The 288,358-nt window shown below is 38.6% G+C and overlaps 2 protein-coding genes across 2 annotated transcripts; both read right to left on the bottom strand.

Annotated features, from left to right (window-relative positions):
- Nucleotides 1-29,663: 29,663 nt before the first annotated feature.
- Nucleotides 29,664-152,931, bottom strand: EX2 (UvrB/UvrC domain protein (DUF3506)). Its single transcript, XM_089395896.1, has 12 exons — nucleotides 152,777-152,931; nucleotides 152,512-152,599; nucleotides 135,312-135,428; nucleotides 135,149-135,214; nucleotides 81,234-81,340; nucleotides 81,064-81,145; nucleotides 80,186-80,902; nucleotides 30,680-30,806; nucleotides 30,411-30,583; nucleotides 30,157-30,231; nucleotides 29,961-30,053; nucleotides 29,664-29,819 (listed from the first exon to the last, which is right to left on the bottom strand). Exons 1-12 carry the CDS (start codon nucleotides 152,866-152,868, stop codon nucleotides 29,721-29,723), a joined length of 1,836 nt encoding a protein of 611 aa, XP_089252022.1. The 5' UTR covers nucleotides 152,869-152,931; the 3' UTR covers nucleotides 29,664-29,720.
- A 33,680-nt stretch (nucleotides 152,932-186,611) lies between these two features.
- On the bottom strand, nucleotides 186,612-190,013 carry LOC149207954 (uncharacterized). Its single transcript, XM_089398193.1, has 4 exons — nucleotides 189,383-190,013; nucleotides 188,579-189,034; nucleotides 188,309-188,485; nucleotides 186,612-188,044 (listed from the first exon to the last, which is right to left on the bottom strand). Exons 1-4 carry the CDS (start codon nucleotides 190,011-190,013, stop codon nucleotides 186,612-186,614), a joined length of 2,697 nt encoding a protein of 898 aa, XP_089254319.1.
- Nucleotides 190,014-288,358: the final 98,345 nt, after the last annotated feature.

Below are 288,358 nucleotides of genomic sequence, written 5' to 3' on the forward strand. Positions count from 1 at the left end.
ACGGGAACATGTCTCTTAGCATCTTGTAGAGTGTCGTGGAGCCAAAGTGGTCTCTTCCTAGTAGGAGGATCACTTGGAGGAGGATCTAAGGGATCCATAGGCTACATGGGATCATCAACAATATTAGTCTCAGACTCAGGTATGGAAGGACCATCTAGAATATCCATGTCATCATTCCTCTTCTCGGGAGGAGGTGGAGGAAGGTCTCTTGCTTTTCCAAGGGTTGCATCTTCATCGAATGTTAAATCCCTTCTAATTTCAACCTTCCTTTGACCAAGAATATATATTCTATATGCTTTAGAATTTTCACAATAACTAACAAACGTACCTTTCTTTCCAGTAGCATCCAACTTGTTTCTTTTGTGCTTCGGCACATGAAAATATACGAGAAATCCAAAGATATGAAGGTGGCTAATGTCGGGCTTGATACCTATGAATGCTTCTTCGGGGGTCTTATTTTCCAAGGCTTGATGAGGCACCCTGTTTTGAACATATATGGCAACATGTTGAAGCTTCGGCCCAAAGGAACTTTGGCAGCTTTTGATCATGGAGCATTGCTCGAGTAGCTTCTACTATATACCTGTTCTTCCTTTTAGCTAGACCAATTTTTTTCTAGAGTGTATGGCACAATTGTTTCCTTCTTGATTCCTTCTTTCTTGCAAAATTCAATGAACTCATTTGACATGTATTCTTCACCATTGTTGGACCTGAATATTTTGATCTTCTTCCCTGTTATATTTTCAACCAATGCTTTGAACTCTTTGAATGTTTCAAAGGCTTCGTCTTTATGCTTCAAATAGTATATCCATGTTTTTCTTGAAAAGTCATCAATGAAAGTGATGTAGTAGAGATATCCACTAATAGAATGCATAGGCATCAAACCACATATATCGAAATGAATGAGATGGAGGATGTCATATGACACATTCTCACTAGAGGGGAATGGTCCCCTAGTCATCTTCCCACTAGCACATCCTGGACATACTCCATCATGTTGAGCTTGAACATCGGGAATGCCAGAAACCAATTTCTTCAATTTCGGAAGAGCATCATAATGTATATGAGCCAACCTATGGTTCCATAATTCACTTAGATGATTAGTATTATGAACGAGTGCTAGTAGTGGTCTTCCAATGACTCTGTAGAGTCCTTCAAATCTTGACCCCAATGTGAATTCATCTCTCATGAGAGACCCTACGAACCAATTCAGAACTTTCCCCTTGATGAAGGCAACCTTCATCCCTTTATCTTCCAAAACATATCTAGATACCAAATTATTCTTTAATCCTGGTACATACATAACATCATGTAGAGAAACCGATTCCCAAGAATTCAAATGAAATTTCACAGATCCAAAACATTTTACAGATCCAAGAATAATTTTCAACTTAGTCTCCCTCTCTACTAGATTAGGGAGGACTTCCTTATATCCAGATAAATGATAAGTGGCCCCACCATCAACCAACCAACTATCCCAAGAATCCAGAGGAGAAGAACTAGTAAGAGAATAAATAAGAATGTATTCAGATTTATTTACAACATTACTTTCATACCTGGGAAATATTGACTTCTTTTGAGGATGATCTTCGTCACGATCGCTTGAGGTATCTCTTCTTCTTCTCTCATATTTTCTATTGCGGTTATTTCTTCGGTCATCTTTCCTTCTTTGATTATTGTATATGTTGTTGTTGCTTCTAGTGTTGTAACACAGTCCTTTTCTCTTCTCGAGACAATCTCAAGCATAATGACCCTTTTTGTGAAAATTATATCATTCAATATGAAATGATGATATATCATTCCTTCCTTTTGCATTTTGAGAAGGAGGCTTCCTAGATGGACCTCCTTTTCCTTTCTTCTTCTTTTTGTCATGAGTGATATATGCAACGGGCTCTCCCTCTTCATTCTTTTGAATTCTTCCTCTTGCTATCATTCTTGATTCTTCTTGAGTAAGATTTCCAACAATTTCATCAAATGATGGAAGGACATTGTTGTTTCTTATCGTAGTAATGAAAGTTTCCCAAATGGGAGGGAGACCTCTAAGGGTCACAATCACTAATTCCTTGTCAGGCACATTTTCCTCAACTCTTTGCAGTTGACCTCTAAGACAAGATATCCTCATGATATAAGATTATACAACATCCCCTTTGTTCATCTTGGTGTCTTTGAGTTGATCTTTCAAAGTGATGATCTCATTCAAATTTTTGATTTCATACATGTCGTATATATTATCATACATGTCTTTAGACTTCCTTAAATTCCCTACATATGCAAGTAAATGATATTGTAAACCATCAGCTATAATTTTCTTTGCTTTGGACTCACCTTTCTTATACCTATTTTTGAGGGAAGCGAAAGCATTCTCTGGAGGCTCGAGCATTATTCCTTGAATGTATTCCAATACATCATTGTTGTCAGCTATGATCTCCAACCTAACTTTCCATGCAACAAATTTTGATGTGTCACCCAACTTTTCATGCTCCTTGAAGGTAGAGGAAGACATCTTGACTTTGACTAGATAAACTCCTTCAACTTTCCAAGGAAGATGGCTTCAATGATTGTCTCCTTTTGGGCTTGTCCTTCAACTTAGCTCTGATACCATGTTAAATTTTTGGATTTTTCTATGATGTTTCAATTACTTTAGCCCAATTCAAATCTTCATTAAGCAATGCATCCAATCATTAACAATGTTTCCAATCATAAGCAGTAACTGAAGATAGAACAATATATATGCAATGATAAAGGAGACAATAGCACAACCATAAGAGACACCATATTGGTCAAAGAACTTGGGAAAACCCCACTAGGGGGAAAACCCTTCCAAATCTTCTTCTTATTAGATTGTCACAAAATGTTTCAACAGAGAGTACAATGAGCCCAATACATAATATTTCAACAGATATTTACTCAATACAAATCAGAGACAAACTTCCAGAATTACTGTACAACAGAGAGAAACCTTCCAGCCATCAGACAATTGTAGTCAACTGCATCAACTGTCAAACCCTTGCTCAAAACCTTGGTCGCACTCATCAATATATTCTGTGAGTGAGCGACTATAACTGTGATTGTGCGATTATGGAGCAGATTATATCAAAACCATTGGTTTCTCCCTGCAAGATGATATGCAAGCGACTATGATGCACTAGTCCCTCCCTGAGCCACTACGTGTGTGTATTTGTGGTCGGATCAACCCAGATATGCCTCAGAGCCTCGTTCTCTCCCTTTATGTTGTCCTACGAGCGACTATGGTTCCCTAGTTTCTCCCTTAGCCTCTATGTGCATGCGACTATGGTCGGATCTGCCAAGATCTGATGTCGGATCCTAGTCGCATCCTTCAAGCAGTCTTGCAAGTGACTGTTCCTACCCAATTGCACTTTGAAACATGGTGAGCGAGCGAATGCAGTCGAATTTGTCCAGAATTGTGCATGCGAATAGAAAATAGAAACCCTAGACATGTGTGAGCCTCAAACCAGATACTTCAGACCTTGAGCAAACTTCTTTTGACGAACTTGAGCGAGCCAAACAAATTGATGAGTGGAGAAGAAGATGCTTAATGATGATGTTCAAATGAGCTTGAGGTCTCTTCTATTTATAGGCATCCATGAGGGTCCATTTTATAGTGAGGCCGACTTGTCTAATTGTACATGTGTATAGGGCCGACCTAATCCAATATACATGAGTGGGTTCATAAATTCATAAATCAACTTTTGCTTGTCCAAATGTGGTGATCTTTAGGTCAATTTTGGTCATCTCGAAAAGAGGAATTCAATGCAATAACCATATTTTTCATCTGAGTTTTCTAAGGTGGAATTTCGCCCTAGTTGCATAAATTAACACTCCCTCTCAACAAGGAAGAATTTCACCTGCCAATATATCTCTATTTATCATGACATCATCTTGTCATGATGTCGCCATGCCATGACCATCATGTAGCAATCAATCATGTAGAACTGAACTCAGGTGTCTCCAACTCGAATTTACTGATTTAACTGGGTGAAAAGAGCCATGTCACCTTAGTTAACTACCTTCAAGTATTCTGCTAAAATGGAAATTTGAATTTTAATCTAGTTTGACCAAGGCAAACTAAAAAATATATTTGTTTGTTGCATTTTCAACACTCCCTATCAGCAAGAAAGTGATTATCAGATACCCCAATCATGCTTCTATGGAACTTGAATTTGCCTCTTGACAAAGCCTTTGTCAAAATTGTTGAAGACAATGTAACTATGTTCGGTCTTCATAAATATAATTTTAATCTTTGTATTTATAACGAAATAGAAATGTTATTTTAGTTATTTATATCAATGAGTTTCTTGCTCATTGTATAGGTCTAGCATGTGTCAAAGTGCTATAGCGAATTCAAAGAGTCAAAATAAATGTTGAATACCCTTAAGGAAATATTACACCATGTATATATATGTATTAGAGTCCAAGAAATACCTCCAAGCAAAGTCATAAGTATCCTCCATGCAACCACATCACTAAAAGAATCAATTTGAAGTATAAATGAGAATTCACCTCATGTCTACAAGTCGGCCTCAATTCGGCCTAAAGAAGGGACAGACCTCTATATATAAGAGGTTGTCCACTCCTCCAATGACAATGAAGATCACCTCTGAAATCGGCAAGAAGAAGGGACAAGTTAAGGGTGAGAAAGGGACGAAGAAAGGAGCCTCTAGTGCAGCGAAGAAGGAAGAAAAAGTATCGAGCCTTAGAGGATTGTTCTAAGGTCAATTGCAAAGGATCTCTCTGTTATCATAGCAACCCTACACAACAATCATACATATCTCATTGTTTGGGCTAGAAAAGTAGGCCTATAATGCCTCTCACTCAAGCAAAGAATAATCCCACTCAAGTGAAGAAGGAAAGAGGACTTTCACATAAGGTTCTAGAAGGAATCCCCTCACACGTGCGAAGAAATAGGACCACATTGCTATCATATCGAGCTTGCAACTATATCTCAAGAAAGAGCTCGGTTGGAGAAGGGATAAATTACTCTTCATATGTGAAGGAATATACTAAGGATCAAAGAGGAATATCTCTTGTAGAACAAGCATAACAAGGACTACTACCAATTGTTGGAAGAAGGAAAAAGTGCCAGAAGAAGGACAAAGACTTGACTTGTGCTTGGAGGATATTCTTGTCAAGGGTCTAGGGTTTGGCATTTATCAATAGAAGCTTCAATAAGAGAAATTTGAGAAAGTGTTTTCATCTCTAAGAGAGAGGTTTTTCCCTTGCAGAGAGTCAACATCTTGTGTTCTTGTCTTTTGTATTTTGGTAGTATTTTGATGTGTTGGAAGGGGGGGGGGGGGGTGGTGAATCAGTATTCCTTAGTAATTATCACTTTTAAATCTTTTTAGAGAATTAGTTAATCTTCAATTATTATTAATGCTTATGCAGTAATAACAGTAAATAAAAGAACGTAGTAGACACAAGAATTTTGGGTGGAAAACCCCCTCCAGGTCAAAAAAAAGCAACAACTTCCTAAAATTCTAGAAAATCATTCTTCTCCATCTCCCACTGGAAGGATGCCCCAACATCCTAGACCAACCTACCACCCTGAAGTGTTCATAGGCTCCAACCTATAGGCGACTTCATGCACCATCCTAGCACCTCCCTGCCACCCTATACTGACTTAAATGAAACAAGAGTGTGGATTCCTGTACCATGGACAACGATCCATGATACAATATGATTTGAAATGAAATTGACCGAACACCCAATCACACTATGACCTGCAACCCAACCATGACATCATCCCAACAGAGACTCCTATACCTCCCAATAATGCTTTTTCGACTCTAGGCAGATTGACTCTTTTACAATAATGGCTCTTCCAATGATGACACTATTACAAATGCATCGTTTACAACTTTACAATGATGACTCTTGGACTTGACACTTCTCCGCAATATATGGATGGTTGTCATGTATTCAAAGGATGTCACGTTGCAATGCTTCCTTTGATTTGATACTTCTTCTCTTGAATTCTTGCTTGAAGTTGTACTTGAATCTTCTTCTACCTGCATGCAAAATTTTCCCAGCAAAACCAATCCCAAAACAAAACAAAATACCCTTCAACTTACCTCTGCCTGCAAAACACATGTAAGTACATAATAATGAATAAATACAAATAAAAATTACAATGCGTACCTAAAGTGTGCTTGTCACTTTTGTTGTTGACTTGTTGCAGCTGTAGACAAAGACTCCCACTCTTGATATAGGCCTGGACTCTGTGCAATACTATATCCACAACTGACCTAAACATATATACAATAAAAACTGATGACAGACCCTAGACTTGTGATGGACCAAGTTCTAAGTACAACAACAGATACCATTCTATCAACTATGACAAGACAAGTAACATGAACTTACAACATCATATAGATTTAGCAAACTGGGTGTCGCATCAAGAATATGTAACATCGAATGTGTAGTATCAAGAATAGGACATCTGAAATGTGGTATCAAAACTTATTGTGACATATAGAGACATAGAGATATAACCGAGATCATGTATGTACTTACGTTGTCCTGCAAAAACACATGTCAGAGATGATATTCATATTTCAAATTTAAACACTAATCATACATACCTTGTTGTAGGAGACTTACCCTTGACTGTTGATGTGTGGACCTTACTACAGTGATCCTTGAATGCATGTTTTTTCTTTCCTTCTAGGAGCTCGATATTTAATCTGTTGTATATATGTAATTTTGGATCTCCAGGGTCTGAAATTTCGTCCTATGATAGCCCTCTGAGTCATATTTCCAATGCCATAGGTCTGATCAAGATTGGATTCTTCATGAAAGTGTTATGCCCAATCTCCCACGATGGCCTAATAATAGACTCGTTCAGTAGAGCGAACTTGTACGAAGTGTCGCATGTCACTGTTAAGACCTTTGACCCTGAAAACACCACTCAAAAAAATACAGTCTATCCCCTTTCTGTGATTATTTATGAAATTTGAATCCAATGCTCAGAGAGAAAGTTATGACAATTTTCCCAACATCACCTGTTTGACAAGGAATTCGGGAGCCTGTAAAAACCCTAACTTCCTCGGATCATATCTCTGAAAATATAGTGAACCAAGATCTGAAATTTGGTCATGAGGTTCATCAAGATTTCGGCTCAAATGGGTTTTAATTTCAGCTTCTGAAGATTCGCATAAAAAACGTTATAGCAAAAATTTCACAGTGACCTGTTTGAAGCCACAAAATCCTTACTAGAGGAGGATATGAGGGGCATTATTTATATGAATGTCTTGAGTTGAGAGGGTCCTCAAAAAGTGAACGTTGGTGGGATTTTAAGAGAAAAAATTTTTATTATTAATTATTGACTATTCAATGACCACTACCAATTATGAGTGCCATGCCACAACCCCATAGGGTTTTTAGCCCACTAACTGGGGTTACTAACTTCAAACATGAATATCTCTCAAACCGTGAAGAATTACTTGGCAACGGAATCATCTAGATGGGTAGATTCCATATAGAAGATCCTTGACTTAGAATAAAGTAAGTTGTCAAGTCAAAATGCCCATGCAATATCGGGGTAGCCCCTGGTGCTACTTGGGTTGACATCAATGACAACCACTGATCAACAATCTCCCCCTTTGGCATTGATGGAAACACAAGTACTCCCCTTGCGATCATGACACCTCTTCCTACTGCCTTCTCTCCCCCTTTTTCATCAATGGCAAAGGGTAACTCCCCCTAACAAACAACCATCCTGCGGACCTATACACACCTCCACTCCCCCTTTCTACTCGAGTAGATAAGAGAAAGAGTCTAATGAAAACTTGGGAGAATCCCAAGCTTTTGGCGAAGATACTCAAATGCTTCATGAGGTAATGGTTTGGTAAAGATGTCAGCAATTTGTTCCTTTGTGCCAACATATTCAAGCTTGATATTCTTTTCAGCGACCTCTCTAATGAAATGATATTTAATCAGAATGTGATTCATTTCAGAATGCATCATATGATTCTTGGAGATACTGATGGCATTGGTGTTATCGCAAAAGATGGGAATACGCTCATCGAACTTGACTTGAATATCTTGCAAAGTTTGCTTCATCCAAATAACTTGAGTACAACAAGCTACTGCCACGACATATTCTGCTTTTGTTGTGGATAACGAGATTGAAAACTACCTTTTACTTAACCATGAAACAAGACAACCACCTAGATATAATTTTGCTCCACTGGTACTCTTACGATCATCAACACTTCCTGGCCAATCTGCATTTGTATAAGCTTGGATGACAAAATCATTTCCTTTGGGATACTATAAACCATATTTTGTTGTGCCCTTAAGATACCGAAGAATTATTTTGACAGCAATAATATGAGATCCTTTTGGTGCTGCTTGGAATATTTCTACTTGTCCAACTGCCTACATAACATCAAGTCGGGAGGCTATCACATATAAGAGACTATCAATCATGGATCTATACAACCTTTGGTCCACATCCTCTGACGAATTTTCTAAGCTTAACTTGCAACATGTTACCATGCGGGTAAGGATTGGCTTGCAATCTTCCATCTGGAATTTCCTGAGCATTTCTTTGATGTACTTGGTTTGATATATGAATATTCCTTTATCTTACTAAGAAATCTAAAGCCCTAAAAAGTATGTTAGTTCGCCAAGCATAGATATTTCAAACTCACTTTGAAATTTTGTGGCAAAGTCTTTACTTAATCTGTCATCACTGCTTCCAAAGATTATATCATCCACATATACTTCGATAATTGTTAGGTTATCTTGATCCACTTTCACATAGAGATTTCTTGTCAGCACTTCCTTTCTTGAATCTGTAATACTTCAACTATTCTTCTCCCCCTGAACATGTAATGAAACTGCCATCTTGTTCAAACTACCTGTTTGTCAATCATAGACTTGTGTCATATACTATTGCATAGACTCCTCATCTTCAAATTTCTAGGAGTCGATAAGTTGAATTGTTCATAATAGTGTGTCATTTAACGGACCGTCTTGACTCGAGTCATTAACCGAAGCAGTTGTTGATTCCTCACAATCTATTACGAATCGTGAAAGCATAACTGTTGGGACCTTATTGCCTTCTTTCTTTTCTTGCTCATCTTGTACTTGTTCATCGTGTACCTGTTTTCCTTTCCAAACCTTCTTATTCTCATCGTCAAGCCTTTCATTCATGGTTGATTCCATCGTGTACTTGTAGTTATGACATTTGTAACATTCGATGTTATTCATATAATATTTCATTTGGTGTCTATCTCATCATCCTGCAAATTTTCTTCTAGGGTTTTGCCGATAATAGTTGTACCTGTGTGGAACTTCACAATCCCTAGCCTTATGTCCAAAATTGTTACATTTGTAACATTTGACATCATCTCTCAAATGATCAAATTTGTTGATATTATGTTGAGTTCTGGAATATCAATTTCTGAAGGATCTCCTGGAATTATATTCATTCCAAACACACATGCGACATTTTGTAGCTCTATGTCCAAACCTTCCACATGAATAATAATGAACATAAAAGATAGGTTGGTATATGGGAGGAAATCTTCTTCGAGTAATTGTCTTCCAAGGTTCTTCCTGTGAGTCTTGATCTCTTGATTTAGCTAAGAGATTTATCTGCTTGGTATATTTTTCATATCCATCTTCTTTAATTGTCATAGAAGGACTCGACTTCTTTTTGAATTTTTATTTGTAACCAAGACTAGTCTTGTCGTTGTATGATCGTTGGTTTCGAATGAGTTCATCCAAATTCTTTGAAATGTTGGCGTAGTTTTGAAATTTTTTTCCACTTTTACTTCCTTTCGTAGAGCAACTATTTCAGCTTCTAATGCTTCTCTTTTATTGTTGTTTTCCTTTAATTATTTCCTGAGATTCTTCAAGTCGCTTGTATTCTTCAACCTTGATTTTAAGGTTAAGGACCTATTCTCTTTCTGTCTTCAATTCGTCTTCAAGAGTGTTGACATGCTTCTTCTCGGCTTTGAGCTCTTTGATAACCCTGATCACTTTGTTTTGAAATTCAACCTCAGTCATTTCTTCTTCTTCGTCTCCTTCTTTGTTAGGTGCCTCTTGCTTATTGTGCTTGGCCATAAAAAATACTCTTTCGTTGAATTCTTCTTCGTTATCACTGTCTTCTTCGAATAAGGAACTATCTTCTTTGGGGAAGAAACTTTTCTTAAACCATTTCTTCTTGCCTTGCTTGTTGAACTTCCTAAGACTTTTCTTTCCTTTTGTAACAACCTCATTTTTGTGAGGACATTTGGCTGCAAAATGCCCAACCTCACCACAACCAAAACATATTAATGGAAGTTTACCTTTGAATTTTCCCATACATATTCTCATTTTCCGCGTGAAGTAGGAAAACTCTTTATCTGGGAATTCTTCTTCATCTTCTTCCTTTTCCTCATCCTTACAATTGCAAGTTTTTGCTTTCGGAGTCTACTTGTCCTTACTATTCTTCTTGGATGTAGAAAATGTTGTTTCTAAGTGAGATGTGCCATCCTCTTCTTCAATCCTCATTTCATATGTCATAAGAATTCCATGCAATTCATCTATGCTAATATTGGTCAGATTCGATCTATCTTTCAAGACAGATACCTTAGGGTTAAATCTTGCTGGCAAGGTTCTGAGGATCTTTTGGACAACAATTTTCGTTTCAACATGTTCTCTGAAACCTTCCAATGTATTTGTTGTTTCATCAACACGCTGAAAGTATGCAGCAATATCTTCATCTTCCCTCATTTTGAGTTGCTCAAATTTTGCCCTGAAAATTTGAAGCTTTGCTTCTTTCACCTTTGAGTCACCTGCATATATATTTTCAAGCTTGCCCCATACCTCTTTAAAAGTTTTGCAACTCAACACCTTAAGATAAACATATTCGATAAGCCCCCTGATAATAAGATGTTTAGCCTTTGCATCATATACCATATTTTTCTTACCTTGTTCATCCAGGGTCGATGTGAAGCCTCTGTCAACGATTTCCCATACTTTGTATCCTTGCGCCACCAAATGAATCTGCATTCTTCAACTCCAAAGTGCATAGTTATTTCCATTGAACAAAGGAAATCTATTCTTAGTATACTCCATGATCTCCTTCCAGTTGTTAGACTGTTATTAAAGGAACCAAGCTCTGAAACCAATTGTTGGAAGTACTGAGAGGGAGGTGAATCAGTATTCCTTAGCAATTAGCACTTTTAAATATTTTTAGAGCATTAGTTAATCTTCAAGTATTATTAATGTTTATGCAGTAATAACGGTAAATAAAAGAACACAGTAGACACAAGAATTTTAGGTGGAAAACCCTCTCCGGGTCAAAAACCACAAAACACTTTTCTAATAAATTCTTTAATCTTCAGCACCAACTGAAATCAAAGAAACGACTTCCTAGAATTCTAGGAAAGAATTCTTCTCTAGCTCCCACTGGAAGGACGCCCCAATGCCCTGATTTCTTCACTATTCAATTGAATGGATGCCCCAACATCTTAGACCAACCTACCACCCTGAAGTGTTCACAGGCTCCAACCTGTAGGTGACTTCATGCAACAGCCTAGCACCTCCCTGCCACCCTATACTAACTAAAATGAAACAAGAGTGTGGATTCCGTACCAGGGACAACGATCCATGATACAATATGATTTACAATGTAGTAGTAGGATAGAATGCATGGTTTATGAGAATGGTATCTTCAGGAATGTATGAGAATTATGTAGAGATAACTCAGATAAAGATATTCATATAGGAAGGATGTAGCCATTGAATGACCTCATCAATGCATAAAGGAATGATCACGATCAAGCAGAATCATCTTAGAAATCCACTATCATCAACAGGAAGGAACATTTGCAGGATGAGGACTACAAGGATACTTCGATGAAATATTCAATAGAAGTTTCATGATCTTTAGAAAAGGCAGATGTCTTGATGGGAATTCCACCTATGGGGATTCAAGAAATGATGATATGTAGGCAAGGAAATATGTGGCAAAGTAAAAGGAGATTGAGGTAATCTCAACCTAGGAAGTTTTCAAAGGAAGTTGAGATGATCAAAGAAAGAATTAATATGAGGTATGTATGCATTTATGTTTTCATTTAAAGTCATTTCATCATTTATATCGATGAGCATGGGGAATTTCTCTGGTAGCATGATCAAGAATAGGGTAGATCTCTTTCATTGAAGAATATGCATGAAGGCATGGTTCACACATTGATAAAGGTCAACATGAGGAATGTCCTCATATGAAGTATGAGGTGATTGACAAGAGAACCTATAAAGAAGCATATGGGAAAAGAGATCAGGGATAAAAGGACACCATGAACACTAGGAATCAACATCCGACAGATTTGTTGAAAGCATCTCCCGGAAGAAGGCACGAGAATTTTGACAAAGGAAGAAAAGATAAAAGGACCCTTGACACCTGGAAAAGCCTTGGAGATATGAACATGCAGGATGCTAATGATTCAAGCCAACTATATGTCATGATGTAAATCCATCTTGTAAGGTACTATTTGATTTAATGTTATTCTTTGATTTCTTAAGTAATATCTGGATGATTTCATGCAAGGATACTGGAACAAAGGCTGTAAGTGCAAGTATAACTAGCATTCATGTGGTGGATGGAAATTCCTAAAAGAAACATGATGAGGAAGAAGTAGCCATATGACGAAGGTTCTAGATATGTATCAAGAAGGCCACTTTCCATGGAGAAAGGACTGACATGAAAAACTAAGAAGGAAAGTGATCGATGGTTGATTCCCTACAAAGAAGAAGCACAACAAAACTTCATGACATCAAGGAAAGAAGGAGATCCAGTAGCTGAAGGACCCACAAAGAAGAAGTTGTTGATCTGTAGAAGAGTCCCTAGATAAGAGGGAGATCAGACAAGAACCTGATTAAAAGGGAGCTTGGGCAAGTTCCTAATCAAAATGAGCTTGGGTACATTCCTTCAAGGAATGGGCATATCTTCCCCAATTGAGAGGGAGAGATAGACACAACATTATTGTCTTCACTTTGGAAGAAAGAATGGAGGATTGGGTAATCATATGGCATCCGATGCTCTTTGAGGATGTGTAGGGAATCCAAGACAAGAGTAGGCAAGAGGATCGATATTCTTTGAGGGTTGGGAACCCAAGATAAGAATATTCCTAGAAGGTCATACTCAATGAACACCCGGGTGGATATGTACCTAGAGAGACAATGATGGTGTCTATAGTCATTGGTCTCGCCAACATTGTGCTCTGATCTAATGAAAGATAGAGTTTTCAGTCAAGGCCTTTCTATGTAAACAATGTTGGTTACTATGATGCTATAACAAATGGATTGTCAATCTGGTTTCTCTTATGTGAATTCTTCAGATTGAAAATGGCCAAACACCTCGTAATGATTTATGAATACCTCCCTAGTTAAGAGGGAGTGTTGAAAAAAGTGTAACTAGGTTTGGTATTCATAAATGTAATTTTGATCTTTGTATTTATAAAAGAAAAGAAATATTATTTTGGTTATTTATATTAATGAGTTTCTTTCTCATTGTATAGGTCTAGCACATGTCAAAGTGCTATAGGGAAGTCAAAGAGTCAAAAGAAATGTTGAAGACCCTTAAGGGCATGTTACACCATGTATATATATGTATTAGAGTCCAAGAAATACCTCCAAGCAAAGTCACAAGTCTCCTCCATGCAACGACATCACTAAAAGAAGCAATTTGAAGTATAAATGACAAGTCAGCCTCATGTCTACAAGTCGGCCTCAAGTCGGCCTAAAGAAGGGACAAACCTCTATATATAAGAGGTTGTCCACTCCTCCAATGACAACGAAGATCACCTCTAAAATCAGCAAGAAGAAGGGACAAGTTAAGGGTGAGAAAGGGACAAAGAAAGGAGCCTCTAGTGCAGCGAAGGAGGAAGAAAAAGTATCGAGCCTTAGAGGATTGTTCTAAGGTCAATTGCAGTCACACATGCAAAGAAAAAGAGGGTCTCTCTATTGTCATAGCAGCCCTCCACCACAGTCATACATATCTCATTGTTTGGGCTAGAAAAGTAGGCCTATAAGGCCTCTCACTCAAGCGAAGAAGAAGCTCACTCAAGCAAAGAAGGAAAGAGGACTTTCACATAAGGTTCTAGAAGGAATCCCCTCACACGTGCAAAGAAATAGGGCCACACTGCTGTCATATCAGACCTACAACTATATCTCAAGAAAGAGCTCGATTGGAGAAGGGATAAAGTAATCTTCATATGTGAAGGAATCTACTAAGGATCAAAGAGGAAGTTCTCTTCTATAACAAGCATAACAAGGACTACTATCAATTATCGGAAGAAGGACAAAGTGCCAGAGGAAGGAGGACGAAGTGTCAGAAGAAGAAGGATAAAGACTTGACTTGTGCTTGGAGGATATTCTTGTCAAGGGTCTCGGGTTTGGAATTTATCAATAGAAGCTTCAATAAGAGAAATTTGAGAAAGGGTTTTCCTCTCTAAGAGAGAGAGGTTTTTCCCTGGCAGAGAGCCAACATCTTGTGTTCTTGTATTTTGTATTTTGGTAGCAGTTTGATGAAGTAAAAGAACATACACTAATAATAAGAAGAAGATCAAGCTAACAAGAAAAGTAAAAGTTCTTCACAAATTGTTATCATTGCTAGAAGAATCCTATCATAACTAATTTCCCTAGATTGTTCAACAAAAATATTTGCATTTTGTTCCTCTGTAGGAATGTACTGCAACAACATAATCTGCCTGTGCATGCAATCTCGTAGATGGTGATACCGGTTGTCGATATGCTTGGATCGATCATGAAATATTGGATTCTCATAGAGTTTGATGCAACTCTGATTGTCACAGTAAATCATAGTAGGATCCATCTTCTGACCAAATAACCCAACAAGAATCTTTCTCGTCCAGATAGCCTCACATGTTGCTTGGCTTGCAGCCATGTACTCTGCTTCTACTGAGTTGAGTACCACAGATCTCTGCATCTTGTTGTACCAAAAAACTGTTGTTGACCCAACATTGAAAATTCCTCTTGATGTGCTCTTCCTGTCTACATAGGGCAAAAAACCTGATTTAAGGGCTGACGTCGCCAAAAAATCACAAAAACCGAAACAAACTGGTCAGTTTATTGCCAGGCTAGCTACAGACTCCACAGAATGCAATTTTGTGATTTTTGAAGTTGTTTTGAGGCAAATTTGGGGTTGTTTTCCTCCAAAAACAACCCCTCCAATAAAAGCATGCCTACCCTCTCATTTGTCTAACACATCTCAACCCTAACAGTGCTGGAAATTAATGGTAATGTTAAATTCTTAAAGTAAAAGTGGCATTTCCTTTATTTTTAGTTTTCATCCATTTACTTAAATTTTTAACATTACCATGAAATGGCTCAGGATGTTTGAGAGTGGTTTTGGCCTCATTGGATTTCATATGGAAAAACTAGAATTTTACATTTCACTCAAAATACAGCAGACTTAATGCTTTTCAAGATTTCATGGTTTGTGGGTTTGCAATGTTTCCATTTGATTCTATCATGCATGAGGGTATGAGATTGGCATTTGATCAAGAGCATGAAGCCCTTTAAGAACCTTGATGTTGGTGGAATTGGTTGTTGAACTTTGTTGATGTTGGTGGTATTGATTGTTGAACTCCTCTACCATGGCCTTAACAAGAATGTACCCTTCACTCAAAGGAAAACAACTAGTTGGGCATGCTAATCTTTTTCTACCACATTATAAGCTTGAGGAGATGAACCCTTCACTCAAACCAAAATCGTTGATTAGGCATGTTAAACTTTTTCAATTTCTATCATGTTATAAGGTTGAGCAATCCAAGTCTGAAGACTTTGAGCTACATGATGTTTATGTATCTCTTGTTGATGATCCCATTTCTAGTAGCGCTAAATCAATGATGAGTTTCATGAGTGACTATGTTGATCAATGGTTTGTAGTTTTGATGTCTATTTTTTCTACTACTACTACTACTAAAGTTGTAGAGGAATTTTAGGAGTCCTCAAAATCTGAGCCATATTATTTATGTAGCTCACGTTGATGATCCCTTGTCTAATAGTGGTGATGAGTATGATCACGATGAGGAGTAATCATGTTGTTGATCACTGATATGTAGACTTGTAGTAGTTCAGTGACCCCATAGCTTAGAGCATTTTTTTCGTACTCTAGAGGCCATTTAGAGCCTCATTGATTATGTATTTTGTTGTTGATATGTATTGCACTCGGTGCCATTTTGATATATTCACCTTTACATGGTATATAAATGAGAAAACCTTGCATATTTTGTCTCTATTGGTTTGGAATCGTGGCTTTAAATCTTAAAAATGGTTTTTTTATTAAAAACTAAGTATTTCATATATTTATTTAAAGACCGGTTCACTGAGATCTGACCAGTCCCAGTTTGACCGGTTCCAATTTGACCACTTCCGATTTGAAACTCGATTTATTAGGTGGATCGATCTAGTCACCAGTTCCAGTTTTTAAAATTATGATCTCAACACATGCTTTGTTGCCTTCCAATACAGTTTGGTTAGCTTAACAATTGACTAAGTTGGTTAACTGCATAACACATGTATGGTCGTGTGTTCACCAAATACATAAGTGAACCCACAAGCTGCCTGTAAATGGTAGCCTCCACTACTTCACTTGAAGTAGCATCCTCTTTCCTCCAGTTTCCTACTAGAGGAGTCTCCATGGGTTTGCACCTATCCATGTGGAACCTCTAAAGTATCTCGTTGGCATACTTTCCCTGAGAGACAAACAATTCCCCATCTCCTTGTCATACTTCCAATCCAAGGAAGTAGTGCATGAGGTTCATGTCCTTCATCTCAAACTCTCTTGAAAGGTCCTCCTTGCAAGATCTGATCAGCTGCTCATCACCAGTAAGGATCAAGTCATCAACATATAACACAATAATCAATAATTTACCTTCTACCACAATGTGATAAAGGTTTGCATCTGCTTCACTTTTGGTGAAGCCCAAACCGGTGAGATAGTTATCGATCCTGGTATACCAAGCACGAGGTGCTTGCTTGCTTGAGTCCATACAACGCTCGCTTGAGTCTACACACATGTGACTCTCTTTCAAAGGTCTCAAACCCCTTTGGTTTCTCAATATACACCTCCTCCTCAATAACTCCATTGAGGAATGTTGTCTTCACATCCATCTGGTGGATCTTCCACCCCATCTGCGCTAACAGTGTTAGAATTGACTTGATGGATGAGTACCTTGCTATTGGAGCAAAGGTCTCCTCATAGTCAATTCCCTCAACCTGAGAGAACCCCTTGGCCATAAATTTGGCCTTGTGTTTCTCTATGCTTTCGTCTTATGCATGCTTTACCTTGTAAATCCATCTCGAACCAACCACTGATTTATCTGTTGATCATGGGACCACTTCCCAAACACTTTCTAATAATGGAATCATATTCCTCTTCCATAGCATCAACCCATATTGGTTGCTCTACAACTTCCTTGAATGAGGATGGCTCAGTCTCTACAAGATTACTCATCAGAGCCATGTATCCAGTGTGTCGATCCAGTGACCTGCTCTTCCTACGATGTGATGTGGTGCTCGCACATTCTCTCTAACATCCTGCAATAATTTGTCAGCTTCCCTGGTTCGCTTCCTTCCTTCTCTGGATATATATTCTTGAGTGGATGTCTCCATTCCATGTTTCTATGCTTGTAGCTTCTCCAAAACTTCCTGAGGTTCTTCCTATGGAGACAAAAGCTCCTAATCATGCTGCAACTGAAGCTACCTCTCAAGAAAACACCTCATTGCATTCTCCTCATCAAATTTCACATCTCTTCTTTCCATTGTCATCCTGAGAGTTGGCAAGTATACACAATAGTTGTGAGGTGTGTCTATGTACCGCACAAATATGCGCAACTCTACTGTCGGCTCTAGATTTTTCCTTGCTTCCTTGGAAACATGACAGTACACTGATGATCTAAAGATCCTAAAGTGTGACACATATGGTTTCTTCCCTGAAAAAGATCCTCTAGTGTACTCATGCCAAGAATCCTATGAGGACTCTTGCTTGCAAATAAACTGTTGTGTTGCATGCTTCAGCACACAAGTGCAGAGGTAGGCTTTGGTCATGCAACATCACCCTTGTTACTCCCACAATACTTTTGTTCTTCCTCTCAACCACCCCATTATGTTGTGGGTTATGGGGTGTTGTCAATTCTCGTCAAATGCCTTCCCTCGCACAAAAATGTTTAAACTCATTCGACATGTACTCACCTCAATTACCGCTCCCAAGAGCCTTCACTTTCTTGCCAGTTTCTTTCTCCACAAGTTCTTTAAACTCAACAAATTTGGAGAATCTTTGGTCTTTCTTCTGCATGAAGTGGATCTAGCACTTTCGTGAGAAATCATCTACAAATATAACATAATACATGTGCTTGGCAGTGGAGGCTGTCGAGAAAGGTCCATAGACATCATAGTGAATCCTTTGAAGGATTGCATGCCCCCTGTTGTTCATATCATTAAAGGTGGATTTTGTGTACTTCCCCAATGTACACCCTTTGCATGTATCATGTTGCTCTAATGCTCCTTTGGGGAGACCGGTAGAAATATATTGCATGATCTTCAAAGCACCATGATGCAAATGGCCAAGTCTTCTATGCCATAATTCGTCGACATCTCGGCTCTGCACCTTCTCTGCTTTTGTGCTCAATGCTTCACAATCTTCCACATCTAATTTGTAGAGGTTCTTCACTCGAACCCCGATATACTTCACTTGTCCCTTGGTGATGTGTCTCAGGAAAGCCTTCCCTTTGTTAAATATCACATCATAGCCATGGTATTCCAACATATCTACGGAAACTATATTCTTCTTCAAACCTGATACAAACATCACATCCTTGAGCCTGAGAGGGGAGCCAGACTCCCTCTGAAAAGTAATTGTACCAATACCGGTCGCGCTATACCTTCCATCATCTCCCATCTCGACTCCTCCAAGTCACTAAAAATTTATTTGTTCCCCGTCATGTGGAATGAGGCACCGCTATCTAGATACCACACACTACCCATCATTGTGCTTTACATGCATGCAATGAGGTAAAATCAAGTTCGAACTGTGAAGCCAAAGCTTCACCCGCTGCTCCTCTTGTAGTCTTCTTGCTTTCCTTCTTGTGTGGACACTTTATTGCATAGTGTCTCTATTCATGACAATGAAAGCACTTGATTCTGGACAAGTCTTTCTTCTTTCCCCCTTGACTTGAATCTACTTTGGATTGGGATTTATTCCCCTCGCCTTTCTTTGCCTTTCTAGCCAAGGCACAATTCTCCTCATCCTCGCCCTTGGATGAGGTTCTGTCTCTGGTGTTCCACCTTATTTCTTCCTGCACTAGATCGGACCATAACCGCTCCCAAATTGGTAGTTTCTCTCTACCATTTACGAAATCTTGATAGCTATGCCAACTCTTGGGAAGGCCCAAAAGGGCTAGAGCTACCAAGTCTTCTTCAAGGACATTAACACCAACCCCGCCAAGTTCATCACGACACTGTGTAAACCTGCTCAAGTACTGCAGAATTGTGTCATTCTTTTGCATCTTGATACTTCAAATCTTGTCCTTGAGTTCCAGCTTCATGTGGTCACTATTGTTCTCGAACAATTTGGTCAATGCTTTCCACATCGCGAACAAAGTCTCTTTTCCATGGAGATTCGAGACAATATGATCCTGAACTCCCTCCAATATGATTATCCTCGCTTTGGCCACATCCTTCTTCCACTAAGCAAGATTATGGGCATCAAATGATTGGGGTTTTTCTACATTTGTCTTGATGTATTCTAGTAGCCCATTATCATCTAATACTGCCTCCATGCGGTCCTTCCATGCAACAAAGTTTGAGGTGCCTTCCAAGGCATACTCAAGCCTGAGTCCATTGAAAGCCATCTTCTCAATCCTAAAGAATATTCGCAACACTGATCGTCAAATTCAAATCTCCTACAATGACAACTTCGAAAATTCCTCTACAGTGATTCCAGCACTAATACCATGTAGAAATTAATGTGTAGATTCAATATTGCTCATGAAATTTTCTAAATCACAAGACTTGAAGCTACTCGTCTAATCTGTGGAAGTTAATTCACCATCTAAGACCAGAATCATATACATGCAAAAGGAAACATCACACATGCACAAATATTTATCTAATGGAAAGCAACTGCTCAAAACCCCTTACTATTTATATTGCATTAATCAGAGAATAGAGAAGAAATACAATGCTTGCTCAAGCTTGAGCACACCCTGTAAGTGTGTAGTTAATCCATCTACCTAACTGCCTAAACCTAGCCCAATACTTAGCCAATTTCAAGTCTCCCCAAGCTCTTATTTCCTTGCGTTGTTCCCTTGGGAAATTGCCCCTATCTTTTAGGAATTTCACACCAAGGAATTGCGCAATAGCCTTAGGTCAATCTCTGACAACATGCACCACCTATACACATGCGAATATGCTACAACTGATAGTACATTGCCTTGGAATCTCCATCTCAACTAGGTAACTTGAATTATCTGCATGCAACAACTATTTTGAGTTGATTGATCAGCGAACTGGTTGATCATTCAGTGTGGTGGAAGTTCCACATCCACAACTTGACCTCCACTAGTTCTTCCGATAGTTAGAACTAGTTAAACTGAGAATAACTCAAATTAACTAAAATAGATTGCTAAAACTTAGCAATCAATCATGTAGAACTGAACTCAAGTGTGTCCAAATCAAATTCACTGAGTTAACTAAGTGACAAGAGCCATGTCACCTCAGTTAACTACCTCCAAGTATTTTGTTGAAATAGAAATTCAAATTTTAATCTAATTTGACCAAGACAAAGTCAAAACTAGATTTTCTTGTTGCATTTTCAACAATATAAACCTAGAAGCCTACAATGGAGGCTGTGACCTATAAACCATTGGCCCAAGCATGAAACCCATGCTTTAGTAAGTTAATTTCTATAATAATATTTTTTTTATTACAACATAACTCAAATACAATTATGAAGACCGATACTAGTTACATTCTTCAACATAGTGTTGAAAAGTGTAACTAGGTTCGATCTTCATAATGACATGTAATTATGATTTTATGAGAAGTAAAAAAGAAAAATAAATTTATTGTATTGCTTGCTTCATGGGTTTCATGAGCAAGAGATTTTATTTTTGAGTCAAGACTCTCATTGACAGTCTTTACGAATTATTTGTCATCTAGTCATAAAATGATAGTCATTATCATGTAATGAGGTCATCATTAGGCCCAAGCATGAAACCCATGCTTTAATAAGTCAATTTCCATAATAATAATAATAAATTATTACAACATAACTCAAATACAATTATGAAGACCGATACTAGTTACATTCTTCAACATAGTGTTGAAAAGTGTAACTAGGTTCGATCTTCATAATGACATGTAATTATGATTTTATGAGATGTAAAAAAGAAAAATAAATTTATTGTATTGCTTGATTCATGGGTTTCATGAGCAAGAGATTTTATTTTTGAGTCAAGACTCTCATTGACAGTCTTTACGAATTATTTGTCATCTAGTCATAAAATGATAGTCATTTTCATGTAATGAAGTCATCATTAGGCCCAAGCATGAAACCCATGCTTTAATAAGTCAATTTCCATAATAATAATAATAAATTATTACAACATAACTCAAATACAATTATGAAGACCGATACTAGTTACATTATTCAACATAGTGTTGAAAAGTGTAACTAGGTTCGGTCTTGATAATGACATGTAATTATGATTTTATGAAATGTAAAGAAGAAAATAAATTGAATTGTATTGCTTGAGTCATGGGTTTCATGAGCAAGAGATTTTATTTTTGAGTCAAGACTCTCATTGAGAGTCTTTAGGAATTATTTGTCATCTAGTCATAAAATGATAGAGTCATTGTCATGTAATGAAGTCATCATTTACACTTTGTAAAAGGTCAATCTTGTCTATGTAAAGTATCCTCCAAGACCTTGTCACCTATCCTCGGCCTACAATGATGGAAGAACATGCTAGAAGAAGTCGACCTAACTACTTATGATCATGTTGACCTAAAGGACATGAGATTAAGTGTATATATAACCACACGCAGCCTCACTTAGAGACGAGCAACTCGACAAACATCTCGACAAGCAGAAGTACGAAAAAGAGATCAGGTAGAAGTGCGAAGAAGAGGTGAAAAAGTAGTGCAAAGAAGAGGCTAAAAGGAAAGTGCAAAGATAGGATTCTTCTGGGCATAACGAAGAAGGATTCTTTTGGGCATATCGAAGAAGGTTTCTTTTGGGGTCAACGAAAAAGAGTTTCTTCTGGGAAAGTGAAGGAGAAGTTTCTTCTAGGATAGCGAAGGAAGAGTTTCTTCTAGGGTCAACGAAGGAAGGATTCTTTTGGGGTACTTGTTCTGGGTGACATAGATAAAGATCCAGAGACTGAGATTTTCTAGAGGAAGCCAGTGAGATCATAGAGACCGAGTTTCTCTAAAGGAAGTCGAGAAGAAGCAGAGAAGGATAGAGATCGAATTTCTCTAGAAAGAGCTAAGGAGAGTAGATCGAGATCAAGAAGAAAGTCGAGAAAGGGAAGAGGCAGAGCATCAAGGTTAGTGACAAGGTTCTTGGGAGGATACTAGAGTTAAGGGTCTTTGTCATGGTCTTGGTACTCATCAATTGAAGATCTAGAAGAATAATTTTGATCAGGTTTTCCTCTCAAGAGGTGAGAGGTTTTGGCCCTGGCTGACAAGCCTACATACTGTGTCACTTGTCTTTTATTGTGCATATTGGTAATTGCCTTGATGAAAAGAACACAATAATAACATAACGAAGAAAAGACTATAAGCTAAGAAGTAAAAGTATATCACAAGCAATTATCAAGCAGAGAAATCTTTTAACTATTCATGCCCTAGATTTCTCAACATGGTATCAGAGCTAGGTGTTGAAGTCAAGAAGGGGCATTCAAGCAAGTAGACACACAAGGATTGAGCTTCAAAGAAGGATCAAAGAAAGTCAAAGAACACCAAGCAAGAAATCAAGATCTTCATCATACCAAAACCCCAGATCGAAGAAATATACTCTAGCAAAAATCTTGGAATTATCTTCAAGAAGGAAGCAGGAAGAAAGACCAAAACCCTAGAAGCACTTCTGAGATCATCACTCATACATCACCAAAGGAGTGGAAGCTCTTCAAATCTAAGGAAGGCTAGATCGAAAGGAAATCTTCTCTTTATTAAAGCAAGGATCTCATTTGGAAGAAGATCATACTAAAGAAGGCAGTCTTCCCTCGCCGAAGTAAGAACCTTCTTAAAAGGATCATCTGAAGCAACAAGTTCGTCATCATTATCAAGTTGAAGATTCTATCTTCACAAGTAAGTACATTTTTCTTATAATCTAATCTAGTAAAAATGACTTCATGTTTCAAGGAGAACCATAAGTTGGTTGGGATATCAAACTTCCTTGTATGGAAAAGAAGGATAGACATAGTCCTCGAAGTAAATGAAGTCATTGATCATGTCCATGGAAAGGTCTCCAAGCCATCCGAAGAACAAGCATTATCTGAATACATGGAAAGGGATCTCAAGGCTCAAAAGATTCTTAAGGAATCTATCAAAGATCTTTTCATTTCCGATGTCGTCGAGCTGGAGACATCTAAAGAAATATATGATAAGCTGGTAGAACTTTTCTCTGAAAGTGCGATAGAAAAGACCATATCACTTAGATCTGATCTATATAAATTGAAGGTGTCAAAGGATGAAGGGATATCTTCATATCTTTCAAAACCATCTCTAATAAAAGGTCAATTGCAAGATCTAGGAGAAATGGTATCTAATAACGAAATGATCTTCGTTATTCTAAATGCATTCACTGATGAACAAGGTAACCTTATATCTACTAAGGAAGAGGAAGTTGTCCCATTCATCAAATTATGGTCTCTCTGCAAGGTAGAAGAAGACAGGTTGAAGGAAGAAAGTGACAAAAGATCAGATAGAAGGAATCAATTAGTGACAAGAAGAAAAGGGAAATTTAAAAAGTTTGGTCCTCCAAAGAAAAAGAAGAACATGGCTAAGGAAAGATGTTATGGTTGTCAAGAACTTGGGCACTATAGAAGAGATTGTCCTAAACATACTAAGGACGAGGGATAGGGAAGAAACCCATATTACTGAGAAAGTGAAAGAACCTGAGACAAAGAAGCTTAAGAAGGAAGAAGTAAAAGATCTCTAAAAGGTATTTTTCACTTGTAATTTATAGACAGGATGTAGTGTAAATAAAATAGTATGTATCGGATTAGAAAATAGCATCGTAATAGAAGCATTAGAAGTAAGAGCTCTTGACATGAGAAGTAGAAAGAATGTTTGAAATAAATTCTATTGATTACAAAGAATAAGGGCTCTTGGAAACCTCATTGAAATCTCAAGTGATACGTATAAAAAGAAGTAGATGTCATCATCGACTGAGATCATCATATAATGGCGAACATGGAAATATCTGTTGGGTGAGGATATGTAAGATCCTCAAGTTTCTCTAATGGAATCCTTATCAAAGGATTCACCAATCTAGAAAGATAGCAAATGTTTTCATTAGGAGTTCCAAGTCATGGGATTTTGGGATGATGGTATGATGACATAACAATGAAGCAGATGCAAAGGATAAAGTTCTTTCGTTCAAATGAACCTACTATAGGAAGTCAGGATGACCTAAAGGAATGATGAGGTATGTATGCTTACATAGGTTATTATGAAAAGCATGTCATATGGTTGCAAGTAATATGTATATTTCCATTTTGGGAAACATGATCAAAAGAAGAAAGGATCTCCCCCTCCGAAAGATTGCAGCAAAGCATAAGTCGCACTAGATGAAATCAACATAATATGTTCTCATATGAATCATGAAGGAGTTGACTACAATTAAGGAACTCTGATTGAAAGCTCCTAGGAATGAAGTGTGTGAAAAGAAAGGAAGAGATCATGAAAATATGCAACAAAGGTAGAAGGCATTCAACATTCGAGACCAAGAAGAGTTGACTAGAATATCTCCCAGAAAGATATGAAGGTTCTGATAAGAGTCAGAAAAAGATGGAGACCCTTGACAATGAATATCTTTGGGAGATGTGTCAACATGTATGCAAGATGTTGATACCTACAAGAAGATGTCATGAAGAAAGACCATCACAAAGGTAATTTTGATTTAAGTGTTCATTTCTTATTTTTGAACTAATATCTGGATGGGCTTATGTAGGATTGCCAAAGGGAAGATTTGTGGATGACTTCCAAGAGGACCATATTGAAGGATATATTTCTTCCAGATGAAAAACTGATGGATTACTTTCTAATGAAATGAGGACATGAGTAACTCATGGATGAAAGTGATAGATGTGTTATGCCCTATGAAGAAGTCCCAAAAGATGAAGACTCCGTGACAAAAGAAATTTATGAAATCAAAGAAGAAAGGAGTTCTTCAAGCAGCTAGTAGACCCAACATCTCCACCTGAAAAGTTGTTGCAGGTCCCTAGTTAAGAGGGAGCCTGAAAATAAGTTTCTTACTTGGAAGAAACATGAAATTCCTAATCCAAAAGGGAGCTTAGGTACATTCCTTTTGTAGGAATGAGTACATTCCTTTATTGGAATATGTCCTCCCTATTTGAGAGAGAGAGAGAGACACATCATTCCAGACTTCACCTGAGAAGACAGAATAGAGGATTGGGTAATCATTTGGCACCTGATACTCTTTGAGGATGAGATAGGGCATCCAATAGAAGAGTAGTCGTGTAAGACCGATATTCTTTGAGGGTTGGGGAGTCCAAAATAAGAATAGTCCTCATGGAACACACTCTTAATACCCAGATAGGGGATGTTATGAGAGAGAGAATGATGAGAGTGTCTATAAATCATTGGTCTCGCCAACATTGAGCTCAGATCTTGTGGAGAGATGGACATGTTAGTCAAGGCCTTGCTATGTAACAATGTTGGTTGATATGATGCTATACAAATGAGTTACCAATCTCAATTCTGCTTATGAGAAATTCTTCAAATTGAAAATGTAAGTACCATTATGAATACCTCCCTAGTTAAGAGGGAGTGTTGAAAAGTGTAACTAGGTTCGGTCTTCATAATGACATGTAATTATGATTTTATGAGATGTAAAGAAGAAAAATAAATTTATTATATTACTCGCTTCATGGGTTTCATGAGCAAGATATTGTATTTTTGAGTCAAGACTTCCATTGAGAGTCTTTAGGAATTATTTGTCATGTAGTCATAAAATGATAAGAGTCATTGCTATGGAATGAAGTCATGTTGCACTTGTAAAAGGTCAATCTTGTCTATGTAAAGTATCTTCCAAGACCTTGTCACTTATCCTCTTCAAGTCGGCCTATAACAATGGAAGAACGTGCTAGAAGAAGTCGGTCTAACTACTTATGATCATGTCAACCTAAAGGACATGAGATGAAGTGTATATATAGCCACACTCGGCCTCACTTAGAGACCAGCAACTCGACAAGCAGAAGTACGAAGAAGAGATCAAGCAAAAGTGCGAAGAAGAGGTGAAGAAGTAGTGCAAAGAAGAGGCTAAAAGGAAAGTGCGAAGATAGGATTCTTTTAGGCATAGCAAAGGAAGATTCTTCTGGGCATAGTGAAGAAGGTTTCTTATGGGGTCAACGTAAGAGAGTTTCTTTTGGGCGAGCGCAGGAGAAGTTTCTTCTGGGATAGTGAAGGAAGAGTTTCTTTTGGGATAACAAAGAAAGGATTCTTCTGGGGTCAACGAAGGAAGGATTCTTCTGGGGTACTTGTTCTGGGTGACAGAGATAGAGATCTAGAGACCGAGATTCTCTAGAGGAAGCCAGTGAGATCATAGAGACCGAGTTTCTCTAAAGGAAGTCGAGAAGAAGCAATGTGAAGGATAGAGATCAAGTTTCTCTAGGAGCCGAGGAGAGCAGTTTAAGATCAAGAAGAAAGTCGAGAAAGGAAAGAGGCAGAGCATCAAGGTTAGTGACAAGGTTCTTGGGAGGATACTAGAGTCAAGGGTCTTTGTCATGGTCTTAGTACTCATCAATTGAATATCTAGAAGAAGAATTTTGATCGGGTTTTCCTCTCAAGAGGTGAGAGGTTTTGGCCCTGCCTGACAAGCCTACATACTGTCACTTGTCTTTTATTGTGTATATTGGTAATTGTCTTGATGAAAAGAACACAATAATAACATAACGAAGAAAAGACTATAAGCTAAGAAGTAAAAGTATATCACAAGCAATTATCAAACAGAGAAATCTTTTAACTATTCATGCCCTATATTTCTCAACACATAGGGGAGGTCCCACTGAACTAGGATCGAAGATTAACCCCCCATTTAAGGTGAGGGAAAAAGATCATGGTCAAAACCCCTCCTTCCAGGTCACCCCATAATCCATATCAAAAACCCAAGTACAAACAAGCACAATCACCCGATTACAAAATGAATAAAGTAACTTTTGATCGGAAGCCCACCTTCATCCATGTGTTCTTATCGGATAAGTGAGAAGGTATATAATTGATGCAGATGGCAGAGATGTAATGGCACGATGTCATCAGCTAGTGGTGGGTCTCAGGCAATGTTGGCTAGTAGACTAGATGCAAAGTGTGGGAGAAAAAATTTCCTCTGAGGTCACCCACTTCTTGTGGCTAACAGTCCTAAAATATGGATCCTCTTTTCGATTCGAAATGTCAACGACTTTCAAACATTATTGTGAAAATTCCGAGTTATTTATTTGCAATATTATTTCTATTATTATTATTACAATCAATACAAATGATCCAATTTGGAGACCTTATAAAAACTCATGACAACGCTTTCAAGTTTTCATTTCTTCCATTAATAAAACAGTTTAGATCACCTCTATTTAATAATCCTAACCATCTCAAGCTTGTGCTGAAAATATTTATTTGTTGAATAACACAATTAGCATTTTTAGAAGCCCGTGAAATGCCTACTATATGTGTTTAGTAATTGATTGAACAAAAGAGAGATTCAGTCTAACTAGACAAAAGACTAATGCTGCATGTATATTTTAAATGAACAGTTTAACTATTTAACTAACAGATGAAATGCCTTTTTTCAATGTAATCTGGCGATACAATTTCAAGCTAGATTGTGATTTTTTGTTATTTGAAATATGTTTTTGAATGCATAAATAGATTCAGTGACCTCAAAAACCACTAGAATACTCAAATTCTACAGATTAAACAACTTAAACTCTAAGTTTTTAAAAAACTCTCTGAATGTTTTTATTAAAATTGACCAAAATAATGCTAATAAAAAGGCCATTTGTCTATTAATTAGACTATGCTCATTTCAAATATCTGAATTTTGAAATTTATGAACCCTTAAATCCATTTTGTTCTTTTTGCTTCATCTATACAGGCTTCTTGTGGGCCTTTCCTTGCACATCTGTGATACCATTTGCCGGCCTGGCCTTGCACCTCTGTGATACCATATACTCGCAACAGCTCACTTGCCAGTGGTCTAGACTATGTTTATCGTGTGATCATATCACCAATGAGCAACAACATTCAAATTATTCCGCATCAACGTATTGGATTATTCACGGGAGCTTTTCAGAAGTCATTAACATCATAGTTATTGAATATTCTTTTTAAGAATATTTATAACTGCATGTTGATGATATATTACAAAATCTCATCGTTATAGCAGGGTGCATTTCCTATTATCAATTGTTCAACATTGTTACAAAACAATTTCTAAAAATGCTTACCGAAGGGCTTTGACCATTATGATTCTCATTGCAACAAGAAAGCTACTAAACTTAGGATACTATACATCGAGCAATACTGACACAATGTTCAGAGTTATGAACCCTTGAATCTGTTACGCTGTTTTTGTTTCATCTATATGGGCTTTGTTGCTAACCTTTGTTTACACCTCTATAATACCATATAGCGGCAACAGGAAAGTCAGCCGACTAGTGAATAACCTAGAGTTTGTTTCTGATGATATCACTTAAACATAAGTACTGAATGTAAACCACAACATTTATGCAAATACACAAATGAAAATACAGTCAAATTATTAATATAGGCATTGTAATAATAACTCTGGAACTCTGGAACCTTCATGTTTAGAAGCCAAGGTATGAAAAAATCTGTACATCACCTTTTCAGGAATCATCTGTCAAATAAAAAGGCTCTTTGGGTAACTGCAGCAATTTTCTCCACAGAATGTATTAGAAATCCTACTAAGAATCTACTCCATCTGCATTCAATCAACTTACTGTCGATGTAGCCAATACTTGGCTTGTTGACTACCAAATGCCTCGTGAGTCCTAAGAGTATAAAAGATCCAAGAACACTTTGCCTTGGAGACTGTCGATAAAACAAAGTTAAAATTGGCTACTCCATTACTTCCCCCTGCATTCAATCAGCTTACTGTCGATCTAACCCCTGCTCCTTGGCTCTTAAATGCCTCCACGTAATATAAGAGCTCCAGTGAAACTGCCTCGGAGTCTGCCCATAACACAAAATTAACAATTGCCCCCTGACTACTTGTCCATGAATAAGCAGGTCAAATTAACGTCGTGCAATTTTCACAATACGTTTGAGATAAGAATAAATAAATAAATAAAATTCCACAGAAGATGGCATTCCAAATGTTAAAGCATGTTTTATTATATGACTCGAACCTCAATATAAATCACCTTAGCCTCGGATGTGAAAAACAGTTTTCACTCAACAGAGATTTAACAATCTCGATCTTATTGTTGAAGCCTCAACCGGTTGAACAATATAAGAAAGTGCCGCTCAGGCACAGAATATACAAAGCCGAGCTGTGCACCATTTGTATGAGCACTAGCCTGAATGCATCACCAATAAAACTATATACATCAACAATTTTAAGGAAACTTGACTACATGATACTTTCTTTCAAACACACATAATTATCTTCATGTAAACCTGACACAAGCAATTATTTGTTATGCTAGTATTTTCTTTACCTTTCCATCAAGTAGCACTAATTCACCATCAATCCACTGTGGATTATGAAACCCAGGTTCTGCCATTCTTCCTTGACCTTTATACCTCGCAACCTGTAGGTCCATGAATCAACCTTTGAGATAACAGAAAACTTAAAAAAATTGAATAGCTCAAATTCAATAGACCTCCTCAAGTTGTATAGACAAAAATCAATACCACTCCAAGTTCCTCTGGATAAATTCCATGATTTGATAAACGATTTTCTTTGCCTATTTTTGCACGAAAAGTAACCTGCACGCATAATTTTCCTTTTTGTAAGGCAAACAAAAGAAAGTATTGGGTGAATGTCGTCTAAAATATAAAATTGTCGTCGATAGTATGGTATATGCTAATAATGATAAATTGATAATCAAGATGGAAGAAACTCTTAACAACAGAGACTCCCACACTGATCTCACTGTAGCATATACCTGCCCAGCTGGTACGTTCAGGTCACCAATCAATTTCACAGCTTCGACGTACTCAAAAAATTCCAAATTAGAGCCTTCACTGAGACTTTCGTCCACATTGTGCCAATGACCATATTTGCGCCTTAAGTCAACCACTTCCGAGGTATAAGGACCAAAGGCCCCAATATATAGTCCTGCACAATAGCCATGATAAGTTCATTTCGTTAGAAGTTCAGCCAAGCCTAATGTGCATATTAATATTTCAAAAATACTCCCATTCAAGCAAGTACCAGATAATGGATCAGCACTAGCCTCTGCAACATTGATGCGGTGAAACGTTGTGCTCCCAACTAAACCATTCCTTTTCTGAGCTTGGCTAACTGCAAGCTTAATTATTTCTTTGATATCCCTGGGTACCTGCACACCTTGAGTCACACTTTGGGAATATGCTTCTAAATTCACATTTTGGAATATCACATTATGAAAAGAAGAAAACATTTGCAGAAATAGCCTTAGAAAACAAAAACTTTTGTAGTTGTAAAACTTGATTAAACCTAGCCCTGTTTCATTCATTTAGCCCAACTGTTATAAAAGTGGTGAAATGAGCACAGACAAGTCATTGGACAGAACCAAAGCGGGATAGAATATTCTGAATGAATGCTTCAGAAGGCATATAAACCATAACCAAGAGATTCGAAAGGCCTAAACCTTGAACTGCTAGAGGAATTTTTAATTAACCAGATGCCTGTCACAGGAATTTTTTCTTTGTCCTCAAATGTTAGGAGAGCTTCAACTGAATACCCCAGGCTCATATGTAGATCACACAGCTAGACCCTCTCAACCCAGGCACTCCTCAGGGGCAATTATTAGGAGGTGAATTGGTACTTTCAGAGTGGTTGATGACCTATCCTTTGTCTTGAAATTTTGAAAAATCTGCACAATCTGAAATTTCCACCTCACTTCAACGAGGTTACAGATTTGTTGCATAGAATTTTCAACCTCAAGGTTGAACTGAAGTGTTAAACAATATGCCTGCAAATATCTCAAATGATAAATCCGTCCACCACTAGTCTAGGCAAGTTCAAGTAGATAAACACTGCAAAATATTTCAATAATAGATCAATGCCACAACCGGAGCCGTTGCAGCATAGTTTAGTCAAATATATGGATCTGAAAATTATATTCTTTGACAGTGGAAGTATAACAGCACATTTCTGATATGAAGTTTCATCTTGTTGAGTCCGTTTTTTTGGAAGAATTTTGAAGAATATGATTGAAAAGCAGTTGCGGAGAAAGAATGGCCAGCCTTGCCAGAAGCGGCCACGGGAAATCGCAAAGCAGCAGACAAGTTAAGAGTCAGTTATATTGGGATTTGAGAAGCCGCGAAAGAAGGAAGCGCGGGCCAGATTTTGAAAGTATCAAAGATGATAAGGACAAAAGCACCAGAACTCATCAAAGTGGACCTGATCGAGATTGGGATCAAGGAAGTTGCATGTTAGACTAGATCAAGCGAGCATGATCTATAAAAAGGGCCAAAGATGAACAAATCGAGTTGTTGTTAGCTGTAGAATTGAGTTGTACTTAGCTGAAGAGTCGAAGTTTTGTTAGTTCTCTGCTGTGTAACAGCTCGTTAGAGTCTGAGTCTTTTCTTTCTCTGAAGTTCTTTTATGTTCCTATAATGCAATGTAGTCCATAGTATTAATATCTCGCAGCATGCACGAGTTTCTGGTGTAATGATTGTTGAAGAATGTAACTAGTATCGGTCTTCATAATTGTACTTATCAAAAGAAATTTTATTATTAATGTAATTGACTTATTAAAGCATGGGTTTCATGCTTGGGTCAAAGTTTTTATAGGTCAAAGTCTCCATTGAAGACTTCTAGGGTTTGTCATGAGTCATTAAAGTCATTGTCATATTTATTAGACCCTTCTTGGGCTTTTGTTCCATGTAAAAAGATTTATTTTTTAGTCAAAATGGTCATTTGTCACCTCCACACCAAGTCAGCCCTGCCCTCATCAAGTCAGCCTGGGTTAGGGCAATTCGACCTCACAAGAAGCCTATATATTGAGCAACTTGACTTCATTTGGAGGGCATCATCTCAAGTTCGATCTCTAAGAAGCAGTAGCAGAAAAAGAGTGCGAAGTTGCAGAAGAAGAGAAGCTGGAAGAAGGAAAAACGAGTTTTTGGGCTACCTTTCTCTCACACGTGCGAAGATTTTGGGCTGAAGCTGGGGCCGAAATTCTGTCTCTGTTGCAGGGCTGAAAATATGAAGCAAGTGGCCGAAAATCTGAAGCTGGGGACCGAAATTCTGATCTGAAGTTGCACTTTGAAGAGCTGACACTTGGAAGGCTAAGCAAAGGATATCTACGAGGAAGGGTTGACTTGGTGGTTGGAGGAGGTCTTTTTCTAGGTCTAAGAAGTCTGGAAGTGCTTCATCTTGATCTGAATCTACTGAAGGAAGAGTTTGCGACGGGGTTTTTCCCTGACTAAGCACCTACATCTTGTGTCTCTTGTTTTTGTTATCTTCATACACATATAATTTGGTAATTGTTTGATGAAAGATAAACTAATTAAGAAGTAAAAGAAGCCAACATAATTCACAAGTAATTATCAACATAAGAAAATATTTCTGCCTGTCCGATTTTCTATCAATGATCTACCCAATGAATGCAGGAATCAATTATGAATTGATGGTTGATCATTGTGTGCCCCCTTTAAAATTTTATTTGTCTTTGCATGATTTTTCATTGTTTTAGTTATGGATGTTTAAACTGCATGTCAGCTGTGTTGCGTTGGTTAATGGAATGTTCAAAATGCATGTATAATATAATGAATAAAACTTCTTCACCATTGTTCTAGATCCCTTATCTCTTGTTGTTTCGGCACACCTCAGGTGAGACGCTCCTTTTTCCCCAAAGAGGAGTGAAAATGTCGATGATAAGCTAGACTACAACGACGCTTTTTGTTGGCAACCTAAGGTTGAACCCTGGGTCTCTGATAATTAAATTTTACGCCAACAAATGGTTTTGTTGTCGGGACCTGTGAAAATTTCTAGAAGGGATCTAGATCATGGTTTCGAGGATTCTTAGTGGAGACATTCAAGATTGGTGGCATGAGAATATTGATCACTTTATTCTGCAACAGGCTCAACTACGACAGAAGAATCTAGATTGGGTTAAGGAAGAGATTTTGTATGCATAACCTACTCGCGATCAATACAAAAATTTTCGATGCAAGTTTCTGGAAGAATTGCATAATTGATTGAGGAGGCTACAAGTTAAAGCCAAAGAACATAATCGTCTTAGGCTTCGCAGAGATTACAATACGGCTGATTTGGCTCAAAAGCACCAATTAGATACTGAACTAACAAGATTTGTTTATTTTTGGGTTCATGCAACCCTAGAAGGGTACATTATTGAGTTTGCGGCTGAAAAGAATCAATCTTTTTCTAAGGTTAAGGCAGTATTTAAAGTTTAAACACAAGTTGCGGGAAAGACTATTGAAGGAAATTTCGTTGTGGATCAAAATTTTATTGGTCGAAGAAAATGTGTTGCCATTCCAAGAAAATAGAATGGTTGCTTAAAACCCTTAGTGTTGGGGTTCAGATCTAGGGGGAGGAATGTTGTGCAGTTGTAGAAGATGAGGGGTTGTTGCAATGGATCAAGAAGAGTTGCGAAAAGCTTGAAACTTTAGAGTGATACAAAGGGCATAGATATCTGAGGAGTGGAGGGAGAGAAAGTTGCGGAAAATTAGGGTTATATGAAGAGAATAGCAGAGGATAGGAGAAGCAGTGACGAGTTTAGTGTTGCGAAGAGAAGGAATGGATAGTCCAGGGTTGCAGGGGAAAGGAGAAAGTGAAGATCTCCCTCTGGCGAAATAGGAGGCGCTAGCGGAAGTGTTGTGGGAAGTTTGTTAAATTTTAGGTATGTTCTATGCTTAGAGCAATTTACTTCAATTTTTCATATTAGCCCAATGACAATATTCAGATTAGCAATCACATCAGCATGATAGTAAAGTGCAGATAGAACATAAACATAAACAGCAGAAGACAAGCCAAGACAAGAGGACACAAGATGTGGCACTAGCCAGGGACAAACCCCAATGTGGGGAAACCCTTGATCAATTCTTCTTATATTCTTCAATAGTTCAGCAGAGAGAGAGATAGTACAAATACATTTGAAGTCAATACTTGACTTGCCAAAATAGAAGATCAGACATCAGAGATCTTCACCATGAAGATGACACAATGCAGCAGATGATAGGCCTAGAACAGCTCAACCAATTACTCAACATACTGAAGCTTTCCTTCCATAAGACTCTCCTTCCTTTGCTGCTTCACTGATCATGTCAAGGTTGCCCATCTGGCAACTTGTGTATGCTGAAAGGACTGAAGCATATCTTGGCAAACCTGATCTCTAGTTAGGGCACAAGATCTGAGAGCTACTGCACCCTAAACATACTCCACAGTCCACCTATTTACTGTGGATAGCCTTCACACTGATCTCCAATGATACGCTACCTTATAGGGTCTGAACGCAACACTTAAAGAGGCCTCCAACTGTTGGCTATGGCCTGCGGCCTAGCCCAGCAGTTGACTGTAACCTTGTCCCTTCACACAGTGACCCAATCAACCTTTAAACAGCAGTAATGTCACAGAGATTTCCACGCTGCTAGACGCTGATATATGGCTCCTTTTAATGTTGCGTATAGGGCTCTTTAGGGCTTCCTGTGCAGCGTATTGAAGTTCCTTAGACAGTGGATGAATCGCACATCAAACTGCAGCTAGATTGACAGCGTAATACATCTCCCTTTTTGCCTGCAACAAGATCTCCTTACTGTTGTTAGGTCTTCATGACTTCCCTCTAAACAGCGTATAGAAGCCTTCTTTTGTTGTTGCCTAAACTCTTCTCAATATAGTGGCTAGGGTTTGCATTATGACAGCGGATTAGGGCTTTCTTCATGACTGCATCTATGCCTTCTTGGTGACTGATTAGGGCATCACTTGACCCTCCTTTCTCTGCGGCTAGATGACTCCCTTCTTGACTGTAATTTAGGGCAGCGTATAAGACTAGGGCACTCCCTCTAAGACTCCTCCTTTAGGACTGCATCTAGATCTCATTAGGGCAGCGTATAGGTCTCTCCATGGTTGAAGCTTGATCTTCATTAGGGCAGCGTAGAGGTCCCTTCCATGGTTGTGGCTAGGGCACTCCCTCTAGATCTCTCTTTCACCAAAACCCAAACAAATGAAGAGAGAGATCACAAGAGGTGTGTGTACAAAATGACTTGAGATCCTCTTCTATTTATAGTGCAACGTTGAGATAAGTTGGGGTTAATTTGGTCGCTGGCCGACCTTGACAAATTGTCACATAACACAAATAAATTCATATCTCCATGAATACATGTCGGAATCAGATGAACTTTAGATCAATCCTACACCTCTCGACAAGAGGAATCCAAGAAAAATATCAGCTACCATAAATAAGAAGACCCACATGGGGTTTGGCCCTAGTGGCCAATTTTAACAAAGTTCGATTGGAAGATATGGACCTCACCCAGAGTTGAAAGGATTTCATACGCCCGAACTAGTCAAATAGATGATTGCAATGAGTGATGAGCATATTCCAGCAGACAATGACATGCATTTTGTAATGAGGAGATTATTCTTTGAAGATGCCTCAGTCCCTGTAAGTAACAATCAGCAAGTTGGTGGTGCAACTATTCCTCTCCGTAACCTTCCCCTGGTACTGTATCAAGATCCTGGTAATTTCTTTTCTAAATTGTGTAAGACTTTAAAATTTTGGCAAGTTCACTTTAGATATGTAACAGGCAATTCTAGTGGAGCAAATAATTCTAGTAGTAGTTTTCAGTTAAGTTCAAGTAGTTATTCTCAGTCGGGTTCCCAAGCATTTGTAGTAGCTCAGCCAAGGCAAACAACTATGGCCGAAAATATCGCAGGATCACTTACCCATTATCCGGAGTTTTCAGGACGAGGTGGTGAAGATGTTGAGCAACATTGGTACCTATGTGAAGCAATTTGGAGGGCAAGATAGACTCCTGACACCACAAAGCTCATTGAGTTTCAAACAACTTTGCGAGATCGCACTCTACGATGGTTCATTAAATGATCAGATTTGAATCCAAATCCCACCATGGACCAAGTTAAACAAGATTTTCTTCAAGAATTTAAACTCCCTCAGTCAAATCAACAAGGTTTAGCAAAGTTATTGGATATTAGGCAAAGAGAAGGAGAATATGCTTGGCAATGCATGCAACGATTTAAAGATGCCATCAGTAAATTATCTTATCCAATCGACCCCCATCATCAAAGATATTTCTTTATTAAAGCTTTGTTACTAATGACCAAGATTTCGTTGTCGCAATAGAAGATTAACACTTTGCAGGATGCTTTAGAGCAAGCAATGCAAATTGAGGCATATGGCGTGATACCCACAGGACTCTCGACCAGACAGTACCTCTATTGACCCTGCCATTATGGGACTCCAAAATCAAAATGCTACTTTGACAGAAAGACTAAAGGATCTTACGCCTGCACGACCAATAAGGGCTCATGTCTAGTGTACCAATTGTCAAGTTTAGGGACATCATGCCACAGAATGTCCACGGTTGAGGGGTATGGGACCATGTACTATGCCTAAGGGACCCCTTCTGTCGCCACATAGTGCTGGGGTTAAGCATATCTCTTTGACCATACCATTCCAAGGGCACATTCAGTACTATTGTTTTTCCACGATTCTGGTGTCTAGGATAGAATCTTAAATCAATGACGCTACCAAACCAAGAATCACAACGAATCCCCTTTTGTCGTCGCATAGTGCTGGGGTTGAGCATATCTCTTTGACCATACCATTCCAAGGGCACATTCAGTACTATTGTTTTTCAATGGTTCTAGTGTCTAGGAAAGAATCTTAAATCAATGACGCTACCAAACCAAGGATCACAACGAAGCTACTTTGCACAACGGAATATAAATAGCACTAAATCTATTAGTGCACAAAATATACACAACTTTTTACAAAATTTGTACAACAACCCAACTTCGTTATATTAATCAATTATCAAACTAAATAATACAACAGTTTAGGGCTCCCGTACCAAGGATAATGGCCCTCATACATCCATTGATACAAGAATACAAAATTTGGGCTTGGTGTCAGTCCATCAACAACAAATCTACCGTCAACAAGATACTCTGACCATCTGGCTGTGGCGCGCTCTCTCAGCTCCTCTCAGTCATACCCTGTACCTGCCCGGTCCTTCGGATCTGCAACACCTGCCTCTATCAATGCTCCAAGTCCATCTAGCCACTGAACCTCGGCTACCCAATCTGCTCACTAATTGTGCCTTAGTCCATAACTCATCGAGAATCCTGTCGAGTTGTTCACAGCTCCACTTGTGAACAACTCTCAACTGCCCACTATAACCTTCCTGTGCTACTCCAATGAAGACTAACATAGGGCAACGGAGGGCTACCCAACTTCTATTGTAGATGTCCTTCTCCACACGCAAGTCAAGGGCTACAACAACTGCTCCTAGCTTATCAGACCTTGAGCTCAATCATTCTGCCACTCCTAGAAGCCCTTAGTCCATCAAGGTACTGCACCTAGGGCTCCACATTTGGACCTTCTCACACTGCCCTCCAACAGACCACGAGGTATCCAATACTTGTTGTAGCATCTGCTCCTAGTTAGGGCATCCAATCATCTAGGAAACCCCTCCTCTTGGTTGCCAACAGACTCCTCAAATCTGCCTCTCCAAGGACACCATCCACCTACAAGTCACATCAACTCAAGAGGACTAACATACCTCTGCTCTGCAACCACCTGATGCTCCTCTTGACACGTACTACTATTGATGAACTACTCATAGGATGATCCAACTTTGTCCTCTTCTAGGACCCATCCTCTAGCAAATCAACCATCACCAAGAAGTCATCTACAACAAATTGTTGTTGCCTCCTTACCCTCAATTTCTGTGCATTCACAAGACTGGTTAGGGCACACAATAGCCCTAAACCACTGCTCTTCCCTTGTCCAAACTTCCACCTACTTTGTGGTCCCTTCCTTGATCTTCAAGACAACTTGGGCACCTCCACAATGTGAAAATTTCTAAATCTAGACACTGAAATCCTACTACAGTTACTGGCTTAGCATCTCCCATTTTTTATTTCATTCAACAAGTTATAGACAGTGATGAAAAACACTAGACTGACATACAGATCATAAGCTGAAACAATAGATGAGACAAACACACAAGGGACACCGTTATTTTTGGACAACACGTCCCCGGAAAAACCCAATGCGGGAAAACCGGTGCAACAGATAGAGGGTTTGTATTATTAAGCAAGCAGAATCTGAGTACAACAGGTTGCCTCTCACACCGGCTAACCTTCCAGAGAAATCACGGCAACAAGAAATACATACGAAGGTTTACCTCGTTCTCCAAGTCACAACTGATCCACTGAGTGGCCTGACTCCGGCAAACAATGCGAAATCCTAACGCAATCATTGCTTGGGCCAGCGTCTTGCCTCTACGAGACTACGTCACCCCTTCTACTGGATCGATTTGCTGGAAGAAGACTATTGTTCAGCCCTCCTAGCTCAGAAACTCACTTCTCTGGCAAAATCTTGGACTTCTGACAAATACTCTGCACTGCCACTGCAGGAGACCCTCCTGGCATGTGTCAGCATTGTGTGAGCCCCTTCCTGGGTTACGTAGGCCTATGCACTACCTCTCTGATGCTACTGTTGCCTCTCTGCCATGTACTCTTTGGCTCGAAACTCCTTTCCGATCCAAATCTCTGCTTTTGCCCCTCTCACTGCAACTCAGATCACTTGTTCGATTTTCTCAACAAACCACGCCCCAAAAAAATTGAACTGACTGATCACTTGGTGTATCTCCAACTGACCCTCAAGCCTCCTCTTATACTTTTCCTGTTGATGAATCAACAATCGAGATTAAGTCCCTAATCAACAGCTAACATTAAAACAGACTTGATCCTCGTCTCTTAGAAGCTTCTCACCCATATTTTTATTAATACCCATTAATATTTTTATTTTCCTAAGTTTAGACTTAGGAACCCCATTAAAAATATTAATTATTTTAATAACTCACAATCCAGGTGGAATTTCTCCAAACGATTTATGGGTCTTGGAGATCTCATGTATTCTAGTCCCTCCACAAAATTTTGAAGCTAGAGCACATCCGATGCTACCCAAAATCAACACTCCCTCTTAGTGAGGAATGTGCTCTAGCAATACTTCCCAACAGAATTATCACACTGATCCACGGCATCGGTCCTCTGTGCTGTTGATGCTTGGCCTGCTGCCCTTCCACTACACTGTTGCATCCTATACTGTTGCCCATGACACTACCATTGTCACTGCTGCATTTGTACTGCAACTCCCTCTCAATATGTTACATCATGTTGCCCATAGCACAGCCACTACTAACTGTTGCACTGAAACTCAGTTGCTGAGAAGTAAGCAACTGAATAGCTACCCAAAGTTGACATGTTGGTCAGTTTGCATACCCCGTGATGTTGAAGCTACCTCTACTGCTAGTTTGTGCTGACCCTATGATGCTACTACGTTGTTGTTGTATCTGCTATGTGCATCTCGCACTGCTCAACACTCTATTGCGTTGCGCACTCTAGCTCTGCCACTATTGCTCTGTCATCCCTCGCACCAACTCTCGTCATTCTGCTACTATCATTAAGGGCTCCCGTAGCCGTATGTGATCCAAGAGTTTGGGCACCTCAAGGATCCTGCCCCCGTCCTGTGTAGTCCTCCCGACTACAGTTCTATGTCGCCCCACCTCTTCTCCAAAGGTGCATGAGCACTTATGGCGCAATCCTCGTCATCGTCCTCCTTGCCAGCTTTCGTTGGAGCAGCGTTTGAGTCAGACTTCTCTTCCTTTGTAGTGCCCCTAATTATGAATTTACAGTAACCAGATAAACTCTTATATGAATTTGAAAACAGTAATGCATAAAATTGTAATATGTACCTACCTGAGCTGCTTGCTGACTTCCGACTCCGCTGTTGGACTGGTAATCCTTTGATCCAATGTCGAGATGGCCAATACCACCCGACCAGACAGAGCAACCTGGTTGCTCAATCCAGAGAAGCTCTCCACAGAGATTCTCTGTCCCTCCGTGCCCAAAACTCAGATCACTCAAGCTCTTCCACTGTTAAAATCTCTTCTTCCGGGTTTCATCCTGATGAGTCTATCCTTCTCTCGTTCTTTTCCCCCCCCACTTCAGGTTCGAGTCTCGCTATTTAACCACAGGTCTGGCGGTGGCCGCCCTCCCACTTGCAGCCACCGCCTTCCTCACATTGAAGGCTCTGGGATCTTTTCCCTGACTTCTGCGCTCAGCCATAAGTGTTCAGCTGATTCCTCCCCTTTATTAATGACTGGGATATCGTGATTTTTCTTTTGGGCAGCTGACATTTATGGATATCACACTTCAGCATACGCTATATGTTTTAAAACTAATACCTTTATAACTTTCATTATAATATTTATAAGGTTTTAATAACATATTGTTCAACGTCTATTTTATACATGCCATAAAGCTTTAAAATATATATATATCATAACATTTAAATATTATATGATGTAAAGTATATTTCATAATGTTTAAACTATATATGATATAAGTATATTTTATAATATTTAAATTATGTATGATATAAAATTAATTAATATAATTTATAATTTCATATTATAAGGTTTTAATCACATCCTTTATAAATTTTAATACATAGATATATATTTATAAAATTTTAAGGTTCAAAATCTTATTAATGGGTTGTTACATACACTCCCCCTTCTGAAAACTTCGTCCCGAAGTTAGAGCTTTAGGTTCAAGGTTTTAACGGACAGGCCCTTTTCTATCCCGGTCCCCAGCCTATTCAAAACTCATCCTATCCTCCCTAATCTCTTCTGCTCCCATCCTATCCGTCCTCTACTAGAGTATGCCATGGCGTCAATTTACTGACCTAACCATTCATAACACAAAGGTAACAGCGTCGACTACACCGACCTGATTACTAGTAGGCATCCGGCAGTCATCATCACACGTCTAGGGGAGCGTGACTCGCACAGTCCTCCCATGACTCCAGGTTCCGGAGGATAAACGGTGGGTAACACCTCCACCCCTCCAGTAGTATCAGGGCTACTACCCTATCATAGAATCACTTTGAGCTTTTACTGATCTGAGTTCTGTCATCACGTGGTCATCTCGAAAATTGGATCAATTATCTGCAATCGTAGTTTATCTGCAGTTTTACCTGCAATCTTATACTTACCCAGCATTTGTAAGATGTGCATCAGCATATTTGAAATATCTTATGTATTATCTACATATAACAGAATTTTGTTTATTTGCTCATGCATGTATTCTGACTTTTCTATAGGGTGTATTCACTTCCTGTCTTTTATTTCAGTTGCTCGTTTTGTCATGCATAAAATAAAATAGATTTATATTGTTCAATTTCTACCAGAAGTAAATTCACTTGACAGTCTTAATCTTTACTTCAACATTTATAATTGGGTAATATAATCACATATATTGTTTTGGTATCCATGTACCAGTAGGAATTAAACACATATTATTTTGGTATCCACGTACCAGCAGGAATTTTAAACATATATTATTTTGGTATCCACGTACCAGCAGGAATTTAAACATATATTATGCCGCAAAGTTTCGTACTTATCACTTATCATTCAAATGTTTTTGGTTCTCTGACAGGGGTGAAGTAAATATATATACTAAACATAGTGTAAAGTTCTTCAAAATGGACATAAACTAGGGTATCTCTGACATATGTCCTCTGTATCCTCCCAAGTCGCTGACCCAGGACTATACTTGTCCCACTGGACCTTAACTTGGTCCACCAGGCGGTTCCTCAGCTGTCGCACTCTACGTTCCAGAATACGTAACGGTTCGACCGTTATGACTCCCTCGTCCGAAACCTGCAATTCTTTCCACTGGATGTTATGAGATAGATCAGCTACATAATGTCTTAATACAGAAACATGAAATACATTATGAATTCTATGCAGGTGGGATGGCAGGGCAAGACGATAGGCAACAGGTCCAACTCTTTCCACGACTTTAAATGGTCCTATAAATCGGGGTGACAACTTTGTCCCTTTCCCGAATCGAATAGTACTTTTGTTTGGTTTGATGCGGACGAAGACCTGGTCCCCTACTTCATACCTCCTATCAGATCGGTGAGCATCAGCATAACTCTTTTGTCTATCCTGTGCTTCCTTTAATCGTTGTCTAATCTGTCTGACCTGCGCTTCCATTTCATGGATTAATTCTGGTCCTATTATCACTCGATCTTCTAACCTGTCCCAACTTAACGGAGTTCTGCAAGGTCTGCCATATAAGGCTTCAAATGGAGGCATCCCAATTGAACTGTGGTAACTGTTGTTGTAAGCGAATTCAACCAAGGGTAAATACTTTTCCCAGTGGGATTGCTGATCCATTACATACATCCGCAACATGTCTTCAAGTACTTGATTTACTCTTTCAGTCTGCCCATCAGTTTCAGGATGGTAAGCCGTGCTTAAATTTAGCTGAGTACCTAAGTCTGCATGCACGTCCAGAATCTGGAAGTGAATCGCGAATCTCTATCGGATATAATCTTCTTAGGTACTCCATGATATCTGATAATCTCGTTTATGAATACTCGAGCCACGTCAGCAACATCATAAGTATCTCTTACCGGAATAAAATGGGCGCTTTTTGTTAATTTATCCACCACTACCAGAATGGCATTGTGTCTTTGAGAAGTAAGAGGTAGTCCAGTGATAAAATCCATAGAAATGGTCTCCCATTTAGACATAGGAATGTCGTGGGGCTGTAAGAGACCCGCTGGGTGACAATGATCTGCCTTTACCTGCTGACATTCCAAACATTTTGCAACAAATTGAGTGATATCCCGCTTCATGCCTGCCCAAAAGAAGAGTTTCTTGGTATCCGCATACATTTTCCCTACTCCAGGATGAGCACAATATACGGCTTTGTGAGCTTCCCTGAGGATGGTATCTCGGAGATCTTTATCATCAGGAATGTACATCCTTCCATGGAATCGCAAGATCCCATCGCTTTCTAATTCATAACCCTCGAACTTAGATTCTTTCGCCTTAATCCCCTCAAGACTTGCCTTCACTTTTAAATACCAGCTGTCTTTTATAAGGCGATCCAACACTCGCTGTCTTAAGTCCACCTTAATGGGTATGAGAGAAAATATCCGGGGTCTCCTGCTTAAGGCATCGGCTACCACATTTTCCTTTCCCTTAATATATGATATTCCGAAGTCATACTCACTTAGGAATTCACTCCATCGCCTTTGCCTGGCATTTAAGTCTCTTTGGGTGAACAAATATTGTAGACTTTGATGGTCGCTTTTAAGTGTAAACTTTCGTCCTACCAAATAGTGTCTCCAGATCTTTAAAGTTAGCATTACAGCGGCCAATTCTAAATCGTGAGTAGCATAGAGTTCTTCATGAGGTTTTAGCTTTCTGGAAGCATAAGCTATCACTCCCTTATCCTGCATCAATACTGCACCCAGCCCTTGCTTGGATGCATCAGTACATACTGTAAAGTCTTTGCCCATATCAGGGACTCTTAGGATTGGTGCGCTGGTGAGTAGTCTTTTGAGTTCAGAGAATGCATTATTACATTCCTCGGTCCACTCATACTTAACACCTTTACGCTGGAGGGTCGTGATTGGCTTCGCGATCTTGGAGAACCCTTCCACAAATCTCCGGTAATAACCTGCTAAGCCCATAAAGCTTCGTATCTCATGTGCATTTTTCGGTATTGGCCAATCCATGATCGCTTTTACCTTCTCAGGATCTACCGAAATTCCTTCACCTGATATGATGTGACCCAAATAATGAATCTTTTCCTGAAAGAAGGAACACTTGGACAGTTTTCCATATAACTGACGTTCTCTAAGGCAGGACAATACTAACCGCAAATGTTCCTTATGCTCTTCTTCATTCTTGGAATAGATGAGAATATCATCTAAAAAGACTTGTACAAATTTATCAAGATACTGACGGAAAACACTGTTCATAAGATTCATGAATACGGCTGGCGCATTTGTTAACCCAAATGGTACCACAGTAAATTCATAGTGCCCAAAACGTGTCCGGAATGCTGTCTTAGAGATATCATTTTCAGAAATCCTTAGCTGATGATACCCTGATCGAAGATCAATTTTTGAAAAGACAGAAGCTCCTTTCATTTGATCGAAAAGATCATCGATTCGCGACATAGGGTATTGATTCTTTACTGTAGCTCGATTCAAGTCCCGATAGTCTATGCATAATCTTAAGGATCCATCTTTCTTCTTCACAAAAATTACAGGAGCGCCCCAAGGTGAGGTACTGGGCCGAATAAGCCCTATATCGAGTAGTTCCTTCAACTGGATTTGCAATTCCTGAAGTTCTGGAGCTGTCTTTCTATAAGGCATTTTAGAAATCGGCTGGGTACCTGGCTTTAATTCAATAGTGAGATCCACTTCTCTTACCGGGGGTAATCCTGGTAGTTCCTTTGGAAATACATCCGGGAACTCGGCTAACACCGGATATTGTTCTAAGGACGGTCCCTTTTCCTGGCTTACTTCGTGAACTGCATAAGCCTGACAACCCTTTCTTAAACAACGCTTCACCTGCATTGCCGAAATGTAGCGTAAGGAAATTTCTCTCTTGATTCCTTGAATTTGGATTACTTCACCCTCATCATTTAAGCCCAAAATCCTTTTTCCATAACAATCTACCCACGCTTGGTGAGCTTCCAGCCAATCCATACCTATGATAAGATCATACGTCCCTAGGGCGGTAACGTACACTTTTAGTTTAGTCGAGCAGACCCCTAGGTCAATTTTGCATTGATCCACACTCAAGCCCACGGTTTGGAGTTCTCCTCAGGCCATTTCCACTTGGTGGAAATCATTTTGTCTACGAGCTGCCAGCCCACATTTGTTTAATGCATATGAAGAAATGAAACTATCTGTGGCACCAGTATCAAATAAGATTTTGAGTTTTACACCATTGATAATACCTGAAGATTCCACTACAGTGGATTGATGCGCTGCTTGGTCGTGGTTGACAAATGCATGAATTCTATGATTACTTCGCTTGGCTGATATCGGCTCCCTCCCGGTGCTTTGCAATATGTCCGATGACGCTTCTGGGCAGTTACGCTGGAAATGCGGCCCCCCACATCCCCAACAATTTAGCTGCGCTGGTCCTCTTGAATTAAGGTGTGAGTTTCTAGAGAACGAGCCGCGTCCTCCCATGCTGGTTCCTCTCACACCCCTTCCTCTACCGGTAGTCCCTCGCGATGCCCAAGGTCTGGTGCTGGACGATTCTGCAGCTATAGTGTTTACCGCCATGGGAACTCTTGTCCCCATACCTGGGGTATACCTGTTACCGTAAGGTGGCCTCGAGCTACCTCCTCTGAAAAAGTTCCGGGGAGCCTTCCCTGGGAGTCCTGATTGTAAAGGCCCTGCTGGCCCTATATCCTTTTTGATTCCAAGGTGTTCTTCTGCATAACGGCTACATTCGACTGCCTCGGCCACCGAAGATGGTTTCCACATACTTACCAAGGCTCTGATGCGAGGGTTTAACCCAAATATGAAACGTTCAGCTTGACGTTCATCAGAGTCTAAGTAGGGAATGTATTTTACCAGCTCCATAAACCTTATTTCGTACTCTTCCACTGTTTTACTTCCCTGAATTAGTGTATGAAAGGCTCTGGCTTGCTGCTGTTGAAAATATGGAGGTAAATACTTCGCGCGGAACCTTTCCTCAAACAGATCCCAAGGAACGTTGTCTGATGTAAGGTGTAGCTGCTTTTCCAGGTTTCCCCACCAAATCAGGGCACTTTCCTTTAGTTGAAACACGGCAATTTTCGTTTTTGCTGAAGGCGAATATTCTCTTAACCTAAAGCACCGGTTCATCCCTTCCAGCCATGCCTCAGCGCGTTCACCAGCTCGACCTCCCGAAAATTCTGGGAGTCTAATTTTCTGAAGCTCTCTAGAGATGTCTTCTCTCGATCCTCTGGGCTCCAAATTATGTGGTTCCGCTGAACTGGTGGCTGCATGCTGAGATTCCTCTTTGTTTTTAGCCTTAGTTGATTCCTTTAATGTTTCCAACAAGGCCTCCAAAGAGTTCATTATCACAGCCAACTCTGGCGCTTGAGCGTTTGATGTTGACGGCTGCCTTGGTGGTGACGAGGGTGAGGGGGATGGCGACGGTGGCGGTGGCGATGGCGACGGTGGCGGCATTAATGGTGATGATGCTGCCTGGTCACGTCGTCGTCGCTCATACGTCTTTACCATAGTAATGGTCCCTGAACATAGATAAAATGTATATATAAATAAATAAATATATAAAAAAATGAGGCGGATAACCGAATTTTAACACACTAATTTCCTTGCAACTTCACATTTAAAACGGGTATAGTTTTGCTATTTTTACCCGCTAGGCAGATCTTACTGGTACCGAGGTCAAGGAGGGTGGCCACGCGACCTCCTTGTCCTAATGCAGGGTTTTCTAAAAATGAAAATGAATAATGCATAAGTGTATGGTTATTAGTCCCTGAGGTAAGACATAACCGTCATACCTCAACCTGACTATAACATTTAAGGGGTCATCTGTATCCATACCCCGAATAAATTACAAGGGTGTGGATTAAATCTTTAGCTTGTATAATTACCAGCATTAACAACTTGGTAATAAATTGCAAGCAGTTTGCTATAGGTTCTAACATGCTGGTGCCTCCACTGATTGGCGCATGAATTAGCTAATTGAATCTCCAAAAGTCAGAAGTAATCAACCCAGAAGTAATTTTTTCTTCGGGTGATGGAAGTGTGCCAATTTATGGTTTCCTGCCATGACAAAAACCTAAGGCAGAATGTCACACCTTTATACAGGTGAGCACTGATTTTAATGCCTGCACAGACCAACACTACAGTTGCTCTGGGCAGAGGAATTTGAGGCACTTTTATAGCATATTTACAATATATATTATTTCCCAACAGTTTGATATTTTTAATATTGAACGCCTAATGAGTGATATGAGTTGGTCATGGATTTAAAACATGAACCACTATTATAACATATAGTTTTAATGGCTACCATTATGCATACTCATTTTAATTGTTAAACTTAATTTATTGAAGTATATGGCACTCATAGCATTACATAGTCACAATCTCGGCATGATTGTGACCTCACAGCTATACATTTGGCATTCTAGACACAGTCAAGATCTTGGTGAAAATAGCAGTCATGGTCTTGTTCTTTTTATGAAGACAAGGTCCTGATCCCTATCTCGGTGTAGCTATCATAAAGACCACTTTGTCATGATCTCAATAAAGGTACAGCAATGGTGACCTCAATGAAGGTACAATCAGGGATGACTTCAGTGAAGGTGTAGCAGTGGTGTAACTGTGATGTTTCCTGGATTACTGCTATGAGCTTCTTTATAGGATAAGGAGATATGGTGCGCAGACAGTAGGGTGTTCTGTGATGGAAACTGACTTATAAAATTGTCCACCACTGTAATGAAATCAATCATTTTGACCAGTCTTTTACCATGACTAGAATGGGCAAGCCACTGGGGAAAAGATGCTGAGAAAGAGTTCAAAATATAGAATCAGACAATTTGTTTGATTTCAGCAATGACAAAGTAGACACACCAAGCAGAAATTGAATTCTCAGAAGCCCAAAGAAGTATAATGAAAGTAGAGCACGCATTGCGTACTAAAAGATGCTAAATGATAATGACCTCCTTTCAGTAGTATGTTTCAAGACATAACAAAATTATCTTTTATCATCATATACAACTATCATGACCATTTATTGCTAAACAGAAAATCTAGAGATGAATTGTGAAGCTGTTTAGTTGGTTGACAAGGGAAGAAACTAGTGTATTCTCTTTAGAGTTTATAGGTGTAAACTGATAAGTAAGATAGATAAAATTTTTAGAAGATCAACTACTTATCCAGACTTTAATTTTGGAAGAGGAGATCTCTCCAACTTTTCTGACTGTTTTAAGTTACTAGGATGTTTAGTCTGGCCAGTCTCCCCTTCTATGTAAATACAGAAGTTAACCATTACTGTTAAAATTAGTATAAAACATCGATGTGTTTATCATTTCTTCCTTGCTTCAGAGGAATTTTCTCCCATTTCTTCTGTAAGTAGGGAAATGGTTTGTTCAAATATAGTCCAGAGACCTGTATGGCCTATGAACTCAAGGTTAACTTTTGACCAACCAGGCATGTAGTGGTCTAATTTTTAATTGTTGTTTATTTAACTTTTTTCTGTGTAATGAGAGTTTCCCAAAGACTTGATCTAAATAAGTGGGATCCTGTATATCCTTTTCTGATATATTTTATACTGTATGCAGAAGAAATTTGTCAAACTCGATCCAAACTGCTCTATAAAATATATCTTATTATATAGTCGACATATAAGCTACAGTTCAGTATTTGCTGCAGGTATTCTTTCTACATAAAGAAACTATTCAGCTTTCTCAATATATCAATATAAATGAAGTTTGTCTATTCTTATCCATACATGTATAACATTCATGATGAATTGTTTGGTAAAATCGGGTAATAATGAGAAAACAGAACGACTTAAGATAACAGGAGTTTCGTTGGTTTTAGGCAGACTATTTGCTGAGACTGTCTCGCTGGACATTTGAAGTGCTTATGCCAAGTGTGACCGTTTTGACAGACCCTTTTTTTTGAACCTTAGAACCTTTCAACCTAGCCAATTTACTACCCCAAAATATCTCATTTTCGGTGTACTAAAACGTACTTCCCAGTGGTGGTTATTATGAACATTAAATAAATATTCAATATATATCGTTAACAAGTTTGAAGACTTTTCAAAGGTGATATAATTACCAATCTGTTACATATGGACATAAAACAATTTTATTTACTTATAGGCCTATTTCTCTAACATTCAATCTGACCCCAATGTGAGTAACTATAACTAAGAAGCCTTAGAGGGTAGATCTTAAAAAGTAGAAACCGTGCGAAGAGATGCTGCTTGAAAGAAAGTTGAAGGTTCACACTGCGCGGGGCGAGATAATTTAAAACAGAGTCCATGTTCCGAAGAATTCTTCCACGCTGTCACCGACATACCAATGGGATAATCAGATAGACTAACCGTCTTCAAAACACCATAAAATCATGGCCTCTGCTGGTCTCAAATGGGTTGGAAAATAAATCGATGTTTCGAAATTGACGTGAGCCATGCGTCATGGTTGGCGATAACCGCGGTGAAATGGTGGAAGTATTGAAATAGCTTTAAACTTCGCAGTGCAAATCGCTGTTCCTATATCGGTAGCTCCAGTTGCGCATGCCATGGCAGAATTTATTCGACAGACAGGCAACGGATACCTTTGAGCAGTGACGATGGTGTTGTGTGGGAGAGCTTTGAGAATCCGACGGAGACGTGGCTGCCGGGGATGAAGATCCGTTACGGACAGGGCCTAACGTCGTGGAAAACGGCAACGGATCCGGCACCGACATTATTATTTATTTATTTTTTTAAACGATTTTGGCAAACTTTTTTACGATTTTGGCAGACACATTTTTACGATTTCTTCGACGGGAGTTGTCGTTAAACCACCAAATTGCAGAAACACCAACAGAAAGGTACAAAATTTAGCCAACGGGGCAGTGGTTCACTATCGCTCTAAATCGATTCTGCTTTTCCTGCCAAACAGTTACAACCCAGTAGTACTGTAATAACATTTTTAATACAAAGTCAATTGTCGTTGAACCACCGAATTTCACAATCACAAACACTAACAGCCCAGTACTACTGCAATGATATTTTCATTATATCGCCTATTGTCGTTAAAACACCAAATTTCACAAACACGAACACAAAAGTAACAGGGCATTGGTTCACTCTTAAGCTGAGCGAGTGTTAGGCTATCCATTAGGGCGTGAGTCTGCGACTGTCACGATTGAAGCTGGTCACGATTGAAGCCAGGCAGGCCCGCAGATTTAATGGTGCTATTTTATAACCATTTTTTTTTTGCCCTAAGGTCCCAAAGGGTTTGAAACGGGCTCTGATACCATGTGTAGTGCCCTAATTATGAATTTACAGTAACCAGATAAACTCTTATATGAATTTGAAAACAGTAATGCATAAAATTGTAATCTGTACCTACCTGAGCTGCGTGCTGACTTCCGACTCCGCTGTTGGACTGGTAATCCTTTGATCCAATGTCGAGATGGCCAATACCACCCGACCAGACAGAGCAACCTGGTTGCTCAATCCAGAGAAGCTCTCCACAGAGATTCTCTGTCCCTCCGTGCCCAAAACTCAGATCACTCAAGCTCTTCCACTGTTAAAATCTCTTCTTCCGGGTTTCATCCTGATGAGTCTATCCTTCTCTCGTTCTTTTCCCCCCCACTTCAGGTTCGAGTCTCGCTATTTAACCACAGGTCTGGCGGTGGCCGCCCTCCCACTTGCAGCCACCGCCTTCCTCACATTGAAGGCTCTGGGATCTTTTCCCTGACTTCTGCGCTCAGCCATAAGTGTTCAGCTGATTCCTCCCCTTTATTAATGACTGGGATATCGTGATTTTTCTTTTGGGCAGCTGACATTTATGGATATCACACTTCAGCATACGCTATATGTTTTAAAACTAATACCTTTATAACTTTCATTATAATATTTATAAGGTTTTAATAACATATTGTTCAACGTCTATTTTATACATGCCATAAAGCTTTAAAATATATATATATCATAACATTTAAATATTATATGATGTAAAGTATATTTCATAATGTTTAAACTATATATGATATAAGTATATTTTATAATATTTAAATTATGTATGATATAAAATTAATTAATATAATTTATAATTTCATATTATAAGGTTTTAATCACATCCTTTATAAATTTTAATACATAGATATATATATTTATAAAATTTTAAGGTTCAAAATCTTATTAATGGGTTGTTACATCCTTGCCCTTCTTCTGAGGGCATTGAGTGGCGAAATGTCCCAGTTCCCCACATCTGAAGCATCTGACTTTGGTTATGTCTTTCTTTTTCCTCTTTTGTTGCCCTGGTTGTCCCGCTGATGCAAGAGTTGCATCCTCCTCTTCCTCCTTCTTGACTCTAACTCCTTTTTCGCTACTTCCTACCTTGGTTAACCGCCTGATCTCTTCCTGTCGAAGAGCTGCCTACATCTCCTCCCGAACGGGGAGAGAAGCCCTGCCCAAGATGCTCTGGACAAAGGTCTCCCAGTCTTCAGTGACTACATTCAAGGCAATCCTTACCATGAACTCAGGATCTGGTGTAGACCCCACGAAAGTTAGATGGTCTCGAATCCCTTGCAACCTAAGAAGGAAGGGATCGATTTCTTGTCCCTTCTGCATCTAATACTATCTTAGTTGGTTCTCAAGCAACATCTTCCGTTGGACGGAAGTTCCCTCATACAAGGTGGTCAAGGCCTCCCACATCTCCCTTACTATTTCCTTTTCAACAATATGTGGGAGCACATGATCCTTGACCTCGTCCAATATCATGCACTTCACCTTTAATTGAGCCTCCTCGTATTTCTTGAGAGGATCAGCATCGACTAGTACAGCCACCACTTTCAAGGCATAATCCTTGATGTGATTCTTGTCCAAGACTGCCAGGATCCTGGCCTTCCAAATGACAAAGTTGGATGCTCCATCCAATCTGTCATGATCCCTCAGTCCATTAACTGCCATCTCTGCTCAAACAAGTATAGAACAAGTTCTCTTCTCCCTCTCTCGTTGCTGCCCCAGCAAGACTCAGATCTGGATTTCTTTGGCGCTAGAAATCCTCTAAGGAACAAGTTCCTTCTAGACTCCCTCTGAGTCCTAATTTCCTTCACGGAAATCCTCCCGCCAAATAATGTCGAATCACCCCTTCTCCAATCCTCCTTTGCTGCTACTCAACAACCTGGACCTAGATTTCTTTGGCAAGAAAATCTGTTAAGGCAGTGACTCCCTCTACCTCGGTTTCGTCTCCATAGACATTGTTATGTAACAGCATCCCACCAGCACCACAGATCGAATCTGCACTGCTCCTACTGCCCCGGCAACTGACTAATCTGAGCCCCTCAAGCTCTGCACTGGCCCAGAGAGCTGACGCAGTCACTGCGTGAACTCCTCTTAGCTACTGCGTCTCCTCCTCTTAGCCCAGAACGCTGATGCAGGCATTGCGTGAGCTTCTGCGTCACTCCTCTAGCACTGCGTCACTCCTTCAGCTGCTCCTCTTGCTCTGAAACAACGTTGTCACTTGGGACAGCTACCTCTCTACAGCAGATCTGCTGGATCTCCCGACTGATGGCTTATGTGTCTTATGATCTACAATGCTCTCATACCATGTGAAAATTTCTGAATCTAGACACATAAATCCTACTACAGTCACTGGTTTAGCATATCCTACTTGTTATTTCATTCAACAAGTTATTTAATTTATAAATAGTGATGAAAAACACTACTGCAGACTACACTGACATACAGACCATAAGCTAAAACAATAGATGAGACAAACACACAAGGGATACCATTATATTTGGACAACACATCCTCGAAAAAACCCAATGCAGGAAAACCGGTGCAGAAGATAGAGGGTTTGTATTAATAAGCAAGCAGAGTCTGAGTACAACAGGTTGCCTCTCACACTGGCTAACCTTTCAAATAAATCACGGCAGCAAGAAATACATACGAGGGTTTACCTCGTTCTCCAAGTCACAACTGATCCACTGAGTGGCCTGACTCCAACAAACACTGTGAAATCCCAGCGCAATCACTGCTTGGGCCAGCGTCTTGCCTCTAGGAGACTGTGTCACCCCTTCTACTGGATCGATTTGCTGGAGAAAGATTGTTGTTCAACCCTTCCAGCTCAGAACCTCGCTTCTCTGGCAAAATCTCGGACTTCTAACAAATACTCTGCACTGCCACTGCAAGAGACCCTCTTGGCCTGTGTCAGCTCTGCGTGAGCCCCTTCCTAGGCTACGTAGGCCTCTGCATTGCCTCTATGATGCTACTGTTGCCTCTCTACCACGTACTCTTTGGCTCGGAACTCCTTTTCGATCCAAATCTCTGCTTCTGCCCTCTCACTGCAACTCAGATCACTTGTTCGATTTTCTCAACAAACCATGCCCCAGAAAAATCGAACTAACTGCAGCATACTTTGTAGAATGGACCCGACAACCTCGATAGTATCTCTGCCTCATGACATCTGAACCTGAAGATCCCATACCTCCATAGGGTTGCTCCCTCTGAGCCTACACGATCTCTATTGGTTCAGCCCTGCAAGCACTCATCCTCCTCGATCAAATATCACTCATGCAAATTCCTCCACTCTCGGATATAGAACATCACAATTCGATGAAGACTCTAGCCTGCCAAGATTCATTCCATCACGTGAATCCATCTCGATCACATTGATCTCGTCCATGCCAAAGCAATCCTTGAACTATCCCAACCATCCATGACAAGACATAGGAAGTCCACGATCTGCAAACTACCACACAACATACTGAAGGGCACCAAGTTCACCATCGATCCACCAGAACTCCCAACCCATCTCACCATGTAGCCTATCGAGACCACATCTCCATGTCTTCAGCTGAACCCTCTACTCCATGATCTAGACAACCACAACTCCCTCTGAGTTGCTTCGATGTGTACATTTTGATTCACTGTCCCTCAAAGTAGAGCTCATAAAAGCCCTGATACCATGTTTTTCCATGATTTTGGTGTCTAGTATAGAATCTTAAATCACTTACGCTACCAAACCAAGAATCACAACAAAGCTACTTTGCACAGTAGAATATAAACAACAGTAAATCTACTAGTGCACAAAATATACACAACTTTTTACAAAATTTGTACAACAACCTAACTTCATTATATTAATCAAACTGAATAATACAACAGTCTAGGGCTCCTGTAAGATAATGGCCCTCATACATCCACTAATACAAGAATACAAAATTGGGGCTTGGAGTCAATCCATCAACAACCAATCTACCCTCAACAAGATACTTTGACCATCTAGTTGTGGCACGCTCTCTCAGCTCCTCTCGGTCATACCTTGTACCTGCTCAGTCCTTCAGCTCCCGATTTGTAGCACCTATCCCTATCTATCTGGCCACTGAACCTCAGCTATCCAATCTGCTCACTAGTTGTGCCTTAGTCCATCAAGGACATAACTAATCGAGACTCCTATTGAGTTGTTCACAGCTCCACCTATGAACAACTCCCAACTGCCCACTATAGCCTTCCTGCACAGCGCCGATGAGGACTAACATAGGGCAACGGAGGGCTACCCAACTTCTATTGTAGAAGTCCTTCTCCACACACAAGTCAAGGGCTGCAACAACTGCTCCTGGCTTATCAGACCTTGAGCTCAATCATTCTGCCACTCCTAGCAGCCCTTAGTCCATCAAGGCACTGCACCTAGGGCTCCACACTTGGACCCTCTCACACTGCCCTCCAACAGACCACAAGGTATCCAATACTTCTTGTAGCATCTGCTCATAGTAAGTGCATCCAATCATCTAGGAAACCCCTCCTCTTGGTTGCCAACAAACTCCTCAAATCTGCCTCTCCAAGGACACCATCCACCTGCAAGTCACACCAACTCAAGAGGATTATCATACCTCTGCTCTACAACCTCCTGCTGCCCCTCTTAACACATGTACTATTGTTGATGAACTACTCATAGGATGATCCAACTTTGTCCTCTTCTAGGACCCATCCTCTAGCAATCAACCATCACCAAGGAGTCATCTACAACAAACTATTGCTGCCTCCTTGCCCTCGATTTCTGTGCATTCACAACACTGGTTAGGGTACACAACAACCCTAAACCATTGCTCCAAAACTGCTCTTCCCTTGTCCAAACTTCTACCTAATTTGTTGTCCCTTCCTTGATCTTCAAGCCACCTTGGGCACCTCCACAAGGCTCTGAATTATCTCAGACTGCTACAACAAACTAGGGCTACCTCCAAGCACAAGGAAAATCATGTTTGAAACCTTCTTAACCCATATACAAGTTGTGTTGTTCCTCTAGAGTCTAGAGGCTACGACCTAGAGATAGCCTTCTCCACAAGGCCTCACGACCCTCAACTCTCCACCAATCACCTGTTGTTTGCTACAACAGTCTGCGGCCCACCTGTAGCAGAGATCCCATACACAAATATGCACAAAAATCACCTTGAAACTTACCTCTAGACTGCGGCTAGAACCTGCACCTTTGGTCTGCTCCAATACTAGTCAAAAACACGTCCAAAACACTCTGTTGGATGCTCCTGACCTGCGGCCTTGTAGCTCAGGGAACTGGTACCCTAAGCAGACCTAAAATAGTGATCCATGCCTCCTTTTGTCCTTTGTTAGGCTTGTTGTCCAATCGCAGAGGTATTCTATGATTAGATTGCTCCCTTGATGTGTCTAAATGACCTCCCAACAACTCTTATTTATACATGTCTCATGTGCAACGTCTAGCCCACTCTTGGGCTCTCCAACAACAAGGTTGACTTGTATTATGGTGCACAAACCCACATGTAAACTTCAAAAATTCATAACTCCACTTTGACAACACGAAATTCGATGATTCACGAAGGTTGGATTCATCTCAACATCCTCTATCATCTCCATCCATCACATGCCAAAGTCTCATCAAGGTTTTGACCCAACAACTTTGAGTGCAAAACCCCAGGCTTGGGTTTCAAGCCCATAAAGCCACTTGTGGAGCTCCTTCCTCCAAACCCTCGATCCTCAAGGCTTGGAGTACCTCCCAAGCTACAAATATCAACAAGTACCAAACGTTTCCTAATCACCAAGGTATGTCTATGAATGAGTATTGTGAAATTTGCAGATCTTATGGTCATTCGCCACGTCTGTGTCCTATTTTGCAGAAGTATTCAAATGTGCCAAACAATCTATTTTGTGAATTTTGTGGATCTCTTACACACCACACAGATCAATGTAGATCTTTAGATGCTCTGGCCGATTGTCTTTATCGTACAACATTTAGAGTTATTGAAACTCCTCGTGGTCGAGGAGGAGGTGCTCCAAGGGGAGGGAGGACTAGAGGACGAGATTCGATCAGATGTTATAATTGTTATCACGAGGGTCATGTTGCGAGAGATTTTCCATTGCCAAGGAGGCCTTGGTGTTCGCACTGCCGAGTAGATACACATGACACTGAGGATTGTCCGGAACTCATTGCTCAGTGGGAGGAGCGCAATCGGGTAAAAGGGGCAAATTTGATCAAATGCAGAACCACGAGTCGGAGTCATCTGTGCAGCCTAACATCAATATTGTTATCCGAGGAGGAAAAAGCGCTGGAGTTGATATTGGAACTTTTGAGCAACCTATTGTTATAAAGCCCGTGTCACCTAAAAGATCTTATGACCCCAATCAGCAAAAAGAATACTATAAGGATGCAGCTGAAATCTTCAGATAGTTGGTTTCCTTTCATAGCCCTCATGCAGAACAATGGGAATGTGTGCAGGCTAAGAGTCCTAGATTTAGCAAAAAACATCTCAAACTATTCTAGAGTGGCTCCACTTATTCTTGCAAATTATGAACGATGAGTAGTTGATTAGCCAGTTGTGCAATAATCTGAAGGCAATTGTGCAAGATGACCCACTCTCTGAGAAGACTATTTCTGCTAATTTACCTGAAAGACATTCTAGAAGAGTCTGGAGAAATAAGAAGAGAATAGGAAGGGAATTTTGAGTGGATGCACAAATTGCAGGGTACCAGATTAAAGATTCTATGCTAGATCTTGGGATCGGATGTGAATATTTTTCCAAGGAAAACTTGGGAGGCATTGGGAAGGCCAAAGCTAGTTTTTTCTCCAATCCAACTACGAATGGCAAACCAATACTGCATCTTGCCTATTGGTAGACTAGAGGACGTTGAAGTTGATATTGCAGGTGTCAAAACATATGCAGACTTCAAGGTGATAGACATTATGGGCGATAAAGATCTGTATCCAACCTTGTTGGGAATTGATTGGGCATTTGAGAACTATGCAGTTATTGACTTGAAGAGGGAAATTATGACTTTTGAAGTAGATGGAGTCCAGGTTATACAGCCTTTAGACCCTTACCAAGGTCCGAGATTTACAGAGCCTGTGGATGATGTGGAACAACCTAACTTATTGGACCAACTATATCAACTTACTGCTAGGAAGAGGGAAGACTACATCAATCCGACTGTCGTTGGTTCTATTAGCCGGTGAAGCATTCAAAGTACCGAGATTGGCTCAAATGTTGTGATGGATGATTTGCAACAGGGAGATCATGAGCTTCATTCTCGGCACTGTGCAATAGTTCAATGTGTTCAATGGATTGGTACGGAGGTACGAGAATATCCTACTTTTAATGGTACTAAATCTGTTGTAAATTTTCTTAAAGAAATTGATTCTAAAATTGAAGAAGGTCAAAAGATCCCCTTGATGAATGTTGCTTTGCAAGCGACCCCTGCAAGATGGTGGGGATCCCATCGTGACCACCTCCATGATTGGGAAACTATTAAGTTTTCCATGATGTGTAGATTTTCTGCTCCAAAGAGTCCCTCTAGTAGAATTCCTATATATGATAGGTTTTGGGCCCTTAGATAGTTGTGGACCTTAGAGGTATTAGACCTGCTCTTAATGGAATACACCAGGGGAGGACTTGACCATATGGGGACTTCTTTTCCCATGTCTAAGGGGTCTACAAGTATAGCGAAAAAAGGAGGAAGAAATACCGAAGCCTTGGAACACTGTTCTAGGGCTAAAAGACAATCACACGTGCGAAGAAGGAAAGGGTCTCTCTGTAGTCATAGCAACCCTCTATTATAGTCACACAAACTTCATTATTTGGGTTAAGAACATAAGCCTAAAGGGTCTCCAAGACAAGCAAAGGAAGGAGGAAGAAGGCCGAAGTGAAGAGGACTATTTCTAGGGCTAGAAACAGTCACACATGCGAAGAAGAGGTGGGTAAGTCTGCGGGTATAACAGCAGGATCAAACAGTTCATGAATTACTGTTGGGTTAGAAATTAGGCCCAAAAGGCCTCCCAAGTCAAGCGAAAAAGCCTATCTCTCTAGCAAAAGAAAAAGGACCCTAATTCTCTAAGGTACCTCCCACACGTGCGAGAATTAGGGCTGCAGTGTTGTCACACTAAGCCTTCCACCATACACCAAGAAGGAACTCAGATGATCAAGAGAAGGAATGAGTATCCTTAGGTGAAGGATATCACTAAGGAAAAGTATCTCTTCTAGAAGATCTACTTACAATGGAAGGAAGAACGAAGTGTCGGAAGAAGGACGAAGTGCCGGGGAATGAAGTGCCGGAAGGAGGTAGACAAAGTGTCGGGGAAACATAGTGCAAAGAAAAGGAAGGACTTGACTTGTGCTTGGAGGTTCTTCTAGTCAAGGGTCTAGGGTTTGGCATTGATCAAGAAAGAAGCTTCAATAAGAGAAAACTTACCGAAGGGTTTTCCTCTCAAGAGAAGAGAGGTTTTGGCCCTGGCAGAGAGCCAACATCTTGTGTTCTTGTTCTTATGTTTTGGTAGCAGTTTGATGAAGTACACACACATGCATTAATAAGAAGAAGAAGAAGATTAAGCTAACAAGAAAAAGTAAAAAGACTCCACAAATTATTATCAAGTAACAAAGAATCACACTACACTTATTTGCCCTAGATTCTTCAACATAGTATCAGAGCTAAGGTGACACATCAAGGAAAGGGCATCTACAAGGTTGAAGCTTCAAGCCAAATCTACTCAAGGAAAAGAAGGCCTATCACCTATCATTCACCAAAGAAGAGCAAACTGAAGCAGGACCTACATCAAGCTACAAGTCATCAAGCAAATTTCATCATCAAGCAAGTCCACTTGGAGAAGGCAACTTGAAGAACATCAAGATATAAGGAAGGCAAGCCATTAGTCTTCAAGGAGGAAGCAAATCCATTACATCTCAAAAATCTATCAAGTAAGTACATGTCCCCTTCTGAATATATATCAATGTCTTTTTGCAAGGAAATCAATAAATTGGTAGGTACCAATAACTTTCTTGCATGGAAGAAGAGGATTGATTTACTTCTCAAGGAGAATGAACTTCTAGAACATGTCAAAGGGAATATCACTATCCCTACTAAGGAACAAACTCAAGCCTTAGCTAAGTACAATAAGGATGAGACAAGAGCTCAAAGGATTCTGATAGAATCAATCAAAGACTCTCTCATTCCTTATGTCTCCAAATTTGAAACATCAAAAGAAAATAACAAAGGAAGGAATAGCTCCCTACTTCATGAAAATCTCTGAAATGAGAGATCAACTTCAAGAGCTTGGGGAAGTCATGTTTGACAGAGAGATGACAATTGTAGTACTCAATGCTCTACCTGAGGATTGGGGCAACTTCACATCAAGCATATATGCCAAGAAGGAAGCAACCACACTCAGTGAAATGTGGTCTCTATGCAGGATAGAGGAAACCAAACTTAAAACAAAGGAAGATGTGGAATCAAAGGAGCAAGCATTTGCTACCATGGCCAAGAGAAAGGGAAAATTTGGCAAATTTGGTCCACGAAGAACAAACAACAAAGACATGTCCAAAATCCAATGTTTTGGATGCCAAGAATATGGACACTACAAAAGGAATTGTCCTAAGCATAAGGACAACAACAACAAAAGAAAGAGGGAAGCAGCTCACATGACTCAAGAGGTGAAAGAAGAAGAAAAGAAGCAAAAGAAGGAAGATCTGTCGGATCTCTACTATGACTAAGACAAACTATTTACTTCAAGTCTTCTTTCAAGGTTTTGAGTAGGATAGGAGCATGTAGGAATAAAATAAAATTGCATGACTAGAAACATCTTCTAGAATCTAGAAGCATGAAGTACATAGAGTTCTAGATACTCATGAAGATGTAGCATTTATAATGAGAATAAAAATGCATGGGTAGAAATATCTTCTAGAATATAGGAGCATGGTAGATATAGCTCAAGATATTCATATAGAAGGAGCATACCTAGTATAGCAAATCATCTATGATAAAAGAAGATTGATCATGATTAAGAATCTTAGAAGACCTCCATCAAAAGAAAAGAAACATTTGCAAGGCAAGGGTCTTTAAGATCCTCTAATGGAATCTTCAAAAGAAGATTCATGAACCAAAGCAAATGTCTCATCGGGAATCCCATTCATGGGATTCAAGAAAAGGATGATATACAAGCAAGCTAAGATGAAGCAAGAAGTGCCACACCAATGACAACCAAATGAAGCTAAGATGATGAAAGGAGAATCACGATGAGGTATGTATGCATCAAAGTTTAGACATGTTATCATTTGTATATTATTGAGTCATGGGAATAGTTCTATAACATGATCAAGTATGAAAGAATCTCTTTCACCAAGGACATGCTCGAAGGCATTTACTACGATGCAATGAAGGTCAACAAAAGAATATGCTCACATAAGGAGTATAAGATTGTTGACTACGAAGCAAGAAGAAATGTTGACTAGTCCAGGAAACAAGCAATAAAGAAATGCTCTCACAAGAAGCATAAGATGGTTGAACTATCTATCTAAGAAGAAGCAAATGAAGAAAGAGATCAAGCATGTGAAGAACACCATGATCACCAAGAATCACTATCTGACAAAATACTTTGAAGATATCTCCCGAAAGAAGGCAGGACAACTCTGACAAAGGAAGGAAGGACCCTTGACACCTATGAAGGCCTTGGAGATATAAAATATGCAGATAATTGATTCTACTCTACAAAGATGTCGTGATGAAGAAGCCATCCAACAAAATAAAAAGCAATGTTGAAGCAATATCAGGATGAAGTCATGATGGGCTACTAGGTCGAAGCATGTAAACAAGCAAATACAACGAAGCATCCATGAGAAGAGTATTTCGAAGCATGGACAGATGACAAAGGAGTAGCCAGATGACAAGAAAACCTGATGTACGGTAAGAAAGACACTTTCCACGAAGGAAGCAATGACATGACAAACCAAGAAGGAAAGTGATCGATGGATGGTGCCCTACCTAGAAGAAGTTCAAACAAAGACTTCATGACATCAAAGAAAGGAAGGATATCAAGCAGCTGAAGGACCCATGAAGAAGAAGTTGTTGATGAATGAAAGAGTCCCTAGTTAAGAGGGAGCTCTGATAAGTCCCTGATCAAGAGGGAGTTTTGGATCACCCCTGATTACAAAGGAGTGACAATTGTGTTTTTCCATTTCATGGGTCATGCACTAGACCAGGACTAACAGTCGTAAGTCTAGATGAAGGCCATGAATGGAAATGTAGACACAAGATAGACACAACATTCTTGTCTTCACTTGGGAAGAAAGAATGGGAGGATTAGGTAATCATCTGGCATCTGATACTCTTTGAGGATGTGTAGGGCATCCAAGACAAGAGTAGGCAAGAGGACCGATATTCTTTGAGGGTTGGGAACCCAAGATAAGAATAGTCCTAGAAGGTCATACTCAGAGAACACCCGGGTGGGTATGTACCTTGAGAGACAATGATGAAGGTGTCTATAAATCATTGGTCTCGCCAGCATTGTAGCTCATGATCTCATGAAGAGATGGAGTTGTTAGTCAAGGCCTTGCACTATGACAATGTTGATGGATATGATGCTATAACAGATGGATTGCAAATCCGGTTTCTCTTATGTGAATTCTTCAAGATTGATAATAGCCAAACACCTTGTAATGTTGTATGAATACCTCCCTAGTTAAGAGGAAGTGTTGAAGAAAATGTAACTAGGTTCGGTCTTCATAAATGTACTTTTGATATTTGTATTTATTCAAGAAAAGAAATATTATTTTTATAATATATGTCAATGAGTTTCTTGCTCATTGAAATAGGTCTAGCACAAGTTAAAGTGTTATAGGTGAGTCAAATAGTCAAAAGAAAATATTGAAGACCTTAAGGGCATGTTACACTATGTATAAAATAGTATAAAGGTCAAAGGAATACCTCCAAGACAAGTACAAGTCCTCTCCATGCAACAATGTCCTCCTCAAGAAGAAAAACAAATAAAATAACGAAGAAATAGTCAAGTCATCCGAAGGACAACTAGTCGGCCTCAAGTCGGCCTAAAGGAGGGGCAGTCCTCTATATATAGAGGTTGTCCACTCCCTCTCAACGTCATCCATCTCTCTGAAATCAGCGAAGGTAGCCGAGAAAAAGGGTGAAGAAGGGACGAAGAAAGGGTCTACAAGTATAGCGAAAAAAGGAGGAAGAAATACCGAAGCTTTGGAAGTCTGTTCCAAGGCTAAAAGACAGTCACACGTGCGAAGGAGAGGGTCTCTCTGCAGTCATAGCAGCCCTCTATTATAGTCACACAAACTTCATTATTTGGGATAAGAACATAAGCCTAAAGGGTCTCCAAGACAAGCGAAGGAAGGAGGAAGAAGGCCAAAGTGAAGAGGATTGTTTCTAGGGCTAGAAACAGTCACACGTGCGAAGAAGAGGTGGGTAAGTCTGCGAGTATAACAGCAGGATCAAACAGTTCATGAAATAGTGTTGGATGGGTTAGAAATTAAGCCTACAAGGCCTCCCAAGTCAAGCGAAGAAGCCTATCTCTCTAGCAAAGGAAAAGGGACCCTAATTCTCTAGGGTACCTCCCACACGTGCAAGAATTAGGGTTGCAGTGCTATCACACTAAGCCTTCCACCATACACCAAGAAGGAACTTGGATGATCAAGAGAAGGAATGAGTATCCTTAGGTGAAGGATATCACTAAGGAAAAGTATCTCTTCTAGAAGATCTACTTACAGTGGAAGGAAGAACGAAGTGTCGGAAGAAGGACGAAGTGCCGGAAGGAGGTAGACAAAGTGTCGGGGAAACATAGTGCAAAGAAAAGGAAGGACTTGACTTGTGCTTGGAGGTTCTTCTAGTCAAGGGTCTAGGGTTTGGCATTGATCAAGAAAGAAGCTTCAATAAGAGAAAACTTATTGAGGGTTTCTAGGGTTTGGCATTGATCAAGATTGAAGCTTCAATAAGAGAAAACTTACCAAAGGGTTTTTCTCTCAAGAGAAGAGAGGTTTTGGCCCTGGCAGAGAGCCAACATCTTGTGTTCTTGTTCTTATGTTTTGGTAGCAATTTGATGAAGTACACACACATGCATTAATAAGAAGAAGAAGAAGATTAAGCTAACAAGAAAAAGTAAAAAGACTCCACAAATTGTTATCAAGTAATGAAGAATCACACTACACTTATTTGCCCTAGATTCTTCAACAGCCCTCCCTCCTCCCCTGCCCCCACAAGACTGTTGTAAAACTGTTTTTTACATTGATTTGAATCTATACATATCAAGCGGGAATTTCTACGAGGTATGCATGCAAATTTATATATTATAAACTCTGTACGGTAGGAGATAATGGATGGAAGACTTTTACAGTTGTACTTTTCTGAAAAGAGCTTACGGGTGAAAGATTGAAGGAAGAGGAGGTTAGGTAAACAATTGAAATATATCCTCATGCAGGTAAAAATGAAAATACATGTTTCAAAAGTACATTTAAAAACAAATCATTCCAATGTTATAAAGAGATTTCCTCCCTATGAAATAATTTTACAGAGCAGACAAATGAATTTTTGTTTTTGCTATGGTATAAGGAGGAAAATAATTATAAAGAGGAAAAACGTACGTGAAGAGAGAATTTGGATAAATTCTTATCCAAAGATTTTACAAAAGTAAAAAGGGAAACTAAAAGATATTTTATCAATCATGGCAAAACAAGACATGGTTTTCAAAACCATTGGAAGCAAAATAATAGATGATTTCCAAGGAAAGATGATAATTATTTATGAAGTTCCATTCATTCATAAGTGGCCAAAACTTAAAAGTAAATATGAAAACAATGGATGGTTTTAACTTTTGGGTAAATGTTTGTAAATTTCATTTATGAAATTCATAAACAAATAAATGTTACAACGGAGAAGTATTACAAGACATGGTTTTCAAAACCATGGATGGGTTTACAGAGCAATATTTTGGGATTTGATTTATGAAATTCATGAGGAAAGGAACAACAAAACAAGACATGGATTTCAAACAATGAATAGTTTTACGGGATAAAATCATTTGAGGAATATTTTGAGTTTTCATTTACTGAATCCATGGAAATATGGAAATACGATTTTATAATTTTCTGGGAAATATTTTTATCAAAATATCTTATTCCCAAAAATTTGATATTTATATTTTTAGAAATTAAAGAGTGACAAAAAATCAGTGATTTCCAAATCTTTTTCAAATTTCTAGACAATGGTTGAGCACCTCAAAGATAATTAAGATAATTGAATTATCAAAGGACGGGGGATTAATCAATTCTATAAAAATGGATCAGTCAACCAGATTATGGGCATATTAACTGAGTTTTAGGGAGCAACTTCAACAACCTCCAGATTTTGAGGTAAAAGATCAACAGGCAGAAGATTAAGGCAGATTTGTGACAAAAAATGGGCAACCAGTTTCAAGAATAAAGGCAATCAATTAGCAATCAGTGAGCCAATTTCCACATTTTAGGGAACAAAATCAACAATCAAGCAATCATTTACAAATTTACAGGGCAGAATCTTAAACACCTTCAGATTTCTTAGCAAAAGAATCAGAAACTAAAAGATCACTCCCAGATTGCCATTTCCAGATTTTCTACAGCATATTGTATTTTTAGTTTATTTAATAGGATTTGTTTCCTATAGACTAGTAACAGTTTGAGGAAGATATTTCCCTATATATGTTTCAATTTCAATGTAAAAGGGTTATCTTTTGATGCCAGAACCCTGCCATTTTGTAAATACTTTTATTACAGAAATTTAATTAAAGTATTCTGGCTTTAGTTTCATGACAAAAATTGTTTTTCATGTATGTCTTTCCATGTTATTCCATAATTTGTTTCTGCATATGTTCAAGGTAACATAGGAGTTAGGGCAAGGCTAGGTTTGAGTATCAACCTCCCTGACAACCTGCTGCAAAGTTATCATCTACACTGAGATTAGCTAATTGAACAATCTGTTTAAATCAGCTCCTCTGCATCATTTAATTGTTGCCTTCTGTCATCTCTTGAATGTACATTTGTTTGGCTGTAGAATTCTTCTACACACATCTACTATATTTGATTGATTAAGTATTCAGTATGAATACTTAATTATTTGATTTCTCTTATTTTCCTCCACCAAACTCTTTAAGCTATGTTTTTCTGTCAAAATTAGACGTTGGCACTTTGATCAAGTTTCAACAAGAGGGCTTTATTTCTGAGCAGAGATTGGATATTCATCAACAACCACCTACAACAAATAATAGATCTGGCCATTGTGCTTCAAAGGTTGTTGTCTAGTGACAGTGAACAACGTTAAAAAAATCCTCGTAACACTTGAGGGAGCCCCCTCTGGTTCGAGGGCCAACTTGAACCTAAAGTTTGGTTAAGTTGGTTTCTCGACGCAGTTTCGCAACCAAGAAACTGCCTTCGAGAAACAGATACAACATTTGGCATCGTTGTCGAGGAGCGTAGTAACGAAAAAATCTTTTCCCAGAGAATGATCAAGACTAGATCTACTTTTTGTTGGTGAATAAGGAGCAGGTATTTGATATTGGTTGCAATTTTTTCACCTGGCGACTCACTTTGTTTATATGGCAATTCCACTGGGTTCCAGATTCTGCAGGTTCAAAATGACAAATGCATCTCTTGCTATGATAATGATATGCAGCTCCATGTTTTTCTTCCTCATGGCAATGACAAGAAGTTTTAGATCTTTAAAAAGGATGCAATCTTCAAAATTCAGTGGTAAGTATCAGCTACTAAAGGAATTTGATTTTTATATTGTAAATATTTTTCATATCTTCAGCTGCATGCAAAGTGATTTTCCAGTTAATCCACTTCCCACGTGGTTACACTGGAAATTCGACTACACCTAACAATACATATTTTCAGCTCAGTTAGATAGAGGTGTGTGGGATTGAATCAGTAGATCATTCAATTTCAGTGTGCAATAGATAATTCAGTTTTGGTGTGCAGTTTATGAATGGGTTTTATTTTCAGCAGTTTATGGATTGATTCAATTTAGATCAACAATTATTTCAGTTTGGATTCCAGTTGCAGTATGTAGTTTGGTTTACTTGAACAATAAGTTGCAGGAGATGGGAAGAAGAACAATTGTTGACTATTGACTCCACTAGCCCAATGGATTAGGCATTGTTGTGTTTGTTTTCATTTGCAATAACTGGTTGTTTGCTGATGAACAAAACTTATTTCAGAACAGAGCAGGTTATAGGTTTCAAATTGCAGTATTTTGAATTATATCAAATTAGGCAAAGGAGGTTTCAGATTTGCAGGTGATTGATGGTTTTATGGCAGTACTTCGTGCCCAACAGAATCAAGGCAGTTGGTCTACTTGTTCGCTGCATCCCACAGGGATAAGCAGTTCCCAATTGAAGCCTAATGTTGCAACTTTTTCTGACACCTTCAAGTTTACATGTTTTTTTTTAATTTTCCAAAATTCGCCACACCTTCCTTCAATATTATCCTTGCCTTAGCAAATGTCGTCCTTTATATATCATTCCATTTAACCCTTTCCATTGCTAAAGGATGAATTGTCTCTAAGGTTTTTATAAATGTTTATGAGTTATTTTTAATAGTTTTGATTTTAAATAAAATTTAATTTTATAAAATATATATAATTATATTGTCTCTAAGGTTTTTATAAATGTTTATGAGTTATTTTTAATAGTTTTGATTTTAAATAAAATTTAATTTTATAAAATATATATAATTATATTTTTTATAAAATTGTTTATTTAAAATATTGAACTTACATTAAAAATATCGAGTCATCCCAATCTCTAAGTATCATAATCACATTTGTTACCATGTATTACAAGCAATGTTTTAAAACTCCAACTCCGATTCAGAAACAACCGAGGATCGACTCCGACTCCGACTCCGACTCGGTATCGACTCGATCGATTTGATTTAGTGACTCAGCCGTTGTAAAAAATACATTAAATATTTATTTTTTATAAAAAAACATAAGTTTAAATATTTTCATTCATGTTTCCAAACACAAAGCTTTAGAATATAGAGAGAAGACAACATATGATCAAAGTAGGTTCATGAATATATCCATTATATCAAAATGGCACCCAGTGCACTGTCCAATACATACATGAATGATGATATAGAAATGAAAACAAAAACACATAACCAAGGAGGCTAGAAATGGCCTCTACAACAAAAGTAAACTCTGAAACATCACTAGTCACCAGTACTACTGGCTACTGCTGGAGGAGCCAACATCATCTGGCTCAGACTCTGAATCAAAGTCAGAGAAGGAAACCCATGGCTCCTCCTCATCATCATCTCCAATTGCAACTGTAGAAGTGGTAGCACTAGTAGGTTTCCCAGTAGGTGCACACTGAGATAGACGAGATATGTGCTTCTGTCGTCGTTGAGTAGAGGAAGCGCCTACAACTAGAGGACTTGGGGTTGGGCCTGAGGCTGGTATAAGTGGATCTGCATTCAACTGAACATTTTTTTCATCTAATTCCTCCTTCTATAAATCCAAATCAAGATCCTCATCAGAATCAAACTCTGTTGGATGACATAGACTAGATCATAAGACAAACCAATTGCGCTCACACCCAGTAACACTGCAAGTTTGACTCAAAATACGAATTGCAAACTTCTGCAATTGAAGACAATGGCTACCAAAAGCCTCCCACCATTGTGCTGCGAAAAACATAGTTGTGTAATGAGTTAGCTCAACAAATTATATCCAAATTTCAAATTATAAACAATTTAACAAAATAAGAATTTGAAAATTGAAATTTTTGTTTACCTGGCTCATTTACTTCCCTTGCAATCTTTGCTAGGTTATTGCCAAAGGTACCTGTGGCTTTGCTGAAACAAGTGATCTGTCGGTGTATCTCCAGCTGATCACTCTCCATAGGGACCATGAGATCAATGCAGTCAATCAATCCATCTCTAACCTCCCCACCCAAATGTTGAAGGAAAGCTAACTAGGTCCGGTCTTCATAAATGTATTTTTGATATTTGTACTTATTCAAGAAAAGAAATATTATCTTTATAATACATGTCAATATGTTTCTTGCTCATTGAAATAGGTCTAGCACTATTTAAAGTGCTATAGGTAAGTCAAATAGTCAAAAGAATAAGTTGAAGACCTTAAGGGCAGGTTATACCTTGTATGTATATGTATTATGGTCAAGAGAACACCTCCAAGCAAAGTCACAAGTCTCCTTCTAGCAATGGCACTACCAAGAAGCTCATTCAAGCTCACAACTCCACCAAAGAACCATCTGAAGTCCACTCTACAAGTTGGCCTACAAGCAGCCAGACAAGTCGGCCTAAGAGATAATCAACTCAGCCTAAAGAGGAGGGACAAACCTCTATTTATAGAGGTTGTCCACTCCTCATACAACGTACAACAAGAGCTCTGAAATCAACGAAGGAGAAAACAATTAAGACGAAGTAAGAAGGTCTCCAAAGACAGTGAAGAAAAAAGGGTACACCACCGAAGTCTTGAAGGTTGTTCCAAGGTCTGCTACAGTCACACGTGCGGAAATTTGAGAGTTGTCCATGTGGCTAGGACAACAGTAAACCACAGTCACTCATCTACCTTCGGTTGGGGCTAAAACTAGGCCTATAAGGCCTACTACTCTAGCATTGGAAAAAGACCCTCAAGCAAAGAAGGACACTCAAGCGAAGAATGAAAGAGGCTACAACAACAAATAAACAGTCACACATGCAAGAATTTAGGGCTGCTGGACAGCCACATCCAGTCTACACCTACACTTTGGAGAAGAAACTCATTTGATCAAGAAGGTGAAGGAATCATCATATGGAAGGGTTGTCATCAAGGCTTGTTCTCTAGAGCAAGTGCATCAAGGTTTACTAACAAGTTAAAAGTAGAACAAATTGTCGAAAGTAGGAGGGCAAAGTGTCGGGAAACAAAGTGTTGAAAGAAGTGTTGAAGAAGTGCCGACAGAAGTGGAGACTTGACTTGTGCTTGTAGGATCTCTTTGCCAGGGGTCTAGGGTTTGGCATTGACCAATAGAAGCTTCAATAAGAGAAATTCACTAAAGGGTTTTCCTCTCAAGAGTAGAGAGGTTTTGGCCTTGGCAGAGAACCAACATTTTGTATTCTTGTTTTTTATGTTTTGGTAGCAGTTTGATGAAGTACACACATATGCACTGATAAGAAGAAGAAGAAGCATAAGCTAATAAGACAAGTAAAATGACTCCACAAATTGCTATCAAGTAACGAAGAATCACACTACACTACATTTGCCCTAGATTCTTCAACAAAGCTCCTACCTCCAAAGCTTTATAATGATACCATGGGTTCAAAAAATACCCTGCTGCATGTATAAGGCAATGGAGTTGATTGTTCCATCTTTCATCAATGATTGCCCAAATGGGCCCATGCTTAGCCACTCTATCCTTGTATGTTGTCTTTATTTGCTCCTTTGCTTGATCCATAGCCTCATAAATGAAGCCTGTAGCCAATCTTTCCCCATCCACCAACCACAACACCTTAACCAGTGGCTCAACAACCTTCACAATCATTGCTTCCTTTTTCCAAAATATTTCTTCATTAACTTTCGTTTTCAAATCTTTGCCATCATGTTTGTGAGACCACTGGCTTTATTTCCATTCATCACTGGAAAACATCTTTTGCAAGTTTCTATGTTGAGAAAGTATAGATTGCAATGTTAAAAAATGAGTTGCAAATCTAGTGATGACAAGCCTAATGATATCCCTGCGCCCTGTGTGTCTCCTCATCGGGCTCAAAATCCATGAGTGATTGTAGATACATTTTGTTACGCTTTTGGCATGCTCTACAGTGTTCTTGACCCAATCTAATTTGCCAATATCCTCAAGTATGAGGCCTATGCAATGTGCAATCCATGGGGTCCAAAAGATGGTTTTGTGTTTTTCCTCTAACAGTTTACCGGCAAGAACAGAGTTAGAGGCATTATCTGTGATGATTTGAACAACATTAGCCACCCCCACCTCCTCAACAACCTCATCTAATAGTTGAAACAACGATTGTCCATCTTTCACCCTATCAGATGCATCAACTGATTTTAGAAACATGGTTCCCTGTGAGAAAAATATAAGAAAGTTTATGATGGTAGGGTTCCTTTGATTAGTCCATCCATCTGACATGATGGTACATCCTGTTTTTCCTATGAGTTTTTGAAATCTTTCAAATACTCATCAATGGAGGAAATTTCTTTTCACAAATGAGACCCCCTTAACTCATGCATAGTAGGGTCTTTTAAGCCCTTTCAAGTAGCAAATATGGCATCAAACACAGGCTCATAATATGGTGAACAGGAAGCATTGAAGGGGATATCAGCATCACACCACCATCTAGCTACGTAATCACAAGCAATGTCCCTCAATTCTTTCTTCCAATGGTCATCTAAAGTGGGTTGCATATGACTTCTACTAGCTTGAGGACCATGTACATCTGATGGAGAGGAGGGTGTGACAGTGAAAAAACTTTTGATATTCATATCACCCTTCTTTTTTCATTTTACCCTTACCCTTTTTTTCTTGCATGGACTCCAAAGAGGGAGGAACATAGCAAAAGGGGTTGGATGCATTAGTACAAGGGATAGATGAAGAGCCCTCAAAATCAAAATGGGGGTTGGTAGCCATCATTTGTTGTATACTCCTCTTCCTCCCAATTTCAGCCTCTATTTCTTTTTGCCTAGCTTTTTCTTCCTGAAACTTCTCAAAGCTATTTAACAACTCCTTCCTAATCTCCCCAATTTGTGGTGATTCACATGGAGTAATTTGGCCTCTAATACCAGCCAAGTGTTGTTTCAGCCTATGAATGCCCCCAGGACCCTCCTTAATTTTTCTATGGCAAAATTTGCAATGCATTTGATTATCAACCATTTCAGCATATGCCCAAGCAACATCTTTCACTCTAGGAGCCATTTTTTGACTTGGAAATGAAAGGAAAAAATCGAAAAATGAAAACAAAAAAGATAGCATTGCTTCAATGTTCATTTCTTTTACAAATTTCCAAATTTGCACAAAAAAATAAATAAGCAAAAACAAACTTTAGAAGTGACAAAAAAATACCTCGGCACAAACCGCCTCCTCAATGCTGCTCCAACAAACCAACTCCCTAATGTTGCTCCAATGACTGCCCAAGAAGCTCCTCATTGCTGCTCCAATGCTTGCCCAAGACTCCTCACTGCTACTCCAAAAACAAACTCCACAACTCTTCACAAACTCCTCACAAATTCTCACACAAATGCAATGAGATAGTTGTGAGGAAATGAGAGGGGTTAGGTAGCTTTTATAGGGTTGGAAGAGGTAAATGGACCTCAAAATCACCCCAAGACAAATTAGAATTGGTTGTGGGGTCCAATTACCCCCCAAAACTCCTCGTTGGCCATGCTTTTGCATCGGTGACCGAGCCGACCGAGTTAACTCTGGCTCAGCAGAGCTGGCCGAGTAGATGACCGGCTCAGCTAGCTTGGTAACAAACCAGTCAGCCGTTTCGTTTCGACCACCGAGCCAACCCGACCAGGCCTTGGTTTGGTTTGGCTCGGCTGAGTCGGAGTCGGCTCGATCGTTTCTGAAAACACTGATTATGGGTGATCAAAAGTCAAACTCAATGAGTCAAATAAAACCTATGACCCCACCCCGCATTTCAAACATTAAAAAATCATTATATAAATTGCCTCGAGATGTGTGAAATGTTAAATCAATGGTTTGCGGGGAGCTGCCTATTCGACTTTTAACCTACCCCCCACCCCTCCACAAAGTTGTTTCACTTTTACTGCCTTTTACAGGTGTTATCATTTCATATATTGCGGATCCCCCCCCACCTAAAAATGGGCAACCAGTTTCAAGAATAAAGGCAATCAATCAACAATCAGTAAGCCAATTTCCAGATTTGAGGGAACAAAATCAGCAATCAAGCAATCATTTCCAAATTCACAGGGCAGAATCTTAAATAGCTTCAAATTTTTTAGCAGGAGAATCAAAAACTAAAAGATCACTCCCAAATTTAAAGGCAGAAAACTTTCTTCCATTTCCAAATTTTCTACAGCATATTGTATTTTTAGTTTATTTGATAGGATGTGTTTCCTATAGACTAGTAATAGTTTGGGGAAGATGTTTTCCTATATATTGTTTCAATTTCAATGTAAAAGGGTTGCCTTTTGATGCCAAAACCCTGCCATTTTTGTAAAGACTTTTATTACAGAAATTTAATTAAAGTATTATGGCTTTAGTTTCATGACAGAAATTGTTTTTCATGTATGACTTTCACTGTTATTCCATAATATGTTTCTGCATATGTTTAAGGTAACATGGGAATTAGGGTATCAACCTCCCTAACAGCGCACTGCAAAGTTCCTTACACTGAGATTAGCTAATTGAACAATCTGTTTAAATCAACTCCTATGCGTCATTTAATTGTTGCCTTCTATCATCGCTTGAATGTACATTTGTTTGGTTGTAGAATTCTTTTACACGCATCTACTATATTTGATTGATTAAATATTCAGTATGAATACTTAATTATCTGATTTCTCTTATTTTCTTCCACCAAACTCTTTAAGCTACGTTTTTCTGTCAAAACTAGACGTTGGCACTTTGATCAAGATTCAGCAAGAGAAGGCTTTATTTCTGAGAAAAGATTGGATATTCATCAGCAACCACCTACAACAAATAATAGATCTAGCCATTGTGCTTCAAAGGTTGTTGTCCAGTGAGCCCCCTCTAGTTCGAGGGCCAGCTTGAGAAACAGATACAACAGGTTTCATGCTTGGGTCAATTATCATAGGTCAAGCCTCCATTGTAGGCTTTAGGATTAAGTCAAAAATCAATTTTGTTTGGTCAAAAGATGACTCCATCAAGTCTCCTTGCAAGTTGGCCTTCAAATTAATTGTCAACTAGGTGGCTTCACCAAATAGACTCATGTCGGCTTATTTCAATGAGAAACTACTATATATATGCGTGTAGCCTTTGCTCAACAGAACCGAAAGGAAGCTCAATGTACCTCAGAGACATGAAGTTCAGTAATTACAAAGAGAGGAGTTTCGGATCAAATTATGTAATTGAGTTCGGTTAGGAGATGGTTCGATCTATTGCAAAGAAGCAATTTCGGTTAACTACAGGCAGTGAAGAGACACATATTCGATGCAATATGATGGGAGAGAGTTTGATGTATTTCAGTGGAACAAACGAGAAGGTTGTATGACTATAGGCCTAACACAAAACCGAAGTCTGGAATCATTACTAGGATAATATCACAGATTTAAAGATTGGGCCACCATCACAAGAACGAGAGATAACTGTATACAAGACTGTGATGCTACTTCTACAGGACCAAAGCATGTAATCTACTACAGGACGGTGTCATTACATAGAGGACCAAAGTATAAGTTATAACACTAAAACTTGTCAAGGGTGATCATATTGATGCAAGAAAGATGTATTGAGCATAGACTGAAGAATGAAATGCTACTCATAGTACTCAGAACTGAAGAATAAACAAGGATGACTTGATGGAGGGAGTCTTTGGTCTAGGTTGTGAGGGTCTTGGTCATCTTACCTTGTTTTGAATCTACTGAAGGAAGAATTCTTGATCGGGTTTTCCCCTAGAGTGGGGTTTTGCCCTGGCTGCATGCCTACATCTCGTGTCCTTTTTCTATTTATTGTTTGGCATTAGTCTTGATGATAAGAAAAGATAAATCAAAAGAAGGAAAAACTAATAATGAAACATCAGAAGATAATGTTATAATAAGAGAAATCAATTAACTTGGATTTCTCACCATGGAATCAGAGCTTGGTTCGTCTAAAGGGCAAGAAAAAGGTCGCCATTGAATTCAAAACAAGAAAAGAAGGACATCCACCTAGGACCGAATTACTAAGGACAAGGAGGATCAAATTTTGGGCACATACACTAACTATCTCCACAGTAACTATGCAGCAGACCTGAGCATAAATAGCAGAGATATCCTTTTTCTGTTCTAAAGGACCGAAGGACAAATCTGTGAGCCTAAACTAGGCTGAAATCTTGAATTGATAAAAGCAAAGTTTTGTGCAAGAAGAATGGTCTGAATTGACCTTAGAAATCTGAAATCCATCATCCAAAGTTACAAGCCTGTCATCTGAATTAGTAGACAAAAAGTTGTAGTTGGAACCACTGTGATCCAAACTTAGAATCAGTACTAGAGATATTTCAAGATACAGTTAAATATTTCAGTGATTTGGAGCCATCCAAACATTACAAAGATCTGAAGTTATGTTACAAAGTTACAGTCCAGTGCTTTGTAGAAGTAATATCTCAAAAGCCTGAGAGTTATAGCACGGAAGTGGCACCACTGTCAACTATGATGCAAGAATACAGTTCTAAGTGCAACAATTGTATGGCATATAAAAAAAAAATCTACAACAGCACCAAAAGAAGCAAAAGTCAATACCTTAACTTAGCATTCATGAAAGGAAGTCACTTGCAAAGGTAAGATTAGTAAAAGATACATATAATGATTTCTATTTCTATAAGGTCTAATACATATTAGATTAGGGTTCTGAAAATTCCTTTTTGGATTTGTAATATCTAAATTCCTGTGAACCCTAAGAAACCCTAACCCTATTCTAATTGTTTTCTAGCTTACTAGCCTCGATGGTTTGTAAATAGTCTAGGACAAAGTTGGAAACCCTAGTAAATTGAATAGAATTGATATCTTGAAAAATACTTTAAGGTTTGGAGTTTGTTATCATACTATTGGTACTTGTCAAGTAATTGCTACAGGTATATATAGGAATATTGATCTTATGCAAAGGAGTCATTTGAGAGAAACTTCCACCTTCTTACAAAAGATAAGTATTATCTCTATTGTCCTTCTCACTTGTAGTTTCTTTGGAAGAACTAAGCTTGCAAGCATGTAGATTATGGCTTAATACAAAGAAAGCACTTCAAGGAATCCTTACAAGGTTTGTCAAGAAACATCTCCAGGTATGTCTTAGACTATATGCTTGATAAATTTCTCTTAATATAAAAGGTACGTTCATCATCTTTTAAAATTTGTGTTACACTACTAACATCGTTGTGTCTAGCTCTCTTGAATAATGAAGATTCTTGATTGGGTGATTCATCATTAGATAAATCTATCCTCCTCATATCTTTGAAACCCTAAAAAGGGTTCTCTGGAAAACCCCAACTTAAGGGTATGTTAATGATAATGTGTGAAACCCTAGCCTACTTAGGGTTATTGCTGAAGTCTAAAAAAATGCTATTTGAATTTTGATGATGATGTCATGTTTGGGGTTTTGGTATGGTTATGAAAACCCTAATATGTTAGGGTTGAATGGTAATCTCTGAAATCCCAAACCGTTGAAGTATTGGTAGTTTTTAGAGTTTGTTGTGTTATGTATTGAAACCCTAGATCTTTAGGGTTTGGTAGACTTCATAAGTAAGGCCCTTATGATGTCCTAGGAATGAAACCCTAGGTATATGTTTGTCCATCTAATCAAATATGTTAGATGTTTGAATGTGTTTGTGTCATTAAGTTTTCCTGACATATGTTATGATATGCTTGTGCATGATCCTAGATATATGTGTTGACCTAATTGTTGATGGTCATAAGTCCTAGGGTCTGTAATTAAGCCCTGCTCGAAGTTCGATATTCTAGGATGATATTGTTTGTGAATTCTAGGGTTTTGTAACTAAACCTTAGTAGAAATTAAAATCTCTGATATATGATGACAATGTGACAATCTGGGATTTATGAAAGGTTGATAAACCTGAAATTGTATTGTGATCGGTTTGATTGTTGAGAATTAGTAAAATCTAGGGTTTACAACAAACCCTAGTGGAAGCTAGTCATGTTGTTACTTTAAATTGAGTTGTGATTGGTTTTGATTGTTAAAGCTCATGTATGAAATCTAGGGTTTTGCACTAAATCCTAGTAGGAAGTCTAACATATGAATTTTGAAGTTGTTAGATGCATTGTTGAAATTGTACTTGTTGCTTTGAGGGTTTGCAAAATGTCATAGAAAAGTTTGCTATATCTCTGAAGGAAATATTGTCACTCTAGATATAATAAGATTGATGTCTTGATTGAGCTATTGATGTGAATTAGGGTTTGTACCAAAACCTAGACAAGAAGTCAAAGTATAGAAGTAAAGTCTCTTGTTGATTATAAAGTCTAATGCTTCCATTATTGTATCATTTTGATGTGATTAACTTCATGCCTCTATTGATTTGGTTGTACTTGCTATCTAAGTTGTGTAGGTACATAATCTTCAAGATGGTGAAGATCTCTGATATGATAAGCATGATGACGGAAGTTATATGAATGTTGATATGACTTTGATGGGAAGGATGGAAGCCATGAAAGATTCTCCAATGTCATGAGAAGAAGTTGATCTCCCTAAGTTAAGAAGGAACCTGGACAGAAGAAATCTCCGTAAGTTAAGAGGGAGGACATGCTATGGTCATGATGGATACCTTGAAATTGGAGAATGCACTTTGAGGGGCTGCTAAGACAAGTAATGCAGGAATTGATTATGGAATATGTTCTTGCATGTGAAGTAGGAAAGGAAGATGTATGATTGAGGAATCTTCTGTCAAGATTCGGTCAAAATCCTACTGTGATAAATTGAGAAGCAACATCAAGTTGTCTAAAAGATACCGGAGGTTTGTATTTATTTATGCACATTTGAAAGTTTGTTACTGATTGGGGTTGTGCTTGTACAAGTAAATCTCTCGAACGTTTGATAGCATGTTTTACATGCTTATTGTTATCGATCAGTTTGATCGGGAGAGATTTGTTGTTACCGATCTGTTTGATCGGGGAGGATTTGCTACCGATTGGAATAATCAGGAGTGTTGAGGCTTTGTGTGTGATACACATTGCCTGGGAGGACATCTAGCCGACACTTTGTGTTGATGTCTAGAACCCGAAGTAGGGAGGGTGGCATTGGTCATAAAGCTCTGACCTCGGATACGCACCTGGATCCCTGAGTTGATGATTAGCAAGTAAGCCTGATGGTACCTAGAGAAGTTCAAAGCTTTAGCACATCTTAGTCCCACCCGGATAGATTACCCTGGTCGGGAATCTAGTTTGTGGCACCATGAGTGCCTAAACTGTTGAAGGACTTTGGATAGATTGCCCTAGTCAGGAATCTAGTCCATGGCATTGTGGTGCCTAAACTCTTTGTAGATCATGTGTTTTGAGATCTTCCATGTACCTCTATAGATATGTATAAGTATGAATACCTCCCTAGTTAAGAGGGAGTGTTGAAGAATGTAACTAGGTTCGGTCTTCATAATTGTAAATGAGTTAGAATTGAACTATATTTGTCAAAAGAAAGCAAAAGAATTTTTTTTCTATTAATTAAATTGACTTGTTAAAGCATGGGTTTCATGCTTGGGTCAATTATCATAGGTCAAGCCTCCATTGTAGGCTTTAGGATTTTTATTTAAGTCAAAAATCAATTTTGTTTGGTCAAAAGACTCCTCCATCAAGTCTCCTTGCAAGTCGGCCTTCAAATTAATTGTCAACTACTCGGCTTCACCAAATAGACTCATGTCGGCTTATTTCAGTGAGAAACTACTACACATATGCTTGTAGCCTTCGCTCAACAAAACAGAAAGGAAGCTCAGTGTACCTCAGAGACATAAAGTTCGGTAATTACAAAGAGAAGAGTTTGGTTAGAAGAAGGTTCGATCTATTGCAAAGAAGCAATTTCGTTTAACTACAAGTAGTGAAGAGACACATATTCGGTGCAATATGATGGGAGAGAGTTCAATGTATTTCAGTGGAAGGAAGTCAGATGAGAAGGCTGTATGACTACAGGCCTAACACAAAACCGAAGTCTGGAATCATTACTAGGATAATATCACAGATTTAAAGATTGGGCCACCATCACAAGAACCGAGAGATAATTGTATACAAGATTTTGTTGCTACTTCTACAGGACCAAAACATGTAATTTACTCCAGGACAGTGTCATCACATAGAGGACCGAAGTATAACACTGAAACTTGTCAAGGGTGATCATATTGATGCAAGAAAGATGTATTGAGCATAGACTGAAGAATGAAATACTACTCACAGAACTCAGAACTGAAGAATAAACAAGGATGACTTGATGGAGGGAGCCTTTGGTCTAGGTTGTGAGGGTCTTGGTCGTCTCACCTTGTTTTGAATCTACTGAAGGAAGAATTCTTGACCGGTTTTCCCCTAGAGTGGGGTTTTGCCCTGGCTGCGTGCCTACATCTCGTATCCTTTTTCTATTTATTGTTTGGCATTAGTCTTGATGATAAGAAAAGATAAATCAAAAGAAGGAAAAACTAATAATGAAACACCACAAGATAATGTCATAATAAGAGAAAGCAATTAACTTGAATTTATCAACAGGACTACGTAGAGGGCCTGCGCAATGGTTTGGACGACCAGATTTTCTAGAGGAGCCAGTTTTGGGACTACATGTGGAGTGAGAGAATTTTCTCTCTAATTACTTTTGTCATATACTTGCTGATTGGATAGCCAGCTGGGCATCCATAGATTGTACTCAGATTATTTCACTGCTGCTTAATAATAAATACCCTCAACTGCTGCACCAATTTTCCCAAGTTGGGTTTTTCAAGGACTTCAGTCCAAAAATAACTATGTCAAATTCTTGTGTGTGTGTGCCAGTGTTTTCTCAGTTTCCAGTTTATCTTCCGCAGAATTTAATTTGGTGAAAATTGCAGTTGTGAATTATTCGTTGTTTGTGTGGGCAAATAAACTGTTAATTAATTTACAGTTAGAAGAATAATTTCCAGTGGCTGTAATAGTTGAAATTTTCACAAAAGGCACACCAGAGAGGTGGAAAAAGCAGGCCAAGGAAACAGGTAACTCATACCTCCACATTTGTTCCTTCCATACATCTATATAGTCCCACTGACCTATTTATGGTCATTCATTGGACATTAATAAAATTATCTTATCTTATTAAAAAATATCTTCACCTAAGCCTATATCGACATCACCTTGAACCTTATAACATAGGACATCTTCTTAAGTTATCACTGGGAAGCCTCCCTTGTGGTGAAACTCCACTCAAGAGCAGGAGGAAGATGGCTGAGGTGACAGTTGCAATCTACCTCATTGTTGCAACAAGATCTGGATTTGCCTTGTGAAGCCTCTCACAAGGTCTGCTAGATTTTGAGGCAACAGTATTGCTGGGCAAGACTTCACTGGTAGTTATATATGGGTAATAGGACTTTAGAGAGATTATATATGGGTCAGAATTTGTTTGTTATCTTGAATTTTGGATGTCTTTCTCTTTTTTGTGGGTGATCAGAATACACAGGCAGAATATGTGGCTAATTTTGATCACATTTATGAATAAACAAATAATAGTCATTTTCACTTAAACAATATTCAAATAGATTTTGCAGCTGTGAGCCAATAACCCTGGATAGCAGGCCTGCCTCTTTTCTACAAATCGATAAAGAAAATGGGAATTTATTCAAACCAGGTATAAGTTGAGAAATTCATTCACATTTTTCCTCAGTCAGTCTTGTTTGTCTACTATTATTAGAGAGTTACATCAAACTGCAAGCTTATGTCAATGCTGTTTGTCAAAAGGAATGCAACAAATAAGCTCCAGAGGGACAATTTGTTAAAATGCATTGCAGATATAAATACCTACCTTAATAGGACCTTTTTCCACATTCCAAAAGACCTTTGCAACATCAGGAGGCATAAGTTCTGCAGAAGCCTGTGCTGCAATTGTGGCCACTTTCAACTCCGGCATTTTTTCTTTCCCTGAATCCTTCTGCTGATCCTCCTTTTCCTCTGTGTGGAAGACAAAAACATCCCGCCTTTTGTACTCTATTCTAGCTGGCACACGTATGGTAATAGGGGGGGTCTTATCTTCTGAACTACTCTGTAAAACCCCACCAATCACAAGTTTGATGGGAATTTCCTTGTGTTTCTCTGAAAAGTCACTATCTCCTCCAGTAGTTACTTTATCATCTTGTAATTCACCAATTTTAATCTCATCTTCAGATCTTTCGCCAGAATCGATCTCCTCATTTTTCTCTTCATCACTGTCTTGCAACAACTCATCAAATATCCTTGCATCCATATCTGCCCCTTCAGGTGCAATGACTTTCAAAATCTTGAACTTTATTCCTGGTATCCTCTCTCTCAGAAAATTTAGAATTCGATTCAGTCCATCATCCCTAAGATCCATGCCATCCACCTTGTCTCCCCCATTTTCCACATCCCCGGGATTTTCTGTGTTATTATTTTTTTGGTTTCCTTCAGGTGCACTTTTTGCAGAATCTGATCGATTGGCATCTTCAGCTTCCAATACCTGAAGAGAGTCTCCCGGTGTCCCTCTGGCTCTCCGCAGGTAAACTGCCTGCCAAAGATGATGGAACTTTAACTATTGATTCTAAAATCAGCACATTTTCCAGTATATAGGCAATTATTTAAAAAGTTCTATTCAGTTGTGAACAAATTAATAGCATGACTGAATTTATAATTTTTCCTCGAAAATACCATAGAGTTCATTACATTTACCTGCTGTTTGTATCCAATCTCCCCATCTTTAGTTACAAAGATCTCAAACAAGGGGACACCTGGTGCTGCATTAGCCAACTGCCTGATCAAGAGCAATAGTGAATTCCATTAGCTCCTATTTTCTTGGCATCTATATCATACCAACTAGCATTATTATATATCTAACCCACCTTGCACTATAACTCTTGGCCACAAATCTACCCTGTCCAGGAACAATTTGGATTATCCGTCCATATGGGTCATCTGGACCTTGCGGTAGACCAACCCACCAACCAACCTGCGGATAATATTGGATATATAAACTCCAGTGAGTAAATATGTTAGCTTCAAAATCCTGAACTGGAAACAAAGTTGCATTGTTCTTTCTCTCTGACTGAAACTTGTGTTTAATAATATCTCTAGAGCCCAAACCAAAGAAAATGGACTGATAGATTATAAGAATAACTATTCCATGCCTGGAAATATCAAAAGTAATTTCAAGACAAGTTCATAGAAAAATCAGATACTACACATTTATATAATTTCTGGTTTAAGAACTTGAAAAGAAATGCTAACAGTGAGAAGATATCTCTGACCCCCAAACTATGTTCGAGAAGCAAACTACAAGCTCCTATTAGTAAACATTAGAACTGGTGGTAAGTAGATGTGTGACAAATGTGACATTTATAGACAAGGTTAGAGGATAAACCAGCATAATTATATATAGTGTTATAAATCGTAATCATTAATGATACATGACATAAAGGAGTGTGAGAGACATGCATGTGCTGCAGCATCATCAATAAAATTCTTATCTTTTATTCTCCCCACCCTTTTGTTAATTGTATTTATGTACATGCACCAAATTATACACAGTATCAAACAGGATTCCAGACTGTTAGCCGTGTATTGAAATTGGATAGCATCTGGAGGTACTCTCACATGACCTCGGTGCCAGGCTTGTGAGAGAGAAACACTCACACAGTGAGTGTGTGGGCAGGCTTTGCACCCAAAGATGGGGGTTTTGGACCCAAAGGAGTGGGCTTGGAACCCAAGGAAATTCTAGTTTAATATTAAAGGTTATGTTGGAGGTTCCTTGAAGGACCTAATGGCCTTTCTCAGTGACCTACGGACAAATATAAATACACTAGCCAATGGAGAGGCTAATGGACAAGACTGTGAAGGACAAATTCTCTTGTGTGTGAAATAAGGAAACAAAAGGAGCTGCAGGTGTGCCCTAGTTACAGATGTGAGAGGACAGCTGGTTTTCAAGGAGCAAAGAGGCAACAGCTTGATGGGAGCCAAGCTGCAGCCAAGGAGCAGCTGTTTGAGGTTTCTGTTGAGCCAAATTTGGGCCTGTTTGGAGGTCTGAAGCAAGCCACAGGGCCGCAGGCCTATGTAACAGGCCGAGGAATCACGATTAGTGTTGGAATTTCTAAGTCTAACACGTTAGAAACCCTTCATGCACTTTACTGATTTATTCCTACCTACTTGTTATGTTAATTAACAAGTTATTTACCATGTAAATACTGGAAATAAATACAAGTACATGCTCAACACATTACAGATCATCAACTGAAGGAAATAGAAACAAGCACACAAGTGACACCGTTGTTTTTGGACTAATGTCCTTGGAAAAACCCAATGCGGGAAAACCGGTGCAACTATCTGAGGGTTTGATTTATTAAGCAGTTTCAGAATACAATCTGGGTGCCAAATTCGGCTCACCCAACAGAGAAAAATCTCGGCAGTAGTACCTCTCTACTCGGAAGCAGATATTCCGGCTGAAACCCCGGATAAACACTCCAGTAGCTCCACAGCTCCAATCTGCCCCACGAAACCCCAGCGTTAGCCTCTCTCTAGCCCAGTATTAGCCCAGCATCACTCTGGCTTGGCCTGCGTCAACCTCTAGAGGCACTGTGTCAGCCCTCTGGCCATCTGTGTCACCCACGCTGGCCCTTTGAGGCACTGCGCAGCTCCTGGCTGCCTGTGCGTGAGCCCTGGCTGGCTCTGCATGAACCCTTTGTTGCTTCTGCATCCCTCTATCCAGCTGTTGCGATGATCCTCCCGGTGCTACCTTTGCCTCTCTGCTTCTATATTCACTGCCCCTCAACTGCAACTCTGATCACTCTCTCAACTTTCTCAGCAAACCCAGCCCCAGAAAGTCGAAATCTTTATCTCTTTGTTTTATTTCCAAGTGACCCTCAAGCCTCCTCTTATACTTTTCTCGTTGACAAATCAACGGCCAAGATTAAGTCCCTAATCAACGGCTAAGATTAGATTTGACTTGATCCATGACTTTTGGACCATTCTAACATAGTTTTATATTAATTCACATTAATATTTTATTTTCCCGAAGTTTAGACTTACAGACTCCATTAAAAATATTAATTATTTTAATATCTCCCAAACTGTTTAGAATCCGCCCAAACCCTTTCTGGATATTGGATATCTCATGTGCCTTAGCCTCTCCACCAATTTTCGTGGCTAGAGCACATCTGATGCTACCCCAAATCAACAATTAACTGGAAAAAGGCCGCAGGACAGGTGGAGGTTGAACTGGAGAAAAGACAGGCAGACTGAGGGCTAAAAGCCTGCAGCAGTGAAAGGAAGCTGGCTCACTGAGAAGAAGGACTGGCAAAGTGATAAAAGAGTAATCCATGGGCCTGACTGCAAGGAACAGCAGGCTGGCCAAGGATTGCCAGGTAAGCATTTGATGTTTGATGATTTATGGTGGGCTGGTTAAGACCTTGTAGTGCTACAGCTGTGTCATTTATCGTTGTAGATGTTGTATTTTGGGAAGATGAGGACCTAAAGGAATTGGCCTCAACCCTAGAGTTTTAGTCAAAGGAAAGACATTGTATTTTGGGGATTGTACTGGAATGTAAAGGGCCGCTATCCATGGAACGGGAGCACTGTGATTTTATTATTAAAGAACTAATAAGAAACAAGTTTGGGCACATTAATTCTTGTGTACTATTATTGATCTAATCGCGGGTATATTCAACTGTGTAAAATTGTTTGAAGTTAGGCACTTTCAGTGTGCTTATGTTTCCTCGCGATAGTTCCACCAAGTTTCCAGGACGGGGGACAGGGGAGTAGGGAAATGCAGGAGCGCCTGGAGCGGCCTACGCAAAAGCTCCCCATTAATTTTTAGGAAACGTGGGGGGACGTCGGGGTTTTTAACACAAGGGACCTTGAAAAAATAGTAAAATACTAAAATTATAAACATATCATTGAAATTTTATAATTTTGTGTCTTGTAATGACCTAACTACAATTTACAAACAGAACGTAAATATTAGCATGCATACAAGACATGCATATGATAGCTACATATGCATGTGTCGCATATGCTGCATTAGTATATATGCAAACCATTTATAAAAGTCCCCACAAAATGGAAGTGTCAGTGTATGTAATCTTTGTAAAAATAACACGTTATCATGCAAGAAAAAAAAATGATACACATAAATGACTGTTGATTTCTATAGCATCAGAAGGTCTTCCACATAGGCTTGGTGCCTTAGAATGTGGAAGAGATGTCCTCTTTAGGTGGTTGTTCATTTGGAGCAACCAATACAATTTCCTTCCTAAGTTTTACTTAAGAAAAGTGCATTGATTAATTTAGGTGATTAATGTAGACTTGGGATAATGTTTTATCTAAAGATAAATAATTAATTATTTAAATAACATAGATCTAATCTCCATTGTTGATCTAAGAGAGCTAGGATTTAATAGTAGCCCTCTATCGCTTTGGAGATTTGGGATTTAGCCTTGGAAAATTATAAAGGAGCCTAACGAGAGTACGAAGACACATTCTCGTGTTGAGTGATTGGGAGAGAGAGTTTCTCACGGGCAGCTCAACTTGACTGAAGAGAGGCAGGAATTTTCCTGAGCAGAGGTCAAAAGGAGCCAAGTGGAGAAAAGAAAGAAAAACTGAGTACAGCCAGAAAGAAGGCCGAGATATCCTCTGAAGACAGGTCGATTTAGCAGCCAGCTAAGCCCACATGTGTGCAGGCTGTACAGGCTTGAGGAGGCCGAGTTAGGGGGCGAAAAAGGGCGTCGTACAGCGCTGTAACAGTGCCGTACAGCAAGGGTAAATAGGCCGGATTTATTTCAGAGGGGCTGAATTTCTTGAGGCAAATTTCTTCCTAAAGCACCCGATCAATTACCTACAGCAATCCAAGTTACAGGTTTTGCTACAGCTGGTAAATTTCTGTGTAAAATTCTCTGAGTCTGACCCTAACTTTCCTGAATAATATAAAAGTGAAGGAGGATTGTTCTCGGTCAGTTCTTTGCTGTTTTATGTTTGCTTTCTCTTGCTATTTTCACTGCAAACTAATTTTCAGAAGTTAAATAACAGTGTATTCAATTTTACAGCAGTTTCAGAAATTTTATTTGGGTAAAAATATTTTTCTGGGTTTTGTGTAAATTGCTGAGATAGAATAGATCTCGAATGGTACTAAAGAATTAACATGGTATCAGAGCACTAGAAACTTTGAAGAAGGAGATCAGGAGGACAAGAGTTTGAAAACAGCAGAAAAAATATTTTTTTAATTTAAGGGTTTTGTGGCCAAGGTCAATTTGGTGACATGGCATCATTGAGCTTAAGGTATGAATACAGGTTGCAAGGGGCCAGCAATTTCAGTCGATGGAAGGAACGGATCTCCCTTGTTTTGAAGGTGAATGGCTTGTAGGAATTTGCAAGCACAGAAATCCAGCTTCCTACAGACCCTGTCCAAGGAGCTGAGCACAAGCTGAAGGATGTGAAGGCAATGGGAATTGTCTTGGATGGTGTGAGGGATCATGTGATTCCTCACATAATAGGGAAGGACACTGCACATATGATATGGGCGGCCTTGACTAGTCTATCCCAGAGTACAAATGAGAACAGGGAAATGTTAGTTTTTGTAGCATTGGATGTGTTCTAGCCACGAAATTTGGTGGAGAGACTATAATACATGAGATCTCCAAAACCCAAAAATAGTTTCTGGAAATTCTGCCTAGAACTATCTCAATTAGATTATTAACCATTTTTTAAATATTTCCCAAGTCTAAACTTAAGGAATATGGTTAATTAATCAGTATTAATTGAGATAAGGCGAAAATAGTCTAGACACTCACACGGATCGATCCAGAGATGATCCTAGCCATCGATTAGTGGATTATAAGAAAAGATCGATGTGGTGATGGAGAAGACACTTGAGCAGTTCCATTTCTTGGTAGATCAATTTCCAGAGTAATGTTAGTTTTTTGGTAGCATTAGAAGTGATCTAGCCTTGAAAATTGGTGGAGAGGCTAAGGCACATGAGTTCTAGAGAACCCAGAAACTGTTTGGTGAAATTCCACCCGGATTGTATTTTATTAAAATAATTAATATTTTTAATGGGGTTCCTAAGTCTAAACTTAGGAAATTTAAAATATTAATGGGTATTAATCAAAATATGGGTGAGAATGATCTAGAAGGCAGATCAAGTCATGTTTTAATCTTAGTCGTTGATTAGAGACTTAATCTCGATCGTTGAAGACTCAATAGGAAAAGTATAAAATGGAGGCATGGGGTTCATTTGGAAACACACACAAAGAGATTGAAGAAATCGATTTTCTGAGGCGAGAAGTTCTCACGAGGAAAATTGATTGGAGAGATCTTGCAGTTGAGGGGCAGAGAGAAACCGAGAGAAGGACTTTCCGGAAGATACAAAACAGAGAGGCAGAGAGAGCTCGCAAAGACAGCACAGTAGCCAGGAGAGCTAACGCAGAAAAGCAGCCTGTCACGCAGAATCCTGAACTATCGGAACAGTTGAAACTGCCGGAACTGCCGGGAGAGCTGACGCAGAGGGCAGAGAAGGTGACATAGGGCTAACGCAGAGCCAGAACAGAAATAGTTGGGGTTAGCCAATCTTGTGCCGGATCAGCCGAGATTCTGATGGGTGAAGTGAAGTAAAACTCACTCATATTTTCCGCCAGTATTTTCTCTGTAAACGATCGTTAGATGAGCATCCTAGATATGTATTCAGATATTTCTCCTACATAATAATAAACCCTCAGAACTGCTGCACCGGTTTTCCCGCATTGGGCTTTTTCGGGGACTATTATGTCCAAAAATAAGTGTCCTATGTATCTTGTTCTTTGCTCTGTTTTTTGTTTCATGAGATCAAATATTTAATTAAGTGTAGGTTGTAGAAGTAATATGCTTCAATATTCAGAAGAATAACTTGATGAATGTAATTTAAAATCAAGTAGGTGAAGTAGATTCAGATTTGCTGCAGTAGGGGTTCCTTCGAGTCTAGGAATTTTCACATAGTATCAAAGCATTAATTTTGAAACAGGAAGAGCAAATCTGGTGTTGAGCAGTGAGGCCGAAAGCTGCACTTGGCAGCGATTCAAATCCCCTTGAAGAGATTGCACAGTCCTTGCCGAGAAGCAAATCCGAGGAAGTCTCTCTCTGAGTGAGACGACAAAGAGGTACGATTTCCTGTTCGTGAGTTTGCAGAGGCAGAGGGAGTGACGTAGTGCCTCAGCGCAGTGCTTGAAGGGCGCGATTTTTGTCGAGGCAGAAATCCACTGGAAAATAACGAAGACACGTAGAAGGGGAATTTTCTCCTCATAGAACTTTCCACCAAAAACTTCGAATTTCTCACTTGTTGAGCTTAGCAGTGCTAAGCAGTGACTAGAGGAGTCAATTCAACAGTTGGGTGAGATGGCATCGCATGGGCTCAGAGATTAGGACAGGTTGAAAGGTGCTTCCAACTAGGTCATATGGAAGACCAGAATCCTAGCTGTTCTGGAGGAATATGATCTCGAGACCTACATCAATAGTGTTGTAGTTGTTCCTGCTGACAACGATCAAAAGAAGAAGTACAAGGCCAAGCAAGGAAAGGCAAAGAGGCTCATTCTCGATGGAGTTCGAGATCATGTGGTCTCACACTTGCAGGGCAAGGATACAGCCTGGGAGATGTGGGAAGCCTTGTCTTCTCTGTATGAAGGCTCTTCCGAACAGCAGAAGATGTATTTGGAGCAGAAGTTGCAGCGGACTTTGATGCAGAAAGGAGAAGGGGTGAACCTCTATCTTCAATGTCTTCAGGACACTAGAGACCAGCTTGCTGCAGTGGGGTCCACTCCTCAGCCAACCGCGATGGTGAGGATAGCCCTGAATGGAGTCTCGGATGAATGGCAAGTTTTCGTCCAAAGCATATTGGGCAGAGAAAAACTACCTTCATGGGAGGAGATGTGGGCGGCTCTTCAACAGGAGGAGTTAAGGAGGGACCTAGTGAAGGTCAACCTCAGTGGCAGCAGTGGGAGTGGCACAAAGACGAAGGAGGAGGAGGAGAACGTAGCTCTGGCATCGAAGGGACAACAGAAGCCGAAGCGAAAGAAGGACATTTCAAAGGTGAAATGTTTCAGTTGTGGCGAGTTGGGCCACTATGCATCCCAGTGTCCTTTGAACTATGCATCCCAGTGTCCTTTGAAGAAAAAGGACAAGGATGAAAAACATGAACCTAAGGTTGCTTCAGCAAAGATTGATGAGAGTGAGTTTGCCATGAGTGCCCACGCATCTCCAAGAGGGAGATGGGGATGGGGCGATATTGAGTTGTAGTCGAGAGGACTACATGTGGGAAGGATCCTTGAGGAGTCCACCTCTTGGATCAATTCCTTGCTACGGGAGCCCAAGATTTAGCAGTAGCGAGATGGACTTAGTGTCAGATGATGCAGTGGATTGTTTGGAGGACAAATGCAGTGGCTTGGGACCAGAGATTGATCAGCACAGAGCAAGGTTGGAAGCAGTACAGTTGGCACAGTGCAGGAGTTAGCAACAGCGCAGAAGATTCAGAGAGTCTGAATCAGCAGCGGTCAAATTCCAACATTCATTGTATTATGCTGAACACAATTAAGTTCAGCTAATTTTGGATGTTTTTCAGTTGCTTCTCTTAGCAACTGAGTTGCAGCTTGGATGCAGTGTTAGCAGTGGCAGTGCTAGCAACATAGCAAACGCAACGTTTGAGAGGGAGTTGTAGTACAAATGCAGCAGTCGCAGTGCCATGGGCAGCAGTACAGTAGCAGCAGCAACACAGTGTTGGTGGCAGCAGTAGTGCAGAAAGGGGTGCTTCAGAAACAAAGCAGCATGCAGGTGGACATTGTTGCTAGAGCACTTTCCTCACTAAGAGGGAGTGTTTGTTTGTGATAGCATCAGAAGTGCTCTAGCCTTGAAAATTGGTGGAGAGGCTAAGGCACACGAGTTCTAAAGAACCCAGAAATCGTTTGGTGAAATTCCACCCGGATTGTATTTTATTAAAATAATTAATATTTTTTATGGGGTTCCTAAGTCTAAACTTAGGAAAATTAAAATATTAATGGGTATTAATCAAAATATGGGTGAGAATGATCTAGAAGGCAGATCAAGTCATGTTTTAATCTTAGTCGTTGATTAGAGACTTAATCTCAGTCGTTGAAGACTCAACAAGAAAAGTATAAAATGGAGGCCTGGGGTTCATTTGGAGACACACACACACAGATTGAGGAAATCAATTTTCTGAGGCGAGAAGTTCTCAGGAGGAAAATCAATTGGGGAGATCTTGCCGCTGAGGGGCAGAGAGAATCTGGGAGGAGGACTTTCCGGAAAATACAGAACAGAGAGGTGAAGAGAGCTCGCAGAGGTAGCGCAGTAGCCGGGAGAGCTGATGCAAAAAAGTTGCTTGTCACGCAGAATCAAAAATTGTCGGAACAGCGAAAATTGTCGGGAACTGCTGAAACAGTCGGGAGAGCTGACACAGAGAGCAAAGAAGGTGACATAGGGTTGACGCAGAGCCAGCGCAGAAATAGTCAGGGTTAGCCAATCTTGTGCCGGATCAGCCGGGATTCTGCCGGGTGAAGTGAGGTAAAACTCACTCAGAATTTCCGCCAGTATTTTCTCTGTAAAGGATCGCTAGATGAGCATCCTAGATATGTATTCAGATATTTCTCCTACATAATAATAAACCCTCATAAATGTTGCACCGGTTTTCCCGCATTCAGTTTTTTCGGGGACTATTGTGTCCAAAAATAAGTGTGTCCTATGTATCTTGTTCTTTGCTCTATTTTCTTGTTCTTTGCTCTGTTTTCTGTTTCATGAGATCAAATATTTAATTAAGTGTAGGTTGCAGAAGTAATCTGCTTCAATATTCAGAAGAATAACTTGATAAATGTAATTTAAAATCAAGTAGGTGAAGTAGATTCAAATTTGCTGCAGTAGGGGTTCCTTCGAGTCTAGGAATTTTCACGAGTAGCAGCAGTCAGTTGTCAAGAGAGATCCACAGATCGAAGCAGTGAGTGAGGGGCAGGGACAGTGATTCGGAGGAAGTTTTCCAGATCCGGAGAGGCAACAACAAGAGGACCGAGTTATCCCAGAGAGGCAATGCAGAGCTCTGCGCAGTAGCTTCAGTGAGGGAAGTTCAATTTACTGGAGAGAATCGTTCTCAGGTCCAGATGGCCTAAGAGACGATTTCCTCAGCAACTGGAGGCAAAACAATTTTAGAGACTGGTTGGATGCTTGACACCAAGCAGACAGTGCAGAGGCTAATGAAAAGGGTCAGAGAGCCAAGATTCTGAAGGCAGGTTGTGTCGGGATTGCTGGTGGAGGAAGGATAAATTCCCTTCAATAATTTGTGCCCAAAATTTCTTGTTGTGGATTGTCAGTTTCAGGCATCTAGATTGTACTCAGATTTTCACTGTTGCATACTAATAAAAACCCTCACTGTTGCACCAGTTTTCCCTAGTTGGGTTTTTCCATGGACATTCATCCAAACATAATTGTCTCATATTTTATGTGTGTGCTAGTATTTCTCAATTTCCAACGCTATTTGTTTTCTGTAGCTTTATTGGTTTTTCCATGGACATTCATCCAAAAATAATTGTCTCATATTTTATGTGTGTGCTAGTATTTCTCAATTTCCAACGCTATTTGTTTTCTGTAGTTTTATTTGTGAAGGTTGCAGTGTGTTTATATCGATGTTGTCATAGCAATAACCTGAATAGTTAATTTATCAGTTAGGAGAAATAATACCAGTTGCTGCAAAAAATTAGTGTTGAGAGGTAAGTTGTATGAAAATATCAGATATTGTGACCTCATATCTCACTAGGATCTAGCAAGCTTGTGATGAGCTATCCATTGTGGGAGAAGCTATGAGTGATTCAGAGCTAGTGAAGGTAGCTTTGAATGGTTGCACTAAGCAATGGACCACCTTTGTGGAAGGGATCCTTGCTAGATAGCAGCTTCTTGATTGGAGCAGGTTGTGGGATAACTTCATCCAGAAAGAAATTCAGGATAGTTCAATAACTCATAGGAGTGGACGTGGCAATGAGGAACTTGCTCTTGCTACGTAAAAACTAAGAACGGCAAGAGAAAGGCCAAGCAAAACCAAGGTGGAGGAGGATCTTCACAAAGCAAGGAGAAGGACATGCACAAAGTCAAGCTTTGCATGTCACAAGTCCGGTCATTGTGTCGAACAATGTCCAAACAAGAAGAACAGCAAAGGAAAAACATCTACAACAGCCATAGCACAGATGGATGAGTTGGCCGAGCAATTCAAGAAGAACTTCGCCTTGGTGTCATGCCTTTCCGATACCATTACGAGAGGGGTGTAGTTTGTGGACAGTGGAGCATCTCGTCACATGACAGGATCTTGGGATATCTTCACCAGTATGGCCAAGGAGCCTAGAGATCTACATGTGGAGCTTGGTGACAACACCAAGTATGAAGTAGAGGGCATTGGCAAGCATATAGTTTCAGATGGACTCAAGGAGTATCATGGAGGTGAAGGAGGTGATGTTTGTACTAGGGTTCGAGACGAAACTCCTTTTAGTTTCATCCATGGAGGACATAGGCTTAGAGTCCAGCTTCATGGGAGGTGAAGTAGTTGTTAGGCCGAAAGGGGCATATTGACGCAAAATCTAGCAGCCCTTAGAAAGGCTATCACTAGACCAAGTGACAACAATGGGGTAATGGCCCACTGTCACCACAGCCAAAACCCCCCGCTCTTTATAAATTTCACCAATGGGTGGAGTCACGATATGAGGTCACCTATGCTAGACTTTCTAGGTATAAAGGTATAAGATGACCAAGAGGCTTCTAAGGGAAAGGCTTAGCTTAATTACAGGGTTCCAATCAACAAATGAAGTCAATTCGCTTTCCTTATGGAGGACGAATTTGTACAATACAATACCTAGGGGTTGATTGGTAGGTTGAGTCAAGATGGCCAAAAGTCAAGGTATATAGAAAGGGCTTTCTGCAATGTGTTTCAACAAGGATATGGCACATGAAACCCTCAAATAAACCCCTAAGTTGAAGCTAAAACCAAACTAAGGTTTACCCTAGGGCAAACAACTAGGGCAAAAGAAATTATGCACAAAATTGAAGTGAATGCCCACCAAAAGGAGTGATTTTGTGGCAATCACTATCACTGAAAATTCCTGAAAATTCCTCTTCCCTAGGAATTCGCATCAAGGCCTAGCTTGACCGCTTGGCCTTAAAAGCGCAGAATTAGGTCAAGAGAGAGAGAAAATTTTATGGATAAAAAGTTGAGTTGATCACCAACAAGGAAGGCCAATGCCTAGTCCTAGGGTCAACGAAGTCTATGGGTTCTTAAAATTGATTTGACCTTGCAAAGGAGTATGGATATTTTGCTTCCCTAGCATCAAAACCCTAACTATCACCTTTGTGGGGGATCAAATTTCACTTGGGAGAGCTAACATGAGATCACCAAGGGGATTGTCATTCATATATCATATTATGAGTAATGCATGCAATAATATGACCTAGTTACCATTCAATTGATATCCAACATAATTAGGGCACAAAATTTACACTAGATCACCAATTTATTCCATACATTAGACATGAAATCAAAAACTTGCAATAAACATTGCACTTACAAGACAATATGCATGTACAATTCAATTCTTCATCCAAAGTGACTTCTCCAAAGACAAGAACAAATTCTCAAGGGGAAGTGACATTTCCTTAATCCACCCTTCGATTGATAGGTGTTAGTGAATAATGATGGTAACGGAGGGGAGAAGACTTCATGACCAAGTGCAATGGCCAAAGGGACCTACATGATGGGGATCCACATCATAAGTGTATAGATGTGAGGAAGGAGCAATCGTGGATGCGTGACTTACCAACTCGGCCTTTGTTTTCCCAGCCCTCATGCCCCTTTCACTTTTTCTTGATTTTTCTTTGTATTAGTGCTCATAGCTCAAAGGGTCAGAGCTTGCTTTGTACGACGTATACCAGTTGTATTACCCCTTAATGATGAGGCAGTTCATTGCCCATCGGAGTTGGGACATGCAAGGGTTCCTTTTACGACGTCTAGGAGCAACATGTGCTCACGAACTGTGTGAAGGAAATAGTGAGTGAGGTAGAGCTCATGCTAGGATTTTGCCCACGTGTTAATGTGTATCTCCCGGCCAACCTAGGCATTTTGATATTCTTTCTTTTTATTCTGCTTGTGGCCATTATATGCTCTTTCTTTATCTTTTAGTTGCATCAACAGCCCAAGGCAAAGTTTCAGGGCCCTACCCAAGTATGTGGATGTATGGGTGCCAGATCCTAAAAAACCAATGGTTAGTTGAACCGGAAGAATGGAGGTGAAATATGGGCTTGTAATGTAAGATGAAAAGTGGTAAGTATGGAATAGGGGTAGATGTAGCACATTATCTCAATCAAAGCCTCCTGAATAGTGCCCCTCCTATACTGATTTGGCCATTAGAGGAGGTCCCACTAGACTAGAATCGACGATAAACCCCCCATTTAAGGTGAGGGAACAAGATCAAGGTCAAAACCTTTCCTTCTTTTAGGTCACCCTATAATCCATATCAAAATCCCAAATACAAACAAGCATAAACATCTTATTGCAAAATGAATAAAGTACCTTTTGATCGAAAAACCACTTTCATCCATGTGCTCTTGCCGAATGGGTGAGAAGGTATATGATTGATGTAGGTGGCGAAGATATAATGGCACATTGTCATCGACTAGTGGTGGTTATCCAGCATTGTTGGCTCGCCGACTAGATGTGACATGTGGGAGAAAAATTTTCTCCTGCAAGATGACCCACTTTTAGTGGGGTAACAAGGTTGATCCTAGCGTGAGGTGAGTCCTAGGGACCAGGGAGAACAACCTATACCAGTTGAGAGGTCAACCAGTGAAAGCCCTTGTACATGACAGTGAAAGCAAAAGTGAGCCTTGGCACAAGAGGAGGACGGGACACCTACACTACACGGCTCTTCCCATGTTACGGAGGATGGTTACAAGTTTTCTGGAGATCAGGGTGGAGCAAGAGGGAGTGTGCAAAGGGTGTGCGCTTGGCAAGCATGCCAAGGCAGCCTTTCCTCACAGTTAGACCAAGTCCAAGGGAATATTGGACTTGGTGCTTTCAGATATATGTGGTCTTATGTCAACAGGATTAATCACAAGCTCTAGCTACTTTGCGACATTTATAGATGACTATTCCAAGAAGACTTGGATCTACTTCCTAAAGACCAAGGGTGAGGTCTTCAGTCGGTTTCAAGAGTTCAAAGCTCTTGTGGAGAACCAAACTGGGAAGAAGATTAAAGTATTGAGATCTGATAATGGGGACAAGTATACCTCCAATGAGTTTCAGGATTTCTACAAGGAGGCAGAGATCAAGAAGGAACTCACAATTCCTTACAACCCTCAACAAAATGGGGTTGTAGAAAGGAAGAACAAGACCATAGTGGGAGCAACGAAGGCAATGATCTATGATCAAGACTTTCCTATGTTTTTGTGGGCAAAGACCTGCAACATAGTTGTTTACTTGCAGAACAAGAGTCCTCGCAAGGTATTGGAGGACTAGAATCCTAAGGAGATGTTTATAAGAGACAGACCAGAGGTGAGTCATCTTCACATCTTCGGTAGTCCAGTTTATGTCCAGATTCCTATAGGGAAGAGAATTAAGTTGGGGCCCTTAACAGAGAAGGGCATTTTTTTGGGCTACAGTGAGGTCTCAAAGGCCTACAGGGTCTACATTCCAAGACAGAGGAGAGTCATCGTCAGTCGAGATGTCATATTTGAGGAGGGGACCAACAACACAAGCAATAAGGACACAGCCCATAGATCAAAAGGAGCAACACGCTCCTTCAAGCTCCACTTGGAGAAGGCCAAGATGGGTCGAACAGACCTTAAAGGAAACAGAGGAGCATGTGGAGGCTCCTAGCAGAACTTTAGAAAGAGTAGACCGCCTACTAGATTTTCCAGCTATTTGGCCTTGATGAGCAGCATCAGTGATTCTGAGCCTTCTACTTATGAGAAGGCAGCAGATCAACAAGTCTCGAGGGATGCCATGGTGGAGTATAGCTCCATAATGGGGAATGACGTGTAGGGGACAGAATGTCGAGGCATGAGGGGAGGTGAAGTTAGTGGTCACTTCTCAATGGATCTAAAAGATCAAGCATGCAGTAGATGGCAACATCGATAAGCACAAAGAGAGGTTTTTGGCAAGATGGTTCTCCCAGAAGAAGAGAGTGGACTTTGAGGAGACAATTACCCATGTCACCAGATATTCATCAATTAGGGTAGTTATTTCCATTGCTTCAAAGATGGAGTGGACAATACATCATACGGATGTAAAAACTTGCTTCCTCAATGGGGTGATTGAGGAATAGGTGTATATTGACAGCCTTAGGCCTTTCAGGTGCATGAGAGGGAGTCTCATGTATGTAGGTTGAAGAAGGACCTTTATGGGATGAAATAGGCTCCACACACATGGTATGCCAAGATTGATGGATATCTTCTTAGTTTGGGCTTCACCAAGTGTGCAGCAAATTCAAACTTGTACTATGTACTTGTTGAGGGTGAACCGCTTATCTTAGTGTTGTATGTTGATGATCTCTTCTAGACAGGTTCAAAGTGTTCGAATTTCCCGAACCCAGCACCCAGTATTTAGTTCCTAGCAATTATTAACTGAACGAATACATAGCTAAGTTCCTAACCAAAGTATTTAGCAGAAGCAAAATTACTTGATATGAATAACACACAAACAGATTTTTGCCCAATCAACAATTCTTTATTAATAAATTAATCACGGAACTTAATTCGGCTCTCGTCCTGGGATAATGGCCCAACTGAGAAGATACAAATTACCAAACGGATCATTGGCCTCTTGCACTCTCTCGGACCCAGCGCACACTCACTGAGAAGTCTTTCTCAATCTTGTGTTGTCGTTATTTCTTCTCCTCACCTTAGCCTCACCTTTATAACTTTACATTGAGCCAAAACCCTAATCCTTATTGACATTTCAAGCGCAATAGATACAAGCACAAATTTCTAAAATACTAATAATTACTTCTAATGATGTAGATCTTTTAACAACTCCATTTTATCATTAAGTAATTACACTTCAGAAATTCAACCATAAAAGCATAAGGATAGTAGAGATCAAAATTCACAAAGAGAACACAAGATTTACCCTAGGAAAACCCACTTGGGGGAAAAACCCAACAACCTTTTCCTTAGAGAAATTCTTCAGTTCAACAAGAGATACATCTAATGTAGCTATTCAACTATGAGATCAAACTGACCAACAAGCTATGGTCAAACATGGTCAAGCAGCCCTTTTAGTCAAGTCAAGTCAAATCGAACTCCTACCCTTCAATCTTTGGGCCTCTCTGATCGGCCTAGGCTGAATTTTGGCCTCCCAAAATGTGTTGCCCAGAAACTGCCCAAAATTCACATGTGTGAACTCAAGAGAAAGAGATAGATGCTACAGATGAATTCATCCTTCTTGTCCTTCTCCATCTTGCTTCTCATTCGCTTGGATGCCTAGAAACCGTATTTTCTTGTGTGAGTTCAATGGGTGGTTTGATGAAGAGGCCGAATGCTCTTTAGATAGTGCTATGCCTTTACGAATGGGTGTGTCTCTTCATTGGGGCCAACTTGACTTGAGGAAGGGTCGACTTGACTAGTTTGGGGCCAAAAATTCCAAATTCAAATTTTGAAATTTTCTCTTTTAAATCCGACATGAAGAACATGTCTTATAATAATTGTTTCAAGAACTAATCAATGAAAATTAAATGAAGAACATGTCTTACAAATTCATTATTCATTACAAGGGCTAAAATATAAATTACGAAGATAGGTCACAGCTACAAAAATTAAACACTCCCTCCTAGCTAGGGAGGTATTCAAAATGACTAGACAAATGTTCTTCATGTTGACAAATTTCTCTAAGAAAAGGTTATAAAAAATCATCAATAGTATCAACATCATTCAGCAACCATTATTCTGGCTAAATAACTTTGACAACAACATCAACATACTACCATAATTATGGTCAGTATCTCTGACCTATGGTGTATCCTCACCATAAATCCTAGTCGATACTCTTGACACATGGTACATCATCAGCATCAACTAGTCACCATATTTTTGGTCTATCTAACATGTGGTATACCAACTAGTCTTGGTTAACAATGATTCTGGTCAATATTTGACACATGGTGAATCTCCAAAGGCCACACTCTCTCTGAGTAATTTTGGGCCTGATGCTAAATGATCTTGATGTTGAAAGGCCACACTCTATATAAGTAATATTGGGCCTCTAGGACCATTAATCCTAATTTTGGTCAATATACTTGACACAAGAAGAATGATTGTCCTTTGTTGGACCATTCTCCCTAATTTTGGTCATATATGACACAAGGAGAATTTTAGTCCATGATGTTATCTCATCATCACTCCCTCTCAATAAGAGAGACATTCTCAACAAGTACAAGCTTGTCCCTGAAGTATATAAACTTCACTCTCGACAGAGGCTTTGTAAGAATATCAGCAATCTGCACATTAGTGGAGACATACTAGAGCTTTACTGCTCCCTTTTGCACCATGTCACGAATGAAGTGGTACTTAATCTCGATGTGCTTCGACCTATCACGGAAAACTAGATTCCCTGTCAGCTTCACACAACTTTGATTATCACAACATATTACGGTCGGTTCTAGTGCATCAATAGTTCCGCAAGTAACTTCTGAAGCCACACTGCTTCACAACTCGCTAAATTGACTGCAATATATTCTGCTTCGGCAATACTAAGTGCAACAGATGTTTGCTTCTTGCTCATCCACGAAATCATAGCGGAGCCCAAACTGAAGCAACCACTCGATGTACTATTTCTACCTTTAGCACTCCCTGCCCAATCTACATCTGTATAACCATGCAGTTTTGTATCACCGTTTGAGACATCTCAAACCATAGTCAATCGTACCACATAAATATCTCAATATATGCTTTGCTGCAATCCAATTATCATGTCTTGGTTACACCTAGAACTGGCTTAGAAAATTCACTGCAAAGCAAACGTTTAGCTTGGTATTAACCAAATACATCAGCGATCCATCAACTTCTGACACATGGATGGATCTACTAAATCTAACTCGGAGTCTCAACTTTCTCAAATTTGTCACAATGGGAGTTGCCATAGATTTACAATCCATCATACCAAACTTCTCTAGGATCTTGATAACAAACTTTCCTTGACCATGGAAGATTTCACTAGGCTTTTTCCATACTTCTAGCCCCTAATAATAGTGCATTAATGCAAGATCCTTCATATCAAATTCTAAAGCTAGCTCCCTCTTACTTTGAATAATGAGATGCTCCACACCTATCAAAAATAAGTCATCAACATACAATAATAGAATCACAGGTTCATTCTTCTCAACCTTGATGTACAGGTTTGGATCAGCATCACTTTTGGAGAAGCCAAGTCTTGTCAGGTAGCTGTCAATTCGAGAGTACCAGGATCTAGGTGCTTGCTTAAGTCCATACAAGGCTTTCTTCAATCTGCAAATGTGAGACTCTCTTCCATGAACCTCAAAACCTTGAGGTTGTTCTATGTACACTTCTTCCTCAATCACACCATTAAGGAAAGCAATATTTACATCCATCTTATGTAAATTCCAACCCATAGAGGAAGCAATAGAATAATAGATCTAATGGTAGTGGACCAGGCAACCAGAGCAAAGGTCTCATCGTAATCTTCTCCCTCTTTGTGAGAGAACCCTCTAGCTACAAATCCTGCCTTATATTTGTCAATACTGCCATCCACTGCATGCTTGATTTTGTATACCCATTTGGAGGTTACCACTGACTTTCCTTTAGGTCTTGGCACAATCTCCCATACATCATTCTTCATAATCGATTGGTATTCTTCCAACATCACATCCTTCCAAACTTGTTGGCTAGTTGCTTCTTCATAGGTGGAAGGTTCAAAATCAATAAGATTAGTCATTAATGTTGCATAACCAAAATACCTCTTTGGTCTCTTGCTTTCCCTGAAGGTGCCACATGGTGTTGCATGTCCTTTTGCTTCTTGCAAAGTGGATCTAACCCATGTTGGTCTTTTCCTAATTTCAAGAACAACAACTGGGTCCACTAGATTACTAGGCCCTTTTGGCTCTTCTTGATGATCTATAGTATGTTCAAAATAATTTAATGGACCAGAACCTTCTTCATTGGGAGTTTCATGTTCTTCGTCCTCATCAGAGTCCATGGGAACTTCCTTAGATTTCCAATAAGCAACATTTCCATCAAAGGTTATATCCTTGTTGACTTCAACCTGTTTTTGTCTTAGAACATAGATTTTGTAGGCCTTTGATGATCACTAAATCTAACAAATATTCCTTCCTTTCTTGAAGGCTCTAGCTTCTTTCTTTTATCTTTAGGTACATGGATATAAATAGGACAACCAAATATTCTCAAATGATCATCTTGAGGTTTCTGTCTAGTGAATGTTTCTTCAAGAATCTTGTCTTCCAAAATTCGATGAGGACTTCTACTTTGAATATAAACAATTGTCATAGATGCTTCACTCCATAGAAATATAGGCAAGTCTTGATCGTGCATCATTACCTTAACATTTTTTTCGATGGTTCTGTTCTTTCTTTCGGCAACTCCATTTTGTTGTGGATTGTAAGGAACTATCAACTCCCTCTTAATACCAGCTTCCTTACAAAAGGCAACGAGCTCCTTGGAAGTATATTCTCCTCCATTATCAGATCTCAGGATCTTGATTTTCTTTCCCTTCAAGTTTTCTACTTCAGCCTTAAATTCTTGAAACTTGTTAAAGACTTCATCCTTTGTCTTCATGAAGTAAATCCATGTCTTGCGAGATAAATCATCAATAAAGGTTTTACTCCAAGAGATTTTACTTGCATTGGACCACATACATCAGAATAAACTAGATCTAGAATTTCCTTGGTTCTACTTTCGTTGCTTGGAAAAGGCTTCTTAACATTCTTCCCAAGTGCACATCCTTTACATACTTCTTCATGTTCTACTTGCGAATCTAGAACACCTGAAACCATTTGTCTTAAGGCAGGCAAAGCTCTAAAATGAAGGTAGGCATATCTTTTATGCCAAAGTTCACATGGATTGATGTCATTATGTACTAATGCTTGAGCAGGTTGTTTTAAGAGTCTACACAACCTTCCTTCATGAACTTCAATTACTCTAGAAAAATCTATACTAGAGCCCTTGAGCCATACAAGAACTTTGCCATCAACAAATGCTCCTCTATCTCCCTTATCTTCCAAACATTAAATGGAAACCAAATTCTTTTTAAACCTAGTACATACAGTATGTTGCGAAGATGAATGTTTTCACCTGATTCCAGCTCAATTGAAGTCTTCCCAATGCCTTTTATTGCATAGTTGTTGTGGTCTCCAAGTTTTACCTTTTAAGGTAATCTTTCTTCCATTAGACTTGTGAGGTTATCATGACCTCTCGTCATGTGCCTTGAGACACCACTATGTACTAGCCACAATCTGCAATAGAACTTGTAAGAGCAAAAAAATAGAAGTCTTTGGTACTTGAATCTTCATTCTTAGGTTTCTTTGGAAGTTCATCCATGTCTGTCATGGTAGGATGTTGCTTTCCTTTTCTTTTTCTATCATTCGATCTTTTAGGAAAATCAATTCTATAATGACCAAATTTGTGACAATGATAGCATTGAACCTTTATTCTTCCCTTGAGGAGCAGGTCTTCTTCCTTCACGTCTTCTACCTTCATTGCTTCTTTGGAACCCAAACTTCTTTCTTCCTCCAACCCATAGTTTTAAAAAACAGCCGTTTCGAAACGGAAACGGCCGAGTTGGTCCATCCCATTGCCCTCCGGAGTGACTCGGTACAAAAAACGGCTCAGTTGGCCGAGTCATGGCTGACTCGGCCAACTCGGCCGTTTCCCGTACTGACTCGGCCGAGTCACAAACAGCGGCCCGTAACCCACTAAAACAACGATTTAACATTATTTTAATGAAATTTTAAGGGGTTTGTTGATTGGTTTGGACTTCAAGGTGTTTTATGAATTAGCTAAATGTTATTTGGGGTCCATTTCCCCCTCCCAAACCCTATTTAACACACTCAAATGCTCTCTACTATTGGTATGCTATTCAAATTTCATGGTAATGTTAAATTCTTAAAGTAAAAGTGGCATTCTCATTAATCTTCATTTTCATCCTTTTACTTAAATTTTTAACATTACCATGAAATGACTCAGGATGTTTGAGAGTGGTTTCGGCCTCATTGGATTTCATATGGAGAAAGTAGAATTTTAGATTTCATTCAAAATGCAGTAGACTTATTAGTTTTTCAGGATTTCAGGATTGGAGGATTGCAATGTTTCCATTGAATTTTGTCATGTATTAGGGTATGGAACTCGTATTTAATCAAGAGCACCAATCCCTCTATGTACCTTGATGTTAGTGACATTGGTTGTCTAACTCCTCTGGGATTTGCTCCCAAACCAGGAGCTTCTAAAAATGTCGCTCCCGCTCCCGTTTTCGCTCCTGCTCCCAAGTAACACAAAGAAGAGAAACCGTTTGGATCAAAAACGGTTAAATGATCTATTTTATGTCCAATACAACCTCCGGCTCAGACGAAACCATTTGTTGAACAAAAGACCTGATTCAGATCCCATTGTGTTGGAAGTCATTGATCCAACATTAGATTGGGTAGTGGAGAGTCGTCCAGCAGAGTTTGATCCTGATGAGGATCTTGATTTAGATTTAGATATCGAGACATCAGTTGAACTTGAACATGTTGTTCAGTTGAATGCAGATCCCAATCCACCAGCCTCAGTCTCACAGCCAGCAAGGACTCCAGTTGTAGGTGCTTCCTCTGCTCAGCCACGACAGAAGCGCAGCCGCATATCTACTCTATCTCAACTTGCATCTGCTGCAGTTGCACAGCCTGCTAGTGGCACCACTTCTATAGCTGCAGTTGGAGATGATGATGATGATGAGGAGCCATGCGGCCCCCTATCTGACTCTGATGATGATCCAGAGATTGATCAACATGATCTTGGCTCCTCTGGCAGTAGCTACTAGCCAGTAGCTGTAGTACTAGTACTAGAGTCTGGTCACAGTTTACTTTTGTTGTAGAGGCCATTTCTAGCCTCCTTGGTTATGTGTTTTTTGTTTTGAGTCTTTGATCATGTATGACAGTTGACTATGTATTGCCATTGGGTACCATTTTGATATAATGGATTGGTTCATGAGCCTACTTTGATCATATGTTGTCTTCCATCTATATTATAACGCTGTGTGTTTGGAAACATGAATGAAAATCTTTAAAATTATGTTTAAAATCTTTAAAATTATGATTTTTAATAAAAAAAATAAATATTTAATGTATTTTTTACAACGACCGAGTCATTGAAATCGAGCCAGCCGAGTCATTACCGTTTCGGAGTCGGAGTCGGAGTCGATCCTCGGCTGAGTCGGAGTCGGAGTCGGAGTTTTAAAACTATGCTCCAACCTTCTTGAAACATGTCGCATATGCTTGAGAGTCACCTTCATCGAATCTTTGAATCTTTCCTTTTCTTATGAGCCTTGATTCTTCTTGAGTACACGCAGTCCATAGTTCTTCAAACTTTGGGACTTCCTTTCGGCCACATATACCTAATGCAAATGAGTCCCATGAATCTAGTGGGCCATTAAGTGTTGTAGTCACTAGTTCCTTTTCAAAAATGACTTCATCAATTGCTTGAATTTGATCTCTTAGTTGAGAAATCCTCATGAAATATGAGGCAATAGTATCATTTCTTGTCATCTTAACATCATGAAGTTCATTCTTCAAACTCATTGTTTGACCAATGTTGTTGATAGTGTATAGTCCAATTAGGACATCATACATCTTCTTTGAAGAATCAAGATTTGCAACATAAGGAATCAAGTGATCTCTAATAGAGTCTACAATTATGCTTCTAGTTGTAATGTCATCCTTGTCATATTTTAATTTTCCTTCATTATCTGACTGTTTAGTAACCTTACCTTTCACAATACCTTGGAAATCATTCTTTACAAGAATAAGATCAATCTATGTCATCCCCAAGGGTTAGCTTAGTAACCTTACCTTTCACAATACCTTGGAAATCATTCTTTACAAGAATAAGATCAATCTATGTCATCCCCAAGGGTTAGCTCAGTTGGTCAAAATCAGTGCCTTGCCAATCGGGAGGTCACAGGGTCCATTCTCCCCGAAGCCCTTGGGGTTAGGCCTAGCTAGTGGGCCGAGGGGCTAGATTCCCTTTGGGGTTGATCAGCCCAGACTTTTCCGTGGACGTAGCGCGACCTGTTGACCAGGGTAATCGTGAACCACAGAATAAAAAAAAAAGATCAATATGCGTCTTCCAAGCCCTGAAATTTGTAGCTCCTTCCAACTTGTTCTCAGACTTCATAAAGGAACCCATAGTCAGATTGTAGATGTAGGTCTTCTTCAATGCTCTTCCCTTCACAAAGACCCTTCAAGAGTGATCTCAATGTCTTATTTGTCACCAAGGCTCTGATCCCATGTTGATTTTTCAAGTGCAATAGATACAAGCACAAATTTCTGAAACATTGATAATTACTTCTAATGATGTAGATCTTTTTTGAACAATTCCAATTTATCATTAAGCAGTTACACTTCAGAAATTCAATCATAAAAGCATAAGGATAGTAGAGATCACAATGCACAAAGAGAACACACGATTTACCGTGGGAAAACCCAACAACTTTTCCTTAGAGAAATTCTTCAGTTCAACAAGAGATACATCTAATGCAGCTAGTCAAATATGAGATCAAACTAACCAACAAGTTATGGTCAAACCTGATCAAGTAGTCAAGTCAAGTCAAACTTTTGCCCTTCAATCTTCGGCCCCCTATGATCTGTCTAGGCTGAATTTCAGCCTCCTAGAATGTGCTTCCCAAAATATGCTACCGAGAAACTACCCAAAATTCACACATGCAAAGTCGAGAGAGAGAGAGATAGATGCTAGAGATGAATTTGTCCTTCTTTGTCCTTCTCCTCCTTCGCTTGGATGCCCAAAAACAGTGTTTTCTTGTGTGAGGTCGCATGGTGGTTTGAGGACGAGGTTGAATGCTCTTTATATAGTGTTTTGCCTTGGTGAATGGGTGTGTCTCTTCACTGGAACCGACTTAACTTGAGGGAGGGCTAACTTGACTAGTTTGGAGCCAAAAATTCAAAACTCAAGTTTCGAAATTTTCTCTTTTAAATCTGACATGAAGAACATGTCTTATAATAATTCTTTTAAGGACTAATCAATGAAAATGACCTAAAAACCATGTCTTACAAATTCATTATTCATTACAAGGGCTAAAATATAAATTATGAAGACCGACCATAGCTACAAAAATTCAATAATACTAACCCTAACCCTAATCTCAAAGTGATGGACGATCGAGATTAGATCTCGCCTCACTTCAGATTGACGGCTAAGATTAAAACTTAATCACTAAAGTAAATAACTTACTTTATCTAAGTTTTTATTTTAGCTCAATAAGCCAACATATAATTATGTGTTTTTTCTTAAGTTTAACTTACGCTAAGTTACATCAGCAAACAATATAAGGTGATATGTGGGCGACTTCTCCACGCCTAGACAAGGCCTATGCAAAAGTACCTTCCCGAGCTACAAACTCCAACACAAAGAGGTGTTGAAGAATGTAATTAGTGTCGGTCTTCATAATTGTAATTGAGTCATGATGTAATGTATTTGTCAAAAGAAAAAAGAAAAAAATTATTATTATAAAAAATAAAAAAAAATAAAAATTTGACTTTAATAACTAAAGCATGGGTTTCATGCTTGGGTCATTGGTAGTCAAAAGCCTCCACTGAAGGCTTATAGGTTTATGTCTTAAATTATTGTCACCATTATTATATCTAGACCCTTCTTGGGATCTTTGAGTCAAGAAAAGAAAATTTAATTGTGTATGTTCTCCTCCTCCACCAAGTCGGCTACCTAGTACTCCAAGCCGGGCTCAAAACAGTTGACATCTCGGCCTCAAGTGGAGCTTCAAACAACTATTAATAGCCTACCATTCGACCTATTGTGGTAATAGATCATCATCTGCAATTCGAACATCAAGAAAGGAACGCGAAGGGGTCAAATGGAAGTATTTTGTCATCTCTATAAAGAAACTAACATAGCGAAGGAAGGAAAGATTCTTGGAAGTCGAAATTATGTCTCAAATGCAACTACAAGGCCGAAGGTACAGACCAACTTTAGAAGTGCAATGTAGACCGAAATTCTTGAAGGATCAAGCTCACAATGACTTGAAGGAAAGAAGCTAATACCTGGAAGCTGACTTGGTGAATGGAAGAAATTTATGTTTTGGTCAAAAGGGTCTTAGTTGTCTCAATCTGATTTGAATCTATAGTGAAGAGTTTGACTGGCTTTTCCCCTCCTTAGGGGTTTTGCCTGGTTGAGTGCCTACATCTTGTGTTCTCTTGTTGTCTTTGAAGTTTTGGCAATTGTCTTGATGATAAACATATAATAACAAAGAAGAAGAAGTAAGAATTAATCACAAGAAATTGTCAAGTAAAAGAGAAATCAATTTAATAAGAAGCACTAACTATGCTGCCCTAGATTTCTCAACATAGTTTCAAAGCTTGGTTCACGTACATAAGGGCAGGAAGGAGATCACAAAGGATTACAAGATGAGCAAAGGAAGTCTTTTACCCAAGGCCAAGCTCTGAGAAAAGGAAGATCCGAATTCTGGGCCTATTTACAAGCCCTAATTACAGTGATAAGACCGGAGTCCTAAGCAAATAGAGTGAGGGTTTTTGAAGAGTTAAAAAGCTCTGTTTTAAGGGACTGAGAAGCTAGTCCTCTAGCCCAAGGAAGGTCGAATATCCTAGTAAGAAAAGTGCAATTCTGGGTATGTAAAATAAGGACTGAAATCTCTATTAAAAGGGTCTGAATTCACTGTGCTAACTCCATCCGAATTCTGAGTATATTTGTGAGTAACCAAATACTTGTTTGGAGCCACCTTGTTAGCTTAAATCAAATCTTCTCAGCCAACAAAAGAAGCAATCCAGTCTGAGTTGGTTAAAGGATTAATAGGCCCAATTAAAAGACCTAACATGAAGCTACAGCCATCCTGGAAAGAGGGAGCTGAGACATCCTCTAGTTCTGAGCTCAATTTTGTACTGTGGTAAAGAGGCCGAGAATCTGTGATAAAATGGCACAGTCCCAAGACTTTCATATATATACATTCGAGCCTGATCAGTGAGAAAGAGAGCTGACCTTGTTAGCCTTCTCGATGATTGACTTTTAAGGGTATATATGTACAACAGTTGTTCTTGAGACCTACAACAACCTCTCCTCCTTCAAACTTTTGTCATTTTGAACATACTTTTTAATTGATCCAGTGCATATCAGTGTTTTGTGGAAAATCCCTAACCAGAGAGTCATCTCAAGTATATATAGCAGCATTCATTATCTCATGTACATATAGCAGCATTCATAAGATGAGCAAAGAAAGTCTTTTACCCAGGGCAGGGCTCTGAGAAAAGAAAGATCTGAACTCTGGGCCTAATTACAAGCCCTAATTACAGTGATAAGACCGAAGTCCTGAGCAAATAGAGTGAGGGTTTTTGGTTAAAGCTTTGGTTTAAGGGACCGAGAAGCTAGTCCTCTAGCCCAAGGAAGGTCGAATGTCCTGGTAAGAAGAGTGCCGTTCTGGGTATGTGAAATAAGGACTGAAATCTCTATAAAAAGGATCTGAATTCACTGTGTTAACTCCATCCGAATTCTGGGCATATTTGTGAGTAACCGAATCCTTGTTTGGAGCCACCTTGTTATCTTAAATCAGTCACTCAGCCAACAAAAGAAGCAATCCAGTCCGAGTTGGTTAAAGGATTAATAGGCCTAATTAAAAGACCTAACATGAAGCTACAGCGATCCTAGAAAGAGGGAACCGAGACCTTCTCTAGTTCTGAGCTCAATTCTGTACTGTGGTATAGAGGTCGAGAATCTGTGATAGAATGGCACAATCCCAAGATTTACATATAATATATATATATATATATATATATATATATTCGAGCCTAATCAGTGAGAAAGAGAGTCGACCTTGTAAGCCTTCTCAATGATTGACATTTAAGGGTATATATGTACAACAGTTGTTCTTGAGACCTACAGTAGCCTCCTCTCCTTCAAACTTTTGTCATTTTGTACATACTTTTTAATTGATCCAGTGCATATCAGTGTTTTGTGGAAAAGCCATAACCAGAGAGTCATCTCATGTATATATAGCAGCATTCATAAGGTCCAATTATCTTCTACATCATGGTAAGTCCTGGACATAGGGTCTAGTCAACAAGGAAAAACTACAGGCAGTAGAAGAAGTCTAAGATCTGTCTCAAGAAGAAAAAAATAGTCTCCTTGGAATCAGTGATAGAAGATCACTTTGAAGTCCTGTAGCAGTCAATCATAAAAGTCAAGGATAGCAGCATTATTGTTTAACTCATTGGAAGAAGTGTGCAACATCTTAGTTCAAAAATGAAGGTAGCAGTACCTGTGCAAGCAGCTCATGACTTTGACATCATAAGAAGTCTTAACTTTTGGAAAGAAGATCTTGGCATCCTGAAGCAGGCCTTGTAGCAGCATCTATGATCATGAAAGATAGAGGTGCATATTCATGAGGTATGTATAGCTTATTAATTTATTAAGGGTCTAACATAAAATGTTTTAGGGTGTGATTGCGTGCATGACTCTAGGGATTGTAATTGTTGTTGATATCTAGAAATCGTAAACCCTAGATGGTTCATGAAATGTGAGGAGAACCCTAGCTTTATGGAAGCCCTAACCCTAATTTGATTGTTCCCTTGTAGAAACACCAACTCTTGATCTCTAGGGTTTGCAGGTAGTCTAGGGTGGATAATAAACCCTAGTTATGATAGATGAGGATGATTTTATTTTAACTAGATCTAGGGTTTGTACTTGGAAACCCTAGGATTCCATCCTCCATTGTTGCATAGAAACCCTAGATTGACAAATTGACTTCATGCTTTTAGTATCGCATATTTTGCTTGGTTGCATTTGTCAATAAGTATTGCAGGTATAAAGGTTATGGCTAAATTTAGAGGGAACAACTCTAGGTATGTCTAAAACCATAAGAGCTTCTTCATTAAAGAATACGATCATTTTGAAATTTATTACTTTCTTATATTTAGGTTTTTTAATCATCAAGATTCTTGTTAGGGTGATTAATCACTAGATTGAATCTACCCTTATATCAAATTATCTCTTGTTTGATCATTTTTTGTGAGACCCTGAGTTTTAGGGTTCATTGTAAAACCCTAGCCTCTTGATGCTTAGGGTATGTTAATAATGAAACCCTAGCCAATCTGGGGTTTGATGTTAAAGAATAATACTCATGATGAAATCCTACTATCTTGATGTTTTTTATTGTGTTATAATAAAACCCTAGTCCTTTAGGGATTATCTCTTGTTTGATCATTTTTTGTGAGACCCTGACCTTTAGGGTTCATTGTAAAACCCTAGCCTCTTGATGCTTAGGGTATGTTAATAATGAAACCCTAGCCAATCTGGGGTTTGATGTTAAAGAATAGAACTCATGATGAAATCCTACTATCTTGATGTTTTTTATTGTGTTATAATAAACCCCTAGTCCTTTAGGGATTTTCTACTGAAAACATATAATGAAATCCTAGATCTTTAGAGTTTGGTGAATTAGGGTTTACGACAAAACCCTTGTATTAGCAAAACCCTAGATGTATAAATTTCCGCATAATCAAAACCCTAGTCTGGTCAATTTGTCGAAGTTTGATGCATGTATCTAGGGAATACGATAAAAACCCTAGTAAGAGAGTGATATAAGAATGAATCCCTAGATATGACATAATAGTATGTTGACTTGATTATTGGTTAATGAAATCTAGGGGTTTGTGACAAAGCCCTAGTAGAATTTGACATAAAGTTCTATGGCACAATATTGAAGATGTAAAAAGCTATGATTGATTTGCCAAGTTGTTTCAATTGTTGATATCAAGGCTTTAAGTCTCGATGATGGAATCTAGGGTTTACGAGAAAAACCCTAACAAGTTGTTGAAGTCCAAAAGATGTAAACATTGTTAACTATAACTAGGTCAAGATATTTTTTATGCTTCCATTGTAATGATATAATTTTGACTTCATGCTCTTGTACATACATATTTATGTTTGGTTGTACTTGTTGAAGATATGCAGGTACATAGTCTTCAAGATGATGAAGATGCTTACCTCATATTTGATTTGATGATGATGTTGAGCATGATGAAAAGAGGGAGTTGTGAGAACCTTGATAACATTAAAGTCTACATTAAAATTCGATAGATGACCTTGTTGCCATGAGAAGAAATGATGAAGTTTTGGAAGGTCTAAAATTCTCCGATAAATTGTTGATGCAAAAGGAAGAGTCTGTGTGAAGAATCAGATAGTTGATGGACTTGTCCCCTAGTTATCTCCCTAGTTGAGAGGGAGCCTGAAGAGAAGTGAATGACTTGATGAAAAGGCCATGAGGATGTTTGAGATCGGAGAATAGTTGAAGCACTACTAATGGTTATTCGTGATTGATAAAGTTGTGAACAAGACTTGGATGAAGTGTTGAGGTTGAGTTTGGTGTCGCTGGAAAATTTCGAAAGAAATCTTTTGACGAGATGTATTTGGATAATGTGATGATGATTTAAGCAACACCAAAATAACTAAAGACCCCGAAGGTTTGTGCTAAACATATATGTATATATTGAAAGTTTATTATTGATTGGGGTTGTGATTGTGCAGGATCTCTCCATAAGAAGGTTGAACGTTTTGAAGCATGCTTGGACTGGTGAATATATCTAATTTAGTTGTTAAGGAGAGATAAAGCATCTTGGGGCGACAAGATACTTGGGAGGACATCTGGTCAAACTGTGATGATTTATAAATCCCATAGCAGGGAGGGTGGCATTGGTCTTGGAGCTCTGACCTTGGATACGCATCTAGATCCATGGGTTGGTGTTAGAGCTAAACCCTGATGGTACCTAAAGTCGTTGAAGCTTTGAACACACCTTAGTCCCAACCAGATTAGATACCTTGGTCAAGTATCTAATCTGTAGCACTGCGTGTGTTGTGACTCTTCATAGAGTATATCATTTTGAGATCTTCCATGTACCTTGTAATTATTAATACTTCCATTTTGAGATCTTCCATGTACCTTGTAATTATGAATACTTCCATTTTGAGATCTTCCATGTACCTTGTAATTATGAATACTTCCCTAGTTGAGAGGAAGTGTTGAAGAATGTAACTAGTATCTGTGTTCATAATTGTAATTTAGTCATGATGTAATGTATTTGTCAAAAGAAAAGAAATTTTTTATTATTATAAAAGAAAATTGACTTATTAAAGCATGGGTTTCATGCTTGGTCATTGGTCAATAGGTCAAGAGCCTCCATTGTAGGCTTATAGGTTTATGTCTTAAGTTATTGTCATCATTATTATATCTAGACCCTTCTTGGGATCTTTGTGTCAAGAAAAGAAAAATTAATTTTGTGTATATTCTCCTCCACCAAGTTGGCTACCTAGTCCTCCAAGTCGGCCTCAAAACAGTTGACAAGTTGGCCTCAAGTGGAGCTTCAAACAACTATTAATAGCCTACCATTCGACCTATTGTGGAAGAAGATCATCATCTACAATTCGGACATCAAGAAAGGAATGCGAAGGGGTCAAATGGAAGTCTTTTGTCATCTCTATAAAGAAACTAATATAGCAAAGGAAGGAAAGATTCTTGGAAGTCGAAAATTCTGTCTCAAATGCAACTACAGGGCCGAAGGTATAGACCTACTTCAAAAGTGCAGTGCAGGCCGAAATTCTTGAAGGATCAGGCTCACGTTGACTTGAAGGAAATAAGCTAATACCTAGAAACTGACTTGGTGGATGGAAGGAATTTATGTTTTGGTCAAAAGGGTCTTGGTTGTCTCAATCTGATTTGAATCTATAGTGGAAGAGTTTGATTGGGTTTTCCCCTCCTTAGGGGTTTTGCCCTAGCTGAGTGCCTACATCTTGTGTTCTCTTGTTGCCTTTGAAGTTTTGGCAATTGTCTTGATGATAAACATATAATAACAAAGAAGAAGAAGTAAGAACTAATCACGAGAAATTGTCAAGTAAAAGAGAAATCAATTTAATAAGAAACCCTAACTACGCTGCCCTAGATTTCTCAACAAGAGGCTCATAAAGATATGCAAGGACCACCTTGCTTTTGAGTTTGAGATGGACATTGGCTTGATGCATTACTTTTTGGGATTGGAGGTGTAGCAGCAACCATGAGATATTTTCCTTGGGTGGGGTAAGTATGGAGTGGAGATTCTAAAGAGATTCAAGATGGAGGATTGTGGGCCTATGTATATACTTATGATCATAGTTTTAAAAACTAACCAGTCTCAACCGAAAAGCAATCAAATCATCCAGTCAAATAGGCCCAGGCATCAACCGATAGAAAAACTCGATTAGAGGCCCTAACCGATCCGGTTAGATCTCACATTTGTGGGGGAGTCCAAGACCATAAATGGTGGTTTTTCAAGTGGTTTTGGAGGAAACTTCAGGTTGTTTTCCTTCCAAAATAGCCCCCTTGGCCATAAAAATGTTGAAGAATCTAGGGAAAATGTAGGTTAATGAGATTCTTCTAGCCATGATAACTACTTGTGAGGTATTTTAATTTATCTTCTTAGCACAATCTTCACTTGTTCTTATTAGAGTGTGTCTTCTTATATTCATCAAATAGATACCAAAACAAAGAGACAAGAACACAAGATGTTTGGCTTCCTGCCAGGGCCAAGACCTCTCCCTCTTGGAGAGGAAAACCCGCACAAAATTCTTCTTATAGAGATTCCAATTGACGAATATCAAGACCATGACCCTTGACCTATTTAGCCACTCCAAGACCAAGACACCAATCCTCTTCTTTGTCACTGCTTGAGATCATCATCATTGTTGCACCACTGAGGCTTGCACCATCGAGATCTTCATTATTGTTGCAACACCATTGTTGCACCTATTGTTGTTGCACCATAGATGCTCCTTCACTTAGATCATTGTTGCACTCTCACTTGAGATCTTCACCATGTCAACAAGGTCTCTATATTGTGTGAGAGTTGTACCGAGATCATGATCTTGCCTTCATTATGACCAAGACCATGATTGCTACTTTACCAAAATTATGACTGTGTTTAGTATGTCGAGAATGCATCACTGTGGGATCACCGAGCTTCTTCTTGTCATACTTATGCCAAGAACGTGACTGTGATTCTCTTCCTGCACTGAGAGCTTCATTGGTATAGCTATGTCGAGAGTGCTACTAACGAGAAGGTCATACTGTGTTTACTCTCCTGCACCTCATTTGAGACCTTGTACCACTGTGCTTGACCGAGACTTCATAAATGTATGCGAAGATATCTCAGCTCCTTATCCGAAGTTGCAGGATGTCCGAAAATCTTCCTTTCTATGGTGACCCTACACGCCTATTTATAGTTGTTATGTCGCCATAAATAAGCCTACATATCCACTGAACCAGTGTGCCACCTTTTATGAGCCGACTTGACAGTTATGCATGTATTGAGGCCGACATGACTGTTCTTCTTCATCGATTAGCTTGCAGACTTCTTGTGCTTGTCTTGGAGGATTGTGCTTGTCTTGGAGGGCTACTTGTCATTTCTATAGACTCATATTTTTCTCATGCTCAAGAAGAGCTTCTTAATACATGACATTGACTCTTTGACTTATCCTAAGGCTCTCAATGGGAGCCACTACTAAATAAATAAACTTCTTGCTCATGAAACCCATGCAGCAAGGTATAATAATAAATTCATTTTCCTTGTTTACAAAATCAATGTCATGAAGACCAAACCTAGCTACACTTTCTTCAACAAAAACTAACCCTCCACCTCTCAAACCCTAAACCTAAACAAAAAACCTAACTCAACCCTAGAATTGTTGGCAACCAATGGTAATGTTAAATTCTTAATGTAAAAGTGGCATTTCCTTTATCTTTCATTTTGATCATTTTACTTAAATTTTTAACATTACCATGAAATGACTCGGGATGTTTGAGAGTGGTTTCGACCTCATTGGATTTCATATGGAGAAACTAGAATTTTAGATCTCACTCAAAATCCAACGAACTTGGTGGTTTTAGGGATTTCATCATTTGGGGGACTGCAATGTTTCCATTTGATTCTATCATGTGTGAGGGTATGAAATTGGCATTTCATAAAGAGCATGAAGCCCTTTAAGTACATTGATGTTGGTGGCCTTGATTGTTGAACTTTGTTGATGTTGGTGGTATTGATTCTTGAACTCCTCTACCATGGCCTTAACAAAAATGTACCCTTCACTCAAAGAAAAATAATTGGTTAGGCATGCTAAGATTTTTCTACCATAATATAAGTTTGAGGAGAGGAACCTTTCACTCAAACCAAAATCATTGGTTAGGCATGTTAAACTTCTCCAATTTTTACCATATTATAAGGTTGAGCAATCCAAGTTTGAAGACTTTGAGCTAGATTATGTAGCTCTTGTTGATGATCCTGTTAGACTCCGTCTTACCAATTCGCTGTCAGAGTCAAATTATCAAAATTCATTTCTCGTTATGTACATTCCTGTTTGATGTCTAGGTCAGCAAGGAGTTAATTTGGTATTTAGGGCTAGGTGCAAGTTATTGTTCTCAAGGTGCTTCATAATACCTGCGGGTCAGAGGAAGATTTCCAATAAGCTTCATTTCAAGATTTTCATCATGTTCGAGGATATTTCTTTTTCAAAACTTTGTTTTGAAAAGGAAATTTTCAAATTTTAATGTTTGTAATAAATCTATATTTTAGAGTCTCCTGCCTTGAAAGCCAGAAGCAGCCTTGGTTATCTTTTCCTAAGCCAAATGCCGGTTTCCTGCAAAAACAACCAAGTGTCATCAGTTCTCAGAAGGATAATAAAAAGCCAAAGAACAAAATGACAAAGTGCCAAACATAGAAAAATGGGTCATGAAATACATTTAAAATCAAAGGTGATTTTATGAGATATTTTTGCAACCTATATAAAGCATGGAGGCAAGTCATTTCCACCAAATTTCAAAGCAGAGGTCAAAGGCGCATTACAAGGGCGAAATCGTGGTTTTCAAAACTGTGGAGCAGAGCTGGAAATGTGCGCTATGCACTCAGGTGGGCGCTACGCACTGAGCCTCACCGGCCAGTGTAAAAAAACAAAGGCGCTACGCACTGGGTAGGAATTGTTTTTCATTCTCTGTCATTTCAATCTGATCAACGATAGAGCTAAGAAGTTCTGAATTGAAGCGCCGAGAGGATGAGCTCCAGCAAAGAAATCGTGCCTTGGAAGAATCATTGAAAAGAATTATTGAAAAGAATCATTTCAGAAATTGTGGGCAGTATATAGAGAATTCAAGCAAGCTTTACTCATCGCAATGGAAGAAAATAGCAAAGAGGTAAAAGATAAACAGGTGATCAAATCCGTAACCTATTTCAGGCGACAACTTTCAATACCATTGAAAGACATTGATTCATACGCTGTATTGGCAGACTCCTAGTGGTTATATAATAGATAGCACTGCAAAGAAAGAAGATTTCCAAGCCCATTAGAGCTCAGGAAAACCGCCAACGACGCAGGACAGTTCAAGGAGTTGTGAAGCAAATTGTCAAGTGATCTTAGCATTGCAAGAAGACATAACGTGTGGAAAGATAGAGGTGGAAAAGGCTCGCTTTCGCCGACACCACAGGAAGGTGCTGCTTGGCTTCGCTTGCAAAGACTTGCTGATACTTGGCATCGTATAATGCTAATTCCTGTAACTGGTGGAGTTATTGTTGGTGTTATGCACGGGCTACTGGAAATTATTGACCAGATTAAGCAGTCAAGGCCGCATCAAAGGCGGAGATTTGATTTGTTAGCTATATTATGCCCATCAATTAAGGCAATTCAGGCGGCTGTAACTTTAGGAACTGGTTGCTCTTTAGGACCTGAAGGCCCCAGTGTGGACATTGGGAAATCTTGTGCTCATGGATTTGCTGAAACCATGCAAAATAATAGAGAAAGAAGAATCGCTCTTGTTGCAGCTGGTGCAGCAGCTGGAATATCATCAGGGTTCAATGCAACAGTTGCAGTTTGTTTCTTTGCTATTGAGACTGTTTTAAGGCCTCTCCGTGCAGAGAATTCACCTCCGTTTACTACTGCTGTGATAATTTTGGCATCTGTTTCATCATCTACGGTATCTAATGTTATAGTTGGTGGAAGTTCAGCATTTACAGTGCCCGCATATGAGCTAAGATCTGCTGCAGAGCTTTCTTTGTATCTCATACTGGGAATGATTTATGGAGTGGAAATGAGAGTTACAAGGCTCTTTGGAGTGCGCCATGGGGTGTTTCTGTTTCTGTTGCACCCACATCATTTACATTCCAAAGTCCAGCGCAAGAATTTCAACACGGTTTAATTTCCTTTGCCCACAACTTTTCCCTGTTCTTGGTTTGCGTTCTCTCAATGTTGCAAACAAGTCAGAAGGAGCTTCTGGTCAAATGAACCAGGTTCATGGTATCATTCCTGCTGCTAACTTACTGAAATTTCACTTGCGCCCTTATGCTCGACTTGGTTTGGATCGATCCTCTGTTCCCAGTTTGCCCACTGCATCAGATATCATTGATGAACTGCTTTCTGAGATTCCAGAGATTGTGGATGCTTCGAAACAGATTGCCCAGCTGTGGACTCCAGTGCTGAAGGGATTTTATAAACCAGATGACGGGTTTCCTTAAAAATTACAATCATCTTTTAAATACAAATCAGTTATGTCGGACAAACGTTGGAGGCGGTGATGGGGTGCTACAGCTGGCTCATGAATATGGCCCGAGAGGTTCATCATCTCCCACCTTACGTCCAGGGCAGTATACACCTGTTATAATTTTTGTTTTTCTTGATGGTGCATTAAGCAGAATTCTGTTTTCCTTTATCAAAGGGCGTAATCTTTGTTCAAAACTATTTTTTATTAAAAATGTTTTTTCAAAGGGTAAATGTGATGTGGCAGTCAAAGTCCAAAAGCCAAACTTAAAACAAAGATATTTACAACAGAAGAATAGGATTCGATTCCTATTTAAGACTTCAATTAATGATTCAAAGGGATCTGCGCTCCAGTTTGTTGGCCATCAGAGGATTTTAAGGGGAACAATCTTCTGTTTTAGAATAAAGAGATGACTCTATCTCTATTTTTGTAATTTCAGGCGAAACAGCGCCCTTGTTTTGGGTCGATCTGTTATCTCCTTTCTGAGTTTTATTTAATGTATTAAAAAAATCACTGGAAAAAGTTAGTGGAGAGTAGTTCTGAGAGCTGGGGGAGGAGGAAATACAGAGTTTCATTGCACAGTTTTTGACAGGGATTTAAATAAAAATGCAGCTCTGACCCCTGAGATTCTTGTGGTATGAGATCTAACATTTGTGTCATCCTTTGTTTCATATGTAGCCTGTCATGTTCTCATTTCACTTCATAATCGTTTCTAAATGAATACTTTTAAGTGAGAAAGGCAGAATTCAATTTATTTGCTCTGTCTTGAGGAAGTGTTCATATTTAATGTTTTCTTCTGTTTGACAAGGATTCATCTTCTATGCCCTTGTCAACTCCTCAACAGTTCACCCACTCCACAATGCTTCAAATTTGATGTTAAATTTCTTGCCTATCTTGCCTCAGGAGATAATCTGTGTTTTTGATTATATTTCTCTGTTTTCAAACTGTTCTTTGCCCATGCAGCCCAGAAAACCCAAACATTTATTTAAAACCTCATTTCATATCTCTTTACTAGCCTAAAATCAGTATTCTTTATCGGTCATCTCAGCCCCTTTGAAAACTTGTCTGTCGAGATAGACCCGGAGAGAGCCCTCTCTTGTCCTCGTAGGGCTAGCTACGAGGCTGAGCGTGGTTTGATGTTGCCTTGAGTTTTGCCTTCCTCAACCTGGGGCAAATTCGAGCGCTAACAGATCCCATTTCTAATAGTGGTGAAGCAATGATGAGTTTGAGCAGTGATCATGTTGATCAGTGATTTGTAGTTTTGATGTCTAGTTTTGTTGCTGCTGCTGCTACTACTGAGGTCGCAGAGGAGTATGAGGAGTCCTCAGACTTTGTGCTAGATGATGTTTATGTAAGTCTTGTTGATGATCCGATGTCTAGTAGTGGTGATGACTTTAATCATGATGAGGAATGGTCATGTTGATCACTAATATGTAGAATTGTAACAGGCTAGTGGCCCCATAGCTTGTAGCATTGTTTTTGGACTCTAGAGGCCATTTAGAGCCTCATTGATTATGTATTTTGTTACTGATATGTATTGCACTCAATGCCATTTCTTATATATTCACCTTTACATGGTTATATAGATGAGAAAACTTTGCGTATTTTGTCTTTATTAGTTTGGAATCATGGTTTTAAATCTTAAAAATATTATTTTTCATTAAAAAATTAATTATTTCATATATTTTTTTAAAAACCGGTTCATTGAGATTTGACTAGTCCGGTTTTTCCGGTCCCAGTTTTACTTAAGAATGAAATCATATTAGTTAAATTTAAGTGATTAATGTAGACTTGGGCTAATGTTTTATCTAAGGATAAATAATCATTTATTTGACATTGGGATTTAGCCCTGGAAAATTATAAACGAGCATAAGGAGAGCAACTACTAGGTCAAGGGGAACAATGGAGCAATAGCCCACTATCACCTCAGCTAAGGCTCCCTGCCCTTTACGGACTTTCACTGACGGGAGGAGACCCGGTATAAGAGGAATCACAAAGATAAATGGATCAATGATGGGATAAGGAGTGATTCTTAAAGCCTATTCTCAAGAGAGGCTCGGACAAATGGCTTGCTTGTTTTAGAAGCAAGGTGATTGGCTCTCTAGGAAGGGCTAAGGAGGTACTTAAGCCTAGGTTCGGGGATAAACCCTTGCCAAGAAGCTTCCTAGGTCTAAGAATCCTTGTGATGTAATGGCTTCTATGCAATCCTTGTGGAATTTGAGTTATAAAGTTGTGGGACCACAGAGAACCCAAGTGGACCCAAACTAGGTCAAGGGTATGGAGTTGATCGACCAAAGAGGGGCTTGATCTAATTAGGGAAGAGAATAGGATCAAAGGACTAATTTTCTTTTGAGATTTGAATGCAATGACCCAAGTGAGGACACTAACCCAAGCCAACCTAGGGGAAGAATTGGTCTTATGGCTAGGGCTTGCTCTATCTCGAGATTCCACCGTCAGATTCACCTCAAACTTGGAGGACCTCTAGAGAAAGCCTCAGCGCAGTAGTGCACCAATATTCAAAGTGTTTGGATGGCTACAAAATTTTTTGCTTGATGCCCTAGGTTACCTACTAGGGTTAGGCCTAGAATTGGGAGAAGTGAAGAAAAGAAAGGTTATTTTGACCACCAAAGGGATACGAGGACCAGTGCCTTGCTTCTTGGGCTTAATGTAGTCAAGATACACCTAGATCGAGAATTTTCTTATGCTAAGGAGCCCTAATTGACCTTTGCTAGCCTTTCCAAGTGCAGCAACTAGGTTATTAGGGATTTATACTTCAAAATTTGCAAAGAGATGAAGTCTCAAGGCTTTAAACCTATTAGGTACCTCTAGGAACATTCACCTACTCCCTCTAAGCACCACGCATGCATTAAATCACTTATTCACAATGTTGCGAACAACGGCATCGGGATAAAATCGGCAAGGGTCCGGGAAACCAAAAAATCGTAAAAATCGAGAAAATATCAGTATAAACGTGATTTCGAGATAGGATCGAGATGTTATTGAGATGTTCGCAACACTGCTTATTCAAGGTTTCCAAAAGAATTTCGCATTATTTTAACCATACAAGAATAGTGATAACAATACCATGCATTAGACAAGTAAGATAACCAGCAGAGCATTTAAAAATTCATTTACATGAGAGAGAGAGAGAAAGAGTATATCCATTCATCAACCTCGCATTAGAAAGAAGCTCCAAAGACAATAGCGAAAATCCAAATGTCATAGTGCATCAAGAAACTCCAAAAATTTAATCCCAAAAACAAGTTCGAAAATCTCTCAAGAGATATTAATCCAATCCAAGTGGTGATGAGAGGAATGAATGAGCCTCTAATCAATTTATATCCTCCCTAAAGAGTTTAATTTGCCTAATTAGGCCTAATTAAGCCCCAAATAATAAAATAATGTGCAACAATAACATCCCTTAGTGACAAGCCCACCAAGATAGCTCCAAAATAGAAAGATAAGCCTCTCAAGAGGGCAAAATAGTAAATATAATTAGTTGTTGGGCCATTAACAAGGCCTAGTGGAGTCCAAAGTGTGCCATGGTGAGAGAATAGACTCCAAACATAGTGGATGAGGGGTTGGCCCCTTGATATCCAAGCAAGTCACATGTGGTGTCCCCAAGTGGGTGTGGGGGCACAATGACATCCTCATGGGTCTCCAAGTGGATCAATAATGCTTGTAAACCATCTGTAAGGGCTAGTATGATGACATAAGTCCTCCCCTTGTCTCTCGCGATGAGACACATCCTCATCAGGACCCTAGAACCTCTGCCAAGTGTGTGGTACAAATGTGTAGTCGGTTGGGCATGGTGATCCAGGTGCATCATCCTCATCCAAAAGGTGGAACACGAGCAATCACTGAAAGGTGTTAGGGATCCATGAAGTACTCTCTGCTATGACAGAGGCCCATGGCTCTCTACGCTCACCCTACAAGTGCTAATGTGGCCCTCTGGAGGGCTTGGATCCCGTATAGAGAGACTAAACCCCAAATGGAGACCCACCTACAATCCTGCATAAAATACAATGCTTCCCCTTGCCCTCCAATATAACAAATCATTAAAGTAATCAAGTAAAAGAGCTTACAAATCATGGGATCAATTGGACACTTCATGGTGGCATGCCCTTCCAAAGTGGGCTTTGGCATGTACAAGTGTTAACCAAGGACCCTATTAGGTGGTTTCAGCCTTTAAAGGGGGTGAAATGTCTATGGTACATTCGTCAAGTGGTAGGTAGCATGTGATATAATGATGGCATGAAGTGGGGATCAGGGGAAGGCTCCAAGCCACATGCCATGGTACAAGGGTAACTATAATGAGGGAAGCCCACACTTGGGTATATGAGTGTCGAAGGGAGCAAATCGTGGTACATGAGTTACCCCAGCCTTTGTTTTTCCACCCTTCTTCATATTTCGCCTTTGATTGACTTTTCTTCATAACTGCTCGGGGCTCGAGGGGATGAGAGCATGATGTGTAGGATATATCAGTAGATACTCCCTTTTGAGGTTATGCAGTTCATTGCCCTCCAAGGGTTAGGACAATCATGGGTTCCTTAACGTGGAGGTGGCTCATCTAGGGCCCATAGGAACCAGGGTAATGGCCATAGATAAGGGGTAAGGCTCATGTTTGGCTTTTGCCCACATGCTAAATTTGTATGTCCCAGACATCTTTTGCATTTTGTGGTACATTTCTTGTTGAGAGTGGCCAAATTATGCTTTTTCTTTTCTTTTAGCCGCATCAACCTTCGGGGCATTATTCCAGGCCCAACCCAAAGTGAGGACAAGGGGACGGGGAGGTTGACCCCTTGTCGACTCAGTGGACAAATGTGGACCCAGATGGGAAAAATGATGAAATGGGGATAACATGAGTGGAGGGGAGTGATGTATATGGTGTCGGGGAGCGGGACCACGCAACCAAAATCGGGATTCCATTAAGTGCCAACCCTAAAGCTAATAGCCAGTAAAAGAGATCCCATGGGACTATGACACAAGGCTAACCACCAAATCGGGCATAGGAGACAAGAGTATAGACCTAGCCCACTCTTTCTGTCGACCCCCCACTAATCCATGCCTAAAAGTGTCCATGATAAGTGAGAAAAATTACTCAACTACACCAACGAAAAGTCATACCTTTAGGGTTGGGTGGCCCACCTTCAAACATGCGATCATAACAGATTGTCGAGAGACCACATCGCTGACTCAGGTGGCGGAGATAATGGCACATCAAGCTATCTAGTGGCTACAAGGGGTTGCTGGTTGTCGACAAAGGACCATCTAGGGGAAAATTTTCTCCTATGGATACTACCCACAGGAGGTGGGTAACATGCCCCACTACTAAAACTGCTCCTATAAGCTAATTTCTCTAAGTTTTTCCACCCTCAATTCATTGAGATGGATGACAAACAATATAATGATTCAATCCAAATCATAACTCCCCATTTTGGGACGCTTTTGGTCCCCAAAAGCCCTTACCAAATGAAGTGAGAAAAAATTTCCTCTACCTTCTCCCCGAAGCACTACCTAGCCTTGCCTGGAAGTTTTCCTTTCAACCCAGTCTGTCAAAGGTCATGGTGCCCCTGTCTTGTAGGCTTGGACTTATCTGCAACAAATACATTAAGAAATATTAATTATGAAGACCGACCATAGCTACAAAATTCAACATAAACCATAGAACATTAATCATCTAGTAGATATATTTTTCATCAACCACAGGTCCACAAGTTACAACATCTTGATTCTCATCATGTTGGGTGTGGAGCCTGATTATCTTCCTGATTCAGAGCTCTTGTTTCGGCTGCATTTGGATCCCAATCCCTGAAGGGCAGGTGTGGGGAAGTCACGTTTAGATCCCATTCCCTCTATTTGTATGAGGGAATCGTATTACAGCTGGGTATTATTCTATATCTATTCCTATCTTTTGCTAGCACTTGATCACATGTTTTGACTCATCCAGTCTTATAATATAATCTTGGGTGAAGCTATAGGTGCTCCAACACCTCTGTGCAGAAGAAGTATTAACCACATGTGAAAGCACTAGGGAGGGAGTGATTTTTTTTTTAAAGAGCAACTAGGGAACGAATTTTTTTTGGCAAGAGCGCACTCCCTAGGTCACTCCCTAAGCGCTTTCGTTCGGAGCATGCTTCAGGAGCAAGTGCGGGGGGCACTACCCCACAACCTTGCCTCCAACCCATAACTAAATCAAGAGAAATAATAGTCTTAATGGAAGTGTACATGGTGACTGGGGCAAAAGTCTCCTCATAGTCCTCTCCCTCTTTCTGGGAGAACCCTCTCGCCACAAACCTCGCTTTGTACTTCTCAATGTTGCCATTTGTTGCATGCTTGATCTTATAGATCCACTTGGAAGTCACTACTGACTTCCCCTCTAGTCTCGGAACTATCTCCCACACATCATTCTTCATGATGGACTGATACTCCTCCATCATGACATCCTTCCAAACCTGTTTACCTACTACCTCCTCATAACTGGAAGGTTTGTAATCAATGATGCGGCTCATCAATGCCTATAACTCAAGAGCCTCTACGGTTGTAACTTGTCTGCTCTCCCTAAAAGTACCACTAGGAGCCGCATGCCTCTTAGCATCCTGCAAGTGTCACGAAGCCATGTCGGCCTCTTCCTAGTCTCTACAGCCTCTCTAGGCGGGTCCATTGGCTCTGTTGGTTGTACTAACTCCTCCTGATAGTCTGAAGGATGAGCAATTGGACTAGAGGGATTCGTACCCACATCCTTCAAACTCTTCTACTCCTCACTATCAATCTCCATATGAGACTATCTAGATCTCCTGAAGGCTACCTTCTCATCCAAAGTAACATCCTGACTAACCTCAATCTAACCTTGTGTTGGAATGTAGATCTTTTAGGCCTTCAAAGTCTTGTTATATCCCACAAAAGTACCCTTCTTCCCAGAATGTTCTAACTTCTTACTCTTCTCATTGGACACATGGATGTATACTACACAACCAAAGATCCTCAAATGACTAACCTTTGGCTCCACTCCTGTGAATGCCTCCTCAGGAATCTTGTCCCCCAATATTCGATGAGGATTCTTGTTTTGAACATAAATTGTCGTGTTGGATGCCTCTACCCATAAGAACATGGGTAAATCCTAATCATGAATCATCGCCTTGGTAGCCTCCACAATGGACCTGTTATTCCTTTCCGCAACCCCATTTTGTTGAGGCTTGTAAGGAACTATCAACTCCTTGATTCCTGACTCCTTGCAAAAATCATTGAAATCCTTGGAAGTATACTTTCCTCCATTATCTCACCTCAAAACATTGATCTTCTTCCTTGTCAAGTTCTCTACCTGAACCCTGAACTCTTGGAACCTACTAAAGACTTCATCCTTGGTCTTCATGAAGTAGATCCATGTCTTCTGGGAGAAATCATCAATGAATGTCACATAGTACAAGAAACCACCCAAAGATGATATTGTCATCAATCCGCATACATCTGAATGTACTAGATCCAAGATCCCCTTGGACATACTATCACTACTCGGAAAAGATACCTTGACATTCTTGCCAAGTGCACAACCCCTACAAATGCCCTCATGCTCTGCCAAGAGTTCCGTAAGACCCGTAACCAGCCTCCTTAATGTTGGCAAATCCCTATAATGCAGGTGAGCCAATCTTCGATGCCATAACTCACATAAATTGATATTAACATGTACCAATGCTCGGGCTCTCGAACACCAATCACTCCTGCTGAATCTATGCTCGAGCCCTTAGGCCATACAAGAACCTGACCATCTACAAATGCAACTTTGTAACCTCTATCCTCCAATGTTGAAATAGAGAGCAGGTTCTTCTTCAATCCTGGTACAAACAATACATCTCTCATGTGTAGAGAATCTTTGGACTCCAATTGAAACAATGTTGTCCCAACTCCTTTCACTGCATACTTGGCATTATTTCCAAGTTCCACCTGTAATGTTGAATCCTTCTCTATCAAATCTGTGAGAGAATCTTGTGAACCTATCATGTGTCTAGAAGCACCATTGTCCACCAACCAAATATCACTATTGTTTGTAATAGTGCCTGAAAGAGCGGAGACAAAGAAATATTATTTTCGAAGTCCATCTGCAATCTCATCAAGTTTAGATTCCTTTGTCTTCTTTTGTGGTAGATGCTCATCATCATCAACATCGGCTATTGATGCATGTTGCTTTCCCTTCCTTTTCTTTTGAGGACACTGGGAAGCATAGTGACCAAATGTATGACACTTGAAGCATCTAATCTTTGAAAGATCCTTCTTTTGATCTTGAACTGGAGTTGATCTTCCACCTGTATTTTTCTTATCAAAGTTTCTTCTTCCTTTTCCTTTCCTTGCATGAGCTAAAAGGGCTTGGGTTTCGTCATCCTGAGGTCTCTACAAGTTGTTCTTGGACAACAATCTGAGCTCCTCTTGGAGACTTCAACACAATTAGTCCAAAGCTTATCAAACATGGGTAGGTCAGCCTATGCACAAATACCATTTACAAATGGATCCCATGAAGAAGGAAATCCATTAAGAGTCACTATAACAAGCTCTACATCATCAATGGTATCTCCAATGGCTTTAAGTTGATCTCTCAACTGGGAGACTCTCATGAGATAAGTGGCAATTGAATCTAATCTAGACATCATGACACTACGGAGTTAATGCCTTGAGGCTAATTTCCTGCTAGTATTTTTACTCTTGAATATTCCCACAAAGGCATCATACATTTCTTTGGCAATATTCAACTCAGCGACATGTGGAACAAAATTGTCCTTTATGGAATTTATCAATATTCTCTTAGCCTTTGCTTCATTCTTCTTATGCCTAGCTTTCTCCTCAACACCTTCGAGTTTTAAGACATCTTTCTTCACATGATTCAGAATCTATTTTCATCCAAGACAAGGAGTATCCTGGTCTTCCAAGATCTGAAATTTGTAGCACCATCCAACCCGTCTTCTACTCTAAGACTGGGCACCATCTTGACAAGAGATTGGGAACCAAGTCAAGTTGCTAAATACTGAAATCTAGGGTTGAAATCAATGGTTGATCCTCAACCAAATCAGCATGGCCCCGTGGGTGAATGTATCATTCCCCTCCTAGTCAAATCAGCACGACCCTATGGGAGAATGTCTACCCGATCTTGCAAATTGTAGAAACATCAACACAAATGCAAAGTATATGGCAGCTAGCTTGGCAAGTTGTGAGGCCATTATGCTTTACAAGATGCTCACAGGGTTATTTGGTCTTGAGTTGGATCATATGATGATTCACTGTGACAATCAGATTTGCATCAAGCTTTCAGAGAATCCAATGTTTCATGACAAGTCCAAGCACATAGAGATTAGGTATCATTTTATCAAAGACAAGATCCATAAAGGAATTGTGAAGCTCCAATATATTTCCACAGTGAGCAGGTTGCAAACATTCTCACCAAGCCTCTTGTGAAGGACAACTTTGGGTTTTACAGAGATAAATTGCGGGTGGTGCAGAACTCCTCTCTCACACTAAGAGAGAGTGTTGATGATCATGGCTTGGACAGGGGCTTCCACATAGGCTAGGTGTCAAGCATGCAAAAGATGTCCAAAATCCTCTTTAGGTGCTTCCTCATGAAGAGTACATGATTATGGTTTCTTTCCTAACATGGGAAAAGCACATTAATTAATTAATGTTGGCTATTGAGCTAGCCAAAGGACAAATAATTTAATTATTTAATTATTTAAGTATCTATATCTAATCTCAACCATTGATCTCAAGTGACGCTTAGGATTTAATCCTAGCCATCCATCACTTAGGAGATCTAGGGCTTGACATCTAGCTCAATAAGAAATTATAAATGGAGCCTAAGGGAAAGGAAAAAGACACATCAATTTCATTGGGAGAGTGATTTTCTCAAGAGCAGTTTGAGACTCAAAACTGAAGAGAAGAAGAAAAGTGTGCAGCAAGGAGATTTCAGCAAGAAAAAATCAGGGACCGAGATCTTGGAAAGAGAGGAGGCCAAGTTTCAATACAGGATTGCACAGAGGGCCGTATGGCCTAGGACAAAGAGGCTGATTTCTCTAGTGCGCAGAGGGCTATACAGGTGGGAAGAGGAGGCTGAATTGCAAGAGGAAGTGCTGAGTTTTCCAGGGGCATATTTTTTCCAGCATGCCGAAATTCCCATGAGGTGTTCTTATATGTTTTATATTGATGTATTTTTTGTGTATTCTTTGAGGGTTATTTTCCTCGGTAAAGGAGCCCTAATTTTCCAGAGTAATTGAAAAGTGGAGAATTTGTTGGGCAATTTTTTGCTATTAATGTGACTGATTTTCTGTCTTTAATTCATCTGCATAATTGCAAAATTATAATACTAGTGTACTTATTTTCAGCAGTTTTCAGAAAATATTTTACTGGATGAATATTTTATGGGTATAAAATAAACTGATAGGAAAATTAAATCAAATCCCATATTAAAAATTAACAATATGGTAGGATCTATGGGACTTGGATAAAGAATCCACAAAGATTGCCTGGAATTAACACACCATAGACCTTTTGATTTTTGATAGAATCATCATCAGGTAATACTAATTACAGTTGCTTATTTTTGAGGAAGATATACCCAAGATGAATTGTGCTTGACATGATCCCCTTTGGAGGTTCTAGCAGTGAGCCTATGCCATGTCCATGTTTTAGTATAATAGCAAAATATCATGCTTGCTCATGCACATGAACTTGCTCTCACTCTAAATGCAATATAGTTTAACTCAAATAGTGAGTTCAGATGGATTACTATTCTTAGCAACGTCTGCCCATATGGGATATCATACAATCTCAATGAGTTAATGTGGTTGGTAACTTGGTATTATACAAGGGTTTTCCCCTACATCCAAATTAACAAAAACTGACCTCACAAATGAAAAGTGCCCCAAGTGTGGTAAATCAAGGATAGTCAAGCAAATCTTTTGTGAGTGTCCTTTTGCTAGACAATGTTGGAAAACAGTGCAAAATAGATTTCTTCATCTCTTGCAAGAAGCCAATCATGAGTTCACCATGTTACTTGGTGATTGCAATACTCTTCTCCAAAGTCATTGTGTTGGCCTTTGGCATTGTAATACATTCTCAAAGTGTTCATGTGGTTGTTGACTTGGTATTATACCAGGGTTTGCCCTCTAAATCCAAATTAAGCAAACACTAGCCTAACAAATTATAAGTGCCACTAGTGTGCTAAATCAGGGATAGTCAAGCACATCTTTTGAGAGTGCCCTTTTTCTAGACAATGTTGGAAAACAATGCAGAATAGATTTCTTCCTCTCTTTTAAGGAGGCAAACACAAGTGCACCATGTTACTAGATGATTGCAATACTATTGTCTCAAGTCATTGTGTTGGCCTTTGGCATTGCATATGCTCTTCATTATTGTACTAAGTTACTAACTTTGGAAGATTTGTTGCAAGTATAATTTTAAAGATAGTCTTTCATACCTTTCAGAAGATAGTTTTTGATGAAGTATATGCCCAAGCTAACCAACTTGAGTGGGCCTAACAGTTAAGAACATGGGTTTTCTCCTCATAGGTCACATGTTCAATTTTGAAGGGGGCTAGGGTATGTACATGTGAGCAAGTTGCTGTTTGTGGTTATTCATGTGGGAGTGGCAAGGTACCAACACTCTCACTCTCCCATTTGGGCTAGAGAGGGATGAATTGTATTTCCCATGCAGACCCGTCACCCCACTGCCCAAATCTGTGAATATCAGTTGGGTGTAACTGGAATGAATGTGAGAAAAAGTTGTCACCCTCCTCACCTAGATTTAAATCCCACTTTGTGATATGTTTACTCTTAGTGAGCCAATTATTGATGAGCTGTATGTGATCTATTCATGAATTGCTGACCTCACTTGTGCCCTATGGAATCTAGGGTTTACTGTTGATGATTGTAGCTCTGACAAGTATTTCTGCAAAAGCAAAGTGTCCAAGTTGCAGGAATCATCATTAAATGACACTTAGACTTGGGATTTCACTTTATAATTAATTAATAGAGTGAATGTATTTTTATAAAGTGAGTTTAATTTAATTAAGTGCCTAAGTTTGGGTACTAATGATTTAGGTTGAATTTTGGACCATTGATCTCGATTCTCAACTCAAGATTAGATTTAATCTTGACCATTGAGATCAGGGATTTGGCCCAACTCAAAATTATAAAAGGATGCCAAGTGAAAAAGACGAGACATCAATTATTTTCTCAAGTAGGACTTTGAGAAAGAGAAAGAAAATCAAAAGGAATTTTTTATTTTCTGGGCAAGGAGAAGAATTCTAGCAACAGCAAAGGAGAGAGCAGACATTAATTTGCAAACCATACAGTCCAGCATAGAGATGATTCAGGGCAGATTTACAAGAGTTGGAAATTCAGGCTTCCTAAGTTTCGTTTGTATTTTTTTTTCTAAGAGCCAATTGTCCCAATATGGGAGCTCTTGTAGGTTCAGAAGTGATTTGAATGATGAACTGATGTTGAAGAGAAGAAAAATTGTGTATGCAAAAAATTTGTTTTTTTCTTGTTTTTCTAAGTTTTTCTGCTTATTTATTTGTTGAAATAATTCCAGTAGTGTAAATCTAGATCTGATCTATTTACATAGGCACTGGTTTTCTAAAATTTACATGGTATTAGAGCTTAGGCTTTGAAGAGAAAAGTAGATCCAAATTTCTTGAGTGCAGATCTATCAGATCCAAAGGTCTCAACATCAAATCTACACAGTGCTTGAAGGATTAAGCACAAGGCCAAGGCAGAAAGCAGCCTTAGGTTCGAGGAGCACAGGAGAAGAAGGATGTCAAAGCACATAGGTTGATATTAGATGTTGTGAAAGATCACTTGATCCCGCATGTGGCAGAGGCTAAGGAGAGGGAGAAGCCACACCATAAAAGCAAGGCTAAGGAGAGGGAGAAGCCACACCATAAAAGCAAGGCTAAGTAGAGGGAGAAGCCACACCATAAAAGCAAGGCTAAGGAGAGGAAGAAGCAACACCATACAGCAGCACAAGATTGCTCGGCCCTATCCCAGCCACTTGCCTGGCTGTTTGGTCCTCCAAAACAGGCCTTTCGTCCTCTCAAACAAGGTGCTTCAGGGGCTCGGCCCCACCTGCAATCAACACAGAAAACTTGGCCCTGTTCATAAGAGAATTCAGCCCATACACATGCCCAGATTTTGTCTTCTTCTACTCAGCCACCTCTCTGCCTATCTCAGCCTAGTCCTGTCACCAGAAAAGCTTCAAAATAGAGCTTTCTCCACTTCAGCTAGTCCTCCTCAAGGCTGCAGCTACCTCAGGTACTTCTCGAATGATGAATTGATCTTGTGGTGTACTTAGATTGAATGACTAGCCTCTTTTATTTATATGTGCTCTAGGGTGCAAAGTCTACCCTCCAAAAGACACCTCTTGAAGTCAAGACGACCTGATATTTGTGTCATTTAGCCCACATATACAAATAAATTTTTTTCTCTTTCATTCGAACACATCTTCCATAGCTACCTTAGTTGCCACTTGCTCCATTAAGGGTTGCCCACAACTTTGGGTGCAAAACCCACTGCTTGGTACTTCGCCCACAAAGTGCTTTTGTAGTGCCAACTCACACAAACCCAATACCAAGGGTTGTGGAGTACCTCCCAAGCTACAAAAAATTAACAAGAACATGGGTAGCCCCTAGTCATGCAACATGGCCTTGGCCACTCCAACTATGTTGCAGTTCATCCTCTGAACCACCCCATCCCGCTGAGGGATATGGGCTATTGTAAGCCCTCTCCTAATGCCCTCCTTAGCACACATGTCCCTAAAGGCATTGGAGACATTCCCCACCATTGTCACTCCTCAATGCTTTGATCTTTTTCCCGATCTAGTTTTCTACCAAGGCCTTAAACTCCATGAACTTGGAGAAGACCTCCCCCTTCTTCCTCATAAAGAAGATCCACGTTTTCCGAGAATAGTCATCTATGAAAGTGACATAGTACTTGTGTCTCATAAGGGATGGAGAAAAGAAGGGCCCACATAAGTCTGAATGTACCAGTTCCAAAATCCCTTTGGCTCTGTTGTCTCAACCCTAAAAAGATGACTTGGCATACTTGCCAAGTGTGCACCCCTTGCACACATCATGTTGGTCGAATGTGCTCTGTGGTAGCCTTGTGGCTATCTATTAAAGGATCTTCAGCGCTCCATGATTCAGATGCCCCATGCGTTTGTGGCAAAGCTCCCCCACGTCTCTGCTCTACACACTTCCTACCTTGCTGCTCAAGATTGTGCATGACTCAACTTGCAGCCTGAAGAGATTCTTCATCCTCACACCAATTTTCTTCATGGATCTAGAAGCTAAGTACATGAGGTAAACCTTACCTCTACTAAAGATGGCATCTTAAGTTTTAACCTTTGTCCTCTAGGTAGCAATAGAAACAAGATTCTTCTTAAGGCTTGGAACATAGAGGACATCCCTATGATGGAGAGAACTACTGGAATCCCTCTCAAAACTGACAGTACCTACTCCCCTAGTCAAGTACTTGACATCATCTCCTAGCTCAATGTGAAACTGCATGTCCTTCTCCTTCAGTTGGCTGAAATACTTCTTGTTCCCGGTCATGTTCAAGGATGCTCCAGAATCAAAATACCATACGTCATTGCCCACTGAGCTTGCCATGCAAGCTATCAATGAGAAGTTTGTCTTGAACTGAGAAGAAAACGCATCCACCTCAGCTGATGCAACGACATAGTCCTTATTGGACCCCTTCTTCCGATTAGGACACTCAGTGGCACAGTGCTCAAACTAGTGACAATGGAAGCATTTGATCTTGCTCAAATCTTTCTTCTTCTCACCCTTCTAATTGGAATCGGCCTTTCCTTGGCCCTTCTTGCCCTTGGCTTTGCTACCTTTGTCTGCCAAAGCAAAGTTCTCCTCATCCTTTGTCTTCATTGATCTTCCAGCTCTCATCCCCCTCCAGATTTCTTCTTGGACACAATCTAACCACAACCTTTCCCAGTTGGGAAGGTTCTCTCTGCCACTGACTGCATCTTGGAAATTCTCCCAAGACTTATGAAGTCCCAATAGCGCAAGACTCACAAGGTCATTGTTTGCTATAGTCTTGCCCACTCCAGCTAGCTCATCCCGAACCTGAATGAACTTGGAAAGGTATGCAATGATGGGCTCTCCTTTGCTCATCCGAAGATTTCTTAACTTGTCCTTCAAGGCAAGTTTCCTGGCATCACTGGATCCCTGATACAACTCCAAGATGACTTTCCACATCTCGTATGTTGTCTTCTTCCCATGGAGATGAGGGATAATATGGTCTTTGACCCCCTCAAGAATGATCCTCTTGGCCTTGGTGTCATTCTTGTTATGTTGGATCAACTCTTGGCGATATGCAGGTCGAACTATTTGATTTTGCGCAAATTCTAGCACCCACCACCATTGAGATCCGCTCCCTCCACAAGCAGATGTTAGAGGCTCCCTCTAAACAATGATCTTCCCTTAGTCCTTGGAAAAACATACTGCTTATCCAAAATCTGCTCTTCAAAACTCTAGCGCAAGCCTTCAAACTAAAATGCGCTCTTCACTGACTGATCAATTTTAGTGCTAGTCTTTATGCAGAGCTCTGCTTTGATACCATGTTAATTTTCTTGAAACTGTGCGCACTACTTAGATAAATCACTAAAAACAAGGCAACTAAAAACTAAAACCAAATTTACTTTCACCAAAATAAAGAGTTTCTTAACAATCAATAAGCAGCGGAAAAACACCATAGATAAAAACACATGCACACAAAATTGACATGCTTTACCCAAGAAACCCAAAAGGGAAAACCTGCATTCTTTGTTGTGGCATTTTATTGATTGTTCTTGAGAAAATGGATCTATTGCAATTCACGATGCTACTGCAGCCAAAAATTTGTCTCTAAGAAAGCGCTAGGCTCCGCCTCACTATTCTCAGCTCTGCATAATAGATCTTTGTTGAAGATAGTCTAGACCTACTCTCGAATCCTGATCCACTTGCTCCACAATCCTTGAGCACTGAGGCCGTGTTTCCTTGCAGAATTCTCCTAAATCCTTACATACAATTGCTCCTCAATTATGCACACTCCACACACAAAGAATGATCTATGAATTATGTGCCTTTGTCCTTCTCTTTATAGATAAAATTTGATGCATGCAAGTGGCCTAGTCGAATTTCAGTTCACACTAGTGTCACGAGTTTCCTTTGCTAGTTAACTGGAGCAAGTCCCAGTTAACTAGCTCAAGTTCCTCCTTGATTTTCTCTAGTTGTGATTGCGAGTTAACTAAGAACTCAACTCGTTCTCTCTCCAATCAACATTGAAGTGTTAACTTGTTGTAACCCAACTTGTCACTGCCACCTCATACTGCAGTCTAACTGAAGAAGACTCCAACAAACTGAAGCTCCAACTCTACGCATGCAAACTTGATGACCATTCCAATACACTGGAAATCAACTCATTGTAACTAACTTTATCTCATGAACTCGCATCCATGCTAGAGAAAGACTAAGTGGAGGTCTTCACTGGCTAAGGCACAAGCCAAAAGACCTTCCATCACTGCATTTTCAACACATTTTCTATCCTTTCACTTAATTTTTTGCATTATCATTAATTATTTCAATATGTTTGAGAGTGGTTCCAAGCTCATCAGACTTCATATGGAAAAAGTAGAATTTCATATCCCATTCAGAATTCAGCAAACTTAATTGCAGGACTTTAGGATTGGCAAGAAAGTAGTGTCTGTATGAGGGTATGGGATTGGCATTTGTCAAGACCACCAAACCATGGGATTTCGCAATATGCAATCATCTATAATAATTAATGTAGACATGGCTCCACTTCTAAAATGCCATTCATGTGTATTGTTCTTATTTTCTTGATGTACATATTCGGGTGTTCCCATTTCAGAAATTTGTACATGTTTCATGCAACTTAGCTATTTTGCCTAGTACTAATTAGATTCGAGGATCATGAATGATAAAACTAAATCAATGAATACAATATCTCATTTCTGAATCTAAATCTAAATTCTAAATTGTGTTTATATCATTTACAAATTTTAACTTAGTATTTTGCTATTTACTATTTAGTAACTAGTATTTACATTCCAAAATGATGGAATTTGCATGCGGTAAATGGTTATTGTTGGGATTTGTTCATTATTATTTTTATTTTTATCATTTTAGAGATGGGGACCCCTATGCTACGGACATTGACATCTCCCCATCCCCCATGAATTTCCTCAAAATTTGGGGGTGGATCCCACATATCACCCATGTGCAATTCTCCACTCCCACACTCCCCCATCCTGGAACCGTGATGGAACATTGATTATAAACTGTTTAACAACTTGTAAGTATACTTCCATTTCACATGAGTATAGACACATCCATTGCTTGTACATTCTGCCTCACAACTGGCAAAGTGTCCATATGTAAGAGTAGGATTTGTTGGGTGCCTTGAAAGAATTGAATTTTGATAGCTGATGCATTGGGTATAGTTAGCAATATTCCATAGCCATTAGAGACGATAAACTTGTCGATTTGTGTAGCATGCAGAGATATTCCCGCATGCCAAAAGGCCCCCTAAGTCGGCCTAGGAAAATTATGAAAATAAAAAATTCCAATTCTAATTTTTGGTCCTCAAGTAGGCCTCCAAAATGTCAAGTCAGCCCCGCCATGAAAGGGTGTGACTCTTCGTCAAATTCACCCCATTTGACTAGATATATATACAATAAGAATTCCTAATTTCAACCACTCACTACAACATAACATATCTTCTCAAGCAGCCACAGAAAGGAGCAGAAAGGAGGATGAATTAACCAAGTTTGACCAAGTCAACAGAGCTATTATTTGACTGAATTTGACCTCCTGTTTGACTAAATTATCTGGCCCAGTTTGACTGCAGAAGTGGACTGTTTGACCACAGGTTTGACCATGGGTTTGACTGCAGGGGGTTGACCGCAGGTCTGAGTTGACTGCAGAAGCCAACCACAGGTCCAAAGTTGCCCGAATGAGATAAGTTGGCCAGGCCGAAAGTTGACCAGAATTGACTATTTGGTTGGTGTGACCAGCGTTCACTGGCTGGTAGTTTGTCAAGGTTTGACTGGTGTTTAGACTTGGATTTTGGCACAGATTTCTAGACAAATTTGGATTTGTAAACCTTGCTGAAGAAAATTTCTCCTGGAACAAGAGTTGCTGGGTTTTCTCCCAAATTTGGGTTTCCCATGGAAAAATTTCTCGTCTCTATTGTGCGCGGCTGTCTCTTTATGATCTTACTGCTTTCGCTGCATTACTGTTGAGATTTTCTAAGCATAATTGCTCAAAGATATCAGTGGGATAAAGATAAATTGTTAAATATCATTAGGTAGTAATTATCAGATCAGAAAATTTGGTTTCTACTGTTCATCTTGTAGAAAATTCAACAAAACCCACATACACCAGCGGGAGAACCAATTCAGTCATAGCTCAGGTTTATATTATTTTTTGCTTCAAAAGAGATTGATTAGTTCCCTTTTATGGAATAACTCCTATGAGCCTAAATTTATCTTTTGAATGTGGATGATCACTTTAGATTGAGGTTTGGGAAATATACATATTGCATTTTACCAAAAAAGAGATCCTCAATGCCATCCCTCGCTCGAAATCCTAAACTAGTAAAACAAGCAAAATAAAAGATTTAAGCCTTGTAAAAGAATATTATTGAAAGATGCTATAGACAAAAGATAACAATAACGAAGATATCAGTAAAACATAATAATACTCTCAACAAAGGAGTGAATTTACAAGTCAAACACAAAAGATGCATCTTGGATTAAGGATTCTCCTAATAAAATTATTAACAGAAACGATCACAAAAACTTGAGCATATAAAGAGATTTGAAATTGGTTATGATTATTTGTAGATATCCTAACCACCAGTTAAGTAGATTCTGTTTCAATCCATAGATCCATAATCGTGATTCACTTACTAGTCCAGCACCAGCGTCATCACGGATTCTTGCTGCATCCCAATAGCGTTCTTCTTCTACTGATTTCTGCATTAGTAAAGCCTTATGAGTTGTGGAAAAAATCAAACGGTGCATTTATTCAGTTAATTTCAAACTTAAAATTTATGAGAACATTTGCTCTAACCTTGAGCTCATCCATGACATCAGCAATAGTGTCCTTTGCCATTGCTGCCTCAAGAGCTCTTTTTAGCCGAGAAGCTTCCTGGAACTCTTCATTCTCAACCGCTTCTTCTAATTGAAACTGTTTACATAATAGCATATTTGTTAGCAAAAGTTCCTCCGGTCATCATTTCTAAGAACAGCGACCAATGTAGCTTTAAGGGCTTTGAAAGAACATCCAAATTTCAGTAAGTGCTAAATTAATAAATGACGATTAAAAATAGACTGATGCGTTGATGAACAGATATGCATTCTTATCCTTACTTGGCTAAATGGAGTTAGAACTACTAGCTATAAGTTGGAGGACACAACCCTTATACTTAGGCACTCAAATACAACCAATTAAATGTCTCTGCTAAATACAAGACAAGAACATTGGTATTCAGATCATACTTAATATGTATGGTACATAATACATAAAAAATAAGGACAATAACATGTTCTATTAAGAGACTCCACTAGTGACCCAAAAGAACAGCCTAAATTAAAACTGCACTGCTATAGCTGGGCAGAGCACTTCTGCTACCTGTTGCGTGCTGATAGCCTTTGAGGATAAGCATATACAACCCACTGGACAACTCACTTTTTAGTTTTCTTTCAAAATATATACAATGGTGGAAACTCCTCCCTCTAGTCCTAGTTCAAAATTTCTTCTCCATCCATCACAAGATCTGCACCCCTGCACCTGCACAACCTTGCATCCCAGGTAGACCCTCTGGAAAAGAAAGTTACAACAATACAATGTGTAAGAAATCAGAGAAGTTAGAACTTAGGATGTTATTTAAAGCCCGCCACTGTGAGTAACAGATCACACGCTTTCCCCCAAGGCTCCCTCGGAGGAGATACTTTAATTGTAAAGTCAAAGATCCTTCCCAGAACGCCAATTAGACTATTCTATCTTGTTGCAATCTTTTAGGAACTTAGTCAATAGAATGCAACCACGCATGCTAATGCTTCAAAGTTCAGACAATAGAATGGAATCATGCATACCAATCTTTCAGGAACTTCAAGCTAAAGACTATTATGCAGATTGCATGGCCTAGTGGTATTTATGACAAATCACCACAATGGAAAAAAGGGAGAAGCTTGATGTGTCCACCATTCTATATGACCTTCAATGTGCCACATTTTCTCTTTAGTGGGTTTGAGCTACACTTGCTCTTGGTGAAATTTGCTCCCCTAAAATTATAAAAGCAAGCCCAAGCTCTCGTTTGCCTCACACATTTGATTTCTAGTGTTTGTGAGAGTTTGTGAGCTTGGACAGTGTTGTAACAGCCTTGAGTTCTGGAGCAACCGCAGCAAGTTTGGAGGTTGTTTGTTATATTGGAGGAGCTTTCTAGTGGAGTTGGCATCTTTGGGAGGAGGCTTCGTCAACAAGTTTTCATTTCCAACCTTTTGTTGAAGAATCAAGGGCAATTAGGTGTAGCGTTATTCTTCTTAACTTGATAACAATTTGTGGAGTCTTTTTACTTTTTCTTGTTAGCTTAATCTTTTCTTATTATTATTAATGCATGTGTGTGTACTTCATCAAACTGCTACCTAAAACATAAGAACAAGAACACAAGATGTTGGCTCTCTGCCAAGGCCAAAACCTCTCTTCTCTTGAGAGGAAAACCCTTTGGTAAGTTTCTCTTATTGAAGCTTCTATTGATAAATGCCAAAACCCTAGACCCTTGACGAGAATGTCCTCCAAGCACAAGTCAAGTCCTTTCTCCTTTCTGCACTTCCCGGCACTTAGTCTTCCTTCTTCCAGCACTTCGTCCTCCTCCTCCTTTTGGCAACTGAAGATAGACCTTGTTATGTGAGCTCTAGAAGAGATGTTTTATCCTTGATCCTTAGTACACATAAGGAGACCTTTCTCTCTTGCCCAACCGAGCTCTTTATTGAGATATAGTTGCAGACTTGTTATTACAGTAGTGCAGCCCTATTTCTTCGCACGTGTGAGGGGATTTCTTGTGAGATTGACCTCTTCCTTCTTCGCTTGAGTGAGTTCCTTCTTCGTTTGAGTGAGAGGCCTTATAGGCCTAATTATCTAGCCCAAACAATGAAGTTTATGTGATTGTGATAGAGGGCTGCTATGACCGCAGGGAGACCCTCTCCTTTTCGCACGTGTGACTATATTTAGCCCTAGAACAGACTTCCAAGGCTCAGTATTTCTTTCTCCTCCTTCGTTGCACTAGAGGCTCCTTTTCTTCGCTTTCTCTTCACCCTTAACTCATCTTCCTTACTCGCTTGACGTTGGAGGAGTGGACAGCCTCTATATATAGAGGATTGTAGGCCGACTTGACTTATTTGCTTCAGATGGCTTCTTTTGATGGTGCCACATGCTTGGAGGAGACTTGACTTTGCTTGGAGGTGTCTTCTTTGACTCTAATACATAAGTATACCTATAGTAACATGCCCTTAAGGTCTTCAACATAATTCTTTTGACTCTTTGACTCACCTATAGCACTTTAACATGTGCTAGACCTATTTCAATGAGCAAGAAACTCATTGACATATATTATACAAATAATATTTCTTTTCCTGAATAAATACAATTATCAAAAGTACATATATGAAAACCAAACCTAGTTACATTTCCTTCAACACCTTCCAGGTATGATTTTTCCCTAAAAAAACTCCATATTTCATTGTTGTCTCTGTTTTTAATTTTTCCCCTCTTTCAAGTTTCAACTTTCAAGTTAAAAGGCATCAAGGAAGAAGGATAGTAGTTGATCATAGGTTTTGCATTTTCCTATTTTGTTTGTAGATCTCTTTCCTTTCAAATTTGAAATTTCACCATCCATTATGGCTCCAAAAGCCAAAGACGTTACATGGGTTCACTGTGATGTTGTTGATGGCAAATTTTTTGTGCAAATATTGCAAGCACCCAATGGGAGGAGGGGGTATTTATAGGTTGAAACAACATTTGGCTGGTATAAGAGGCCAAGTAACCCCTTGTGATGCACCAGATAAAGTGATAGGGCCTATTAGGAAATAACACCTTGAAAAGTTTGAGAAGCATCAGGAGGCAAAGGCTAGGGAAAAGGCTATACAAGATGAAATTGTAAGAAGGAACTTGCAAAAGCTATGGCTAGGAGAGAAGCAAGTGGGTCTCACTCTCAACCTTAAGGCCAAGCCAAAGGTTAAAAAAAGGATGAACATTAAGATTTATTTCACACCTTCCTCCACCTCTGCCTCTACTACTACTAGTGCCACTGCCTCCCAACCAAGTCTAAGTCAACCCACCTTGGATGCTCATTGGAAAAAGAAATGCAAAGATGTTGCTTTTGAATACATTGTCAAATGGTGGTATGATGCAGATATCCCCTTTAATGTTGCTCGCTCACCTTACTACCAAGCTATGTGGGATGTTGCTATTGTTGCAGGAAAGGGCTTCAAAGGCCCTACTATGCATGACTTGAGGGGAACTCTTTTGCAAAGAGAGATTGCATCCATTGGAGATTATTTGAATGAATTTAAAGAGTCATGGACCAAAACAGGTTGTTCCATCATGTCAGATGGATGGACTGATGGAAAAAACCACACTATCATAAATTTTTTTGTCTCTTGCCCTCAAGGAACCATGTTTTTGAGATCAGTTGATGCATCTGATAGGGTGAAAGATGCCAACCTATTATTTGAGCTTTTGGATGAGATTGTTACAACAGTGGGGGAGCAGAATGTTGTGCAGGTCATCACTGATAATGCCTCAAATTATGTTCTTGTTGGAAAGTTGCTAGAGGCCAAATATAGGACCATATTTTGGACTCCGTGTGTTGCACATTGCATATAGACCTCATGCTTGAGGACACAGGAAAAGTGGAGTGAGTGAAGAATCATGTAGAGCATGCCAAGAGTATCACAAAATACATCTATAAACACTCATGGGTATTGAGCCTAATGAGGAAAAACATTGGGGGCAAGGAGCTTGTTAGGCTCGCCATCACAAGATTTGCAATTCACTTCCTCACATTGCAATCTCTCACTTCCCAACAACAAAACTTGCAGAAAATGTATTCCAGTGATGATTGGAATTCAACTCCATCGTCCTATAGATGCAGCTAGGTATATCCTAAACCCAAAGTATCATTATAAAGTTATGCTAGGAGAAGATCATACTATGGAGGTCAGGGATGGGTTGTACGAGTGCTTGGAGCGCATGGTACCTGATGAGTCACAACAATTAGAAATATATCAACTCGTTGCTTTCTCTAGGGCCTGTTACCCACCACCAATGGGTGACATGCATAGGAGATTTTTTTTCTCCTAGATTTGACTAGAATTGGTAGCCCCTTGCCGCCACCAAATAGCTCGATGTGCCACCATTCCCGGCCACCTGAGCCAACCATTATGTGTCCTCGCCCATATGTTATGATCGTATGTTTGAAGGTGGGCCTTCCAACCACGAATGTATGGTTTTTCATTATGCAATTCGGTGTTTTTACTTGTTTGTACTGGAACATTTGGACATGGATTAATGGGGGTATTCGGTGGAAAGAATGGGCTTGGACTATACTCTTGTTCCCTTGTCCCAACTTGGTGGTTAGTCTTGTATCCTAGTCCCGTGGGATCTCATTTATTGGCCACTGGCTTTAGGAGTGGCACTACATGGGAAACCCTGTTTCTGGTTGCGTGGTCCCGCTTCCCGAAACCATATATATCACTCCCCTCCGCTCATTATAACCCCTTTTCACATATTTCTCATCTGGGTTGCACATTTGTCCATTGTGTCCACAAAGAGTTAGCCTCCCCTTCCCCTTGTCCACACTTTGGATTGGGCCTAGAACAATGCCCTGGAGGTTGATGCAGCTAAAAAGAAAGTCAAAAGCATAAGTTGGCCACTTACAACAGAAAATGTACCATAAAATGCAAAAGATGGTCACGACATAAAAATTTAGCGTGTGGGCAAAAGCTAAACATGAGCTCTACCCCTTATCATTATGGTCATCACCTTGGTTCCTAGGGCCCCTATGTATGTCCCTTGCATCATTAAGGAACCAGTGATTGTCCCAAACTATGGTGGGCGATGAACTGCCCAACCTTAAGGGGGTGTTCACTGCTTTATCATATGCATCATGCTCTCATTCCCTTGGGCCCCAAGCAGTTAAAAGAAAGGAAAATCAATAAAAGGCACAAAGGTCAAGGTAACTCTTGAACCACAATTGCTCCCTCCTACATCTATATACCCATGTGTGGGCTTCCCTCATTATAGCTACCCTGATACTATGGCATGTGGGTTGGGGCCTTCCCTGCGACCCCACTTCGTTCCACCATCACTCACATGACACTTGCCATCTGACGGATGTACCATGGACCTGTCACTCCCTTAGAGGTTGAAACCACCAAATAGGTTCCTTTATTAACCTCCATGTTGAGCTTGGGGACCCCAGTACATTCTAAAGCCCATTTGGATGGGCATGCCACTATGAAGTGTCCACTTGGGCCCCTGATTTGCAAGGTTATTTACTCAATTGCTCTAATGAATTTTTGTACTGGAAGGTGAGGAAACGCCATGGATCTTATACAGGATTGCAGGTGGGTCTTCATCTTGGACTTGGCCTCCCTATACAGGATCCAAGCCTTTAGGGGGTCATGATGGCACTTGTAGGGTGAGCGTTGAGAGCCATGGGCCTCCACCACAGCAGAGCATTGATTTCCACGCCATGGGATTCTTCAACACCACCTATTTCTTGTTCGTGCCCCAGTCATGCAGAGATGATGATGCACTTGGACCACATTGCCCAACCAACCTGATCCAGGGCCCAAACGGGATTTTGTCTCACCCGAGGAGACATGGTAGGGATTGTATCATCATTTTAGACTTTATTGGTGGAGCAATGACACGTTTGATCCAATTGGAGACCCGTGATACCATTCATAGTGGCTTTAATGTCCCCTAATTTTGGATTACCTGGTGAGGTGGTTAGGGAGGGTTTTCCAGAGCATGTGTTAGCCTGGTCATACGAGCAGGATCACTCCATTGGTAGGCCCGAAGGGTTTTAGTGTTTTATGGGTCCGACTAGGATTGCTTACCATATTTCATCATCGTGATCAATTCCGCAAAGTTTGCTCTTGGTTTCGTTGCATTCTGACGATTTCCGTAAAATGGCGTTATTAACAAGCATATTTTAATTAATTATGATTTAGGTGTTGTTTCGTGTTGATTACTTGGAGAAACACCTTAGTGTAATAACTAGTTGGAATCAGGGCAAAAAGATCTACAGGGCAGAATGATAAAAAGGGGCTTTGGGTGGCCAGTGTGACAACAAAGGAGAATTAAGAATTTTCTGGCATTAAAAGTGAGTTTAATTAGTTTATAAAAGTCACTTTGTTAAATAAAGAAATGAAAAGTGCTTTTAAATTTTTAATTGCAGGGAAAAGTTAAGTGAGTTATAAAAAAGGGAAATGAGGGGGTCTCTCCTTATTCATTCGTGCATTTGTGAGTTTGGAGAAATTGCTCTTAGAGAGAGTTTGAAGAAGAAGCTAGGGTTTTGGAACCCTAGCCACCATATGAAACTTCAATATTGAAACTTGACACCCTGGTTTGGATTCGAGAGTGAGATCACTCAAATTTCACCACTGAGCTTCAATGGTGAACAAGATTTCTGATAAATATTGAGGTATTCTAGTATTATCAGTTGACTTTTTGGTCTTATTTGTTATTTTCCATCTCATTGTGACAAGCTGGGAGATACCCATGAAGATATTAATTGCAAAGCCACAGGTGGGGTCGATTTGGTAGTCACATCTCATACAGTCAAGGGGAATCGAATGTCTAATGCCAAAAACGAGTTCTAGAGTTTGAACATGCCCCAAAAACTTTCACTTCCTTGCTGGTTGAAGTCTTTAGCTGAGGCACAAAATTGCTAAGGTGGAAAGAGGTCGAATACCCTCTCATTTACTGTTGGACGTGTTTCCTTTCTACTGAGGAACATATTGTTGCCATTGGAGATGAATTTACATTGAGCCGTGAGCCTCTTTGTTGCTGGAGGAAATTTCTTGGTCGTATTCCTTCATTCTGATATGTGTCTCTTTGTTGGGGAAAAGGGAAAGAATTCTGAGTTCAAATATTATTCAGGTTGAGCTTCATACAACCCATTTCTCAAGAACGTTGTTGCTGTTGGTGTCATTTCCTTATGCATGGGACGGGGTATGAAGAAAACGAGGTATAAGCTTAGTGTTCTCAATAACTTAATGACTAGAGCTTTAAGAGTTTCTGATGACAGCCATCTCAATAAAGAGAAAGCACATCTCCTAAGTGTTTTCTTTAATAATGGGTATAGTAGACACCAATGTACTAAGGCTTTCCTCAGAGCTGAAAAAGGTCCTAGTGCTAAGAAAGATACCAAGGATCAATTTTTTAGTGTTCATCTTCCTTTTATCCAAGGGACCACTAACAAGATTGCGAAGATCCTAAGGAAACATAAGGTGGCTTCAACCTTTAGGCCTTTAAACACCATCCAGAGCTCCCTTAGATCTGTAAAAGACCCAATGGACCCCAAGAATATGAAGGGTGTTTACGTTATCCCATGCTCTTGTGGGACTCCCTACATTGGTGAGACTGGTCGCTCGATTAATCAAAGGATTCGTGAGCATGTCGCTGACATCAAGCATGGCAAGACCCGCTCCTCTGCTTTGGCAGAGCATGCAGATAAATCTAAGCATCACATCTATTTCCATCACCATAAATTGAGGGAGGCCCTAGAAATCGAAAAAAAGGCCCAATAATTTGAATATAGATGATGGTTGGATTATTAGTAAAAGTTGGTTCCCTGTCCTCCTAGTTTTTTAGGTTTCTTTTTGGGATTTATTTTGTTTGTTTATTTATCTAAGTAGATATCGGTGTCATTTTTATAGTATTTGTTGTTGGTTTATTCTTCATTAGAGTTTATATTCTTGATCCTTCGTGTTTTCTTAAGTATTTTATCATCCTATTCGTTCTTAACTCCTTTTAGTATTTTTGTTATTTGTTTAATGAGCCTCAACCCCGTATTTTATCGAAGACCATGTTTTATTTATTAATTACTTTTCTTCGAATATATATATATATATATATATTTCTTTTGACTTGTATATATTTTTGTTTTATTTTATTTATTTTTCATTAATTATTTTTATTTTAGTTTATTTTATTTCCATTAATTATTTTTATTTATTAAATGATCTTGTCTCGATTAGGGTCTTGACTCTTTTTTATAATTTTTTACTTCTCTCCTTGTTTGGAATTTAACTTTGATTTTTTTATTCTTGTTAGTTATTTTTTCGATTATTTCCCATTAATAGAATTTTTCATATTATTTGATTTTAATAAATTAATTTAACGTTTAATATAGTCGTTACTTAATAATATTTGTTTTTAATAACTTAATAAATTAATATCAAAATTTAAATATTATTTTTCAAAAACTAGCTGTTACTTAAAAATATTTGTTTCTAATAAATTAATATCATAATTTAAATATTATTGTTCAAAAATACTCATTACTTGAAATTACGGTCTCTACATTGCTCTTTATTTAAGCCTTTGCCATGGTCTGCCTCTTCATCTAGTCCTGATGATGAACCACACTTGTTGGTTCGAAACGCATCAGCCAAAAATTTCTCTTATGTGATTTCTACCAGAAGACTTTTCTTAATTCATTATGGATCACAAAAACCTGAATTCAGAAAAAATGTTGGACACTCTAAACGCAACAGCAAACACGTGTGCCTATTTTCTCTGGAGGGACTGCTAAATTGAAGACATCTTTGTTGTAGAGAAAGAACCAGGTTTCCTTGTCACATTATTCTTCGATGTGTTTGCTTAGAAAATAAACAAAGAGGCTTTTTCCTGTCATTTCCTTTGTGGTGAAGATTATACATCAGCACTGTAAAATTTCTGAGTTGTTAATATAAATATATCAGTCCACTGGGGTGTGTTTTAAGGGTGTTTATTATCACTGTATGTCATTATTGAGAGTGAATGCATGAATATACACCTACAACAGTGTTTGTCCTAAATTGTTTGAAGAAATCTGCGACCAAACTCAGTCACACACTCAGAAAATTATTGAAATTTTGTGTTGTTCCCTATGTGAGAATATTACAGTGGTAAATGGTCACCTACAGCAAGTATAAACAAACTGTTTGAAGAAATATATCACTCAAACTCTAGCTAAAAGAAAATTGGAAGATTAACAAGGAGGATTATTACAGTGGTATCAGAGCCTTAATCTTGGCTCAGTCATGGGTTGTTGTTAAAACAACAGAGCATGTTCTAGGACAGCTGTAGGGTTCAAAGGGCAGATTATAACAAGGGAAAAATGCTTCCAAATCAAGAAGAATTGTTGGCCCAAATCTTTGAAAACTATAACAAAATCTTTGCAAAGATGATAGAGCACATGGAAGCATGGGTGTCATCAAAGGCAGCAAATAAAAAAAGGAATAGCAGATCCAAAGATGAAAAGGTAGCTAAGGACCAGGAAGTAAGGATTGAAGGGAGCCCAAAGGAGAATAATAATTCAGATAAAGATAGGAGAAAGGTATTAACTCATACAGAAGAGACAGTGCCTGTAGTTGAAGGTGAATACCATGACCAAACCTCCCAGGACGAATTGGGAAAAGTCATACCCATTGAAAATGAAGCTAGCACAGATCCACAGCTACAGGTTGGTACAAGGGGTTGGGATGAAGTAGAGTCAAAAATTGCTACAAAATACTTGTCATCACTTAGCGAAATTGTTCAGTTAGATGATGAGTACAAAGAAAATCATGAGGCCACGACAATTGATGATGATTCCCAAGAGGTTTGCAGAGATGATAAGACACAGGTTGTCAACAATGCGAACCCAGGCCGATCAATTGATGAAGCAAATGTTGCTCATAAGCCTACTTGTGCCCATAACTTGGAAAACCAATTGAAGCTGAACACAGACAAGAATATGGCAGCCACGTGGCAATATGATAATATATAGGCATTGGTGGCAGATTATTGTTGGAGGAGGTGAAGTGATACATGACAATTTGGGAGGAGAGCCTTCACTTGCAGATTTTCAGACCCTCAGAAAGGCATTGGTAGAGATGAAATCTAACTACCTACACCTTTCAGACAAATATCACCTACTCATGCTTGCTGAGATATATCATGATGCACTAGTAGGGAAAGAGGAGGAAGTCGACAGGCTTACTTATGAGCTTGAGATTTCCCAGGAGTCCTTGAAGAGCACTCAGATGACCCTTCAAGAATCAGACTTGCAGGTCGGGCAACTTTGAATGGAGTTGCATTGTGTACATTATTCTATGGCAACCATCACAAAAGAGGATGTTAGGGACATTGATGATTTGATAGAAGAGCCTCCTGTGATAGTGGAGCACGAGGAGCACCTAGATGAACTGGCACTTGTAGAGAGGTATGTTCCAGAGGTTTCTGATTATACACCTGTGGGATGTGGATACAAATATATTTCATATGAGGATACGTCCATCTAGGATCCAAGTTGGTTGACACGAGTGGAGTGGATACTAGAGACCCTAGTTGGCATTGGGATCTAGGTGGGGTTTTCAACCAGTTCCCAAGTGTGAAGGATGACTACAACATTGACAGGGTGCTTGACCCAATGAGCAAGCATTCACGTTCCTTCACACTTCCATTAGAGTTATGGTCAGCGTTGGTGGCGAGTTGGTTTGAAGCAGGAGTGTGCAGACTTTGGGAAATGTCTTTGCACATCGTTCATGCATGGGGTTGCAAGGTGGTCAGAATGCCCCAACGAGAGTTATTAAGATGGGATGGCATTTGTATGCCACCAGATAGAGCAATATATGGGAATGATGTTCTTCCATTGATGTATTGGGGGCAAGAGCCACCGAGAATCGACACAACAGTGACATCCCCATTAGCATGTGAGGAGTCATGCCACTTAGGTCTACCAAGAAAGAGGAGATATGGCTCACATCATGGTGGGTCCACTAGCAGGATGGTAGATACATTGGCACGTGTGGGATACTAGACAATATAAGGTCCCTCAGCAGCAAGTGGTGATATCCAGTGGGGTACAAGGATATGCCATGGTGTGCAGAGGTATGCAGAGGAGTACAATGATGCATGGTTTTATGCAGTGGTGTAGGGAGTTGCACAGCGGGATCTCAAAGCATTGCTTTTGGGGAGGCAGATTGACTAGGACATCGAGCATACCAATGGGCCTGGCTTACCTAGGATCGATGAGTGGATGGATAAGCGTCAAGGAGCATTGCATTCCTCTAAGTTTGATCTTTGATTGGAGCATCACCTAATTAGAGTCAGAAATCAGGATACTCGCAAAACTACCCATGGGTAACCATATGGGTACTTAATCATGCCTTTGGGATTGACCCATGCATCTGTCACTTTCCAATACAGCATATTGTTACAGAGGCTTTTGTTGTTCTTTGATGCTCTCATCATATACAGCAGGACACACGGTGGTCACCTAAGACAAATGGGTGAGACACAGTGCATCGTGGACAAGATAATGACTTCCCAATTGAGGCATATGGTTGAAGCGTGAGTTGACAGATACATGATTTGGGATGATGTGACCCACTACAGAGGCAGTGTATGTTCCGCCCCTAAGTACACACTTAGGGAGATGATCAGGGGAGAGTTGCATGGCACACCTTCGGTAGGACATTTCGAGGCATTGTATGAGCATGGGGCACAATGGATGGTAGGCCTATTTTACAATAAGGCATGTGGGCTCCAGGTAGTAATTGGGTACATCACCAGAAGACGGGATAGCATACTCTGTTGTGTGATTAGGCAGAAGCAGGGCAGTTTAGCAGGCACTAGATTGATTCATGATACATGGTGTCCATCTATTGGTTGTTAGTGTTATCAGAATCGGACTGGAACCGGCTGGAACCGACCGGTCCAGCCGTTTTTGGCCCAAAACTAGTCTGAACCGGAATAGGCCGGTTCGGTACTGGCTCAGGACAGGTTCTATGCAGAGAAATGTTGCCCTTTTTTTCCAGTTGGTTGGCCCACTTCTTACTCTCCCCTAGGCTAGCCTAATATTCAAGCCTATGGCCCTCAGCCTAATAATCAAGCCTATGGCCCTAGTATTGCTATGCAATTCATGGTAATGTTAAATTCTTCACTTTTACTTAAATTTTTAACATTACCATGAAATGACTCAAGATGTTTGAGAGTGGTTCCAACCTCATTGGATTTCATATGGAGAAAGTAGAATTTTAGATTTCACTCAAAATCCAGCAAACTTAATAGTTTTTCAGGATTTCAGGATTGGGGGGATTGCAACGTTTCCATTGGATTTTGTCATGTACGAGGGTATGGAACTAGTATTTAATAAAGAGCACCAAGCCCTCTATGTACTTTGATGTTAGTGGCATTGGTTGTCGAACTCCTCTATCATGACTCTACTAAAAATGTACCCATCACTCAAACAAAATCTTGACATGACATGCTACGTTTTTCTATCTTATTTTAATGCCTAAATGGTTATATTGATGGTGAAGACCCCAATATAGGCAATGATTTTGATGATATGTAGGCATTTGTTGTAGCATGATTTTTTTTGGATGTTAGAGGCCATCTAGAGCCTATTTGTTGATGTATTTTTGGTTCATAGATGGATTGCACTTGATGCTATTTTGGTTATGTGCACCCTTACATGCTATGTAAATGAGAACTTTTGCATATTTGTGTATAAATGGTTTGGATTCATATGGATGCACATGAATATATATGTTTTTCTTTAAAATATGAATATTTTATGTGTTTTTGGTAAACCGGTTATTTACCAGTTTTGGTGCGGTTCCGACCAGTTCCCAATCCACAAGGTTTTTCAGTTCAATCACCAGTTCAGTTTTTATAACATTGTTGGTTGCATACAGGGACTAGTGATGAGGCACAGATGGGCGCCAACTGTTAGCAGTACTTCGCCCCAACAATCAGTTATAATTAGAGTGTTGCAGCAGCAGCATGGCAATTCCCTTATGAGACTAGCATGGGACTCGGGCATTACAGGTCTCGACAACTCAGCTACCATTATGGAAGAGTTGTTCTTTACAGGGGGAAGATCACTAAATCTTCCATTGGACTTCAATTTGGCGGAGCTTGTTTCACGTCTCAGTGATTCATTGAGGGTGTCAAAGGTGGTAGCGGTTAGTTCCTATGAACGAGGACCCTTTTTAGCAGGTTTTGGACGTACTTTCAGGAGTTCACTCATGAGGTGCATGGGATTGGTTTTCCGATAGAGCAGCGTCTTGAGGAGTTGGTCAGAATTTCACATTTTTGAGACGCTCTACTTAGTGTCCAGAGGGCCTCTGGTGTCTATTCCTTGTTGGTAAGTGAGTGGAACGAGAGATGCTTCGAGATGATTAGGATGGTTTGGGACCTTGTTATTCACTTGGATCAGCTTGTGGAGAGGCAACATGTGATGGCATTGCTTGAGGGCAAGCAATTTTGGGGAGGGGAGACTATAATGTCCCCAAATTTTGGATTACCTGGCGAGGTGGTTAGGAGGGTTTTCCATAGCTTGTGTCAGCCTGGCGAGGTGGTTAGGAGAGTTTTCCATAGCTTGTGTCAGTCTAGTCATAGGAACAGGATCACTCCATTGGTGGGCCCGAAGGGTTTTAGAGGTGTTTTATGTGTCTGACTAGGATCGCTTACCATATTTCATCATTGAAATCAATTCTGCACGGTTTGCTCTTGGTTCCGTTGCATTCCGACAATTTCCATAAAACGGCGTTATTAACAAGCATATTTTAATTAATTATGCTTAAGGTGTTGTTTTGGGCTGATTTCTTGAAGAAACCCTTAGTGTAATAACTCGTTGGAATCAGGGCGAAAAGATCTACAAGGCAAAATGATAAAAAGGGGCTTTGGGTGGTTAGTGTGACCACAAAGGCAAATTAAACATTTTTCGACATTAAAAGTGACATCAATTAGTTTATAAAAGCCACTTTATTAAATAATAAAGGAAGTGTTTTTAAATATTTTATTGGAGGGAAAAGGTAAGTGAGTTGTAAAAAAGGGAAATGAGGGGGTCTCTCTTGATTCATTTGTGCATTTGTGAGTTTGGAGAAAGTGCTCTTGGAGAGAGTTTGAAGAAGAAGCCTAGGGTTTTGGAACCCTAGCTGTCATATCAGACTTTGGTATTGAAACTAGACACCCTAGTTTGAATTTGATAGTGAAATCACTCAGATTTCACCATTGAGCTTCAATGGAGAACAAGATTTCCGAGAAATATTGAGGTATTCTAGTGTTATCAGTTGATTTTATGGTCTTATTTGTTATTTTCCATCTCATTGTGACACGCTGGGAAATACCCATGAAGATATTAATTGCCAGCCACTACTGGGGCCGATTTGGTAGTCACATCTCATACAGTCAAGGGGGATCGAATGTTTGTTGCCAAAAAAGAGTTCTGGAATTTGAACAGACCCCAAAAACTTTCAGTTCCTTGTTGGTCGAAGTCTTTAGCTGAGGCATGAAATTGCTAAGTTGGAAAGAGGTCGAAATCCCTCTCATTTACTGTTGGGCGTGTTTCCTTTCTATTGAGGAACGTATTGCTGCCATTGGAGACGAATTTACATTGAGTCGTGAGCCTCTTTGCTACTGGAGGAAATTTCTAAGTTGTATTCCTTCATTCTGCTATGTGTTTCTCTGCTAGGGTCAAGGGAAAGAAATTGTGAATTCAAATATTATTCAATTCGAGCTTCATACAGCCTATTTCTCTAGAACGATGTAGTTGTTGGTGTCATTTCCTTATGCATGGGACAAGTTATGAAGAAAAGGAGTAATGTTGGACACTCTAAACACAACAGCAAACACAAATGGCTATTTTCTCTGGAGGGACTGCTAAATTGAAGACATCTTCGCTGGAGAGAAAGAACCAGGTTTCCCTGTCACATTATTCTTCGATATGTTTGCTCAGAAAATAAACAAAGAGGCTTTTCCCTGTCATTTCCTTTGTGGTGAAGATTATATATCAACACTGTAAAAATTTTGAGTTGTTAATATAAATATCTCAGTCCATTGGGTGTGTTTTAAGGGTGTTTATTATCACTGTATCTCATTCCACTGGGGTGTGTTTTAAGGGTGTTTATTATCACTGTATCTCATTCCACTGGGGTGTGTTTTAAGGGTGTTCGATCATTGCCCTTGCTGCCTCTCAAGGATGGAATTTACATCAAATGGATGTCAAGGCCGCCTTCTTGCATGGTTCACTTAAGGAGGAAGTCTATATAGAACAACCCAAGGGGTTCGAAATTCTAGATCAAAAGACACATGTATGCAGGTTGAAGAAAGCCCTCTATGGGTTGAAGCAAGCTCCTCAGGGTTGGTATGAGAGGATCAACAGCTATCTAATGAAGCTAGGTTTCACAAGAAGTGAAGCTAATCCGAACCTTTATTTCAAGTTTGAAAATGATAGACCTCTCATCTTGGTACTTTATGTGGACGATCTCTTTTTGATAGGTGCAGACTCTCTTATTTATCAATGTAAGAGGGAGTTGGCTTCCGAATTCGAGATGAAGGACCTAGGATTGTGACTACTTCCTAGGCTTATAGGTTTGGCAAAAGCCAGGTGAGATTTTCCTTTCCCAAGGAAAATACATTGTGAAGTTACTTGAAAGATTTGGGATGGTGGATTGTAAGTCCGTGACTACTCCGATGGAACTTAACTTCAAGAAGTTATGCGGAAGTGTTGTTGGGCCCAATTTGGGAAATCCTTCTGAGTATCGTCAACTCGTGGGGACCCTGATGTTCTTGGTGAACTCCCGTCCGGACATATGTTTTGCAGTGAATACATTGAGTCAATTTATGGTCGAGCCTCATCACATACATTGGATTGCTGCCAAGAATATCTTGAGATATCTCCGGGGCAAAATCACCTATGGACTGAGATACATTGTCGGGAATTTGACGCTCCACGGTAATTCTGATGCTGACTGGGTTGGCAGTGTGGTGTATCATAAGAGCACATCGGGATGTCTTCTCACTAGGTTCTGCTTCAATATCCTGGATGAGCAAGACGCAGAAATCAGTTGCTTTGAGCACTGCAGAGAATATATTGCTGAAAGTAAGGCCTCCTGTGAAGTTGTTTGGTTGAGGAAGCTCTTTAGTGAGTTGTTTGGGCATGTGCTGGATACCACCGTGATCTCCTGCGACAACCAAAGTGGGATTCGTCTTTATGATAATCCTGTGTTTCATGACCGCTCCAAGCATATTGATATCAGATACCACTTTATCCGAGATATGGAACAACAGGGAGCAATAAGGCTCCATCCCATTGGGACTGATGAACAGGGCGCGGATATTCTTACGAAGCCCCTGGGTAAGGTCAAATTATTAACCTTCTGTGAACAACTTGGAGTCGTGGAGAGACCCTCTTATGAGGGTCCCGTTTGAGTTGGATGTTGAGCTCTAGGGGGCTTGGGGTACTTCTTGGAGCTATGAGCGACCATAGGGTGAGTGGTTCACCTTTCCATAGTGGTGCTTTGCGTATAGGGTGAGTGGTTCACCTTCCCAATACCCCATGATGGTAGGATGAGTGGTTCACCTTCTCCTATGGCATATGAGCAGGATGAGTGGTTCACCTTCTCCTGCCAATACATCCTACACATGGAGTCTGGGACTCATGGGAAGTCCCCTGCTAACAGAGCACTGGTTCACTGGTGAGTTACGATTGGTTAACTGGTGAGTTTGACATAAGAAGAAAAAGCGAGTATTAATGCAGAATAAAGTGAAAACATTGCACTGCAACAGGACATAGGTAACAACCACAAGCCAAAGAAGGCCCCAAAAGTATGACACCAAAACTGCTTACGATATTAATAGCAGAGTAAGCAAAGACTTTATCACATCAATCCCAGCTTCGGGATTGGAAAAGCTTTTGGTGCAGGTATGCCTTATACGCCATCCGGGTGTTACAAATATCTGGCAGAGTTGTAAATTGCCCACCAATGTTGGTACTTCCTGTGGCCTGACCCTCCAGTATAGCTTTGGTTTCAAAGGGATGCGCCAGGTGCAAGTACCAGACAATTTTGGCAGAACAGATAGCCGTCAGACCTGGCACCTAACCCAGAGGGAATTTGGCACAAGCACTTAAAATGACCCAAATGACTACATGCCAACATGACCCAGATAAGAGCCTGTGATGGTTTCAGTAAACATTAGAATTAGGGTGTATGGAGATGAATACCTTCAAAACGGAGCTGAGACTCTCATGTTCATCCACCTCGGAAAAATGCTCCTGCCATCGATCCCAATCCCACTGGGTAGCGCTGGCACTGGCATTAACATTGCTGATAATATTCGCTTTCCCTCTGTGGAATTCCAAATAATTTTGCAGCCTTTTGCCCGCACCGCTCGTAACGCCACCGATGTTCGATGATGTTCTGCTCTCCCCACCCTCAGATGAGGAGGAGGACCCATGGCAACAGATGGGATAAGGATGAGGACAATACCTCGCACGCCTTTTATCGCATCCCTTCCAATCTCCACAGTACAATGGAAGATTTGCCCGCACCACTCCTGCTGCTGCTACAGTTATCCCCATTCGCTTCTTCTTCCTGGATACGGGTACAACGGACTCCTGGTGTCCAATAAGTAACGGAAGACGCCCACTTTTGCCTCAAAAATTATCTATACACCTTTTGCAAATAAATAAAATATTATATATATAAATAAATAGAATATATATATATTGTATTTTATATATATATATATAATATAAATAAATACAAAATATATATATATATATGGTATTTTATATATATATATATATATATGATATAAATAAATACTATATATATATATTGTATTTTATATATGTAAAAAAAATGAAGTGTAAATTTCGCTCGAAAAATCATGAAAAATATGGCATTATTTTGGTAAAATCTTGTAGAGATTTTTGGAAATTTGGGTTACAGCTTTCAAGCTCCAAGATTTTAGGTGCCTTAAGGGTTTTGATGGTGCTAAATTCTTTTGCACCATCAAAAACACGATTCAAGCACTCCTACTATCGAGCTTTTGTAAAAAAAATGGTCGCATTCCAGTTATTTTTAGTCGTCTTGACAAATTTGACGCCTTGGTGATATATATATATATATATGTGTGTGTGTGTGTGTGTGTGTGTGTGTATATATAACGACTATATATCTATATAGTTGTTTCTCATTTGCATTGATGTGTCATTTCCATCCATGAAGTGCAAGATATGTTATAACGAACATTACAAAAAACAGAGTATCCAAAAAGCTATCAGCATCATCTATACAAAAAAGTGGATATATGGACACTAAATGTAAGAGTAAATGTTATCAACATAGATATCTAGATGCAAGTATGAATGAATAAGGATTGGAGACTCGATGTTATTTCATAGAGTTGACAGAAGTAAGGCAAATTTCGCAAAATTGTAGCATAAGTTGGACGAGGTTAAACCATTGGAAATTCCTGATCCGTGGAAAGTTGAATCCTCACACAGTTCAATAATAAGTAGCCTTGTCTTTCTTCAAAATAGATGAAGCCTTCTTCTGCAAATAGGGCCTTCTTTGAGAGGATGTCTGCTAGACTGTTCCATTCCCAGTGAACATGTTGGAACGAGAGGAAAAGGAAATTTTCTTTTGGATTTTTTACCCTTTCTTGCTAGTATTTCAAATTTAAAACCTCGATTTTATGTCTCCCTGCAAGCCAATTAATGATGCACTTTGAGTCCCCATATACCTTAAGAGAGTCAATATTTAAATGAGAGGTAAAAACAAGAGTGCCCAACATGTAGCACTTTCTGCCTTGGTGTTTGTGCCTATCCCCAAATTCAGCCAGATACGAAAGGAGAGAGCCCCCTGGTAGAGTAAAAAAACACCTCCACCACACATCCCTTCTTGCGTTGCACCATCAAAAAATTCAACATTACAGGTTTGAGGGCTCATGGGAAAATGAAAGGTTTGGCAATATTTTAACTTTTAAGGCATCAATAAATCATTAAAAAAACCAAGGATCTGTGCAATAATGATTGGATGATTGATAAGACAATTTTCAAATATAATCTCGTTGAGAACCTTCCAAATGCCTCGGGCAATGAATACGGGCAGAGATTTGTAAATACCCGTCTTGGGATCCCACTAATGGAGGCAAGACTCAAAGGAAGGATATAAACCAACAACTTGTACATTGACAGAAGATAAAACATCATTCCAGAGAGTTGTAGAAAAGGAACAATTGAAAAAAAGGCAATCTATTGATTCAGGCCCTCTCAAGCAGGGGCAACAAGCATTAGGACCTATGAAGCCCTTGCGAGACAAGTTATCCCAAGTGAGAATACAATTCTCCCAAGGAAAGCCATACAAAACATTTGAGTTTTTGTGGTAGTGACCATGACCAAATCTTCTTCTGCCAATTGATGTCCTTATGGTCTAGAGAGTAGGCATAAATGGAGTCAAAGGCCTAGTTGGCAATGACCTGCCCTGTAGAAGTGTTCCAACTCCATACGATGTAGTCTTCTTCATTTTTTAGATAAAGCCCACTAGACGAAAGTTTTGAAATAAATGAATCTCATTCGATAGCTAGGGTTCCCTGAAGACCCAAAACATGGGAACTTTTCCAACAATTGGTAGATACAGTCGGAGATATAGACATAGAGGCATGGCAAAGCTTGGAGATGCCAAAGGGATTGAGAATGGATATAAGCTCTAGAGACAGCTTGTAGAAAGTATTTCCCCCTATAAAAGGATCCTTCCTGAGGATAGTTTTTTGGCCATTGCCCACCTTTTAGTCAAGTTATTTTGTAATCCAGGGAGAAGCCTCCATAAGACCCCTCCAAGTAATCAACTTTGAAAGGGATTTTTGTACATGAAAGGACCTCAACCAATTTGAGAAAGACCAATTGTGGAGATATTTTTCAAGAATAATCTAACTCAAAATTCCTGTACCTGAGACAACTCTCCAAAAGTTTTTCACAGCAAGAGCAAGGCTAAACCAATGAAGGTTTTTAAATCCCCAACCCCCAAAGGCCTTTGGATGAGATAGAAATTTTCAATTGGCCAAAAGAAATCCAGCCTTGATCTTCTTAGATAAAATTAAACATACATTGTCAGATCCTCTGGATGGTTGATTTGGGAATCTTTGAGAGGGTAAGCCAATAAACCAATATACTTTATAGAACATATTTAACCAATTTCATACAACCACCTAGAGAAAGTCGCTTGTAGTACTAGTTGTTAATCTTGCTTTCAACCTTTTTAATAAGCCACGACCAATCTTTTGCTTGGTAACAATTAGGTTTAAGATGATAACCCAAATAGATGAAGCCACAGTCTAAAGGAGCCACCTTGCAAGCAAGGAAATAAGTTATGGAAACTATGGTATGCTCTTGAATATTGTACTGGAGTAAGGATGATTTATGGAGGTTGATCTCCATGTCTATCACGAAACAAAAGATAATGAAAATGTGTCCATTCAGAAACTGAACCATCCCCAAAAATCAGAACATCATCCATAAAGAGTAGATGAATTAGATAAATAAACTTAGTTACATTGACCCTCTTAATTCGACCATCACATTTAGGCTTGGATATCATCCTGCTAAGGCCCTCGATAATTAGAAGAAATAAAATGGGGGATAAGGGATAGCCTTGACAAAGGCCTTTGGAGTAAGAGAAAAAAATGAAGGGTGATCCATTTACAAGGACAGAAATTAGCAGAAGCAATGCATCCATGATCCTATTGGTAGCCTTAAGGTCCATACTTGTATGTATGAGCAAGATCCTGTGAAAGTCCCAATTCACCCTATCGTAAGCTTTGACCAGGTCCATTTTGAGAATCATAGCACTACATTTTTTTGTCTTTATGGAATGCAAGGCCTCTCTAGTCGCTCCAATAGCATCATGAATCATGCTCTAAGGGAGGAAGGCAAATTGTTCAAGAGATACAACCATGGAGAGTAAATTTTTTAGTTTGTTGGAAATGACTTTAACAATAACTTTGTATATCAAGTTACACAAAGATATCGGTCGAAAATCATTCAAGCAGAGGGGTTTGGAGCATTTAGGAATAAGAGCAATAAATGTGGCATTGATTACTCTAGACACCCTCCCCAATGTCCTAGCCTCTTCCACCACCTGTAAAATGTCATTTCCGAATAGTTTAAAAAAATCCAAAAACGGTTCAACTGTCCACCCATCGGGACCAGGACTCCTGTCCTTATCAAAGGAGTGAAGGACACCCTTAATTTCTTCCAAGGATATAGGACCTCCCAAACTAGCAGAATCTTCCTCTAAGAAGAAACCAGGAAAATGTTGAATAACTTATAGTTGGTCCTGAATCACATTTACACCAGGATCTTTGTATATACTAGCAAAATGGGCCTTAGCAGACTTTTCCAAATCCTATTGAGAGTAGTGAGAGATACCTATATCATCCTATAAGTCCCATAAAGAATTTTTATTCCTCCTATGGTCGACAAACCTATGGAAAAATTTAGTATTTAATGGCCTCTGGAAAACCTGAGGATATAAATGAATTTTGTGAGGAAATACAAATATATTCAATTTCTTCCAGTGCCCTTCTTTGATTAGGAATATGGTCCCTGGCCCATTGTTTAACACATGTTTTTAGTTCTCACATTCTGTATGTCTAGGAGTTGATCGCAGACATCGATGGATCCACCGTGATTTGCTTCCAGCAAAAATGTGTTAAAGATTTGAAGGAACCCTCCTTAATCCAAGAGTGATTGAATTTGAATGGGTATTTAGAAGGAGAGATGTTAAACGCCAACTGAAGAAAATTTTGGAAATGCTTAGATATGACCTCCAGCCTGATCCATGAGTGGTATTTACCAAAACAAGCAACCAAGGAGTTTTCCATCAAGAAGCGATCTAATCGCTTGGGAATCCCCTGATTACCCGACCTCCCATTTTTCCAGGTAGCAGTAATGGGAAAAGGGCATACATTTATGAAATTCGAGTCATGGATGATTTGGCTTATGAAGGGAGTGAAGGAATCACACATGGCATTAACTGCCCAAACTTCACTAGATGAGATGGTGAAGTTAAGATCTTAAGCAAGGATAAGTGATCTTTCCCAATGCAAACCATTATCATATAGATTACCCCAAAAGACCTCTCTATCCTCATAATGTTAGGCCCCTATACTACTAGTGTAAACCCTTATTGTTATTAGTACAACCCACTTATTATATTGATGTACCCATGTAGTGCCCATATTATTACTAATGTGCCCCATAGAAGCCCACTATTGTTATTATTGTGCCCTTACATTATTATTGTTATGTCGACTCTGGTTATGTTATGACCCCTTAGACTCCTATATATGGAAAGGAGGTCTTTTCATTTGTATCATCCAAGAATTGTTCATTTATGTAATGTAAAGGAGGTTGCCCCCTCGAAGAGGCTGAATTCTAAGGCGTTTATCTATCTTTTCTATCTTTTCTTGAGCTGGTTTCATAACATTTCGTATCAGAGCTTTGGATTCTAGGGTTTCGCTGCTCCAAACAGGTCATCGTGGCATTTTCGCTATAACTTTTTTCTGTGACATTTCATAAGTCACAAAAAAACCCATTTGAGAAGAAATCGCGCTGAACCTTGGGTCTGAATTTCAGAGCTTTTGGCACGATATTTGCGGAGATATGATCTGAGGAAGTTGGTCTTTTTGCAGACTCTTGAATTACATTCAAAACAGGTGACCTGGGGAAAATAGTCATAACTTTCTCTCTGAGCATTGGATTGAAATTTCGTAAGAAGGTACAGAAAGAGGACGGACTGTAGTTTCTTGTATATCGTTTTCAGAACCAAATATCAAAAATTGTACACGTGGCACTTCATACAACTTCGCTCTTCTGGAAAGGTCTATAATCCGGTCATCTTGAGAGATTGTGCATAACTCTTCCTTGGAGAATCCAATTTGGATCAGAGTGGTGGCATTGGAAAGAGGACACAGAGGGCTACTACAGGTAGCAATTTTAGAACTTAAATATCCACAAGTACAGAGTTACAGTCGTTTCAAGTTCGAGGTCCTAAAATCAAGAAAAAGCAAGATGAGAAAGTTTGATGGCAAGGATCCGGTAAATTGGATACTTCAGATGGAGCAATATTTTGATCTACATGGTGTACCACTGTTACAAAAGGTATGTATTGCATCTTCATATTTAGAACCGGATCAATTTTTATGGTATAAAGGGCTTTGTTCTCATAAAAACTTGTTACGTGGTCAATTCTCACGGAGGAAATGATAGCACATTATGAGGATACAAAGAGCAACACCTTCTTTAGAGCAACACCACAACAATTGGAAAGAGTAAAAGGGCTTTGTGACATATTTGAAAGTAAAATTATGGCAACAAGGAAATCTACCCCTCACAACTATAAAGATGGACGTGTTGTTCCTCCCACAACCTACAAGGGTTACACCACAACAATTGGAAGAAAAAAGAGAAAAAGGGCTTTGTTACAATTGTGATAGCAAATGCACTAAAGGTCATAAGTGTGCTGAGAAGAAATTATTTTACATAGAGTATGAAGAGGAGGAAGAAAAGGATCAAGAAACATCAAAAGAAGAGGATATATGCCAGGACCCGACCCCAGAGAAAGAAGAAATGAATCAGAACATATCTTGTAAACTATTGGCAAGAATGACCACTCCTCAAACTCTCAAGATAGAAGGAAATATCAAGAAGAAAAAGGTGCAAGAAGTGAAAGATCACATCAAGAAAGAAGAAATGAATCCAACCATATCTTGTAATTCACTAGTCGGAATTACCACTCCTCAAACTAGCGAGACAGAAGGACATATCAAGAAGAAAAATATTCAAGAAGTGAAAGATCGCATCGAGCGTCAAGAAATGAATCCGACCATATCTTGTAAAGGATTGGAAGAAATTACCACTCCTCAAAATCTAAAGATAGAAGGACATATCAAGAAGAAAAAGGTTCAAGCAATGAAAGATCACATCAAGCATCAACAACAAGTTCTCCAACTTTTAAAGGATAGTGCCACTTCGGTGCAAAATCAAATGAAACAACAGGTAGATCAACATCATAGTGAAAAATGTTTTGATGTAGGTGATTGGGTATTTTTACTGCTACATCTAAAGCAAGCTATTTATGAGAAGGAAACGTTGGCAATACTACATGCACTTAAAAAATGGCGACCTTACAGAATGGGAAGACTCTTCAAGGACGAGGATGTGGAAGCATTGTTTTGTGCTATTTCTATTATCCAACCAGATTGGATAAACGAAGTAAGGGATGAATGGAAGAAGGACAAAGAAGTATGGCCACTTATTCAAAACTTGCAAAAGATCCCAATTCAAACAATATTGCCAGATATTGAAAAGGAAGGAAAAATCATATTGGAACCTGGAGCAGTCACAGAAACAAGAACCCGACAGCTACGAAATCGATCAATTTCAAAGTATCTCATCAAGTGGAAGAACTTACCCGCTGAAGATTCCACATGGGAGGACAAGAATTTTATACAGAAGCATCAAGAACTACTCAAGCGTTGAGGACAATGCTTTTTGAAGGAGAGGGGCATGTTAGGCCCCTATACTACTAGTGTAACCCCTTATTGTTATTAGTACAACCCACTTATTATATTGATGTACCCATGTAGTGCCCATATTGTTACTAATGTGCCCCATAGAAGCCCACTATTGTTATTATTGTGCCCTTACATTATTATTGTTATGTCGGCTCTGGTTATGTTATGACCCCTTAGACTCCTATATATAGAAAGGAGGTATTTTCATTTGTATCATCCAAGAATTGTTCATTTATGTAATGTAAAGGAGGTTGCTCCCTCGAAGAGGATGAATTCTAAGGCGTTTATCTATCTTTTCTATCTTTTCTTGAGTTGGTTTCATAACACATAAGGTCAATAACAATTCATGAGAATGATCGGGCGGGCCAAACCTCTACGATGACCTTCCAGGATAATACATGCCTTAGAAGAGAAGGGGTTGAGGGATGCATCACAGGGGTCCCATAAGACATCAAGCCCTCTAGAGCAGCCCATGGCATCAATCGAGCAAATACATCAATATGGGCATATTTTAAGAAGTTCCTCTTTGGCCCCCAAGCAAGGACCATGGTTTCCTGAATGAAAATAACAGAGGATGATGGGAGACGATCAATCGATGGAAAGCGCATTTTTTGGCAGGTCCGCCAACTCCACTAATGTTCATGGACATAATAATCATGAGGAAACATTATTGGAGGGCATCTCCACTCTAAGGGCCCTATATGAAACAAGAGAACTCATATTCTCGCTGAAGAGACCACCTAGGATGGCCCCTTCTCGAGCAATAACTTTTTTGGTTTGCCTTTTCTTTCTAGTAGTGATTTTATTGAAGGACGGTAAAGACTCGTCCTAGACAAGCGCACAGGGGTTCGGGGATGGAAAGGTCGGAATGGAGGATAGACAAAGAGGGAAGACTTATATGAGGGGTCAAGAAAGAGTAGGTCATTAATAGAAAAAACTCTGGCCAAGAAACAATATTTTAATTAGAAGACCTAGCTTGTTGACTAGGGTTTATGTCTAAAGGGGGCTTTGAGGGTCAGAGGATGTCAGACTGGAACAACGAGGACCGAGGAAAACCCGACAAATGGAGGAGAGGGTTAATGCATGCAAACTCGAAGCATGGAGGGTTAAAGGAAGGTATTGAGTGATGTATTAAGGCCACAAAGTTCTCTATGTAAGAGTTAGTGAGATTAAAATCTGAAGATGTAAAGGAGCCTTTCTGAGAAGGCATAATAGAATTTAAAGTTAAGTTATCTAGCAAATTAATGTCTTCTATAGAGAGAGATTGGATAAGCTTACCCAAGGGAGTGGTAGATGTAGCCAAAGAATTCCCAGTAGAGAGACAAGTGAGGGGCTCACCAATAGCAAAGTCTCGAGAGCCATCTAGAGTGACCGTGTTCCCTGCAACTTCAAAAGGACTGAGACCATCCATAGATACATGGCCCAATGGAGCATGTGGCATGTCATCCAATCTCAGAGCACCAATAATATATTTGGCATGGTATGAAGCCCCGATGCCCAGAGAGCCATGGGGAGACATCTCACGTGACACTGAAGTTGGAATCACATATGGGACTAAACCATTGGATGGAGTCCACCTCGAAGGAGCCATCCCTACTCCACACTGAACCTCCAAACCCTCGCCACCATGAAACATAGGAGAGACATGGCCATTGGAACCACACATAATGCCAAAAACGCAAGACATCTTGAGATGATTCGTTTTTCTACACTAAGAGCATATGAAAGGGACTTTACAAAAGTCTAACCTCTGGTAAAAAGATGTATCCCCGAGGGTAATTTATATTTAAGTCAGGAGACCTAGCGACAAATCCATTTTGACCAAGACCCACAAAATCCTTTTGTCATGTGATATCAGGGACGTATCATCAAAATATATAAACCTGCCAATACAGTTCACAACTTGCATGACAATCTTGCGAGTCCATAGTTCAAGAGAGAAACCAACTAACGTAACCCAAAGATATAGTGTTTTGGGCTTCTTCGTGATTAGATTAAACCATACATGCCACCTCTAAAGCCATAGATAACCCTGATTAATAACCCAGTATTTTTGGAGAACCAACTGCATATCCTCTTCATCCAGGAAGTGGAAATGTAACCAGTTGTTCATGAATAAACTTATGGTTGGAGTGTAGCCGAGAAGGGGTTTCTAGTGAGTAGACACCCAAGACTGAATCTGGTCCTTTGACAAAGTGACGTGGCCCGATATGACAAGCTATAAACCCTACTGATATTGATATCACATCCCAGTATGAGCATCGACTTCTCACCACAAACATGAAGTGCTCTTGGAACCTCAGAGATTTTGGACTTGGAATCCCGAGGGAAGGAAGAGGAGATGATGAAATATTTGGGCATCTGGTGCCCTCACCTGCAGATGTTTGTTCCTAACAACCATGTGTACCACCCAGAGGACTTCCCAAACTCTCTTCTCCAGGAACATAAAAAATGATGACAGGATAAGACAAAAAACATAGCCTGTCTGTGAAGATATAAAGGCCAAAAAGATTACAAACCAAGCCCCATATGGAGAAACATACCTCGAAAGGGGTCCCAGTGGGACTGAAAAACAACCCACCAAACAATCCTCAGACCAACCATTGCACACCGATGTCTGCCAAACCTTTATTCTCCATAAAATAGATGGTCACCATGCCCAAATCCTTCAAGTTGCGGAGCCCCTATATTTGCATCTCTATTGTTGCTTGCATGAATGAATAAAGCATCTCGAATGAATCAGAGTATGATGAACAAAAAGGTATATGTCTTGTTGTATGGTGATTATGGTTATTCACATAGATGGTGATTATGCTTATGATTAAGGTTTTTCTTCCCTCAAGTATCTTTTGTGTGGAGTATGGTTCGAGTGTTAATTTTTGCAACTACGATCAAATTCCACATTGGACAACTCAGATGACCAATATGATGCTTGCATTAAATTCCTCTTTTCGAGAGGACCAAAATCGACCTAAAGATCACCTAATTTGGTTAAGCGGAAGTTAAGTTTTGAATTATTTTATTCATACATACATTATGGAATGGGTCAACCCTAACCACATGGGTAACTTCTTGGGTCAATCTTAACCCCAAGTAAACCCTCAGGAAAGCCTATAAAAGGAAGCAACCTCAAGTTCATTTCAACACATCATCTTTCTATTCTTCTATTTTGTCTTGGCTCGCATAGGTTCGTCGGAAGGAGTTCGCACAGGGTCCAAAATCACAGGTGAAAGGTTCGCTCTGAGTTTGGGTTTTCCAGATCTTGGTCGCTGGCACAGATCAGGGTATTCTGGTCCTTGGTCATAGGCACAGAGTGGGCAAGAGAGCGACTAAGGCTCTTTGGTCACTGGGAGGCAATCTTGTGAGAGCGACTCTGGGTTCACATAAAGGCTTCCTGAGAGTGACCGTGTAGTCACAGTCGCATGCATACAGTGTCTGAGAGAGAGACCTGGGAGTTTCGGTCACACACAGACAGTGTTGATGAGGACGATCAGAGTTCAGCTCTAGGGTTTGACATCTTTGCTTCAGTTGACTTCAGTGATCTGGTCGATCTAGGTTTTCTCTCTGCTGTTACACTAATATGTAGATATGATTTGTTGTTATCCGCTGCAATTATATGTATTGGGCTCATTGTACTCTTTGCCAAAATATTTTTATGACAATCTACTAAAGAAGAAGATTTGAAATGGTTTCCCCCTTGTTTTTCACTAGTCTTGGACCAATCTGTTGTCTCTTATGGTTGTGTTGTTGTCTTCTTTGTCACTGCATATATTGTTCTTTCTTGAGTTACGTTTAGGATTAATTATATTGCTAATAATTGGATGCATTGTTAATGAAAAGATAAATTGGGCTAAAGTAACTGATACAACATAGAACAATCAGAAAATTTAACATGGTATCAGAGTTGAAGTGAAAGACAAGCCCAAAGGAAGACAAGCATTGAAGCCCTCTCTTTCAGATAGTAGATTGTCAAGATGTCATCCTCTACCTTCAAGGAGCATGAAAAGTTGGGTGATGCATCAAACTTTGTTGCATGGAAAGTCAGATTAGAGATCATAACTGACAACAATTATGTGCTAGAATAAATTCAAGGAAGGATCCCTGAGCCTCTAGAAAATGCTTTCGCTTCCCTCGAGAACAGGTACAAGAAAGGTGAGTCTAAAGCAAAGCAAATTATATTTGCTAGTTTACAAGATCATTTACTTGCATATGTTGGGAATTTAAGAAAATCTAAAGATATGCATGACAAGATAGTCGGCATGTATGAAATCAACAAATTGAATGAGATCCTCACCTTGAAAGGTCAACTCAAGGAAACTAAGATAAACATAGGAGAAAATTTTCAGTCCTACATTATATGGATCTCCCACCTTAGAGATCAATTTCAAAGAGTTGGAGAAAATGTGCTTGACATGGAGCTAGTAGTTGTGACTCTTACAGGTCTCCCTCCCATTTGGGAAACCTTCATTACTACAATCAGCAACAACAATGTCCTTTCGACATTTGATGAAATTGTTGGGAAGCTCACTCAAGAAGAATTAAGAGTGATAACAAGAGGAAGGATTCAAAAGCATGAAGAAGGAGAGCCCGCTACATATATCACTCATGATATAAGGAAGAAGGCAAAAGGAGGTCCATTAAGGAAGCCTCCTTCTCAAAATACAAAAGGAAGGAATGACAAATCATTATCTCATGTTGAATGCTTCAATTGTCATAAGACAGGTCATTATGCTCATGACTGTCCTAAGAAGAACAAAATACCACACTACAACACTAGAAGCAACTATAATAACAAAAGAAGAAAGGCTATCAAAGGAAGAACTATGATAGAAGATACAAAAGAAGAAGAAGAGACTCCTCAAGTGATCGTGAAGAAAATCGTCCTCCTCAAAAGAAGTCAAAGGCTCCTAGGTATGAAAGTAATGTTGTAAATAAATCTGAATACATTCTTATTTCTGCTCTTACTAGTTCTTCTCCACCGGATTCGTGGGATAGTTGGTTGGTTGATAGTGGGGCCACTCATCATTTCTCTGGTTACAAGGAAGTCATCTCTAATTTGATAGAGAGGGAGACTAAGCTAAAGGTCATTCTTGGAGACAACTCCACTCATCCTATGAAAGGCTTTGGGTCCGTCAAATTTCAGTTGAATTCTGGGGAATCAGTTATGCTGCATGATGTTATGTATGTACCAAGATTAATGATGAATTTGGTATCTATATCCTCTTTGGAAGATAAAGGGATGAGGGTTGCCTTCATCAAAGGTAAAGTTTTGACTTGGCCTATTGATTCACCTATGAGAAATGCATTCACATTAGGATCAAGATTTGAAGGACTCTATAGAGTCACTGGAAGACCTCTCTTAGAATTGGTTCATAATACCAATTATTTAAGCAAATTATGGCACCACAGACTGACTCATCTTCACTATGATGCACTTTCGAAATTGAAGAAATTTGTCTCTAGTATTCCCAATGTTTAAGCTCATCATGATGGAGTTTGTCCAGGTTGTGCAAGTGGAAAGAAAACAAGGGGACCATTTCCCTCTAGTAAGAACAAGACAAATGGCATCCTCCATCTCATTCATTATGATATATGTGGTACAATTCCTATACATTCTATTGGTGATCATCTCTACTACATCACCTTTATTGACGATTTCTCAAGAAAGACATGGATATACTATCTTAAGCACAAGGATGAATCCTTTGAAACATTCAAGGAATTCAAAGCCTTGATAGAAAATCAATCAGGAAAGATAATCAAAGTTTCCAGGCCCGACAATGGAGGAGAATACATGTCAAAAGAATTCATAGCATTTTGCAAGAAAGATGTTGTCAAGAAGGAAACGATTGTGCCATATACTCCTGAACGGAATGGTCTAGCTGAAAAGAAGAACAGTTCTATATTAGAAGTTGCCTGTGCTATGCTCCATGATCAAAAGGTTCGAAAGTTCCTTTGGGCCGAAGCTACATCTACTATTGTATATATTCAAAACGTGGTGCCTCATCAAGCATTAGAAAACAAGACTCATGAAGAAACAAGTATCAAGCCTGATATTAGCCATCTTCATGTATTTGGATGCCCCATATATTTTCATGTGTCGAAGGACAAAAGGAACAAATTGGAAGCTACTGGTAGAAAAGGTACGTTTGTGGGGTATTGTGAAAATTCTAAAGCATATATAATTTATATTCCTGGTTAGAGGAAGGTCGATATTAGTAGGGACGTAACATTTGATGAAGATGCAGCTCTTGGAAAAGCAAGAGATCTTCCTCCACCTCCTCCTCCCAAGGAAGAGAATGATGACTGGGATATTCTGGATGGTTTGTCTGTGCCTGAGTCTGATATGGTTGATGATCCCATAGAGCCTATGGATCTGTTAGATCCTCCTCCAAGTGATCATCCCTCTAAGAAGAGACCACTTTGGCTTCACGATACTTTACAGGATACTGAAAGAAATTACCCCATTCGTAGATCATTTAGAGAAAGAAAGCAACCATGCAGGTATTAGGGATATGTTGCTGCTATGAGTACTATGATTCAAGCTGAACCATCCTCATTCGAAGAAGTTGTAAAAGAACAAGTTTGGAAGGATGCTATGGCTGAAGAATATGAATCAATTATGAAAAATGATGTATGGGATGTTGTACCTAGGCCGAAAGGGAAATCTGTTGTGACTTCAAAATGGCTATTCAAAATCAAACATGGAATTGATGAAAGCATTGAGAAATATAAATAAAGGTTCGTAGCTCGAGGCTTCTCTCAGAAAGAGGGAGAAGATTATGATGACATATTTGCTCCTGTGGCTCGATATACAACCATCCATTATATATTTTCCCTTGCTGTGAGTCAGGGATGGACTCTTCATTAGATGGATGTAAAAACTGCATTTCTTCATGGCATGTTACAGGAAGAGGTATATGTTGAACAACCATAGGGATTTGAAGTGGAAGATCGAAGAACACATGTTTGCAGGTTGAAGAAGGCATTGTATGGTTTGAAGCAAGCTCCTTGAGTTTTTTATGCACGCATTGACAATTACTTACTGAAGTTGGGATTTACAAGAAGCAATGCCGATCCCAACCTCTACTTCAAGATAGTTCAAGGTATGCCATTGATTTTGGTTTTATATGTTGACAATCTATTCTTGACAGGTAGTGAGCCTCTGATGATTGAATGTAAGAGGAATCTAGCATCTGAATTTGAGATGAAATACCTTGGTCTCATGCACTACTTTTTGGGCCTTGAGGTGTGGCAAAAGCCTAGTGAGATTTTCCTTTCACAAGGAAAATACGTTGTAAAGTTGTTGGAAAGATTTGGAATGATTGAATGTAAATCCATGGTTACACCGATGGAAATGAACTTCAAGAAGTTATGTGGAAATGTTGCAGGACCAATCTTAGAAAATCCATCCCAATATAGACAACTAATTAAGGCTCTAATGTTTTGGTGAACACCCGTCCAGACATATGCTATGTAGTAAACACATTGAGTGAATTCATGACTGAGACTCACCACACACATTGGATAGCTGCTAGACACATATTGAGATATTTGCATGGGTCTATCACACTTGGCCTGAGATATTCTACAGGAAATGTCAAACTTCATCGATATACTAACGCTGATAGGGTCGGAAATGTTATCGATTTGGAAAAGTACATATGGATTTGTTTTAGTCTTGGATCTGCCATGATATCCTGGATGAGCAGGAAACAAAATTCTATAGCATTGAGCACCGCCAAAGAAGAATACATTGTCGCTAGCATGGCTTGCTGCGAAGCAGTCTGGTTGAAAAAGCTCTTTAGAGAGCTATTTGAGCAGGTCCTAGTTAGTATAGTGATATACTGTGACAACAAGAGTGGAATCTGTTTGACAGAGAATCTTGTGTTCCATGACAAGTCCAAGCATATTGAAATTCGATATCACTTTATTCGATACATGGTGCAGAGAGGAGTTGTTAGGCTCCATCACATATCAACAAACGAACAGATTGCAGATATTCTCACCAAGGCATTACCAAAGTGAAAGTTCTTGGTCTTCAGAGAGCAAATTGGATTGATGGATGTAGCCCCTCCGGATGAGGGCAGCGCTGATCGAGGACATTGAGCCAACTCTTCCTACCCTATTTGAGCTCCCAGGGTGAGGAATCGAGATAGAGGGCTCCTGGGGTTGAGGGAACTCTGGACAATAGGGTGTTACCCCTATCTGTTACCCATAGGGTTGAGCATTTTACTCCCCTATCTAGTCTTTGTAGAGTATACCCTAGTTGGCATCATACCCACAAGTCGGGCTTGTTGGGAATACCGCTCCTCGTCTAGCCAACGAGTTTAGAGCATACTTGGGGGTGTACAACCCAAGTCGATTATGATGCAAGTGTTCTACCACATGACTACTAAGAGTCATTGATGGGAAGATCAGTAGGCAATAGGATTCTGGGTTGAGGGTAAAGCTCCCCAATGAGACTCTAAGGTCGAGCGTTTACTCCCCTGTATGATGAGTTATCCTATTGCTAGATATGGGTGGAAGTTATTTCTCCCCGATTCTTCTTCTAGATCCGAGAAAGTTTCAGCAGATAGAGTTGAGCAGAGACAGACAAAGCATTACAACAACTTGATAGGTTGATCAACTGATAGATATTGGCAGGTGGAATTCTTCCTAGTTGAGAGGGAGTGTTAATTTTTTCAACTAGGGTCAAATTCCACATTGGACAACTCATATGACAAAGATGATGCTTGCATTAAATTCCTCTTTTTGAGAGGACCAAAATCGACCTAAAGATCACCTAATTTGGTTAAGCGGAAGTTAAGTTTTGAATTATTTTATTCATACATACATTATGGAATGGGTCGGCCCTAACCACATGGGTAACTGCTTGGGTCAATCTTAACCCCAAGTAAACCCTCAAGAAAGCCTATAAAAGGAAGCGACCTCAAGTTCATTTCAACACATCATCTTTCTATTATTCTATTTTGTCTTTGCTCGCATAGGTTCGTCAGAAGGAGTCCACATAGGGTCCGAAATCACAAGCGAAAGGTTCGCTCTGAGTTTGGGTTTTCCAGATCTCGGTCGTTGGCACAGATCAGGATATTCTGGTCCCTAGTCATCGGCAAAGAGTGAGCGAGAGAGCGACTAAGGCTCTTTGGTCGTTGGGAGGTAATCTTGTGGGAGGGACTCTGGGTTCGTAAGCAGATCAAAAGGTTCAGGTCCCTGGACGCTTGCACATAATAACCCTGAGAGCGTCCAGGACCTCTCGGCCACTCGCACAATGACTACAAGGGAGAGACCCTTGATATTCGTTGTATTTCACCTCTGTCACACGCATAAAGTCTTCCTGAGAGCGTCCAGGACCTCTCGGTCGCTCGCACAACAATTGTAAGGGAGCGACCCTGGGTATTTGGTGTATTTCACCTTGGTCGCATGCATAAAGGCTTCCTAAGAGCAATCGTGCAATCGCAGTCGCACACATACAATATCTGAGAGAGAGACCTGGGATTTTCGGTCGCACTCATACAATGTTGATGAGGGCGATCAAAGTTCAAATCTAGGGTTTGACATCTTTGCTTTAGTTGACTCTGGATTTTCTCTCTGCTGTTACAGAGATCTGTAGATATGATTTGTTATTATCTGCTGCAGTTATATGTATTGGCCTCATTGTACTCTCTGCTGAAATATTTTTATGACGATCTATGAAAGAAGAAGATTTGAAAGGGTTTCCCCCTTGTGGATTTTTTCCTTGATTTTGGACCAATCTATTGTCTCTTATGGTTGTGTTGTTGTCTTCTTTGTCACTGCATATATTGTTCTTTCTTCAGTTATGTTTATGATTGATTACACTGCTAATAATTGGAAGCATTGTTAATGAAAAGATAAATTGGGATAAAGTAATTGATACAACATGGAACAATCAGAAAATTTAACATCGAGTGCATGTATATTTTTTGGTTTTTAAAATATTATTTTATATAATACTTTATATATATATATATATATATATATATATATAATTTCATTAACTTTATGAAATCATGATTTAATGTCAAGTTGAAGTTTTTATTCTAAATAATATCTATCTTAATTCCACATCTACTCATCAGGTGATCAGTATTTAGCTCAAAAATAAAAGAGTTCATAATCGCCAAAAAAACTGAACGACCGCGTCCGTCTTGGTGATACAATCCCAGCGCAACTCATTTCACTCAAAACGGAGCTCGTATGAGAAAGATAGAGACTTTTGTCCACTTTGCAAAACAAAAGAATTTTGCAAAAAAAATTACAATCACTACTCAGTCAGCAATCTGTACTGCTGACATGGCAGGTCAAAATTGGGTCAACAGTCAATGAGGACACGCCAAGTGGTGCTTTATGATTGGTCGACAGTTTGATGTGTTGGTTTTTTTTTTTTGGCCGTCAGAGGACCAATGAGAAGGTGACGTGGCAAGCCCGGAGGCCACCACGTGTCCCTCCCCAAGGGCCTAGCAAGTTGGCACGTAGTGTAAAATGTTATTTGGCAAGCCGACGGAGTTGAACTCGCTACCTCGCCCACAAAAGCCCCACACTTTACCACTACGCGCCACCATTTAACTTAACAAAAAACGGATGTGATTTGTATTTAAAAGGGTAGCACGTGGCGGTTGGGGGAGGAGAGAGCCAGCCCCCTCCGCATGTGACCGACACCTCAAAACCGAAGGCCAACGCTTAACACTAACCGCGAGTTTAACGCGCTAAGTGGGGATTATCACTAATTAAAACATGATTATCCCTTAGTTAATCATAGATTAAATTGGTAACGATTTTAACAGGCCCGATAAATGCGGCATTGCTCCAATTTTGGCGGGGCTAACTAGAGTTTCTCCAGATTTGGTGGAGTTTTCCTAGGGAAAACTGAAGAGACCATAACTTTTGCAAAATTCAACCAATTTTGGCTCAGAAAGAGTCATTCCTAGATGATTTGGATGTTCTGAGCACATTGAAGCAGGTCTGAGAAGTAGTAGAGCATTGTAAACATCAATTTTTTCCATTTTAAGTTAATACAGAGGCCCAAGCCATGGAAGCTGGACCAAGGAGATGTAGCCTAAGAGGGGTGAACTCCTTCATCAAAACACTGTGTTAAGTGTTCATTTTGATGGTTTGCTGTATATTTGTTTGTTGTTGTTCAACACTTTACTTACATGCTATTTTTCTCATGAATTTGACATAAAACTTGACAAATTTACCTATTACATTCACAAACACCATAAGGAAACCTATGCACATGAAGAAAGTGATGAGTAATTGTTTTATAACTCTGAAGTTTAAATTAGCACAACAAAACTAACATTCAACCACAGATCAAGTTGGTATCAGAGCAAAGGTTATTTGCTTGATTTGCTTGAGTTTTGTGCAAGTAGGGTTCTAACGGTTGCAAATTTGTGATGCTTACAAGATTAAAGTTGCAGAGCGGAGAAGGGAAACTATTGGTTGTGAATCCCGAGGTTATGACCAGAAGAAGGAGAGCCACAAGGCCACAATCTCCACCCAGAGTTTCACTCCCAGCTGCACTTGAAGCACCTCAAGTTTTACCTTCAGTTGAGATTGAGGAGGTACAAGCAGTACCAGAAGCTGAGCTTGAATCCAAAGCCATCATGTCTGGAGCAAGAGAGACTGAAGGTCTTTCAGAAGAGGAAGCATTCAAGAAAGCTTTCTATGATTTAACTGACATGGTTAGATTCCTCTATGAAGAGAGGAATACTAGGATGGTTGGAGAGAGTTCTAAGTCTCCACATGGAGAGGGAAGCTTAGAAGATAAAAAAGATGAAAAGAAGGATTCAAAGGGTAATGGAGGAAAGCCTCCTCCATCTCCACCATCTTCATCATCTTCCTCATCATCTTCATCATCCTCATCATCACAAACAACATCATCTTCCACTTCCACCACAAAAAACTGTTCATACTCATTCACAAACCCCAAAAGGAAAAACTCCCTTACTCAAATTGGACATTAAGTTTGAACTTCCCATGTACAATGGTGAGGTAAATGCAGAGAAGTTAGACAATTGGATTCGACAATTGGAGGTTTATTGCAGAATTCAGAACCTTCAAGAAGATGACATAAAGATCCAGTTGGCTTCATTGAGGCTAGAAGGAGCAACACTAGTTTGGTGGGAAGCAAAGACTCAAGAGGAAATGTGAATTCATGGTAAGATATCCATTTCTTGGGTTGAATTTGTTTCTTCAATTAAAAGACAGTTTTATCCTTTAGCCTACATGCAAAAAGCCATTATGAGTTGGAAAAATTTTAGGCAACTCAAGGGCCAAACAGTTCAAGACTATACCCAAGAGTTTAGGAAAAGGGCTTTGTTGTTAGGAGTAAACTTGAATTCCCAAGATACTTTATTGAAATACATTGGGGGTTTACATTCCTACTTAAAACACACTATCCTTATGTTCAATCCAAGCAATTTAGATGAGGTATGTGTGCAAGCCACACACCTTGAAGCAAGAGGAAAGAACATTCAGGAAGAGGGTAGCAAGAAGAAGCCATTCAAGGGTAAGGAGAAAGAGAAGGGTGGAAAATGGAAAGGAAAGAAGAATGCAAGTGTAAAGAAAGAAGGGGAGAAAATTACATGCAAACATTGTTCCAAAGAGGGGCATGATGAAGCCCACTGTTGCAAACTACATCCCGAACTAAGGCCTAAGAAACCAAACAATAAGGGGAAACAAAAGACGACTACTACCACACAACATGATCTTGGATCCAATTCTGGTGATGAGACCAAGATTACAGCCATGGTCACAAAGGGAAAGGAAGCTATAGCAAGCACTAGTTCCTCACATAGTCACAACAACACTCCAAATGAAGAATCAAGGATAGAGTTGTTCCATGTAAGGGTAATCTCAAACCATACAAAGATTGATGCATTATTTGATAGTGGGTCACAAGCAAACTTAATTTCAGAAGACTTGGTCAAAAAGCTTAAACTTGAAATTGTACCTCATCATAAGCCATATCCTTTGGGTTGGATAGTCAATAATGCAAATTTACAGGTTACAAGGAAATGCATAGTCAGGTTTTCCATTATTGCAAAATTTATTGATGAAGTTGAGTTAAATGTGGTTCCACTTGACATCTCAGGAATTACTTTGGGAAGCCCATATTTGTATGACAGGAAAGCGGTATTTTATTGCCATGAGAACAAATATCAATTGCTCAAGGATGGAGTGGAGTATATTGTGAGAGCCCATCGCAAAAAGTTAAACATTTCTTTGGTTAATGCAGGGAAGATGAAGAGGCTAGTAAATGCAAGTAAAAATTTTGTGCTTCTCATGATCAAGAAAAATAATGATATAGATTATGAATCTTTTGAAGGTTGTGATGATAAGTTAAAATCTGATTTGTTTGATGTGGTAAGCAAGCATGGCGAGATGTTTCAAGAACCAAAGGGGTTACCTCCCAAGAGGGGAATTCAGCATGAGATACAGCTGCAACAGGATGTTCCACTTCCAAACATTGGCATGTATCACATGTCAATCATGGAGAGCATGGAAATCAAGAAGCAAATTCAAGAATTGCTGAACAAAGGTATCATACGCCCATCTACTTCACCATGTGGTTCACCAATTGTCTTGGTGCCAAAGAAGGACAAGACTTGGTGCATGTGTGTGGATTTTCGTGCACTGAATAAGATAACGGTAAAGAATCGTTATCCACTCCCAAGAATTGATGATTTGCTTGATCAATTGAGGTATGCAAAGTATTTCACTAAGTTAGACTTACGAAGTGGTTATCATCAAGTTAGAATAGCTGAAGAGGACATTTGGAAAACCACATTTAAAACTAAACAAGGATTGTTTGAGTGGTTTGTTATGCCTTTCGGTCTTACCAATGCTCCAACTACTTTCATGGGAGTTATGAATGATGTATTGAGACCATTTCTAGATGATTTTGTCATTGTTTTCTTAGATGATATTCTCATATTCAGCAAATCCAAAGATGAACATGTCATGCATGTGAACAAAGTATTTGATGTCTTGAGAAAAAAACAGTTATTTTTAAAGATGTCAAAGTGTGAATTTGGAAAGACTTCTTTAGTGTATTTGGGACACATTGTTGGAGGAGGCGAGATGAAGATAGATCCATCTAAGGTTGAGGTCATTGTAAATTGGCCCAAGCCCAATACAGTTACAGAGGTAAGAAGCTTTCTAGGGGCAACACAATATTGGAGGAAATTTATTGCTAATTTTTCTTCCATTGTAGCTCCACTACATGCATTGACTAGTGTCAAGAAATTCTTCCATTAGGGAGATGTGCAGCAAAACTCATTTGATGCTTTAAAACAAAATATCAATTCAACACCGGTATTGGCTCTTCCGGATCTTAGACAGCCATTTGAGATTCAAACGGATGCTAGTGATTACTGTAACAACCCAAAATAAACATGTAATTAACCGAGTAATTTATATTCAACATGCAATTATCACTAATTAACTTCAAGTTCAAAACTATGGGTAGAACCCTTACCTGTGATTTCGGTTGAAGTCTGCTAACTGCAACAAGGTTTTGGGGACGACTCTCCACCCAACCGTAGGCTCAATTGCGCAAGATCTTGCTACAACTGGCCACCCCCGAGCCCTCAATCAACATACTACTGCCAGTGAATCCTTTGTCTTAGAACACTATTCTCCCAAGAGAATGAATGATAGAATCTTGGAATGATGGAATGCCTCCCATCTTCCTCACCATATAATAAATAGAGCAAACATTGGAAGGGGAACCACATGCACACACTCCATGTGTCTACATGCAACTTTATTGCTTTCTTGTTTTATTTCTTTTTGATAGCATTACTGATTTTTTTACTGTTTTCTTGTTTTATTTCTATTTATTTTTATTTAAAGCTTTAGTATGGTTATTTATTATTTATTACTATTTTTATTTTTATTATTTTTTATTCATTGTTTATTATTTATTTTCTTGTATTTTTTAATATTATGGTTATTTATTATTTTATTATTTATTGTTAAAGGATTTATTATTTATTATTTTTATTATTTATGATTTATTATTTATTATTAAGGGAGGGACATTACATACTCTCCCGCTTTAAGGAACTTCGTCCCGAAGTTAAGTTGAATTATTATTATTATTTATTACTTCATGTTTGCCCGACACCCTCTGCTGAACTAGTATAACCAGCAGGCATCGAAAGTTTCACAACACCCGAGAAATCTCAAGGAATCTCTGTCCTTTTTCCCACTTTTGGAACCAGGCATAAGCCTCCCCGGTCTGTATCCTAGTCCAAGGCTGGCCCCAAGGCTCGCGCCCGACTCAAACCTCATCTGCCCCAAGGCAGGCATCCAGTACGGTACTCAATGACTCCGGGCATCTCACAAGGTTGGCCCACTCCCTCCACAACTCACTAAGGCGCACAACCCCAGGCATCGAAGTCCTTACACCCCCACCAGACTTCGGCATCCCAATCCAATAACAGGCACCTAGCCTAGAACATTAGGCACTTGGCCTCCTCAAGATGGTCCCATAGCCCTTCAAGAGCTATCCATCAAGAGCTATACAAGACAAAGGAACCACTGGCATATGTAGTGTTGATTGAGTTTGTCCCCAGCCCATATGGTGTTACTTATTCTCCCTCGTGCGTATGGGCTCACACGAGATCATCAAATAAATCGGCCCTCTCGGCCCATTTGTGGAGTCCTGTCAATCATCACACCTCAACATGCAACCAATGCATCAACTATACCATCATAGTATCATAGAAAATAATCCACATGCAAAGTCTTGCATGTCATCATGTAACATTCATCATTGTTAACCGCAACATTATAACGAACTGCATGCTCATGCATGTCATAAATTTGTATGCAATTATCACATGCTTCATCTCATGAAATACCATCATAAGTTAGAACATCAATATATTTGCATCGGAGACATACATGACTTCACATAATAAATGAACCATATGTCAATAAACCTCCTATTATAGCATCATAGTTCCTATGCCACTTTATGCATATCATATCCATCATGAGTAAAAAAAATACCTATCATCACGTACTAAATGAATATGTCAATATACCTTGACATAACATCATAATGCTTTTGCATATCATCATTATCATAAGGACACATTATCACTATTGTAACAACTATATAAATATGAACCACATGTGCATGATCATCCTCATACCATCATATCATGAAACATCATCAATATGAGAAACATCTCAATACTTATCAAATATAGAATAATACTCTATCATGATTCATCAGAAAAATCAATTTCATTTACTTTACAACCATTCAACTATGAACTAAGATTATTCAACATCCATCTAGGATCTATGTTATCTCATCAGTGTTATTAGTGTTATGTTTTCATCAAGATACCAATTACTTTTTCAATAATCATTTCCACTTCCTTCACTAGGAAGTTGACCATTTACACCATAGGTATAATCATCTAAGTACATCGTTAAATTTCACATGAGCCTCATCATCTTGAGTCTTAATCTCTCGTCATATATTCTTCCTTCCCCAAGGAAATTCTGGTGAAATTACTAGTTATACAATCATTATTTAAATCATCTATCTCAAACTTAAAATCCCTTGGTTTTACATCCATTTACCCTTTGGCTTACCGATTCCACTACCGCTATATGCAATTGCATATAAACACTAGGTCATCATGATTTAATTTTATATCATGCTTAATTTACTTGCATGAGGTTTTGTTGATCCATGTTGACTTATACATACATTACTTAACAATTATCATTTTCATCCACAAAATATTTTCTTATCTCGTCAAGTTCCTATTTCAATACCACTTGATTGCTTTATTGTAAATTCACCCTTCTTCAAGTTGGACAAGAGATTCTTTCTCATTAAATAGTATCTTTATTTTAGATTTTGGAAGAGTTGGAAATACTACTACCATCATTGTCCATGAAAAATTTAAATGTGTGGTGTTCTGTGGAAACAACCTCTTTTAACGCTATGGGAACAAAACTTGATAAGTTTCTCTATGTGAAGTCCTACTCATAAAATAATGAGTGCAAATAAGTCAAGTACAACTGTTATTAATTGACTCTCACTTCTTTTGTCAATATGTACACAATCCCTCTCAAGGTATCCTTATAAAATTTCTGGCAACATTCCTTCTATACTTCAACTATGTAGATCATCACTATGACCATTACCAATCATGTTTCTCGGTCCACTCATCAATACCCTTAAAAGAAATTTCTTCTTGATAGAACATACCTTCATTTCCTCCTACCCGATATTCATAGATATATTTTTATTTTTTCCTAGTCTTAATTTCCTAATATTCCATGTCTGCTAGCTTAAAAAATGGAAACTTCTTCACTTCATTCTATTTTATTAAATTGACTTTAATTTCTTACCTCCAGCCATTGTGGTTTCTTTTCCTCCTCTCTTAAAAGCATAGCATTGATACACTTTGGAAATGTTGTTACTATTCCCCAACTTGGGTAATACCCTATAAATAAATTCTTTAAGATGGCTACCAAATGAAATCCGCTTATCATTTCCTGTTTTAAGACATCAATATAATAAAATTGCCTGATCATACATCTTGTTATCCATAATTCATAGTTAGTAACCTATGGAAAACTTTACAATGTGGCTCTCCCATTAGAGGGAAAAACTATTATAGATGTTGTCATGCACATAACTTATCTGATCCAAGTTGGCCATAATCACATGAGCTATCATTAGTTATCATCATTAGAAAATTTACAAGTTTCTCCTTTCCATTTCTCCTTAGACAACTTTATCCAATATATGCAATTAACCTTGAATCACGAAACCTCATGTACATTATACTCAACATCATAACTGAAATCATAGTGTACGATTTAGATGTATCATAAAGTTTAAACAACAAAACATGCTTTTAGATGCTCCATAAAAGTATCCGTCTTAGCTAAGTAAGCAATCCATCAATGGAAATTTGGATAAATTTGATAAGTAATCATTATTTCGAACCTCAGAAATCATACTATTGTTGGACTGTATACTTTTAGTGGTGTGTGCGCTTTTAAATTTAATGCAAGGTGTATATCAGCTGTTCTCGAATATCTCTTTTATGTATGCTTAGTACTGTGCATGTTATTTTAATCACAATTTTGAAGAGAAACACCTACAATATACTGTCTACCAACTATTATAATACCACAGTGAACCAACAAGTAAACTCAGATTTATTTGTGGAAATTTCTATCAGTGGTTTTACCATGCAATGAGATTCTAATGAGAGCAGAGAACCCTAGAGGAAAAGGCCAGTATCCAAACCAGAGAAGAAATAAGAAAGGAGGCTCTCCAATACTAATGCAAATATCAATCTGTTGCCTATAAAGTGGCACAATAATGCACAAGAAAAATGAATGCACCAAACTTTAAGTTATACCAACGTCAGTCTGCTGTCAAGAAGTCTGATTGTTGTAGCTTATTGCCCAGAATATATCAGTCCTTAGATACCAAAATTCAATAACTAATTAAAGTAAAACTGCAATGTGACGTGAGTCACTAGATGATCTAATCAGTCCACCAAATCACTTCTCAAATGATCACTGAATGCAAGATAAGGAGTACTAATGATCTAGATTCAAGCTTAGTGCCAATTGCAAAGGTAATATATCACTGTAATGTCAAGATCAGACCTTTATCAGACCTCTCAAAAAAAATATATCAGATTTCTAACAGTGAAATCAAGTCACCTGCATATGCATGCAATGGTAGCCACACTTACAGTTGATCCTCCAAAACAAATGGTGATACCCTTGGAATTTCAGGTCTCACTTGCATAATTTAATATCAGACTTTTGTAATGATTCTAAAGAAATAAGCTGGCTATAGCTAGTTTAGCAAGTATATCAATCTACCAAAGCCAGATCAAAATGTGATGAGAAAGAAAGTTGATAAACTGAAAAAAGAAAAGAAAAGAAGGTTGATGTAGAGACCTTGTACGCTAAAAAAAACGCCACTGGAATAATGCAACCAAACATTGTAATAATACTATCAGTCACTCAATATCAATATTCATCACTGAAGAAGCATAAAATAAGAGCCAAGATACTTAGATTATTGTTGTGATAATTATGCAGTGAATTTTTAACCAGATATGTATTAACCATGTCAAATTTATTTTTATAACCATACCGAGATCAAAGATTCATGATATTAAAAATCGAAACAATGTCTCCAGTTTTATTGTTAACATCTGCACTGCTTGGATATTATTTTTCTACACAAGAAATCAACTGATGGTTTGTTCATAAACAAGAGCCTGGAATTTGTTTGTGAATGGTTACAAGACCTAATGCCTTTTTAAATTACATAAATTTAAAATGATAAAGGGCATGGGCTTCCATTATATTGAGATGGGGCATAATCACGTGACTCAGACTTAGGAGCCCCAAGAAAAGCCAAAAAGCAAGAATATGAACGGGACCAAAAATCTTGAAAAAACTTGGCAAATAAGTAAGACTCAAGAAATTCTTAAAATAGGCAAATACCTATCAAAGTCTGTCCAAATCTATCAAATGGTCAAAGTAAGTCAGATTCAGTAAAACTCATCAGAAGTTGCAGTGTCTTGGTCAAACCATCAAACTCATTACGTCTTGGTGAGTTTGACCAGATTTGACTGAAATTATGTCCAAATGAACTAACTCAGCTCATTGATTCAAACTCCATTTTGAAAGCTTCTCTTACAGAGAAAGTGGATGAGTCTGCTGATGGGAAAGTGGTTTCCATAACAAGGGTAGGCAAAGAAACGATATCCAAGAAAATAAAAATACATCCTTCATCATGCTATGCCTGTAATGATAGTGAATCATCAATTAAAAATGAATAAGGATGGGGCTGTTCTTGGGAATGCCGGGCAAAGGTTCTTGGCAGCAAAGCCAAACATAGAGGAATCCAGGTTGAAAAATGATAATTTTCCCACTACACAGAACCCAGAGGCACTGTGCAGATGTATTCTTAAGAGGAATATATGATTTTGGTAAAATTATAATGTCTGGTTCATACAGAAAATGAATTTAATATTCTAGAAAAGTTCTGAAACCAAACTCAATTTTGCCCAAGGCCCCGATTTCACAAACTTTATGTATGATTTCACAAACTTTATGTGCGATTGGATTTCACAAATTACAGTTCGTTGTGTGAATCTTGCTATATTATGTAGGTAAAAGAAAAGAAAAATTGCCCAAATTACAGTACCAGATCACATAGAGATCATGAAATATTACCAAGCTAACTTCAAGAACCAAATAGCTAAGTCACTGGTGAAGGAAGTGTTGCTATATTACATTGCTTGCATATGCTCTTCATATAAAGCTTAAAATATCAACTTAAAATATCTTCTATATCTATTATAATTATTTTATGTTTAACAACCAAATTAGAATATTTTTTTATCAGCTAAAAACATAATTTAGATCAAAACATCACCATACAGATTTATTGATATTTTGCAACTTTGTATAAAGTTATTCAAAACGCCTTTTTCCAACTTTAACAAAATAAAAATTCCAAAGTTATTTATTAAGTAAGGTTTTGGGACCATTTAAAAACTTGAAAGCCCTTGGAATATGGCAAACTATGCACTTAAAACTTTTTGTGGGATAGGAACTGTAAGGTCCTCGGGTGCGCATGCGGTTGGGCACTGGGCGAACCGGGCACGGGCGCGATCGTGCGACGGGCGCGCGAGCGAGAGGCGAGTCGGGGCGCACGCCGGGCGCGATGCGGGCGAGAGGCGAGTCAGGGCACACGCTGGGCGCGGTGCGGGTGACCGACGAGTTGGCGCACACGACGGGCGCGGGCGCGGGTGAACCGGCGAGTTGGCGCACACGCGACGGGCGCGCGCGGGTGGAGCGACGAGTTAGCACACACGGAGATGCGACGAAAGCACGAGCTACTTGCGACGATAGGAGGTTTATACACGATGGAGATAGGAGGCCGACTTGTGTTGGAGGCTAGGCCGACTTGTTCATGGGCGTTCAGGCACGTTTGAGGGTGTGTAAACTATGTTTTAGTGGTCGGCTGGGTGAGCCACCACCCCACATACAAAGGGTATATATTGATGCACTTTGGAGCGTTCAAAGTCATTCATCCAACAACGATTCACACACAACAACTTCGCATAAGGTGCAGGTCGAAGTGCGCATTAGGGACAAGGGATGAGCGCATAGCTCATGCGCTTGAGGTTGGACTTGTGCACGGTTTTGGCACGCACTTGGAGAAAAGTCGAAGGTTGGGCAAGGTGTGCCGTGGGTTGATTGGAGTGCCGGTTTGTGTCAAGGCTTGACGAGGGTGTCTTGGTAGCTCGGGTGAGCACCCGCCCATCGTGCAAGGTATGCACAAAGGTGAATAAAAGGCAGTTTTGCCGTGATTGTAAATTGGCTAAGTATAGACTTGGATTTTGCCAAGAATACTTGTAAAAGCTTGTATTGTTGAAAAGATTGATTAATATATATATTTCGGGCAGACTCATTGTTCAGGGAGTTGCCCCTCCCTTTATACTGTGAAATTGTGTTCTTTTTATAATTGTTGTTGATAATGAATGAGTATGGGTGTTCATTGGTATAAATGTTAAACATAATAATACTTGGTTGCGAAACACAAACTAAGTAAGAGAAAGTGAATTAGGCGTAGTCCACGAACATAAGTATTGGTGAAAAGAAAGTGTTCAGTGGTGCCAAACCTCGCTAAGAGCAGTTGGAAGACAACCGCCGGCTTGGGGGCGTGATAGGAACTGTGATGAATATTAACATTTACTATTTGGAATATTGCGAGAAAGGATATATTGCGGGTAATGTTTTTTTTTTTTTTACTCTATGGTTACCATCATTGATGGAATTAGTTGTAGTCTTAAAAAGGTTTTTATGATCTCGCCAGTCCTCCTTTTTTTTTTTTTTTTTTAAATATATATATCACACAGTCAACGCGGGGTTGAAATTGGTAGATTACCCATCTAAAATTTCTCCTCGGTTTGCGAAAAAATTGGTAGTAATGTCTTCTAGTCATCTGACTTCATAAGTTTGTGCATTTCATTTGTTATAAAATGATCAAATAACCAAAAGATTGGCACTCATATAAAAAAAATTGACGATCTTTATGATGAATATGTTCAAAAGAAGCATACAAAGAAAAATATAGAAACTACTCGCAGAGTTAAATCACTGAAAACTTACTTTTCAGATCATTCAAACAGAAAATCATAGAGTCTCGCGAAATTTTGAAATCCTGAAACTGCTCTATAAAGTAAGAGGTAAAAATGTGTTCCTTCTACTGTAACGTTCTTAGAAACCAGTTCACGGCCACATGAAACTGAGCTGCAATATCATTTATCTGTCTAAACGGTGAAATGTCATGTAATTTAATGGGGTTGAACAAGCAAACCGTTTATTTCTACTTGTAACTACTTCTCATCATGTTTTTAGCACTCTAAATTAGAATAAATCATTCCAGCGAAAAGTTAAGTGATAGTTCAACCAAAAATTGTGTGACAACTCAATTTATAAAAGAAATCAACTTGTAACTAAACCCACGTTTTTATTATTCACCGTTGATCTGTTCAATGAAAAGGAAAAAGTCTTTCACATGGAAGCAATTATCATAGCAGCTATTCGATGACTGTTTGATTGAGAAATCTATTTTCCTTTTTACGTCCATTTGAGTAGAAACCGAGCATGGAAGTCCTAGGTTCGGTGAATTAGGGACACTATTCTCTAAATAATAAATATAAATTAGATTAATCATGTAATTAAGTAATCTATATTAGGGACACTATTATAATAACTTAGTAAAAATTTACTAGGATTATGATGGCAATTAGGATAATTTGATAGGCAACTACCAAACGTATCAATAGAATGGTGTATATCTCATCAGATTGTATTGATAGAATTGTATCAACGACTATAAATAATAAAATCTCTATTATGTATCTTCTGCGTCTATCTTATATTCATACGCTACACCCTTTGTCTTCTTGTAACAATTTTCAATATCTATTATATTGTGCGCTTTTAAAAAAAATAATCTCACACCAACCATTCGGCGAGTTCAACTGTTCATGAGACAAGCAATTAATGTTCAACATTTTTAATTGAAAATAGTTCCTACCCTTTTTTAATTTTACGTTTCCGCATCGCAGGAATTTTTTTTTTTTTTTTTTTTAACTGCTGGTGGGGATGGGATTCCTCGTGGAGTTGTGGATACCATATTCTAATAACGAAAACCAAAAACGATTCATCGTAAATCAAATTTTTTATAGCTAATTAAGATTTTAAGGGTCTATTAATTGTGGCTGGGTTTTCATATAAATATAAAAGGATTAATGCGAGGTAAAACACTCAACACAAAATTCATAGTAAATTCAACACTTGTGAAAAAATTATTTATAATTAATAATAACCCAGAGGTCCAATAGAGTTGAAAACTTGCTCTGATACCATATGTAACAACCCAAAATAAACATGTAATTAACCAAGTAATTTATATTCAATATGCAATTATCACTAATTAACTTCAAGTTCAAAACTATGGGTAGAACCCTCACCTGTGATTTCAGTGGAAGTCTGCTAATTGCAACAAGGTTTGGGTATGACTCTCCACCCAACCGTAGGCTCAATTGCGCAAGGTCTTGCTACAACTGGCCACCCCCGAGCCCTCAATCAACGTACCACTGCCAGTGAATCCTTTGTCTTAGAACACTATTCTCCCAAGAGAATGAATGATAGAATCTTGGAATGATGGAATGCCTCCCATCTTCCTCACCATCTAATAAATAGAGTAAACATTGGAAGGGGAACCACATGCACACACTCCATGTGTCTACATGCAACTTTATTGCTTTCTTGTTTTATTTCTTTTTGATAGTTTTATTGAGTTTTTTCACTGTTTTCTTGTTTTATTTCTATTTATTTTTATTTAGAGCTTTAGTATGGTTATTTATTATTTATTACTATTTTTATTTTTATTATTTTTTATTCATTGTTTATTATTTATTTTCTTGTATTTTTTAATATTATGGTTATTTATTATTATTATTATTTTATTATTATTATTATTTATTATTTATTGTTAAAGGATTTATTATTTATTATTTTTATTATTTATTATTAAGGGAGGGACATTACAATTACACCATGGGAGCAGTTCTCATGTAGCATGGTAAGCCCATTTCATTTCATTCTGAAATTTTTAATGGTGCTATGACTAACTATCCCACTTATGACAAAGAACTTTATGCGTTGGTACAAAGTGTTAAAAAATGGAAACACTACTTCATGGGGAAGGAGACCATTATCCATATCAACCATTGTAGTACTTACAGTCACAGTCAAAGTTGTGGCAATAATGACACTTCAGATGGATGGGTTTTCTACAACAGTTCCATTTGGTTGTCAATTACAAAAATGGAATCTACAATAAGGTAGCTAATATGCTTTCTAGGCCTATTGTAAATTCATCTATTATACTCAAGCACATTCCTGTTTTGCATGAAAGTTACATTGAGCAATATGCATACGATAATGACTTTCAAGATGTATATGCAAGCTTGAGGCAAGGAAACAAAATTGAAGAGTTAGATTACCATGTACATAATAGATTGTTATATCACTTGGGAAAATTATGCATTCCACAGGGAGAAAGAAACAATATCATAAGGGAGGCGCACACTTCATTGATTGCTGGACATTTTGGTGTAGGCAAGATAGTAGCGAATCTCCAAAGGTATTGCTTTTTTTTTTTTTTTTTTACAGAAATGGTTATGGGGTGTTTATATTCATCTTGGCCTGAATGCAGAAAATCTGATTACATTAAGGACTTCTGTGTCCTGTTGCATCTCTCTGCTGAGAATGAGAGTGCAGCTGAAGCTTGAAGACTTCTTCCTTGATAAGGGATTTATGTTTTCAATTTCAGAGATTTTTCCCCACTTGAAGATACAAACAAATTTATTTAAGAGTAAGCAGTAGAACATGACAGTAATCAGCTTATGGGATGGGTTCCCATGATTCCTCTTCGCCTTTCATCTTGACCCCGACAGAGAGAAGGGCAGCTTTGTTGGCTTCATTGTCTGCCTCTTTATTATGAGTTCTCAACACATGGTAGTAATTCAGCTTCTGAAAAGCGTTTTCCAAGCCCTTGATTCTGGATATCAGCCTTGCTAGATTAAGATCCAACGCTGGGGAGTTTGAGATCATTGCGTTTATAATGATCTGGGAGTCGCCTATAACAATAGCTTCACTTATATTTAGATCTTTGAGGATCTTGAGGCCTTGAAAGAGGGCCAAAGCCTCAGCTTGAATGCTGGTTGAATGTCCAAGCCCCCAAGCAAAGGAATGAATTTTTTCCCCAGAAGGATTTACAACAACACCTCCTGCACCAGCTTTGCCCGGATTGCCCTTTGCTGCCCCATCAAAGAAGAGAGAGTGTCTTGAGTGCGCTTTGAGCCAGTCTTGAAAATCTGTTTCAGTTTTCCTTATTTGCCAGTCCTGAAGAGAAGGGGCGTTTCTGACTGCTGGTTGAAATTGCAAGTCAAGGAATGATCCCCAAGCAATGTCCTGTTGGCTGAGATTAGAGTCATCTTTTATATCAATCAAGCACTCCTGAATATGGCATTTGATTTTGATTTCTAAGACCTTGTGATTCTGCATAGTGTTTCTGAAAATTCTTCTATTCCGTTCAAGCCATATCTGCCAACAAAGGATCTTTGGAAAGATAGCCCATGCAGTTTTGATTACCTGATTTTTAGGAGGCTGGCCAGGATATCTGATTGCCCAATTTGAAAAAAGTTCGGCAGTGGAACCAGGCAGCTGAAAGTTGGGATCCAAATTATGAGTGAAGGTGAACCAGATCTGCTTAGAAAATTTGCACTCAAGAATTAAGTGGACTGCAGTTTCTGCGTTTTCTTTGCATAACAAGCATATGGAGGGACGGTGGAATCCTTTCCTCTGCAAGATATCATATGTTAGAATTCTGCCATGGCAAAGAAGCCAAGCAAAGAAATCAACCTTGGGCCATGAAGGGATACGCCAGACTCCCTGCCAAGGAGCTGGGTCGGGGGGGACGTAAGGCCTCTCATTCAGCTTGATGTATCCCATGGAGACAGCATAGCCTCTGTTGTTCAACCCCCAGCCTTTCGAATCTCTTTTCCTCATGTGTATGGGCGCCAAGCCCTGGAGAAGATCAAGTAACGTGGACCATTCTTTGAATAGATGAGCCGGCACTTCAATGTTTTTCCAGCCTACCCAAACAGAGTCGCTCCAATGGGATATATCCCACAACGTGCACAGGCCCTCTCTGTCCATCCAGCAGCGCAACGCTCTAATGGAAGCTCTATCTTCAATAGGGTCCTTATTCATGATTTTATCAGTCCATATATTTATCTTTTTGCCATTGCCTGGGATCCAGTAGGAATGCACTTTGATTAAGGGAGCAGCTTTAACATACAAGTTGAGGAAGGACGAGTTGGGCATGTGAATCACAGTGTCTAAACAGCTTAACCTCGGACCTCTGAAATACTTTTTCCAGAGAGCCAATTGGGAACAACCAGGCTTGGGCACGATGATCCTCCAGACGATCTTGGCTGCCATAGCCACATTCTATTGACAGATATTTTTGAAGCGCAAACCGCCCTCCCATAGGGGCTTGGAGATGGTTTCCTAGCTGATGAGGGGAATCTTTTTTTCATTCTGTTTTCCACCCTGTCAGAAGAACCTACGCATGAACTCTTCCATTTTTTTTAGTATGATTACCGGAGCGAGAAGCCCAGCAAAATGGAAAAGAGGGAGGCTGGTGAGAACGGATTTTATTAAAACAGACTTGCCTGCAGAATTGAGCCAGGAGAAGCCCCAGGCTTGGATCTTGGACTTGAATTTTTCAAGCTGAGGGAGCCAATCTTTGCTTGTAAGTCTCTTATGAAAAACAGGGAGGCCTAGATATTTGAAAGAGGTCCAAGAAGAGGAGGCTGCAAAACCCAAACATCGAGAGATAACAGAGAGCAATCTGGGCGTAGTATTCCAGCTGAAGATGTGGCATTTGTTCTTATTTACAACGCTGCCTGAGACCTCACTAAATTCATCCAACACAGCTTTAAATTTAGAGGCAGAGGAGAGAGAGGCATTGCCTAATAGCAGGATGTCATCTGCAAATAAGGCGTGGTTTATGTTTTTAACCCCTCTTGCAATACAGAGTCCATTAATTTCTTGATCTTGGATCTTTTTGTCTAACAGAAAACTGAGAATAGAGGCTTGAATGACAAAAAGCATAGGGGAAAGGGGACACCCCTGCCTAAGTCCTCTCGAAGCTTTGAAAAAATCAGTGGCTCTTCCATTTACAAGAGGAGCAATCCATGGCTCTAAGATGCATGCCCGGACCCATTTAATGAAGTTTTCCCCAAAACCAAACTTGCTCATGACTTTTAAAATAAAACTATGATTTACACGATCAAAGGCATTTGCTAAATCGAGTTTAATTACCATACCTTGTTCTTTTTGAAGAAGACTAGAGTGGATTTCCTCTTGAACTAGGGTGAAGTTCTCTACGATCTGCCTTCCTTTAATGAAGCCTCCTTGATTCTCTAGAATTATTCTGGGAAGTATGGGCTTCAGTCTATTTGCGATTACTTTGGTGATTAGCTTGTACCCAATGTTACATAAGGAGATAAGACGGAATCTACTGAAGTTGTTGGTGCCTTTTTCCTTGGGTATAAGGGCTAAGAAGGCGGAGTTTGTACTGCCTCCTATTTTCTGAGCATTTTGGGACTTTTGGATCATTTTGAGAAGGTCCTTTTCAACGATCGGCCAACAAGTTTGAAGGAACCTGGCAGAGAAGCCATCTGGCCCCGGGGCCTTGTCCGGATCCATCTCAAAGAGGGCCTTTTTAACTTCATCTTTAGTGATTTTGTCCTCAAGTAGCCTGTTCATACGAGGAGTGATTGCTGAAGGTATGACGTCTAACAGATCTGGTTGATGGATCGGATTCTTATCTTCGCTGTACAAATTTTGGAAGTGAGAAAAAGCTACTTTCTTAATGTCTGCAAAGTCCTTGTGAATGTCGTTATCCTCCTTGATCTCAGAGATGGTGTTGAAGCATTTCCTGGCCTGGGCTTGTTTATGAAAAAAAGCAGTGTTCCTGTCCCCTGCTTTAAGCCAGAGATTCTGGGATTTTAATCTCCAGTACTCTTCCTCAGCTAGGCAGGCCTTATGAAAGCTCTATTGCAGCTGTGTTTCTTTCTCTAACAACTCCTCTGTGACTGTAGCGCTTTCCATATAAGTTTGATGAGAGGCAAGAGAGGCTTTAATAGCTTTCCTTTCTATAGCTGGGTTGGACAGAGATTTGGCCCAACGTTTTAGCACTCTTTTTACCCTTCTAAGCTTTTCCTCCCAGATGAAAAAAGGAGAACCTTTGACGGGCTGATTCCAACAATCCTTGACTGTTTGCATGAAGTTTGGCTCCTTGACCCAAAGGGGGCTAAATCGAAAGGGAATAGGACCAAGATCTAGATGGGCAAGGAGCTCTAGTTTTAAAGGCTTGTGATCCGAGACACTGCTAGCGAGAATGTGCATTCTAGGTTCAAGACCTAGTAACAGATAGGAGCTTTGAATGAAAAATCTATCTAATCTGGCAGCAATATGTCCAGGTCCTACTCTTTTGTTAGACCAAGAGAACTTACCGGAAGAGGGTTTGATATCCAGCAAGTCCCAGTCCTGCATGAGATCCTCCGCCCATTCCCTTGCCGGATCTCGAACTGCACTTCCTCCCCTTTTCTCAGACGAATGAAGAGTGAGGTTGAGGTCTCCAACAATAATTATGTTTTCCAGATTTATCAAGTTTGCTCGGTGCCTTATTGAATCCCAACAATCCTTTTTTCCCCCGATGTTAACTGGAGAATATACATTGAAGAGGCAAAATATTTCCTTGGTGTCCAAGTTCTGCATTTTCAGTAGCAACCAATGAGTATTACTCGCCTCACAAATGACTGTAAATTTGTTGGCGTTCCATAGAGTGCCAATCCCTCCCGAGGCGCCCCGGGCAGAGATTGCTCTTGCTTCACTTTTGAACCAAAGTTTCTTGCATGCTTGCAGGAAGACTTTATCTTCCAGCTTAGTCTCCTGGATGAGAAGTATGTCTGGAGTTTCAGCTCTTATGAAGGGAGCTTCTCATGGCTTCTTCCTTAACTTTGCTCCCCATACCTCTACAATTCCAGGAGATTACCTTCATTATTCATGTTTTTGATGGGCTCCCTTGGAGCCTTGGGGCTGACTTTTCAACATCTTAGGCTTTGAGGCAAGCAATTTTTCCAGAGTTGGCTGGCTGCCCTGTAGCTTGTCTTTGTAAGTCTCTTGCTCTCTTTTTTCCCTGTCAGTTTTACGGCCTCTTGTAGATCTTCTTACCGAGGTTTGGGATTCTCCTATTTCTCCTTCCTCCTCTGACTTGTCTATTTCCTGCTCTTCTTCCTCAGCTTCTGAAGTCATACCTTTGGGTTCTTCAGCTCCTTTGCTGGGGGCTGAGGGAGTATCTTTGCTTGGAGAAACTGGTTTTTGGGTCTCGATCTCCAGAGTATCTTCTGTCTGCTGGCTTAAAGGATCAAATTTGTTTTCTTGCGCCTTTTTGGGAGGGGGACGTTGAGCATTAGCCTGGAGAGAGCCTTTCCCAGTGGGTCCTCCCAGTTTCTGCCCTTTGTGGTTGAATTTTGCTCTCTTGACTTGATTCCAACCCTCTTCGTTCCCTTTTTCTGGCTCTGCGTTGGACGGACAGTTTCTTGCAAAATGTCCATGAACATGGCATTTCCTGCATTTGAATGACAGTTGCTCATAATCCAAGATCTGCACATGTGACCAGCTGCCGACTTTGATTTTGATTGCCTCTGGGAGACACACCTCTAGATCTACTTCTACGCAGATCCTAGCACAGTCGTACTGATCCTTGTTGTTTTCCCGATCTATGAATTTCCCGAGAGAGTTGCCGATGTGTTTCAAGGAATCCCAGTTCCAGCAGTGGACTGGCAGATTTGGAAGACGAACCCACATCAGGACAACCTTGGGGACATCTACAGCCGGATCAAAGTCCGGAGTCCATTTGTTCAAGTAGAGGCCCTGAGGGCCCATGAAATACGACCCATTTTGGAAGATCAGATCTTTGTCTTCTTTGGTGGTGAATTTGCAGAGGAAGTATCCTCACCCAAGAAAGTAAGAGGTAACACTTTGCTTGATCAAAGGAGCCCAGTTCCTATTGACCCATTACTCAGTAGTTTTTGGAGAGGGCCAAAGTCCCGTGAATTGGCCAATGAGGCCACGATCAGCAAGAGATAAAGCTACTTGAATGGGTGTCTCTGGAGGTAACGAGATCTCAGGAATTTCGTCAAGCTTCTTAATGAATTTTGATGCTTCGCTTCTTTTCTTCGGAGGCAGACCGACCAAAAGCAGGTTGAAAGCGTCGAAGGCAGATGCAGAGGGCGGATCCTTGAAATGTCCCTGCGTCTCCATAGGATCGGGCCTGAGGTCGGCCGCCGCAGGGGCAGCCATGCAGCAGGGGCCCAACCCTAGCCTAAAATCCTGAACACCCGCAGATCAGAGTTAAGCCCTCTGCGAGCACGCCCGCAGGGATCAGCTGCCGGAAAGAGCGGGCGCGGGCGCGGACTTCAGAACCCACGAAGTGCGGATCTCGCTGCAGAGAGGGAGCCGAGACTCGCAGGTTGCAGAGCTCTTTTTTGGTAATTTTTCATCACTGAATCTCCAAAGGTATTGTTATTGGCCATGCATGTTTGATAGTGTATCTCGTTTCATTAGAGGATGTTCTTTGTGTGCAATAAGTAAGCCTAGCAATAGGAAACTAGGATTGTACACTCCACTTCTGGTACCTTGACGTCCATGGGAGAGTATCTCAATGGATTTTGTAGGAGGTCTTCCATTGTCAAGGAAAGGTCATGATTACTTGTATGTAGTTGTAGATAGGTTCAGTAAGATGTGTATTCTAATGCCATGCAAAAATAAAATTACAGCTGAATAAACATCTCATCTTTTCTTTCAAAATGTTTGGGTTCATTTTCGTCTTCCTACTTCCAGTGTAAGTGATTGAGATTCTTGATTTGTTGGGAATTTTTTGTCAAATTTGTGGGACATGATGGACACTAAGTTGAAGAAGAGTACAACCTTTCATCCGCAAACAGATGGACAAGCCGAGGTGGTCAAAAGGACAATCATTCATCTTCTTAGAGGATATTGCAGAAAACATCCCAAGTTGTGGAATGAATAGTTGCATTACATACAACATGCATACAACAGGGCAAAGCATTCTTCCACAAACACATCGCCATTTGAGACATGTTTTGGGTACTTGCCAAGATCGCCATTGGAATTCATCTTTGAGAAAGATGTTGCTATTGATGGCCATAGCAACATAGATAAGGCAAGGAAGTTCATTGAGAAAATTCAGTTGATACATCGCACAGTGCAAGAACAACTTGAAAATAGTCAAAATAGCTACAAGGCAAGGCATGATAAACACCGTGTCGATCATAAATTTCAAGTTGGTGATGAAGTTTGGTTATATATTAGCAAAGAGAGACTTCAAGGGGAAGGTAAAAAGCTGAAGCCAATCTGTTATGGTCATTTTAAAATTCTGGAAAATATTGGTAACAATGCATTTAAGCTAGATTTGCCTCCTTATATGCAAATATACTCTGTTGTTAATGTTGAGAATTTGAGATTGTTTGAGCCTCCTTTGATTGATGATCAAGGAGAGCATGTTCAGTTGCCATCAATAGATGATTTCTCGCCATAATATCTTGATGAACTTCAACAAGATCTCATACTTGACAGAAGAACCAGAACTTCAAAGAGAGGGAATGTTGAATACCTTCGAGTGGGACTCAAGGGACAAAATCCTTCTAAGGCCAAATGGATGAAGATTGAGAAGGTGAGGGAGTTGTACCCTCACCTTCTGAACAATTGATAGTATCTTTTGGGGTCCAAAAGGCTTCTAGTGGGGAGGAATGATAAGGTGATTAGTATTTAGCTTAAAAATCAAAGTGCTTAGAATCACTCATAAACTGAACGCCCATGTTTGTCTTGGTGATACGATCCCAACGCAACTTGTTTCACTCAAAACGGAGCTTGTATGAGAAAGATAGAGACTGATGTCCGCTTTTCCAAATAGAAGAATTTTGCAAATTACAGACACTGCTTAGTCAACAGTCCGTACTGCGGACATGGCAGGTGACTGTGCAGGTCAAAATTGGGTCAACAATCGATGTGGACATGCCAAGTGGCGCCTTATGATTGTTCGACAGTTTGATGAGTTGGTTTTTTTATTATTATTTGTCGTCGGAGGACCAATGAGAAGGTGACATGGCAAGCCCGGAGGCCACCATGTGTCCCTCCCCAAGGGCCTAGTAGGTTGGCGCGTAGTGTAAAATGTTATTTGGCAGGCCAACGGAGTTGAACCTACGACCTCGCCCACACAAGCCCCACGCTTTACCACTATGCCACCACCATTTGACTTAACAAACAATGGGTGTGATTTGTATTTAAAAGGGTAGCACATGGCGGTTGGGGGAGGAGAGGGCCAGCCCCCTCCACATGTGACCGACACCTCAAAACCGAAGGCCAACGCTTAACGCTAACCGCGAGTTTAATGCGCTAAGTGGGGATTAGCACTAATTAAAACATGCTTATCCCTTAATTAATCACGGATTAAGTTGGCGGTGGTTTTAACAAGCCCGATAAATCCGACGCTGCTCCAATTTTGGCAGGGCTAACTAGAGTTTCTCCAGATTTGGTGGAGTTTTCCTAGGGAAAACTGAAGAGACCATAACTTTTGCAAAATTTGACCAATTTTGGCTCAGAAAGAGTCATTCCTAGATGATTTGGATGTTTTGAGCACATTGAAGTAGGTCTAAGAAGTAGTAGAGCATTGTAAACAACACTTTTTTCCATTTTGAGCTAATACAAAGGCCCAAGCCATGGAAGCTGGACCAAGGAGATGTAGCCTAGGAGGGGTGAAATCCTTCATCAAAACACTATGTTAAGTGTTCATTTTGATGGTTTGTTGTATATTTGTTTGCTGTTGTTCAACACTTTATTTACATGCTATTTTGCTCATGAATTTGACATAAAACTTGACAAATTTACCTGTTACATTCACAAACACCATAAGGAAACCTATGCACATGAAGCAAATGATGAGCAATTATTTTCTAATTCTGAAGTTGAAATTAGCACAACAAAACTAACATTCAACAATAGATTATCTACCAAGCGCCGAGAGGGATCAAATCCCTTGAGGTGATAATTAAGAATTATTAGTTTTTATTATAGCTATTATGATGTTTGTGCATAAATTGCTCTCCATTTTCTATTTAAAAGAATTTTATAAAATTTTCTTTAAAATGTATATTTATATGTTCAAAAAGTTTTAATTTTTTTTACTCATATGAAATGTGAAAAATATTCAAGTAATTTTATTTAAAATGGTAATTTAACTTTTCTATATTTTAAAACTTTTTGGAGTATATTCTTTAACTAATTTTATGTCTTGTTAAAATTGCAAGAACCAATCAAGATCACAATTAAATTAATGTCTAAATACACAAAATTAAATAAATATTTGTTTAGTAATGACTTCTCCTTGAATTATAATATCTTAGACAATATTCTAAGTAAAATAGCTTAGAATTTAATTAAAAAAAAAAGTGAGCATATTACCCATTGTCCAACGTTATCACTAATTTAAGTATCATTATGAGAGAATTGATACACAATATATTAATTTATGAACTATGAGAATTAGGGTTTTGCATGAAGAATTCTTTATTTACATTAGTGGTAAGTATGTTGGAAAAAATAGTATGCTTACATTAGGTAGAAAGTCGAGTTTTATGAAAAATCCAATAGTCAAATTTGAACCTAGTAACAAGTAAACCGGGTATAGTTGTACAAAACTCATTTTGGGCGGGGATAAAGCGAAGATAAATAACACTCAAATCCACAGCGAAATCTTTATCTTTTGAAAAAAGGAAAATCCATTCGAAATATATGTCTTTAAATACGCAAAATTAGAGAATAATATCATGGGAAAAATTACCACAGGTTAAAAATTCCATGGGGAAAATTACGGGTTGTGAAAACTCGAAGTTTCAAAAAGATAAATTGACTATTTTAGATCAATTATATATATATAATTTGACCGAGTCAAAATGTTTACAGGACAAGATGTTACAACATCTCTTTCATATCTCTTTCATACTAGGTTGGAAAGCACTTCTCAACGCAAGCACTATTTTCATGGTTATAATATTTAAAATTCATTTTAATGTTAGTGTCTAAGGTATGGCTTGGCATCAATGCTTAATATTTAGTGTTATAATTGTAGTTGTGTTAAAGATTTTAAGTCAAGTAATATTAACACGGTCATATAAATTAAATGATTGATAAATATTGATAGTCATTATAATATTTATTTGTCATTTATAAAGTTGAGAATTTATAACGCCAACATAAGAGTGGAGTCATAAACTGAAAAATAGTTTGAAAACCTTTGATTTCATCCATTGGATTTTTTTATACGATAAAGAATATTCTCACCTTTTTAAATCTAAACCATCCATAAATTTTTATTTATTAAAGAATAAAAATTCTCGAAGGCTTATTATGAAATAAACCACGCTTATTGGCGTAATAAGGCAAGTTCAACACTAATATTAAACATTTGTGTTCATTTAAAAAGATCCAGTCCAAATGATGTGTCACATCACCATACTAAAACCATGAAGTATTATTTATTTAATGCCGGTGTCAACATGTAACCTAGACACCATGCGAGAACGTGGTAACACACCTCGAATTTGATTTACCACATAGTAGCCAACATGCCATAAATTTGTTTAAGTGTGTAGCACCAAGTGAGTGAAGTGATATGGCGTAACAAGATGTCCCAATATCACAACTCCTTTATGCAACAAGTTGTTTACTGAGAGAGTGTTAAAAAACTAACAATCGTGCTAATATATTCAAAACCATACACACACATTATTCAAAACCATACACACACATTATGAAGGGGCAAATCGAAATTTATTAATATAATATAACTGAATATATGCATTATGACATTCGTGAATGCTCTAATTGTCATTCCCTTTCCTATTTCCTCTCTTATGCTTGTTTTTTTTGGTCCCTCATATTAGTCCCTAGCTCGCCATGGACCATAGCATTCGTCTCACGGTCCAATTGCATTGACCGTGTAATATTTTGCTATTTTTTTTGTAATTTTAAACAAAGTTTTGGGAAAACGCTAAATATTTCTATTTTCCATAAATTCAAAAATAATTATCTAATTTTATAGAAATCTTATTTATAAATTTTTATTGGTCTTATAACTTTTGATGGGACATAATTCCCCTGGTGGAGAGCGTTTTTTGTTGTTGTTGTATTTGTCATTGCCCAACAATTAATATATATATATATATATATATATATATATATATATATATATATATATATATATATATATATATATATATCTATTTTTTCATTCTGTTGGTGAGTGCTCTGAAACTAACATTGACATTGTTATGGTATTGCTCTTCCCAATGATGAGAGAATTGACGCGACTGTAGGTCCTTTGCGTAGGTGGGGGAGGGCAAGGGGGGCCTATACAAACCTCCACTTAATATTTTGTTGTGTGGAGTTTCTTTTACTAACATTAACACTCACACTAACATTGTTATGGAACTGCTCTTCCCATTGATGACAAAACTGACGCGGTTGCAGGTCCTTTGCGTAAAGGGGGGGGGTGCGGTCTACAAAAAAGTCCACTTAATATTCCATTGTGCGGAGATACTTCTACAAATTTCTTGATCATATATCATATATCATATGAATGTTTACGAATGATGGGGTATGTGCGGGAGAACAAGTAATATTATTTTGTTTCGTTGTGCGGAGCTTTTACTATGGGCAGGCAGGATGGGGTATGTGTGGGAGAATAAGGGTGCATAGAGAGCTTTATTCGACAATGACGAATTAATGTTAAAATCTTTCCTTGTGTGGAGAGATGGGTATGTGTGAGAGAACTAGGGTGCATAGGGAACTTTATTCAGCAAGGAAAAAATTAATGTTAAAATTTTTCCTTATGCAGAGCTTTTAATGTGCAGAGGACTAAGATAGATGATTTTAAAGTCAGATCTATGAATCTTTGTAGAGGACAGGGTGTGTGCGGGATAAGATAATAATTAATATTGTTAATTTTCATTGTGCATAACTTTTACTCTGCAGAGGATAGGGTTTGTGCATGAGAACGGGTGGTGCATAGGGAAATTAATGTTAATCTGTGGGATCTTTTGTGCACAATGGATTTGTCGTTAAACTCCACACATATGCTTTTGTGTTATATTAGAAGTATATAAGTTTCCTATTGGGGGATTTATTCGGTAGGGACGAAATTAGGGTGCATATGGAAGTTAATGTTAAACTATTAATGTTAATATGTTATTATTATTATGTTTCATTATGTGGAGCTTTGATTTTGCAAAAGATGGGGTATGCATGTCGATTTCCTAAATAAATGTTAATGTCAGCCAAAAAGGAAAATAGACAACTTTGTAGATTAAGTTGGGCAAATATTTTGAAATTAAGTTACTCAGAGAAAAACAACAATTAAATCATTAATGATTTGATTTGACGTAGGTTACAGGCAACGTCTTAAATAAAGCAATACAGATAAATGTCATGCATGTAAATTAATTTTGTTATTTTCGAATTCAACCAAAATTTCTTTTTCTAATGTTCAAAAACTCAAAGAAGGTTGGGCTATAGAAGCTATTCTACTTTTACAAATTTCCAGATCGTATATCGTATGAATGTTTACGAAGGATGGGGTATGTGTGGGAGAATGGGGAATATTATTTTGTTTTATTGTGCGGATCTTTTACTGTGCGCAAGGTGGAGTATGTGCTAGAGAACGAGGGTGCATAGGGAACTTATTTAGGCAAGGACGAAATTAATGTTAAAAGATTTCCTTGTGTGAAGAAATGGGTATGTGCGGGAGAATGGGGGTGCATAGGGAACTTTATTTGATAAGGACCAAATTAATGTTAAAACCTTTCCTTGTGTAGAGGTTTTACTGTGCAGGATAGCAGTTGTGTAGAGCCCTGATTTTAGAGCTATGAATCTTTGCGGAGGATGGGGTATGTGTGGGAGAAAATAATAATTAATATTGTTAATTTTCATTCTACGAATATTTTACTGTGCATAGGTTGGGGTTTGTGCAGGAGAAACGAAGAAAAAAAACATTAACATTTATTGTGGGCTTCATTGACTTCTAGTTCAAGCTGAGAAGGGGGGGGGGGGGAACCTTGGTCAATGGCCATGATATCATCATCTCTTTTATTAGTGTCCTTCTCACCATTGACGTCCTCTGCGTGAGCCAAATTATCAAGACGAAAACTCAACGTTTTGTTTGGTCCGCTCAACCATCTCTCCAAGATGGAAGAGTCGTGTGTAGCCATAGAAACTATTGTATTTGTTGAGATCTCTTAACTTTGTTATTATATGGTAAACATACCATGATATTGGCCATCGACAAGGCCAATTAGGTTAGAAAAATAAGGACCAATTTGAAATCGATGGAGCTAAAAAAGTATTGATCTCTTGCTATGCAACTCCAGAAGCACGCTCCATAAACTTCAATTTATGATACACTAGGTAGTAAATTTTGAAAATTGAGTCTATGTTTGTAGAGTCGCTCTAGTAATGTAAATATACCATTGATATAACATTCCTTGATTTGAAGCCTCTATCTTTGTCGTTAATGCCAACTTTGAGTCCGCATAATGTAAACATTTATTGTTCGAAGGACATGCGAAGGACGACACATGGGAGATAAAATGGGGGTGCAGAAGGAAATTTAAGTTATCGACGCATAATTAATTTAGCTATGAACAATTTCGAATTAGTATTACTATGTTTCCTTTTGTGAAGCTTTACTTGTGTGAAGCTTTTACTATCCGGAGTAGGGGTAATGTGCACAAGAATGGGGCATAGACGGAAAATTAATTTTAAATTATTTTTTCATTTAAAACTTTTACATATTTAACTGTGTGGAATCAAGGATGTGCGCAAAACGAGATATGTGCGAGAGAATGAAGGTGCGAGGGAACTCTATGACTTTAATTCATAATGTAATGATATTTCACATTTGCTTATTACATACATACAAATTTGCTTAATATACAAAGTGATTAATGTAAGTCTTTTCTAAATTATGATTTCTACAACAAAAATTTCGATTCAATTTTCGTGTTTCACACAAATTTCATTTTGCGGAGTTTTCTCCACACTTGGTACAACACCTAGTAAACTATTTAGCGATATTTAGAATCAAGATATTGCCAATAATATATAATTGTATATATATTTTGAAATTAAGTTACCGAGAACAAAACAAAAACTAAATCAGTAATACAGATAAGTGTCATGCATGGAAATCAATTTTGTTATTTATTATTTAAGCCAAAATTGGTTATTCTAATGTTCAAAAACTTGAAGAAGGATTGATAGAATTCACAATTGGGTTATATAAGCTATTTTAAACTAATTTTCTTTATACAAATCTCCACTTAATATTTTGTTGTGTGGACTTGCTTTTACTAACATTAACACTGACAGTAACATTGTTATGGTATTGCTCTTCCCAATGATGACAAAAGTGACGCGGTTGCAGGTCCTTTGCGTAGGGGGGGGGGGTCTACAAAAATGTCCAATTAATATTCCATTGTGCGGAGATACTTCTACAAATTTCTTGATCATATATCATATATCGTATGAATGTTTACAGATGACGGGGTATGTGCAGGAGAACAAGTAATATTATTTTGTTTGTTGTGTGGAGTTTTTAGTATGGGCAAGCAGGATGGGGTATGTGTGGGAGACTGAGGGTGCATAGGGAACTTTATTCGACAATGACGAATTAATGTTAAAAGCTTTCCTTGTGTAGAGAGATGGGTATGTGCGAGAGAACGAGGGTGCATAGGGAACTTTATTCAGCAAGGACAAAATTAATATTAAAATTTTTCCTTATGCAAAGCTTTTACTGTGTAAAGGACTAAGAGCTATGATTTTAGAGTTAGATCTATGAATCTTTGCAGAGGAAGACGTGTGTGCGGGATAAGATAATAATTAATATTGTTAATTTTCATTGTGTAGAGCTTTTACTGTGTAGAGGACAGGGTTTGTGCAGGAGAATGGGTGGTGCATAGCGAAATTAATGTTAAACTATTAATGTTAATCTGTGGGATTTTTTGTGCACAATGGATTTGTTGTGAAATTCCACACATATGCATTTGTGTTATATTAGAAGTATATGAGTTTCCTATTTATATGAGGATAGACATCGAGACGATACCAAATCTGGAAAATGGGCTATGTGTGGGAGAATATAATAATTAATATTACTATGTTTCATTATGCAAAGCTTTTACTATGTTGAGCTTTTATAGTGGGAGATTTATTTGGTAGGGAGGAAATTAGGGTGCATATGGAAATTAATGTTAAACTATTAATGTTAATATGTTATTATTATTATGTTTCATTGTGTGGAGCTTTGATTGTGCAAAAGATGGGGTATGTATGTTGATTTCCTAAATAAATGTTAATGTCAGCCAAAAAGGAAAATAGACAACTTTGTAGATTAAGTTGGGGAAATATTTTGAAATTAAGTTACTGAGAGAAAAACAACAATTAAATCATTAACGATTTACTTTGACGTAGGTTATAGTCAACGACTTAAATAAAGCAATACAGATAAATGTCATGCATGTAAATTAATTTTGTTATTTCCGAATTCAACCAAAATTTCTTGTTTTAATGTTCAGAAACTCAAAGAAGGTTGGACTATAGAAGCTATTCTACTTTTACAAATTTCCAGATCATATATCGTATGAAGGTTTATGAAGGATGGGGTATGTGTGGGAGAATGGGGAATATTATTTTGTTTCATTGTGCAGATCTTTTACTATGCGCAAGGTGGAGTATGTGCTAGAGAACGAAGTTGCATAGGGAACTTTATTAGGCAAGGACAAAATTAATGTTAAAAGATTTCCTTGTGTGAAGAGATGGGTATGCGTGGGAAAATGGGGGTGCATAGGGAACTTTATTTGATAAGGACGAAATTTATGTTAAAAGCTTTCCTTGTGTAGAGCTTTTAATGTGCGGGAGAGCAGTTGTGTAGAGCCCTGATTTTAGAGCTATGAATCTTTGCGGAGGATGGAGTATGTGTGGGAGAAAATAATAATTAATATTGTTAATTTTCATTGTACAAATATTTTACTGTGCATAGGTCGGGGTTTGTGCAGGAGAAACGAAGAAAAAAAAACATTAACATTTATTGTGGGCTTCATTGACTTCTAGCTCAAGCTGAGAAGGGGGGGGGGGAACCTTGGTCAATGGCCATGATACCATCATCTCTTTTACTAGTGTCCTTCTCAACATTGATGTCCTCTGCGTGAGCCAAATTATCAAGACGAAAACTCAACGTTCTGTTTGGTCCGCTCAACCATCTCTCCAAGATGGAAGAGTCTTGTGTAGCCATAGAAACTATTGTATTGGTTGAGATCTCTTAACTTTGTTATTATATGGTAAACATACCATGATATTGGCCATTGACCAGGCCAATTAGGTCAGAAAAATAAGGACCAATTTGAAATTGATGGAGCTAAAAATGTATTGATCTCTTGCTATGCAACTCTAGAAGCATGCTCCATAAACTTCAATCTATGATACACTTGGTAGTAAATTTGGCAAATTGACTCTATGTTTGTAGAGTCGCTCTAGTAATGTAAATATACCATCGATATAACATTCTTTGATTTTAAGCCTCTTTCTTTGTCGTTAATGCCGACTTTGAGTCCGCATAATGTAAACATTCACTGTTCAAAGGACATGCGAAGGACGGCACATGGGAGATAAAATGGGGGTGTAGTAGCAAATTTATGTTGTCGACGCATAATTAATTTAACTATGAACAATTTCGAATTAGTATTACTATGTTTCCTTTTATGAAGCTTTTACTATGCGGAGTAGGGGTAATGTGCACAAGAGTAGGGCATAGACGGAAAATTAATTTTAAACTATTTTTTCATTTAAAACTTTTACAGATTTAACTGTGTGGAATCAAGGATGTGCGCAAAACGAGATATGTGTGAGAGAATGAAGGTGCGAGGAACTCTATAACTTTAATTCATAATCTAATGATATTTCACATTTGCTTATTACATACATACAAATTTGCTTAATATACAAATTGATTAATGTAAGTCTTTCTAGTTTATGATTTCTACAATAAAAAATTCGATTCAATTTTCGTGTTTCAGACAAATTTCATTTTGCGGAGTTTTATCCACACTTGGTACAACATCTAGTAAATTATTTAGCGATATTTAGAATCAAAATATTGCCAAAAATATATAACTGTATATATATTTTGAAATTAAGTTACCGAGAACAAAACAACTAAATCAGTGATACAAATAAGTGTCATGCATGGAAATCAATTTTGTTATTTTTTATTTAAGCCAAAATTGGTTATTCTAATGTTCAAAAACTTGAAGAAGGATTGACAGAATTCACAATTGGGTTATATAAGCTATTTTAAACTAATTTTCGTTATACAAATCTCCACTTAATATTTTGTTGTGTGGAGTTGCTTTTACTCACATTAACACTCACACTAACATTGTTATGATACTGCTCTTCCCAATGATGTCAAAACTGATGCGGTTCCTGGTCCTTTGCGTAGGGGTTGGGGGGGGGGCTCTACAAAAGTGTCCACTTAATATTCCATTGTGCGGAGATACTTCTACAAATTTCTTGATCATATATCATATATCGTATGAATGTTTACGGATGACGGGGTATGTGCGGGAGAACAAGTAATATTATTTTGTTTCGTTGTGCAGAGCTTTTAGTATGGGCAGGCAGGATGGGGTATGTGTGGGAGACTCAGGGTGCATAGGGAACTTTATTCGACAATGATGAATTAATGTTAAAATATTTCCTTGTGTAGAGAGATGGGTATGTGCGAGAGAACGAGGGTGCATAGGGAACTTTATTCAGCAAGGACAAAATTAATGTTAAAAGTTTTCCTTATGCAGAGCTTTTACTGTGCAAAGGACTAAGAGCTATGATTTTAGAGTCAGATCTATGAATCTTTGCAGAGGACGACGTGTGTGCGGGATAAGATAATAATTAATATTGTTAATTTTCATTGTGCAGAGCTTTTACTGTGCAGAGGACAGGGTTTGTGTAGGAGAACGGGTGGTGCATAGGGAAATTAATGTTAAACTATTAATGTTAATCTGTGGGATTTTTTGTGCACAATGGATTTGTTGTGAAATTCCACACATATGCATTTGTGTTATATTAGAAGTATATGAGTTTCCTATTTATATGAGCATAGACATCGAGATGATACCAAATCTGGAAAACGAGGTATGTGCGGGAGAATATAATAACTAATATTACTATGTTTCATTATGCAAAGCTTTTACTATGTTGAGCTTTTATAGTGGGAGATTTGTTCGGTAGGGAGGAAATTAGGGTGCATATGGAAATTAATGTTAAACTATTAATGTTAATATGTTATTATTATTATGTTTCATTGTGTGGAGCTTTGATTGTGCAAAAGATGGGGTATGTATGTTGATTTCCTAAATAAATGTTAATGTAAGCCAAAAAGGAAAATAAACAACTTTGCAAATTAAGTTGGGGAAATATTTTGAAATTAAGTTACTGAGAGAAAAACAACAATTAAATCATTAACGATTTACTTTGACGTAGGTTATAGGAAACGACTTAAATTAAGCTATATAGATAAATGTCATGCATGTAAATTAATTTTGTTATTTTCGAATTCGACCAAAATTTCTTGTTCTAATGTTCAAAAACTCAAAGAAGGTTGGGCTATAGAAGCTATTCTACTTTTACAAATTTCCAGATCGTATATCGTATGAATGTTTATGAAGGATGGGGTATGTGTGGGAGAATGGGGAATATTATTTTGTTTTCTAGCTCAAGCTGAGAAGGGGGGGGGGGAAGCTTGGTCAGTGGCCATGATATCATCATCTCTTTTATTAGTGTCCTTCTCACCATTGACGTCCTCTGCGTGAGCCAAATTATCAAGATGAAAACTCAACATTCTGTTTGGTTCGCTCAACCATCTCTCCAAGATGGAAGAGTCCTATGTAGCCATAGAAACTATTGTATTGGTTGAGATCTCTTAACTTTGTTATTATATGGTAAACATACCACGATATTGGCCATCGACCAGGCCAATTAGGTTAGAAAAACAAGGACCAATTTGAAATCGATGGAGCTAAAAAAGTATTGATCTCTTGCTATGCAACCCCAGAAGCCGGCTCCATCAACTTCAACACTTGGTAGTAAATTTGGAAAATTGACTCTATGTTTGTAGAGTCGCTCTAGTAATGTAAATATACCATCGATATAACATTCTTCGATTTTAAGCCTCTATCTTTGTCGTTAATGCCGACTTTGAGTCCTCATAATGTAAACATTCATTGTTCGAAGGACATGCGATGGACGACACATGGGAGATAAAATGGGGGTGTAGAAGGAAATTTATGTTGTCAACACATAATTAATTTAACTATGAACAATTTCGAATTAGTATTACTATGTTTCCTTTTGTGAAGCTTTTACTATGCAGAGTAGGGGTAATGTGCACAAGAATGGGGCATAAATGGAAAATTAATTTTAAACTATTTTTTCATTTAAAACTTTTACAGATTTAAATGTGTGGAATCAAGGATGTGCGCAAAACGAGATATGTGCGAGAGAATGAAGGTGCGAGGGAACTCTATAACTTTAATCATAATGTAATGATATTTCACATTTGCTTATTACATACATACAAATTTGCTTAATATACAAATTGATTAATGTAAGTCTTTTCTAGTTTATGATTTCTACAATAAAAAATTCTATTCAATTTTCGTGTTTTAGACAAATTTCGTTTTGCGGAGTTTTCTCCACACTTGGTACAGCATCTAGTAAATTATTTAGCGATATTTATAATCAAAATATTGCCAATAATATATAGTTGTATATATATTTTGAAATTAAGCTACCGAGAACAAAACAACAACTAAATCAGTAATATAGATAAGTGTCATGCATGGAAATCAATGTTGTTGTTTTTTATTTAAGCCAAAATTGGTTATTATAATGTTCAAAAACTTGAAGAAGGATTGATAGAATTCACAATTGGGTTATATAAGCTATTTTAAACTAATTTTCTTTATACAAATCTCCACTTAATATTTTGTTGTGTGGAGTTGCTTTTACTCACATTAACACTCACACTAACATTGTTATGGTACTGCTCTTCCCAATGATGACAAAATTGACGCGGTTGCAGGTCCTTTGCGTAGGGCGCGCGGGGGGGGGGGGGGTCTACAAAAATGTCCACTTAATATTCCTTTGTGTGGAGATACTTCTACAAATTTCTTGATCATATATCATATATTGTATGACTGTTTACGGATGACGGGGTATGTGCGGGAGAACAAGTAATATTATTTTGTTTCGTTGTACAGAGCTTTTACTATGTGCAGGCAGGATGGGGTATGTGTGGGAGACTTAGGGTGCATAGGGAACTTTATTCGACAATGACAAATTAATGTTAAAATCTTTCCTTGTGCGGAGAGATGGGTATGTGCGAGAGAACCAGGGCGCATAGGGAACTTTATTCAGAAAGGACAAAATTAATGTTAAAAGTTTTCCTTATGCAGAGGTTTTGCTGTGCAGAGGACTAAGAGCTATGATTTTAGAGTCAGATCTATGAATCTTTGCAGAGGACAGGGTGTGTGCGGGATAAGATAATAATTAATATTGTTAATTTTCATTGTGCAGAGCTTTTACTGTGCAGAGGACAAGGTTTGTGGATGAGAACAAGTGGTGCATAGGGAAATTAATGTTAATTTGTGGGATTTTTTGTGCACAATGGATTTGTAGTGAAATTCCACACATATGCATTTGTGTTATATTAGAAGTATATGAGTTTCCTATTTATATGAGGATAGACATCGAGACGATACCAAATCTAGAAAACAGGGTATGTGCGGGAGAATATAATAATTAATACTACTATGTTTCATTATGCAAAGCTTTTACTATGTTGAGATTTTATATTGGGAGATTTATTGGGTAGGGACGAAATTAGGGTGCATATGGAAATTAATGTTAAACTATTAATGTTAATATGTTATTATTATTATGTTTCATTGTGTGGAGCTTTGATTGTGCAAAAGATGGGGCATGTATGTTGATTTCCTAAATAAATGTTAATGTCAACCAAAAATGAAAATAGACAACTTTGTAGATTAAGTTGGGAAAATATTTTGAAATTAAGTTACTGAGAGAAAAACAACAATTAAATCATTAACGATTTACTTTGACGTAGGTTATAGGCAACGACTTAAATAAAGCAATACAGATAAATGTCATGCATGTAAATTAGTTTTGTTATTTTCGAATTCAACCAAAATTTCTTGTTCTAATGTTCAAAAACTCAAAGAAGGTTGGGCTATAGAAGCTATTCTACTTTTACAAATTTCCAGATCGTATATCATATGAATGTTTACGAAGGATGGGGTATGTGTCAGAGAATGGGGAATATTATTTTGTTTCATTGTGCGGATCTTTTGCTGTGCACAAGGTGGAGTATGTGCTAGAGAACGAGGGTACATAGGGAACTTTATTAGGCAAGGACGAAATTAATGTTAAAAGGTTTCCTTGTGTGAAGAGATGGGTATGTGCGGGAGAATGGGGGTGCATAGGGAGATTTATTTGATAAGGACCAAATTAATTTTAAAAGCTTTCCTTGTGTAGAGGTTTTACTGTGCGGGAGAGCAGTTGTGTAGAGCCCTGATTTTAGAGCTATAAATCTTTGCAGAGGACGGGGTATGTGTAGGAGAAAATAATAATTAATATTGTTAGTTTTCATTGTACGAATATTTTACTGTGCATAGGTTGGGGTTCGTGTGGGAGAAACAAAGAAAAAAAACATTAACATTTATTGTGGGTTTCATTGACTTCTAGCTCAAGCTGAGAAGGGGGGGGGGGGAACCTTGGTCAATGGCCATTATATCATCATCTCTTTTATTAGTGTCCTTCTCACCATTGACGTCCTTTGCGTAAGCCAAATTATCAAGACGAAAACTCAACGTTCTGTTTGGTCGCTCAACCATCTCTCCAAGATGGAAGAGTCCTGTGTAGACATAGAAACTATTGTATTGGTTGAGATCTCTTAACTTTGTTATTATATGGTAAACATACCATGATATTGGGCATCGACCAGGCCAATTAGGTCAGAAAAATAAGGACCAATTTGAAATCGATGGAGCTAAAAAAGTATTGATCTCTTGCTATGCAACTCCAGAAGCACGCTCCATAAACTTCAATCTATGATACACTTGGTAGTAAATTTGGCAAATTGACTCTATGTTTGTAGAGCCGCTCTAGTAATGTAAATATACCATCGATATAACATTCCTTGATTTTAAGCCTCTATCTTTGTCGTTAATGTCGACTTGAGTCCGCATAATGTAAACATTCATTGTTCGAAGGACATGCGAAGGACGACACATGGGAGATAAAATGGGGGTGCAGAAGGAAATTTTTGTTGTCGATGCATAACTAATTTAGTTATGAACAATTTCGAGTTAGTATTACTATGTTTCCTTTTGTGAAGCTTTACTTGTGTGAAGCTTTTACTATGCGGAGTAGGGGTAATGTGCACAAGAATGGGGCATAGACGGAAGATTAATTTTAAACTATTTTTTCATTTAAAACATTTACAAATTTAAGTGTGTGGAATCAAGGATGTGCGTAAAACAAGATGTGTGTGAGAGAATGAAGGTGCGAGGGAACTCTATAACTTTAATTCATAATGTAATGATATTTCACATTTGCTTATTACATACATACAAATTTGCTTAATATACAAATTGATTAATGTAAGTCTTTTCTAGTTTATGATTTCTACAATAAAAAATTCGATTCAATTTTCGTGTTTCACACAAATTTCATTTTGCGGAGTTTTATCCACACTTGGTACAACATCTAGTAATTATTTAGCAATATTTAGAATCAAAATATTGCCAATAATATATAATTGTATATATATATTGAAATTAAGTTACCGAGAACAAAACAACAACTAAATCAGTAAGACAGATAAGTGTCATGCATGGAAATCAATTTTGTTATTTTTTATTTAAGCCAAAATTGGTTATTCTAATGTTCAAAAACTTGAAGAAGGATTGATAGAATTCACAATTGGGTTATATAAGCTATTTTAAACTAATTTTCTTTATACAAATCTCCACTTAATATTTTGTTGTGTGGAGTTGGTTTTAATGACACTAACATTGTTATGGTACTACTCTTCCCAATGATGGCAAAACTATCGCGGTTACAGGTCCTTTGCGTAGGGGGGGGGGGGGGGGGGGGGCTCTACAAAAATGTCCACTTAATATTCCATTGTGCAGAGATACTTCTACAAATTTCTCGATCATATATCATATATTTTATGAATGTTTACGGATGACGGGGTATGTGCGGGAGAACAAGTAATATTATTTTGTTTTGTTGTGTGGAGCTTTTACTATGGGCAGGCATGATGGGGTATGTGTGTGGAGTTGTCGAGTTCTTGTTTTTATGACTGCTTCTGGTTCCAATATAATTTTTCCTTCCTCGTCAAGTTCTGGAAATATTGTTTGAACTGGGAGCTTGTCGCCTATAACCTTCTTTAAAAATGAAACATGGAAAACTGGGTGCACTTGAGACGCTGCAGGAAGCTCCAATTTGTATGCCATAGTACCAATCTTTTGCAACACCTTGTACGGACCATAATACTTTGGTGACAATTTATTATCCTTCTTAGCTTGCTTGAGGGACATTTGTTTATATGGTTGTAGCCGTAGGAATACCTAGTCACCTACATCAAAACTTCTTTCGCTGCGATGTTGATCTGCTTGTTGTTTCATTCTATTCTGTTCCAACACGAGGTTATCCTTTAAGAGTTGGAGAACTTGTTGTTGATGCTCGATGTGATGTTCCACTGCTTGAACCTTAGAATTTTCTCTTAAATATGATGTGATGGATGGTGGCTGATATCCATAAAGTGCCATAAATGGGGTCATTTTTCTTGCAGTATGGAAGGAAGTGTTATACCACCATTCAGCCAGAGGCAACCATTTGACCCATTGTGTCTATTTATCAGATACAAAGCAATGAAGATATCCTTCCAAACATTTGTTTACTATCTCAGTTTGCCCATCAGATTGAGGATGATAAGATGAGCTATGAGCTAACTGAGTACCAAGACAAGAAAATAATTTTGTCCAAAAATTTCCAGTAAAAATGGGATCTCTGTCACTTATAATAATCTTTGGGTTTCCATATAGCTTTTGAATTGTTTCCATAAATGTCGTAGAAACTGTATTGGCTTTAAATGGATGTGATAATGCACAAAAGTGTGCATACTTGGTAAGTCTATTAACTACCACCATGATGACACTCTTTCCCTCAGACTTAGGTAAACCTGTGATAAAATCCATTGAAACCTCCTCCCAACGTTGGCTTGGAATGGATAAAGGTTGTAATAGACTTGGTGTCTTAATTGTTTCAGCTTTATTTTGTTGGCATACCAAACATTCCGCCACAAACTTTTGAATATCCGATTTAAGGCCATCCCAAAAAATTCTTTCTTAACCCTGTGGTAATTTTTTAAAAATCCCGAGTGCCCTCCTAAGGGAGAAGCGTGCAATTCCAGAAGAATCTTTTGTTTGAGTTGGGAAGGTATAAGCGATCTTTGTACCATAACGAATCATTTTTGCAGCTAAATGTATCAGATGTATTGGAATCTTGTTGTAACTTTCGAATAAGTTCCCACACTTCTTTGTCATTCTTCCATTCCTCCCTTTCTTCGTTTATCCAATCTGGTTGGATAATAGAAATGGTGCACAACAATGCTTCCACATCCTCATCCTTTCTTGAGAGTGCATCTGCCACAACATTTTGCTTCCTTTTTTTGTATATGATTTCAAAGTCATAACCCAACATCTTTGTGACCCATTTTTGTTGTTCTTCAGAGGATAATCTTTGTTCTAAAAAGTATTTAAGGCTATCATGATCCGTTTTTACCTTGAAGTGTCTTCCCATTAGGTAGGGTTGCCATTTCTTAAGTGCATGTAGTATTGCCAACATTTCCTTCTCATAAATAGCTTTGTGTAAATACTTTCCCTTGATTGGATGACTTTCAAAAGCAATGGGTCTTTCATCTTGCATTAAAACAACACCAATTCCATTTCTGGAAGCATCACATTCCACAATAAAGGTTTTTGTGAAGTCTGGTGTAGCTAAGATCGGTGCTTGGCACATTGCCTCTTTAAGATGTTCAAAGGCCTTTGTTGCTTCTGGAGTCCATGAAAATGCATCTTTCTTCAATAATGTTGTTAGAGGTGCTGCTATTTTCCCATAATTCTTAACAAACTTGCGATAATACCCTGTCAACCCGAGAAATCCTCGCAAATGCTTTATGGATGTGGGGATTTCCCATTCCTTAATGGATTTAATTTTGCTAGGGTCTACCTTAACTCCTTCATGAGATATAATATGACCCAGATATTCCACCTCTTGTACTCCAAAGAAACATTTGGATCTTTTTGCATATAATTGTTTCTCCTCCAATAGTTGTAGCACCCTGTCAACATGTTCAAAATGATCCTTCCAAGACTTGCTATAGATTAGTATATCATCAAAAAATACTAACACAAATTTTCTAAGGAAGGGTTTGAAAATGGAATTCATCAAACCTTGAAATGTAGAAGGTGCATTAGTAAGGCCAAAAGGCATGACCAAAAACTCATAGTGACCCTCATGAGTTCTAAATGTTGTTTTCGGAATGTCTTGAGTCTTCATTCTGATTTGATGATATCCTGAACGAAGATCTAACTTGGTGAAGTAAATTGATCCATGCAATTCATCCAATAATTCATCAATGACAGGAATGGGAAACTTATCTTTAATAGTGAGCTTGTTGAGCTCCCTATAATTCGGACACATGCGCCATGATCCATCCTTCTTGTGCACCAATACTACTGGAGCAGAGAAAGAACTTTGGCTAGGTTGAATTATACCAGCCTCAAGCATTTCTGCAACCATACGTTCAATTTCACTCTTTTGGGCATAGGGATATCTGTATGGCCTGATGTTTGGAGGAACACTTCCTGGAATCAAATGAATAGCATGATCATGATCACGAATAGGTGGGAGACCTTTGGGAGTCTCAAATACCTTGGAATGATTGTCCAAGACTTTTTGGAGATCTGGAGAAATAGATGATTTCGATGTGGAAACATCTAGCGAACATAATTGTGCATTTACACCTTGTTGTTCCTTTTTTAGAAGCTTTGTCATACCGTTAGAGCTTATTATATTTCCCGGTTTCCCTGCAATATCCCTTAATTCAACTTCTTTTCCTTCGGCATAAAATTTCAGGAAAAGTTCTTGAAAGTTAAAAGCTATTGTTTCCAAGGATTGTAGCCATTGGACTCCTAGTACAACATCAACACTTCCCATTGGAATGGAAAGCATTGGGCTATTCAATACATATTCTCCCATGGATAGCTTGATATTATGGCACTTTCCAGAGCAATTTATCGTTCCTCCATTTGCAACCATCACTTGACACTCTGGTGCTGGATATAGGAAGCAATTCAATTCTTTTGCTATCTTACAATGAATAAAATTGTGGGTACTTCCTGAATCAATCAACACTATTACCTTTTTCTTCTTGATATGTCCTTCTATCTTGATGGTTTGAGGAGTGGTAATTCCAGCCAATGAATTACAAGATATGGTCAGATTCATTTCTTCTTTATCTAGGCTTTGTTCCTAGAGTATATCCTCTTCTTTTGACCATTCTTGTTCCTTTTCTTCTTCCTCTTCACAATCTATGTAGAATAATTTCTTCTCAGCACACTTATGACCTTTAGTGTATTTGCTATCACAACTGTAACAAAGCCCTTTTGCTCTTTTTTCTTCCAATTGTTGTGGTGTCAACCTTATAGGTTGTAGAAGGCTAGGGGCAAAAACACTTACATCTTTATAGTTGTGAGTGGTATGCTTCCTGGTTGCCATAATTTTGCTTTCCATTTTTCTTGCTAACCTGAATGCCTTCTCTAATGAATCAGGTTCCCAAAGGCGAACATCATGTTGGATATTATCCTTTAAAGTCCCTATGAACACATCAATCCTATGCTCCTCTGGAATATTTTTTACCCTTATGTTCAATTTTTGGAACTCCTCAATGTGCTCCATCATTGAACCCTTTTGTTTGAGACTTATCAATTGGCTAAAAAAAGTGTTGCTTTTTGTATCCTCATAATGTGCTGTCATTTCTTCCATAAAAATTGCCCAAGTGATAATTTTTTTACAAGAGCAAAGCCATTGATACCATACAAACTGATTTGGTTCCAAATATAAAGTTGCAATACGTACCTTTTGTGTGTTTTGCACATTATTGAGATCGAAAAATTGCTCCATCTGTAGTATCCATGTTGCAGGATCCTTGCCATCAGACTTCCTCATATCGATTTTTGGAATATGGTGGGTCTTTGATCCAACATTAGAGTCTATGAAATCATGATTAACATTTCTTTTGTTCTCATCATGAGTTTCTTTTACTACCCTTTCACCATTAGTGACCATTTCTTGTAGCAACTTATTCAAATTTATTTTCAATTCTTCCATCTTATCATCCATGTCATCCATTTTAGCGTCCATGCCATTCATCTTAGCTTCCATGCCATTCATATTAGCTTCCATGCCATCCATCTTAGCTTCTATGCCTTTCTTTAAACAATCCATCTTAGCTTCTACGCCTTTCTTTAAACCATCCATCTTAGATTCTGTTACTTTTTGTGCAAGTGACATTTGTTGCACTTGGTCTCGTAATTTTGATATATCATGTTGCATTTCTTCCTCTTCTTCATGAGTCATGCTAGAACTTTCAGGTTGCTTACTAGGTGTTTGCATTTTCTTTCCTCGGGGCATCAATTACCGATAATAATGCTTTACTATGCCCTTTGAATTCCTTCAAACTAATTTTTCAAACCAAGCTTATGCAAAAATTAAAAAAAAAACTACACACCTTTTTTCACTTTGTAGGAGCTCGATATTGAATCTGATGTATCTTTGTAATTTCGGATCATCCAGTTCTGAAATTGCGACCTGCAGTAGCCCTCTGTGTCCTCTTTCCAATGCCACCAGTCTGATCGAATTTAGATTCTCCAAGGCAGAGTTATGCACAATCTCCCAAGATGACCTGATTATAGACCTTTCCAGAAGAGCGAACTTGTATGAAGTGCCACGTGTCACTGTTTTGACCTTAGTATCTGAAAAATATATACAAGAAACTACAGTCTGTCCTCTTTCTGTAACTTCTTACGAAATTTCAATCTGATGCTCGAAACAAAAGTTATGATGATTTTCCCAAGGTCACATGTTTGGAATGTAATTCAAGAGTCTGCAAAAAGGCCAACTTCCTCAGATAATATCTCCGCAAATATAGTGCGAAAAGCTCTGAAATTCGGACCCGAGGTTCAACGCGATTTCGTCTCAAATGATTTTTTTGTTTCGCTTCTGAAATGTTGCAGAAAAAAAGTTATAGCGAAAATGCCATGATGACCTATTTGGAGCAGTGAAACCCTAGAATCCAAAGCTCTGATACCAAATGTTATGAAACCAGCTCACAAAAAGATAGAAAAGATAGTTGAACGCCTTAGAATTCAGCCTCTTCGAGGGGGCAACCTCCTTTACTTTACACAAATGAACAATTCTTGGATAATACAAATGACAAAACCTCCTTTCTATATATAGGAGTCTAAGGGGTCACAATATAACCAAGCCGACCTAACAATAATAATATCAAGGCAGAAAAATAACAATAGAGGGATTCTATGGGGCACAATAATAACAATATGGGGACAATAGGGGCACAACAATATTAATAAGGGATACAACTACAATAATGGGGGCATCACTAGTATTATAGGGACCTAATATTAAATGCAAAGTATGTCATGAATACGGTCATTTTGCAAATAGATGTACAAAAAATAAAGAGAATGAAAGTGAAAAGATCGAGGATCTAGAAAATAAATGGGAACAGGTCAAACGAAAGAAGACAACTAATAAACAACTAGTCCAGTCTTCTTCCCAGCCCACAACATCTGCTAAAGCCCTCCCCCCTTGCCAAAAGCAGGCTTAGCCAACCATAATCGCTTTGATCCGCTGCTCCCTTCAGCCCCTCCATCCCCTGGACCCAAATCTAGATCTAGATCTAGAACCCCTCGCTCTTCTAACTCCTCTCAGTCTCCTCATTCCCCCAGAGGTTCAACTCACATCTCTCCTCCTCCCTCAGTCGATAGAATATTAACCAGAAAGCAATCAAAGGAAGCATTTCCAAATGCAGAAACCCAAAAAAAGTTAGAAGAAAGACAAACAAAGAAATAAGGGATGAAGCAGCAGCAAAAGAAATGGCTCTAAGAACGCAACAACCTATGGATACATACCTAGGGAAAAACACAGGAAACATGGAGAAAACCCAGCATAAGGGGAAATGAACCATGCACCACCCAACAAGTAAATAATGATAATAGTCTCCTGGACTTGCAGAGGAATGGGGACACCCTTTAAGGAAAATGTAGCAAGAGACATATTGGCAAAAGAAAACCCGGATATCCTTATGATCCAGGAGACAAAAGCAAACAACCAAGAAAAAAGGAAAAAAAGAAAAAAAGAAAAAAAAAGAAAAGTTCAGGCAATATGAAGGGGAAGCAATGCAGGCAACAGGAGCATTAGGAGGTATATGCATAATTTGGAAAAAAGGAATATGGGAATTAATAAAAAAAAAATAGAGCAACACTAGATATTAACAGATCTAAGGTGGATCAACACAGAAGTTAAATACAGGGTCATAAATATATATGCCCCTAATCACTATAAAGAGAAAGAACAGTGCTGGGCAACACTGAAAGAAGCATTACAAGAAACACAAACTAGGAAAATAATCCTAGGAGGGGATTTAAATATGGTCAGAAGTATAGAGGAAAAGTTTGGAGGAAACTATCAAGAGGATCCATCCAGGACTTCTTTAGAAGAAATAATGGAGCAGTACAGCCTTCTGGACATCCCTCCAAACAATGGAAAATATACCTGGAATAACAAGAGAGTGGGTAAAAGTAATATAAAAGAAAGGTTGGATAGAATTCCGATTCAAGAAAACATAGCAGCACTGTACAACTGTATCAAATAAAAAATCATCCACACCACAGCTTCTGATCATAAACCTGTAGTAATAGCATTGGGCAAGATGGAAAACCAAGGCCTTCTCCCTTTCAGGTACAGCTCAACCTGGGACAGCAGCACAGAAATAAGTGAATTAGTTAAAACAGCTTGGGAACCAAGAATATCAGGCTCACCACAGTACATTTGGGAGAAAAAATTAAAAAATGTCAGAGCTAAGTTAAAAGCATGGGCAAGATTAAATGAAATAAAAAGAAAAGAAAAGAAAAATGAGCTACAACAGAGAATGGACAACATACAGGCTGAAAAAGAAGGTAAAGAAGAAAGCAAGGAAGACTACCTAAAAGAGAAAGAAATCTTTGGGAAATATATAGGGAAAATAGGAAAGAAGAGGAAGAGGCCAGACTAAAATCTAGAAGCCTCTGGCTCAAGGCAGGGGATAAGAACACATCATTTTTTCATAACAATATGAAAATCAGAAGAGCGAGAAACCAAATGAAAAAATACAAGTGGAAAACCAAGAAGTCAAAGGAGCTGAAGAAATAAAAAAAGCAGCATACAAGTACTTCAAAAATTTACTGTTAGCTACAGAAGAAACGACTGATTATGAAGAAATCTTGTAGCATACAAAAAGGAAAATAAAAAAAGAACAAAACAAAGATATGTGAAAGGATCTCACGGAAGAAGAGATAGTGGAGGCCATCTGGAGTATGCATCTGGATAAAGCGCTCGGGCCAGATGGATTCACAATAGCTTTTTATAGAAACCATTGGCACACAATCAGAAAGGATTTTTTAAGAATGGCAAAGAATGTTTTAAAAAAAAAAAGGGAAGCCACACAAGATCTTCCTATCTTGCTTTGGTCCCAAAGGAATCAAACCCCTCCACCTTCAACAGGTTTCGGCCCATCTCATTGTGCAATTCCTCTTACAAGATAATAACAAAAATAGTGGCAAATAGAATAAAAAAAGTGTTGCACCTAATTATCTCAGAAAATCAAGGAGTGTTTGTCCCAAACAGACAAATCATTGACAATGTTATAGTAGTGCAGGGAGCTGTCCACTCCAGTATCCTAAATCAAGAAAAAGGCATGATAATCAAATTAGATATGGAAAATGCTTTTGATAGAGTTAGCCACCCATATCTAATGGCTGTACTCCAGAAACTGGGCTTCTCAAAAGAAATAATAAAAGTGATAAAGGAATGCATCTCTACTCCCTGGATCGCCCCCCTCATCAATGGAAGACCCAGTGATTTTTTCCAAAGCACAAGAGGCCTCAGGCAAGGCTGCCCTCTATCCCCATTTCTCTACATAATAATGGCAGAGACCCTAAGTAGAGCATTGGAAACTCAGAGGAAAGAAAGAACTATCACAGGGTTGAGAATAGCAAAAGGAATAAAAACCATAAACCATTCCTTGTTTGCGGATGACACATTGTTGTTGGGAGGAGCATCAACAATAATAGCAAGAAGATTCAAAAAAATACTTGATGCATTCCTATAGGTGTCAGGTGGGCTATTAAATAATACAAAATGCAGGATCTATGGGTGGAACATTCCGCCTAGAACCATGCAAAGGATTTCACAAATCATGGAAATCCCAACACAGGAAAACTGGAATCACTTCTTTTACCTGGGACTACCAATATCAAAAGAGAGCATGAAGGCAGAAATATGGACAAAACAAATTGAAAAAATGCAAGACAAGATAAAGAATTGGGGAATGATGTGGCTAAATATGGCTGGAAGGGTGATATTAATTAAAGCCCTCCTTGCTGCATTACCGATCTATCAATATGCAATAATCATGGCACCAGCAAGTGCTCACAAACAGATGGAATTAATTTTAAGAAGTTTTCTATGGCAAGGTGGGAAGCAGGAAAACAAAAAGTTCAGCTTGGTTAGGTGGGAACAAGTAGTACTACCATATGAACAAGGAGGCCTGTCCATCCGGTTACCTGGGCTCATGAACACAGCCCTGGAAATGAAAATAGTTTGGAGACTGATAACAGGTAAAGAGAGCTGGTGGAAAAAAGCCCTCATCAATAAATACCTGAATGGTTCCAAGGAGAAACTGCTAAATGGAAACATTCCAATAAGACAAAGCACCCAAGTATGGAAGCTAATTAAAAAAGTCATCCCTATAATGAGCAGCCACATATCCAAAATTCCAGGGAATGGACAAAATTTTTTGATTTGGGAGGACAGAATCATGGGAAAAGACCCATTACAGGAGCAGCTGGAAATTGAAGGCATTCAAGAATGGATGAAAGGAAAAGGCTTTAATACTTTACATTCAATCTCCTTATGGAATCAAAAGGAATGGTAGGAATGGAAAAGGCCAGCAATACCAGCAAACCTGGAAGGACAATGGAACAAAATCAGGCAGCATTTAAAGGGGGCAGCACCAACTCATTGTGACGAAGAAGATGATTACCTTTGGGACCCAAGTAATGGGCATATAGTCAAAACTGGATATAAAATTCTCCAAGATCAAACCAATCAACAAGAATGGGATGCTTGGAAAATAGCTTGGAAATCTGAAAGTTTGCATAAGATAAAAATCTTCATATGGACTCTATTAAAAGGAAAGAACCTGACCAGCGAAAATTTAAAAAAAAGAGGCTTCCAAGGGCCATCAAGATGTCCATTATGCCAGCAAGTTGAAGAAAAAATTCAACACTTATTTCGGGAGTGTAAATTCTCAAGAGAATGTTGGGAGCAGCGTCTGAGCCCGCTGGAAGTGAATATAGATTTTGGAAAACCATTGTTGGAATTCCTCAAAACTCTAGAAAAAGCATACCCATATGAACCAAAGAAGAAATCCACAGTTATAAGAATATGGAAATGCATTCCAATAGTCCTATGTTGGTAGATTTGGCTGACTCGAAATAAGTGCATCTTCAAAAATCAAAATCCAAGAATTGGGAAAACACTATCAAAAACTTGGGGGCTCACTTCCGAAATATTCAATGAAAAAGGAACAGCACCAACAGATTATAGTATTCTCCAACAAGAAGAAAGAGATTGGCTCAACAAAGCCATAATAAACAACAATGGAAAAAAAGGACAGAGAAAAGAAAACTCAGGAAAAAATTGGAAATTAAGAATGATTGAAGAGGAAATCGAAAGTTGGAAAAAACTTCAAAACAGATACTGTTTGCAATTTGATGGAGCCTCCAAGAATAATCCTGGAAAGGCAGGAGCAGGGGGAATAATTCTTGATCCGAAGGGGAAATTTTTTTCACTTATGAATGGAGATTGGGACAAATTTCAAATAATAAGGTTGAAACTTATAGCCTGCTGATGGGGACAAAAATGATTAAAAAAAGAGGAATCCAAAACCCAATAATCTTAGGAGATTCAACCATCATAATTGAGGCAATGGTCCGAACAAAAAGTCCAAGCAACGAGTTTATGAGCAGAATCATCAAAAGAATCAGAAGGAATTTAGAAGGTTCAGGCAATGTAACCTTCAAACACATACTGAGAATACACAACCAACAAGCGGATCACTATGCAAATCAAGCAGTGGAAAAGAATTAAGGAAGAGTCCGGGAGAACAAAGAAGAATACTACCATTCAGTGCCATAAGCTCAAATTGAAAATGATAACATTGAAGTTTGGAAAAAACATGGGACAAAGAAAGTTAAATCAGGGAAAAAATAAAAAAACAAAAAAAAAACAGCAAATCAAAAAACACACGGCTCAAAGGAAACTCAGGAAAGCATGGGTAGGCATAGGAAAAAGCATGGAGACAGGAATCCACGCATGATCAATGTTAGAGAAGGCACACCAAGTCACAAGGTTCATGAGAATGCAAATCTCTGTCCAGGAGAAAATCGAGACAGCGAGGACGATCGCACTCAAGTGATATCTACCAAGTCCATTGCATGGGATGATCGAATCAACTATAAGAACAGTGGTAAGCCAATGAACCATAAGCAGTTGTCTTTCGTTGAGCATAGAGTGATCTCGACTGTTCTAAATCTCTTCATTGTAGCATCAGATAACCCAACCCTTGCGATTAGCCTTTGGTTATTTGCTCTAATCCACTCAGACCATCAACCTCTTAGCGCAATCACTCTCTGTCCAGAAGGCGCAGTCGCTCTCTGTCTAATACAATTCCTTCCCTATTTGCAGACTCTTCCTCTGCTCAATAATCGCTCTCTGTTCTCTGCCTTTCTAGCACTCCGCTTCTCCAACATCTGGCTCTCTGTCTCTCTTCAACTTGACACTCAGCTCCTACCGCAGCCCGTAGTCTATCGCTTTCCCCACCAAGTCCGTAGACCCCCTCTCAGTTACTTAACTTTAGTGGTAACATCTACCATCGTTTCACCAAAGATACAAGATAGAGGCCAGCAAATTAGAACATCACAGGAACAAAGGAGCGTAGGCAGCAGCAGTAAAGCAAGAGAAAGAAACAGTTTAATGGAGTTCAAACCCATTGAAAAGGCAGCCAAGAAAGACCCATGCCCAACATGCAAAGGGAACAAGGTAATGATACATTGGCTGCAACAGTCATTAAAGGATTTCCGATCCGAAATGAGAATGGAATACAATTTTCAGAAGCGAAATATGGCAGCCCAAAAAGAGGAGATAATGGCTCTGAAATCTAAGTGCAAGCATTTGGAGGAAGTAGTGGACTACTACAAAAGCAAAACTATGAGTAGTGAAGGGGAGAACTCGATTAAAAACAACAACATGAGTCAAGCAGCCCAGGAACATTCAGTTTACAAACCATAAATCATAGTGAATACATGTTATGTAAATTTGCTTTCTTAGTGGGTCAATATGTCAGGCAGTACTCTAGAATAGCTAAAAAAACTTCTTAAGTTTTGATATCAAGCACAAGAGAAAGGCCTACGTGCCTATCTCCCTACTTAGTTTATTATTTCAACATATCGGAATGTAATAGGAGCTTGCTCCACGACTTTTTTTGGTAATATATCAACTACCTGATCATGTTAAAAAAAAAAAAAAAAACATTCCTTGATTTTAAGCCTCTATTTTTGTCGTTAATGCCAAATTTGAGTCCGCATAATGTAAACATTCATTGTTTGAAGGACATGCGAAGGATGACACATGTGAGATAAAATGGGGGTGCAGAAGGAAATTTGTGTTGTTAACGCATAATTAATTTAACTATGAACACTTTCGAATTAGTATTACTATGTTTCCTTTTGTGAAGCTTTACTTGTGTGAAGCTTTTACTATGCAGAGTAGGGGTAATGTGCACAAGAATGGGGCATAAACGGAAAATTAATTTTAAACTATTTTTTCATTTAAAACTTTTACAGATTTAACTGTGTGGAATCAAGGATGTGCACAAAACGAGATATGTGCGAGAGAATGAAGGTGCGAGGGAACTCTATAACTTTAATTCATAATGTAATGATATTTCATATTTGCTTATTACATACATAAAAATTTGCTTAATATACAAATTGATTAATGTAAGCCTTTTCTAGTTTATGATTTCTACAATAAAAAAATCAATTCAATTTTCGTGTTTCAGACAAATTTCATTTTGCTGAGTTTTCTCCACACTTGGTACAACATCTAGTAAATTATTTAGCGATATTTAGAATCAAAATATTGCCAATAATATATAATTGTATATATATTTTGAAATTAAGTTACCGAGAACCAAACAACAACTAAATCAGTAATATAGATAAGTGTCATGCATGGATATCAATTTTGTTAATTTTTTATTTAAGCCAAAATTGGTTATTCTAATGTTCAAAAACTTGAAGAAGGATTGATAGAATTCACAGTTGGTTTATATAAGCTATTTTAAACTAATTTTCTTTATACAAATCTCCACTTAATATTTTGTTGTGTGGAGTTGCTTTTACTGACATTAACACTCACACTAACATTGTTATGGTACTGCTCTTCCCAATGATGAAAAAACTGACGTGGTTGCAGGTCCTTTGCATAGGGGGGGGTCTACAAAAATGTCTACTTAATATTCCATTGTGCGGAAATACTTCTACAAATTTCTTGATCATATATCATATATCGTATGAATGTTTACGGATGACGGGGTATGTGCAGGAGAACAAGTAATATTATTTTGTTTCGTTTTGTAGAGCTTTTACTATGGGCAGGCAGGATGGGGTATGCATGGTAGACTCAGGGTGCATAGGGAACTTTATTCCACAATGATGAATTAATGTTAAAAGCTTTCCTTGTGCAGAGAGATGGGTATGTGCGAGAGAACCAGGGTGCATAGGTAACTTTATTCAGCAAGGACAAAATTAATGTTAAAAGTTTTCCTTGTGTAGAGGTTTTACTGTGCAGAGGACTAAGAGCTATGATTTTAGAGTCAGATCTATGAATCTTTGCAGAGGACGGGCTATGTGCGGGATAAGATAATAATTAATATTGTTAATTTTCATTGTGTAGAGCTTTTACTGTGCATATGACAGGGTTTGTGCAGGAGAATGGGTGGTGCATAGGGAAATTAATGTTAAACTATTAATGTTAATCTGTGGGATATTTTGTGCACAATGGATTTGTTGTGAAATTCCACACATATGCATTTGTGTTATATTAGAAGTATATGAGTTTCCTATTTATATGAGGATAGACATCGAGACGATACCAAATCTGGAAAACGAGGTATGTGCGGGAGAATATAATAATTAATATTACTACGTTTCATTATGCAATGCTTTTACTATGTTGAGCTTTTATATTGGGAGATTTATTCGGTAGGGAGGAAATTAGGGTGCATATGGAAATTAATGTTAAACTATTAATGTTAATATGTTGTTATTATTATGTTTTGTTGTGTGGAGCTTTGATTGTGCAAAAGATGGGGTATGTATGTTGATTTCCTAAATAAATGTTAATGTCAGCCAAAAAGGAAAATAGACAACTTTGTAGATTAAGTTGGTGAAATATTTTGAAATTAAGTCACTGAGAGAAAAACAACAATTAAATCATTAATGATTTACTTTGATGTAGGTTATAGGCAACGAATTAAATAAAGCAATACAAATAAATGTCATGCATGTAAATTAATTTTGTTATTTTCGAATTCAACCAAAATTTCTTGTTCTGATGTTCAAAAACTCAAAGAAGGTTGGGCTATAGAAGCTATTCTACTTTTATGAATTTCCAGATTGTATATCGTATGAATGTTTGCGAAGGATGGGGTATGTGTAGGAGAATGGGGAATATTTTTTTTATTTTATTGTGCAGATATTTTATTGTGCGCAAAGTGGAGTATGTGCTAGAAAACGAGGGTGCATAGAGAACTTTATTAGGCAAGGACGAAATTAATGTTAAAAGATTTCCTTGTGTGAAGAGATGGGTATGTGCGGGAGAATGGGGGTGCATAGGGAACTTTATTTGATAAGGACCAAATTAATGTTAAAAGCTTTCCTTGTGTAGAGGTTTTACTGTGCGGGAGAGCAGTTGTGTAGAGCCCTGATTTTAGAGCTATGAATCTTTGTGGAGGATGGGGTATGTGTGGGAGAAAATAATAATAATTATTTTTATTTTTCATTGTACGAATATTTTAATGTGCATAGGTCGGGTTTTGTGTGGGAGAAATGAAGAAAAAAAACATTAACATTTATTGTGGGCTTCATTGACTTCTAGCTCAAGCTGAGAAGGAAGGGGGGGGGGGGGGACCTTGGTCAATGGCCATGATATCATCATCTCTTTTATTAGTGTCCTTCTCACCATTGACTTCCTCTGCGTGAGCCAAATTATCAAGATGAAAACTCAACGTTCTGTTTGGTCCGCTCAACCATCTCTCCAAGATGGAGGAGTCCTGTGTAGCCATAGAAACTATTGTATTGGTTGAGATCTCTTAACTTTGTTATTATATGGTAAACATGCCATGATATTGGCCATCGACCAGGCCAATTAGGTCAGAAAAATAAGGACAAATTTGAAATCAATGGAGCTAAAAAAGTATTGATCTCTTGCTATGCAACTCCAGAAGCACGCTCCATAAACTTCAATCTATGATACACTTGGTAGTAAATTTGGAAAATTGACTCTATGTTTGTAGAGTCGCTCTAGTAATGTAAATATACCATCGATATAACATTCCTTGATTTTAAGCCTTTATCTTTGGAGTAGGGGTAATGTGCACAAGAATGTGGCATAGACAGAAAATTAATTTTAAACTATTTTTTCATTTAAAACTTTTACAGATTTAACTGTGTGGAATCAAGGATGTGCGCAAAACGAAATATGTGCGAGAGAATGAAGGTGCGAGGGAACTCTATAAATTTAATTCATAATGTAATGATATTTCACATTTGCTTATTACATACATACAAATTTGCTTAATATACAAATTGATTAATGTAAGTCTTTTCTAGTTTATGATTTCTACAATAAAAAGTTCGATTCAATTTTCGTGTTTCAGACAAATTTCATTTTGTGGAGTTTTCTCCACACTTGGTACAACATCTAATAAATTATTTAGCGATATTTAGAATCAAAATATTGCCAATAATATATAATTGTATATATATTTTGAAATTAAGTTACCGAGAACAAAACAACAACTAAATCAGTAATACAGATAAGTGTCATGCATGGAAATCAATTTTGTTATTTTTTATTTAAGCCAAAATTGGTTATTCTAATGTTAAAAAACTTGAAGAAGGATGGATAGGATTCATAATTGGGTTATATAAGCTATTTTAAACTAATTTTCTTTATTAACGAAAAAAAGAAATAAAACACTAACAATTACCTAAATTACTGCATATCCTTGATATCAAAATAGATACAAGCTTCATTAACTTCTGGCTCAAGCTGATAAGGGGGGGAACGTTGGTCAATGGCCATGATATCATCATCTCTTTCTTTAGCGCCCTCCTTAGAATTGACGTCCTCTGCGTGGGCCAAATTATCCAAATGAAAACTCGACGTTTCGTTTGCCAATTATAGTCACTCCATCTTCAATTCCAGTATTTCCATTTTTGATTTAGAAGGTTGAAATGGACCCATGCTTCAGATTGAATCATTTCAACATGCTTTGAGACCAATTCGACGAGAAATTCTAAAGCACCGGCTATTCTAGCTAAAAAAGTACTGAGCTTTTACTTTGCAACTCCATAAACTTCAATCTGTGTTACACTTGCTAATAAACTTGGCAAATTATGATTCTAATCCCCGACTCTATGTTTGCAGAGTCGCTCTAGCAATGTAAATATACCATCGATGTAACTTTCCTTGATTTTAAGCCTTTGTCTTTTTCGTTAATGCCGATTTCAAGTCCACACAATGTAAACGTTCATTGTTCGAAGGACTTGCAGAGGATGATGCATGGCCAACAAAACACGGGTGCAAAAGGAAATTTATTTCATTAACACGTTATGAATTTAACTATGAACAAATTTTGAATTAGTATTACTATGTTTCCTTTTGTGAAGTTTTTACTGTGTGGAAGATTAGTATTGTGCACGAGAATGGGGTCAGAGGCGAAAAAATAATTTTAAACTATTTTTCATTTAAAACTTTTATAGATCTAGTTGTGTGGAATCAAGGATGTGCGTAAAACGAGATATGTGTGAGAGAATGAAGGTGCAAAGGGAACTTTATAACTTTAATTCGTAATGTAATGATATTTCACATTTGCTTATTACATATATACAAATTTGCTTAATATTAATGTTACGCTTTTCCAATTTGTGTTTTCTATAATAAAAGATTCGATTATGTTTTCGTGCTTCAAACAGATTTTGTACAACATTTAGTAAATTATTCAACAATATTTAGAATTAAAATATTACCAATAATATAGAGTAATAATAATAATAATCGAAGAACTGTGAGGAAAGAAAAGGCTTACGGAAGTGGAGAGCTTCCATTATGCCAACAAAACCTTTAATCAATTTATTAGCAAAGTCTTTAGGGCAAAAGAATCGATTATGCGGGGTTGCGGAAAAATCAATATTGTCCGCAACTCTGTAGTTCCTCCTAAAGTAAGCCAATAACATAGTAGTGGGGACCAACATTGTTTATAAGTGTCGACATGAACAAAAAACATAGTTATCGATCAAACGAGAAAATTACCTAGTACCCGTTTTTTTGAGGTAGCAAAAAATCACTCAATTTTGAAAAATGGTAATTCAGAGTACACCTTATTTTTGGAGCATATTTTTTTAAACTTTTTTATGTATCAAGTATGAACAATTTTTTTAAATGTTAGTGATTTTCATGCCAATTTTGAAAAATGTTGATGCAGCATCAACACATTTTTTTAGAGGGCTTATTTTTGACACTTCAAATTTCTTTATGTATCATGTGTGAACATTTCTTTTTTTTGTTAGTGATTTTCATCTTGATTTTGAAAAGTGTTGATGAGCATCAACCCTTTTTGTTTAGAGGGCTTATTTTTTACACTTTAAATTTTCTAATGTATTAAGTGGATTTTTTATTTATTTATTATTATTATTATTTATTTTTTTAATGTTGGTGATTTTCATGCTGGTAATAAAACATAAAAATAAAAATAAAAAAACATGACAAAAAAAAAATCGAATGCAAAAAATTATATAAAAAAAGAAAAAAAACACAAAAAACCTATAAAAATGTAAAAAAACTAAAATTAACTTGCAAAAAAAATAAAAATGAATAAAAAACTAACGGAAAAAACCAAAAAAAAAATCAAAATTGCTCGGGTTGATCCTATCTCCAAGGTTCATCTCCCATTTATTCAAGGGACCTCAGATAGGATTGCCCATATCCTTAGACAGAATAATGTTTCCTCTTCGTTCAAACCTCTTAAGGACCGTTAGGAATTCTCTTGGCTCGTTAAAGGACCCTATCGACCCGAAGGACATGAATGGCGTTTACTTGGTTCCATGTTCCTGACGTACTGCATATATTGGAGAAATAGGTCGATCAATTAACCAGAGGATCCATCAGCATGCGATAGACATTAGACACAATCGTTCCTGCTGATGAGCTCTACCTGAGCATGAGGAGAAATCCAAGCACCATGTTTGTATTGAAGATTCTAGAGTCATTGCTAGGGTTTACTATTTCCACCATAGGAAGCTTAGGGAGGCTATTGAGATTGAAAGGCATGTTAGGAATCTCAACAAAGATGATGGTTGGAAGTTGAGTAAAAGTTGGATTCCGACCCTCTCCTTATGATCCTCCCGTCTCCCTTTCCCTCTTTATTTGTCTCTTTTTCGTTATATTTGTATATAGGTATATCTGCTCAAGCTCCTCAATACTTTATATGATGTAATTTCCCTCCTCTCTATATCTTATGTCCTCATTTTGATTCTTTTTGAACCCCTTTTTTACTTAATTAAAATCAATTATTAAACTCATAATTACTTCAATAATATATAGCCTCTATAATATATAGATCTATACCTTATTAGTTTTTGATATTATTTATAAACTCCCTGCATCTGTGTTTAACCCTTATTATTGATGAGTATTCATAGCGATATATTACTCCTTAATGCATAACTTAATTTATAATATTAATTAATCCCTAACCCTTTTAGATTAACCTTATTCGTTGCATTTGAGATTATGCTAAATTTAAATCCCTTAACCTAATTATTATTTAGTATTACATAGCAGCTATTTTTAACTTATTCTCAAACCAACCTTATAACTTTATTATTATTTAATAAAACTATTTTATTAGTTACTTATTCTTAACCCCCCTTATTAATTTTCTTAACAATATCCATACTTCTAACTTCTACTTTATAACTAATTTTTATTTTTTTAATAATTTATAACTAATTTTAGAATATTAAATTTAAAAATATCAAATCTACATTTTTAAATAATTTATTATTATTATTTATTTTCTTCGTTTGACTATTCTCCAACGGCTAGTTTTCAACCGCTAACTTTGGGCAATGATGCATTCTTACTATTTATATTTGAAGATTGTATGATTTTTTCAATTTGTCTTGAGGATGAACCACATTGGCTGGTTCAAAACGTTGACCAAGTCCTAATGATGTGATTAATCCAAAAGACATTTATCTAAAAAAATATATAATTTAAAGAAAAACAAATTAAACAAAAAAAAATCTAAAACCATTTTTTTTCAAGTTAAAAAACAAATAAAAAATAAAAACCTCATTAAAAAAAATTAAAATAATTACCAAAAAAATTAAAAATTAAAAATTATTTAAATAGAATAATATAAAATAAAAATTTAGGAATTTTTTTTCAATTAAAAATTCAGAATTTTTTATTTTTATTTTTTAAATTAAAATTATAATAACCTAAAAATAACATAAAATAAAATTATAAAAATATAAAAAAAAAAAAAACGTTAAAAAAAATTAAAAATTAAAAAAAAAATTGAAAAAAAATTTAAATTAAAAAAAATAAAAAAAACATTAAATTATTATTATTATTATTATTTTCTAAATAAATAAAAAATTTCCCTCCTCCTTTCCTCCCTGGACCCCACCACACTGTCGCCCTCCCTCCCTACTTCCACCACATTGTCGCCCTCCTTCCCTCCCTCATTCAGGTGTTCATTTTTAAAGTTTTTTTAGTCATAATTTTTTTCCATAATGTCATGCTTGAAATATTTTGAAAACTTAAGATTGTTTTGTAGTCATAATCTTTGGTTTTAATTCCATGGTTGAAAAATTGTCAAGATTTTAATGTTTTTCTAAGTCGTGATATTTTATCTTTAATGCTATGGTTGAAAACAATTATAAGTATTTTTTCTTAGCACCATGCCTGAAAATTGTTGGAATTTTAAGGTTTTTCAAAGAAGTGATATTTTAAATTTAATGTCATGCTTAAAAATCGTTGGAATTTTAAGGCTTTTCAAAGACGTGATATTTTATCTTTAATGTCATGCTTGAAAATCGTTGGAAATTTAAAGTTTTTCAGAGTCATGATATTTTATTTTTAACATCATTATTAAAAAATGTTGAAAATGTACCCTGAAAAAAAAGATGTTATTCCGGCATCAACACTTTTCGATTTCAAGGTGTTTTTTGCACCAAACAAAATGACTTTTATTGTTTTTTATTGTTATTTTTAAAAAATATTGAAAATTTACTCTGAAAAAAATGGTGATGCAGAATCAACACTTTTTATTTTTGGGTTGTTTTTTCATGTTTTTTTGGGGTTTTTGGGCTCGAGTACCCGTTTTGAGGTAATAGTTCCCGTTTGATTGGTAACTATTTTAAAAGTGTTTTTTGTAAATTTTGTGATTAAAAAACATGTTTATGAATGTAAGCGTGCATGAATTATGCAAAAGGTCTATGATTGTGCAGAGTGCGGAGGTCCGCATGATGAAAGCTTGAAATCTTCCTCCGCACTCCGCACAAAGTTCAAAGTTCAATAAGGAATTTAACAAACATTAAATAAGAAACATCACTATTTCGTTCTAAATAACATAGAAACTATTCATCATTAATAAGGTTCAATTTAGATATCAACTGGGTAGTATTTTGATTTGGAAGATAGCTGTGCTGTGGTTTCGATCATCCCTGCAACGGCAATGGCTCTTCGCCTTACCCATGTCTGCCAAGCCACCGACGATATCACAGGCCAGAAGACTAATATCGCAGGATTCACACTGGTCATCTTCGCGCCGACAAGAATAAGGGTTTTAGGTTATTCGCTACCGTTAGGGTTTATTAGAAACACAGAGGAGCGAATCCGGCCAGATCTGCTGCATATCGAGTTTATACAGGCGGCGAATATAACTGAGATTCTCCCGCTCATATTAAAAGGGGCGGCTTTGCTTCAGAAATGCTCATGGATCAGGCACCTCTATGATGCAGATATTATTTTCTACATGTTCGAGAGGCCGCTGATGAGCCCCGATTGGGCAACCAGATCGAGCCCTGGACTCTTCGATTTAGACCTGCATACTGAAGTTCGACCCCCATGTTGGCCAGATCTGGAAGCCCAATCACTGCATAAGCTGTCTAGAGGTGAGCAAACATCTCAGAGTAGAATCTCAGGGTTAGATCCGGCGAATTCAAGATCTAGTTCCCTGGAGAAATCCCCTCCCTATCATCGCCATGGCAGATTTGCTCTCAGACGCACAAGAGGCCCTGGCACTATGTCTGGGCACTTCTTTGACTCCTTTCAGATCCAAATTTCTCTACCTTCAGGCAGAACCATCCTGCAATGGGTCAGTTCTTCAGATTTGGTGTTGGATCTCAAGCTAGATCTAGATCGGCAGATTGGGATCCCTTCAGGCCTTCAGAGACTTCTCTTTCAAGGTAAACAACTTGAAGACCTTCTTCCCCTCTCTTCTTATAGCATTACTAGAAACAACTCTTTGGTGTTATCCCTTCGTTTGAGAGGAGGTGCAGTGGGACAATCATCCTCTGCTCCTCCTTTCTCTTACAAAGATGTAGTACACTCTGAGAATCCCAAACCCCCGGTAGGTCTTAAACCTAAGCCTTTTTTGGTTGACAAGATAGAGGAAGTTCCCTCTGTTGAAATCACCAATGAAGGTCCTACAAACCTGCTCCAAGAATTTGCAGAAAGAGCCATCATTTGCAGATTTAACGGACTGTGGCCGCGATCTCAGGATCTCTATGCATGGATCCATGCAAACTGGACTCATCATTGCAAGATCAGTTTCTATTCAAAAGGATACTTCATTGTTCTATTTTATGACAGTAAGCATTATGAAAAGGCTTTAGAAGAGGGCCCTTGGTTCATGGGAACTGCAGGGCTCTTCTTGACTCCTTGGTTCCCAGATTTTGATCCAGCAACTGCTGTCATTACCAAGACACCTGTATGGATCAGGCTTCCAAACTTACCTGCCCACTTATGGCATGGTGCTGTCTTTGAAGCCATAGGCAACACCTTGGGCAGTTTCATTATGGGAGATTTCTGGCGGGAACATAAAGGTCTCTACACATATGCCAGAATATGTGCGGAGTTAGATTTGAGCAAAGGACTTCCAGAACAAATCAATCTCAAGATAAACGACTATGTCTGGACCCAGACACTGGATTATGAAAATACTGCATTCCGTTGCCGCCATTGCCACCAATCAGGGCATCTGCAGAACACCTGCCCCTCTCTCCCGGCAAAAAAGAATAAGGATAACCTCTCCAAGCCCAAGTCCAAACGATGGGCTCCTTGCTCTCCACCTCCAGTCGTGGATTCTGATTCCTCTAGCTCTGAAGATGAAGGTAGCGATACAGATTTGGATCAAGCCCCTCATTCCGTGGTCCCTTCCACCGATGGTCCGGCGCATTTCTCTGATACAGTCATCGCCCAGAAACGCATCCATTTGACCTCCTCCTCTGATTCAAAAAAGGAGGGCCCCCCGGTGGAGATCCCCAATCTTCAAGTTGTTATGGCTCATTCACCCCAGGATGGTTGGGTCGAAGTCAAAAAAAGGAAAGGGAAAAAGCTTCGTGTTGAGGCGTCTGCCCATTCTGGGTAGAAGTCAGTGTTTTTGCTTCCAGCCATATGTTGTAGCTTCTTGCTTGTTTCACTCCTTCTCCGGAACTGAGGTTGATAGTCCTATCATTTCCGGTTGCCAATTTTCTATCTCTCTTGATTGTATCATCTTGTACCATATTTTTGATCAATAGAATTAGTCTAATTCAGAAAAACAAAAAAAAAAGAAAAAAAAAAAAGAAAAAAAAAAGGGTTCAATTTTGTAAAACTTACTTCCATTCAATCAATACGATGGATCATTGAGCAATTTTTTTTATTTTGTTGATTATAATGTTACGTGTTGATGGATCATTGACCAAATTGTTCATTTTGTCGATTATAATGTCATGTGCTGAGAAGATGGGCATATGGTATCACCATTAATAACAAGTGCATCATTTTTGGTGCATTGGCAGTGCATCGTTTGCCCATATTGCCAACACAAAACATTATGATCGAGTAGGGTCTCCTGGTAATCATAGGGCTTCTCTTCAAAGCATCCTGGTGCGATTAGATCATAACACATCGGTAAAAAATATAATCTCTTCTTTGTTGTAGCTACTCCTTTAACTCTTCTATGAATTAATAACACGACTTTATCTATTCCTCATTCAATTGTTGTGCTACTCAGTTCTTTTGTTGGGTTAGTTTTGTTGGTTGTTGTTTTATATCTCTAGCAAATTCATAAGATTTTCCATTTCCTATATGCGATTATTACACTGACGTTATAATTAGTATTTGTAGATCTAGATCGATACACTTATGTGTGGAAAGTACGTGATTTTTTTTTTAGTTCAGTTCGAAAAGGATAACATACACGTGCCACCTTTGAAATTTATAGAAATTCCTACAAGTGCAAGGCTTTTCAGTTATATCATTATGATACCCAATAAGTCGTAACGGTTGTTTGCGTGTTGGTTGGTTTTTTTTAGAGTAGTCAAACGAGGCCACAATTTTGTCTGAAATATAGTGGAAATTCTGGCAAGATTTTGATCAAAATCCCAATTTGGAAAATCTGTGTTACAACTGTCAAACTTTAGGATTTTCGGTGCCCCATAGGTTTTTGATGGTGTTGAATTCAATTCCACCATCAAAAAAAGATTTAAATAGTCATATGTTTAGTTTTTCTTTGAAAAAATAGTCAGATTCCGACGAAAAATGACTTTTTAGGCAAATTTGTGGTCTCGGTAGACAACGTTTTTTGTTGTTGTTGTTAGCATGTGATTCGGGAATAACGTTGATTGTTTTCTTTCAATTTAATTGTGATTATTATAACAATTATGGTAATTGTTTCGTATTATTTTATGGATTGCGTTAGATTGCTTATTTTCACTTCCATTAGCTGTACACGGTCAATATAACATCGAAGGCGTTGAGACAATTAAAAATCTAGACTAGATAACAATGTATCTAGAAAACAATGAAGATGATTGAAATGTTATTCAGGAATAACATTGGTTGTTTTCTTTCAATTCAATTGTTATTATTATAACAATTATGGCAATTCCTTTGTATTCAAATACAAATTGCGTCAAATTTCTTATTGTCACTTCCCCTGACTGTACATCATCAATATTGCATCGGAGGCATTGGGGTGATTAAAAATCTTGATAACAGTATATCTAGATAATGATCAGGACAATAAAAAATCTAGATAACATTTTATCTAGATAACTATCTATCTAGGGATGTGTCGTAAATTTGTCATTTTGTTGCTTTGCCTACTAACATATCTATTTTTCATTCTATTAAAAGTAGTTTTAGTAAATTTTTTGATTAAAAAACTTGTTTATGAGTGCAAACATGCATGAATTATGCAGAAGATCTGTGATTGTGCGGAGTGCAGAGGTCCGCACAATGAAAGCTTGAAAGCTTCCTCTACACAATGGATTTCCTCTGGATTTCCCCACATATGCCTATTTACACAAGGATAACCATAAACAAAGCTTTCATTGTGTGGAGAACACAACCTTTAATCAATTGATCAATACAGTATTTAGTGCAGAAGAAGTTGATTCTGCTAGAGTGCGGAAACTGCACTTGGTCTGCAAGAGGTGTTCGCTGACATTTGTGCTTAGGCAGAAAGTTACCCGCAGATTGATTTCAGTGTGTGGAGAGGTTTCATTAGGGATTGAAAGATCCCGATAAACATTAAATAAGAAGTATTACTATTTTATTTTAAATAAGAAACATTAATTTATTGCAATAAGGACTTTAATAAACATTAAATAGAAAACATCATTATTTCGTTTTAAATAACATATAAGCTATTCAAATTAATAAGGTTCAATTTCGTAAAACTCACTTCCATTATGTGTTGATGGATCTTTGACCAAATTGTTCATTTTGTTGATTATAATGTTATGTGCTAAGAATATGGGCATATGATATCACCATTAATAACAAGTGCATCATTTCTGGTGCATTGGCAGTGCATCATTTTCCCATATTGCCAGCACATAACATTATGATCGAGTAGGGACTCCTGGTAATCGTAGGGCTTCTCTTTGGAGCATCCTCATTCGATTGGATCATAACACATCGATAAACAATATAAGCTCTTATTCATTGTATATAATCCTTTAACTCTTCTATGAATTAATAACGTGGCTTTATCTATCCCTGGTGCGATTGTTGTGCTCCATTCCTTGTTGCAATAACGGACTGTTCTATTCCGCTGATTTTATATAAGGCGATAGAAGCTTTGACAATACTCCAAGCTCTTAAATGCAATTTGTAAAGAGAAAATGCTACACGATCCGTAGACAACACCTTTTTTGTTGTTGTCATTGTGTGATTCAACAATAACGAAGGTTGTTTTCTTTTAATTCAATTGTGATTATTATAGCAATTGTGGTATTTCTTTCATATTCAGATACATATTGAGTCAGATTTCTCACTGTCACTTCGCTGACTGTACGCTATCAATATTGCATCGAAGGCGTTGCGACAATTAAAAATATAGACTAGATAACAATGTATCTAGATAACAATGAGGATGATTAAACTGTGATTCGAGAATAACATCAGTTGTTTTATTTCAATTCAATTGTCATCATTATAGAAATTATGGTAATTCCTTTGTATTCAGATATGGATTGCGTCAAATTGCTTACTGTCACTTCCCTTGGTTGTATGTCATCAATATTGCAATGAAGGCATTGGGGCGATTAAAAATCTGGATAAAAATGTATCTAGATAACGATCATGACACTAAAAATCTATATAAAATTTTATCTAGATAACTATCTATCTAGGGATGTGTTGTAAATCTATCATTTTGTTGCTTTGCTTACTAACGTATGGGTTTTTCGTTCTACATTCTTGACACGATTTTTTTTTTACTTATGTTAGACTGTGAAAATGAAAAAAAAACGTATTGCATGAGATTACCTACTGTCGCTTTTGCAACTCTGTTCTCCTGGACATACTTCGTCTTTGGCACATTCTTCATTGCAGATAATGATCTGAATGCTAAAGTTAGTGTTTGTTGTGCTAAATTCCAATTCAAAATATAAACAAAGTGTTTGAGGATTATGAGGTAAATTGCAAGTTAACCATGAGTTTTTATGTCTTTATATGTAATTCATGAGCTTAAAACATGAATTAAAACACTGAAAAACAACATAACAATAGACAAAACATCACCATAACAGTAATACACTCAACAATTGATGAAGGAGTTCACCCCTCCTGGGCTACGTCTCCTTGGTCCAGCTTCCAATGGCTTGACCCAATCTCATTATGCTCAAAAGACTTCAGTGATAAATAGTACATAAAGTGTCCTGACCAAAAGAGTGGCTAATTTCCCCTTCAAGGAAACATTCTCTTGCAAAGAACTCTCACTATAAAAACATGACAACCTATAGTCAGTCATGAAACAATCAGCAAGAAAAGTGTTCTCAAATCAAGACCCCGTACTCCATCTGACAATGAGCATAACAAGTACAACAATTCACTTGAAGTACTAAAAGAGAAATTTCCTCAAAGACATAATGAGAAAAGAGAAACATGAGCTACACCATAGATGTCTCAGCTACTGCAGAAAACATATGAAGGATATAAAACCCCTACAAGGTCCTCTCCATTCTCAAAAGCCTTCAAAAACTGATTCAACCCACTGGTTGATCCTAGCACCCATAAACTCAAACCTGAAAAAAGTCTCTTCAAAAGTACTCCAATGGCTCTAAAACCTGTTCCATTGGCTTCAGAAGACCCAAAAATGCCTGTTTAGCCTCTTCCTTCTCCTGAAAAGACCAAAAGTTTATTAAGTTATGGCTTCCCCAAGTTTTGGCACTGATCGCACTACAAACTCCACCATACCTGACACCGAACCTACGAATTTGCCTCAAAATCCGCAATCGGAGCGCCAATTTGCCCAATTTCTGGGTGAAATTGGCAGGGCGCTAATTTTCCCACTAAGTCCTTAATTTCAAAATTTTTGGGCATGTGGGTGGCATGGGGATGGGGGTCGGGCTCTTAACTCTCGCCCCTACCCAATCCGCTAACGACTAACTAACTTTTGCATTTCTGGTCACATGTGGTGGTTACATTAAAGTTTGATGCAACAATTTGTTAGCCCACAACGCATTCACATATGGTGGTCTTGTTAAATGTTAAAGCTGGCGGTTTAAAAACTCTGCACAACAACTTCGCGGGCGGCTTAATTTTGGTGTGGTCACATGTTCCAGAAACGGTTATATTTGCGGTTAATGTTAGTGGGGGTTTGGGGGGGGGTGAGGATAACCTCCTGCCCTTGGTCCCACCCCTAGCCCGTAGGGTGTGGTGAATAGAGTTGGGGCTAGATCCTGACCCCCACCCCCAATGTCGAAACCATATTACAACAAAACTATATGGAAACCATAGTATAATAATAAACATTGTGTAGTTGGTTTGGTGAAGTTGTTTGGTTGTCTGTCGTGAGGTCGTGGATTTGACCCCGCCCGCCATTTTTCAGACCTTGGCATAAATTTTGGTGGCCCTTGGGCTGCCACGTGGTGGCCCCTGACCATGCCATGTGGCATCCTATGATTGGCCATCGAAAAATCCACAAACCAATAATATTCTGCCATTTCAAACTAATGAAACTGTGCCACTTGGCACTACCTAATTCGTCAAAGGAAACCCAATCAACTATATAGTCACCTGCCATGTCAACATCCTAGCCATCCTGCCATGTTAACAGTACAGACTGTTGACTGTGCAGTGTTGCATTTTTTATGATAATTTGAATGTTTGGGAAAACGAACAAAACATGATTCTGGGAGCATATAGAGTCTGTTTCGTGCGAAACAAGTTGTGCCAGATTCAGAACAACGAGCACTACGCGGTCGTTCAAGTTCCACACCAATCCAAAAACTTTGAATTTTGAGCCTTTTAAGATCCATTTGGATCATGCCTCCCCAGAAAAAGGACTTTTGGTCTCCAAAAGTCTTATAGATAGAATTCAAACTCATTACGGAAATTCCCCAAACTTTATTTGACTTATCTACAGTCAAAAGAAACACTATGTCACAAAATAGTGATTTATACATGTATCACTTTACAAAATGCCTAACTGTGGGGAAAAAAGGACATGTGCTTTAAAAAGATATTTACCATATTCAACTGGACAAGTAGTCCATCCATTTCTTACCCAACTAGGTGAATGAACCCTCTACTTGAACTTGTTCTTCTTCTTGAGTCACTTCATGGATGGTCGCAACTTGCGCCACTTTTTCCTTTTCCACTACCTCTTCAGGTGCTTGCATGTCTTGCTTGCCCTTCTTAGGATGAAGTTGCAGATGCAATTTCCAGCACTTCTTGACCCAATGCCCACTGATATTACAATGGGTGCAGAAATTTTTGTGCTTGCTGCTTGATGACATTGTCTTCGAACTTAGAAGAGAGTCTTTCTTCCCTGTTTCATTCCCACATTCAAGCAACTCTTTCCTTTGCTGACACTTCTTCACACTATGGTTAGGTGAATGACAGAAAGTGCATGGAACCATATTCCATAAAACTTTATTCAATTGATCATGTGGCTCAAAATCAAAGAAACTATTTGAGTGAGGCTTATACCTTCCCTTGTTATCCTTTGAACCATGCTTCTTACGTGAGGAACTTGAATGGCGAGAAGAACTTGTCTTAGTCTCCTCTTCAACTTTCTCATCTCTCTTTAGAGAGGTATTGCATTTCATGTCCTCCTTTTTCTTTATAAACCAAACTGGTACCAATTCTGGATGCAAATCCCAACAATTTGCCTCCTCATGTCCTCTCTTATGATAAAATGAACAAGATACCCAAGAGTTATTGCTGGAAGACCATTCTTCCCTTTCAACATAGCCTAAACCTTCATATTGAGGTCTCTCCTTTGCCTCAATTGGATGGATAATGCCCTGATTGTTCACTCCAAGGCCTCCTCCCTTGTAACCCATCTTGGGCAAGAGATTTGCTCCTATGCCTTTGTTATGCTTCTCAAAGGCTACAAAAGAGCTTAAATCAACATTTTCATGTAAAGAAACTGCATGTAAATTCTTACCATTTTCCTCATCTTTCGATTAAGGGACAAATATGCTCTTAAACTCTTTCCTAATTCTTGAGGTGTCTTCTTGGACTCTTGGTCTTCTTCTTTCAGCTCCTTGAATTTTGGCGCTGATAGAACCTCATCCTCATCATCATGCGGACAAAAGGTGCAGACTTTCCCATCTTCCTTCTTTGAGGGGCTTTCTGCACTAGCCTTTTGTGGGTACTCATCCAACAATTCCTCCTTCTTTGCCCTAGATGAAGCGATGGAGAATGCTTCAAGGAAACCTCCTTGTGTCCCTAGTACATAGGGAGCATCCTCCATTTGACAAAAGACACATATACCTGTATCCTCTTGACAAGAGCCATAGGTTGCATTCTTTCCATGTCCACAAGCTTGCTTAGTATTGGAGGGACTTTTTGTTCTCTTCCTTAGCAACTTTAAGTAGCCTTTTGAGCTCCATTTTCTCTTGTTGGAGAGATGCAATAATGTCCTCTGAATCTTGGAGACTATCATGCTGTGAAATTAGGCCCATGCTTACTAAAGCCTTAGGTACAACAGGAGGTGAAACTTGTGGTGGAGATTGTAGCAACTGTGCCCTCCTTCTCCTTGCTCCAATTTGAGAACATGCACCCACAACCTTGCCTTGTCCTCTCTTAAGCTTCAACATTGTAAGCATTTAGACACTTGAAAAATATTTAAATCCTCCTTGCACAAGTAAACCAATAGCTCTGATACCAAACTTCATATGAATGGGAAAGTTAGTGTTTGTTGTGCTAAATTCCAATTCAGAATATAAACAAAGTGCTTGAGGATTATGAGGTAAATTTCAATTTAATAATGAGTTTTTATGTCTTTTTATGTAATTCATGAGCTTAAAACATGAATTAAAACACTGAACAACAACATAACAATAGACAAAACATCACCATAACAATAATACACTCAGTAATTGATGAAGGAGTTCACCACTCCTAGGCTACATCTCCTTGGTCTAGCTTCCAATGGCTTGACCCAATCTCATTATGCTCAAAATACTTCAGTGATAAAGAGTATATAAGGTGTTAACCAAAAGAGTGGCTAGTTTCCCATTCAAAGAAACATTCTCCTACAAAGAACTCTCACTCTAAAACCATGACAGCCTACAGTTAGTGATGAAACAATCAACAAGAAAAGGGTTCCCAAATCAAGAGCCCATACTCCATCTGACAATGAACATAACAAGTACAACAATTCACTTGAAGTACTAAAACAAAAATTTCCTCAAAGACATAATGAGAAAATAGAAACCTGAGCTACACCATAGATGTCTCAGCTACTGCAGAAAACATATGAAGGCTAGAAAACCCCTACAAGGTCCTCCCCATGCTCAAAAGCCTTCAAAAACTAATTCGACCTATTGATTGATCCTAGCACCCATAGACTCAAACCTGCAAAACGTCTCTTCAGAAGTGCTCCAATGGCTCCGAAACCTATTCCATTGGCTTTAGAAGACCCAAAAATGCTTGTCTACCCTCTTCCTGCTCCTGAAAAGACCAAAAACTGATTAAGTTATGGCTTCCCCAAGTTTTGGCACTAATCGCACCACAAACTCCACCAAACCTGGCACTGAAAATACAAATTTAACTCTAAATCCGCTATCGGAGCACCAATTTGCCCAATTTCTGGGTGAAATTGGCAGGGCGCTACTTTTCCCAGTAAGCCTTTAATTCTGAAATTTCGAGCATATGGGGTGCATGGGATCGAGGGTTGGCTCTTAACTCCCGCCCCCGCCTAATACGCTAACCAATAACTAACTTCCGTGGTTCCGGTCACATGTGGTGGTTGTGTTAGCGGTTACATTAAAGTTTTATGAAATGGTTTGTTAACCTGTGGCACGTTGGCATATGGCGGTCTCATTAAATGTTAATGCCGACGATTTACAAACTTCGCGTAACAACTTCACCGGCGGCTTAATTCCGGTGTGGTCACGTGTTCCGGAAATGGTTATATTCACAGTTAAGGTTAGTGGGGGTGGGGGGGGTCGTGGGGCTAGCCTCTCGCCCGTGGTCACACCCCTAGCCCCTAGGGTGCAGTGACCAGGTTTGGGGCTAGACGTCGGCCCCCACCCCGAACACTGAAACCATATTACAACAAAACTATATGGAAACCGTAGTATAATAAGAAACATTGCGTAGTCAATTTGGTGAAGTCGTTTGGTTGTCTGCTGTGAGGTCGAGGGTTCGACACCGCTTTCCGTTGTTCATACCTTGCCATAAATTTTGGTGGCCCTCGGGTTGCCACATAGCGTCCCCTAGTCGTGCCACGTGTCATCCTATGATTGGCCATCGAAAAATGCACAAACCAATAATATTATGCCATTTCAAACCAATGAAACTGTGCCACTTGGCACTACCTGATTCGCTAGAGGAAACCCAATCAGTTGTACAGTCACCTGCCACGTTAGCAGTACGGATTGCTGACTGTTCAGTGATGCATTTTTTTACGACAATTCGCCTGTTTGGGAAAACGAAAAGAACATGATTATGGTAGAATATAGAGTCTGTTTTGTGCGAAACGAGTTCTTCCGGATTCAGAACGATGAGCACTACGCGGTTGTTCAAGTTCCACACCAATCCGACAACTTTGAATTTTGAGCCTTTTAGGATCCATTTGGATCACGCCTCCCCACAAAAAGGATTTTTGGTCTCCAAAAGTCTTATAGACAAAATTCAGACTCATTACGGAAATTCCCCAAACTTTATTTGACTTATTTATAGTGAAAAGAAACATTATGTCGCAAAATAGTTATATACATGCATCACTTTATAAAATGGCCAACTGTGGGGAAAAAACGACATGTGCTTTACAAATATATTTACCATATTCAACTGGACAAGTAGTCCATCCATTTCTTACCCAACTAGGTGAATGAACCCTCTACTTGAACTTGTTCTTCTTCTTGAGTCACTTCATAGATGGTCATAACTTGCGCCACTTTTTCCATTGTCGATTCCTCTTCATGTGCTTGCATGTGTTGCTTGCCCTTCTTAGGATGAAGTTGCGGATGCAATTTCCAGCACTTCTCGATGCCCACATTCAAGCAATTTCCTTGATGACATAGTCTTCGAACTTAGAAGAGAGTCTTTCTTCCCTGTTTCATGCCCACATTCAAGCAACTCTTTCCTTTGCTGACACTTCTTCAAACTATGGTTAGGTGAATGACATAAAGTGCATGGAACCATATTCCATAAAAAATTATTCAATTGATCATGTGGCTCAAAATCAAAGAAACTATTTGAGTGAGGCTTATACCTTCCCTTGTTATCCTTTGAACCATGCTTCTTACGTGAGGAACTTGAATGGTGAGAAGAACATGTCTTAGTCTCTTCTTCAACTTGCTCATCTCTCTTTAGAGAGGTCTTGAATTTCATGTGTTCCTTTTTCTTTAGAAACCAAGATGGTACCAATTCTAGATGTAAATCCCAACAATTTGCCTCCTCATGTCCTCTCTTATGACAAAAAGAACAAGATACCCAAGAGCTATTGCTGGAAGACCATTCTTCCTTTCAACATAGCCCAAAACATTAATATCGAGGTTTCTCCTTTGCCTCAATTGGATGGATAATGCCCTGATTGTTCACTCCAAGGCCTCCTCCCTTGTAATCCATCTTGTACAGGAGCTTTTCTCCTATGCCTTTGTTATGCTTCTCAAAGGCTGCAAAAGAGCTTAAATCAACATTTTCATGTAAAGAAACTGCATATAAATGCTTACCATTTTCCTCATTTTTCGATCGAGGGACAAAGATGCACTTAAAATCTTTCCTAATTCTTGAGGTGTCTTCTTGGACTCTTGGTCTTTATTCTTCAAGCTCCTTGAACTTTGGCGCTGCTAGAACCTCATCCTCATCATCATGTGGACAAAAGGTGCAAACTTGGCCATCTTCCTTCTCCGAGGGGCTTTCTGCACTAGCCTTTTGCGGGTACTCATCCAACAATTCCTCCTTCCTCTTTGCCCTAGATGAAGCAGTGGAAGATCCTTCAAGGAAACCTCCTTGTGTCCTTGGTACATAGGGAGCATCCTTCATTTGACAAAAAGCACATATACTTGTATCCTCTTGACAAGAGCCATAGGTTGCATTATTGCCATGTCCACAAGCTTGCTTAGTATTATAGGGACTCTTTTCTTCTCTGGTAGGAGAACATTCATCAATCTGTTCCTCCACAACATTCTGCAACATGAGGCGCATCTTTTGCTTCTCTTCCTCAACAGCTTCAAGTAGTCTTTTGAGCTCCATGTTCTCTTGTTGGAGAAATGCAATAATGTCCTCCGAATCTTGGAGACTATCATGCTTTGAACTCATGCCCATGCTTATTGAAGCCTCAGGTACAACAAGAGGTGAAACTTGCGGTGGAGATTATGGCAACTGTGCCCTCCTTCTTCTTGCTCCAATTTGAGAACCTACACCCACAAGCTTGCCTTCTCCTCTCTTGAGCTTCAACCTTGTAAGCATTTAGACACTTTCAAAATAATTAAATCCTCCTTGCACAAGTAAACCAATAGCTCCGATACCAAACTTGATCTGAATGGGAAAGTTAGTGTTTGCTGTGCAAAATTCCAATTCAGAATATAAACAAAGTGCTTGAGGATTATGAGGTAAATTGCAAGTTAACCATGATTTTTTATGTATTTATATGTAATTCATGAGCTTAAGACATGAATTAAAACATTGAAAAACAATATAACAATAGACAAAACATCACCATAACAATAATACAATCAACAATTAATGGAGGAGTTCACCCCTCCTAGCCTACTTCTCCTTGGTCCGGATTCCAATGGCTTGACCCAATCTCATTATGCTCAAAATACTTCAGTGATAAAGAGTACATAAAGTGTGTTGACCAAAAGAGTGGCTAGTTTCCCCTTCAAAGAAACATTCTCCTTCAAAGAACTCTGACTCTAAAAACATGACAACCTACAGTCAGTCATGAAACAATCAACAAGAAAAGGGTTCTCAAATCAAGGCCCCATACTTCATCTGAAAATGAGATTACAAGTAAAACAATTAACTTGAAGTACTAAAAGAGAACTTTCCTCAAAGACACAATGAGAAAAGAGAAACATGAGCTACACCATAGATGTCTCAGCTGCTGCAGAAAACATATGAAGGCTAGAAAACCCCTACAAGGTCCTCTCCATTCTCAAAAGCCTCAAAAAACAGATTCAACCCACTGGTTGATCCTAGCACCCATAGACTCAAACATGCAAAAAGTATCTTCAGAAGTGCTTCAATGGTTCTGAAACTTGTTCCATTGGCTTCAGAAGACCCAAAAATTCCTGTCTAGCCTCTTCCTTCTCCTTAAAAGACCAAAAATTGATTAAGTTATGGCTTCCTCAAGTTTTGGCACTAATCGCACCACAAAATCCACCAAACCCAACACCAAACCTACAAATTTACCTCCAAATCCGCCATCGGAGCGCCAATCTGCCCAATTTCTGGGCTAAGTTGGCGAGGCACTAATTTTCCCACTAAGCCCTTAATTTCGAAATTTTCGGGCATGTGGGGTGCATGGGATCAGGGGTCGGGCTCTTAACTCCCGCTCCTGCCCAATCCGCTAACCACTAACTAACTTCCGCGGTTCCAGTCACATGTGGTGGTTGTGTTGGCAGTTACATCAAAGTTTGACGCAACGGTTTGTTAACCTACGACGCGTTCACATATGGCGGTCTTGTTAAATGTTAACGTTGGCAGTTTACAAACTCCGCGTAAAAACTTCACGGGCGGCTTAATTCTAGTGTGGTCACATGTTCAGGAAACAGTTATATTCTTAGTTAAGATTAGTGGGGGGGAGGGGCGGTGCGTGGCTAGCCTCCTGCCCATGGTCCCTCCCCTAGCCCCTAAGGTGCGGTGACCAACGCTGGGGCTAGACCCTGACCTCCACCCCCAATGTCGAAACCATATTACAACAAAACTATATGGAAACCATAGTATAATAAGAAACATTGCGTAGTTGGTTTGGTGAAGTCGTTTGGTTGTCTACCTTGATGTCGCGGGTTCGAGCCCGCCCGCCGTTCTTCAGACCTTGCCATAAATTTTGGTGGCCCTCAGGCTGCCACGTGGCGGCCCCTGGCCATGCCACGTGGCAGCCTGTGATTGGCCATCGAAAAATCCACAAACCAATAATATTCCGCCATTTCAAACCAATGAAACTGTGCCACTTGGCACTACCTGATTCACCGGAGGAAACCCAATCAGCTGTACAGTCACCTGCCACGTTAGCATCCCATTCAACCTGCCACGTCAGCATTACAGACTGCTAGTTGTGTAATGTTGCATTTTTTATGACAATTCGCCTGTTTGGGAAAACGAACAAAACATGATTCTGGGAGCATACAAAGTCTGTTTTGCGTGAAACGAGTTGTATTGATTCAGAACGACGATCACTACGCGGTCGGTCATGTTCCACACCAATTCGACAACTTTGAATTTTGAGCCTTTTATGATCCATTTGGATCACGCCTCCCCACAAAAAGGGTTTTTGGTCTCCAAAAGTCTTATAGACAGAATTCAGACTCATTACGGAAATTCCCCAAACTTTATTTGACTTATCTACAATCAAAAGAAACACTATGTCGCAAAATAGTGATTTATGCATGCATCACTTTACAAAATGCCTAACTGGAGGGAAAAAATGACATGTGCTTTACAAAGATATTTACCATATTCCACTGGTCAAGTAGTCTATCCATTTCTTACCCAACCAAGTGAATGAACGCTCTACTTCAACCTATTCTTCTTCTTGAGTCACTTCATGAATCGTCGCAACTTGCGCCACTTTTTCCTTTGTCGTTTCCTCTTCAGGTGCTTGCATGTCTTGCTTTCCCTTCTTAGGATGAAGTTACAGATGTAATTTACAACACTTCTTGACCCAATTCCCACTGATATTTCAATGGGTGTAGAAATTTTTGTGCTTGCTACTTGATGACATTGTCTTTGAACTTAGAAGAGAGTCTTTCTTCCCTGTTTCATTCCCACATTCAAGCAACTCTTTCCTTTGTTGACACTTCTTCACACTATGGTTAGGTGAATGACAGAAAGTGCATGGAACCATATTCCATAAAACTTTATTCAATTGATCATGTGGCTCAAAATCAAAGAAACTATTTGAGTGAGGCTTATACCTTCCCTTGTTATCCTTTGAACCATGCTTCTTACGCGAGGAACTTGAATGGCGAGAAGAACTTGTCTTAGTCTCTTCTTCAACTTGCTCATCTCTCTTTGGAGAGGTCTTGCATTTCATGTCCTCCTTTTTCTTTAGAAACCAAGATGGTACCAATTCCAGATGCAAATCCCAACAATTTGCCTCCTCATGTCCTCTCTTATGACAAAAAGAACAAGATACCCAAGAGCTATTGCTAGAAGACCATTCTTCCTTTTCAACATAGCCCAAACCTTCATATCGAGGTCTCTCCTTTGCCTCAATTGGATGGATAATTCCCTGATTGTTCACTCCAATGCCTCCTCCCTTGTAACCCATCTTGGACAAGAGATTTGCTCCTATGCCTTTGTTATGCTTCTCAAAGGCTGCAAAAGAGCTTAAATCAACATTTTCATGTAAAGAAACTGCATGTAAATTCTTACCATTTTCCTCATCTTTTGACTAAGGGACAAAGATGCTCTTAAAATCTTTCCTAATTCTTGAGGTGTCTTCTTGGACTCTTGGTCTTTCTTCTTTCAACTCCTTGAACTTTGGCGTTGATAGAACCTCATCCTCATCATCATGCAGACAAAAGGTGCAGACTTGGCCATATTCCTTCTCTAAGGGGCTTTATGCGCTAGCCTTTTGTGGGTACTCATCCAACAATTCCTCCTTATTCTTTTCCCTAGATAAAGTGGTGGAGGATGCTTCAAGGAAACCTCCTTGTGTCCTTGGTACATAGGGAGCGTCCTCCATTTGACAAAAAACACATATACTTCTATCCTCTTGACAAGAGCCATAGGTTGCATTCTTGCCATGTCCACAAGCTTGCTTAGTATTGGAGGGACTCTTTGCTGCTCTGGTAGTAGAACATTCATCAGTTTGTTCCTCCACAACATTTTGCAACATGAGGCACATCTTTTTCTTCTCTTCCTCAACAACTTCAAGTAGTATTTTGAGCTCCATGTTCTCTTGTTGGAGAAATGCAATAATGTCCTCTGAATCTTGGAGACTATCATGCTTTGAACTCATGCCCATGCTTACTGAAGCCTCAGGTACAACAGGAGGTGAAACTTGTGGTGGAGATTGTGGCAACTGTGCCCTCCTTCTCCTTGCTCCAATTTGAGAACCTGCACCCACAAGCTTTCCTTCTCCTCTCTTGAGCTTCAACCTTGTAAGCATTTAAACACTTGCAAAATAATTAAATCCTCCTTGCACAAGTAAACCAATAGCTCTGATACCAAACTTGATTTGAATGGGAAAGTTAGTGTTTGTTGTGCTAAATTCCAATTCAGAATATAAACAAAGTGCTTGAGGATTATGAGGTAAATTGCAAGTTAACCATGAGTTTTTATGTCTTTCTATGTAATTCATGAGCTTAAAACATGAATTAAAACACTTAACACTTAACAATAGCATAATAATAGACAAGACATCACCATATCAGTAATACACTCAGCAATTGATGAAGGAGTTCACCCCTCCTGGGCTACGTCTCCTTGGTCCAACTTCCAATGGCTTGACCCAATCTCATTATGCTCAAAATACTTCAGTGATAAAGAGTACATAAAGTGTGCTGACCAAAAGAGTGGCTAGTTTCCCCTTCAAGGAAACATTCTCTTGCAAAGAACTCTCACTCTAAAAACATGAAAACCTATAGTTAGTCATGAAACAATCAACAAGAAAAGGTTTCTCAAATCAAGACCCCATACTCCATCTGACAATGAGCATAACAAGTACAAAAATTCACTTGAAGTACAAAAAGATAACTTTCCTCAAAGAAGTAATGAGAAAAGAGAAACATGAGCTACACCATAGATGTCTCTACTACTGCAGAAAACATATGAAGGTTAGAAAACCCCTACAAGGTCCTATCCATTCTCAAAAGCCTTCAAAAATTGATTCAACCCATTGGTTTATCTTAGCACCCATAGACTCAAACTTGCAAAAGTCTCTTTATAAGTGCTCCAATGGCTCTGAAATATGTTCCATTGGCTTCAAAAGACCCAAAAATGCTTGTCTAGTCTCTTCTTTCTCCTGAAAAGACCAAAAACTGATTAAGTTATGGCTTCCGCAAGTTTTGGAACTAATCACACCACAAACTCCACCAAACTCAGCATCGAACCTACAAATTTTCTTCCAAATATTCTATCAGAGCGCCAATTTTCCAAACTTCTGGGCGAAATTTGCGGGGCGCTAATTTTCCCGCTAAGCTGTTAATGCTGAAATTTTCGGGTATGTGGGGCGCATGGGACTGGGGGTCGGGCTCTTAACTCCCGCCCCTGTCCAATCTGCCAACCACTAACTAACTTCCGCGGTTCTGGTCACATGTGGTAGTTGTACTGGCGGTTACATTAAACTTTGATGCAACGATTTTTTTAACCCGCAACGTGTTCACATATGGCGGTCTCGTTAAATGTTAACGTTGGTGGTTTACAAACTCTGCATAACAACTTCATGGGCAGCTTAATTCTGGTGTAGTCACATGTTCCGGAAACGATTATATTCGCAGTTAAGGTTAGTGTGGGGGGTGGGGGGGGGCTATCCTCCCGTCCCTAGCCCCTAGGGTGCGGTGAACAAGGCTGGGGCTAGACCCCGACCCCCACCCCCAATCCCGAAACCATATAACAACAAAAATATATGGAAACCATAGTATAATAAGAAACATTACGTAGTCGGTTTGGTGAAGTTGTTTAGTTGTCTGCCATGAGGTAGCGGGTTCGACCTCGCCCACCGTTATTCAGAACTTGCCATAAATTTTGGTGGCCCTCTGGCTGCCACGTGGCGGCCCCTAACCATGCCACCTGGTAGCCTGTGATTGGCCACCGAAAAATCCACAAACCAATAGTATTTCTCCATTTCAAACCAATGAAACCGTGCCACTTGGCACTACCTAATTCGCCGGAGGAAACCCAATTAGATGTACAGTCACTTGCCACGTCAACATTCCAGTCAGCCTGCCATGTCAGAAGTACTGACTTCTAATTGTGTAGTGATGCATTTTTTTACGACAATTCGCCTGTTTGGGAAAACGAATACAACATGATTCTAGGAGCATACAGAGTCTATTTCGTGCGAAACGAGTTGCACCAAATTCAAAATGATGAGCACTATGCGGTCGTTCAGGTTCGACACTGATCCGACAACTTTGAATTTTGAGCCTTTTAGGATCCATCTAGATCAGATAATGAATTTTTTTTTCTCATCTCCGTATTAGCTGTGAGCGTAATATTTCATCAATTAATTAGTTATGTGCAATTTTTATTCCATATAGCTATATATGAAAAAGTTCTAAATGAGAAAGATTTTAAAAATTAACCAAAGAGACACTTTTCCCAATGCATAAAGGAGTTGCGTCTTCGTATAGCTATTAGCAAATGCTTGTGCGGATAACTTTTATTTTGCGAAGAGAAAAAAAACATGGTCATTTGAGCATTGGTTGTTTTCCATATTTATGACATATTGGAAAGTACATATTCGATTTTCAATTGAGCCTGAACGACATCTCCAATTTGTATTAGATTTCGTTGCTTTATGTTTAACATTTTGTGTTTTTCATACGATATTTAGAGATGCCATTCAGACACAATTGAAAGTCGAAGGTGTGTTCACCTATGCTTTAGTGTCGTACACAAATCCTCTTTTTTGCACAGATTCAGAGCTCTATGCAATTGGTTTTATGGATAGGTGTTGTAAGGTTGCTTTGCTACTAAATAGAGCAACCATGGCTTAATGAGGCAAAAACTTGAGCGATGCGAAGGGGAAAAAACTCATTCTAGCTGTATTGTGTGGGAGCTTGACGAAAGGGGGAAACCATAATCATTGAAGAGTTGGATGTCTTTCATATCTATGATGTCTTGCAAAATACATAGTCAATTTCCAATTGGGATTAAACAACATGTCAAAATTAAAGAGACATTATACTATATTGCTTTATGTTCAAGATTTCCATTTGGAGATTAAAACAAATGAAAATAAAAAAAAACTCGAACAATACTTGCATTTTCTAAATGCATTATGCAAAAAGAAATTTGCTAGCCATTTATGTTTTGTACTTAAAATTATTTGCTTAATAAGTGAAGTTATTAGTGTCGTCTACCTCTATATTTCTTTTTTCTGTACGTGTAACTATTTTGTGTGTGACAAGTTAGATAGGACAAATCATGTACACATATCGACGGTGAATCACAGAAACATAAGAAATTAAATAAATATGAAATCGTGTGATACATTATACAAAGTGATTGATATTAAGTGCCTTCGGTTATTTAAAATTCAGTATTATGCGGAAGGAAAGTGTGTCAAAGAACTGTGTGGGGCGAAAGTAAATGTGGAATTACGAAACTTTTCTATTGAAAGGTTGTGTTTATTATTTTGCATACTCGTTATTGGGTGTAAATCATAAATCAAAGGGTCTAAGTTTTTTTTCACATAGGAAAATCTGGGCAGATCAAACCCGAAGGGAATCAAATCCCGTCGGCCAGACTATCATGGCCTAACCCCAAGGGCGTCGAGGAAAATTGACCCTGTGACCTCCCGATCGGTGAGGCACTTAACATCATGGACTCGACCGATTGATATAACCCTTGGGGATTTCAAAGGGTCTAAGTTATATGAAGCTATTGTTGCATAATTTCAATAACAAGTGACGTGTCACTGCATTTTGCTCATTAGCTTAAGAATCACAAATTAAATGTTCTAAGTTTTACAAAGCACTTGTGGTGTAATTTTAACAAGTAATGTGTCAGTAGTTGCATTAGCCAGGTGTTGATTATGCGTTCTTTTTTTGTCATGCATGTTTCCAATGCATATTGATATATTTCATAGTTATAGGGTAGGAGGGGCTCGTTACGAATTATTTTTTCTCATAGTTGTCGAAATCGATACTTTGTTATGAGAATTGTGTGTTTTGCTTGTTAGCCTAGAATTATGAAAAATATATGTTTTCATAAACAAATGCAGATTGTACGATATTTGTATCAAGTACATTATGATTCATTTGTTTTGTGATTCTATATCTTGTTCATAGACAAGAGTTTTACATGAATTGGTTGTATCTATATCGTTTTACTCATTTTCTTGTACATTGTTTATCTTGTGCTTATCGTTGAGAAATAGTTCATAGTGAAATTAAAAAAAAAATTGAAGTGTGATTGCTAAAGCATCAATGAACAAGTGTGTTTGAAGCGTGATTGCTAAAGCATAAATGGAGAAACATTTTTTTAATATAGAAAGGAATGGTACAAATGCAATACTAAGACAACATTATCTATTTTGTTTGAACAATTTTGCATACGCTGTGGGAGATTTCCTGTTCGATAGTATGCGAACTCTATTGCATTTTAGATACACATCAACAAAATTGCATGAAGGAACAATAGAACATTTCAGGAATTGTTTACATGAAGGGAAGGTTGAAGCCATATTATCTTACGAACGTGAATTGAATATAGATGCATTAATACATATGCATGGTATAAATAACCTAAATGTTTACTTGGAAAGGATGAAAAAATCAACTTCAAATACTATCATTGGGGAAGAATGAGGACTTTGGGGGGGCATATTTTATATACATTGGTTATCGAACTGGCTAAAAATTCCCATAATACTTTGGTCAAAGACAACAATGAAAAACTATTTGCATTTTAATTCAGATTTGTGCAAAGAAAGTTATGACATATTGTTCCATGATAAGAATTCAATTGTCGGACATTTCGAACCACTCTTGTGCAAGAAAAAATGTTCAATAGGAACTTATCATGAACCTATAATAAATATAATAGCATACGAACAAACACAACATGGATGGATGCAGATAGAAAAAATCATGGGCAAACATATGTTTAAGAGATTTTCTGGGTTCAGGAGTATTTACGGTGAAAGTTATTTTGAAAAAATATGCCAATTGATGAAGAATGAGTATTATGTTCCCTATTTATGACACATAATTGCAAAAACTTTTTGCAACACAATTTTGCATAATAATTCATTTGCATTAAACTGCATAGAAAAATACATGAACAAACATGCAATTAAGCGAATTCCTGGAATAGTAGATTGGTAAGGATACATTATACAATTAACAATGCCATGTGAAAACGGGAATATAGACGACGATTTTTTTTGTGTATAACTGGATACGGTATATCTTGAACATAATGATATGCATATAGTCCGCTGCCACTCTAGATATTGTGTCTGAATTACGTGGGTTTGAGAAACACGAAATGATATTCCATATTTTGCAATCCTGTATGAGTGTAGGTCATTTGCATTATCAACCTCTTGATGAGATAGTACATCAAAAAATAATTTAACGTCCTATTGAAATAGTTAACGAAAAACAATGTATAGAAGAATCCAATAAAAAACATAGTGGCATTAATACTTATGACTTCAAAAACATGGATGTGAATGAAAATGGCATAGAAATTGACATAAAGTTTATTAATGCAAACAAGAAATCATGATTATCAATGCATCGACTCAAAAAACATATAAGAAACAAGGACGTTTTCGAAACAAGTGTTCTTAGAAAACTATGCAAGCCATTAAATTCTAGCTCTAAGAACATGAGCATTGATAAAGATACTATGTAACTTAATATAAAGCCTGTCAATTTAACCAAAAGACCATGTTATTCATTGCATGAACTCAAAAATACATAAGAAACAAAAATGTTATCGAAACAAGTCATATTACAAGATGATCAAAACGACGAAAGTTAATACAGGATAACACATTTGCTAATGAACATAAAGAATCGTTATAGATGTTCGATTATAAATTTGAATCAATGGTTGAACAATAATATTTTAAGAAAATACAATATGTTCATGTTTATGACTTTGTAATTTGCATTCAAACTTGTTTTAAAAGAGATGTCATAGAAAAATTAATCAAGATTGTGTCCAAAATTAAGCGCGTTTGCAAAAATTGCAAAAAGGCGCTAGACAATGACAAAGTTATCAAATTTGTAGTTTAGAGAAAATTCGCCGTAATAGAAATATTTCCGTAGTAAAAGAACTTTGTGAATTGGAGGAACAACTGATATCATTGCAATTACCATTTTTGCAAATACGAGAACTTGGACAACATTTTAGAAAACCACAATTGGCATTGACTAGTGGACTAATCAATGTACCTACTGACATATCTTTAATTAAAATTGCAATTCCTTGTGACATAAATGAATCTATTATTGTGGTTGTGGCAATTAAAAGACGTTTAGTGTTTAAAATCATATTTTTTGTTGGGCGAATATATGTTCATAAAATCACGAGGGCATTGAGACGATTATGTAAAGCTCCACTTTATAGACTAGAGAATTCCAGAATAAATGAAAACTGGAAACAAGTTTTTGATTAAAAAAAAGATGCATATGCATGTTTGACAGATGCAGATACAAAAAGCAGTGATGGTAATGATCACTGTTATCAGGAGCCCATAACAAAAACACTATTAGATGGATTTAACGATTTGTATAATGTTTATTATATCTGTAATAATCAGATAAACATTGCTTCGGGTGAAGGGTATAGGCCTTTGGGGATATTCAGAGATAAGTATTTGGAAGAGATGAGCTTTCCCACATTGTTTTACAAAAAAAATGATTAGATAGTGTTACGAGAAACTTTACATATCACAAGATTGCTAAGTGGGAAGTTTTTCATCAAGATCATGATTTTGCGTATCATATAACAAATTTGTTTTACAAAACAACATATATTATCCTCAATCAAGTATTCAATTGTATTTTGATTCATAAAAGAAAAGGATAGTTAAAAGGAAAAAGGATAATAGCTAAATACATTAAAACAACTGCAAATTTGAAACACATTCTTGCAACGAACATTGCCTTTATGGATCTTAGACGAATACGTACATCACCAGACTATTTTTCGCATTTGCGTAAGAACTTATATGTAATGATCCAAAAATTAGGTCTACACACTTTTTTTTTTTGTTTCGTTTAGCAGTGCTGAACATATCTGGGAGCCTTTAATCATGGATTTGCAACACATACATCGAGGAAGAAAACTATCTACTGAAAATGAAGTAGATGAAGATGATATTGATACTTTGACAACAAATGACCCCATTACATGTGTACGATATTACATAAGTAGAGTGAATGTTGTACGTTAGTTAATTTCACATGAGTCCAAATACTTTGGTGATGTCATTGACTATTTCTTTGTAATTGAATTCCAAAATTGAGGAAGCCAACATGAACATGGATTGATATGGGTTAAAAATGATCCCGTTTCTGGAAAAAATACAAGTACTGAAATTGAAAATTTCGTTGACAAGTACTTGTCCTGCGATTCAACTAAACTACCTACAAATTTAAAAATTGTTCAACTTCATCATCACACAATCGGTTGTAGGAAAAGAAAATAGATGCATTGCAGGTTCAATTTCCCAATACCACCAATGCCAAGAACACAAATACTTGAGCCTATGGAATTTGATAATGCAAAAACAAAGGCAATTGCAATAGTGATATTTGATGCACTAGAGCATATAGAACATGATGAGACATATACATTTGATAGTTTTATGGAAATAATAGGTATAACTCAATCTGATTATATCCATGCAATTTGGTGTACTCTGAAACGAAGAACAATTTTGTTGAAAAGAGAACCAACAAACATTTGGAATAATAGCTTTACTCAACATATTCCGTTAGTCTGGGGTGAAAATATTGATGCTTAATTTGTACTTGACTCTTATATTGCAACTACTTATTGTAGTTCATATATGACAAAGCTAGATAAAACAATGACATCGATGTTTAAACGTGTGTGAAGTGAGTGTCAAAAAAATGATGGTGATATCATAGAAATAATTGCAAGGCTTGGAAAAGCTTTATTAAACTTACAACAAATGTCTGCACAACAAGCTGTATATATAGTGTTGTCAATGCCACTAAATACTAGTTCAAGGAAATGTATATTTATTAATACTTCAACAATAGATGATTGAACGTTTTTACTAAAGAAACCAAAAGACTTAGAACATGAACCAAATGATTCAGAAAACATAACATGTTTATCAATTATTGATCACTATGTGCAATGACCAGAAAACATCGAACATGTATGTTTAGCAGAATTTGCATCGTGTTATACACTACAAGGAAAAAAAGAGAGGAGGCACTAAGAGACCATATGTTATAAGGTACGTAAAGTATAATAAACATATTGATGCTGATAACTATTACAGAGAATGATTAATGTTGTATGTCCCATATCGTATTGACGAGAACATATTTAAAGAACAATATTCAAGTTGGGAGAATGCATATTTCTTATTTGAGAAAATCATAAAATTTAACGAGTGAAAATTCACGAACGAAACAATGACAACATGGACTAATATTGATAGCATAATTGTTGAGCTTGAAAACAAAGAGAGTGAATTGTTTGAAAGAAATTTACCTCCATGTGAAGAAATAAAGAGTGAAAAATGTTATCAAGAATACAATATTGAATCAGATATTCAATATTTGCAAAAGGCTAGAAATGCAAAATCAATTATTGAGAGACCTTATCAACTTGTAAAGCAACCACAAGTACTATAAGAAACACAATTCTATGAAATCATGAGAATGCTTAACCCAAATTAGGCAAAGATAGTGAAAGAAATAGTGGATGACAAGAAAAAGAATCCAAACGACCCATTGTTTGTACTTGTAACAGGTGGTGCGGGTGTTGGAAAAACGTTTACTGTTATAGAAATATTCCAATCTCTAATTCGCTTGTACAATAACATGTTTGAATGTGACCCATCTCAATTAAAATGAATCATCACAACATATACATGGAAGGAAATGTTTAATGCAGGTGGTATAACATTGCATAATGCATTCCATTTACCATTTAACAAATCAAAATATCTTTCGCTTAAAGGTGAAAAATTAGACACATTGACAAAACATTGTGAACAGATTCGTGTTATGCTGATTGATGAGACGTCTTTGATAGGTTCAACATTATTATACCATGTTGATAAATGCTTACGTGAAATTAAGCATACTCCATTGGTTTATTTTGGAAATATTGATGTAATATTTTTTGGTGACTTGTTCCAAGCACAATCAATCAAAGATTCTTTGGTTTTTGAGAAACTAATTTTAGCAGGCGAAAAACTAGTATACGATTTTTGGAAAGAGGAAGTCAAATGTTATGAATTGTGTAACAACCCTGGTGAAAATTCCATGTAATAAGGTTAATAAAGAAAAAATAATCACCATGTTCATGGGACACGTATTCCAAGCTGAATGTTGGGCAAAACATAATGATGGGGATTACTTGTGATTAATTAATGGTTAGGGAAATTGGCAAAGGCAATGGAAAAGGCTTTGGAAAGACATGAGGCATTAATTGGCATTTTATTTATGAAAATAATGGAAATTAGGAGAAAAGAAAGGTGAACAGTCACAAGTTGCATGTGAGGAGGAAATTGAAGGAAAATATTGGAAAATTGAAGAAAACAGAGACCTCATTAATGAAAATGCTTCTCAGGATCAGTTGACAAACTTTTGCCAGTTTAGTTTTGGAGCTCTCTCTCTATTCTCTCTCTCTCATACTCTTGGACACTTAGAGTTTTCTTAGAGCACTCTTGGAGGAGTGTGGCATACTTGGATTTTTGGAGCAAGAAGGAAAAGAAAGAGCAAGAAATTGCAAGAGGACATCATGATCACCAACTACAACGAGTTTCACTTGCAGGTACCAAGTTGCATGCATGATTTCCTTAATAGTTTTGGCATGCATGGCATATGCATGTGGTTTCTTGGTTATGATCTGTCATTAGCATGGAGGAATGCCTAAATTGATGGTGGATTTCTTAGCCTTTCCATTTCCTAGATAGCCATGGTGTGGTGGGTTTATTTTCTTTTCTTTTATGGTTGGTTCTCATGTTCCTTTGGCTGTGGGTTGAGTTACTAGTTCTTGGAAGCCTTGGTTGGAAAAACGATCTAGAAGCCCTTAGTGGGTTGAGTTACAAGTCCTGGAAGCCTTGGTTGGACAAACACTCTGGAAGCCCGACAAAAACTGTGGGTTGACTTACTAGTCATGGAAGCCTTGGTTGGAACAAACACTTTGGAGCCCTGGACAACTGGGGTAGAAACCAATGTGGTGATGGTTAGTGATGTTTGATCGTGAGGTGGAATCACTGGTTGAGGTTGAGGTAGTTTGGCCTCTGGAAGCCCTAGTTTGGTTTTGTTGGATGTGTTCCATGAGATCCCACATTCATTCTTGGAATATGGCACGAGGGTGGCTAGCTGAAAGAGAGATTTGGTTTAACCTAGTCTATGGTGGGGTGGTTCGTGGAAGTCCTAGAACTGGTTGCATTTTGCATATAATAATAAGAGCTTCTTTCCTATTGTATTTGATGGGTAAAGATACTTGATTATATGTGGTTTTTATGGTTGTTATATCCTTTCTATTTATGTTGGTTATATGTTGGTTTTGAGCATGTTTTATGACAATGATGATGTATGGCTCTCATTATGTTTTCATTTGGAAATGAATGAACAATGAATATATGACCTAATATACAATAATGCAGCTAATGTGATAAAGCATCAATGTTTCTTAGTGATTCTTAGATAAGTATGAGACCCCTATGCTCAGATTTGTTCGTATGACCTGTAGAATGCATATTTGTGACATGTTTGACGAAATGCCTATCGTGGATAGTAGGGGTCCATTCAAGTCCTTGTTCAAGTATTTGCATTTGTATCATTTTTTTGATGTTACTTTTCATTTATGGAAGTTCCATGAAGTTCTGGGTAGTGGCCTGAGACATGGCCCTGAAAAAGTGGCAGAAAATCTGGGGTCGTTGGTTCTGAACTAGCTGAAAAAGACTCCTTTCGGTTGCATGCCCTTGCTGTGAGAGCAACCTGAGTGCCCCAGTCGCATGCATGCCCATGTCATGGGAGCAACTAAGGCTCTAGGGCATTGAAATGTCAAGTTGTCTCAGGGGTTGATCACTTGGAAGGGTTGGTTGGCTCCTGTAGCTTTTGTGACATGTGCAGAAGGTAAGATTGGTTGTGTTGTGTCGGTTCCACTTCCTTAACTATACATGGGGAGTTAAATCAGATCGTAGTAGGCTCTCGTCACATGTTTACCCCAACGAACTGGTTAACTTGGGTAAATGTGGGAGGAGGGTGGTTACAGAGTGGTATCAGAGCATGGTTCACCCCTTGGACTGGATGGGCCGTGTGTGTTGGTCATGCATTCATGTCGGTTTCATATGTGTTCGTTATGCTTGTCGTATTTGTGTTTGTTATGTATGCATGGTATTAGTCATTGTGGTAGTTTCATTGTCATGTGGAAAAGGATGGTGTTGTTGTTGCACATGTTCATCACGAGTGCATGTCGGTTATGCATGTCAGTGCTTATATATTGTTATGCATACATTTTTAGTTGTTATGCACGAGGTCATGGTATGTGGTATGTATGGTCATGCATTATAGTGTTCGAATAAATCCCATAGTGGTCATTTTTGAATCGACGTTTCGAGTCTATAACAAGAGTCATCTTCAGGATAATACCTCTAGTCTTGTTATAGACTGGTTAATGATTCAAATGATGATTAAATGTTGATACGATTGTGTTTATATATGTATATATATATATATATATATATATATATATATAGATATATATATATATATGCTAATCTGGTTGGTCTTGCGGATGAGATATCCTTCCCTAAACTACACTAAGGTACGTTGGTTTGTTTATGATTTGGTTTAGCTGACATGATATACCTTGCAAGAAGAAAACAACAAAGATGACTAGCAAGATGGTAGACTACAGTTCCTGAGACTCTCCCTATGGATTAGATGAGCAATGTGGTGTTGGGAATTCTTCTGACTTTGTAGACACATTAAGAAGTTTGAAGGTAGAAATAAGAAGTTGTAAAGTAGATAATGACAAAATCATGCAGGCACAGGAGAAACAAGCAAAAGTTGATGTAGTAATCCTTCAGAGTTTGTTAGAATTGCATAGACAAGGACCACTTCAGATCAACCATGAGCAGGAGGACAAAACTAATGGGGAATTTTGCAATAGATCTCATGGTGGGCACAGGTTGGATAGAGATGACACAATTAGAGATAGCAGGTTCTTGGATCCTCTGGATAGTAGAGGTGATGGACACATGTACTATTCTACTTCTGGCTCTGATAGGTATCATGGTCATCATCGTTATCATCCTTATAGGAGGAATTATATGGGATATTTGGAGGATAATTTCAAGAAAGCAAAGCCACCCACATTCGATGGGGAAATGAAGAAGTCACAAGATGCAGAAGCATGGTTACTTGGTATGAATAAGTTCTTCAGGTTGCATGATTACTCAGAAAACATGAAGGCTAAAATAACAATATTCAGTCTTAAAGGTAAAGTAGATATCTAGTGGGAAGATGTAAACAATGTCAGAGGTATTTATGAAGAGTATTTGACTTGGAGTGAGTTCGAGAGACTATTCAGGAAGAAGTATATATCAGAGAGATACTATGACGATAGGGAAAAATAATTTTATGCGCTGAAAATGGGATCCATGACCAATGAGGAGTACACTAGTAGATTCTGAGAGTTATTGAGGTATGTTCTTTACATAAAGGAGGAGAAGGAAAAGATTCATAGATTCATCAGTGGGTTTCCGATAACATTCAAAGACATGATTGAGTTGATGAGCCTAGATCATTAAAGGAGGCCATCTGAAAGCTAAAGCATTGTTTTGAGCAATCAAAGCGCAAATCTGAGACTATGCAGGACTAGAAAGGTAATGATAAGAGTAAAGGGAAATGGGACAAGATGCGAGCTAGACTTCAGGACACAAGTAACAAAGAGAATGCAACCCCACATAATAAGTTCAATGCATCTAATAAAGGACAGGGATTTCGATATGAGGAACATAACAAGGGTGATGGTTAGAAGCCCTTGTAGTGTTGGACTTGTGGAGGAGAACATTACAGGAGAGATTGTCCACAACATTAGGGTGGTAGGACTCAAATTTACAATGCATAGGACACACAGACAATTGGGGATGTTGGGAAGAGCATTCCACAAATCTATGCAACATTGGAGAACAAGCAGGCAGATCACTAGGAATTTATTATCGAGATGGACGGTAAGATTTGTGATCAAGTTGTTTCTATTTTGATTGACCTTGGATCTAATTATAGTTATGTTAATCCTAATCTGGTGGATAAGGGTGGTTTGAGTAAAGAAGTGCATGCAAAATCTCGGTTAGTGAAGTTTTCTACAGGTACAAAGAAGAGAGTTCCTCACTAGGTAAGAGCTTGTGCATTTGAATTGAATGGTATGCCTACGTCAACACATTTGAATGTCTTCCATTGGGATCATATAGTATTTTGTTGGGCATGGAATGATTGTATCTTCATATAACTAAAGTGGATTGTTATGACAAAGCCATTGAGTGTTTGGATGACAGTGGAGAACAAAAAGTCTTACAGGGTAAGAAGAAGGTAACATCAGTCAGAATGGTTACAACTATGCAGGTGAAGCGCAATCATAGGAAAGGGTGCATGTTATTTGAAGTGCATATTTCCAGTGACAAAGGTAAGGAAGTTAAGGATGCAAATTTCTTGAGCAGGTACCCAGTTCTACAATAGTTTCAGGATGTGTTTCCGGCAGAGATTTCAGAATTTCCGCCTCATGGGGAAGTAGACTTTTCTATCAAGTTGGTACCAGGGGAAACACCAACATCAAAGGAACCTTATAGGATGAACACACAAAGTTGTTGGAGTTGAAGTTGTAATTTAAGGAAATGCTTGAAAAGGGATACATTAGGCCAAGTGTGTCACCTTGGGGTGCACCAGTGTTGTTTGTTAAGAAGAAGGATGGTACTCTTAGGTTATTCATTGATTATAGGAAGTTGAACAAAGTGACCATCAAGAACAGGTATCCGTTGCCGAGGATTAATGACTTGTTTGATCTGTTGAAGGAAGCAACAATGTTCTCAAAGATTGATATGAGATCAATATATCATCAGGTACGCATCAAAGAAGAGGATATCTACAAGAATTATTTCTAAACCAGGTATGGGCATTATGAGTTTGTTATAGTTCCATTTATTTTAACTAATGCTCCAACTACTTTTATGTGCTTGATGAATAATGTGTTGCATCCTCATCTGGACAAGTTTTTTATTGTGTTCATTGATGATATATTAGTATATCAAAAAATGAGGAGGAACATGCTGAACATTTAACAACAGTATTGAGATTTCTAAGAGAGCATCAACTATATGCTAAGCTCAGTAAATGTAGCTTCTTTTAGACAAAAGTAAATTGCTTGGGGCACGTGGTCTGCAAGGAAGACATAGAAGTGGATCCGGACAAGATAAGGGCTATCATGGAATGGGTAGCTCCTAAGGATGTGGATGAGGTAAGATCATTCATGGGGTTAATAGGTTACGACAATAGGTTCATTAGGAACTTCCCTTGCATTTCTTACCCTATTACATCATTTCAAAGGAAACGTAAGAAATTTGAATGGATAGAGGAATGTGCAACAATTTTTGAGCAGTTGAAGCAACTATTGACAAATGCTCTAGTGTTAAAGATTGTAGATTCAAACCAAGAATTTGTGGTATGTACAACTTCTTACAAGAGAGGACATGGCGGAGTTCTTATGTAGGAAGGACATGTAGTATGTTATGAATAAAGGAAATTGAATGAGAACGAGCAGAATTATCCGACACATGATCTTGAGTTGGAAGCGATCATCCATGCTTTGAAGATGTGGAGGCTCTATCTTCTTGGTAGACGATTTATTTTGATGAGTGATTACAATGGATTGAGGTATCTATTTGACCAACCGAATTTGAATGCCAGGAAAGCTAGATGATTGGCCACAATCAGTGAGTTCGACTTCAAGATCAGGTACATTAAAGGTAAAGAAAATAGGGTTGCATATGCTCTTAGTAGGCAGATACATGTAAATCACATAGCAATTATGAGTTCTTCTAGGACAAATTTACAGGATTAGATATTGCTGGCAGGTCAGCAGGATGACAAGTACAAGGAGCTTATGCAACAGATACATCATAGTGAAGGTACAAGTGCAAGTACCCGTATACATGATGTAGACTATCATCTCATAACAAATGGCTTGGTCATATTTAGGGACATGATATGTGTGCCAAACAATAGCGAGCTCAAGAAGCTTATCTTGAGGGAATTTCATGCTAAGCCATATTTAGGTCACCCAGGATATCAAAAGACATTGACAGTGGTGAAGAAGTTCTACTATTGGCTGAATTTGAAGAAAAAGGTGGCAAAGTTTGTGGCTAGATGCTTGGATTGTCAACAGGTAAAAGAAGAGTGTAAGCATCCAGGTGGATTATTTTAGCCTATTTCGATTCCGTAGTGGAAGTGGGAGGTCATTTCCATGGAATTCATTATAGGTTTGTTGAGGACATCTAAAAAACATGATTTTATCATGGTTGTTGTGGACAGGTTGACTAAGGTAGCACACTTCCTTCTAGTGAAGTCTACATATTCAACTAATGATGTAGCACAGGTATTCATCAAAGATATAGTGAGGTTGCATGGTGTACCAAAGAAGATCGTATCAGACAGGGATGCCAAGTTCACTTCTAGGTTCTGGAAAGAGTTATTTGCAGGTTTGGGTACAAAGTTGGACTTTAGGACAACTTATCATCCACAGATAGATGGATAGATAGAGAGGGTCAACAAGATATTGGAGGACATGTTGAGGATGTATGTGGTGCATCAACAATGGAAGTGGGAAGAGTATCTTCCACTAGTTGAGTTCTCTTTAAACAATGGGTATCAAGAATCTTTGAGGAAGAGTTCGTTTAAGGCATTGTATGGGTGGAGTTGTAATACTCCCATCAGTTGGAGTGATCCAGTTAACAGGGTACTAATTGGACCATACATGTTGGCAGAAATGGAACAAGAAATGCAAGTAATCAAGAAGAATCTAAAGGCAACACAAGATAGACAAAAGAGTTATGTAGATCATAACAGGTTGTTTAAGGAGTTCCAGGTTGGGGAACAGGTGTACTTGTGTATTAAGCCCAAGAAGAGCTCCTTGAGGATTGGATCATGTGCCAAGTTGGCACCTCGGTTTTGTATAACTTTCAGGATTCTTGAGACGATTGGGCCAGCAGCCTATCGACTTACACTGTCTCCGATAGTGAAAGTCCATGATGTTTTCCATGTGTCATTGCTTAAGAAGTATGTTAAAGATGTTGATCATTTGATTGACTGGTCTGTATTACAGGTGGAGCCAAAAGGAGAATTCCAGCTAGAACCTCAATACATTTTACAGAGAAATATGCTCATGCTCCGAAACCGAGAAATCGAGCAGGTTAACGTGTAGTGGAAGCACTGTGGCCCTGATGAAGCTACATGGGAGATGGCAGATCAGATGCAGGCTACGTATCCTTCTCTATTCGCTGGTTGAGCAATTTTTTTGGTATATGCCTTGGTATGATGTTTTGGTATATGTATATATGTATATGGATGTAAATACCACCATAAGCTATGTTATAAAGCTCCAATAAGCGGTATGGGTGTCATATCATTATGGTTATCATGTTGGTTTGTTTTTCAGCAGGATGATCATTGTAAATACTGCAACAAGCTAAGTTATAAAGCTCCATGGGCAATATTTTTTTCTTTTCAGCAGTCTTGCTGGTTGTAGGTGTCATTGAACACCGAGGACGGTGTTCCCCCAAGGGGGAGGGTTCTGTAACAACCCTGGTGAAAATTCCATGTAATAAAGTTAATAAAGGCAAAATAATCATCATGGTCATGGGACACATATTCCAAGCTGAATGTTGGGCAAAACATAGTGATGTGGATAACTTGTGATTAATTAATGGCTATGGAAATTGGCACAGGCAATGGTAAAGGCATGAGGCATTAATTGGCATTTTATTTTTGAAAATAATGGAAATTAGGAGAAAAGGAAGGTGAAAGGTCATAGGTTGATTGTGAGGAGGAATTGAAGGAAAATAATGGAAAATTGAAGAAAATAAAGGCCTCATTAATAAAAAGGCTTATGAGGATCAGTTGACAAACTTTTATTAGTTTAGTTTTGGATCGCCTTCTCTATTCTCTCCCTCTCATACTCCCGTACACTTAGATTTTTCTTGGAACACTCTTGGAGGAGTGTGGCATACTTGGAGTTTTGAAGCAAGAAGTGAAAGAAAGAGCATGAAAGCACAAGAGGACATTGATATCAGCAACTACAAAGAGTTTTTCTTGTGGGTACCGAGTTGCATGTATGAATTCCTTGCTAGTTTTGGCATGCATGGCATATGCATGTGGTTTCTTGGTTATGATCTATCATTGGAATGGAGGAATGCCTGGGTTGACGATGGATTGCTTAGACTTGCCATTTCCTGGATAGCCATGGTGTTGTGGGTTTCTTTCCTTTTGTTTTCTAGTTGGTTCTCATGTTCCTTTAGCCGTGGAATGAGTTACTAGTTACTGGAAGCCTTGGTTGGACAAATGCTCTAGAATCCCCATAACAACTTGGTTTGAGTTACTAGTCCTAGAAGCTTTAGTTGGACAAATGCTCTAGAAGCCTTTGGTGGGTTGAGTTACTAGTCTTGGAAGCCCTAGTTGGACAAACTCTTTAGAAGCCCTACGACAATTGTGGGTTGAGTTACTAGTCTTGGAAGCGCTGGTTGGAACAAATGATTTAGAGCCCTAGACAAATTGGGTAGATACCAATCTGGTGATGGTTAGTGATGTCCGACCGTGAGGTGGAATCACTGTTTGAGGGTTGGGGTGGTTTTGCCTCTGGAAGCCCTAGTTTGGTTTTGTTGGATGTGTTCCATGAGATACCATATTCATGCTTGGAATATGGCATGGGTGTTACTGGCTGAAAGAGAGATTTGGTTCAGCCTAGTTTATGGTCGGGTGGTTCATGGAAGTCCTAAACTTGGTTGCATTTTTCATATGTTAATAAGAGATTCTTTCCTCTTGTATTTGGTGGGTAAAGATATTTGATTATATGTGGGTTTTTTGGCTGTTATATCCTTGATATTTATGTTGGTTAAATGCTGGTTATGAGAATGTTTTATGACAATGATGATGTATGACTCTCATCATGTTTTGATTTGTAAATTATTTAACAATGAATATATGACCTAATAGACGATAATGCAACTAATGTGATAAAGAATCAATGTTTGTTAGCGATTCCCAGATAAGTATGAGACCCGTATGCTCAGATCTATTGTTATGACCTGTAGAATTGTTACACATCATTTTGTCACCATTAGGAAAATGACCTTCAATCCATATCTTTCGCTATCCATCAAAGTGTTCCAAAGAATTCCTTTGCAATACTAGAAGCTAAACAACCCCAAAGAGAATGAGAAATTTGGATTACATGGTCCAAAAACCTATTTTTGAGTACCTGCACGGTTTCCTAGCCATCTTCTACGCATACACGGATTTGACCATTAATGCCAGCGCAAATTTACTCTATGTCTTAATACCCCTCAGTGAATTGTAAATATTCTAATTTACTTTTGCTAAAGTTACTTGGAAGATTGTGGGTGATGATGAAGGTCTGGTATGAATACGTGTTAAACACAAATGTTTATCTTTATAAATTTCATTCAAATATATTGTTTATGGTCAACCATGAAAATTATGGTGGGAAATGATGCTGAAAGAGAGTTTCACATTCCATACATTTAAACAACAATTATGGGCAGAGATGGTTGCCTGCCCAAATTCCTCTCCCTAGAGATAAATTATCTCAGTTAGGGAAAGGGGATCCAAGAGGGTGAGAGGGGAAAAATCTCGAGGCAACCTTGCGAACTTGGAGCTTGGTTGTAGGGGGCCAAAGAGAGGAAAGTAAAGCTGCAAAGCTTGACACCCTCAAATATGACACTTTTGAGAGAGGTAGGTTGTTGCCAAAGTAAGGAATTCTTTAGCTAGTTGGCCAGTGGAATTCCAAATTGAACCTTGTGCGGCCAGTGAAACCCCAGGCTGGACTTGGTGTCGTCAGAGAAGTCCTAGGTGGATCTAGTGTAGTCTCTATCAAGGAAAACTACTCTGGAAGTGAAACTGGCTCGGGGGGGTGCCGGTAGATGATACTGGTCCTCTTTGGTTGGGTGGAGCATTCTTCCCCCCGTGTGATTTTCTTCGCAGTCTAAACTAGTTAAACAAATAAGTGTTATGTGTATTCTTTTTGTTATATGTATTGTTTCTTTTGAGGTGTAAAGTTGTTTCTCTAATTGCTGTGTTGTGATTCTTTTTTGGTAATAAATGTTTGTTGTGAATAAATGTAAAACTATATTGTTGGAATATTTAATTCTTACTATGAGACAGATTAGTGTCCAGGCTAAGTCGGGCACGTGCAATTATCATAGTGATAGTTCTGCGCTTGAAATGGGGGTTTGGAGAGGGTAGGCATGCCTTGAAAGTGGGCCCGCTCAAGTTACTCGAGACCAAGCTAAAGACTGGAGGGTTAATTTAAAACCCTAAAAGATTGTTATATACATATATATGCATACACAATGTAAGACTGTCCTATATTTTTCCCCAAGGAAAAATCATAATTTTCATTAATGAGTTGAAAATTACATGTTGTAGATGCTTGAAGCATATGTTGTAAGTGTGGTCATGCCACTGTCTGTGTTGTGCTATAAAAAATAATACCATCCCAAGTTGGGATACTATTAATAATTACATATGATATGTCTCTCGAATAAATATGAACATAAATATACAATGCAAAATTACAAAATACAATCATAAGTCATGATAAATAAAAAAATCAGGTCATGTTGGCTCCGTTCTACTGTTGGTCTTCATATGGTCGATGATAATATCTGTAGAAGTCCTATTCTCTCTACTCCTGGATCATCCAAATTGCCCGTGGTTGGTGCGTGGCTTCCTTGGATAGTCCGTCATAAACTTGATTGCATTCCCTGTATATATGATGACAAGAGATATAATCAAATTGTGTTTTCAACAACATAGTCTCATCCAAAATATTCCAGAGTGTGTGCACATGACATGCAAATTGTTGGTTAAACCAATTTATGATAAGTTTGGAGTCACCAAAAATATGAATGCGACGACATCCCTTCTCAAGTGCAAAATATAATAAATGATGGAGTGTAATGAGTTCAACAAAATTATTAGTCCCATCCCCCAGTCCCATCTGTATCTTATAGAAATTATTATCAGTGATGTGTAATAAGATACCCCCACCACAACCATGTAGCTGTGCATAACCATCAAAATATGCCCATGGATAATTTCTGTCAATAATCTCAGCAGTTATATTACGGACTGTGTGGGGATGGTCTTCCTCCAGGATACTGTGATAAATAGAGATGAGGTGTGCTATGGCATGAGGCCAACGAGGTAAGATACCAAAGAAAATAAGTTTGTTTCTTTGTAGCCAAATACTCCAGCAAATCAAAATGGGGAGGTTTCGAATCCTAGGAGTGAGTGCTGTCGACCACCACAATTTCCATGCTTCCAAAATATTTGCACCTTGCCATCTATATTGAAGTTGTAGATTTGTGAGTACATCATGCCAAAATGCGATAGTAATAGGACATGTGAGAAATAGATGATCAATAGATTCTGATGCATGTTTGCAGAGTATACACCAGGTTGGTCCATGATAAGTTCGCTTTTGGAGATTATCCCCTATGGGTGCTTTGTTGCGAAGAATGCACCACATAAATAACTTAGCTCTGGGTGGCGCCTTCAATTTCCAGAGTACACTCCACCACCAATCAGATACAGGGGGTTTATGACCAGAGTAGATAAGTAGATAACCATGCTTAGGGGAGTATTTACCATTTTGTGAGTGTGCCCAATTTAGCTCATCCTCCCCCTCAGTGATCTAGACATGAGATTCAGTAAGAGAATTAATATAAGATTGCCAATTATTTTGCCAGATGGTCCAAATGATCTGCAGGTCGAGGCTTGTTTAAAGATAGTAGAATTGTCCTGGTCAACAATATGGGCAAGTCTAGTGATACCAACATTAGTGAGGAAGTGAAGTACTCTTTTGGTAACTGATAATCATTCCCACATCTAGACCAGGGATCCAAACCAATGTGAACCAAGTTTCCATTCCCAATCCTCCAGGTTAATCCATCTCGGATGAATGCAAGTGAGTTGAGTATCACCCTCCAAACCGTAGATATATTTGATCTATTCCAATTTGGTTGCCTGATCCAATCAAGAGTATGGAGTGGGGAAATGTACTTCTGAGTGACCACCTCTGACCATAGGTTCCTGGAAGTGAGAACATTCCATCCCATTTTGGCTGCTAAAGCACTTGCAAAGGCTTCTAAATTTTTCATGCCCCATCCACCCCATTTCTTTGGAAGTGCTATAATGTCCCATCTGGCCCAAGCAAAGGTGTGACCTTCTTGTTTTCCCTTCCACAAAAATCTACTACACAGTTGTTGTATTCTGTGCAGTATGCCCCTCAGAATCCAAGCCAGAGACATCCAATACACCGGAGTAGCTTCCAATACTGATTTGATGAGAATGAGTCTGCCTACCCTGGAAAGCCATCTATGATGCCAGATATTCAGACGCCTTTCGATTTTTGCCACTAGCCAAACCCAGTCAGTAATCTTGTACTTAATAGGCTTGAGTCTAAATCCTAGATATTTAAGCCCATCATCAAAGGGGAGGATAGTATAAGGAAATCTCTATTGTGTTGTGTGGATTTCATTTAAAGAGCAACCAACAATTGTCAGTGTCAATTTTAGTTGGTTGCATTCCATACCGGTAGCAAAACAGAAAGATCTGAGAATAGAGGAAAATGTTGTAATGTCACCAATCGATCCATTAAGAAATATGAGAACATCATCTACAAAAAGGAGGTGGGTAAGGATGCAGTTGTTGGTGATCTTAATGCCCATCAATTTGCCCAGTATTTTTTCCTCGGATATGTACCGACTCAACCCTTCCATGACCAACAAGAAAAGAAGTGGTGAGAGTGGACAACCTTGTCTGAGGCCTCGTTCAGCATGAAAGAAAGGTGAGGCGGATCCATTAATAAGAACACTGTATGAAACATTAGAAATACAACACATAATCCATTGAATGAAACTTAAAGGAAAGGTTAAGTGAGTCAATATAATTTTCAGATAGAGCCAACTGGTTTGGTCAAAAACCTTAGCCAAATCTATCTTAAGTATCATACCTTTTAATCTCTTGATCTTGATGGAGTGAAGGACCTCCTGTGCAGTACCAACTACTTCGTGAATCTACCGGTGGTTGAGGAAAGCAAACTGTTCTGGAGATATATGCTCAGATAAGATAGGTTTAAGGCGGTTGGCTATAATCTTTGCAATGATATTATATATGAAATTGTAGAGTGAGATAGGCCAGAAGTCATTGAAGGTCTGGGGATCATCCGATTTGGGTATGAGAGAAATGAAAGTAGAATTAAATGCATCATACATTCGGCCACTAACCCGACATTATTCAATAACTTGAAGAAGATCATTACCAAAAACTTTGAAAAAGGCAAGGTAGAATTCAATTGGCCAGCCATCTGGTTTAGGGCTCTTGTATTTCTTGAACCATTTGAGGGTGCCTTCCAGTTCTTCCAGAGTAACAGGAAGTACAAGTTCCTCAGCTACTTCATGGTTTACAAATCTAGGGAACAACCCTGCCACCTTGATGATCTTTGCAAGGGTAGCATCCTGTGGAGCTTTGAATAACCAACTGAAATGTGATGTACTAAGGGTAGCCAATTGATTAAAAGTTTTTACCTGGTGGCCAGTGTCATCCTCCAAGTGCCAGATGGTATTGATGGCCCGTCGACCATTTGCATACTAATGGTAAAACTTTGTATTATCATCCCTAGACTGAAGCCAAATAGCTCGACTCCGGAGTCTCCAGGTTCCTCTCTGTCCTTTAATATTCTGTTCCGGTCTGCTTCAATTTTAATTAGTCAATCTTTGGCTTCTGAGGTTTCAAAACCACGTCCATCCCTATCCACCAGATTTTCAAGTTCAACTTCGATGTCTTTAAGAATATGGTCATCCTTAGCTCTTTTTTCTCTAGCCCATTCAATAGATTTGTGTTTGAGACAAAACATCTTTTTAGAAAATGCTTCAGAAATAGACTGACCAGGAGCAGGTGGGTGAGCTTTCCAATAATCAGTGACCATGTTAGTGTACCCCTCATCTTTGAGCCAGGTCGAGTTGAATTTATAGGGGGCTTTGGGCTTACGATCAGCACTAGAAAATTCAAGGTAAATATGGGAGTGATCTGACAAGCCACCTGAGTCCACCCATTGCCTATATAGTGAAAAATGGTCCAAAAGAGGTTCTTTAACAAGGAACCAGTCCAAACTTCTACCAAGCATAGCCTCTCTAGTCCTTCGATTACGCTAGGTAGGTGGAATCCGCGCAATAGGAATATCAGTTAGGTGATGGTCCTCCAAAAGTGAGATGATATGATCAGATAGAGGGTCAATCGGCACATTCTATCCCTAGGATTTCACATGGCCAATAGAGAAATTAAGATCGCCTCCAAGAATGATATTGTTAGCTTGCATGTATGAGTGATTAAGGAGATTTTCCCAAAAAAATGCCCGGTTGATGTAGGGTCCATAAACATTGATTAGTCTCAATTCCTTCCCAAGATCAGAGGTAAATATATTAGCTCCAATGATACCCCCCCCCAGATATTAAGAAGCTTTACAATCCGAGGATTATAACCAAATTCCATGCCACCAGATCGTCCACGGACATCCAGTGCATAGAAGTGCCAACTAGGTACAAGAGCTTCTAGAGAGGGGGTGATCTAGTCACTAAGTGCAAGAGTTTCCTGTAAGTATATAATGTCCACCTTTTCAATCTCAAGTAGTCTTCTGAAGGCTATTTTTTTGGCAGGACTAGCCATCCCACGACAATTGAAGGATAACCACTTCATGGAGACCAAGAGGGGGAGAGGTCAATGCTCTAAGGACCTTGTCAATGGGGAGTTGTCGGCCATGTGCTACATCCAATCCGGCTTGGAATATAGCCTTGGACATATTGGAGTGTCTGCCCCGAGGGGTTTTTGAAGGCAAGGAGGGGGTAATAATACCAATGCCACAACAATCTCCGGATGAGGACTTGGATATAGAATGAAGATTGTAAGGATGACTCTGACCAGAATCGTAAGAAGGTTCAGTAGAGGGAACAGATCGAGGGACATCGGGGATAGAAGGAGGAGTGGTGGTAAAAGTGGGAGTAGATGGAACCGGAGGGCACAAAATAAAGGGGTGGGAAAATGCAGGTGTAGAGATGCAATGTGAAATGGATGCACTGTGATGAAAATCAGATATAGATGCATTTAAAAGAGGAGGATCAGAAGAAGAGTTACTCGCATTGATGGAAGCAACAGTGATAACCGCACGGGATCTGGTGATGCAAGGAGATGGTGGATGAAAAACTTCCTTGCTTGGTCCTTGAATCGACTGGGTGGTCTTCGGTGGGCGCCCATCAACCTTTGCAGGTCTCTTACCCAGCGTACTAGAGGGGTTATCCTCCGCAATATGTTCTGGTTGAGACACTGATGCAAAACTGGAAGCAAGTAAGGGGTAATCCTTGTACAAGTGCCCAATTTTGTGGCATCGGCAACATCTGTAGGGTACCCCCTCATAATCAAGTATTTGGATGCGACATGTGTTCCTCCATTGGATCTGCAAATTCTCCTCTAAACCTTCTCTCGTATCCAAGTGCACCAGGATGCGGGCCATTTCCATATTCCCAGTGACGATGTATGATTTGTCATAGTCCAGGAAAGTCCCTAGAGCATTACCAATTCTCTTAAAGACATCCTCAGACCAGAAGTGAAGCGGAAGTCCTGGCAGACGAACCCAGATTGGGCCAGCCCCCAAATGTTCACGCTCTGGGTCAAAGAGAGGGCTCCATTGCTTAAGTAATATGAGTGCAAGCTCAATGTGCCAATACTTAGATAAGACCCAAGGAATGAATTCAGGACGTTGAAAACAAAGAGAAAACCAACCACGAGAAAGTGTGACCACCGAAGGAAGTTCATCAAGCATCTGACCCCAAATTTCCAATATCCATTGTCGCAATCGAGCAACAATATATGTTCTTCCGCGGACCCGTCCAACCAGTACCCTATCTGCAGTATCGAGCACATCACCCATCTGGAGATCTTCACCAAAGGTAAGTGATATCTTCCTGCTCCTAGCCTTAACTCCTTTATACTTCTTTATGGGCCTGGCTGATTTTCCTGAGGGAGGGTTAGCAGAGGGATTGGGAGGAGTACCAAATCTAGTACTAGCCCTAGGTTCCCTACCCAAATCAGGAGGTGGAAGAGTGGTTCCTTCGAAGAAGCCCGAAGTGGGAGGGTTTGAAACTAGAGGAGGCGGGATGGGGGAAGATAAATTAGATGAAAGAGGGTAATGGGGGCCCAGGTTCGGGGGAAAGGTAGGGAAAATCGGGGAGATCCAGTGAAAAAGAGGCAGAGGTCGACAGGTCCAAACAAGATGCAAGGAATTGGAGCGAAGCCGGAGAGGGTTGGGAATAGTCAGAGCCCGACACAAAGAAGGAGTCATCTGGTGAGCAAGAAACCGACAACGAAGAAGATGATGGACCGGCCAACGACATAAACGGTTGGGCCGGGGGGCAATGGTGAGAAAAAACCGAGACCGAGAAAACCCTAGGGTCACCCACCAACGTCGTAGGAAGATGCAAGGAGATGTTAGTGGAGGTGACCGAAAATTGTGGAGGAGAAACCATCCAGATGGGCACAAAATCATAAGGATCCTCAGAATAATCAACCATATCCTCCTCCATTACAACCGACAGACAACGAGAGGAGGTCTACCCAAAAAATGCACCGACCGACAGTTTCCCAGACAAAACCTGATGTGTGCCCCAGGTGCCAGAATAACAGAAAGAAGATAGTGACAACGGATAGCTATAGTCAGCGAAAGAGGAAGTATAGGTTCCTAGCCCTAGTCACGAGTAGTAGGAGCCCTGGAAGAGTGCGCTCGAGAACCAGGTCTGAGTTATCGCAGAAGCGCCATCCTCTCAAGACTGTTATATATATATATATATATATATATATATATATATATATATATATATAGACACATGTAAAGATGCAGAAAATTGGAAATATGCATATTACATAGATATACAATATAGAACCACCAACTATATTGACTGTCCAGAAAGAAAAGTATAGAAAAATTTTGTATAAAAGAAAAGAATAGGAGAATACTTCAGTATGGATACGACAATACATAACAATAATCTCAAGAAGAAATTTAAAGAATCATGCACATTATCTAAAGTAAAAATGAAGTCTAAACAGTCAGATGTAACAAATACCAGAGAGTAACCAACAATTAACATGATTGAAATAACCCATAGGAAAGAGGGTTAATAAAATGTAAGTAACAAACAATACCAAAGTCCCATGAGGATTTATTAGAACAACTGTTCCGTTCACGTATATAATATAAACTAAAAAGTTCTAAAATCGTCATGTTGCATGTATAGTGAACAATTACAAGTCGTAAAGCACATAAAACTTGCACAAAGCCCGAAAATCACATGGGGTGAGCCCTGTAAAGTCCAAGACTGTAACAACCTTTACCACATGCATATGAGAAGTTGGAAGTTATAAAGGGTTTCATCGTAAGGTGATAGAATCCTTGTGTCCTGCAATGAATACCTGGAGGTAAAATAGAAGAAAAAACTAAGTTAGTGAGAACCTGGAATCATGATAGAAAACAAGCTCCATTAAGTTGAGACGCATCGTCATAAATCCAACCAAGTGAATACTGTGTAATGGGGTAAAACCCTAACCTATGGCCATTTGACAAAAATAACGAAAGCATTAAACCCTGCACGATGAGGAAGTCGAGGAAATTGTAGATCCAAAAAGGATAGGAAAAAAACAAACTATGTATACCTATTACTACATGTTGGACATGGACATTGTTGAAATGAGCGGCGACTTGTAAAAGGAAACAAACATTAGGACATATTATAAGGAATATGAATAAAAAAATCATAAAACACTTGAAGCATTTCAGTGGCGAAGGAAATTTTTTGATACTTGCACAATAATAGATTTATACCCTCAAACCCTGAAGAGGGTTAGCATTGAGGCAGTACAACTTGACATCCAATGAGATACACTGGAACAACCATAGTTCCTCGACTCTTAGAGAAGAAACCTGAAAGATATTTTCCCTTGAGTGTGAGAAAACCCCCAAGGCATAAAGGTAAATATTTGTTTTAAAGAAGAGCATTCTGGTCTATTATTTACCTATACATTTGTTGCATATCCATCAACAGAGTAAGAATACCAGGGATGATCCAAATTAGGGTTAGTTGAGAACTACAAAGCTTGGCCAAAAGGTTGGGAGGCACGAATGGGAGCGACAAGCGCCAAAGGATGGGGTAGTTACCATAACAATGCTCCCAAAATTAACTCCATTGGATCAAAACCCTAAAATACACACCGTTGATCGGGTACCAGCTCATGGCACCAAGTCCAAAAAAACACTGACTCCAAAACCATCGAAAAAATGTAAAACCTAGAAATCATTACAGTTAATCCTAAGTCGGTTTAATATGGTCATCCGAAATTCCAATTCCCTATTTCTGAAAAGGGAGGGGTTCATAGTTGTAAAAAAATTATATATGACATAAACCAAGTCAAAGCTGTGGTGTACAAATAGGTCGACAACATATAAATTAAAAGCATGATATTTCATAACCACACTTCAAAGGGTTCATAACTTTGAATAAAAAATTTAAGTTATGCATTGAACACATACATGGACATACTACACAATAGACCCTTGCTTAAAGAATTGATTTATAAACATGTTGATATTCAGAGGGATATAAAGAAAATAAAAATAATCTATTGGCAATACTTAGTAATTAATGTATTGGTAATATTTAGTAATTATTGGTAAAAGTCTCACTAGTAAATCATTTTTTTTTTTTTTTGGTAGATATGTTACCTTACATGACAACATCTCCCTCATATACTTGACTGTAAAGTGCCTTTTGGAAAAAAAAACATCTCTAATTTTTAATTAAATTTAAGATTATTTCAATTTGTAATTTTTTTTATTTAACATAGAGAACCTCTCGGCTCAAAACATAACTAACTTAAGTTATATTTAAAAAAAAAAGTTATATATAGGAAATTTTCAAATAATTTTTATTTTATTTTATTTAATAAAATAAAATAAGTAAATATATATTTTTTTCTCTGTAAAAGCTATCTAAGTAATATATTATATGTACAAAAAGATTACAAGCATCATGTCATTCCTTCCAGAGCCAAAAGAATAGCCCTGGGCCTGCAGACTGTAAACCTTATAGCTCCCTCGCAGGGGCAGCTTCTTCCAAAACCAAACTGAGATGTCCAAGAAAACAAAAAACCCACACAGGGGCGACAAAGAGCTAAACTTTCATGACAGTGAACTAGACATATGAATGCCCACGCAGGGGCTATCAGCAGAAATATTTTGACTTGTATAACTGACAGGTGTCAACGTGACTGAGTTACAGATGTCAGCTATGCAATTCAAATTGCCAGTGATGAGGCAAAACCAAAGACATGACCACAAACTCAGAGTTAAGCAGGACCAAGAGACAGGAGGCGAATGCCAAAAGACCGAAACAGAGGAAGCATTAACCAGAGGATCAAAAGACAAAATCCAGACGTTACCCGCCATGGATTCAACGAGCTGAAGATTGCTGGATGGAGGCGAAGTGTGCATCTGCCGCTTCAGCCAGGTTCGGGTCCTCCACGACATAAGCCCACCCGTCGCCTTCCTCGCGCCCTTCCCACATTTTCCGCCAAGTGTCTTCGTCAACATCTGGAGGAGGTGGCCCCACCGGAGGGAAGCGGTCTTGCCGACTCGTCTCCTCCAAGCTTCCAACAACAGACGTTGGTTGCGCTTCAGCAGCATTCTTTTCCACGGACGATTGTTCCTTTCCAAGACTGATCTCCCTGCCCATGTCTTCCAGTAGTTTTTCCTGCGGGTTCTGGAGATGCTCCTCATCTGGAAGTTTTGTGAACATGATGGAGATATGGGCGTTAACGCCTTCATAATCCTCTGTTCTCGGCAAGGTGAAAATCACAGAACCAAAAGCTGGGAGCTTCGTCTTCCCTTCACAAGATCCCCCAACCTCCACATATTGTCGAATGGGAAGCGGGGTTGCTCTAGCTCTCCGGTGGCAGTAGCAGCAGCAACAATGATGGTGCTCATTTGCTGCAGGTGGTCTTGAGGATGATCCTCTGGATGGACCTCGTCTACACGGCTGCCGTTCGCGAAGTTTTGCCATTGTAAGTCTAAAGCTGCCTCTGTGTCTTCGATGTTGAATCTGGAATTGGTAGCTGCAACAGTTTCCTCCCAATTCACTCTCAAATGCCCGGCTTTCCCCTTGTCTTCCTTCGCTCGTTGGCCAACAATTCCGCTGCCAGACTCGATGCTGCAAGGCACCAAATTGCTCTCTCTTCCCCACCCAGCAACCAGAATGGCCGCAAGGACAATTCTCCAGGCTGCAGGGGAATGAACCCGAACTTGGCCGGAGCTTGCTATGCTTCCACGACCGCCAACTTTCCTCAGGCCAGAATGCCTTGATCGAGCCATGAAACTTGTAATATTCTCCCCTAAATTCTCGTTGCAGGTGCACAATAAATCTGCCCTGCTCCTCCATCTACCCCGTCTCTTCTGCATTGAATGCCTTCTCCACTTGGGGTGGCTTAATGGCCATATGACGGCCTTCATTGGGGAGCTTATGGGTTTACACGGGGCAGCCCATGCACTGCATGTGGCATGCCTGTACGTCTGGCTTCGACACCCGCATCCGGGGAAAATAAGTAAATATATTATTCATTATAGTTTTTTTTTTTATAATAATAATATTAAAAGAAAATATAAAAGGTAAAAAAATTACATATTATTTTATAATAATATTAAAACCTAAAGTAAATAAAAGATACAAATTGTAAATCTAAATGAATAAATATTCTTTTACTCTTCTAAGAGATGAATTAAATGTAATAAATCAATAATCGATTAAATGTAATAGGAAAATATATAAACCTATATATACTTGTAAATATAAATGATTACTCATGGAGAATTTATCACATTTAAGAATTAAATTATATTATAATATATTTGACTTGTGTGGTTCATGTTTGATTGGAAAATATTTTGTAAATATTATGCATATTAAGGTGTATATAGCTTGAATCATATGTATTTGTAAATATAAATGATTATTGATGGAGAATTTATCATATTTAAGAATTAAATTATAATTATCTTGTGTGGTTTATGTTTGATTGGAAAATATCTTGTAAATATTATGCATATTAAGGTGTGTATAGCTTGAATTGTATGTACATCTCCATAAATTTTAGAAGTCAAATCGCTACTTGGGAACGAGTTCCTTATCCCACAAACAAAGAGATCTTATACACGAATTCAATATCTAGCTTCACAGTGACCTTAAAAATAGCTTATCATCATTATTATTATATATATATATATTTAAACACGTTAGATAAGCTATAAAGTAACTAATACATACTTTGTTGATTACTAACATAAAACTAGCCTAATATGTAGTGTGTAATGCATTATAATTAGCTTTTCATTTTTTTGATTATTCTTGGAATCTATTCTATTTCACTTTACTTTTCTTGTCTCTCTTAAATTATTTTAGCTTGAAAACATGGACATGTTATAAAGGACATATGGGTGACTTGGGAAGTAGAGTAGATAGAAAAACTAATATTTACAATATTATAGGGTATTTAATACATTATAGCGTATTTAATACACCCAAGAGGAAGTTGAAAGTTGATGTGACATTATTATGGATGGTCATACATGGAAAATATCATTTTTATTTTTTTATTTTTTTATTTTTATTTTTATTTTTATTTATTTTTATTATTATATATATATATATATATATATATATATATATATATATATATATATATATTTTTATTTTTTTTTCGCGTAAAGGCTACTTCTATTAAAAAAGAGAAAAATATATGTACAGAGAGGTCAAGACCTCAGAGGGGGCTGAAGCCATCCCTCAACCAGATATCCTGATAGACATAAACCCCTGTGACAACAATCCCGGGATTGAGAAAACTTAAGACATATTTTTCAAATCCCTTACAGACAAAAGTGTGAACCAGAGCTGTGATCATCACTGCAAAACTATCGAAGACTATGGCTTTACTGATAATCATTCTGCCTTGATAGCCATATACAAAATTTGACAAAAACAATAGCTTTCTGAGCCATGACCTGATACAATTCATTATACTATAATGGCGAGTATCGTTACCAAACCAGGAGTTGAAACAAAATAGAATTACCATTATCCAGAGAAGCATAACAGAAAGATAAAAAGACCAGAAGAGAGACTGCCAGCAGTGTGCATTGTACCGAAGACATCAAGCATGTTTCTGAGAGTCCAGAGCGTCCCTTTCCACCTGGCTAGGAGAGCCCATCCACGTGACGACAGCGTTGTCTTCATCTCCCATGTCGCCGCCACCTGGAGGAGTTTCCAAATTCAGAATGCCACCGGGAGGGTGCTCCGGCTCGACCGCAGGCAAATTGCGCTGTGTAGAGTCCACTGGAGGCTGAGGAGCTTCAGGCGCATTCCCCTCTTCCTGCACATTGTCACCATTGAACACGACACCAGCCACGTCTCCCTGAAGAACGCTATCGTCCTGAGACTGAGACGTAGTGGTATGAACAGAGCTGCTGGGCTTATCCTCCTCCTCAGCTAGGATCACTGTAATGCTGGCTGACAGAACGGGTTTATTGAGCCTACTGTGAAATTTGAAACGGGTGGTTTGGAAGGAATTGTGCGGGAAGGGCCTGCCATGATCAGAAGGCGGAGAGGACGGGGAGGCTGAGGCCAGTGGAACTATATTCTGGGGGGCAGACTGAGAAGCGCGGCCACGATTGCCACTGGTGCCTCCACGGCGAGAAACACCACGACGTCGCACCATTTTCAAACTAACAGAGAGACCTGGGAAGGGTATTAAGCAGGACCAGATAGAATAGGGCCGAGAGTGGGCGAACCAGGCCGAAACCAGATTCTGGATGAACCCCCAAGCGGCCAGAGCGAAACAGGGGTGCGGGAAAAAAAGCAGACGGACATGGAAGGAGCCGAGGAGAGCGATAGCAGAAACCAGAAGCCGAGCCATGGATAAAACAACCTGCGCGGGATCTCGAACTGGGCGCGCATTCATTGTCGAATGCTTAACCATCATTCTGTACCCCTTAGCATTCATATCAGTCGCGGTGGGTTTGTGGGAGCTGCGCCAGATTGCCAGGTGCAGAGACAGCTGCCGGCGGAGAGTTAATCTGCCTTAAATGAACCTCGAGGACACCCGCATCCGGGTGGAAAATATCATTTAATACACCCCAAGAAGAAGTTGAAAGTTGATGTGACATTATTATGGATGGTCATACATGGAAAATATTATTTAATACACCCCAGAGGAAGTTGAAAGCTGATGTGACATTATTATGGATGGTCATACATGGAAAATATTAAGGAGCTTCTGCATGGTATTATCATCATATAAAAACTTATAATGGTCACCATGTATTTTCCGACGGCTGGAGCAAACAGGCATACTATAGGGCATTAAATGCCCCACTACATGCGCCCCCGTTAGCTATTTAACACACGTACGAGGATAGATAAATAAAAAATAAGCGCGCGTGTTAAATAGCTAACGGGGGTGCATGTAGCGAGGCATTTAATGCCCTATAGTATGCACGTTAGCTCTTGCCTTTTCCGACATCTCGATTTTTCGACTCTACAACTCTGATTCTAGATGTCACAGTCCCGCCATACACATTCAACGCTAGCTCTGCACCGAGGATTTCAAACATTGTCTCGTGCCCAGGATTTCAAACTGGAGTTGCACGCTAAATTTCTAAAATGAAACCAAACCACGGTTCACCACACACGTGGAGCTCATTTGCTGACATGGCGATACTTTCTGACTCGTAAACCCTCATTAAGGAGTGGAATTTTAGCCATGCATTTTGTAATCCATGGTTGTGCTTTCTGGAGCACTGTTCTCTTGACGCAGTTTGATGTTCTTAAAAGATCAGAGCTCTGAATTCTTCACTTGAGTTGATATTGTGCAATGTTGTGCATCTTCCTTCCTAGACACTGAAAATGCTGCCAAATATCAATTCCTCAGATTTCAACTATTAATTTATCCATTGGCTGTGCATGAAGTGTTGGCACCTATGAAGCGGAGTTCAAAAAATATATAAGCTACCATAATGTACATGTGACACCAAGAGTTGAATTCTTTGTTGCTATCAGGGTTCTACTTAGATGAATCAACCTCAATCTCAAAGTTTCTGCTTAGATTTTGGAATTATTGACTATGTTAAATTTCCTCCCTTGTTTATTAAACATAAAGTACATAATGTTTGCAATGTGCATCACAAGTATATAGGGAGTTAGTGTAACCAAATAGTATTGACCTTGTTTATTAAACATAAAGTACATAAGGTTTGCAATGTGCATCACAAGTATATAGGGAGTTAGTGTAACCAAATAGTATTGACCTTGGCAATATTTAAGTTAACCTTCCCCAATTATGAATCATTAATAGAGCAGTACCAATTTGCAAACTAACCTCCTCTCTTTTATTTTATTTTTAAGTTCTATTATATTGGTTTTTGAGTTTTTAATACTTTTTTTCTTGTATCTCATTGTAGATAAGTATATTAGTTAAATATACAAATATTTTAGTGAAGGGTTTGAGATTTTTCTTCAATATTCTTCGTGAATGTCGAAGGTTTCATGATTTTTTTCTCTTCCAAAAGAGTTTCAACATCAAATATGGCCATCAAATCTAAGATATCCTTGGCTGGTGGGTGATGCCCCTAATTATCGATGCATTCGATAAAGATACCTTGTGTTAGTTTTCATCTTGGTTAAATTGTGTTGTTTGGCCTATGTTTTGTACTTTGTATCACATACATGCAGAGTAAATCTTCATAAATGTGTAGAGAAAATCTTTATAGATGTGTAGTCCTTGACACTGCTAACTTTCATGTGAACAATACACCCTTTGCATAAGGAGGAGCATGTTGTTCATGTGAACAATACACCTTTTGAATAAGGAGGAGTATGTTGCTTTAGAGAAGACATTTGTTCAATACTTGTGGAGAAGTATTGCTACCCTTATTCTTTATAAACACATTGATTGGGTGGGCTATCTAGTGATGTTTTCCTAATGAGACATACTTTATTGTGAACAATTTATCAAGATGGGTAAAAGATTGCAGGTGAGAAGAAAGTTGGTTTTTAACTTTGTAATGATTTAATTGGTCTATTGTTTCCTTATTGTATATAGAGAATGCATAGCTTAAGAATTAATTGAAGACTCAAGATAATTGTTCCAGTTGCTATAGCGAAGAGATTCCACAAGGTTGATGTCTTTTTTTCCAAGGAAAAAATCAAGTTTTCTATTAAGGCAATACAAAGTTACATTTGTAGATGGAGTTAAGCATTTAAAATATTGTATGTCCAACAAAAAATATATCACAACGTTGATGTATTATGGAAAACTGTGGAAACTTTTTTCTAGAATCTTGCAATTGAACATAAGAACAAGGTTGACCTTGTTGATGATGTGGAGGAGAATGTTAAGGTTCTCTCTCATTCAAAACATATTTCCTTGAAGGAGAAAATTTGCAAGCTAGAGGAGACTAATTCTCGGTTGACTAATGGGGTTGCCCACTTACAAGCCTATGCTGATGAACTTCATGAAGAAGTTAACCCTCTTCAAGCAAATAACGATTGGTTTCCTGATAAATACCATACCTTAAAAATAATATTACAGTGCCTTTTTACCACATTACCAAGAATGAGACTATCGCAAGCTTGCTAGATTGCAAAAAATACCTTGAGTTATAAGTTAGTTAACTACATAATATTGAGAAAAAAACTATTTGTTGAGAGCTCACCTAGTAATTATTCCACCTTTCATGATTTTGTAAATTATTTAATTCGATATCATGTATGAAATTCTTCATATTAAATAATTAAAAGATTGTAAAATTAAATTTAATATGGATATAAACTAATTTATTTTTTAGTAGTTGTAATGTAACTTATATTATTAATTTAGTGTGATAATTTTGTAAATTTGATAAACTAATACAATTTTTTCAATTTTTTTAATAAACATTTAGGTACGAATGTTACAACATTTTCTTCATATTAAAATATAGAGCACTTCACTATTTTCAATAAAATTAAAACTATATTTTAAATTATATTTGAGTTTTAGTTATTAAGTGGATAGACATGTCTATTTTGGAATTGAACTTCTAAAATTTTAATTTAATTATGTATAATTATTAGGTGGATGGTAGAGATGTAACCTCCACGAAATATTCTAGAATATTCTTAGTAGTATGAACAAATCAAAGATTGATATTTATTTACAAAGTAGTTATGCCATTTTTATATTTTAATTAAATTGGTTAATTAAAAGAGTGAGTTATGAACAAGTGTCACATTAAATAAGTTATGGTTTTTTTGGTATGTGGTATTGATAGACATGGTATTGTAAACAACCTATTTACAAATTAAGAAATTCCATGGTAAAGTGAGGGTAAATCCCCATGGATAAGAATTGTGTTCCATGTTTTTTTAATTGTCTATATGTTTAACTTATATATTAATTTTTTATAATTAATATTAACTATTATAATTTTAATAAATTTAGTTAGTTTTATGATTTTTGTAGGTTTAACAATGTTAGATATATTATGAAGTAAGTGTTGTAATGTTTCTTATGAATTGATATTTATGATATTTACTAATCATTTACTTTATATAATGTATGAGTTTATAATAATTAAAAAAAATAAATTATTTATTTAAAAATAGATTAAATTTACATTAATTATAAAATTTTTATAATACTTTAAATTATATATTTAAATATTTTTTTGTTGGTTAAAGTATACTTTATAATACTTAAACATCTATGACTATCACAAGTAACACTCTTAAATCCTTCTTCATAACTAATGTAACACCCTCATCCCACATCTACCTAAGTAACCGATTGTTTGTGTTAAACATGCAACGAGAGACTACTATGATTATATTCAACCTCCTACGTGACCTTAAGGAAATGGAATCGACGAAAACACAACATACAGACTTTCCACATCAGCTTCAAGACCCTTGAGAACCATCCCAACACTTCAGGTAGCTTGCCCCTCGGTCCCACTAAAGTGTTTGATCACTTGACCTCTGGACGTTCTGATGACATAGGCCTGCCAACATCCAGGAGGCTCTATATGCTCTCATGCTATAGGCATGCCAGCGTATAGGGACTATTTTGTCCCGTTCTGTGCCCGCGTCCCTAGGATTTAAGCCACTTATTTAGGCCCAAAGCCTAGATCACTGCCCATAATGGAATGACATCTTCAGAACAATAAAATAACAGGGAAACAATGATGCAAAAGCAATTAGTTGAACAAGCCCTTAACCAGACCCCTACTATCCATGACAGGCATTTTGTCAAACATATCACAAATATGTAATCTACAGGTGTAAACAATCATATTTAAGCATAAGGATCTCATACTTATCCGAGAACTGCTAAGAACCATTGTTCCCTCATGTCATTTGCTGCAATATCATCTATTAGGTCATATATACATTGTCCATTCATTTACAAGTAAAAACATTATGAGAGCCATACATAACTGTTGTCATAAAACATATACATAACCATCATAGTAACAACAGAAATACCATAAATACATCAACCATAGAATCCACATATAAACCAGTGCATTTACACATGAAAAACCAAGGGAATGAATTTCTCATTAAAGAATATAGAAACCAACCGGGGATGGGGCTACCACGTTCCACCCGACCATAGATTCCCTGAGCCAAATCTCTCATCAGCTAATCACCCCTGTGCCATATTCCAAGCATGAATGTGGGACTCATAACCAACCACAAAGAACCAAAGAAGCATGAATGCTACCGAAGTTCTTCGCCTACATCGTGAGGAATTTGAGTGCCTTCTAGTCTATCAGGATTTATTGTAATCCACAGTCCGATCCAGGGATCATTAGGCCCTACACTAAGACCCACTCGGCTTTACCGTACATCCCATCCCGAGACTACTAGGCCCAACGAAGAGCAATCCACCTCTTGGATTTACTGTATATCCCACCATTCACTGGTAAGGATTCCTAGGCCCACCGAGGCACACAATCCTGGCTTTACCGCAACCCACAGTTTGGTTCAGGGGTCACTAGGCCAATGGCTTTACCGTGATCCATAGTCCGGTTCAGGGACCATTAGGCCATGTGTTTTTCATTTTAGAGGTCCATCCCACTCAGCTCTGAATCCATCTGACAATCCAGCTCAACCAAAGTATGAGAACCCATCTCATCAAAGCTATCCAGAAATGGCAGGGCTAGGCTGAAAACACTTTCACACCTAGAAAAACCCATGCCATGACATAAAAGAACCACATGCAATACCATGCATGCCAAATGTAGTAAGGAAAACACACATGCAAATCGATACCTACAAATAATACTGTTGTAGTTGATTGATCGTACTCTTCCTTGCTTGCTCCTTCTTTCCTCTTTCCTTCTTTGCCTTTCTTGATCCAATGCCAAAGTTCTCCAAGAAAAATCTAAGTGTCCAAGAGTGAGTGAGAGAGAGAGAGAGAATAGAAGAGAGATCCAACAAAACTGAACTGACCAAGCTTACTCACTGATCCTCAGAAGCCTTTTTATTAATGAGGCCTCTATTTTCTCCATTTTCCATTATTTTCCTTCAATTTCCTCCTCACATGCAACCTGTGACCTTTCACCTTCCTTTTCTCCTAATTTCCATTATTTTCATAAATAAATTCCAATAAATGCCCACTAAATGCCTCATGCCTTTCCAAATCCTTTGCCATAGCCTTTGCCAATTTCCTTAGCCATAATAAACTGAATCAACACACATACTAGGATATCTTTCCCACCATTCAACTTGGAATACATGTCCCATCACCATGGTCTTATATTTTTTTACATGGAATTTCACGAGGATTGTTACAACTAATTTTTCCATTAGAGAATTACAAATACACACAGGCATATTTCAAATAAGCATAAATGAAATGAAAAAAAAAACATTTTCTATTTTCAAATTGATGAAAAAAAGTTTGGATGATCGAATAATCAAAGCTAATAATATCAGTTCAACAACCTAACCTTGATTAAACTTAAATATTGATTCAACAACCTAACCCTGAAGTTTCTTACCGTTGTGATTTAGATATAAAGTTAATGCCTTTCCCTCTTATGTAGATACATTAACTAAATGAAAGAGAAAATCAATTTATATTCTTTGATTTATACTCTTGAACTAGTGAGAAAAGTTTCCATGGATTTAAGATTCCGATAATTAAATTTAATAGTACTCATTTAATAATTTAATATTAATTAAATTTAATAACATTAGTTCAACAACCTAATTTTAATAAAACTGAATAACATTAATTCAACAATTTAATTTTAATTGAACTTAATAATTGAATGAACTAATTTTAAGGTTTCTAATTATTGTGATTTAGATATAAATTTAATGCTTTTTTTTTCATCGCTGTATAGGTAACACATGGTTATGTGGTGTTTTTGGTGCACTGTGTCCATTGAGTGTAGGACTATGGCCGATAATACAATACTTATTGAAGTTGTTCTAACTTTATGTTACTTAGCATAATTATCATAACATCATTATAGAACTAAGTTATTGCATTGTCACATTCATCATCTTCATTAAACTTGTGTTATACAGTAAACCACAAATCGAATAAATCAACACACCAACACAAATCCAAAAGATGTACACGAGATTGATGTGAAAATGGCTCTTAGCCTTAATCTTTATGTTTTTTTTTGGTAGGCTAACATCCATGGGGGATTTGAATCAATGACCTATCGCAAGGAGTGCCTTAATAGAACACCCACCCATTCACCGTCAATCCAAAGCCCCATGGGCCTTAGCCGTAATCTTTAATTACACATATGAGATTACCAAATATAGGGTAGTCTCGGTCCTTTGGTATGACTCCCTCTTTTTACAATGCAAAAAAAAATAAAAATTGATTCAACCTCCTAAAATCACCAAATTTCATTTCTAACCCTGAAATCACCAAATTTCAGCTTCTTTGACAAAAACATCAAATTTAAGCTATTAGGACCATATAAATCACCAAATTTTGTTTCATCTAGAAGAAAAAACATTTTTGTTTCCCATAGAACACCAAATTTCTGTGTGCTTCCAAAAAACATCAAATTTTCTAGTTCATGTAGTCTGCCCTCACCACAAACCCACTTTGTTTAATTTTCCACCACTTCCTCTTTTTGGATGTGTTCTCCTCTCAACAAAACTCACCTCAATTATAAATATGCGATGGGGTTTGTGAATGAACCATCGCATTATTTTGATCTCATGCCCCTTCACTTATCCCATGTATCAACTCTTTCCATACAACCACCCACAATTGTTCTACCAACTTTTCCTTTGCTCAAATGACCAACCAACTCCCATGATCACTTCCCTATTGACCTACACTTTCACTCATCTAGCCTACCATATTGAATAATCATTCTGTCTCATCGACCCACACTTCTATTCAACCGACCAATCTCCTCGCATGACCATTTCATCTTGTCAATCCATGTTTTCGCTTCGTTTACCAACCTCGCATGGATGTTCCATCTATGCCATGTAGTGATCATGTAGTCCCTCATGATAAAATCACATTATTGCTAGCTGACCGACCCATGCTTCCACATAAAGAACGTACTATCTCACATGATCATTCCATCTCGTCGACCAACACTTTCACCTGGATGACTTATCATCTCACATGAACATTCCATCTCATCAAACTGCACTTCCACTTGGTTGACCAATCTGATTGCATGATCCATCCTTTTAGGCTATGCACTTGTTTAGGCTAATGCCAAGTGTGGTGCATGACACCCGTTCGACACACGCCTTGTTGTAAACCATGCACAACTATTCTTACTTCAAATATAGGCTCGTCGGTTTGGTTGGGCATGCCTACTCCACCATGCTTCTCCAAACAATGCCAAATCCCCACAAATGCACCTTGTCATGTAGTCTCTCACTGACATGGGCCATTTCATCACCCGACTTGCATAAGCAAGGCTGTCTTAATGCATGCCCACTCATGCATAATTCCATAACAAAAAATCCCATAATGTCACATTACATGTGATATAATCATCACATTTCATGCGAGGGAGATGTCACCCACAATGTGCACTCATTTAAGCGCATGCCCAAATCCTAGGGCCTGACATCCTCTTCCACTCAAAATTATTACTGCCATTGGAAATACTCCAAGAAACAACTCAATTTGTCATGCCACCAACTCAAGTCTTAATGTGGAAACTCATCTCCAAGTCTCCACAAGAAATATGAAAGGTCTTCAATATGTCTGGAGTATGTCATAACCATGGCCACTATCCAAATTCATTACGGAAGGACTCCCCCCTTTTAGATAATGAATGCAATGCAACTACAACATGCATCATTGGTGGTCATATTTGACATATGATTGCATAATACTACCCCTATGGGTTGCAACAAACTATCATCCTCATGCACACTCATAGTCCTTTAGATTCTCCCTGACACAATGTTGCACACTGGGCTCCCCCACATCATAGGCTGAACATGTAGCTAACCCAACCATCTCTCCTACTTATGTGAATGTACCTCTCCATTCCAAATCAATCTCCTTCCTCTACTTCTATTTTTGGCCTATCCCATCACAATCTTTACTGCTCGATGCCTTCTCTAGGAAGCAAAAAGTGTAATTCCTCCCCTCTCCTTTACCTTGGAGGAAGCACCACATGCACCCTTGTTCCTTATATGTGTCATATGTTCATTGTTTGGTGTTTTCCAAGCATTTTCTATTGAAGGGGTTGGAGCATGGACCGAATATTGATGTTTCTAAGGACGACATAGTTGTAGAACCAATGATTTAAGGACGTTACTAGGAGGAGGTGTCTCGACACCATAAGGCCAACGAGGAGGTTGGTTCATTAGTCACTCGCCTAGGAGGTTGGAAACATGATCTGAATTTGGAGAGGCTTGTTGAGGAAGTGGAAGGCATGATAGGTTTATATCCATCGTTGTTGAGATATTTGATAGAGAAGTATGGAGGAGCACTTCTAGGACGATAAATGGATAAGAGATATGGAGGTGGTGGTCACCATGACTAATACACCTCATCGTCACATTGAACCATGAGGATATGGCTCACTATTGCAATGGGATGGCAGGCCAAAATCATGGGGTGCTTAGGGTGGTAACCATGTAGAAAAATTATATTGATGTGAGAGCTTGGATGATCTGAGGTTGAGGAAATTGTGTTGTGCGAGACAATCGTTCTTATGGAACTTTGCATGATGATCAAATTAGTTACCTAATTAGTTGAGAGATATGAGGGGATCCAATACATGGGGTATATGTAGGAATGATTTCCATAGATACAATTAGACACATAATCTGGATCGACAACACTTCATGATATATTAACTTCAGGGAGAGATGACCAATGTGCTATGGCCCAAAGTACTTTTGAGGACAATAGTAATTTTGGGTGGGGTAGGATACTGAACCTTGGGAGTTAAGCACACACTTAACGGAGCGAGCACAATGGGAGAAATCTCCATTGCATGAAATGCGACATTATGGAGTTTCCAGTTACGGGATCGTGAATGAAAGGGCATGCATTAGGGTGGGCTCAACTAGGTGAGTTGGGCAACGAAACAACCCATGTCAGTAAGGAAATGCACGATAGGGCACATTTGCGGGGAGTTGGCATGACTTGGTTGGGTATGCCTACTCTATCGTCCCTGTCCAAACCATGCCAACTCCCCACACATATGCCTTATCATGCATTCCCTCAATGACATGGGTCGTTCCATCCCCCAACTCGCCTAGCCAAGCCCACCTTAATGCACCCCCAGTCATGGACAATCCTATAACCAAAACCCCCATAATGTCACATTTCATGCAATATAAATTTCGCATTTCATGCTTATCAATGTAGCATGAAGTTAGCCATGTCAGAATTATAGAAGCATTTCAACCTTATATATATAAAATACCCAAACTCAGACACATACTCTTCAACATCTTGCTACAGAATTTGTCATAAACCCTAGACTACTTCATAACAACTTTCATTACATCTAGGGTTTAAATGTTTCTTCCAAAGGTATGACATAACCTACTACAACATATAACAAACCCTAGAAACAATTTAAACAAATATAGATCTACAAAGCATCTAACAACTTTCAGAATTCGTATGTTAGAATTCCCACTACGGATTCATACAAATTCTAGATTTATACATGAGAATTAATTTATTAAAACCAATCACAGCTTAGTCATCAACATGACCAACTTCCACTAGGGTTAATTGCAAACCCTAGAAAACATCAATCACAACTAAAACTCAGATCTCAACAATCTTACACAAATCTCAAAGTATCACTTTATACATCAGAGATTCTCACTTTTACTAAATTTTCAATCCAAAACCCTAGATTTTCACAAATACTATCATCATAGAGAAACAAACTTTGACTAGGGTTTAGTTCCAAACCCTATGATTCATGATCACTGATAATTATGTCAACTCATATATCTAGGACTTCATCATCATGCATAGGCATTTCATATCAAGTGTTAGTCAAACCCAACTTTACAAATATCAATAAGGTCCAGGAAAAGAACAAACTTGATTAGACTAGGTTTTGATAAGACAAACACACATTCCAAGGTCATTTCTAAGACATTATAAGGCTCTTGCTTACACATTCCACCAAACCCTAATGAGTTAGGGTTTCAATATAGAAAACCCAAAATTACTAATACTTCAAAGGTTTGGGATTTTAGACTTTATCATTCAACCCTAACAAGTTAGGTTTTCCTAAGCATACCAAAATCCTAAACATGACATCATCAAATAAAAACTTCAAATAACATTTCTTAATAAGCCTAAGCAGCTTAGGGTTTCAGACATTAACATTAGCATACCATTAGGTTAGGGTTTTCCAGAGAACCTGTCTAGGGTTCTATAAAACAAGTTAAGAATATGAGGGGGTGATCTAGGGGATGAGTAAAGTGCTCAAAATTCAAAGTGTTCAAAAGTGCTCAAAACCGATACATTAGTCTTCAGTCCATGATCGAACCTTAGAAATATTAGTCTTTGGTACATGCTCAAGCCTTTTCAGTACAAATTGCATGGAAAACACCAAATAAAGAACATATGCCACATATAAGGCACAAGGGTGCATGCAGTGCCTCGTCCAAGGTAAAGGAGAGGGGAGACATTACAGTCGTTGGTTCTTAGAGAAGGCATCAAGTAAGTAGTAAAGATTGTTATGGGATAGACTGAAACCAAAGGTGGAGGAATGAGATTTATTTGGCATGGGTAGGTACATGCTCATAAGTAGGAGAGATGGTTGGTTTAGCTACATGGTCAGCTTATGATGTGGGGGAGCCCAGTATGCAACGATGTTTCAAGGAGGATCTAAAAGACTATGAGTGTGCATGGGGATGATAGTCTATCGTAACCCATAAGAGTAAGGCTTGTGCAATGATATTTCAAAGATGACCACCAATGATGCATGTTGTAGTTGCATTGAAAACATAGTCTAAAAGGGGGGAGTCCTTCTGCAATGAATTTGTGGAGTTACCATGGTTATGACATATTGCAGGCATATTGAAGACCATTCATATTTCATGTGGAGATTTTGAGATGAGTTTCCATGTT

The sequence above is a fragment of the Pinus tabuliformis genome, chromosome 1_2 (assembly GCF_031772625.1).
Source record: "Pinus tabuliformis cultivar Carrire ecotype Pingquan chromosome 1_2, CPIR1, whole genome shotgun sequence".
NCBI lineage: Eukaryota > Viridiplantae > Streptophyta > Pinopsida > Pinales > Pinaceae > Pinus > Pinus tabuliformis.

What these genes read in the sequence shown, in the direction of transcription:
- LOC149207954 (XM_089398193.1), bottom strand. Translation starts at nt 190,013, where the DNA reads ATGGGCCCTCAGGGCCTCTACTTGAACAAATGGACTCCGGACTTTGAT. An exon ending in AGGAGCTGAAGAACCCAAAG is followed by an intron (nt 189,035 to 189,382) that starts GTATGACTTCAG and finishes CTGAAACTCCAG; the next exon opens with ACATACTTCTCATCCAGGAG. An exon ending in TTGGAATCAGCCCGTCAAAG is followed by an intron (nt 188,045 to 188,308) that starts GTTCTCCTTTTT and finishes GGCTTAAAGCAG; the next exon opens with GGGACAGGAACACTGCTTTT.
- EX2 (XM_089395896.1), bottom strand. Translation starts at nt 152,868, where the DNA reads ATGGGGATAACTGTAGCAGCAGCAGGAGTGGTGCGGGCAAATCTTCCA. An exon ending in ATGACGCTGGTGCTGGACTA is followed by an intron (nt 81,341 to 135,148) that starts GTAAGTGAATCA and finishes TATTATCCGCAG; the next exon opens with GTTGGTTGGTGGGTTGGTCT. An exon ending in TAGTGCTGATCCATTATCTG is followed by an intron (nt 30,584 to 30,679) that starts GTACTTGCTTGA and finishes GCTATTGTGCAG; the next exon opens with GACTATATATTGGGGCCTTT.